The following is a 223,272-nucleotide window of genomic DNA, read 5'->3' as shown; positions in this document are numbered from 1 at the left end:
TACCAGGCAGAAGCATTAGCAGGTCATCTCTACCTATAGGAGTTGCCAAATGGTGTGCCATCCTTTTTTTTAATAAATTACTCTGGATTTAGAGAAATATGTTGAAAGTTTATTTTCCACTTGGTTAGAGTATAATAAATTTAGTTTAATCCTTTATCCAAGTGTTAGCAAACAAAGCTTGCGCCTGAAAATATCTTCAGGACTGGGGTAAGGTGGTACACTTGGATAAAGGATTAAACTAAATTTATTATACTCTAACCAAGTGGAAAATAAACTTTCAACATATTTCTCTAAATCCAGAGTAAAAGGATGGCACACCATTTGGCAACTCCTATAGGTAGAGATGACCTGCTAATGCTTCTGCCTGGTATCTCCACTTGGGCCTGGCTCCCACTGAAGAGACTTCAATAAAGGTCGAAACTAGTCTGGGTTGTGGCCCTTCCTTTAATGCATAACATTAGACATATCCGCAAGGAGATGTGTTTTGCATTATAGGAGATGCTGAGATAGGAGTGTTGGTAGCTTGCTCCACCTTCGCAAGGAGTGCCCTGGTGTTGTACCACCTTACCCCAGTCCTGAAGATAGTTTCAGGTGCAAACTTTGTTTGCTCACACTTGGATAAAGGATTAAACTAAATTTATCATACTGTATATTAGTTACTCATTGTAAAAATTCTATAATCATCATCATCATCATCATCATCATCATCATTATTATTATTATTATTACAGGCAGCTCCAAGGAGTCCTTAGACTCATCGAGGGAGGCCCAACATCATGTCAAGAACAACTATTCAACATTCACATAATATCCATCATACTTCACCTTGAACTCATTCACAGTCATGGCACCCACAACAGATTCTGTCAGCTTATTCCACTCATTTACCACTCTCCAAGTAAAAAACCTAGCTCTAACACCCCTGCTAACCACTCTCTTACCAAGCTTCCATGGATGGCCCCTAGTCCTCCCACTACCAGTCCTATTCTCAAAAATATCTCCTGAATTAATCTTATAGAAACCCTTCAGTAATTTGAATGTCTCAATCATATCACCCCTTTTCCGCCTCTCAACCAATTATTTCTGCAGCCCACAAATCTTCAACCTGTTCTCATAAGGTTCATTCCATAGTCCTGCTATTATCTTGGTCACTCATCTCTGGATCCTCTCCACCTCCTCCGCATCGAGAAGAACGCTGGTATCCATATCTGGGCACAGTAGTCTAGATGGGGTCTTATCAAGGCTCGATACAGAGGAACAATAACCTGTTTGTCTCTGCTTGTTAAAGTGTTTTTCAGCAACCAAGTGATTTAATGAGCTGATTTTGCCACTTTTGCGATGTGTCCCCTAAACTTCAACTCCCTATCCACCAACACTCCCAAATCCCAGGCTTCATCAATCTCCTGGAGTACAGCTCCACCAATGTGATATACTGCTACTAATCTTATCACCCCAAAATGCAAAACCTTACATTTTTCCAAATTAAATTGACATCCATTCTCCTTAGCCCAGTCCTCCAAACTATCCAAATCATCCTGCAAAATTTTGACATCCTGAGCATTCACTATTGCTCTACGTAACTTTGCATCATCCGCAAACAAGTGAACACTTCCTCTCAGATCCTTTCCTATATCGTTAGTGAACAAATTGAAAAGTGGTGGTCCAAGAACAGAACGCTGTGGCATACCGCTAGTCACAGGCCGTCTTTTGGACTCTACTCCTGAATAAACCACTCTCTGATATCTCTCCATCAACCACCCTCCTATCAATCTCATCAACCCTATATCCATTCTCATATGCTACAGTTTACTGATTAGAATTCCATGTGGTATCCTATCAAAGGCTTTAGCAAGGTCCAGTAGAATCACTGTAAACCCGTTACCCTTATCCAGTTCAGCCGTCAGTGTGTTATAGAACGTGGGCAAGTTACTGAGGCATGATCTACCCTTCACAAAACCATGCTGTCCCCCATAGAGTATCCCATTTTCATCTATCCAATCCTGTATTTTCCTCTTGACTATTTTCTCCAAGATCTTGACAACAATTCCTGATATGCTAATCGGCCGGTAATTTTCAACACCAGTCTTGGAACCTCCTTTATGCAGTGGAACTATTTTCCCTCTTTCCACCCTCCTTGGGACTAACCCAGACCCGATACTCAAATTAAACAAAATGGTCAAAGGCACTGACAAATCTTTAGCCGCTTCTCGTACGACACGGGCTGGTATACCATCCAATCCCGCAAATGAATTGACATTGAGGTTTAGTAATAGACTACTCACCTCCACTTCATTCACCACAATTCCCCTATAAGCTGTTGGTTCTTCCATTTTTGCAATGTCACCACCTGGATGATATACTCTTGCAACGTGCTCACTCAGTAATTCCACTATATCAACTGATTAGGTTACCTCCCTACCATCGGCATTCTTTAAAATCAATCTGCCGTATACATTTTTTCTTTTACTTGCAACATATCGAAAAAACTGTTCGGGATTCTCTTTAGCCTGTATGGCTAATGTTCTTTCATAATCCACTTTTGCTTTTCTTACCACACTTGTTACCCTTCTGGCCTGGGCTTTATACCGTTCATGTGCCTGCAGGTCACCTTTCTCTTCAAATTCTCTCCACAGTTGTTTCTTTTTTTTTCTTTTTTTTTTGCAGCTCAAGCTTAATGGTGTTATTCATCCATTTAATCCCTACTTGATTTATTATTCGAACTCTAGGTATACAGTCAGCCATTGCCTCCTGCAAAAACGTCTTAACCGCCTCCCATGCACTATCAACATCCAGCCTTTGCAGTTTTACATACCATGGCACTGAACCAATCAAACTCCTAAGCTTGTCATACTTACCAGCCCGATAATTCCACATGTATCCTGTCTTAATTGTAAATTCCACACCTTTAGCACCTCCCAAGTCAAGACCCTATGATCACTCTCACCAGTTGGTGGCAATGTGGTCATATTCGTTACAGTGTGGCCAAATCCCCTGATGCAGTTACTAGATCAAGCACTCTCTGACCCCTAGTATTTTCCATTACATGCTGTCTCAGATAGTTATCCCTTAATAACCGCATTAAACCCAATTCCTTCCTCCCATGTGTCCTCTCCTCCCTCCAATCAATGCTACCATAGTTGAAATCACCCACAATAATTACCCTCCTTCCACTCATTGCATCTATTTGCTTGTGCATACTGTCACCACCATCTTTTCCATCACCTGGTCTATAGCAGCACCCAACTGTATATTTTGTTCTGATAGCCTCAATCTCACACCAAATAGCCTCAAATGTGCTCTTTTCTCTATCCTGCAATTCAACTTCTATTCTCCTTGACTGCAGCTCATCAGCTATCATCAATAATACTCCTCTCCCCATTTTATTCTCTCTGTCATTCCTGAACACACTATACCCATCACATTCAATCCCACTAGCTATATCATCTTCAGTCAGCCATGTTTCACTAATGCCAATAACCTGTGGTCTGGAAGTGCCAACCAAGGCTAAAAATTCCTACTTCTTGTTCCTAATACTCCTAGCATTAGTATACGTGAATTGCAGACCCCCGTTAGCCCCATCCCTACCTTGATGCCTTATACTAACTGTCCCATTTTGATTTGTTGTCCTTATTCGCTCGGGCATATTATACTCGTCCACACACTCAACTGCCTCCCTAAGGTCTGCATATCTATGCTGTAAATACATAATGTATAAGATATCTAATCATGCCTCATTATTCCTAAGTTTCATTGTTCATATACTCAAGACTACAGCGTAGTAGATATACGCGTATCACTTATAGTTTATATTCTTATACGTGGCTATGTATATAATGTAAAAAGTATAAATAAAGTCTGAAAAAAAAATAATTATTGCATCGCCTACTCCCTATAGAGAAATAACAGGTGTTAGCAGATTCATTATTGTTATTATTAGATCCCCATTGATTCAAAAGAGTCATCGCCGCATTTCTTTCACATTTGACACATGTTCAACAGTCAAAATAAAATAAGAAAAAAAATCTATCACCGTAGTAATATATAAACTGCAAACATAAAAAAAATAAATAAAATAAAATAACATAGAAATAAAGTAAAATAAGGGTATTATTTTTTTTTTTTAGTGTGATAATTAATTTTTAAAGGATGATAGAGGAATGATAACGTGTTCCAGGTTCAGAGCACCCTTACTATCATTTTGTAGAGCAAATTGGAACTGTGAACAAAACATTATCTCTGTTAGAATGCATCTTGCCATTGCCTCTCTTGATGAGTCTTGACTCCAGGAGGTGTTTGTATAATAATAATAATAATAATAATAATAATAATAATAATAATAATAATACAATCCACCTTCCTGACGCATTCTGCACACAGTGGGAACAGATATCAATGTTGCTGTAGCCGATTCGAGTTCAGATTGTAGCTGATTCGGGATAATACTTCTGTTTCAGAGCAGATAAGTAGATATATCGGTCACCCACCTGCGGTTGTAGCCCGTGGTCTTCCTTCAACATATCTCCGGAATGAGGTTTGTGACTGTTGGAATTGGTTCCACAATCAGTGAACCACGGAACAACTCACATGCAACCATCTGGCTACCTCGGCCTGCTCCTAGTCTTACAATGTCTCGCCACCTGAATTCATCCGTTAAATGATGTCTTGCAGCTATACGCAAAAATTTTGCTATCACGAAAAGTCTTTTTCTCACACCATACACGAAATGGTCAAATACCGCTGACAGCGTACATATACAAATACTTATAGCTTGTGGACTTTACTTTTTTGCGTCATGTCCGTGACCGACACACATATATATATATATATATATATATATATTTTTTTTTAATTTTTCATCACAAGTTATTGCAATTTTCTCTTTGTTCCTTAATTTATGGAAACTAGAGATTCTCTCTTGTCGTCTGCAATTCGTTTTAAACTTCGTATGCTACAACATTGCTGCGCCACCTAATTTAAGAAACAATGTGTATTGCATATTCTTAAAATAGAAACTACTTAGTTTCCTCTATTAGTTGTGAAAGAAAATTAAAAATTATATTATACAGCTAACAAATTTTTTACACTACCTACGAGTGTGTATGAAGAAGCTAAGTTAAAAAAAAAATGTTAGGGAAGATATTAAAAATATAACTCAAAGTTGTCCCTTGCAGTTAGAGGGCGCGCTTGAAATGACTAATTAGAAGTGCTTATCAAACGAAGCATTGGAAGCGTAAATATTTAATAATCACTGTAATTTTGGTTATTAATATAAAAGAAATTCGTTTTCTCCTCAGTCTTACTGCATGTTTTTTTTAATTTTATATTTTTAATTTTTTAATTCACTTCATTAATTTATCTCTTGTGTAATATAGTAATTCATAAATCTTTTAATGGTTTACTTGTTTATCTTTAAAACGGTGATCGATTTTTTTTGTTTTTTAACAGCGACGCGATACGCCGTTATGAATATAACCTTGCTCTCAGAATCGTCTGCCCGTAGAAAGGTTAAAACATATTAACCCAGAGATAGCGCAGTATCCGCAATGATGCACAGATTCGTGTTTATAAATGATCCTGCAAAGAATGCTTTGATAAAACGTCACTGTACCGACCCAAAGAACAATCCAGGGAAACTGTCATAGGTCAAAGGTCGCCAGCAAGGAAAATTCAGGCAATTGCTTCAAGTGGATAAAAGTGATAGTTCCTCACACGCTGTCTAAGTTTGGTGCGTCACTCCAGCAGCTGTTGGGAAGGCGTTTTGATTGGACTATTTTACATAACCGGCTACACAGAGAAAGGTGCCCAGGATAGGGTAGAACACAAAAAACGGTAATCATTTGAAGTAAAATTTCTTAATAAATATAATCTCAAAATGGTATTTCATATAACTGTGCACTAAAAATAGAATAGCATAGAAATAGAATAGAAAGTAGAAATATTTTTATTTTTGTCTCCTCAGCTTAACAGTTGGTAGGATAGCGAACTTCACTAGGAATTAATTATAGCACAAGGTAGTTTGCCGTTGTCTTCTTTGTCCACTAAATATTTTATCTGTGTAGATATGTGTTTATAGGACTAGTTTACGGAATAAAATAAAATAAAATATATTTTATTTTATTTTAATAAAATAATAAAATAAAATATTTTTTATTTTATTTAAAATAAAATATATTTATAAAAAATAAATATATTTTATAATATAATTTATTTATTTATTTTAAAAAATAAAATAAAATAAAATAAATAAAATTTTATATTTGGAAATGCGCTAACAGAAATGATAATAGAAATAATATTAATTATTGGGGATCATTTTTATTTATAATACTGAAACAAAGTCATGGGCGAGATTACAGAGGGCATTTCTCAAAATATTCTCGGTATTTCGTCTGCTTTGCTTCTAAATAAAGGTATGTTAACGATTTTAAGAGATGGAATGGGATTTCCACAGTGAGTCCCTGGACTTCTTACAGGTACCCAACTAACAACAGCAACAACAACAACATAATAATAATAATAATAATAGTAATTTCGTAGTATCACTCCGGGAGATGAAAGAGCATAGTATGGTTACTCTATCTACAGGGCATATTAAAAACAGTCCTGAAATTGCAAAATTTTTTGATACCGTGTTATATAACACTAGGGAAGAAATAAATAAATATATATAATTAAAGAAACTTTGTGACTAGAAGCCAAAATATATTATTACTTAACACCTCCAGGGATCCATCGTGGGAGGGTCTCTGCTTCCCTCCGCTACACACTGTCTTCCGTACTACTTAATTCTCTCACTACGCCCAACTACAATCAACGCCATCTACCGCCCATCACCACTAACAACAGTATTTTTGTCTGTAATATTGCGCGTGTTCTGATGATCGATTTGTCTGTATGCGTGATGAAAAACCAGAGTTTCCGGGAGAAAAAACCCTGCAACCACCGTATGAGATTGGCTAACTCATCATCAACTGAAAAAGCCCATATAAGGATTCCCCTCGTCACGACGTGAATCTAACTTACGCCTTTTTCAATCGATGGGCACAATGTAGTACCGTCGTTTTATCAATTGTGCTACGGATTCAGTTACTGTATTTTTCAGTATACAGTTATATTAAATACCATTCTGAGATCATATTTACTAATAAATTTTACTTCAAATGACACGTTTTTTTTTTTTTTTTTTTTTTTTTAACCATCAACACAGCGGTAAATGGCGCTGTGTTGATGGTAAGTAGTGTCGTATAGTTGGAGGATTGACTAGGACAAGAACAGCGTCAGGGAATGGACATAAAGATTTCAGAGACTAACAGTGTTCTTGAATGAGAAAGAAAAGTCGATCATGCACAAACGATCCTCCGGGAACTCTGGATTTTCATCCCACAAAAACAGGCCAGAAGAACGTAAGTAATTTAAAAATATTAGCAATATAGCCTCGGTTGTTTCGGCCGTGAATTCAAAATAAACTAACAAGCAAACGCACAAAATGAAATGCAGTGTGTGAGGCCAATATTATGTTTGTTAACTGCGTGTATTCTTCTGGCCGGCTGCTTGTTTGCTGGATAAAAAAAACTTGAGTTTCTTGGAGGGACTACCTTGCCATTTCCGCATGAAGCTGACTATCGCACATTCCCACCTTGGGTGGACTGAGTTAGATAAATTCGGATACCCTAGATATCCGAAGCCATGCCAGGCCTCCAATAAGCATGACAGCTGTTTCACTTCTACCACCTAAACCTATGCACAAACGTCCACAGTGAGATTAAGACTCTGCTTATTGACTGGTTAGAAAGTGAGACATTCTCTACTAACCAAGCCAGCTGTTTACAGATTAATTGGTTTTATATACAGGGATTGTAAAATTTCTTTATTTGTTTTATGGTTCCACTTGGCATATCCAGCTATTTTTCAGTTTCATTTCTGCTGTTTGAATCCGTTTATCATATTTTACAAATATAAGGCAGATATTTGGGATGCATTCTCACCATATCTATCCATTGACATAAGTTACACATTTCTCCCAGTCCATAAGGTTTTTTTTCATTTTTTACTTTATTTTTTCAAAACATTACGAGTGTTCAAGAACTTGTTATTAAAATGTTGCTTGATTTGGATAGGCCTCTTTGGACTTTGTTAAGATGGTATGATGATGATGATGATGATGATAGAGATAAGCGCAATTATTATAATCATTTATAAGTTTACTTTAGTTCATTATATACGAGATATCTTTCGAAGTGGTGATTGTACTATACTGTATTCTGTTCTCAAAATTGAGACAGTGAATATAAACAAGAAGAATTACATGATTACAGTGGTTAAATTCTGAACGAATAAGCTCCGAGGCCCTTAGAGTAAGGATCATAATGAGGCTATTGCTAATTTGTCGCAACATTTTTTAAAATATTATTTATTCATTTTTTTCTGGTGGAGTTAAGGCCACCAGACCTTCTCTTCCACACCACAAGAAACATTAAATACAAATACAACGTATTGATATTATCGCATTGCAACTGATGGGAATCCTGTTTCTGTGGATTCGTTACACACTTTTTTCTCTTGAGAAACCACACGCAAACTATCATTATAAACTCGTTTTGTATTATCACTGTCATCTGAGCTATTTTTCCGTTTACAGAAGGCACCAATGTATTTATCCATAGTTGAAATAGTAGGCCTACATAAACACAAAAATATTACACGATTTTCGTTGTGCTTCTCACAATCACGAGCTCTGATAAACCACTGCTAATCGTTGTATTGTTCGTTACACATGATTGACCACTGGTATTCAGCAGAAAAACCAGGAGCTACCATCAACTCCAAGTTTAATCATTGTGTCACTACCATGATCGAGAGATCAATGCCTCAATGGGACAATAAATAATAATAATAATAAAAGTTGGTTGCTGACAGTGTTGCCAACCAGAAAAGACAAAATATAGCTACGAGTTTGTCAACATTCCGCTACACCACGCTCAATAATTTTTGCTTGCCAATCGTTGCAAGATAACGCATTACAGGAAGCTCCAAACGTCCCGTCCCTTTCATCACGCGTTCGTAAACAGGCAACTGATGATATTGACTTTATGACCGGTGAATTATGGCATTTGAATAGTTTGTCTTAATGAAATAACTTTTAATAATGTTAAAAAAATAACTTTTTTTCCTCCAGAACTTTTAATAATGTTTAACGGCTATAAATCTTCCTTCATTCGTTGTCGAAATCGAAACCAGCCACATTAGGTAACAACATTTACAGTGGAAATCAAAATTATTTATTTTATTATTAAGTTTAACTGATTTCAAACTCACTTTCTTAGCTATAGAAATGAGTCCGATTGAAAATAGAGATGATGACACAACGAACTATGCAAGAAGAGTTCACATCCCAACATAACAATGAGTAACTGTCCTACTATAATTATTGCCATTTAAATAAGAAACAAGGTCACGAAGAAAACCGGAAAGGTCCAGAGGGCGTGGGAGTCTTCTTAGGTGTAATTTCGAGAAACTCAACTTTACAAGACACTTCCAACCGGTTTATAAAGAAGGGTAGAAAATAAGGTTACGGATGCACTTCAAGATCGCTATGTCACACACACGAGTTTTACTTTATTTTATTCGTTTTATCAAATCAATGATAAAGCGAATACGAAAACAAAAAAATAAAATGAATTCTTAACCCTGTTGGTTCGTCAGAAAATTTCAGCCATGCCACGGTAACTGTTATTATCATTATTATTATTATATGATATTTTTATATGACATGATAAACAAATTACCTTTGAATACAGAAACCTTACAAAGTACAATCGCCTGAAAAGAGCTCTAAGGACATACTATGAACAAGAAACACGCACCCAAAATACCATACAAACTTAATGAAACACAATATGTTCGTTCAGGCTTCCAGTTCAGCGACGCATCAATACATTCCAAATTATTGTATGTATGTGTGTGTGCGCGCGCGCGCGCGCGCGGCGAATTTCTCAATCATAGATTTCGTAGCTTCCCAACACAGCAAAAAAAAACAATAAATAATAACCAACTGGTGTCATCTTCAGATAAGCTTACATAGCTTCGAGGATGAAAGCAGAGAAATTACTTCTCATCCATGATGTATCATATGTAACCAAATGCATGTAATGTACGTATCACATGAAAACCAATGTATGTAATGTATGTAAACAAATGTATGTAATGCAAGTATCATATGTAAACAAATGATGTAAGTAATGTATCATATTTAATCAAATGTGTGTAATAACTGTAATAAATGTATGCAATGTAATAAAAAAATAAATAAAAAAAATGTAAATCATGAGTTTACACTGTATATTTGTGAGAATTAGGAAATATAATATTTAGATCGCATATGTGTAAATATTGTTGTATAATCACACTTTTTAAAACTTGAAAAAAAATAGTAAACTACAACATGTAATATTATACAACTTATGTAACTCTGGACAATATACTTGTAAATTATTACTATGATTGTTATTAAAAAAAAAAAAAAACTGTTATCATCATTACTATTGAAATCTCATTATATGTAGCACAAAGTGCTGAACCTTGTAAAATTTTGTAATTGTAATTCTTGTGAAATGATCATTGTACATATGTAAATATTTGAAAGAACTATAAAAGAATATATTAATAATAATATCATAGCAGTCACTGTGATATGGCTTATTTCCTTGCATTGATAATAACAAATAGAATAGCTACAAGGACACATCAAAACAACAGAAACTCATATATTTCGTTGTTACATTCTTCTATTATTCATACCGAACGAACATGATACTGGAGGAAAGCCCGTAGAATAAACCTGTCTGGAGAAAGAATAATAATCACGTGACCACCACATAAAGGTCATTCAGTAAACGAACACCGCTAACATAAAAACATTTCTGTTTGTGTATTACAGACTGTCTTCAGCGTAGAACAGAACAGTGGGAAATTTAAATAGCAACAAATAAAAGTAGTTTTATAAAGCAGATAATTTTAATTTATTATTTGAATTTTCCATTGTTTTGTTCTACACTGGACATAGTTTGCGTTATACAAAACGAACACGGCCAACACATGCTGACGCCTACCGCCATCTCGTGGCACTAACTTGTTTTATTGCATTAAATTTTATAAACAATACAGCAATCCTTCGATTAGTGCGTCTAATGCGTTCTTTAAAACAGGCGCATTAATTGAAAACGCACTAATCGAATATAATAACCTACGGGAAAATGTATAATTCGTTCCTGAGATTTCTTTTTTGATCCTTAATTTTTTTTTTTTTTTTTTATAAAAGAATTAGGATATGTCTCAGGGCTTAGTTAAAGGAAAACCATTAGGCTGAAAGACAATAAAACATATTCAGAATATAAATTTTATTATTCTACTTCTTAACAAAGAATTGAGCTAACGTAGTTTGGCGGGCATTTTGTTTATTTTTTACTGCGTCTCTCTTCACCAGGGTCACTCTCTAAGCATTGCTGCTTAAAAACTTCGATTGTACGAAAAATATTTTCAAATTGCTTCAGTGAAATCTCTTCTGGCTGACTATCAGTGGTTAAATTTTCTTCATATTCTTCGGGATCTTCCCGCAGTGCATCTAAATTTAGCAGGTCGGAATCACTCAATTCTTCAGAATGAGATTTAATCAACTCTTGGACGTTATCATTGAAGGGGAGAAAGAAATGAAGGACGTACGAATTGGTCGCCAACACGCGAAATCACATGCTTTATAGATAAAATTTCCGAACTGTTATACAAGCAAAATAGTTACCACTTTAAAAATTACAACGACCATAAAAGAGAAGTTAAATTTCCGGCGTGTAATAATAAACAACTCATCCCACAAGACAGATTGATTATCCTATTATCGGAATGGATTCCCCTTTTTGTGACATGCGCAGAAGTGTCGAAGGGTCTCGAATCTGTGGGCGTACTATAGCAGACGACATAAATTTTGGTGGTAAAAATTTGGAACATAGTGTACATAGTGTAATGGAAGTAGTACAGTAGGCCATTAAAAATAACTATAAAATGTTTTAAATCAGTAACTAAATATTTTTTTCTGCTGAGTGATTTTTTAAAATTGTTAGCCATAAAAATGTATCGATAGAAAATTTTTAAAATCTGTAACATTTATTTTTGAGATGTATATAAGCACACTAATCGAATTTTAGAGGGGCACTAATCGAATTTGGGTATTGAAAAAATATGACGCACTAATCGAGGGATTACTGTATTTATTATGGTTACATTCCGTCCGGTTCCACGTTTAAATCCCACGTCTCAGGAAAACTGATCCCAGAATTTATACTGTTTCAGATAACAGTTAGAGTTTAATCATATAGTGCATAAATCAGCCCTCGGCTGCTTTCGTATAGAGAAATCAAGTGGATTCAATTCGATCATGGCGGCCATTTAGCTGGTTCACCTCTAATCTATCCAAAGGTGGACATGCATGCACGAATTATTCCCTAACAGTTCGAAGAAAATACACCGGTTTTCCGTCATGCACGAACTATATGTGTCAGTGAGTTGCAATGCACCCATTCTCCAACAACGCTGGTAGTTTGATTTCTTGCTGATTGATCCAAGTCTCGTGATGCATGTTGTGAACCTTCACTATGCCACCGCTAGTGAATTAAAATTCATCCCTAAAAGGCATACTGTGAAGAAAACCGAGTTCGGTACAGCCTTACGTTTTGCAGAGCTGCCTCAACGGGGGGGGGGGCATTTAGGTGAGAGCGCGTATAGCTGTTGCACGTGGTAAGATAAATTTGCTCCTGATGACAGAGATACGCCATACAACAATGGAATGTGATGCACACACACACACACACACACACACACACACACACACACACACACACACACACACACACACACACACACACACACACACATACACACTTTAAGTACAGTGTATACGTATTTGGATAAAATATCAAAATTATGGTAAAAATTTAAAAAAAAATTAAACATTAAAAAATATTGTTTATTTTTGATAAAATTATACAGTTTGGTATAATTCAAAATTACTTAAAAATACAATCCATTCCTTTAACAGTAATTAAAGGAATGGATTTACAATTTTTGGACATTACAATTAAATCCTTTAATTGTAATGTCCAAATATTTAAAGAGACGGAGTAAACACGATAAACACCACGAACACCCTACTATTGGCGCAAATTGTATATAAACAACATTGGAACTGCGCGACGGACAGTGCCGCATTACGCTAATAACTCGCATCTCACTATGACGTGCACATGCTTGCGCGCGTAGCAATATGACACTGTGGTAAACACAGTGCTGCTAGCGCCCTCCTAAGTGTTTCAAGATGGATTTTTATTATTTTTTATACAAAATAAGAGAATTGTATGGGATTGTTGATGATAAAATTAAATATTGCAAGCAATTATAAATAAATTAATAAATATATTTATATATCGAGAAAAATTGGGGGTGTTGCAGTTCCGCAGTGCCTATGCACACGAGTCGCCCCTGTTTGCGAACACAGGCTTTTCATCCCACTCGGCCCTATTGTCCTTTCTGTGAACAGTAAGCCAACCGATCTACATTTATTTCTTATAGAAATCAATTATAAATTTGATTTGTTTTCGTTATGGCAAGTACCTCATGAGGCTATAATATTACTATGTTTTATGACATTTATCAAATATTTTATTATTTAATTTATTTCCATTATTTAATAAAGACATTTGTTAACGAGAGAAGACCTTTGTTAACGAGAGTAAACTGTCGTGTTTCGTTTGGTTTGAGACGAAGTACCTTCTAATTGAAATGTTATTTATACGCACGATTTTTTTTTGCTAAATATTTAGCGACTTGTAAATTAATCATTTAGAGATTAAAAAAAGATTTTTTTTAAAAAAAAAGAAAAAGAAATGTACACGTTTCAACTCAACGAAGCGGAAATCAGTGAAAAAGCGCCTTCTGTCACAAAGTGCTGTTTAAAAAATATATACAAAATCCAGTAGCATCAGATGTTTTGTAGAATTATTAAATTTGAAGAAATAGATATAAAATTAAGGCTTACTACTTATTAGAGTACTGGTGTGTGTGTGTGTGTGTGTGTGTGTGATTTTTTTCTTGAAGAATAACATTGATATTGGTATACATAAAACAAAATTCATTTTCTCGCATTAAAAAAAAACTACCTAATTATGACTTTTAGTAGTTTCTAAGAAACAAAAAATAATGGGTTATTATTCAAATTAAGTGGATATTGAATCCAACATTATTTCAATATTTATTTTTTAATATTTAATATTAAATTTATTATTTAATTATTTCAATAATGGGTTATGTCATTGTGACCAGATGGAGCCACCTGTCGAAAAGGTTTCTGCTTACTGAAAATTTTGAATTTGCCTTATTCATTCAATCGAACATATTCTGCTGCATGCAGAAGAAATGTGAAGAATAGTTTATGTAACTAAGAAACAACAGAATGCACTGATATGTATTTATATAAATACGTTATTATTTTTTTTTTACAGAATACTAGGAGGAAAAAAAAATTAAATTAAAAAAAAAAAATGTTAAAGATCCAGTAGTCACTTCGTGCTAGTAGCATCTCGTGAACGCCACTACATGATTACAGCTGAATGACTATCTGGGAGGTTGTAGCTCAAGTTATTATTTACATGTTCAGGGTTGAGGATGATTTCCCTAGATTCTACGATTTTTCTCTCCAATTGATCATGGCAATGAAAGATGTTAGCAGATCTCTCCCAGCGGACTGTATGACTTGGGGTTCCATCATTAGGATCAGCCGAGAAAAGGATATGGCTTGATAATGCACTTGCTCTGTCTCGTGTAAGTAATGTCCCTCATGTGTTCTTCCATACGCATTTCGACAGATTTGTCTGTCTGCCCAAAATAAGGAATGTCACAATCGCACAATATTTTATATACACCAGGGTATTTAAGATGATGATGACAAGGTTTTGGGTGGCTTATTAAGAAACTGATCTTTGGAAGTGGAGTGAACGAGGTTCAATGTCGAATTGCGCATGGAAGAACACATGAGGGACATTACTTACACGAGACAGCGAGCGAGTGCATTATCAAGTCATATCCTTTTCTCGGCTAATCCTAATGATGAAAGCCAAAGCCACACAGTCTGCTGGGAAAAATCTACTAACATCCTCCGTTGCAATGATGAATGGAGAGAAAAATCGTGGAATCTAGGGAAATCATCTTCAGTCCTGTTCATCTAAATAATAACTTGAGCTACAAACTCCCAGATAGTCATTCAGCTGTAATCATGTACTGGCGTTCACGAGATGCAACTAGCACGCACTTTCCCAACAATACAACAAACGAAAGAACAGCTTTAAATACAACCACAAAGATTTAATGTCAATTATGTATAGAGACTCTCTATGTTGTTCATAGTTTTTTTAAGCTTCAGTGTTTTAGCGTTTTTTTCTTTCTTTTATAAGGTCACCTGATGAAGGCTGTTACAAGCCAAAACTAGTTGTGTTTTAATATTAAAACCTTTTTTACTTAAATCTCAGTTTTAGTCATTCAATTCTTTAAAAAAATAAAAATAAATAAATAAATATATATATATGTTAAAGATAACAAGCTATTTTAAATATAAACTTGGTTTTAATCCATTTCCCAAGTAAGCAAACATACAAGTCAGTCAAGTTTGCGCCTGCAAGTAGTGCAAGTCTGGGTGACCCGCACGTGGTGCAAGTGTTAGGCAACTCGTGGTAAAGGTGAAATAAGCTCTGCTCATTATTCTTAGTATTTTCCCTTAATGCAAAGCCCATCTCCGGAGAAGATGTATGATGCTATGCATTAAAGGCAATGGGCCACTACCCAGACCAGTTTCGACCTTTATTGAGGTCTCATCAGTGGGAGCCAGGCTTAAAAATACCAAGGTTTAAGTAATACAGAGCTTATAAATATTTTACCAACACAAGTTACCATAAGGTGCTTTGTTATTAAATAAAAATCTCAGGATGCGAGATAGATGTAGAAAGATTTTTACCTTGGGTATAATATACGTTAAAGATACCAAGCTAATAGTGATCAGAGATTATTCCACCTTTACCATGCGTTGCCAAGATTTGCACTACGTGCGGGTCACCCAGACTTGCACCACTTGCAGGCGCAAACTTGACTTACTTGGGAAATGGATTAAAACAAGGTTTAAAATAGCTTGGTATCTTTAACGTATATTATACCCAAGGTAAGAAACTTTGTACATCTATCTATCTATATATAAATTTTAAAATCATCATTGTTCGTGTGCTTATTGTTACAACGGTATGCCTTTGAGTACCGGGAAATTGTGATAGCTTGCGTTTCCCCTTATTCGCCCGAAGTAATGGCCAGTATAAACCACAGCATATCACCACCAGCCGCAGCCGGTCCACGCCCGAGCTGTGCAGGTATATTTTAGCCATATCTCATGGGCACAAACGGTACTGCAAAAAGGAGTCGATATTGGCGATTATCACTTCGAAGCAGCCCCAATAGCACTGGCCCCAACAAAAGTAACAGTATCAAATGTTCCCCCTGAAATTCCTCATCAACTCATCAGATCCATGTTATCAAGATACGGTTCGGTCACAGGAAAAATACGCACATTGTCAGCAGCCACGAGGAAGCCCGAATTTGCCCATGTCAAAAGCTTTCGAAGGCAGGCATTAATGCATTTTCCAAACAACGACGCACTGCACGACCTCCCAAAATTAATCAACACGGACATAAACGGAATAACCTATACTTTCTACTTATCTTCCTCATCACAGTGCTTCTTCTGTCATGAAGATGGTCACATTAGGAAACAATGCCCCTATATTACCAACAGTTCATCAACAAACATCCCAGCCCAGAATAGTAAACCAGTTGAACAGAATAACATCGCACATGAAGAAAATCAAAGCATAGGAAAAAGTAAACCAAAAATCCTCTCCTCATTACAAACTTCAGAGGAAAGAAAATCCCGAACTGAAAAAGACAACGCTCACGTCGCTCTTGAACGCCTGCCAAGTAATGAGATCCAAGGCTCAGAAAACGAAGTCTCACAACACGAAAACACGGATCCTCCCAACAGAGATGACAAGGACGAACTAATTAAAAGCAATCCCCAGACCCAGCAACCAGAATCACTAACTCAGCCTCCCACTAATTCAAAACCTCACCCTATAGAAGAAACTACTCAAAATGGCCTTTCTTCACCTGCAGCCAGCCAAGGAGAAACAGAGTTCCCAGACGATGAGGAAACTGTATTTCCACATGACGACCTAGAAGAAGAGGAAGCTGAGGGCGAACTTCCTCACACTGAGGGTACCCTAACCATGAAGCAGCTGTCATCCTTCATACAGAAAGTGCGAGGTTCTCCTCACAAACTAACTATAGCCCTTAAATACACCACAAGAATCCCAGAACTAATATCTCAACTTCAGGACCTACACTCGAAACTGAAATGTAAAAAGAGCAGAGCAGAGGTTAACAGGAGTAAGCGAATCTACTACCTAATTAATGGTCTACAAACACAGTACCAGGACCAATATTAGATTAAACTTACAATCAAACTTTCATAAATCATAATGTCTATAAGCCTTTTCTCTCTCAATGCAAGAGGATGTGCCTCTGCTCTACGCAACAGAATAGTCTTTGACCAGGTACAAAAATATCATATAGACCTAATACTAATGCAAGAAACAAACATCAACTCCTCATCCAATTTATCCAGAAGATGGGCAGAGTGGCCTTATGACTTACAGCACTCTGCAACCCAACAACATCATGGAGCAGGAGTTAGCTTAGGTGTACATCATAGATCTCCCTACAAACTAAAAGTGATTGCTGATATACCAGGATATGCCTTGTATGCTCACATAATAGCACCCAACCATAATACCCTGCATGTGTTCAACATCTACATACCACAGCAGGATGCTCTGGCATCACAAATCCTGGATTTCGTTCAAAACCATCTGTCTAGTATAGACCAAGAACATGTCATAATAGCGGGAGACTTTAATTGCACTCTTGACCAAGAAAAAGACAGACTTCAGTGTGCTGAACATCGTAGCCAATTAATAAACAAACTTCAAACATTGGTAAACGATAATGAACTCATCGACGTCTTCCGGCATCAACATCCTGATAAGAAATCCTACACATGGAGGTCAGCAATCACAGCGACAAATAGGCCACTCTACCAAGCACGACTGGACAGATACTACATTTCCAAACATACCTTGCCTCTAGTCAGAAACATCTCACACATCCCTTCCTACATTTCAGATCATTGTTTCGTCAAGCTGCAACTTTCATTATCCTTGGAAGCATCCAAATCAGGAAGTGCCTACTGGATCTTCAACAATACTCTCCTGAAAGATCCAGATTATATAATAAACACTCAGGCTTTAATAACCAACCTCACTCACTCGAAAGTGGATACAGAACCAATGAAAACATGGTGGCCCCACCTAAAATCACGAATAAAATCCTTTACGCAGATCTACAGTCACCAGAAAAATCAACAGAAGAACATTAGAATCAGACAACTTGAAGAACAGCTCAAGTATCTCCCAGAAGAAAGCCCTGAACATCATTCTGCCTTGCAAGCCATGCAAAGACAGGCAGAATTATCGGCAAAAGGTGCCCTACTTAGATCGCGGCATACACAAATAAATCTTTCAGACGCCCCCACAAAATATTTTTTCTCTTTGGAAAAAAAATGCCAGGCAGCAAACTCCATCTCTGCTATCAGACTTCAAGATGACAGCATCACAGAAGATCCAAGAAAAATCACCTCTGAAATCCTACAATACTACAAGAATGCATACAGCACTGCAGGAACATCCCATCATGCCATTCACGAAATACTGAAAGAAACAAAAAAAATCTCTGCAACAGATCGGAACCACTTAGAAAAGAAAATCACTCTACATGAACTGAAAACCGCATGCACATCCTTGCCAAAGAACAAATCTCCTGGCCTTGATGGTCTCACGTCAGAGTTTTTCCAAGCCTTCTGGAATCAACTCGGACCACTTCTCCTCGAAACACTGCAAGAAGCCTACATCAATGGCCTCCCACAATCCGTCACGACCTCAGTAGCACGATTGATACCAAAGAAGGGAGACCACACGGATATCCGAAACTGGCGTCCACTCTCCCTAATTAATACCGATTGCAAAATAATTTCCAAAGTTATAGCAAACCGAATAAAGCCAACACTGCCTGAAGTTATTGGCCAACATCAAACGTACTCTGTCCCAGGAAGATCAATACATGATAACCTCCATTTAATAAGAGACCTCATCCACATCGCAAATAGCCAACATGAAGACCTAGCACTCGTCAGCCTTGATCAGGAGAAGGCTTTTGACAGGGTAGAGCACGAATACCTTTATGAAGTTCTAAAGGCATTTGGCTATGGTCCTCTCATCATTGAAACAGTGCAATTGCTTTACAGAGATGCACACTTCTGTTTAAAAATCAACAACAGGCTCACTCGCAGTTTGTCATACTCTCGAGGGATCAAGCAAGGATGTCCCCTCTCTGGTCAATTATACACACTGGCCATAGAACCCTTCTTAAAAAGAATACACGACACCATCATCTGCAAACGAACCAGAATAATAGAACCACATCAAAAAATTACCTTATCAGCATATGCCGATGACGTCACTGTAATAGTACGAAATGAAGAAGAAATGACAGTAACCGAGGAAGCACACAGACTATATGCACAAGCCTCAGGGGCCAAATTAAATTCTGCCAAAACCACAGGCTTGTGGTCAGGCAGATGGAAGTCTAGAAATGATTCTCCGATCGAATGTACCTGGTCAAGCGAAGGACAAAGATACTTAGGTGTGCACCTTGGCAACACCAAAATATATAACACACTGAACTGGACGCAGCTGCACAATCGTTTTAAACAGGTGCTAGGTAAATGGAACAGCGTTCGTTCCATGTCTTCACTTAGAGGAAGAGTACTAATAGTTAACCAGATGGCTGCTAGTGTCTTATGGCATACCCTCAAAGTACTCACACCTCCTGAAGAATTTCTCCACCACATTCAAAAGGAAATCAAACGTTTCCTCTGGAACAAAACTAACTGGACAACACACCCTCAACTCTGCAAGCCACTCAGCAAGGGAGGTCAAGGCCTGATTTCCCTTGAAAACAAGATTCGATCCTTCAGGATAATCCTCCTCCTAAAGACACTTCAATGCAATCACACTTATGTAACCACCTTCGATTACATCACGAAAGCATCCACCAGAGGACTTACACTTTCCACAATCCTCCGAATGGCCAGTCCTGCACCATCTCCTCCTAAACTACCTACCTTTTACAAAGATGCTCTACAGCGATGGAAAAACACAGGACTCCATCACACACTCACAGGATCAACAGAGTCAGCTGTACTTACAGAACCACTATTTTCAAACAAAAACATCACAAGTCTCACAACTGGCCAGCCTTTTCTTTTCCCTACATGGAACTGGGCAGGAATAAGAGTCATAGGAGACCTCCTAACCCACACCCTAAAGTGGAAAGCATTCACAAGCCTACCAATGAATAACCCAAAAACTGAAAAACAATATCAACAGTTGCAAGCCTCCATTATAAAAGCCTATCCAGATATCGCTACACCTCAGGAAATCCGTATTCCTTCTAGAAACTGCTCGGGGCCAATATTTCATCTTGTACAATCTGAAGCCTCACTTCCAATTCATCCCTCCAACTACAAGAAAATATACCACTTCCTCATGTCAGTGTCCCCATCCTCACCATTCTTATATTCAGCCTTAACACTCTCATCTACAAGGCTGCATATACCACACAGTTTTCAGTGGGATCTGCCATATAAATCAAAATGTGCCAAACCAGATTCCGAAATACAGTGGAGATTATGGCATAACATCTTACCAACTCCTTCAAAGCTCTACAAATTTAAGCTAAGAGAAACGGATCTGTGTCCATTCTGTGACGTTTCAGGCACCCTGGAACACACATATCTGACCTGCCCTGCAAACAAAGTGATAATCACCTATGCCCTGAATACCGCCTCTAGCACCTGTAACTACACACACAGCCAAGAAGACTACTGGAATTTAGTCCACACAGAAGAAAACAGACACAGAACATGCAATTTCATCTTCATCTGCGCTAAGGCCGTCATCTACAGCTTTTACCTAAAACAGACAAGAAGTAACCAGCACCCATCGATCACTGAAGCTGCACAAACCCTCATGCACATCCTCCGTCGGAAACTAAAAAGCAGGCTTCTATTGGAACTTGAGCACTTCAAAGAAACAAGAACTGTCGCGAAATTCCTAGAGGAGTGGAATCCAACTGGTACCCTCTTCTGGATTGACGACGACAATGTGCTCCATCTGAATGATAACTCAGAATGAAACTGAACTGTTAATTTTGAATATTCATTTATATCTCTATTGTACACCCGAAAGGAAAATGTTTTTTTCTTTCTCTGTAAATATATACTTATAATATGTAAATAGTCATTGTTGCCTATCGTGTAATGTTTATTTTAACAAGTTAAATAAAAAAAAAAAAAAATATCTATCTATCTATCCTATGTCGCGACGCTGAAGTGTGCAGACGTGTCCAAAGTCGCTCTTGCCTAAAGTTGTATTTTGTGCGGTCGAATACGTCAATCAACTTCAAGATTTATACCTACATAATCGTAAGCACCTAATCTATCGCGTTAAAAAATTAGTTTTCTAAATTTGTGAAGCTAGGAAAAGTTATATTAAATTTTAAAATTTTAAAATCTTCTTTGTTCGTGTGCTTATTGTTACAACGGTATGCCTTCGAGTACCGGGAATTTGTGATAGCTTGCGTTTCCCCTTATTCGCCCGAAGCAATGGCCAGTATAAACCACAGCATATCACCACCAGCAGCAGCCGGTCCACGCCCGAGCTCAGCAGGAATCGGTCAAAGGTCGCAGAATTCCGATCAAGGAAAAGACGCCAGCCACATCGCTCCAGAGAAGGAAAAAGACATCAGTCTCAGCCCCCCGGACAACAACGGACAAAGGTCAGTACTCTCTGTCTCTTATGCCAACATTGTAGCTAATACCTCCGCGCGAATTAATACCACTGCCACAACGCGTACAAACGTTCACCCAGCCAACCGCTTTTCCCGAGATAACGGAATTGTAATTTTCGCAATCGAAAATACCCCACTGGAAAAGTATCTAGATGCAGTAGCTCAACATGTTCCCCCCAAAAATATAACTCACATTTCAAGAGTTGCCGGAACCGTACAAATGTACTTTAACAACGCATCTTGGTCTGAGACATTAATTGAAAAGGGAATAGACATCGGAGCATGCCACGTGAATATCTCACCAATCGCAATTGCTCCCACAAAAGTAACAGTGTCAAATGTTCCACCGGAAATAAGCCATCAAATGCTTCGCGGATTACTATCAAAATACGGCGCAGTGACAGGTAAAATCCGAACGCTACGCGCCTCTACAACTAGGCCTGAATTCGCTCACATCAAGAGCTTTAGAAGACAGGCTCTAATGCACTTTGGCGACAATACAATCGGCTCCATACCCAAAATAATCAACACAGAAATAGACGGAGTACCCTACACCTTTTATATTACTGTTGCTGCTCAGTGCTTTTACTGCCACGAAGAAGGCCATGTAAGGAAGTTATGCCCGTATATACCCAGAAATGAGAAACCGGTTAACAACACTACTAACCCTAGCGAATCAGAGAATCAGAAGCAGCAAGCAGCCAACCCCAAAAAACAGAGCATCCCTAACAAACAACAAAGATCTCAAGGAAACAGCTCTCAGCCCAGTACCGAGGAGACAAAATCAAGTGGTAGCACTAAAGAAACCCAACTTTCGAAAGAACCTCCACCAACATCGATTAAAAGCAATCCTAGAGAAAAGGAAACGGAACACAGACAACTAACTAACTCTGATAAAGATACAAATAACGAAGAGGAGCAAGAAACAAAAACGGAAAAAAAGCCAAAGACAAACCAGCGCAGCTGCAGCAGGGAACCTTTGCCTCCAAGCACTCTGGAACCCTCCCAGCAGCCTGTAGAGGGGGATGAAGAGATCGAGCTTCTTGAGTCCTCAGATGATGAAGAGGAAACTGGAAATGCAAGTCTTCCTCACACTGAAGGCCCACTCACAAGTGAGCAGCTTCAGAGCTTTCTTAAAAAAGTTCGAGGCTCTTCACAAAAACTGCTGACAGCCTATGACTACACCGCTGACATCAGTGGCCTTATCACCCAGCTGGAAGAGTTAAGAACTATTCTGGCAGGAAAAAGAGGGAGAAAAACCACCAATCTCAGGAAAAGGATATACTACCTGATAAACGGGCTTGAATCCCAGCGGCAGCGTAACTATCCATAAAGGAAGTGAGGATTACCGCACCAAATAAAACTAAACCATAAAAATAATGAGCACCTCAATAAACCTTCTCTCACTAAACGCTAGAGGATGTGCCACACCACTGCGAAACAGGCTGGTCCTGCAGCATATCCTTGCCCACCGGCCAGAAATAGTTATGCTGCAGGAAACAAACTTCCATTGCAATAGCAAAGCTTCATATCAACACTGGAAGAACTGGCCTTATACCATGCACCACTGTCCTGCCATACAACTTCATGGATCGGGAGTCAGCATTGGAATTCACCAAAACAGCGCTCTAAAAGTAGAAATAATCGATACCTTTCCTGGGTGTGCAATATATGCACTCATTACAACTCAGACAGGAAAGAAAATATATATCATTAACATATACATCCCACAAAATGACCAGCTTGCAGTGCAGGTACTGGAGTTTGTGCGAAACCACCTCAGCAAGGTCAATGACCACATCATACTGGCAGGGGATTTCAACTGCACTCTGGATCCTGCAATGGACAGACAGCAATGCCAAGAACATCGACACTCACTAGTTCAGCTTCTCCAGGATGTAATAAATGACTTCGAGCTGACTGACACCTTCAGACACTTGCACCCACATGAGAAAATGTTCTCCTGGAGAGCCAAAGGTGGTCCTACCAGTGTCTTATACCAGGCACGGCTCGACAGATACTACACATCGATGCACACAATACCCTACATCAGGAGAGTCACATACCATCCATCTCATGCATCAGACCATGATTCCATCCTTCTTAACATTTGCTTTCCTGGACACACCAGATACAAAGGAGGAGCATACTGGATATTTAACAACAGCCTACTAAAGGATACAGAATATCTCAGAACCTCTAAAATCTATATCGAAACTCTCATCAGAGATATACCTACTTCACAATCAATTTCCGAGTGGTGGTCACTTTTTAAATCCAAAGTTAAGGTATTCACCCAAAAATATAGTCACCGAAGAAATTTGAACAAGCATTCAGCCCTTAAAAATTTGCAACAACAACAGCAATTGCATCATCCAGAATCTGAGGAATACCAGTCCCTAGAAGCCACCATACGCTCACACCTAGAGCACTCTGCAAGAGGAGCACTAATAAGAGCACGACGCAAACATATTAACTTCGCAGATGCCCCTACAAAGTATTTCTTTTCACTAGAAAAACGCCAACAAGAGTGCACCACTATATCTGCTATTAAAACAGATAATGGAAACATCATAGAAAATCATGACGAAATCCTCTTATATACCTTGCAGTACTACAAAAATTTGTACCAAGCCAACCCAACATCTATGGAGGCCACGAATAAAATTCTCTCCGATGTGAAAAGACTCTCACCAACAACAAGGAGTAACACAGAACTCCCTATCACGTTACACGATCTGAAAACTGCCTGCACCTCCTTACCTAAAGATAAATCTCCTGGCATAGACGGGCTCACCACTGAATTTTATCAGTCCTTCTGGGAACAGCTTGGACCTATCCTCTACAGAGTATTTGTCGAAGCGAATACCAATGGCTTTCCACTCAATATGACAACATCAGTTATCAAACTCATTCCAAAGAAAGGAGACGCGACGAAACTAGGAAACTGGAGACCCATCTCTATCACAAACACCGACTGCAAAATTATATCCAAAGCCATTGCCAACAAACTTAAACCCGCTCTGAGCGAAATAATAAATAGGCATCAGAGCTATTCCATCCCTGGAAGATCTATCCACGAAAACTTACATCTCATAAGGGATCTCATAAGCATAGCGAACAACAACAGTGAAACAATGGGTCTTGTAACACTAGACCAAGAAAAAGCTTTCGACCGCGTTGAACACCTTTACCTCTTCAACTGCTTGAAAGCATTTGGCTTTGGCTCAGGCATCATTCACTCTATTAAAATGTTGTATGCCAAGGCACAGTTTTGCATGAAAATAAACAACAGGCTTACCATAACTGCACCATACAGCAGAGGTATTAAACAAGGCTGTCCACTCTCCGGTCCTCTTTACACAATTGCCATCGAACCCTTTCTGTGTAGACTCAGCATGCTGCTCAAAGCATGCCGCCCTAAACTTCCCTACCAAACCATAACCCTGACAGCATATGCTGATGATGTTACAATCATAGCCCGCAAAGAAGAGGACTTTCATAACATACAAATGGCATACCAACAATATCAGGCAGCCTCAGGAGCCAAACTAAACACACATAAAACCATAGGACTGTGGTGTGGCAAATGGAAAAACCGAACCGATTCCCCAATGTCTGGTACCTGGTCCACAGAGGGAAACAAATACCTGGGGATTTACCTAGGAAACACACCCTCTTATGTGGATAAGAACTGGGAAACACTAAACAAGCGTTTCAAGCAAGTTCTAGGAAAGTGGGCAGCAATACGAGCCTCTGCCTCCACAAGAGGGAGAACAATAATCGTTAACCAAATAGCCACCAGTGTCCTTTGGCATACACTAAAGATTCTTACGCCACCAGTGCAATTCATCAAACAAATAAAGTCAACCATATATCGATTCATATGGAATAAAACAAACTGGCTTTCCTACTCCCAGCTATGTACTTCTCTCAAAGATGGAGGACAAAAGTTGGTCTCCATTGACAACAGGATAACAACGTTCCGCGCTCGATTTCTCATAAATGCCCTACAACAGGAAATATCACACAAATGCACCACTGAGTATATTTTCACTTCTGCCACTAGAGGTCTCTCTCTCTCCACCACCTTAAGAATGACAACAGCTCAAGTGCCTGTAAATTTAACAAACTTCTACAAAGATGCCCTTCGACGATGGAAGAAGCTAAACCTCCAGCACACAGTGAAGACAGCATCCCTACCTGAAATCCTCATGGAACCCATCTTTCACAACACGATGGTAAGAAGCCCGATCACTCAGAAAGAATTTTTCTTTCCTCCATGGAGCTGGCGAAACGTGAGGATCTTGGGTGACATTCTTTCTCCAAGCCTCACCTGGCGCTTTCCAAATTCGCTCGAAAACCTGGAATATGGGAATGAGTCTGAGCAGATAGACACCGTAAAGGCCGCTTTTCAAGCCGCTATGCCTGATAGCATAACAGAAGTGGGGCTTAGCCCTCCAAACTCAGAAGTTTTGGCGCCTATCTTTCTGATAAAAACCAATAACTCATGGGAGAAACTTACACCCAGCAACACCAACAAGATCTACAGCACACTAACACAACAGTCGAACCAAAGCACTTTGATGGAAAATCCTGCATCATCTGATCAAACACTATTTCAATGGGATCTACCATATCGCACAAGAGCCATCAAACCTGACGCAGATATTCAGTGGAGAATGTGGCATAATATATTACCCACTCCTACTATATTACGAAAATTTAACTCAAACGTCTCAGATAACTGCCTCTTCTGCTACCAATTAGGAACGGTCCGGCATATCTACTTGGAATGCCCAGTCAACACTAAATTAATCAGTTTGACTCGGGAAACGGCAGCTCTTACCTGTGGTAATCTTCATACAGAAGAGGAATATTTCAATCTCGTCCATGTGGAGCCAAATAACCATTCATTCTGCAATTACCTTTTCATCACCGCAAAAGCGGTAATATACAACTTCTACCTCAGACATACAAGACCAGACAGCACAGCAACTTCACAGAGAGAGGCAACTGACCAACTCACTGCAGCCTTCCAACAAAAGGTGAGATGTCGGATCCTACACGAACATCACCACCATAGGCAAAACAACACCTTAGATCTTTTCCACCAAGAATGGAATCCACGGAATCAACTCCTGGCTGAGCAGGGCGACTGCATTATAATCCACTTTCCAGCATAGAAGTGACACCTTTACCCCCCCCCAAAAAAAAGAAAGGGGGAAGAAAGAAGGATTGTTGTGCTTAACAGTGCGAAAGTTAATCAGCTGGCACTCTCATGTTAATAGATAATATTGTGCAATAGTAACTTCTATGTTCTTCCACATTTATGTTCTTATGTTAAAACAAGATCTTATGTTATCATGTTAAAATAACTCTTAATGGCTTTAATTTATTTAAAAAAAAAAAAAATGTAATTAGCCTTATAAGTGACTTCGATGTAACATACCTCAACAAGAGTATGAGCATGTAACCTCTCTGTCTGACTGCAGAGAACCAAAAACCGGTTAATCCTGTATATAAGATTGTTATGTTTACAATAAAAAAAAAAAAAAAAAATCTATCTATCTATATATATATATATATATATACACACACACTAGGGGCTCCTCCCCCTGTCGCCTACGGCGCCCAACCCCCCATGTTCGGGACTGGTAGGCCAGTTCTCCTTGAATTCTGATGACTCGAATTTTGAAGATTCGACACTCAGGGTAGTCCGTGAGTTTCAAAACTTTTCAAATAACTTGACAAAAACGTTACATAAAAACGTTACAGCCTACATCCGTTTCAAGCCGACGTCACATCCGCGTCTAATTTCAGCTTATCATTTTATAGTATAGAGTAGATATATACTCTTCTTCAAAGCTTGATTTGCTTCCTCAGTCTTAAGAAAAGGCTGGTTATATTCCACTAGTTCGAGCCACTAATTCGTGGAAATACTTTCTGAAAACGAAAGCTGTGCCGAACAAAGCGGCTATTTGCAGCTGCCCAATTTTTAATCCATCTAACTCGAGTGCTTCTAGATGTTTTTTCAATGTTTTAGGGATGACGCCTAAAGCACCTATTATTATGGGAACAACTTTCGTTTTCTTTTGCCAGATTCGTTTAACTTCGATTTGCAAATCGCGATATTTTGTAATTTTTTCATTTTCTTTGTCGTCAATCCGACTATCTCCTGGTACTGATATTTCGATAAACTGAACACCCTTGTTTTCACTTTTTTCAACCACTGTAATATCGGGTGTATTGCATTCCAAGCTTTGTCAATCTGGATTTTGAAATCCCAGAGTATTTTAGCTTTTTCATTCTCAACCACTTTCTGGTGAACTTTATGCTTCCAGTAGTCTTTAGATACTTCAAACCCATACTTTTTACATAAATGCCAGTGGATTATCTTAGCTACGTTATCATGCCTTTTACGGTACTCAATTTGTGCGATTTTGCTGCGTCCACTTATAATGTGGTCTACCGTTTCTTCCTCTTCTTTGCACAATCTGCATTTACTGCCTTCTTGAAATTTTTGTATTTTTGCTTTCATAACGTTGGTTTTAATGGCCTGTTCTTGTTTTGCAAAAATTACCGATTCTGTTTCTTTCTTTAGTGCTCCATTTCTCAACCATTGCCAGGTCAAGTTGCTGTCAGCGCTGTCCTCTATGCTGTGAAGGTATTTTCCATGCAATGCCTTATTTTTCCATCTTTCGGTTCTCATTTTTACTTGGTTGGTTTTGTATTCCAATTTTGTCTCCATGGGTTTAAATAAACCCTCTTTCCTTACCTCAATTAGAAAAGTTTCCTTTGTTTGCTGCAGACAATCATTTAAATTTCGTTTTTCTTCTTCAATAACTTGCTTCACTTGTAATAATCATCTACCTCCTTTTTTGCGTGATAGATATAGCCTATCAATGTCACTGCGAGGATTGAGGGCATGGTTCATTGTCATTAATTTTCGAGTTTTTCGGTCTAAATCTTCCACCTCTAGCTGGGTCCATTCAATAATGCCTGCTGAATATCTCAGAACAGGTATGGCCCAGGTATTAATTGCTTTTATCAAATTTCTAGCATTAAGCATTGATTTAAGGAGTTTTCTTAATCGTCTTATGTATTCTGCTCTAGTTCTTTCTTTGATTTTATTGTGCAGAATTTGTGATGCTTCTAAAATTCCCAAATATTAGTAGCTCTCTTCGAATTTTGTTGCCTTGATTATTTCACCATTGAACAGCTCGATTTCGTTCAGAGCTTCAAACTTTCCTCTTGTTATTCCAGCAATTGCACATTTGTCTAAGCCAAAATCCATTGATATATCTTGACTGAATATGTGCACAGTGTTTAGCAACGAGTTCATTCTCTGATTTTGCATACAACTTCAGATCGTCCATGTATAAAAGGTGAGATATCTTTGCACTCTTTTGCGTAGTTTTATTTAAAATTCTAGTTAAGGGGATCAATGACAAGATAAACAATAGAGGAGATAATGATCTCCTTGAAAGATGCCCCTTTTTATGTTTACCTCTCCAATTTCTTCTCTATTCAGAACCAACATTGTTTTCCAGTTTTTCATGCTGGATTGCAAATATTTTTGCATGTTTTCGCTAATACCGGATAGTTCTGTGCATTTTACAATCAAACTATGAGACATCGAATCCAACGCTCTTTTCCAAGCCATATGAAGGTTGGTTTGCAATTTTTCAGAATCATTTTGTCAATCAGCAATTGGTCTTTTGTGCCTCTTGAATTTTTGCTGTTACCTTTTTGTTCAATTGGGAGAAGAGAATTTGCTTTAAGATAGCTGTATATTTTATCAGCTAGTATGCCTGTGAGTAGCTTAAAAGTTGTTGGCAGGAAGGTCATTGGTCGGAAGTTTTCTGGGTTTGGACGTTTTTCTTTATCCTTTATGATCAAAAACGTTTTCCCTGCTGTGAGCCACTCTTCTTCGCATTTTCCTTCTAAAGCTTCATCAAATTGGTTAGCAAGTCTTTCATGTAAGCCTGTTAGATATTTCAACCAGTAGCCATGTAATTCATCCTTCCCTGGTGTTGACCAATTTTTTATTTTTTTAGCTTGCTTTTGAACCATTTAATTATTATTTTCGGTTAGTCCATTTTTCGTTCTTGAGATTCGTTCGTAATTTGTTCAATCCACTTTGTCTTGTTAGTGTGCCTCTTAGGGTTGTCCCATAGGGTTTTCCAAAATATAAGTGTATTTTCTTTGTCTCTGGTATTTATAATTATATTTTCTTTAAGGTTATCATTCCTGCAGCAATCAATTTTCTTGTAAAATTGGTGTGCTGATTTGCGCGAAACATCGAATTTTGCTTGTACTGTTCAATGCGTGCACTGCATCTTCTTATTTTAGCTGCAACTGCAACCTTTTTTGTTTTAGTTCCTCTAATACTTCATAAATAGGTCTTGTTCCAGTATTATATCTCTTTATGGGGTTATTTTGGATTTTTGTGTTTTTCAGCTTCTTTTCCTTAAGGTTTTTCAAATTACTCACTTCTGCTCCGAGTTTAAGAATTTTGTTCTCCAGTCGATGCTTCCATTTTGGTTCCTGAGCCTTACTGCTTTTGGGTTCACTAATCTTATATCCTAATTCAGATGTTACGACGTAGGCTATTGAGTACATAAGTTGATTCGTTTGCCCAATAGTTCCAGTAGGAATAGCCCTTGCAGCATTATTGGCATCTTGGAGGAATTCCTTCAGTTTTTGTTTAGGTATTTGTCTCAATACTGGAAGCCTAACTCGTTCTTGGTTGCTGTTCATTTGCTCGATAATTTTTATTGCGAGTTCTTGTTCCTTATCTGATAACTTCCTTTCAACTATTTGTATATTTTCAAAATTTTCAGCATTCTGCACGTTGGAATCTGGTTCTGCTCCATTCATATTCTTGGTCACTTCAGGGTCAGTACGGTCTCATTTTACAGCTTGAGGTTTCAGTGCTTCCAGCTCAAGTTCACTAAATACCTTGCGTTTGATAATGAAGTTGCGTTGCTGCATCATCTCTCTCTCTCTCTCTCTCTCTGTATATATATATATATATATATATATATATATATACAAAGAGAGAGAGAGAGAGAGAGAGAGAGAGAGAGGATTTTACGTCTGAAGGAGATGGTTCATTTTTAGCTGTCTAGTGTGTGACATACAGGCAAATACATTGTTGGGTGCTGCTATAGACTAGAGGCTCCACAGGAGGATGTAGATGCCATGTATTGACAGATTGGAACAATGAATGTAGATTAACTATATTATTATTGGAGACTAACAATGGGGGCATCGATTAGAGAGAGGAAAGGGGCATGGCAAGATGGGAGTGGAATTTTACAGTTGCTTAGGGATAATTACATTAAACAACATGTTATGACAAGGGGGTTTGAGGGGGTTGGGTCTGATAATAACATTAAAAGATGTATCCATAACCAAGATTATGGATACATGACCTCCAATTGGAGAGAGTGACCATGCGGTCTTGTTCTGGGAAGTTGCCAAACATGTTGAGTTCTCTGTCAAGAAGGGATTTATGTTTAACTATAAGTAAGGCTGCTGATTATGAGAGACTCAGGAGTCATCTTGGAACAGTGCCATGGCTTAAGAAGCTACAAGAAAAAATGTCAGTAGTGAATAACAAGTGATCAGAGATTGCTTGAGAGTAGTAGTATCAGACAGCATACTCAAGGTCAGGAGGATAAACTGGAATTAAGTGGATGAGTAGGGATATAAAGCAGGAGCTGCAAAAAAAAAAAAGAAGAAAACATTGTGGAAGAAATATAAAGAAAAAAATGATCAACGTACTCATGAGCAGTACAAAGTGCAAACGAGAAGGGTGATTGTAATAATGAAGTGACAACAGAATTGGATAAAGGTCATGGCTACACTGTGATACTGCTCGACTTTGCCAAGGCATTTGACAGAATTTCACATCGAAAACTATTACAAAAACTGGAGGAAATGAGGCTAGCAGCATGGATAGATGGGTGGCTGAGAGACACCAGATATTAATATATGGGAGTGGAATCTAGGAGAATGAGGGTGACTACTGAAGTACCTCAGGGTTCAGTTACTAGGGCCACTATTTAATTTGTATATCAATGATTATAGGGAAATATTTAAGATAGGATACTAAGTTGTATGATGATGATGCAAAATGGTAACAGGTCTGTGGAATACTCCTGAGGATAGATTGAAGGTCTGTAGGTTACAAAGTTTAGTTGATAGGTGAAAAAGAGTGGATATGATAGAAACTTTTAAGATATTAAAGGGGTCATATAAAATTGATGTCCCCGTGTTGGAGTGGGGTTGGAATATCCCAACCGCACTCCTGTGTATCGAAAGAGGCGATACATGGAGACCCATGGGGGGTATATCTGGGTCCCCCTCCGGGGTTGGGAAAAAGGCTAATCCCCCCTCCCTGTATAGATTATCTGATTATGGAAACTGCAAATTTGGATGAACAAATTCTCCTGGCGACATGACTTGCAAGACCACAGAAGACGGTTATGGTCTGATGTGGATAACCTATATATGACACGCCAAGGGGAAAGCCATTTGGAACCTTTGTTGTTGAAAGGGTCATTTATGAAACCACAAAAAAATTTAAAGATTGGATCATGGAATGTCAGAACACTGCACCAGGTAGGAAAAACTAGGCAGGTAACAAATGAAATGGACAATTACAAGTTAGACATTTTAGGCATCAGTGAACTCGGACCTGGTTTTGGTAGATTTATGACTAAAGGTAACAAGACAATATTGTAATATTGTACTCCGTATCAGAAGAGAAGCATGAAAAAGGAGTTGCGCTAATATTGAACCCAAATGTAATCAAAAGCCAGATGGAATGGGAACCAGTAAACGAGAGAATTATAAAAGCCAGGTTTTATTCCAAATTTATCAAAGTTTCTGTTGTGCAGGTTTATATGCCTACTAATGATGCAGATGAAGAAATAAAAGAATATTTTTATGAGCAACTCCAAAAGGTAATAAATTCTATTCCAAAACACGACATGACAATACTCATTGGCGATCTTAATGCAAAAGGTGAGTAAAAGATCATGTACAGAAGAAAACTCCTTAGGTTTCGAGGCTTGTGGAGACCGAAATGAAAATGGCATGATGTTTGCATCCTTTTCGAAATGAACAACTTTGTTATTGCAGGAAGAAAATTCAAGCCCAAAGAAATACATAAATTGACTTGGATCGCGCTGGATAGCAGTACAAGAAACCAAGCGATCAGTAGTAAATTCGTAAGATCCATGCTTGATGTGAGAGTCAAATGTGGTGCTGATGTTGGTTCTGATCACTTCTTGTGGTCAGAACCAACATCAACTTTAATTTCAACTTCATCACAAGTTGAAATTAAAACTAAAAAGTGTATCAAAAAAGAAAATAAGTTCAAGAACTGCATTTGCTATTGAAAAATTAAAGAAACAAGAGTCAAGTTTGCTTTGGAAATGAACAGATTCAATAGAGGAAAATCAAGATGTGACAGTGGAAAACAAAGTTGAAGAATATTGGAAATATTTCAGGAATACTTACAATGAAGTTGCTGAAGATATAATTGGGAAACGATGAAAAAATAAAGAATGGTTAACTGCGGAAACTTGGAAGATCATTGAAGAGAGAAAAAAGATTAATTCAGAAAGACAAATTCAGAACGATCATATAAGGTACACAGCAATTACAATTCGTCCATGATCGTTTACTGTATTAATAGTTCGTTTTCTATGGAACTCTTTTAGAAAAGATAAAAAATGAATGCAAAGCAAATGTTTAATAAATGTTTGAACCAACATTAGTTACTGAGTCGTTTGAACAGTTTTGTTTTTTTCTTATCAGGGATGGTAGTCTAAACCTCGGCCAACAAGCATTCGAAGAATGTTTGTTTGCCGAGGTCTAGAGAGTCATTGCAGCTTAAGCTATTCTAAACTGCGAAATATTCCATCCAGTTCTTTGATTATTATCTCCTTTGGAACCTTATCTTCATATTCCATTTGTTCGTTGTCTTCATATGCGAGTTGTTCCTCAATGTCAAGAAGATCGTTGTCACTGAAATATTTTGAATTTGAATCCAATAATTCTTTAACATCTGCATCAACACCAAGGTCTTCTCCAATTGCAACGATTTCTTAAACCACGGTGTTCGGAGGATTTTGGAAACCACCTAAGTCATTAACACATTCTGCAAAAGGGTTTTTCAAACAGCTCTCATGCAGGTAGAAGACCCTTGCTCCGACGAGTCATGAATGTTTTCAATTGCGTGTTCAATGTTAAAATTTTTCTAAAATTCTTGGAGCGTAATCGCATTTTCTCCCGTTGTTGCTACTGCCTTTGAGAATGTCTTTTTAAGAAAATAGGCTTTGAAAGTTGCAATGACGCCAATTTCCATGGATTGTAGCGAGGATATCGTATTTGGCGGAATTTTGGTACATTTAAAGGCGTGTTAATTAAATCCTTCTACGAACACGCTCTTCGTAGAAAATAAAATTGAAATATTCCGTTCATGGAAAAGCCATTGGAACTCTTGCCAATCACAGGAAATCGTGGATAGTGGCGAGCTACGGAGGGTCGAGAACTATATAAATGTAGAGACCATTATGGCGAGATCAATGTATTATTATCAGGGAAGGTGGGGCTCGTGCATAGGCACTGCGGAACTGCAGTACCCCCAATTTTTCTCGATATATAAATATATTTATTAATTTATTTATATTTACTTGTAATGTTTAATTTTATCAACAATCCTATACAATTCTCTTATTTTGTATAAAAAAGAATAAAAATCCATCTTGTAGCACTTAGGAGGGCGCTAGCAGTGTCATATTGCTACGCACATATGCACGTCATAGTGAGATGCGAGCTATTAGCGTAATGCGGCACTGTCTGTCGCGCAGTTCCACTGTTGTTTATATGCAGTTTGCGCCTGTAGTGGAGTGTTCGTAGTGCTTATCATGATTACACCGTCTCTTTAAATATTTGGACATTACAATTAAAGGATTTAATTGTAATGTCCAAAAATTGTAAATCCATTCCTTTAATTACAATTAAAGGAATGGATTTTATTTTGAAGTAATTTTGAATTATACCAAACTGTATAATTTTAGCGATAATAAACAATATTTTTTCATGTTTAATTTTTTCTTTAAATTTTTACCATAATTTTCATATTTTATCCAAACACGTATACACTGTACTTACAGTGTGTACTTATATTTCGAAAGTTTCAGCACCCCAAGATTTCAACCACGAGCCGCCATTGCCAATTCATCAGCGGGTTCGATCACAAGTAGCTTCCCGCTTTGTATACACTTTCCAGTATTTCACACATACCTACTCTTACTTCCATGATGCAACTATCAGCTGTTGCACTGAAGATGATTCAACCCGAATTTATCCTAAAAATTGTATAAGGTACACATCAGAGCTCTCCTAGGACATCGATCTCTGAAACCTCACTGTCCAAGCCACTTTATAAGCAAGTTCGCTTTATGGATGGGTCTGATGTCATGTTGATACCAGCATGGCTGCCTCTCCATTGTACTATAACTTCGAAAGTGCACAAATATTCAGGTACCAAAATAGTCCTTTGAGGGCAATGACGTTGGTCTACGCTATAACAGTACAAGTGCATGCTAAGGAAAGTAACCCCGAATTCTGACAATCAGATCACTTGAATATATTATGATAAACAACGGAAGTCTTCCACCAATAAATAGTCATATCAGGGAACTGTTTAGTTTGATTCCTCGTCACTGATCGGCGATGAGAAGCAAATATGGTCGACATTCTGGTGGGACTTGTAGACAGAGACTCGACCACTGAATCGATAGAATAGTGCGTGTACTGAAGAGGAGAGAAGCAATGACCACCATGGTCACCAAATGAAGATCTTCCCACTTGGACTACCGACAGGCTATTATCACTCGTTGTTTGGAGATAATAAGTAAGCGAACTCCCACTCTATTCCAGCATGATGGGAAATCGGGAGCACACTGAATCAGTTACAGTTGACCTGCGAATGTTTATATCAATCTTTATTCGAAATCAATATTCGAATAGTAGCAAAATATTTGGTGATTTTGATGTAATAAATATATCAGGCAACGCCAAAGGAAAAATAAAGTGTGGGTCACGTGTCAGCGTCAAAAAATAATGAAACAAGCAACTAAAATAATGCATTCAATTAACTGAAAAATAATTCTGAAGGTTTTTATTTATCACTTACCATAAATTATTATATCAGGTTTGTGATTTTAACAATACACTGGATTATTACAGTATTTACATAAAATTTTTAACCATTAAACTGAACAGAGGTCGGGCATTTTTTGTTTCTTCTACATTACATCTCAAACGCGAGAGTTGGTATTATAACATCTAAGAGAAGAAAGTTTGTCTGCAGAAATTTCTGAGAAAAATGCAAAAATGGCTGCTGCGTAGCCAGCGATCAGTAACCACAGAGAACCTTCAATATCCCAGAGAGTGAGTGCTCTTGCCATTTGATCTTCACTAGATGGAGCCACGTGTCGATGTTTCAGGAAAATTTTGAACAAGGCATCCCGATCAAACTTCCCTGGAATACCAGTGGCCATGACTCTTCCTAATCTGTAAATGACAGAAGAAAGTACGTGCATGTGACTTAATTATTTAATAAAATGCACAAAGAAAAAATAAAAGAGAAAGATAATCTTAAAACGAATATAGGAATGTGTAGGAAAGAAGTGCCTATTAGCGCTATCTAGTGTAATTCATGGAAACTAAATTGATTCGCGAAAAGTTTGCACATGTTAAGATTCGTTTAAGATTGATTTTCTTCTTTTGATTCACTTCCACAGAACATCATAACAAAAAAATGTTATTGAAAAACAACTCACATCTTATCAAATGCTTCTTTCAACGGTGAACCCTTCTGGAAAGCAATTCCGATCATATCAGTGAAAAATTCGTCTTTCGACATCAGGAACTTGTAATGTTGGCCAGACACCGTCAGTAATCGCTGGCAGTACATATTGCTGCATATGAAGGCATAGTTTGTATTCAAGATGCGGTCCAGTATTTGCGTTTCAACATTGGGGACATTTTTTGGGTCTTTCAGCATCGATTGTCCTAACGTATGTAACAGACCGCTTTTCGCCTCCTAAAATACCAAAAATATTATTTCGTTTTCACTGGTTTTCAATCGGGTGTATTGAACATGAAGTACGTAAAAGGTAAACCAAACCTACCGAGAGTAGCGTGTACAGGTATCCTGCTTTCGCTGTTCCACATGCATACCGTTCCTCAGAAACTGCTTCGTAAAGTCTGAGAACTGAATCCACTGCAGGATCTCTTTCGGGAATGAGTATGTGGGACAAAATAGCTCCGCTGTAACTGAAGGTGAAAATGAGGGCGGAAATTCGCCAAGCAGCACACAGAATCTTCAGTGAACCAGAACTCCACAAAGATTCTCTTCCTCCTGAAAAATAATCAAATATGAATGGAGAGTTTGGATTTATCAGAATATTTATTTCATATATTGAGATGATTTTAATCCTTTCCACCCTTGTTACCTAAAACTCAGGTTTGGTTTAGAAGCGAGCAATTAGGTTACAAGTGATCTAATGAATTTATGTAAGCTGTGTTCGTTAATCTTTTTTTTTTATACTGGAATGTTTTTTAACTGAATATAATCAATTTCCCTCCTTAAGTGGCATCTGCAATTTTTCTTCTTCATCTACTCGAATACTTTTAGAAAATCAGCTAACCTCTATCTATCGAAGGTAAAAATCTATTGTTGGACTGAAAGAAAGATTCGAACTATTCGTAATTTTCAAGCACCTTTCCAAAAATAGGTGTATTTTTTGCATCGTCTGTATCTTTTCTCTAAGATGCACAAGAAATGTTCTTTAATATTGGACAGTATGAACATAAAGAGTAACCGTTTAAAATTTGCGATTGCCGAGGGAGTCACCACTTCTAGTTTCCCGGGATCGAAAATTAAAAATAGGACAAACGTAATTGAAAACCAAAAAAGAAATGTAAAAGAAATGGTAGTGCTGGCGGGTACTAATAGTTTAAGTGGTCTGTTGAAAGAAGCGAGAAAGAAATGTGAAAGAGTGAAAATTGTAGGATTACTACCTAGATATGATAGAACGAAGTTAAGGAGGGAGATGATAGCAAATGATTTCACGTGCAGGCTATGCAGAAGATGGATGTGAGATGTGTGTTTGATGGCAGAAAAGATTTGTATAAGAATGGTGGCCTACGCTTGAATTCATTTGGCATCAGGAGCCTGGAGAAATTGCTTCTTTATCAAGGGAGGAATGGGGGAAATGTGTCTGATATCTTTATCACGTATACAAACGTGATAAAGATATCAATGCCTTTGAACATGGTCATGTATGTGGCAAAGGAGTGGAAAAATATGCTTTGGGTTCGAACCTTTTAAGTGTCTGTGGAGGGAAAAGAGAAATTTCTAGAACGAGACCAAATAGATTACATATCTAATTATAAGAATAGGCTAGGTCGTAATTTATTATGTCTACACAAATGCCAGGAGCATTAGAAACCAAGGGGTTGAGTTTGTTGCTTTATTGAATACGATGTGGCCTAAGATTGTTGGCATTAGTGAAACCTGGCTATCAGAATCAGATATGGTAAGTGGGATCGAGTGTAACGGATATACTATTCTTAGGAATGACAGAAGAGATAGGAGAGGAGGAGTACTACTAATGATATCAGATGACTTAAGTCCAGTTAGGGTTGAAATACAAGAAAACAATGATGGTAACTATGTCCCATGTAGCGATGAGTTTGAGTCTATTTGGTGTGAAGTGGAGGTTGACAGAATGAAATATATGGTGGGGTGTTGCTACCGACCTGGAAGCACAGTTGTAGGGGGAAGAGGAATTGCATCGCCAATTTAGTATGGGTACCAAGCGAATGATCATTACGGGTGACTTTCATTTTCCAAACATTGATTGGGTAGAAGAAAAATCTCATGATCAGAAAGAACAGGAATTTTTTGAATTATTGTGAGATAACTTTCTCAAGCAGCATGTGAAAGGAACTCGAGGGCAAAGAGTCTTGGATTTTCTCATAGCGTCAGAAGGGATCTGTCAAGAATATAGTTATTTTACCACCAATTGGGGAAAGTGATCATGCTGTTCTTTCTTGGGAAGTATCTACTTGTATTGAAACTCCGATTAAATCAGGGGCTACATGCTGAATTGCAAAGCTGGAAATTATGACCAACTTAGAAGAATATTATCTTTGGTCCCATGGTATCAGTTACTGAATGGAAAAAAATGTCAGCAATGCTTTGGAATCTTTGAAAAAGTGCTTCAATGAGGCGGAATCTGAATGTATCCCTAGTGTACGAAGAGTAAATAGGTTGGGTGTGAAATGAATGTGCAGCCATATTAAGCTAGAAATCCACAAGAGGAAGATGATGTGGAAAGAGTATCGTGAGAATAAGAGTGAGAGGAGTTATGAAATATATAAAATTCAGGCCAGAAAAGTAACGAGTATTGTGAGAAAAGCTAAAACGGAGTATGAAAAGAAATTGGCCATGCAAGCTAATCCAAAAGAATTTTATCGTTATGCCGCAAGCAAAAGAAAGAATGAATGTGGAAGAATAACTTTATTGAATGCAGATGGTACACGAGTGTTGGAAGCTAAGGTGATTTTTCAGTTAATGAGTGCTCACTTTGCTAAGATATATTAACCAGGTGTATGGCGCACAATGCTACCGCTACGTTGGATGATGAAGAGTTAGAGGTTCATGAAAATGAGGTTGAAGAGCTTTTGCATAACCTGGATAAACATTTGTCAATAGGGACAGATGGAATATCTTCCCGTTTGTTAAAGGAATGTCCAGCTGGATTGGCTAGGCCTTTCACACATTTGTATAACTTGAGTCTCAGCTCAGGAATGATACCACAGGAATGGAAGGAATGTATGATAGTTCCATTGCACAAGGATGATGCAAAAACTGATGTGTCTAACTACCGACCTATTAGTATCTTTGGTGTAGTAGTGAAGATTTTAGAGAAGTTGGTAAGAACTCGCATAAGAACTCTAGAAATGGGTAGACAAGCATTCTATACTCTGCAGGGAACAGCATGGGTTTACGAAATGAAGGCCATGTTTTAGCAATTTCTCATATTTTATAACAATGTTACGGCCGAGTTGGATAAAGGGAATGGATACACTATGATAATATTGGATTTTTCTAAGGCATTTGATAAGATACCACACAATAGACTGTTGTGTAAATTGGAGAATATGGGATTGGAACATAATCTATTGACTTGGATATGGGAATGGTTGAGAGACAGATATGAAAAAGTGGTATACAGTGGGTGTGAATCTGGTAGATTTAAGGTAACCAGTGGTGTACCTCAGGGTTCAGTCCTTGGGCCATTATTGTTCAATCTATACATTAATGACATCAAGCAGGGTATATCATCAGATTTGCAATTGTTTACTGATGATGCGAAGATAGGCAGGGCAATCATGGATGCTACTGATATTCAGCAATTACAAAATGATTTGAATAGACTGGAAATCTGGGCAAACGAAAATGCTGTCAGTTTAATGTTAGTGATTGTAAAGTTTGCACTTTGGCGTGATTAGAGTTCCAGCGGCATATTATATTAGCGGGGTTATGCTACAAGAAACTGAAGAGGCAAGAGATCTTTGGTGTATTGGTGGATAAGAATTTAAAGTTCAAAGGTCATATAGCAAAAGTTGCACATACAACTCAGAGGATAATTTCTATGCTGAAGCGAACCTTGACATGTAAGGATAAAGAAGTAATTTTGCCTCTTTATAAGCTTTGATAAGACCACACTTGGATTACTGTGCGCAGATTTGGTCTCCAGGGTTTCAAGGGGATAAAGAAGCTGTGGAAAGGGTGCAAAGAAGAGTTACAAAGATTATATCGGGATTATGGGATTGAGATTATGAGGACAGATTGCGAGTATGTGGATTGCAGACTCTGGTTAACAGGAGAAAGAGGAGTGATATGATAGTCTAAAAACTTTTGAATGGGTGTTATAGCATTTCAACTGACGAAATTTTTCGTTATATGGAAGGCGGGGAGAAAAACACGGGGCATCCATGGAAGTTAAGGTTGTTCTCAGTAAGAAAGGGTTAAGAGCTAGGTTTTTCTCCCAGAGAGCAGTGAGTGAGTGGAATAATTTGCCCTTAAGGGTAGTGAGTGCATCGAGCGTGAAAGAATTTAAGGGAAGGTATGATAGCTGGGTTGGGTAACTTACAGCCTTCCTCGATGAGTCCTTGACTCCCTGGAGGTTTCAGATAATAATAATAATAATAATTTTTTTTATTTCATTTATAGATCTCTCAAATATTTGCATATATACAATTATCATCTTGAGTAACATTCAGTATATTATTTTACAAGGTCACATTCAGTACTAAGTGCTACATATAATGAGATTTCAATAATAATTATGATAACATAGTTTTTTTGCTATCTTTTAAAATAACAATCACAGTAATAATTTCCAATTATATAGTTCAGAGTTAAACAAGTTATATAATATTACATGCTGTAGTTTACTTTTTTTTCAAAGTTGGAGAAAGAGTGATTATACAACAGTATTTACACATATGCAACTAAAATATTATATTTCCTATTTCTCACAAACATACAGTGTAAACTCATGATTTACATATTTTCTAATAGTAAGAATAATTTAATACATTTTATTTCATTCATGTTACATAAGAGTATTATATTAATGATCTTATCATAATAATCAGTATCTTCAGTATCTTCTTTATTGTTATATACTTTACTGACTGTTTTGTTACATTTCTGCATTTGATTATAAGGATTACGTGTAGATGAGTGGCGTGTTAATTCCATCTACTTCGAAGCTTGGGTTAGCTTTTATGAAGAGAGTGGGATTTCGCCTTCACTATTTATGTTGCTGTTACTGTTTATGGATCGGATGTTGGCATTGGATGCTGGTGATTTGTGATGTGTATATTAGTGTTAATGGTATCTTGACTTTGTTAGTATATTTTCCAGAGTTCTTTTTTTAATACTCTGTAGTTATCAATGTGTTTTAAATTTCTTGGTAGGTTGTTGAGTTGCGTGGGTATCTGATGTGATCTCACAAAAGAACAGTGTGAACTGTTGAAGGGTGTAGGGATGTAGAGAGTTGTTTTGGGTCGTGTTATACGATATGTGTCTCTGTTGTTTCGATGATGTTGTTAATGCTCAGAATTCTGTGTATCGCCATGTGTTTGTCGGATATTGGTTGTTGTGTATAAGGTGTCCAAATCACTGTTGACACAATTTTCCTGTGTAGTGTTTCTAATTTTGTTAGGTGGCTGTTTGATGTGTTTGCATAGGCTATTATACCGTATCGGAGTAGGGATTCGCAGATACCGTGATATAGGAGTTTTTTTATGTTGGGTGGAATAATGTCTTTAACTTGGAAGGGTTTCGCTGCGTTGATGCAGAGTTTGGTGTGTAGGTATTTTGCGGAGTTTGGTATTTTATATGTTTTGTCCATTTGAGGTGGCAATCAATCTATGTAGAGACCAAGGTATTTTACGTGTGTCACAGATTTGATTTCTGGACATTGGCAGGTATTTTTGTTGTTAATGCAGCAGTATGTGTGACAGTGTATCGATAGTGGTGCGGGAATTATGATTCTTGGGGTTGTGTATTATCGACATCTGTGTTTTGGTGCCGTTGATTAGAATTGCGTTTTGGTGGAAGTACAGTATGTTGTGATTCCATTTAGGTCTTGTTGTGCTTTTGGAGAGAGTCGTGTTGATGTCTGTGTGGGTTGCTAGTAGTGCAGTGTCATCTGCGTACTGAAATATTTGAACTTCTTATGGCCAGGTTATGAACATCATTAATGTATATGTTGAATAGAGTGGGTGAAAATATGGCACCTTGAGGTACACCGTGTTTTATTTCTTTACCCCGGCTGTGACATGTATCTATTTTTGTTATCTATGTTCTGTTTGAGAGGTAGTTTGGTGAGTAGTATGTCATGTTCAAGTGTATCAAATGCTTTGGTTAAGTCAAGCAGTATAAGGATGTCGTACTTGTTTTTGTCGAGAGCTTTGTTTATTGCGTCAGCGATGTCTTCTAATAAAGTGATGGCGCTTTTTGTTTTCTGAAAGCCGTATTGGTTTCGTGAGATGATGTTGTACTCCTGTAGATAGTTCTGTAGTCTGGTGTGTGTTTTTTTTTCCTAGAATTTTTGAGATGACTGGTAGTGTAGCTATTGGTCTGTAGTTCCGAGTATCGTTTCTTTTCCGTATTTATATATTGGCGTAATTATTGCAGTTTTTATTCGTTGTTGTGAAATAATGTCTGTGTCGGATAAGTCTCAAAAGTATTGGATTTATTTGTTCAAAGTGTGTTTGTGAAGGCATGGTTGAATGAGTCTGCGAGTTCCTCTTGGTTTGTGTCCTGACCAAAACGTTTTGCAACAAAATCTTGTGCTGAAGTTTCTTTTTTCGGGGTACTAATTCGTTGAGTATAGCCCATGTTTGCTTAATGTTGTCGTTATATTCCATGAATTTTTGGAAGTAGTAGTGTCTTTTTGCTCTACGAATTTTTGTTATTAGTTGATTTCTTGTGTTTTTGTCTAAGGTTTGTAAATGTGTGTTACTGGGTGACTTTTTTAGTTCTTTCCATAGATTTTCTTTTCCAGTAATACTATTTAGTATGTCGTCATTTATCCATGGATTATTGTCTGTTTGTCGCCTCGTTTGTGTAGGCTTTGCTGCTTCTTTGTATATTTCTGTGAACTTTAGTTGGAAATTCTCGTATAATGTTACAGGATCGCTTATTTGTCGACTTTTGTGGTGGTGGTGGTGGGGGGGTAACGTAATAAAATGAAGTTGAGACAAAATAGTGATCGGCAATTTTGACATTAATTACTGGTGATGTATATGTATGGATGGGAGCCCAAATATTGATATGATCAATGCATGATTGTTAGTGAGGTATAATAATAATAATAATGATAATAATAGTAATAATAATTTTGGTGTAGCGATTCTCAATAGAATTTACAAATGACAGAATTCTTTCTGTCGGATCGCCTTAAAGAGCGCACTGAAACATTTCTGTATTAATCTCATTTCATCTTCCCGTTCCTGTTAGGTTCAATGGCCTGTCATGATCAAGCAACTTGTTTTTCTTGGGAACCACATACTCGTACTGCTTATGGTAGGGCGGTTAATCCTATCTGCATTGTCCATTATGACTGTTACCTGCGTGTGATCTACTAACGGTTTTCCAGAGGCTGTCTATATTATACACTGCTTAGAAAGAAGTTAACGGTCACCATAGTATGAGGAATAAACACTCATGGCACCCAACTTAATCTTACGGGGCATAAATTCCACAAGTATACGATAACAATCAATGGAAATTTTGCACCATTCCAGCTGTAGACATGTAATGAGATCCTGTACTGTTCTTGGGTGGACGTCCCTTGACTTGACCCAACGCCCCAGGCCACCCCACATATATTCAATAGGACTGGGATCAGGGCTCTGTGGAGGCCAGTCAGTTGTGGTGATGTTCATGCCCACAAACCAAGCAATTATAGCAGCAACCTTATGTCATGATGCACTGTCTTGCTGAAAGTGTCAGTTCCATAGCAATGCCACAAAGTAGGAAGCGTTGCATTGTCCAGAATGTTCAGGTACCTCTCGGAGTTCAATGTTCGTGGCATCACAAACAGATATCCGAGGCCAGACCAAGAGAAGCAGGAGCATACCATCACGCCATCAAGTCTGAATTTCATAGTTGCGGTTACTCACTCTGGTAAGAGGCTTTCACTGGATATCCGCGACGCCTGCACCCGTTTGTCTGAATGGTAGAGAGTGCAGCGTGATTGGTCGCTCCATAACAGAGCTTTTCAAGCTTCCATATCCTACTGTAGTTTTTTGCACCACTGAAGACAACGCTTCATGTTGGTTCGGATAATGTGGAGCTTCCATATTACGGAACCATGGGAACTCATCTTGTGAGCCTCGGTTCTGAATGTTATAAGTAGTTACGAAATAAATATAAGCAGATATATAGAAGTAAATACATAATATAAATATAAAGAAATATATAAGTAATTTTGTGATAATCACCTACCTTGGCCAACTAAACATCCAAACATATACCACGTGATTATGTTGACGGACATTACTTCGTATTTGAAGATACGATGGACTAAAGTACTAGCGACGTAAATTGTGATCACTCCAACTCCCATTGAAATGACAAGCGAAAACCACACCTGTCGAGGAGACATTGAGATTACCAACCAGTCGATTCATTGGAAATAATATTTTAAAGAAATACTTCTAAATCAATAGAAAAAATATATAAAAACATAACTATGGTTGAGTCAACAGCATTTTGGAATTAATAGATGGGAAAATTTTGAAAGTAAGAATAACATTAAGTTGCTATTTCCTTGACATAAATTTCTTTCATTTGTGAAGCATTCTTGTACATCGTTTAGCAACCACAGTCGAGAATAATTCAAGAACTGAAAAGTCCGATTTATCTTCTCATAATGTCATTGGAGAAACCGTATTGTAGTTTCTACTTTTACTACAAATGACACTCACTTCACACCCTCCTTCGTGTTATTCACAATGTTTTCAACTTGTTACTCCAGAAACACTTCAAGGAATATTCGTAACTGATCGTTCTTTAGCAGGAAAAAAATATGAAATGTTTAATTTGAAATGCAATAATTTGAGTAGTGTGTTAAATTTACGACAAACATTTCAAAATTGATATTACATTTTTCAATTTCGAATTTTAATCACGGTTAAGAAGTGAGTTTTTGAATTCTTTACATCTGGCAGGTTCAATGTTTGGTATATGAAAAAGAATAAATGTGACGTATTATGTTTCACCGCTGCAGAGTTTTGCAATGTACATGGATTAAAAGGTCACCTGATTTATGTGTTGTATGGCTCGAGACCAACTGATCTATCTATTGATGTGTATCTATGTATACTTTTAACGAATGTTTTAAAACTTTATTCTAAATTTTCAATGATTATTTTGAACACAATAAACGTAAGCAATTAAAACATAATTATTTCTTTAAAATTCAGTAAGATAAAATATATAATAATAATAATAATAAAGTAATCGTACGAATATTATGTGATACAATTAAAATATAAATAAAATGAAATAAATGATCGTTTCATTTAATCAATTTAAAATTGATTAAAATAAACAGGCTTCACTTCGGCGAAGTAAAATTATTCAAAATTAAGTGGATATTGAATCCCACATTATTTCTTAGCCGAATAAGAAACTCAAAGATAGGAAATGTAATCTAAGAGTTTCATGCCGAATATATAAAACTATACAAAGTTCGGCGAGTCCAAGCGTAAGTTAACACCTGGTAGTACAATGCTAGGGCAACTCGTAGTAAAGGTGAAGCAAGCAAGCACCGATCGCTGTCCTTAGTATTTTCACATAATCGACTTAATTTTGAATAATTTTATTTCGCTGAAGTGAAGCCTGTTAGCTCTTATTTCAGTAACTTAGTACAAATATTGTGAAGTAGATGGCGCTTTAAAACTAGAATTTAAAAAAAAATGCAAAACATATATAAAGAGATGAAAAAAAAGAGAGAATTTATCAGAGAGTATGGTTTAGAAGTAAAATTATCACAAATAATATTTTATGCGAATTTCACAGCTATTGCAACGTCATGATATTGAATATTATTTAGATAAACTGTAATTAAACGTAAAATGCATTGAAAATACATTTAGCTTACCATTTGTTCAAAAGGACGTAAATAGACGAATGTTTTAGCTTTCAGTCCTGGTTTACGAACCATAAAACTAACTGCATCAAATCTGTATGGATAAGAGAAGTCTACTGCCTCGTGTCTAGTTGCGGTAATTGTGACGAATTCAAAGATAAGATCTGCTTTCTGTGGATTCAAAAAATAGAAGGTTGGAAAAAGAATACATCTTTCCTTGGGAGAAAAGTAAACTTTTTTTAATCCTAAAAACTTATAATTGTTATTTTTGTTTATTTTTATTTTCATTACTTGACAGCTCCTACTAGTAAAAGGCCTCATCGCAGGAGGGCGTTCTACAATTAATTTTCGTAGTACACATAAATACTACCACCGCCATCTACTGGCCATCACCACAAACAACAGTATTGTTATGTTTGAAAGAAATTCAGTTATTTTAGGATAATTTGACAAAGTAATTAGTATGTAGAATTAAAATATCGTCAATGGATTAAAATGTGAAATGAAAAGGGAAATATCGACAGAAAATTTTAAAAGAAATCTGAATTATTGAAGTTCTTTTAAAAGTCTGTCATCGGAATATATTTGAACATTTTATTGAAGTGCTTATGTCAATGATTATAACCATACACAAGATTGATGCACCAGTGGCGGCCGGTGAAAATTTTAAGTGGGGTGCTGCATATACAAAATAAGAAAAATAATTCATTTTTTCCTAATCAGTAACAAATTTATTAAAAATTAAAGTTACATATTAAAAATTTACTTTATTAAAAATATTATTTTAAATAATCTTTTTAATATTATATGTTAAATTTAATATTAATAAAATGTTAATAATATTTTTGCGGTCGAGCATACAATTTATCTGTAGCAACACTGCTCAACGAGCAGTGTCCGATTCCCTTGTTACGTGCAGTGACTAGTGCAAACGAATATCTGAGAGTTTCGCCGGAACTGATCGAACGTGATAATTCCGACACTGCGTTAGATCGCAGTGCATTTGTTTCGTAATCTGAAGCGTTAATCGAACAATTCCAATTATTAACTATTCAATCAATGTCGAAACATAAGCTGCCACTTTTAACATGTTGTGTTGCATTTATATGATGTTGTAAGCATTGTTATTATTTATAAACACAAATAAGTTAATTTTTTCGTTTTTTCCTTGATGGTGCTGCAGTGCTTGTGTACAAGCCTCCACAAATTACTGCTTAAAAACAATGCAATAAAATCTCACTTAATTAACCTTAAGTGGAGAGTGAGTGAAGTTTAAATTTAAAATGAGCGATAGCCAAAATATAGTGACACGTTTAGTGCACTGAATTTTGACTATGATGACCTTAGTCCATTATTACACGAACGTGAATGCAGATTATGTCTCCCAAAGGTACTCCAATGTCTGTTTATAGCTGGTACATTTAACACGTCATTACATGCGTATACTCTTGGATAACTTGGAAATGAAGGCATTTCTAATAATTTTAATACCGAGTGTTTATTTTAAAATTCTAAAAGTTCTCTTCCTGATAATGCCGGAATTTTTTTCAGTAGAGCAACTAAAGTGTATCACACAACACAAGAATAAGTCATATATAAAGAATAAGCGTGCATACAAGAATTAATTATTAGAGATCATTACCTTTCGGACTAGCAACCCTATCAATCCAGACCATGAACCGTTTCTGTATGGCGAGCCCCACTGAATTTCCTTTGGCATCACGATGCTATACCTAGTAAAAAGATTTAGAGTTTAAGAAAACCCTTACGAAAATGCAACCAGTTCATAATCCACGAAGAGTGCAGATATAATGCAACGTTATTTTATTTCAAACTAAATGATCGGCATCCGACTTCACATTCTGTTGACAGAAAAGCAGATACGATATCCAATTTGCCCAAATGGAGTTGAAAACTAAGCTAAGCCTAAAGTATGATAGCACGTCTAATTCCAGATATTAGACGTGCAAAAAATTAAAAGAATTTAGAAAATTAAAATTAAAAGATATTAGACGTGCAAAATATTAAAAGAATGTTTAAAAGATAAGATTTATTACTGATAAATAAAGATTTAGGCTTTTGTTAACCAGTGAAAATATGTAGCCAACACTCACTTAAATTTCAGCCTTTCCGAAAATAGCCGAAAAAGATCGAACTCAAGTCCTCCAACAGGGATAAGTTTTCCATCTTCGCTGGTCACGACATGAAATACACCCGGCATCTGTTAAAAGAAATAACAGAGTAAAAAAAAAAAATATTTTATCGTATGTGATGAACACATGGATAGACTATTATTAGTCTATCCATGTGTAACGGATGAAAGTAATCTGAAAATCCAGCAAACGGCTGCAACCAATTTGTGTTCCTAAACACTAACTTGCATTATTTTATTAATACTCTGTGAATTCTAAGTCTGTTTGTCTGATTACGGAGTTAAAAAAAGATATTTTTTACCCCCGAAAGAGGAAATCTACTTACTTGCGCCAAAGACCAACACACTTAAAACCTACTTAGGAAAATTGAAGAAGTTCTCCAAGTCATTTATTAGAATCGAACTTATAATACTGTTTCTTCTGAGATCGGCACTGTCTAATCTGTACATAAACAATTTGACGAGAAATATTTGTTTGCTTATGATGCAAAATTATCGTAATAGCTGATGTCGAGAACTAGTAGGACGATTTAAATTGGATTATAGTATAGGCAAAAGATAATAGATGACAGTTTAAATGCAGAAAAGTGTCAACGTATTCATTTTGGAATGAAGGATCACATGCTGTATCACACATCGATGGAACTGAACTCTGCACTCCAAGAAACGGACGAAGCTAGGGATCTTGTGGGGTTGGTAGAGAGAGAGTTGAAATTAATATGCGGATTGGTTCGAGGAATTCTATCTATGAAAATGGATTCAGGATTTGTGGGTTACAAAAGTTAGTTGACAGATGGGATACCATGGAAACATTTAAGTTAAAGGATTTTGTAGGACTGATACTGAGAAAAGGTGCTTGAACACTTGCTCACATTAAGAAGAAGAAGAAGAAAAAGCAGTAATTCCTGGAAATTGAGTAAGAGGATGGGTCCCTATGAAGTGCCTACTGAGTTTTGGATTGAAGAATGGTGAATGAGTTAGGGTTAACAGATTCAGCTGTCAGAATCCAGCGTCTTGGACTTTACACGACTACACAGTTACCAACATTGCTAGTCGCCCTAATAATTTTCATTGATGATAACGTCCAGTTTTGTTTTGCTTTGCCTTTTAATCGATAGCGACGAAATATTTGACATCTAAGCTGCCTGCACTTGCATATGTGTGACACACAATGTTTGTTTGTAGTTGCTAAGCGCTTTTCATGTCTTATTTATTTCATCTGTGCCAGTAAAATGATCACATGGTCATCTTTGTATCGACCACTAAGTAAATATTCGAAAACACTTTGACGATTTTTTTTTATACTTATTATTTACGTGCTGATGTTCTGACGTAAGTTTTTTTCAATCTGAAATGGCGTCTTGTGCTTCGTATCGTTAACAGTAAATTGGTTATTACTGAAGAGTATTACTATTAATACTATAATCACATATTGAAATTTATCTTAAATTATTTATATATTACTAACTAATGAAAGGTAATGAAAAATCTTACAGCATTTTATGTCAATGAAAAAAGAAAATCTCTGCATAAGTCTTTAAACTTTAAGAAAATGATAAATGAAAAGGGAAACGCACAGAAATTGCAGCAACTTTTAAAGATTTCCCATTAAGACTAAGAATGTTGTCCGTTTTCGGAATGTGGAGTTCTTTATTTTCGAACTTCTTGAACTTCGAATGCCACTTATTCCGGTAGAGGGTTTTGTGCAATTTATTCTGAACCTGAAAAGAAAGTTTTGAGATTGTAAGAAATATCTGCTGTGGATTGGAAATTTTCGCAAATGATAAACAATGAATTAGTTATAATAAAAGGAAAGGAAACCCCATTTCATTATTTCAGTACACAATATAGATAATAAATACATATTAGAACTAACGACCACTAGATGGCGGCACTTGTCTGCCACAAACTCCCAGAAAGTCTTACTACATTAATATCCTCAAACTCAGCAGTCAGTGATGGGTGAACGTAGAGAGCGGCTGCAATCAATCAATCTTCAAACGTTACTCAACATGATTTAAAGGCGGTGCACATACTGCCTTTTTGAATAATATGCTTTTGAAGATCTTAATTTAATTGAACTAAATCCAGAAAGAAAAGTAATGATCTATTGTAAATTGCGGTCTTTTTGAGGTCTCCTGGAAGAATATAATTGCGTTGAAGTAAATAATAATTAATAAGCTAGGTTCAAAACTATATAAATACGCAAGAACAAGATTCAAAGAAAGAATCTTATTATTTTTAAATAAAATTTACTCAACTGGTATCCCCCCAATAGAATGGAAAAAAGCAATTGTGATTCGTATCTTTAAAAAAGGTAATAGAGATGACCCTAAAAACTATAGAGGTATCAGTATACTAAATTCCTGTTACAAAATATATAGCAGAATCTTAAATAGCAAACTAATGAAATATTCCGAAAACTTTATTTTAGAAATACAGAATGGATTTAGAAAAGGACGATCATGTTTAGATCCGGCCTTTTGCCTAAAATTAATAATAGAGAAAAGAAGAGAATACAATTTAGAAACACATTTCTTGACTTTGAAAAAGCATTTGACAAAGTTAAAAGAAAAATATTATTTAACATATTAAAAGAAAGACAAATACCAAATAATATCCTAAAAGCTATCACAAGTATATATGAAAATAATCAAATACAAATAAGATTAAACCACGAGCTATCATATACTAGAAAGATAAACCAAGGGGTTCGACAGGGATGTCCCTTCTCAGCAACTCTTTTGAATATCTACTTAAATGAAATAATAATAAAATGGAATAAAAAATTACATCAAGGAATTAAACTTTCACCTACAGTTAACTTAAACACTCTCCTCTTTGCCGACGACCAAATAATAATTACAAATTCTGAAGATAACTTACAGAAAGCTATTTCAGATCTAAATGGGATAGCCAAAGATTATGGTATGATAATATCAAGAGAAAAATCAAAAACTATGGCCTTTAAAGGACAAGATCCAGCAAGAACTAAAATAGTAATAGATAACAAGATCTTAGAACAGGTGAATTCATTTAACTACCTAGGATGTATGATCACTTATGAAAATGAAAAAGATATAAACATAAAAATAGCAAAATATTAAAAAATAACAGGAGTAATTAACTCTATATTTAAACCAAACCTAGTTCAAAAACAAACCAGGCTAAAAGTATACAATACATTAGCCCTACCGGTCTTAATGTATGGAAGCGAAATATGGACAATAAAACAAAAAGACAAACAAAGATTAACAACAGCAGAAATGAAGTTTATGAGAAAAACTGCAAAGTATACTCTATTTGATCACAAAAGAAACGAAGAAATTATGAAAGAATTAAACCAAGAACCAGTAATAGCAAAAATTAAAAAACATAAACATAAATGGATGGAACGCGTTCAAAGAATGAAAACAGAAAGATTACCAAAACAAGCCTTAAAGTACAAGCCATTAGGAAAAAGAAAACCAGGACCTCCTCTTAAACGATGACTTCTAAGGCCGGAACAGCCCATGCTAGGCGTAAATCCTTGATATTCATGATGATGATGATGATGATTAATAATAGAATAAGGAAGGTAAAAAGTTGACATGTCAACTTTTTACCATTACAAACACAACACCCTGAGAAGACACACAAGAACAGAAAATCAAACTTATAACAATCACTAAACGTGAAGTGACCTGCAGAGCAAGAAAGGGTAAGGGCCTAATGTGAATATGCTCACAGTTGTTTTATTTTAAACCAAAATCGTAACATTGTCTTCCAGCCAGCCCAGAAGCGTTAATTACAGAAAACATTACGAATCAAACAGTGACCAATGCAAATTCAGTGTTTGTTAAGTGCGTACCTTTAAAGTACCTAGATAATATTCTAGGTACTTAAAAGTACTTAGTAGAAAAATGGAACTATTTAGTTTAGTTATTCGATTATCGTTATAAATGATTTGAACCACTAGAGAAATTTGAAAATGAATATAAGGTTCTCGCAAGATGCCCCATATCAAAGGAAAATTGTCAGATTTCATCGAAAAAGTACATTAAAATAACCATATAAGGGATCGACTACGTTTGTTATTGTGGGAGTATTACAGAGACAAAATTTTATTCTAAGTATATAATTTTGTAGAAATTACAAATAACTGTATTTAAACGATTTAGAATCATTTTAAATATTGCACTAATTTTGATAATCAACTAAGGTAAAACGGAAATGGGTTTCCTTTTGGTAATATTACTGAATATTACTTAAAAATTGGTACTTATTGTTTAAACATGTTTGACGTAATAACATCATAACACAGAATCAAACATTCGATTGTAAAACGGCTTCAATCAATTGAACTCCCTACGTGTATTATGTTAAAAGTCCAAAATTAAAATATAATAACACACTACGATCATACTACCTGGAATATCTCGAAATCTACCAGTTTGTCTGCAGTGGTATTGGGACACACCACCGTGACGTCGTATACACAAAGGGACGAAAGGAGATGGGATGGCAACGCACTTGCGCAGGTGTTAACTGGAATAAACAGGAACCATCGAGTGGACTCTGGTGCGCATGCTCTAAACTGCAATGATAAACGTTAAAAGTGTAACTTAAACCATTTTGTCCATTCATTTATATAATTGTTGCCACAGAGTTAGAAGGAATTTTTGAAAGCTTCCCAAGGACTAAGAATTTATTTAAGTAGCCTAAAGTAAAGAAATCGAATTTAAATTATATTCCAGTCTATTAGTTATTTAAAATACCTAATCATTCAATGTGCTAAGAACCTTTTAACCACCTTCCACATAATGAACATTTTTATTAACTCTAATAGCGCCCTTTCAAACGTTATAGGCATCTATCATATCATCCCCTCATCCCTCCTCCTTCTGTCTACCAATGTCTGCAGTCCGCATACTCTCAATCCGCCCTCATAAACAAAATTTTATAATTCCCAAATCAAGTTTATTACTCTTCTTGAAAGCCTCTCCATAGTTCCTTTATCCCTCTGGAGCTCACCAGACCAAACGTGTGCTTAGTAGACCAGGTGCAGTATTTAGGCCTTTTAAAGATGTAAAAATGACTTCTAAATTTACATGTCAATGTGCGTTTCAACATCGCAGTTATAGTATGAGTTGTATTTTTATTGTTATTATTATTATTATTATTATTATTATTATTATTATTATTATTATTATTATTATTATTATTATTATTATTATTATTATTACGGTGTCTCCATGGAGTCAAAAGATTCATCGCGAGAGACCCTACATTCACACACTTACCTGCCATACCTCCCCTTAAATTGATTCACAGAACGAAGCATACACAACCACCTCTGGCAACGCATTCCACCCATTCACAACCCTCCAAGCAAAAAATATAATACTAACACCCTGGTTAACCACACTCTTTCACAATCTCCAGGGATGGCCCCTCGTTCTCTCCCTTCCTGCACTGGTCTTAAAAATGTCATCAGTGTCAATCCTGTGAAATCCCTTTAATAATTTATATGCCTCTATCACATCTCATCTCCTACGTCTATCAACTAGTTTTTGGAGCCCACAGATCTTCAGTATATCCTCGTAGGGAACATCCCACAGACCTGCAACAATCTTTGTAACTTACCCCTGAATCCTCTCCATCATTTCTTCATCACCAAGAAATCCAGCTGATGAGATCTGTGCGCAAGAGTCCAAACGAGGTCTTATTAATGTCTTATAAGGTGAACAATAATTTCCTTATCCCTGCTTGTTAGTGTGTTCTTCAACAACCATGTAATTCGATGTGATGTTTTGGCAACCTTTGCAGTATTCCATTTAAACTTAAGTTCTCTGTCCACGATAACTCCCAAGTCCCTTGCCTCGTCAAGTTCTTGCAGTTCAGATCCATTAATATTGTAAAAATCATGTGATCTCATCCTCCTGAAGTGCATCACCTTACACTTAGCCACGTTAAACTGACTGCCATTTACCTTAGCCCATACCGTCAGCCTATTTAAGTCATCCTGCAAGATATCCACATCATTTGAATTAACTATCGCTCTTCCTAATTTTGCATCATCAGCAAACAAGTGGATTCAAATTATTTCCAATCCCATCAATGTACAAATTAAACAATAGAGGACTAACCACTGAATCCTGAGGTACACCACTAGTCACCTGCCTTCTCCTGGACTCAGCTCCTCCATAAACCACTCTTTCATATCTATTCACGAGCCACCCTCTAATCCAGGGGTCGCCAAAGTCATTTGCCCGTCGACCCCTTCAAGAGTTTCTTGACTTTTTATCGACCCCCTATATTTTACTATTACATAATTATGACGGGACAAGCAAAAAAAGACGCTCATGTGAGTTTTTAGATTGTTTGTTTTATAGTTACAGTGTTTATTGTATGTATAATATAGTATATATTATTATATTACTATTACTGCTACTATTACTATTACTAGTAATATCACTGGTATTACTAGTGATATTAATAAACTACTGGTATTAATATCACTGGTATTACTACCAGCGCTGCTCAACTCTTCAACATGGAAGTTTAGTTCATGAATGAATAACGACTGAATTATAATATGTATGTTGATGAAGTTTAGAACATTAACGCTCATTTGTATGTCGATGCGCAAAAATGAGACTGGGATCGAATACTTGTAAGTATCAGTAAATAAGAACCACGCACATGTTGCAATCTCGCTCTCACTGCGCCGGCCGGTAGGAACCACCAACATCCGTGTATTGGTAAATACGTCATTTTGGCCTACTTGATTGGCCTCAGTAACTATTTTCATGGCCTTGCTCATCTTACAGATCCTGTTCATGGACTTGTAAGATGGAGGTACTGATCCCACGATTCACTCTTAATTGCGTTGTCATTACCTCCATGTCTTTTGTCATGGAGGTAATCCAAGTTAACCGAATTAAATATTACCCATACAATGATGTCTTATATTTTTCTGTCGACCCCCTAACAAAGTCATATCAACCCCTTTGGAGACCACTGCTCTAATCCAACTCACCAGCTTCGGATCCATACCCATTTTCTCTAATTTATACAACAGACTTGCCTTTGGAAAGTCAAGCAGTATCACTGAGTAAGGATTTCCTTTATCCAACTCTACTGTTACTTTATTATACAGAGTAAGCAAGTTACTGAGGCAAGACCTACCCTTCACAAAACCATGTTGCCCCTTATAAAGTATCATATTGCTGTCCACCCAGTCCTGAATTCTAATTTTTACCAATTTCTGCCAAACCTTAACCACCACTCCAGATATATTGATTGGTCTATAATTTGCAATCTCTGTCTTGGAGCCTCCCTTATGCAGTGGAATTATTTTATTTTCCTTCAACGCTATTGGAACTTTACCAGAACCGAGGCTTAAATTAAACAGCCTGGTTAGAGGAGTTGCTAATTCTCTTGCACATTCTCGTAACACATGGGCTGATATGTCATCTAACTCAATGGCAGTGCTAGCATTAAGGTTCTGTAATATACTAAGCACCTCAATTTCGTCTACCTGTCGTCTGCCGAATGACACACTCGGCACTGCATTATCACAAACAAGATGGTACACTTTTGCAAAATGATCACTATGCAAATCAACTATTTGATTCGCTTCTGTAATTTCCTTACCCTCAACATTTTTTAAAGTCATTTTTCCAAAATTATTCCTCCTTTTACTTTGCCACATAGCGAAAGAAATCCTTAGGATTTCTTTTGGACTCATCAGCTAACTTCCTCTGATAGTTAGCTTTGGCTTTCCTTACCATTCAGGTTACTCTCTTTGCCTGTACCTTGTACTGCTCATGAGAACACTCATCTCCATTTTCTTTCTATTTCCACCACAACCTTTTCTTTATCTGCAACTTCTGCTTAATGATATTATTCATCCATCTTACTCCTACATGAATTCTCCTCCTGACTCTGGAAATACAGACTGATCTCCCACACACCACCATCTCTCCCCTTCAAATTCTCATGCCCTGGCACTGCTGTAAGCAAACTTCTCAGTATCTCATAATTACCAGCCTTGTAATTCCACATATACCCCTTCTTAACAGAATATTCAGCACATCGTACAATCTCCGAAGTCAAGATCACATGATCGCTTTCCTCAAGTGGAGACAGATTGTAACTAAATTACTTATTGATATGTTCTCCGATGCTATGACCGGATCTAACACTCTCCAATCTCTTGTCCCTTCCAGTACATGCTGTCTAAGGTAATTATCTCTTAACAACTGTATAAACCCCATTTCCTTTGTTCCTTGAGACCATTCCTTCTCCCAATCTATGTCCCCAAAGTTAAAATCCCCCATAATAATTACTGAACCTTCACTCGTCATGCTAATCTGCCAATACATACTATCTACATTCTCCCTTATACCCCAGATTATAACAACACCCGATTACATATTTCGCACTGTTCATCTCTGCTCACACCAAACAGCCTCAAATGAGCTGCCCTCAACACACCTGTCAGCTTGAGGCGCTTCTACATTTTTTGGCTTTAACGCTTCGTCTATCATTAGTCGTCTATTATTGTTATGTGACCTTTCATCTTCAATTTTCTATCCACTATAACTCCAAGATTTCTAGCCTCATCAGTCGATCCCAAACATAATCCCACCAATAGAATATTCTGTTGGATATCGCATGACACTAAAGTGCATAACTTTACACTTACTACCATTGAATTGGTAGTCATTATTATCTATCCACACTTCCAGCCTATTCAAATCATCTAGTAAATGTTGTATATATCCGATTCCTCTACCTATTTTTGTGTCATCATCAAATAACTGAAGGTCTCCTATCTGCCCCTTTTCAGGACTGAACCCTGAGGTACATACCAATCACCTTAAATTAGTGACGATTCAACCCTCCCATATACGACTTTCAGATAACTGTCAGTTAACTATCCCCCTTATCCGTGCTAATTAACAATAAGGCGGTTGTTACAATCCCGTATTCTTTAGCTTATGAAACATCCTTTGTTTTGTTATCCTATCTTATACCTTGGCAAAATCCAACAGCTTCACTGTGCATCCATTCCCTTTATCCAAGTCGGCTGTTACATTATTATAAAATATGAGCAAATTTCTCAGACTTGACCTCCCTTTAGTCAATCCATGTGGTTCCTTGGACAATATATTTTGTTGTTCCACCCATTTCTGTATGCGAGTTCTTACCAACTTCTCTAAAATATTTAGAATACTTCAGAGATACTGAGATGTTGATAGTTATACACATCAGTCTTTGCATTACCATTTGTGCGATGGGATTATCTTACATCCCAAACAATATATCTCATAAATTTATTTATCGATTGTTTTTTTTTTTTGTGATGATACAGTAACCAATTTTAGACAAATGCGATGAGACCCATTCCTGAGAAAGATATTAAAGGTATAAAATCAGTATAAAATTATTCTAAAATTCAACCATGTCATATCGTTTCCTTAGGGAAAAAATTAAAATTATTTCAATGAGTTTGCAATTTCCAATAATAATAATAATAATAATAATAATAATAATAATAATAATAATAATAATAATAATAATAATAATAATAAACAAAAAGGATAATCACTGTAACTCCAGTACTAAATAATTCTGAAATTCAACTACAGTAATTATCGTATTACATCTACAAGGACAGCTTACCTCATTGAAAATATTTGCTTCTATCGAAAAATCATAAAAATAGAAAACGTAGATATATTTTGAAGTAAGGTGAGGACCTCTAGTGATCACTTCTGACAAGTTCATGTCAGACGATCCAGAAGTAACAAAAATAGTTTTAATGTACGCACTGTGAATCAATGACAGGATATTATGCTCGGAATCTGTAATAAATGAAAAATACTATAAAAATAAATTAGTTTGAATGACTATAATACAGAGAATAAAAAAAGAATAAAGTTTAATGCTGAGATACTACCAATTGCGTTGAAAAAATCAACTTCTTCAGGTATCAAAGACAAAGAATTATATAAAAAATAACAAACATAAAATTACATCAACAGATCTAATATAAAAGACAGTAGTACAATTTAAACAGGAATGCGTGCTGGAGTTCCAATTGAAGTTGACTACGTGCGTGAGTTAACAGGAGAACGCCAGTACTGGACAGTGGCAATGTGTGCTTCAGACAGATTGTAGCTAAGGCTGTTATTTATATGGGATGAATTAAGGGATATTTCTTTAGATTCGATTATCTTTCTTTCAAGCTCGTCATAAGACATATGTAAATTAGAAGTGTGCGGCCAGTCTACGAGGTGTTGGCGGCCTTCATCCGAGTTAATAGATAAGAGAACGTGGCTTGAGAGAGCGCTGCCTATGGTCCTATTGTAGGATATGTCTCTTCTGTGTTCCTCAATACGTAAAAGCACAGATTTAGCAGTCTGACCGTAGTATGGTTTGCCACATTTACATATGATCTAGTAGACTCCTGGATACTGAAGGAAGAGATGTTTTACTTTAGGTCTACTTAGAATGGAGCGAAGTTTTAGAATCGTAGCGAAGCAAGTTCTTATGTTGAATTTCTTAAGAATTTTTGCCAGTTTTGGGGGAGAGAGCTGATGTATGGCAACGATATAAATTCTCTTCGAGAAGACGAATCTTCAGTAGCAGTAGAGCGATGGAAAGAGAAAAATTTATCAATCTTTTTAAGAGAGAAATCATTATTGACAAAAGTCCTTTTAAGAAAATGCAGTTCATTTTCAATTTCTGTTTCATCTGTAATTAAAGATCTGACTCGATGTGCTAGGATTGAAATAATACCAAATTTTTGCGGAGGGTAGTGATGGGAAGAAGCATGAAGGTCTGTGTGAGTCGTTTTCTAAAAATTGAGATTTTGATATTTTCAGCGCATCTTGTGAGTTTTAAGTCCAAAAAGGAAAGACAGTTGTTGGATTCCACTTCGAAGGTAAAATTGATTTTCTCATGAAACTTGTTGAGATGGTCTAGAAAAACATTGAGGTTGTTTAAACCGTGTTCCAAAATGAGGAATGCATCATCTATATAACGGTACCAGATTTTGGGTTTCAACCTTTCTTTAAGGTCTCCTCAGTGAGAAGCTAGACCCTAAATACCAAGGTTTTACTAATACAGAGCTTTAGCTACTCACTGAGGAGACCTCAAAAAAGGTTGGAACCGGTCTGGGTAGTGACCCCACCCACATAACGTATTGCAGTATACATCTCTTAGTAAGATGTGCTTTACATTATGGAAAATACTAAGAATAGTGATCAGAGCTTTACCCACCTTTACAATGAGTTGCCCTGGTATTGCACCACCTTTAGACTTGAAGTACATTCAGGAGCAAACTTAAGTGCTTGCTTACTTGGGATTAGGAAAAAAATAACCAAGTTTATAAAATAACTTGGTAACCCTAATATAGATTATTCCCAAGGTAAAAAAAAAAAAAACTTATTTACATCTATAACTGCAAGGACTGGAAGAGATTCTATTCAAAATAAAAGCACCTTGTAGCAACTTGTATAGTTAAAGTTGATAAGGCTCCGTATTACTAAAACCTTGGTATTTAGGGTCTAGCTACTCACTGAGGAGACCTCAAAAAAGGTTGAAACCGGTCTGGGTAGTGACCCCACCCATAATGCATTGCAGTATACATCTCTTAGTAAGATGTGCTTTACATTATGGAAAATACTAAGAATAGTGATCAGAGCTTTATCCACCTTTACAACGAGTTGCCCTGGTGTTGCACTACCTTTAGACTTGAATTACGTTCAGGCGCAAACTTAACTGTTTACTTACTTGGGATTAAGAGGAAAATAACTAAGATTTGGTAACCCTAATATATATGTATATATATATCATCTCTTACCTGATGTGTTTAATCTACCATTTTCACAGCCACAGCCCATAGAAAATAACACGATATTAAACAGAATTTCCCTACAGGTGAAATTTGCTTAGGTGAGATCACCTTACTATATACTGGAGGCCTGAAGTGTTCCATGTCCACATTGGGAATGATTTCTAGACGATTCTCGAACTGTTTGTCTGGCCTCTATGCTTATATTAATGTCTTGCAAGTTTATAAACTTTCGTGGGTGGAATTCACATAAAAAAACCTGTTTCGCTGAAATGTTTGAAAACAGTATTTGTTGTTTTCGCATTAGCTCAAGGAAAATGTGAAATAAAAAACCAAAAGTATTTTCGATTTTATTCATTAGAATTAATTTTGACCAGCTATTAAAACAAATGACATTTATTCAACTATATAAAGTATCCTACGTACCAATTTCAGAATCCTTCACTACGATAAGGTCAGGTTGATGTAAAATATCTCGCACTAAACTCGAGAGAAAATAAACGAAGTTGGCTGTTCCCCAAACCTCCATAGGGAAGAAACACATCTGCCAGTTCACGAACAGTATCTAAGATAAATTAGCGTCCAGCAGTCGTGTGAAGATTGCACGATTTCCGATAGATGCATACAGTATCAACTGAATGGACCAATGGCGAAGGCCAGCAGCTACTCACAGAGCATAACAAAGTTAGTGTACGCGAATGGAAAGGGACCGCGTGTGATGGAGTCGCGCAACGAGTCTTTTAACGTCGTTGAAGATTAGTTGGGAGCCGTAGATCGTTAATCGAAACCGTACGCGAATATTAGAAAGGGTATTTAAGAGACGACGACTCGATTTTGTACCAGCAGGGTACATAAGCTTGCACGACACATAACGATGTATGCTTCTGGAAAGTTTTTCTTCAAATGAGGTTTGATTCGCATCCCTTAAGTAAATGCATGCGATGTACTTTATCTAATGGAAAATCCTTTGCAGCTCCTTCACCTGTATGTTGTTCTTACATCACCAACAGGTTCTGATCAATTTCTGATTCAAAAAATTGAGTGGTCATGTTTGCATCCCCAATCCATGGCAACCAGCAGCCAAATAGAATTACAACGAGATAAAGAGCTTTACGACACATGAAGGGACATTTACAAAATTAAGTTTTTTTTTTTTCTAAATTACGAGATAGGCAAAAAATCTCAGTTGTTTAATGAGATTTGCATCTTCGCTGCGTCTGTTATTAAATATTCGCTACATAAAATTTTATTTACTATTTTTACCTATTTATATAATAAATTTATTCTTAAAAAACCGAGTATTATGGTCTTCGTATCAAACGGAGTTATTTCCAGAATTGAAATCTAGAAACCTCATCACACAACGAAGTCAAAGTATCCACAACTATTTATCGTTTTAATTTGTCCTCCAAGAATGCACCCGTAAGCTAATTCCCTCTCCAAAGAAGGCCCAAAATACACAACGATTACAGAAAAGTACGAAATATTTGTCATCTCTTAATATTAGTTTACGGGAATAAAATCTTCAGCAGTTTAAGAAGAATATCAACAGGTCACTCTACTTCTAACCCTGTCCTCACAGGGCTTCCGTTGCTGTAGCCGCTTCTGCCGTTCATGTGGGAGGAAATAAATAAATAAAATATATAAAAATTGAAATTTTAATCTTTATGGGCAGTTTTGATGCTGAGTTTAGCTTCAATTTGATTTTATTTCTGAAAGTCCACAAAACTTAGCATATTTTGACGATGCTCTTTGCACGTTTGTGCATTGGAAATGAAAACAGGATGTTTGAAAATAAGAATAGCACAGATGTTAGCAGCGGTGCACAACACCAGTGAACGTGTTTTGCTGCAATGAAGAATCTCCTGTGTCCATGGAAACATAAAAGTACATCAGACATTGTCTTATTTGATAAGCGAACAAAGGCTATTATTAAGCCAGTCTGGTTGGCCGAGTGGTTAGCGTATCCGCTCTCCAGCCAAAAGGTTGCGGGTTGGAATCCCGCCGTAGGCATGGGCGCATGTGATATTCTGTGGAAATACTAGTGGTGACAGCGGTGGGCAGTAGGTGGCGTTGGTATAGACGATGGTAGTTGTAGTTTGCTATAGTTGATGGATTGAGCGGTGGAGATGGAGAATTGTAGAGTAAATGCCCTCCCTCAATGACCCTTTGGACTCCCTAGAGGTGTCACATAATAATAACAATAATGTAGACGCCCAGTTGCCAAAATATTAACAATCTGTAGATTGTAAAGCGAATTCACAGGAAACAAATGATAAACAAAGGAAGAGTGGCAAATTCTGACTATAAATTGCTGGATGTTTGCGAGCGAACTCCAAATGCGCCCTTCGGCGTGATATCGGACACATTTCATGAACTTAGTGATTAAACGTGGGGCTCATAAGTAGGAGACGCATAGGTAAGAGTATCCTGGAAATCATTCTACATAAAGCATCAACTAGACGTCAGTCATGTGGCCGGAAAAGCCAAAGGATATATAAGAAAAAGACGAGGACTGGATGGACTGCAACTGTGGCAGTCGATGATAATTTTAAGTGGGAGTGCTGCACACACACACACACACACACACACACACACACACACACACACACACACACACACACACACACACACACACACACACACACACACACACACACACACACACACAAATCCCCTAATCAGTAACGAATTTATTAATAAATAAATTTACATATTAAAAGTATTTCATCCTCACCACGAACAAACACCAATAATAAAAGTTTCGTATCAATAGCAATGGCAAGTGCAGACGAATATCGGCGTTAGATCGCGGTGCGTTTGTTTGTGTAACGATAATTGAAAAAATATAATTCTTTTCATATTTTCAACAGTGACATTCGTCATAATTCAGCCCTGTATCTGTAATAAATAAATATGTTATTTTAACAAAATAAAATAAGATTTACAAAAAATAGTTCACCACGAACACGCGCCAATAATAAACGTTTCATATATGCACACTCTCCCTCGATGAGTCTTTGGACTCCCTGGAGGTGTCAAAAATAATAATAATAATAATAATAATAATAATATCGCACAGAAATAACGCACGCAAGGGTACTAAAGATACATTGCCGTTTGGGCAGTGTTGAATGACGTAACGTGCAATGACAAGCGCAAACGAATATCGGCGTTAGATCGCAGTGTATTTGTTTCGCAATCTAAAGCGTTAATCGAACAATTCCAATTATTAACTATTCAATCAATGTCGAAACATAAGCTGTAACCTTTAACATGTTGCACTGCATTTATTTAATGTTGTAAGCATTGTTATGATTTATGAACACAAACAGACTTTCATTTTTTTCATTTTTTCCTTGGGGGTGCTGCAGTGTCGCAGCGCTTGTATACGGCCGCCACTGGATTGCAATGTAAAATTCGACAAGTATGCTATTATTGGCCCATTGACCAAGAAGCATTGCGAGGTAGTCCATTTGCATCCACCACTCGTCAGACGCATTCCCGGATTGGTTTGTTGGAAATCACGGAGTTCAAGTGAAGCTATGAAGTCAGCATATTATGCCTATATATTGCAAGTATTCTTCTTGCCGGTTTGTCTGATTTACGAGATAATAAGCTTTCTCATTGCAGTATGAGATTTGCTAACTAACTTTGAAATGGAAAAATCCTCATTACATTTTCCCATGTGCTGTTGAAGATGAGAAAAGACTCCATGCGTTTCAAGAAGAATAAGAAATGACATTGCTATTACTGTACACAAGAATTTTATTAATGAGATAACCATAGGAGGCTTAGTCAGCAACGAAGAAAAGAACCAGCTACAGAAGAAATTTCGGCAGTAGCCACCTGGAGAAAAGATGCACCTGTGATTAAATCACGAGGGACGTTATTTCGGGGTTGGCAGAAGCTGGTTATAAAGTAAGCACGATGTCTCTCTGATATTGCGCTTGATTAGAACAGTGCAAGGAAGAGGGAACGTTTGGTCTGAGGGGGTGTTTTTCTGTCACTGTTGTGCCACAAAAATTTGAAGTTTTCCTCCGCATATCGCCTGCATATTCCAGTGCTTGCTTTTCTGTTATCAAAGGGCATACGAATATCGTTATTCGTGATTCACCATGCAGAAATTCTTCAGTTTCATGTTGGGAAGAAAATCAGTGGAGGAAAAATTGAAATCATAATGTGTGGTTTACGAGTGTGTGTCACAAATTGTTTCTAAGTCTTTCTTCGAGGTAGGTGATCTCTGCAACTGGAAAGTAGGCTTCTTCTTCTTCTTCTTCTTCTTCTTTTTTATCCCGGAAACTCAGGGTTTCAATCCCGTAAACTCATTAATTTGGAAATAACTAACAGTATTTAAAACAGTAACATATTAGGAACCATGAGGTTTCGGCAATTGTCGGGCAAACTGTCTTCTCCGGATGCCCCTTAAAATCACTGATAATCACGTGAGCAGCTAAAGATGGAGATGATTGTCGAAGTTGGAAGACGATGCATGGAGTCGAGAGTTAAATCGCCAACTTCGTGATCGAGTCCGAGGTTGGAAGGGGAGCCAGGGAGTCGTGTGTTAAATCACCCACTTCGTGATCATCGTTTACTTTTTTTATATATATATACTCTCAATGTCAATATACCGGATGCTCTAATTAAATTTGTCAAATTTCAGAGGCTGATTCCCTGAGTGATTTTACGCAAACAGTTTATAGGATCATGGTTCTGAATTTTAACTACTTGGTTCACTTTAGCCAGTCTCATATTTAAGAACGGTGCCAGTGGTGCACCCAGAGGGGGGGGGTCAAGGGGCCCGGGCACCCCCAAAGAAAAGGAAAAAACACTAGAAAAATTTCCAAAAATCTTTTCCTAATTAAATTTCATTTTTTTTATTTATGTTGTGTGCTACTTATGAATTAGCGATCACTGCAGATGCTCAGTTATAGGTCGTATGCGATGTGTAGTGTGTATTCGCTAAACGTCTACTCAACTTCCCCCCCCCCCCCCCAAGGTTAAATCCTGAGTGCTCCACTGAACGGTGCCTGTTCATTTAATGAGAAATTTGTCGGAAAAAATGGTGGACCTCTGTCATGATTGTAATTCAGACGCCATCATATCAACAAAGGTACAAAACCCAACAAGACAAGGAAGACATTTGTTTAATGTGTCCCTGGTCTTATTGGGTTTGTACTTTAGTTTCTCCAATCAAGACGATCGTATGAAGAATGCATCATAGATTACCGCAAGCTGGAAGTTCGTTTCAAGCTGATGTATGATCATTTCACCAGACTATAAATGCGTTTTGTGAATAAGAATTTGCCACACACACACACACACAAAAAAAAAACCATTGCTCCTATGATCTGCATCAAGACTGATTTACTAATTGCAAATGGCGCTGATGTATGCTTTCTTAGTTAGCGCTTTGTAAACAGACGCTTTAGGAAAAAAATTATAAATCGCGCAAAATATTTTTCTGCATTATAAAGCCAGGATTTGATCTTGCTATTGATCAAATCCTTGCTTTTTAATATGAAAAAGAGCATGCTATTTTGAGCTCGGTACTAAGTAAACCCGTTTCACGCAAATATCACTTTACATTAGTAAAACCTTGTTCGTTAGGAACAATAGAAGATTTTTTTAAATCTTCAGGGGTATTCCTGAACAGAGTTCTTCTCGTGATGATTTTAATAATAATAAAAACAAAAATAAATGAAGTGGATATCAGCGCACTTTACATTTGATATACGAAGTACATACGTGCATGTCATCTACATATGACACTGGCTAACACACTTTTGATTTAGAAGCGTTTGTAAAGGTCCTTGGATGCTTCCTTGACGGAAAGGATGTTTTTTTTTTTTTTTCATAGCAGGTCTTAAAGTACAAGCCATTAGGAAAACGAAAACCAGGACGTCCTCTTAAATGATTCAACAATGAACACCAAGGCCGGAACAGGCCATGCTAGGCCTTAATTCCAAGTCATCTGCTTTCCAAGCCACATTACTCATTGCTGAAAGCCGACCTAGAATAACTAATTTTTTAGCCAATCAAGATCATTCATATGAATTAGCATTTTAGGGAGATTTGAAAATGAAATGGTACAGATGGGTGCGAATATGAAACGCGAGCAATTCTTGGATGCTTCCGCAGTTGATGACATTCGTGTTTGCGTGTGCAAGTTCATCCAATGGGAAAAATTATTGATTATAAAAAGCCTTTAATGAAAACACCGAAACCAATGGGTCGTAAGACTTTTTTTTTTTTTGTAAGTTTTCTTGCGTGCTTGTTACATCTACATAAATTAATATTAATAACTTGATTTCGATTATTTAGTTTGGAAACAATCCCTATCCATGGACACCTGTTGATAATATGATAGATCGATATTGTTCTTTGGAAGGGTCGTTAAGTTGTTTACTAAATTTGAACTCATCATAATGTATACGAAGGATAAATTATATATTCTTGCCGCCTACCAGCGACTTTCTACTAATCGATGTGAAACTTCATCTGCAATTCTTTTTGTAACCGTAGTGGTTTAATGTCATAGTTGATATTCTTGATACATTATCTTCTTCTTTTTCTGTGGTATTCGATGATAAAAATAGGCTAACATTCTGTTTTACTATCCAAATGAAGGACCTTACGTTTTCTGGTGATAAATCTTCAATATCATTTCTGATAAACAATACAATAAAAATGTATAATAGGTTTATTCGCAGACTTTTGTGTTCGCTGCAGATTTTGGCATTTTTAATTATTATTTTTAATTTATATTTAACATCTAATCCATAATTTACTGCATAATAGTCAAAAGGTTATCCCTAGATTCAAGAATGAACTAGTATCGTTGCGTAGGCTTCTGTGTAGAGAGGACATGTTTGCAATATCTTTGCAACTCTCACATGAAAAAAAAAAGATGAAAAAGAATATTTTATTGAGTTCTCTGCATTCGGCTTTTAAATAATGCTGGATTTAATATCCACTTGATTTATATAATTTTGCATCGCCGAAGTGAAACCTTTTTTCTCTTTATTTTAGTAAATAGCTTACACAAATATGCAACACGACATCAGCCTGATCACTAACTGGCTAACTTAAAACGGCATATACAGGGTGCTCGGGATAAATTTGACATATTTATAATTAATTATATTTTTCCGTAAGTTACATGTATTAACACACACTTCTCTTCATTTAAAAGTTTGGACCCTTCTTCATTCATATACAAGATGTCAGAAAGGATGGATAGCTGGAACCCACCTGAATCATGGAAGAGAATAACTTGTATCATGATGATTCGTGCCCGCCATCAAAATAAGGATATTACGACTGCTGCCCAATGCTCCCTGAATACAGTAAAAACAATCAGGCATGAACTAGAGACTTGCAATGGTGACTACGAGGATGTAGCAAGAAGAAAGATCCCTAGCAGACGATCTGATTGCGTTCGTACAGCAGAATTCCTCGCAAATCTGCAGGAACAGGTGTTGAAGAACCCTGGCATTGGAATTCGGGCTTTGTTCGTGGAGTTGCTAACTGTAGTCAAGCCCTGGATAACAAGGGTAGCCAATGGTAGGCCGTATGTATGGCAGCAGGATTCGGCCCCTTGCCACACCTCTGGGAAAAGTCAAAAATGGTTGTCTGAAAATTTCTACGACTTCACCAGTCCAAATGTTGGGCCTCCAAACTCCCCAGACCTTAACCCCATGGATTATTTTGTATGGGGCGCAGTTGAAAAAGACACCAATCGCACTTCCAGTAATATAAAAGCCCAGTTAATGGATAAAATTAAAACAGTTTTTGCGGCCCTTCCCAGGGAGACTGTAGCATCAGCTTGTTCGAGGTTCCGAAGCAGAATTGAAGCTGTGATCGATGCTAATGGTGGTTATTTTGAGTAAATCTTGTTGATAGTATTGTAATTAACTCTGCCTGTAATGTTTTTTTGTCAATTCATTAAATTTAATAGATACAAAGAAGATTTTCTTTTTCCTTACGAAACTGTCAAATTTATCCCGAACACCCTGTATATTAACCCCGAAAAAACAAAGCTAATGATATTCAAAAACCTCCAAATCTTTCCATAGAAACTAAATATCTCACTATCCGACATCCATCCTCCTATACACAAAGTGCTGATCCTTAAAACCACAACCGTCACACAGGTGAAAACAACACGCTATCTTGGACTTCACTTCGATGCTGATCAAAGTTGGAACAGCCATACAAACCACCTACACAACAAACTAGGATAATAGCAAGCAAACTATACCGATTAAAAGACATTGCTCCGACACACATAAAAATGCTAATCTACGAGTATATAAATATTATAGCGAAACTGAAAATTAGAGGGAAATTTCTCTCTCTCTCTCTCTCTCTCTCTCTCTCTCTCTCTCTCTCTCACACACACACACACACACACACACACACACACACACACACACACACACACACACACACACACACACACACACACACACACACACACACACACACACACACACACACACACACACACACACACACACACACACACACACAATCTTCATATATAAGTTTCCAAGCACATAAATAGTTAAATCAACACCTGGCTTGCAACAGGTATTAAAACAAAACCATCTCCATCTATATGCTTCCTCAGATCAGCTCTGCAGAAGCTTCGAGAAAGAAAGCAGATATACCACCCAAACAAACATTATTATTATTATTATTATTATTATTATGGATTCAAAAAAAAAATAAAAAATAGCAAGGTTAAAAAGTGAAACGAATTCATTCAGCATTCCCTACAAATAACAAAAAATAAACTGTAAATATAATTTGTGAATTAAAATTAACAGCAGATTGAAATATAAATGTAAATGACCAAAAGCAAAAGGAATTATGTATATATAAATAATTTTATATTTATATAAAATTATTCCAAGTCCAATATCGGTAATATGAAAAATATCTCTCGAAATTATTATTTATACATTTATACAAATTTAAATAAGAATTCACTTAACATTATCTAATGAATATTTATAATAAACAAAAATATAATTGTAATACTTCAATTGTACATTTGTAAATACTCTGTATATATGAAGGTGATAATGAACTTTGTCAAAAAATATAAAAAATAAAAAATAAAAAACAAAAAATATAAAAAATAAGCGCCTCCGTAGCGCAATTGGAAGAACGACGGTACATTGCGCCCTTCGATTGGAATAGGCCTAAGTTCGATTCTCGTCGCGACGGGAGGAATCTTTATCTGGTCGATTTCAATCGATGGTGAGTTAGCCGATCTCATACGGAGGTAGCAGGGTTTTTTCTCCCGGAAACTCGGGTTTTTCATCCCGCATACATACAAATCGGCCCTTCAGAACACACGCAATTTACAGACAAAAATTACTAGTTGTGGTGGTGTTGGAGGTGGGCGGTAGATGGCGTTGATTCGTAGTAGAGGTAAGGTGTAGAGACAGTTGAAAGATGTCCTCCCGCGATGAGTCTTCGGACTCCTTGGAGGTATCAGGAATAATAATAATAATATTCTTTTCATAGCTGTTGTTTCTGGAAAGATTTCCCTCTAAGTCAGTGGTTCTCAAAGTGTGCGCCGCGATTACAAAATTTTCATTTTTTTTTTTGCCATTTGCAATTCAAAGTGATAAGACGCGTCATCTAGCGGACCTGGTGCAAACCAGTAACTCACTTAGTAATAACTGTTTGCAGAAGCCTCTACCAATGGTTACTAGATGGCGCTCTACAATAATTAAGTTTGTCGATCGTTTTAGTAGTTTCTCGAATTTTCTCGGTACTTTGTGTTCGTATATAAATAGCTGTGGGTTTCGTGCGGTCTTAGTGCTGAATTAGTTTTCGGAGATTGTATCAACTGAATATTGTTGTGATTTAGTCAAGTGAAGTTTTTGAAGTATTTCTTCTCGTATTTCTTTTAAAAATGGATGGGTTTTTACTAAGCACTAATAAACATATGTGGGATTGAAAATAATGAGGGCACATCTCAAATAGTGACAAAAGTGTGAAGAAGCTTAAATATCGAAAATATGATGACAGTTATCTGGACTTTGGTTTTACGTCGACAGAAGTCAGAAAAGGACCTCAGAAAAAGATCAATTAATTGAAAAAATAAAAGGGAAGGAATTTGGGTTGCAGCTGGATGAGGCCACAGATAATAATAATGATGCTCACTTGATTAGCTATGTACGGTTTATAGATGGTAATAACATTGTAGAAGACCTTTTTTGTAAAAGTATCACTGCTGGTGCTAAGGCTCAAGACTTGTTTGAGATCCTTGACACTTTTATATCCCAAAATAATTTGAAGTGGACGAAGTGCGTTGGTGTTTGTACTGATGGTGCTCGTTCTATGTCCTGCTGTTATGGATGATTTCAGGCAATTATTCGAAGCAAAGTCCCTGATGCACTGTGGACCCATTGCGTCATTCACAGGGAAGCACTCGCGTCAAAATATCTGAGTCCTACTTTGAATTAAATCTTAGAATATCTAGTGAGTGTAGTAAACTTTATAAAAACTCGGCAGTTGAACGCAAGGTTTTTCAAAGAACTATGTGAGGATATGGGATCCGAGCACACGTATTTGTTGTACTATAGCACTTAGCGATGGCTCTTTCGTGGTAACGTTTGAACTGCGACAGGAAATTTATATTTTTCTTAAAGAGGAAGGCCACAAGTATACCGAAAATTTTGTAGTATAAAGAAAAATATCACATAAGTACGCTAAAACTAGCCTACTTATGTGATATTTTTGGGAATATGAATGCTCTGAATCTCTCCCTGCAGGGATGCAACAGGCACCTTTTAAAGTCGATTGAGAAAATTCAGGGTGTTATTAAAAAAAAAGTAAAACTATGGAAAAGAAAAATGAATGAAGATGGAGGAAGAATGTTTCCAATTGTTGCAACAGTTTTTTACCTCCAAAGGAGTTGATTTCTCTCGAGGTATGAAATCCATTTCTGAAGAACACTGATCACAGCTTATCACCTTGTTTGAGAAATATTTTCAAAATGATAATATCGATAAATTTGGGTGGATTCAAGATCCATTTAATTCCAATGCTCCATCTGGATTTACTGCTGCAGAAGAAGAGAATCTTATTGAGTTGTCTTGCGACAATACGTTGAAAACAAAATTTAGCAGCATGGAATTAACTGAGTTTTGGATATCAGTAAAAGATGAAAATCCCCTTCAGAGTGAAAAAGCTCAGAGAATTTTAATTTCATTTGCGACTTCTTATTTGTGCGAAGCTGGATTTTCGGCGGTCTCTGTGATAAAAACGAAGTATCGCGCGAAAATCAATGTGGAGAAGGAAATGAGGGTGGCTGTGTCCAGTTTGATTCCAAGATTTGAGAAAATGTGCGGTGATCCACAGGCTCATCCATCCCACCAGAGATAATTAATTGAATTTGTTCAATTACTTTTTTTGTGATCTTAAATACGGGTTTTATTTATTGTTACCTAACCCTTTAATTAAAAAAAAATATTTGCTATTTCGCAAAGTGTACTTCTTAGAATTTGACATAGGGCGTCTTGAGAAAACTTGGATTCAGCAAGGGCACCGAGAATCGAAATAGTTTGGGAACCACTGGTCTAAGTGAATATTATTTTTATGGTATTTAGCCTATTTTTGTTAAGAAGTGCCTCTTTTTATAATGTCGTTGGCTTTTTACTCAATTTTTAGGGCTGATGTTTCTAAGACAGATATATGAAGAATAAATAGGAATAATAATCTTGAACATACCTTTATGTTGCTGGTTGTCTGCTCATTCGCCGGCATCCGGCTTATGGCGATGTACATTTTTCTGCTGTTAAAGTATCACTGAGAGGAAGAGGGGAGGGGTTGGAAAAGTGGGGATAGAGAGATGTGGGAGAATTTTCGGTGAGGCAGGAGGTGTGTGAATTTTACACCCGGTTATTATTATTATTATTATCTTATATTATTATTTTCATCTTTTTTCTCGATTGGGGATTTGAATACAGATCGATAATACTCTGTAAGGAACCTTCTTTGTGTGTTCTCAATACTCTTATTTTTCTTTCTTTCGTACATTTCGTCTTCTTAGATTAATTCTGTTTGGATGTTTCTTCTTCTCAGACATGCTTTTAGAATCGGCAGTCGATATTGTCAACAGCATCTTGGGGCCTGTCAAAACACCTTTTCTGTTACCACGATTTCTTGTTCAGATTCTTGCCATGTTTGCCAAGCTAACAGTTTATAAAACCAAAAATAAATAAAACCCGACGTGTACTTCACGCTAATCTGTTTTGAGTTCGATTTCGTTGATCATCTTCCATTTGACTTTCTTACTCTCCTACCCATGTGAATTTTCCTGGTTCTGTTTCGTGTTGCCATTTATTCGTTCTTTGTATATTGTCCTCTCGCATATTATTCTACTATCTTTCCTTCCAACGTGTTGACTCTGTGTACAATTCTTTCCCAAGTGGTTCCATGTGGACGCAGAATGCATGTTTTTTAAGATACCAAACATCTACTAGAATACCTGAAGAAGTGAATTTCTTCCATTTAAGGTGTGGGGGGTGGGATTAATAATTTCGATATTATTCTTGTTGAATAACAGAAGGCATTCATAATGCTAATTCCTTTTTAAAAGGGTTCATCTGGAAGTGTGTGTGTGTGTGTGTGTGTGTGTGTGTGTGTGTGTGTGTGTGTGTGTGTGTGTGTGTGTGTGTGTGTGTGTGTGTGTGTGTGTGTGTGTGTGTGTGTGTGTGTGTGTGTAATTTTACAAAGCAGGGAAAACCGATGCATTGAATCACTTCAGATGAATTTCTCATGAAATTCGAAGCTTGTGTTCGTACTTGGGCACAAACTTATGGAAAAAGATAATGTTTTTAGACGAGTCAAAACACAGAGTGCATCTTCCTTTTGTGTTTGTGCGTCTGATAACGGGATCTGTCTTTTTGATCTCGACCTAAGAGGAGAAAACTATTCGCGATCCAACATTACGTGCATAAATTTATATGCAGAGAAGCAGCAAGAAATTTGAATCTTTGAGCGCGCACTTCCAATAGTCTAATACCCTTCGTGCAATGAATAATGCGGATATCTTTCATGCCTGTGGTGATGCTTTCATAGACTTGTAATGAGTTTTACTTGGCGTCAAGGTGTGTGCCTCAACAGCCTTCAAATTATCAAATAAAAATTAATGAGTAAGGAAAAACATACAGTGGAATGGGATGTGTCCAAGAAACGTAATTCAAATACGATCTATTCGTATTGCTAACCAATAGACACGATTGCTACTTCTGATCTAATATGGCGCTGTTACTATGGTAACTAGTTGTCATTTCATTGTTCACAAGCAAACTCTGTGATTCAACAAACACGCACATAAAATAAAATGTTTGTAAATGTTCTCAGCGTTCTTCATTGTTTGACGCCTCATTGTTGTCGCCTGAATAAAAGGGAGCGATCAGTGGCTACGAACTGGCCCAAGGAATAAAGATCCGTTTGAGTGTTTTGATTACGTCCATATAAAGTCAACATTTCAACTAATAGTTGATCACCGCTAAAGTAATAAGCACTTTAGATGATAAAAGCTGCTTAGCCATTTCAGGAGACCTTTACACCCACCATCAATCACGCGTTGGTGTTTATTTGAACGATTTCCCGTTGGATCACACCGGAGTCACACAGCTACTCTCCCATTACTGGCATACCCGGAAGCAGACCAAGGTTCGTATAATCTTTATTTTTATATTTAGCATTCTTCTTAATACAGTTATACCTCACCGTATCGTTTAACGCACTAGTTGGTCTAAATCCATTTACTATTCATGCATTGTATCCATTGTATCCACTATTAGGGACTGCGTTCGTTTCTCTTCCAACTCAACATATTAAGAGGGCATTTTTGCATCAAGTTTAAGAATGCTAGCTGAAGACAACATCTAATCAAACAATAATAACTTATGTTCCAAAACATTAAATGTATTTGTGTACCAATCACATATGATAGATTACTTACATTTGTTTACATGTGATATTTACATTACGTACATTGGTTTACATATAATACATACATTGGTTTTCTTGTGATACGTACATTACATGCATTTGGTTACATATGATACATCTTGGATGAGGACTAATTTTTTTTCCTTTCATCCTCGAAGCTTAAATGTAAGCTTATCTGAGGATGACACCAGTTGGTTATTATGTTTTTTTTTTTCTGCTGTGTTAGGATGTTACAGAATCTATAATTGAGAAATTCGCGCCCTCGCGCGCGCGCACACTCACGCACGCACGCACGCACGCACGCACGCACGCACGCACGCGCGCGCACACACACACACACACACACACACACACACACACACACACACACACACACACACACACACACACACACACACACACACACGCGCGCGCACACACACACACACACACACACACACACACACACACACACACACACACACACACACACACACACACACACACACACACACACACACACACACACACACACACACACACAATAAATTGAAATGTACTGAGCGTCGCTGAACTGGAAGCCTGAACGAATATATTGTGTTTCATTAAGTTTGTATGGTATTTTGGGTGCGTGTTTCTTGTTCGTAGTCCTTAGAGCTCTTTTCAGGCTATTGTAGTTTGTAAGGTTTCTGTATTCAAAAGGTAATTCGTTTATCATGTCTGGGATGTAGAAGTTTAGCGTGGCCTTTCCGTAGTGATTATTCATGTGGAGAAGGAAATCAATTATATGTGATATAATTAGTAGTCTGAGGTCTTGTTATACGGTAAGTATTTCTGACTGTCCTGTAGATGGCATCGAAATAATGTATTAGCAAAACTGCATAGTGGCATAAATGTTTTGCTGTCAGTATTTTGTGTTCTGACATTGCAATGTATATAAGGTCGTGATTTTCTCTTTGTTCCCAAAAGATCAGTTTTATCATTTTGTACTGTAGCGACATTAATCTATTTAATTTGTAGGGTGCACAGAAAGCATACGTTGTTATAGCGTATCTTAGTATATTTTGGCATAGTGCTTTGTGTATTAGTGTTTTTAGGCGTGCGGGAATCATGTCTTTTAACCTGTAGAGTTTTCCACTTATTGTTTGGAGTTTGTTGTGTAGATGGTTTATGTGGCTATTCCATTTCATATCTGCATCCAGGTAAATTCCAAGGTATCGTATTGTTTCAACCTGAGTGATTGTAGTGGTTTTGCTGTTCTGTGTGTTTTTTGTGTTAGAAAGTGGATGTTGGATGGTTATATATCTGTTATCAACCAGTCGAATGAGTGGATTTCTGAATATCATTAATTTTGTCTTTTCTGAGTTTAAGTGTATGGAGTTTTTCGTGAGACAGTCTATGATCAGATTTATGTCATGTTGCATATTTTTTTGGGCTATGCTTGCGTTATTATGGATGGATATTATTGCTGTATCGTCTGCGTACTGGATATCTTACCTTTGAGTGGTAACTGATTAATATCGTGCGTGTAAATGTTGAATAGAGTTGGGGAGAGTACAGCTCCCTGTGGTACTCCACAGGTTACTGGTAGCTCTCTGCTTCGGTTTGATCCGATACGTGTGATATGCTTTCTATTTTGGAGGTAGTTTGTAAACCACCTGTGAAGAGGCCCGTCTATTCCAACGTGCCTCAGCTTTTCTAACAAGGTTTGATGTGTAAGTGTATCGAATGCTTTGGTGGTATCTATAAAGACTACCGTGGCAATTTTTTTTTTGTCTAAGGCGGTATTAATTACGTCTGTAAAGTCTTCCAAGAGAGATGTTGTTCCCTTATTTTTCTGAAAACCATATTGTGTTTCGGGGATAATATGAAAGATCTCAGTGTATGCTGTGAATTTCTTCAGTATGATCCGCTCCACAATTTGATTGATAATTGGTAATGTTGCTATGGGTCTGTTATTGCTGATTAAATTTCTTTTTCCTTGTTTGTATATGCGTGTAATTATGGCAGTCTTTAGCATAATTGGTATCTGACCTGTTTTAAAAATTTTATTTATTACTTTTAGTAGGATAGGACTTAAACTAGTTGCATGTTGCTTTATATCTTTAGGTCTGATACCATCTCTACCTGAGCATTTGTTTGGTTTGATTTGATGTATTCCTGAGAGAAGTTCTGCTTCTTTTATGGTTGGGAACCATAATGTCTGTTTTGAACGCGGTCCAAGTGGAGGGTCTCGTTTTGTGATTGGCGGAATATTTCTGTGAAGTTCTTGGATGGAGTCTGCAAAGTATTGTTTAAAGTCATTTACTGGTTGTTGATAGGTTTTGCGTCTTTCATGAAGCTGTGTTTTATGGTTTCGGAGGCAGTGGTGTTGGGAACAGAATCAAGCATCTCATTAATCAGATGCCAGGTTTGTTTCATGTTGTTTTGTGCGGAGGTTAGTATGTCTCTGTAGTAGCTTCTTTTTGCATTTCTGATTTGTGTTGTTAAAAAAATATCTCCGCTTTAATTATCATCTATATCAACGCCATCTATTGCACACCATCACCACTATTTTCTGTATGTAAATTACATGCGTAATGAACGCCGATTTGACTGAGAGCAGGAGGAAAACACCCAAGTTTTCCAAAGAAAAAAAAATGCTACCTCCGTATGAGATCGGCTAACTCCCAATCAACTGAGAGACATTCGTGATCGAGTCCGAAGTTGGATGACGAACCGGGGAGTCGAGAGTTGAGGTGAGGAACTTCGTGATCGAGTCCGAAGTTGGATGACGAACCGGGGAGTCGAGAGTTGAGGTGAGGAACTTCGTGATCGAGTCCGAAGTTGGATGACGAACCGGGGAGTCGAGAGTTGAGGTGAGGAACTTCGTGATCGAGTCCGAAGTTGGATGACGAACCGGGGAGTCGAGAGTTGAGGTGAGGAACTTCGTGATCGAGTCCGAAGTTGGATGACGAACCGGGGAGTCGAGAGTTGAGGTGAGGAACTTCGTGATCGAGTCCGAAGTTGGATGACGAACCGGGGAGTCGAGAGTTGAGGTGAGGAACTTCGTGATCGAGTCCGAAGTTGGATGACGAACCGGGGAGTCGAGAGTTGAGGTGAGGAACTTCGTGATCGAGTCCGAAGTTGGATGACGAACCGGGGAGTCGAGAGTTGAGGTGAGGAACTTCGTGATCGAGTCCGAAGTTGGATGACGAACCGGGGAGTCGAGAGTTGAGGTGAGGAACTTCGTGATCGAGTCCGAAGTTGGATGACGAACCGGGGAGTCGAGAGTTGAGGTGAGGAACTTCGTGATCGAGTCCGAAGTTGGATGACGAACCGGGGAGTCGAGAGTTGAGGTGAGGAACTTCGTGATCGAGTCCGAAGTTGGATGACGAACCGGGGAGTCGAGAGTTGAGGTGAGGAACTTCGTGATCGAGTCCGAAGTTGGATGACGAACCGGGGAGTCGAGAGTTGAGGTGAGGAACTTCGTGATCGAGTCCGAAGTTGGATGACGAACCGGGGAGTCGAGAGTTGAGGTGAGGAACTTCGTGATCGAGTCCGAAGTTGGATGACGAACCGGGGAGTCGAGAGTTGAGGTGAGGAACTTCGTGATCGAGTCCGAAGTTGGATGACGAACCGGGGAGTCGAGAGTTGAGGTGAGGAACTTCGTGATCGAGTCCGAAGTTGGATGACGAACCGGGGAGTCGAGAGTTGAGGTGAGGAACTTCGTGATCGAGTCCGAAGTTGGTTGACGAGTTGGGGAGTCGAGAGATGAGGTGAGGCATTTCGTGATCGAGTCCGAAGTTTGATGACGAACCGGGGAGTCGAGAGTTGAGGTGAGGAACTTCGTGATCGAGTCCGAAGTTGGATGACGAACCGGGGAGTCGAGAGTTGAGGTGAGGAACTTCGTGATCGAGTCCGAAGTTGGATGACGAACCGGGGAGTCGAGAGTTGAGGTGAGGAACTTCGTGATCGAGTCCGAAGTTGGATGACGAACCGGGGAGTCGAGAGTTGAGGTGAGGAACTTCGTGATCGAGTCCGAAGTTGGATGACGAACCGGGGAGTCGAGAGTTGAGGTGAGGAACTTCGTGATCGAGTCCGAAGTTGGATGACGAACCGGGGAGTCGAGAGTTGAGGTGAGGAACTTCGTGATCGAGTCCGAAGTTGGATGACGAACCGGGGAGTCGAGAGTTGAGGTGAGGAACTTCGTGATCGAGTCCGAAGTTGGATGACGAACCGGGGAGTCGAGAGTTGAGGTGAGGAACTTCGTGATCGAGTCCGAAGTTGGTTGACGAGTTGGGGAGTCGAGAGATGAGGTGAGGCATTTCGTGATCGAGTCCGAAGTTTGATGACGAACCGGGGAGTCGAGAGTTGAGGTGAGGAACTTCGTGATCGAGTCCGAAGTTGGATGACGAACCGGGGAGTCGAGAGTTGAGGTGAGGAACTTCGTGATCGAGTCCGAAGTTGGATGACGAACCGGGGAGTCGAGAGTTGAGGTGAGGAACTTCGTGATCGAGTCCGAAGTTGGATGACGAACCGGGGAGTCGAGAGTTGAGGTGAGGAACTTCGTGATCGAGTCCGAAGTTGGATGACGAACCGGGGAGTCGAGAGTTGAGGTGAGGAACTTCGTGATCGAGTCCGAAGTTGGATGACGAACCGGGGAGTCGAGAGTTGAGGTGAGGAACTTCGTGATCGAGTCCGAAGTTGGATGACGAACCGGGGAGTCGAGAGTTGAGGTGAGGAACTTCGTGATCGAGTCCGAAGTTGGTTGACGAGTTGGGGAGTCGAGAGATGAGGTGAGGCATTTCGTGATCGAGTCCGAAGTTTGATGACGAACCGGGGAGTCGAGAGTTGAGGTGAGGAACTTCGTGATCGAGTCCGAAGTTGGATGACGAACCGGGGAGTCGAGAGTTGAGGTGAGGAACTTCGTGATCGAGTCCGAAGTTGGATGACGAACCGGGGAGTCGAGAGTTGAGGTGAGGAACTTCGTGATCGAGTCCGAAGTTGGATGACGAACCGGGGAGTCGAGAGTTGAGGTGAGGAACTTCGTGATCGAGTCCGAAGTTGGTTGACGAGTTGGGGAGTCGAGAGTTGAGGTGAGGAACTTCGTGATCGAGTCCGAAGTTGGATGACGAACCGGGGAGTCGAGAGTTGAGGTGAGGAACTTCGTGATCGAGTCCGAAGTTGGATGACGAACCGGGGAGTCGAGAGTTGAGGTGAGGAACTTCGTGATCGAGTCCGAAGTTGGATGACGAACCGGGGAGTCGAGAGTTGAGGTGAGGAACTTCGTGATCGAGTCCGAAGTTGGATGACGAACCGGGGAGTCGAGAGTTGAGGTGAGGAACTTCGTGATCGAGTCCGAAGTTGGATGACGAACCGGGGAGTCGAGAGTTGAGGTGAGGAACTTCGTGATCGAGTCCGAAGTTGGATGACGAACCGGGGAGTCGAGAGTTGAGGTGAGGAACTTCGTGATCGAGTCCGAAGTTGGATGACGAACCGGGGAGTCGAGAGTTGAGGTGAGGAACTTCGTGATCGAGTCCGAAGTTGGATGACGAACCGGGGAGTCGAGAGTTGAGGTGAGGAACTTCGTGATCGAGTCCGAAGTTGGTTGACGAGTTGGGGAGTCGAGAGTTGAGGTGAGGAACTTCGTGATCGAGTCCGAAGTTGGATGACGAACCGGGGAGTCGAGAGTTGAGGTGAGGAACTTCGTGATCGAGTCCGAAGTTGGATGACGAACCGGGGAGTCGAGAGTTGAGGTGAGGAACTTCGTGATCGAGTCCGAAGTTGGATGACGAACCGGGGAGTCGAGAGTTGAGGTGAGGAACTTCGTGATCGAGTCCGAAGTTGGTTGACGAACCGGAGAGTCGAGAGTTGAGGTGAGGAACTTCGTGATCGAGTCCGAAGTTGGATGACGAACCGGGGAGTCGAGAGTTGAGGTGAGGAACTTCGTGATCGAGTCCGAAGTTGGATGACGAACCGGGGAGTCGAGAGTTGAGGTGAGGAACTTCGTGATCGAGTCCGAAGTTGGATGACGAACCGGGGAGTCGAGAGTTGAGGTGAGGAACTTCGTGATCGAGTCCGAAGTTGGATGACGAACCGGGGAGTCGAGAGTTGAGGTGAGGAACTTCGTGATCGAGTCCGAAGTTGGTTGACGAGTTGGGGAGTCGAGAGATGAGGTGAGGCATTTCGTGATCGAGTCCGAAGTTTGATGACGAACCGGGGAGTCGAGAGTTGAGGTGAGGAACTTCGTGATCGAGTCCGAAGTTGGATGACGAACCGGGGAGTCGAGAGTTGAGGTGAGGAACTTCGTGATCGAGTCCGAAGTTGGATGACGAACCGGGGAGTCGAGAGTTGAGGTGAGGAACTTCGTGATCGAGTCCGAAGTTGGATGACGAACCGGGGAGTCGAGAGTTGAGGTGAGGAACTTCGTGATCGAGTCCGAAGTTGGATGACGAACCGGGGAGTCGAGAGTTGAGGTGAGGAACTTCGTGATCGAGTCCGAAGTTGGATGACGAACCGGGGAGTCGAGAGTTGAGGTGAGGAACTTCGTGATCGAGTCCGAAGTTGGATGACGAACCGGGGAGTCGAGAGTTGAGGTGAGGAACTTCGTGATCGAGTCCGAAGTTGGATGACGAACCGGGGAGTCGAGAGTTGAGGTGAGGAACTTCGTGATCGAGTCCGAAGTTGGATGACGAACCGGGGAGTCGAGAGTTGAGGTGAGGAACTTCGTGATCGAGTCCGAAGTTGGATGACGAACCGGGGAGTCGAGAGTTGAGGTGAGGAACTTCGTGATCGAGTCCGAAGTTGGATGACGAACCGGGGAGTCGAGAGTTGAGGTGAGGAACTTCGTGATCGAGTCCGAAGTTGGATGACGAACCGGGGAGTCGAGAGTTGAGGTGAGGAACTTCGTGATCGAGTCCGAAGTTGGATGACGAACCGGGGAGTCGAGAGTTGAGGTGAGGAACTTCGTGATCGAGTCCGAAGTTGGATGACGAACCGGGGAGTCGAGAGTTGAGGTGAGGAACTTCGTGATCGAGTCCGAAGTTGGTTGACGAGATGGAGAGCCGAGAGTTGAGGTGAGGAACTTCGTGTCCAATGCTGAAGTTGGATGACGAACCGTGGAATCGAGAGTTGAGGTCAGGAACTTCGTGATCGAGTCCGAAGTTGGATGACAAACCGGGGAGTAGAGAGTTGAGGTGAGGAACTTCGTGATCGAGTCCGAAATTGGTTGACGAGTCGGGGAGTCGAGAGTTGAGGTGAGGAGCTTCGTGATCGAGTCACGAAGCTCCTCATGTTATGATTGGTGAGTCTGCTGGGAAGCCGCTTTCAAAAGTGCCTTTGTCCAATAACACCATCAGTCGCAGAATACAGCGCATAGCGGAGGACCTATTGCATCAAATGGGTTGCAGCTGGATGAGGCCACAGATAATAATAATAATGATGCTCACTTGATTTGCTATGTACGGTTTATAGATGGTAATAACATTGTAGAAGACCTCTTTTGTAAAAGTATCACTGCTGGTGCTAAGGCTCGAGACTTGTTCGAGATCCTTGATTCTTTTATATCCGAAAATAATTTGAAGTGGACTAAGTGCGTTGGTGTCTGTACTGACGGTGCTCGTTCTATGTCCGGCTGTTATGGTGGATTGCAGGCACTTATTCGAAGCAACGGCCCTGTTGCACTGTAGACCCACTGCATTATTCACAGGGAAGCACTCGCGTCAAAATATCCGAGTCCTACATTGAATTAGGTCTTAGAATATATAGGAATGTAGTAAACTTTATAAAAAGTCGGCCGTTGAAGGCAAGGTTTTTCAAAAAACTATGTGAGGATATGGGATCCGAGCACACGTATTTGTTGTACTATAGCACTTAGCGATGGCTCTCTCGTGGTAACGTTTGAACTGCGACAGGAAATTTATATTTTTCTTAAAGAGGAAGGCCACAAGTATACCGAAAATTTTGTAGTATTAAGAAAAATATCACATAAGAATGCTAAAACTAGCATACTTATGTGGTATTTTTGAGAAGATGAATGCTCTGAATATCTCCCTGCAAGGATGCAACATGTGCATTTTAAAGTCGATTGAGAAAATTCAGGTTTTTATAAAAAAACTAAAACTATGGAAAACAAAAATGAATGAGGATGGAGGAAGAATGTTTCCAATTGTTGCAACAGTTTTTGACCTCCAGTGGAGTTGATTTCTCTCGAGGTATGAATCAAATTTTGAAGAACACTTATCACCTGGTTTGAGTCATATTTTCAAAATGATAATATTGATAAATGTGCATGGATTCAAGATCCATTTAATGCCAATGCTCCATCTGAATTTACTGCTACAGAAGAAGAGAATCTTATTGAGTTGTCTTGCGACAATACGTTGAAAACAAAATTTAGCAGCATGGAATTAACTGAATTCTGGATATCAGTAAAAGATGAAAATCCCCTTCTGAATGAAAAACCTTAAAAAATTTAATTCTATTTGCGACTTCTTTGTGCGAAGCTGGATTTTCGGCGGTCTCTGTGATAAAAACAAAGTATCGCGCAAAAATCAATGTGGAGAAGGAAATGAGGGTGGCTGTGTCCAGTTTGAATCCAAGATTTGAGAATATGTACGGTGAACAACAGACTCATCCATCGCATAGAGATAATTAGTTTAATTTGTTCAATTGCTTCGTTTTTGTGATCTTAAATACGTGTTTTATTTATTGTTACCTAACCCTTTAATTAAAAAAAAATTCGCTATTTCGCAAAGTGTACTTGTTAGAATTTGACATAGGGCGCCTTTGGAAAATCCGAATTCAGCAAGGGCACCGAGAATCGAAAACGTTTGAGAACCACTGTTTTAAGTGCTTATCTTCTCGGTTAAATTATTTGTCTCAAGGTCATAGAAATCTATTGTAAATTTTTTTAATCCATTACTCGCTTACTCAGTACTTGTTGAACACGAAACTAATGGTTTAACCCATTGGAGTCAACCCATTAAGCACCATTAAAGTGTATGCCAGTAGAATGATCATATGGAAGTATGGACCAAGTAAATAATTGATAACGTATTCCTGAAAGACTTTTGTGTGTCCGCTGTTTACGTGCTAGTCTTCTCGGCTAAATTATTTCAGTCACAAGGACATAGAAATCTATTGTAAATATTGTAATCGATTGCTCACTTACGCAATACTTGTTGAACACGAAACCAATGGTTTAACCAATTGGAATTAATCCATTGAGAGTTATGTTGAATTACTGATATACTATTTGAAAAGGGAAAATTGTCTTGTATGAATTTTATCTCAGTATTAAAAACTCCGTGAATAAGCCGCGGAAGATTAATCATGGTCCAAAAATGGAATAAAATTGAAAAGTCCAACTCACATTAACTGCGGCAACTTTTAGACATTTCCCTTTAAGACTAAGAATACTGCTATTTTTCGGAATATGGACGTCTTTATTTTCGAAATAGTTTACCTTCGAATACCACCTATTCAAATACTGCTTCGTATATTGTTCATTCGGGATCTGGAAACAGATAAAACATTTTGATATAGTAAAAAAATATCTGCTGTTTTGATGTCAGTATGTTGTGTACAATAACACCCTGATTCCCTTGCTCTAAGTCTAAATAAACAGAGTAAATAGCTCTAGTTGGATTCTGAATAGATTACAAATTGATTCCAATTGCAACTCACAATAAAAACTAATTCAATCAACAGACATTTGCAATTGCATTCTTACATAGCAAGATATTTCGTTACCATGGCAAGTGACTCGAGTTTATTTATTGTGATTGTTAGAATAATTTTGTATCGTTTCGAGTAGTTGTTCCAAATTTAGACGCATAAATTGATTCCTTACAAAAACAAAATTAAACACAAGAGAAAAAAATATTAGCAGAAATCCTAAATAAACATTTCATTAAGCATTTTCAAAGTTTCCATAATAAACTTCAATAAGATCAAAAACAGAATATTGTTTCTGTTTTTCAGCATTCAAATCACTGTTATCGAATTTTGCCTCTGAAGTGATTCAGCTCATTAGCAAAGTGGATCGTAGTTCATTCAGTGGCGACTATGTCGCCATTGACTGAACTACGATAAGTTGCCATGGTAACGAAATATCTTGCAATTGCAAATTCTGTCTGTTCGTTGAATTATTATTACTGTAAGTTGCAATTGGAATCCATTATAAAATTGGTTGGATTATAAAATACAACCAGTTGATTAAACTACTATACACTAAGTGGCTATTTTATTAGGAACAGCAATTAATAACTTGTGAGACTCCCTTTTGCCATAAGAACGGTTTATATGTTCATCTAAGTATCTAAAACGTTCCACTGGGATGTTTGTCTACTCTCTCACAAGAGCATCACCTAACTGTTGCAGATTGGACGATGGCATTCTGCTGCTGCTGCTGCTGCTGCTAGATGCACCTTTCACCTCATCCCAGAGATTCTCTATTGGATTGAAGTCTGGGGACTGAAATGGTCACCGAAGTAAAGGAAGCTCGCTGTCGTGTTCTTCGAACCACTTCTACACGCTACGCGCTTTGTGGTGTTGGTGCAGCGTCTTGCTGTACACACTTGCCACTGGATAAACTTCAGCCATGAATGAGAAACATGATCAACGACAATGATAAGGTTGGTTGTGGCATTCAAGAGATGTTCAACTAGTATCAGGGGACCTAACGTGAGCAAGGAAAACTTTCCCCCACACCATTACATCCTACGATCAACCTAAGCTGTTACACATTGATAGGAAGGGTCCATGACCTCATGTTGTTGTTGTCACCTTCTGGTTCTGCTATCAGTACAAACCGACACTTCTCGGACCAGTCGTCATCTGTTCATGGTGCTGATATCACGTGCCCACTGAAGCCGCATCTTCCCGTTCTTAGCTGATAGCATTGCGACTAGGCATGGTCGCCTGCTCCAATACCCCACTGTCACAGCATGCCCTCCGACACAATGTTCTTTACACTACTGCTGTACTCATTTGTGATCTGACTGGTTGGGGCCTTCCTGTCAGGTTTATGGGGTATCGACAATCATACCGCGCTCAAATTCACTTATATTCTAATGCATCAACACACGCGCGCGCGCGCGCGCACATACACACACACTCACACACACACACACACACACGCGTGTCTTATTTATTGAGAAAACTGCGGCGGCATGATTCAACATCTTCAGGAATGGTCTATTTTCTGAAATTGGAAAGATGTTCCTAATAAAGTGGCTACTCAGTGTAATATTATATTAATAATTCCAAAATTATAAATATATAACACATATTACGATTATACTACCTGAAATATTTCGAAATTTGGAAGTTCGACTCTAGCGGAACTGGGATGGACCACTGTGACGTCATAGAGACAACGAGAAGATGAAAAGAGATCTGAAGGCAAAATATTCGTGCGGCTCTTAAATGGAAGAAACAGAAGCCATCTGATGGACAGATGCAAGAATGCATCTGTCCATCAGATGCTTGATGGACATCTTTAGGGAATGCTTGCATTCCCTAAACTGTAATGATAAACATAAAAAAAAATCATGAACAGAATCCATTTTATTTCAACTACATAACTGCTAGCACAAATTTGGAAGGATTGATTTTTAATTGTCTTCAACTTAAAGACGATTAAAATTCTACCTTAAAGTTATTTCATTTTAAAAACTAAATGTTTTTAATAAAATTGCATTTAAAAAAAGTAAAAAATAATAAGTTTTCTAAAATAATACTAATTTTAGAAAAAATGTTTCTTATAAAACCATAAAAAATATATATATTAATTATTCGCAGCCCTACTAACGATTCGGTCATAAAAATCAGCTAACGCCTTTTTACTCCCATATAGGGAGTAGGCGAGGCCGTTTCAGCCCTATCTTACTTTTGGAGGCTGAGGGGGAAATTCAGTCTCCACTGGTGCCCAATCAGAGCTAGCTGGCCCAAGGCTATCACTAATTAAGTGGCAAGCAATGAAGGGCACAGATCAACACTTGTCGCCATCTCGTGGTCCCTGACCTACGTAAATAGTGTAGGTTCTACGGTCGATTTCTTGAGTTTACTGGATGAAAAACACGAGTTTCCGGCAGACAAAAGCCGCTTGCTTGTGTCAGAGATCGGCTAACTTGAGAACCGGTCGAAAAAAGCTTAGAAAAATTTCTTCTAGTCGCCGACTAGATTTGAAACCAAGTCTTCCTTCTTGAAGCCAAGGGGTGTAAACGCCACATCCACCGAGCTACACAGGCTGCAAACGACTTGGTCAACCAAACAAATCATAACCACGGAAATGTTAATACCAACCGAACCAGAACATTTCTGATTCAGAGGGAGAAGCTTACCGTGTTATACTCCCCACTGTCTAATATCTAAGAAACAGTGATGGGGAAAAAATTTATGAGGATTTAGCTCTCCCAGTGAGAGCAGGGGGGGGGGTTGCATAGCATCATTGGATATTAAAATGGCTTTAGGTCTTTTTCATTTAGTTCGCAGCTTCTTGTATCAGTTCTTTAGGGTGTGTGTAGTCGTTTTCAAGAAGAACTTTGCTGCTAGAGAGCGTAAGAATGACGAGTTGTATGGGATATTTGTGTCCCGATGAATCTGAACATTTCAGACGAACCATGGAGCATTTAGTATCATTCGTAAACATTTGTTTTGCACTCGTTGCAATTTAAGTATATTAACACCAGAGGTATGGCACCAAGCTGGAGAGGCATATGTAATTATAGGACGAATCATCATCTGGTATTAATCTAGTAGTATTCCACGACATTTGGCTTCTATTTGCCATGGACAGTTTGGTATTAAACAGAACGATGTCCCCTTTGGGATATGCTAATCTTCTACTGAAGAGTATAGCTGTACTTTTCTTAGAGTTAACTTGCAATCTCCAATCAGAGAACCGTTGTTCTAGTTTTAGAATGCTATCTGGAAGTTACAAGGTGTGGATGAAATGATCTGGCTAATGCTGCCATGTCATCTGCATAAAAGGCCATAATAGATGACATGGGGTTATGTGGAATATCTGTCATATAGATTGAAAATAGAATCGGAACACTAAGGATCCTTGCAGAACCGAAATGAAAATTCTATGTTGGATTGAAATAGTGTCATTTATTTTGACCTGCATCTTTCTGTTCATGAGATATGATTGGATTAATAGTATAATCTTCAATGGAATGTTACAAATAATTAGTTTATACAGCAGTCTATAGTGCCAAATGTTGTGAAAAGCTTTTGCAATAACTAGGAATACAGCACCGGTGTGTTGTCTCCAGTTGTACCCTTCGGTGATGTATTCGATTAGCCTGTGAATTTGTTGGCCTGTGCTATGATATCGACGAAATTCCAGATTCAACTATATCACAGGCATTTTGAAAATTTAGAAAGTGTCGAAATAAGATATCAATCTTATCAATAAGGATGCTTAGATCTTTTTCTAGGATCTAAGCATCCTGCTTACTTTAACTGGGGTCAGGCCCTGATTGACGAGGTCTGCAGTGATCTCATCTGTTGTGATGCCCTCAGCAACCCATCGGAGCATCACGGTGAGATTTCTTTCACTAGCTAGAGCGAAGCTGTGATAAGGCAACATAGAATTGTCCAGTCATCTTTCGGTAGTTGGTGGCAGTGTTAGGTTGGATTTTCGCCCCTTCCTCCGTGTTTTGGCCCAGGAGTAAGAGATGATTTGTTCCCTGAGGATCTGTGAGACTGAGGTCTCCACTTTTCCTTGTCTGGTAGAATAACTGGGAGGGGGACGCTTTCCTTGTTGCCTGGGACATTTTGTGTTGTCGAGTCCTCCTCCATATGATCATCTGCTATCGTCTTTCAGTTGCATGTTCCCCATGAGAATCAGTTTGACAGGGATTCTTAGGTAACGGGACAGTTGTGATTTCACCCTCTGTGTCCTCATAATCAATTTCGGAATCGTTGGTATGAGCATACACATTTAGAAAGTCAGGCCACTTGGATTCGAACTTCTTCAACAGCTTCTTAAACAGGTCAAGTGCTTGATCTCTGTTTAAGTTCTGAATAATATCATTTATGCTCTCCATACGTGAACGACCGATGCTGCCTGGTTAGAGATATTTCCAGTCTCTGGAGTATTAGTGAGCTGGTTTTCAAGTAATACTGTGGACTGGAAAGTCCATTAGCAAAATTCCATATATCTAAAAGCGCTTAGTGTTGGGAAAGAAATTCCTATCTCCTTATGAAATCTAGAATCCACCTCTGGTCTTCGCTGCGGGTGGGGCCTACACAGCCATTAGTCCTCATGCACATTTCGTGCAGAGGGAGAGAAAGTAAGTTTCGAGTTTGGGTAGGAGCCAGTGGAATGTGAGAATCACTAAACACTTCTGAAAATAAAAACAGTGCATGTCCGTCAACACTCTCTCATGAAATCCTAACCCTAATATTTTTTCACAATTTGACTAATTACAATTCTACAAAATAGCAACTCTCTGTCAGAAAGTTAAATTTATTATAAGTGAGCTATAAGTAGATGTTTAATCAAATAATAAATTATGGAAATTAAAACTTTTTATTTTGTTAATTTCGATATTTTTGCAGTATATCATGGATGCATCTAGATTTTTATTTATATATCTATAAATAGCAATTTAAATTTCGAAACCTGTTTAATTTTATTATATTTTGGCTATGAAATATGGGTGTATTTACTGTATAATACTATCCATTATATTACTGTATTTTCATTTCAAGAAATTTAAGCAGGGTGTGTCACAAAAAATGACATTTCCCGAAAAAATAATTTCGTTAAATTGCAATTATATAAAATAAAATTACTTTAAAACATTTTTGTTGTCATTAAAATAATTTGAAAAAATATTTCGAAGATATTATCATTATATAGGTGTTATATATATTAATAGTTTATACATGACTTCAATAGCAGCTTACGTCATTAAAAATATTTGCTTCTATCGAGCAGTCATCTGAAAATTAGAAGATGTGGACATATCTGGACCTATGCGGACCCCTAGTGGTCACTTCGGAAAGGAGTGTGTCAGACGTCCAAGAAGGGAGAAAAATAATCTTGATGTATGCATTGCGAAGCGAGGACAAAACGTTATGTTTGGATTCTGTTATAAATGAAAACATGCGAATTAGCGTTGAGAAAAACGAAAAAATATATGTAGAAGGATAACTATGAATTACAGCCCTTGCATAATCAAAGTAAACCTGCTATAATTATTTTCTAAAATATTTTATCGTACACTTAAGAACGAGTTAACAGCCATTTTCATAATTTCAAATACGAAAATAAACTTCACAAGCAGATAAAATCGTAAAACGTCGAAAATAACAAGTCATGCATAACTTAAAGTTATTTTATTTTAAAAAATAATGGCGTTTTAAAAAAATTACATTTTTTAAAAGAGGTAAAATCAAAAAGTATATAATAATAATTTTAGAAAAAAAAATTAAAAAACATTTTAGATAAATTTGAGATATAACAAATGAATAAGAGACAACTAGCTACGATTTCTATGAAATTCTCAATAGCGAGTGGTTATTTCATCCATATTGGCAGAGACAACATCTAAATCGTAGAGCATACCAGTTTATTCTGAGTTATTTTAAGTAATCCTTTGTTTAATTTTTGAGTTGTGGTCAGCCTAGTTGATCAGTTTACATTATTTCTTCCAATGAGCTCTCATTATTTATTCAAACACATGGGACATTCTAGAAATTCTCCGTATTTCCTTGTGCTACATCATTAATTATCTTATGAATTTCGATTTAGATTGGAAGAATTGAATCATTCATCATTCATTCATCTTCAAGGCCCGCCTTTCCTAATTGGGTTGTGGGGGCAGCAGCTGCAAGAGGAACTTCCAATGATGACGATCCTCCGCCACCTAGCTCGGGTTTTCTGGTGGGATTCCCAAACGTGTCTACCCAAGGATTTGGATATAATCTATTCAGCGAGTCCTTGGCCTTCTACGTGGCTTCTCATCCTCTGGCTTGGCAAAGAAAGCTTGCTGGGGGAGCCTCTCTTGTGGCATTCTGACTAGGTGTCAGTACCAACTTAACTGTGATCTCTCAACTTGGAGAAACAACGATTGAGTATTGAGGGTTTCCGAATTGCAGAGCTTCTGACTCTGTCGAGTCTTGTCAGTCCCGCAACCCCCCTCGAATGAACTCCATTTCAGCCGCTTGAATTCGTGTCCGCATTCTTTCAGTCATTACCATTACCCCATCCAAACGGCCAAGCTCCCGCAATATTGCGCTTGCTGAACCAATCCGAGTATCTAGCTCTATATCTCACTTTCCATCACTCGTGAATATGGACCCAAGGTATTTAAACTTCTCCGCCTGCCTCAGTGGGACTCCACTCACATGTAGAGTGCACTGGGATGGTTGTCTTGAGACCACAATTGTTTCCGTTTTGGCCACACTGATCTTCATTCCGGCTTCTGCACAAACAGCTACAAACCTATCCAGGGTCCACTGGAGGTCATCTGTGGAAGAGCTAAGCAGAACTAGATTATCTGCAAAAAGCAGGCATTCAATGCTACATCTTCGAATTCTGACATACTCACTGCCTCGGCTGTGCCTAACAATGAATTGAATGTAAAATGTATTTAGTGGGGACTTTATTTGGAGAAATGTGGTCTTTTTCCCACACCTATTTGCCCACATCTATTTCATTAGCAGCTCTAGAATGAAATAAATTTGCCTGCTTACAAATGAATTCATATTTTCTGGATCGTGTAGAGATCTGCCCTCCAAATATACTTCAATTCTTTCGTGTTGCAGATGGTGGTGCTTAAGGGGAAGATTGTAATTTGTTCATAGAACAACAAAGAAGTTGTTTCATGAACTCTTCATAGAAAATAACCGTTTATAAAACAAACTTCATTCTTCAATTACACTTGTAAGTTTATTAAGACATCCAGATTCCCTCGTTGGGATAGTTTTCAGTAACGATTGAAATGATTACTTAAAGGGTTAGTTCGCAAAACCATGTTTGCAAATGTTTTAAATGAGAGTCCACTGAACTACATATTGCAGGCCTGAAGTGGCTTGAATACTTTCCATATTTTATCTCCAGCACTTGAATTTCAGACGATGAATAGTTTATCTTGCTACTATGCTAATATTCAAGTATTACAGGTTTAAGTGGTTTCGTGGATTGAATTCACATAACAAGATTCGATTTCACTGCCATGTTTAAAAGCAATATTCTTACACTAGCCTAAGATCTTTTCCAGCTATTGAAAAATAAATTGAATCCATTAAAATATATAGGAATATACCACGTACCATTTCCAGACTGCATTACCACAATAGGATCAGGTTGTTGTAAAATATCTCGCACAAAGATAGAGAGAAAATAAACGCAGTTGGCTGTCCCCCAAAACTCCATAGGGAACAAGCACATCTGAAATTCACTAAAAATATATAAGATAAATTAGCGTACAGCAGTCCTGAGAGGATCAAACCGATTTCCGATAGATATATATTGTACAGTAGCCGCTAAATGGACCAATAGCTAAAAGCGCAACTCACAGCGCTTAACAATCGTAGTGTACATGAGTGGCAAAATCTTGTCCTTTATGTACATGCTGTCTTTTCATCACCATCAGGTTCTGTTCTAATATACGAGATCCATTTCTGCTTCAAAAAATTAAGTGGTCATGTTTGGCACCCCCAATCCATGGCAACCAGCAGCCAAATAGGTTTACAACCAGATGAAGGGCTTCCGTTCACGACACATGTCGATTAAGTCGATCAAAAACAAATGGAGCAATGGGATAGCTGTACGCGTTGCAAAACCATCTTAGCTGGCGAAGCACGAAATTTAAACTGCTCCCATACAAGGTGCTGATCAGAACAGTTCTAACGTATGGCTCACCCCGTGGAGTCACACAGCGAATTCAAACGTTAACAAACTGCACACAATCGAAACCAATGCTTTACGAATATCGTTGAACTCACCACGGTTCCTAAGAAACGCACAGCCTCACAAAGAAACCCACATCCCTGAGATCAAACTTTGCTACCCGAAAAGGCTACAAAATTCTTTGCAAATGTCGCTGTCCACCCGAACCCATTAATCCTAAAAGCGGCAGCCTATGGTGATCACGACCTTGGTCTGACAATGGACGAGCAACAATAATTTTCCTTGCTCCAGAAAATTCGTTGGAAATCCAGCAAAAGGATGAAGAACTGCAGGTCCAATTAATCCCTGTTAACAGAACAGTAGAGTCAAAAAATAAAAATCTATTAATGTTTATCATTATATCTAAATAGTGATTTTTTAACGGTGTTACCGGCACCACTTAACATACTGACCAAGTACATTTACAAATTCAAAATTATTATTATTTTTTTTTCTAAATTAGGACATAGACAAAAAATCTCAGTTATATAACGAGATTTGCATCTTCGCTGCGTCTGTTATTAAATATTCGCTACATAAAATTTTATTAAAAATTAGCGCATGCATTTTATTTACTATTTTCCTATTTATATAGTAAATTTATTCTTAATAAACCGAGCATTATGGTCTTTATTTGTCGTAACAAACTGAGTTATTTCCAGAAATAAAATCTAGAAACCTCATCACATAACGAAGTCAAAATATCAGCAACTATTTATTTATTGATTGATTTTATTTCTGAGAGTCCACAAAACTTAGCAGATTTTGATGACTCCTTTGCACGTTTGTGCATTGGAATTGCAAACAATAATAATAATTAAAGATGTTATCAGCCATGCACAACACCAGTGAACGTGTTTTACTGCAATGAAGAATCTCCTGTTTCCATGGAAATATTCTGTGGAAATACTAGTGGTGTGGCGATGGACAGTAGATGGCGTTGGTATAGATGATGGTAGTTGCTATAGTTGATAGATTGAGCGGTGGAGATATGAAGATTACACGGAGAGTTGTAGAGTAAGTGCCCTCCCTCCCTCAATGAGTCCTTTGGACTCCCTGGAGAGGTGACATAATAATATTTTTAACACTTTATTTTGTTTGAATACATATAATAATTACATTATAAAATTAGAGAAATTACAAAATTTAAAGATTTTAAAAATTTAATTGATTTCTGAAATATTTTTTACACAATTACAATAATCATCTTTAGTGACATTTCAACTTGTAATTTTTACAAAATTCAGCACTAAGCGCTGCATATGTGATTGTTTTTCTACATTGCATTTCAATTAAAATTTTGATAATAATACTTTTTTGCATCTCTATTTACAACACGTGTTCTTCTAATATTAACAATGAAGATTACACGGAATTTTTGAATAATGGATAATAATAATAATAATAATAATAATATGATAATGTCTCAGATAAATACATACATATGATTATTACACACATTTTTTAATGTTTACACATTATGTATAAAACAACAATTTTTCTATTTTCATCGTACAAAGTATTTACATATTTACAATTAATCAATATTACACTTGATGCTCTGTACATTATACTGTATGCAGTTTAAGGCACATTATTTCTTTTCAGTATTTTTTTCTTTGAATACAAATTCATATAATTTTTTTTTGTAAAAAAAAACTGTATCTTCATTATTATTAAACACCGTACTGACTGTTTTGTTACATAATTTGCAGTCTTTGATTATCAGGAGTACGTGTGGACGAGTGAGAGAGATTAATCCCACCTACTTCGAAGTTTGGGTTGGCTTTTATGAAGAGAATAGGATTTAGCCTTCACTATTTATATCGTTGTTACTGTTTATGGATGGGATGTAGGCATTGGATGTCGGTGGTTTGTGATGTGTATATTAGTGTTAATGGTATATTAACTTTGTTGGTATATTTTCCAGAGTTCGTGGTTTAATGTTCTGTAGTTGTCTATGTGTAAATTTCTTGGCAGGTTGTTGAGATGCGTGGGCATCTGATGTGATCTCACAAAAGAACCGTATGAGTTGTTGAAGGTTGTAGGGATGTAGAGAGTTGTTGTAGGTCGTGTTATGCGTTATGTGTCTCTGTTGTTTCGATAGGTGATGTTGAAGTAATTCCTTATTAATGTTATGTAGTGTTTCAGGTTTTTAATGCTCAGGTTTCTGTGTGTGTCGCAATGTGCTGGTCGGATATTGGTTGTTGCGTGTAAGGTGTCCAGATCACTGTTGACACGATTTTCCTGTGTAGCGTTTCTAATTTTGTTAGGTGGCTGTTTGATGTGTTTGCATAGACACACCAAACAGCCATCGTATTATATTGTATCTGAGTAGGGATTCGCAGATACCGTGATATAGGAGTTTTTTATGTTGGATGGAATAATGTCTTTTACTTGGAAGAGTTTTGTGTGATGATCCGGAGTTTGGTATGTAGGTATTCTATATGTTTTGTCCATTTAAGGTGGCAATCAATCTATGTAGAAACCAAAGTATTTTGCATGTGTCACAGGTTTGATTTCGGGACATTGGCAGGTATGTTTGTTGTTTAATGCAGCGGTATGTGTGACAGTGTATCGATAGTGGTGCGGGACGCATGATTCTTGGGGTTGTGTATTATCAACATCTGTGATTTGGTGCCGTTGATTAGAATTCCGTTTTGGTAGAAGTATGTTGTGATTTCATTTAGGTCTTGTTGTGCTTTGGAGAGAGCTGTGTTGATTTCTGTGTAGTAGTGCTGTGTCACCTGCGTACTGAAATATTTGACTTGTTATGGCCATGTTATGAACATCGTTAATGTATATGTTGAATAGGGTGGGTGATAATATGGCGCCTTTGTATACTCCAGCTGTGACATGTACCTATTTTTGTTACTTGTGTTCTGTTTGAGAGGTAGTTCTTGACCCATGTATGCAGTGTTCCTCTTATACCTATTGAGTATAGTTTGGTGAGTAGTATGTCATGTTCAAGTTTGGTTAAGTCAAGCAGTATAAGATGTCGTACTTGTTTTTGTCGAGAGCTTTGTTTATTGCGTCAGTGATGTCTTCTAATAAAGTGATGGTGCTTTTTGTTTTCTGAAAGCCGCATTGGTTTTTTGAGATGATGCTGTACTTCAGTAAATAGTTCTGTAGTCTGGCGTGTGTTATTTTTTCTAGAAATTTTTGAAATGACTGGTAGGGTAGCTATTGGTCTGTAGTTCTGAGTGTCGATTCTTTTACCATGTTTGTAAATTGGCGTAATTGTTGCAGTTTTTAGTTGTTGCGGAATAATGCCAATGTCGAATATTATGTTCACGAGTTTCAAAAGTATTGAATTTATTTGTTTAAAGTGTGTTATAAGGTCTGTGAGTCTTATTTTGTCTATTTCTGGAGTGGTCATTGGTTATAGTTGTAAGAGTGCTTCTTTCAGTTCCTGTTTTGTTACGGGTGGAAAATACATCGTTTGTTGTTGACTTTGTGTCGGTAGTTTTTTTATTGATCGTTGGTAGTGTGTCTTTTTTGAGTTGTGGTATCGTTTGTGAAGGCATGGTTGAATGAGTCTGCTAGTTCCTCTTGGTTTGTGTTCTGACCGAAGCTTTTTACAATAAAATCTTGTGCTGAAGTTTTCTTTTTTCGAGTTACTATTTCATTGAGTGTAGCCCATGTTTTCTTAATGTTGTCGTTATATTCCATGAATTTTTGGAAGTAGTAGTATCTTTTTGCCCTACGAATTTTTGTTGTTAGTTGATTTCTTGTGTTTTTGTATAAGGTTTGTAAATGTGTGTTACTGGGTGACTTTTTTAGTTTTTTCTATAGATTTTCTTTTACAGTAATACTGTTTAGTATGTCGTCATTTATCCATGGATTGTTGTCTGTTTTTCGCCTCGTTTGTGTAGGTTTTGTTGCTTTTTTGTATATGTCTGTGAACTTTAGTTAAGAAGTCTCGTATGATGTTACAGGATCATTTATTTTAAGTAGGGAATTCCAATCTGTATTTTTTACTTGGTTATCGACAATGCTCTTTAGTATGATCGAGTTTTGTCGACTTTTGTGGTGGTGGGAAGGGGGGTGGGAGGTAGCAAACGTAATAAAAACGAAGTTGAGACAAAGTAGCGATCGGTAATTTTTACGTTAATTACTGATGATGTATATGTATGGATGGGAGCCCGTATGTTGATATGATCAATGAATGATTGTGTTAGTGAGTTATTGAGTATTTCTTCTCTTTTTGGGGAGTTAATGGTAGGATTTATGTTGTACTGACTTAGTATATCTAGATATGTGTTAGTGGTTGAAGAAGCGTGGTCAAGCGTATTTATATTAATGTGTCCTATTAGGATGAGCCTATGTGTTGTACGGGGTTCGATGCCACTTAGTCATGCTTCTAACTCATGAAGAAAGCTGAGTGGATTATTATCTGGGGATCTGTATACTATGTTTATTGCGTATTTGATACTACGTTTGTTGCTATTTGCGATTTCCAAAATTAGTGTTCCCGCATGATCGAAATGAGTTTGTTTTTCAGTCAAATTGTATTTTTCTTTGATAAATGCCACCTCCTCTTTTGTTTGGTCTACATAAGTTGTATATTTGGTAATTATTAATGACAGTATTAGGGCATCTATGTTTGTCATGGTGTAGTTGAACAGTGTTATCAATGTAGCCAGTGTTTTTTTATACTTCGCCTGTGTAGCTCAGTACAAGTGGCGCTTAACCGCACGAAGAAAGGATTTGGTGGTTCAAATCTAGTAGCCGACTAGAGGAAATTTTTCTAAGCCTTTTTTCGACCGGTTCCCGAGTTAGTCGATCTCTGGCACGGGCTAGCGGGTTTTTTCTCCCGTAAACTCAAGAAAATCGACCGTCGAACCCACACTATTTTCAGAGATTAAAAAAAAAATTGTGTTAGGGTTAGTGATCACGAGATGGCGACACTAGCTTGCCGCCTTCTTCACTGCGTACTGATGAATCAATGATAGTCTTGGGCCAGCTATCTCTCTGATTGGCTACCTGTGGAGATTGAACTGCCCACTCAATCTCCAAAAGTTAGATAGGATAAACGTCCCCGCCTACTCCCTATATGGGAACAAATAGGCGTTAACTGATTTTTTTTTTTATGTTTGTGTGTACGATGGTGAAGTTAGTATTGGTGGAAATGCTGTCTGACCATTTCTTTAGAGAGTCATCAAAAACCTTGAAGTTTATATTGTTTGATTGGATATGTTCGCCTATGATTGTGATCTCCATTATATAGTTTTTAATTGATTTCTAATCTTGTTAGAAATGTGAAGTTAAATGTTAAATGTGAAGAGTTAGTGTTTTATATTGGTAGCTGTGTATGTCGGATTCTCTTGTAATTATATAAACTCGCGTGTTTTCACTCTTTCTCATAATATCTGTGAATCCTTAGTCCACAGGAACTTGTAGATTTTTTCTGTGTTTTTGTCTTCCTTGCTTGATATAAAAGATTTTTGAAGTGAAGTATGGAGTCCAGTTTTATTATATAGAGTGGTGTTGGGGGTTTCTTGTCAGTTAGGATCGTTGTTGTCGGCCTTGTTGTCTTGCTTGCTGCAAGAATGGAGTCTCTCAGGCTTCTGCTGATAAAACGAGCGATGATTGGTGGCGGTCTCTCTTTGTTTTTTTTTGTGGGCCTCTGTTAATAGAGGTGATATCTGTGGTTGCAATTTGAATTCCAATTTTGCTGCTGATCAGTTGCACTATGTTGCTTAAATCTTCTGTATTTTCTTTCGTTATTCCCTCAATTTGAAGTTCTTTTTATCTTTCTTTTTGTAGCATGTGCTCCATTTGACACTTGAGTGTGTTTGCTTCTTTCCGCAGTTCTTGATTTTCGCGTTGGAGTGTTTCTTTTGTTTCAATCGCCACCGTTAATTTTGTCTTTATCGCACGGTTCCTAACATTTCTTCAGAGGTCTCGTTATTGAACTGTATGTAACGTTCATAATCCTCAAATTTTTGCTGATTTGTTTCATGTGTATTTAGCAAATCTTTAACCATGAGTTTAAATGAGTCAAAGTTAACTGTAATTTTAGGATCAAGAAGCAGCTTACCTTGATGTGCGTCGTTGCTTTTCTTTGGTATCTGTTCTTCGTTTTCTCACGGCATTGTAGACATCCCCATTCGGTCCGTTTCGCGGCCCCTTTTGCTTTCATACGTGCTTTCTGAGATCCCTGAACATTGGAAGTGTTGTCTTTTGCCATATCCAGAACAATGCGGCCCGTCCCCTTCATCGCTTAATGGTTTAATGTCCTTGTTACAGCTCATTGTGCTTGACCTTTGCTGTCTCGGTGACTTTTAGACTTTCTTCCCGTTAGCGATGTCCATTGTTTGTTAGTTACAGCAGTTCACTCTATGACTTTCATAGAGTGAACTGAAAATTTGAATATTACTTGGCTGATTTTGGCGATTTAAACGTCCCTGTCTTCAGCGCGACTAGTAGAATTAAATAGCAGCACTTTCTTAATAAGCAATTTCCAGCAGATATTATCAGCCTATTTGATTTTGTCATTCACTCTGGCTACTTCACAAATCCAAAATAAAACTTTACCAACAAACTAAGGGATAGTCTTCTTCCATGAAATAGCAAACTATTTAATGGAACAATTCAAGCAACGGATACTGAATCGACGTCTTTCCCAAACCATCCTTATGATACAGATACGTACATGATATAATTCAGAGATATATCATGTACACATCTGACTCTGGCACTTTGAGCACACTTTCTATGCTCCACTGAAATGCTGCTGTTTGCAGAAATGAATCACAAGTAACCCTTCCTTGCTAATGGTTTTACCGAATTTTGTCAACAATATACTTGGTTTAATCCTTTATCCAAATGTAAGCAAACAAAGTTTGAGCCTGAAGTATTTTCAGGACTGAGGCAATTCGTGGTATGACTTCACATCACTTGCCTTAGTATCCCATAATGCAAAGCACATTTCCTTGTGGACATGTATAATGCTATGCATTATGGGAAGGGGTCACTACCAGACCAGTTTTGACCTTTATTGAGGTCTCTTCAGTGAGAGCCAGGCCCAGAGGTGATACCAATGTTGAAGTAATGCAGAAATCATATTTGATGTGAAGTCAATACCACCTTTACCACGAGTTGCCCCAGTCCTGAAAATACTTCAGGCACAAACTTTGCTTACACTTGGATAAAGGATTAAACCAAGTATATAAATTCTTGGAATCTTTGATTTATAGTATAACCAAGTGAAAAACCTTCCAACAATATGTACATTATACTTTCCTGGTTTGGCATGATTCATACAGATCTACAAGTTTTCCAATTAGATCAACATTTTCCACTATTGTATCTAGTTCACTATTGAGTTTGAAGAGAATAATCAGATTGATCACCTGTTACTTTTCCAACCAGATGATGGTATCCTTCATTTCTCAGCTTGTAGAAAGAAAACATACCAGAGTTTAGAATCATTCTCGTTCACAACATCATAATTGTCAAAAATCTGATATCATTAAGACTCTGGCACTTCGATTCGAGCACACTTTCTATGCTCCACTGAAATGCTGCTGTTTGAAGAAATTAATCACAAGTAACCCTTCTTTGCTAATGGCTTTACTGAATCTTATGTCAACAAGATAATCAATAATTATAGTTTCCTTGCCATCTGCCTCTCATTGTGATGGTGATATAAAGCTGGTCCATGGAAACATATTCATTGATATTCATCAAGTTTGTAAAAGTCACTGATTTTGAAATAACCAGAGCTTAATATATATATTTATTCTAAATTCATTTTCACTTACTGAGAAGGAGCCCTAATTACAATAAACGCTTATGAATTAGACATTCTTTGTAAGGTTACATAAAAGAGAGTGAGGGACCAGAGTCCAATTATAAAATATGTAAATATTTTATTACATATTTACTGTACAGCCAATATACAATCATTTAGATTTTTTTTTCAGCTTCATTTTTGTCTTTGACTTTTTGAAGTTCTGGCTTTTATTCATCTGTTTCTGATTTCTGAATCTTTTCTTTTTCCAGTTCTTGCCCCGTATCCAGCGATCTCTTTTGGCTTCCCAATTTAGTTGTTTCACATCTGCAGAAAGTATCATCAAATTTATTTTTAATTAAACAATCATGAAAAAGGAAACAACAAATGTTTAAATAACTGAAGCAAAATAATTGGTAAGAAAAAAAAATAGCATTAATCAAGAGATGAATTTCAGCACTTCATACAAAATAAATAAATAAAAACATCCCATTTATATTTCAAAAGAATATGCACTGCTTAATTGCAAGGGAGCAGCAACATAACTTTGCTATCCAAATTTTATAATATTTATAGATTTTTATGCTAATTATGAAATAACTTCTTTTTTTTTTACTAAGTGTTTATAAACATGGATGTCATAATTTAATCAATTATAAGGGATTACTGGGATTCACAGTTTACACTTTTACTTAAAACACACATGCGCACAAAGTTTTAGCTCTTAGAAGCATTATGCCATGACTCGTTACATGGCATAATACACCTTGCCCATGGAGGAGTCCACTGACTTCTTTCCAAAGAGTGTACTTTTCTAAGATCTGGTGAAGGAAAAGGTCAAAATGGGAATCCATGATTTGTAAGTTTGAGCCCTAACTTTTAAGAAACCTCTATTTAATTGTGAATAATATGAGTCTTCTCTCTTGCAAAAGAATTTTTCATTTTTACATCTCTTATTTGAGAACACTTTTGCTTCAATGACAGCAAACTATAACCATCACTCTTCATATATTTTACAGCTTCCCCTTTAATAACATCTCATCTCATTTTTCTTTCCCCTCCTTTTACCTTGTGGTGTCGAAGGTTTATTAATCATCAGACCTAAACCGTTCATACGATAAGGTGGTCAGCCCTATGCCTCGGTGTATCCTATGTCCTGTATTGTTGAGTTCTCAAGGCCGGTTTGCCTGTTTTGTGGGATGAAAAACTTCAGATAATCTGGGGAGAAAACCCTGCTGTCCACAACCAAGAATGGCTAACGTGGCTATGGCTGAAGAAGATCCTTTAGCTCCTCACGTCACTGATGAGAATTGAACCTAGGACAATCCTTCCATGTTTAATAACATGACTATATAAAATATAGACTAACAGATGTGTAATATGGGTATGATCAATATTCCTAAACTGTGCACACTGGTCAATAATTTTTGAATGTACTATAAAAACAAATTATGTGATAATCCATACTTGTCACTTACTTTATTTAGTAATTTCTCCACTTTAATATTACTGTAACCCATTGCAACTTAATACACTAATTAATTACTTTTAGCCTGCTCCATGGGCAAACTGACACCTGCAAGTTGCAGAGGCATATTTGTTTCAAGTATGTACTGTCTAGATAGTGCAATCACTTGAAGTTGCACAAATTAACTTAGTGCTTGCAATTTTACATGTTACAGATAGACAAAACAACAGCAACAGTAATATGAGAAATAATTACATTAGCAGTAATTTAACTCAAGCAGTGATTTCAAACTGTCACTGTTGAAATTAAAGTGGAAAATAATGTCAAATTTGCTTAAATTTGAGTGGGTCGACAAATGTGACATACTTTGTCACATATTTCACCACTCTTGGTGAAATATTTACATGCAACATACAATGCTTTTTAACAGAGATGTTGTCACCAATTTTAGGCATATCAAATTAAGAGTTTGTGGCTTGTGACTTTCGCTGTTGTGAGCATAGGCTACTGCAAACCCTTAGTTTAAGACATGCACCATTTCTGCTGTCTATACTAAGTTGTTCCTAACACATATTTCAAATTGAATATAGTAGAATAGTATACAGAGCAATACGTAGTTTATATTAAGTTGCAAGTCAGCAGTTAGAATTGAAGGAAACACAGGAAGATGGTCTGATGTAAAATCAGAGTGTCTTCCTTAACCTGGTGTTACAATCAGATATATTGTACTCCTAAACACATGCAGTGCAAGGATTCTCTAACTAAACTGAATAACATGTGTTATAAATTTGGCATAAAAATCTACAATAAAAAGACCCAAACTATGAAAATAGGCAGGAACATAGAAAACTTCGGTTTTTTTAATGGAAACCATAGAACAAGTAAAATATTTCAGCTATTTCCAAACTAAGTTTGGAAATAGGCAACAGAATAAGAAAAGCTAGTATGGTGGGGAGCCAAATCAATAAATTTATATGGAATAATAACACTAAACTAGCAGATACAAGAGAGTTCAAACCAAAAATGGTTAAACCAAAATTAAGTTCTGGATCGCAGAGTTGCATTAGAAACAAAGTACATAATCAAAGACTAGAGACCATGGATATGAGATTTCTGAGAAAATTTAGGAACCTGAATAGATGACATCAATGGCAGAATCATATTAAGAATCATAAATGTTAATGATACCAAGTTATTTTAAACATAAACCTGGTTTTTTTAATCTATTTCCCAAGTAAGCAAACAGACAAGTCAGTCAAGTTTGCGCCTGCAAGTGTTGCAAGTCTAGCTGACCCTGCACGTAGTGCAAGATCAAGGCAACTCATGGTAAAGGTAGAATAAGCTCTGATCACTATTCTTAATATTTACCCTTAATGCAAAGCTCATCTCCAGAGAAGATGTATGATGTTATGTTTTAAAGGCAAGAGGCCACTACCCAGACCGGTTTTCGACCTTTATTGAGGTCTTGTCAGTGGGAGCCAGGCTAAGAAATACTAAGTTTTATGTAATACAGAGCTTATAAATATTTTACCAACTTATTCTACCTTTACCATGAGTTGCCTTGATCTTGCACTACGTGCAGGGTCAGCTAGACTTGCAACACTTGCAGGCGCAAACTTGACTGACTTGTCTGTTTGCTTGGTCTTGCAAACTGTTTGCTTACTTGGGAAATGGGGTAAAAAACCAGGTTTATACTTGGTATAAACTTACTTGGTATCTTTAACATATATTATACCCAAGGTAAAAAACTTTCTAAGAATCGTAAAAATGAAGACACTGTTTGCATTCAAGAATGTGTAAACAAGGCTACTGAAGGTAGTATGGTCACTTAAATAGAATGGAAGAGGAAAGGTTAGCAAAACAAGTTTGGTGTCAAGATGGCAGGAAAAAGACCAAATCATCATTATCATCATCATCATCAAATTGCTGCAATTGTACCCTCAAGGGGTGTACAGGATATGACAGTACTACATGAAAAAAATTACATCATTGCTAACTTCCTATCTACAATTTTCCTCCAAATCAGTTTGTTACTTGTCAAGACTCCAACATTATCAGATCTTATATTTCTATTGTCTAAGGCACTTTGTACCATATCAATCCACCTATATCTTGGTCTTCCTCTGGGTCGTTTTGCTGCCAACCTGACAGAGAACACTTGTTTTGCTAATCTTTCATCGCCCATTCTGTTTAAGTGACCATACCACCTGAGATTAGCTCTGCTAACGCATTCCTGGATGCTGACAATGTCAAGTTCTTTCCTAATATCCTCGTTTTTAATATGATATTGCCATTGATGGCATCTGTTCACACCTATAATCTTTCTCAGGACTCTCATATCTGTGGTCTCTAGTCTTTGGTCAAGTGTTTTACTTCTGACCCAGCTCTCAGATCCATAAGTTAAAACTGGTTTGAACACTATCTTGTATACAGCTAATTTAGTGTTCTGACTAATTTCTTTCTTATTCCACATGAATTTATTCAATTGACTTCCCACCATACCAGCTTTGCTGATTCTGTTGTCTATTTCTATATTTAATTTACCATCTTCACTAAATATCGTGCCTAAGTAACTGAAATGTTTTACTTGTTCCACAGGTTCTCCATTCACAACACAGTTGACATTTTCAATGATTCTGCCTATTTTCATTGTCTTTGTCTTTTTATTGCTGACCTTCATACCATATCTATTACAACAGCTATTCAATTTAGTCAGAGAATCTTGCAGACTTGTAGCAGATTTATTTAGAAGTATAACATCATCTGCATAAAGCAAAGAGCTGACATTAACATCTCCAATTTTGATATCATGTTTAATACCACTTTCCTTCATAATGTGATCCATATAGATAATGAATAACAGAGGGGATAATGTACATCTTTGTCTCACACCAGATTTAACATTAAACCATCTTCCTGTACTTCCTTCAATTGTAACTGCTGACCTACAACTCAAATAAAGACTAAGTATTGCTTGATATAATGCCCCATTGACACCATATAACTGCAGCGTATTGAACAGCTTCTCTCTTGGCACCTTGTCATATGCCTTTTCCAAATCAACAAAACTTAAATACAGATCTTTGTTATATTCCCATGCTTTCTCAACTATTTGTCGTAAAGTGAAGATCTGATTTTGACAGCCTCTATTTGGCCTGAATCCAGCTTGTTCTTCACCAAGCTTTTCTTCCACAATTCTTCTCAACCGTTTCTCAAGTATACTTGCATAGATCTTGCCAGGAACACTCAGTAGGGAAATACCTTTGTAATTCTTACATTCAGTTTTATTTCCCTTTTTATATATGGGTACTATGAGAGCTCTACTCCAATCATCGGGAATTCGTCCCTCAGTCCAGGCTTTCTGAACTATGCAGTGCAGCCACTGTAAGACTTTTATACCACCATACTTCAGCATTTCTGGTAGAATATCATCTACTCCTGCTGCCTTTCCACATTTCAAGCCTTTGATGGCTTTTACTACTTCAAGTATGGATATGTATTCTTGACTGCATGCCTGGTCAGTGTTTTTTATCACTGTGCTGTCATCACTGCTTGTTTCATTTAGCAGTTTTTCAAAGTAATTACTCCATACTTCAAGGATATCTTTTTCTCCTGTTTTCATTTCACCTGTATCATCTCTAACTCCTTTTACAGCACTCTTTCCTCCATTCCTAAGCTTCTTCAACAACCTCCAGAATATTTTGCCTCCTCCTTGATATTTATTTTCTATATTCTTGCCAAAGTCCTCCCATGACTTTTGTTTAGCTAGTTTTACACACTGTTTAGCTTTTTTACATTTGTCTCTGTATTCTGTAAGAGTAAAAGCTGACTTATTTGCCAGGAATTTTTGATATGCTTTCTTCTTTTCCTTCACTGCCTCTTTAACTTCCTGTGTCCACCAGGGAGTTCTGATTTTTTTATCCTTGCAGACAACCTCACCACATGCCTCTCTGGCAGAATCAATCAATGTTTTCTTCAGTTTGCCACTGAATCTCCAAGGTTTGATTCTTGTTCTCAAACTCTTTCATTTTCTTTTCAATAATCTTTCTATATTTTAGTCTACAGTTCACATCTGAGAGCTGCTCAACTTTTATTCGCTTTAAAACTTTCTTACATGTTATTCTTTTCAATATGAAATTCAATTTTATCCTGCTCAAGACTAAATAGTGATCGCTTCCAATTTCAAATCCTCTGTACACTCTGGTGTCCTGCACCAGGTTGAAAATATCACTATCAACAATAACATAGTCAATGAGACTTTTCTTATTCCTAGCCTCTTCTCTCCATGTGAATTTGTGCACATTTTTATGTTGGAACATGGTGTTAGTAATAACCAGTCCATGTCCTGAGCAGAAATCCAACAGATATTTGCCATTATTATTAGCATTGCTCTTTTCTCCAAATTTTCCCAAAATATTTTTGTATCTCGCAATCATTTCCTACTCTGCTATTTAGATCCCCAACAAGGACCAACTTTTCCTTTTTCATTGTGTCAGTTGCTTTTTCTAAAGCGTCAAAAAATTCCTCCACTTCTTCCTTAGTAGAACCTTCTGTGGGACCATAGGCACAAATAAGTCTCATTGTCCAGTTCCTCATTCTCATATTTGCCCACATTACTCTACTTGAGACTGACTGCCATTCAAGAAGATTAGCCTCATATTTTGTGTTGAATACTATGGCTACTCCTTCTTTTCCTTGATTGTCATTGCCTGAATATAACATTTTGTATTTATTGCTCAGAAAAATCTCACCAGTTTTGGTCTTTTTTGTTTCAGTCACCCCTATTATGTCGATCTGGTACTTATCTAATTTCTCGGGTAACTCCATTTCTTTGCCATTCAGGCTTCTTACGTTGATAGTACCGATCTTTAACTCTGGTGATGTTGAGTTGGGGTTTGTTTTCAGATTTGTTCCAGTAGCTGACCAAAAAGACCAAAAGAAGACTAAAATGTTAGATATAACAATATTGGAGTGATGACAAGTAATAGATTAATTTGAAGGAAAACTGTTGATTGGAGATTAGTAGTAATGTAAACTTAATGCCATAGTACTCATTGTAGCCAGTGCACCTCATTAGGGTATATGTCGGGAAATTGATGATGATATGGTATACATACATGCATACAGTTTTTATTTATTTTTTTTTGGGGGGGGGGGGACATACATGGTATGGCATATCTGCTCCTTTATTAACAGTGATGTGTCACATAAGGATGCAGTAGATTTAGAAGTTTGTAATGTTCAGTAATTTTTTACATGTTTACCTAGTTTGCTAATAGGCTTAGTTATTTAATTACATTTACATTTTTCATTACTATGATTATTGTTAAGATATTTGCTATATAATTTTTTTAATATTTATCATGAATTTTTTTACTAAAAGTTATTGTATACACTTTACTTTTTTTTTATATACTTATGCAATAAATTTATTTTTTAAAACCATGTGCTATATACTTAATTTGGCGTTCTTATTTCAAAACACACTATGAAGTAAAAATATCAGTAAATAATTTTTAGTTTTCTTTTCATATCCTTTTGATTTTCAGTTTTTCCTACTAGCAAAGAATAGTACAGGCACCTACATTTTAGAAAAAAAAAAAAAAAAAAAAAAACGACTGCACACACAATTCTCTCTCTCTCTCTCTCTATTTTTTTAAACAGTGGAATATTTCTGATGCAATGAATTATAGACCAATCAATATCTCTGGTGTGTGTGTGTGTGTGTGGTCAACAAGATTTTGGAGAAGTTCCTTAAGAATTGCATCTAGAAATGGGTAGACAACAATGGGTTTCTCTGTGGTGGAGAGCACATATCTGTTAAAAGTAGGTTTCATATTAGCAATTTGTTCTTGTTCTACAATAATATGACAGCAAAGTTAAATAAAGGAAATGGATATGCCATGATATTTCTGGATTTTGTTGTTTGACAAGATTGCACATGCAAGCTTGTGATAAACTTGTCACATGGATTGTAGAGTAACTAACTAACAGGTAATAAAAATGATTACTTGAGGTGCTGAGTATAAGAGAATGAAGATGACCATGATCACAGGGATCTGTACTAGGACACTACTGCTATTTAACTTATATATTATTGATACTAAGGATGGCCAGAGGGGATAAAATTGTTTGGTGAGAATGCTAAGTTGGGGTGAGTGATAAGGGACATAACAGATACAGAACTGTTGAAGGCTGACTAATTCTACAGGGCAAGTGTTAATGCGTATCAGGTTAATGTTTCTAAATATAAGGTAATGCATTATGGTTAAAAGGCACAATGCAGAGCATCATATTAATCATTAATCCATTGCTAAGTTGGTTTAGTCATCACAGGCAGGCCAAGATGATAACTGACCTTTAGAATTGCACACGAGGGAAGTGAGGTATGTGTAGAAACTACTATTTCTAGATGTTATAAGTGCATCTCAGGCAAATGCATTAAAAAAAAAGGGATAATAGGTATTTAAGTATGAGTGACTAAGATGGCCCTCTCTAAATGGACTGTTGGACTCTCTGGAGAAGTATGCATAATAATAATAATAATTAATAAGTTATTATTACTATTATTATTATTTCATCTCGCACAGCATGGAGAGTGGAGTGAGATATGAAGTGGGGTCACACTTGAGCTCTGCACTCTGTGCAAAGCAGTATAAATTAGGACTCTTTTGAATATAGTGCTTTTTTTGTAGTTTGAGCAATTCAATCACATTACTTTTAATGATGGGTATCTGTTTCTTATGATTTCCCAATGAATCAAGATGGAAGTCTTGCTTCAGGTGATTTATAAGTTACAACTGCAAAACCTCATTTCTTGCAATATTTTCTTGGGTAAGTTTGAGTATGAGTTCAGTTACACAAAATTATAACAGGAATTCAGATTGAAAAAGTTTTCTTTGTCTGTGATATTCCATCTTCTTAACATTTTTTTATATACTTTCACAACCTTTGATAACTCAGTAATTTCAGTAGTTCTCTCCATGGCCCTCTTCTTAGAATATCAGTAATAAGATCTGTTTTGAAGACAGATGTATTGCATTCTTTGTTTATATCAAAGTATAGGTTTTTGCTTATGGCAGCTATATTTGAAATTTCAATTAATTGTGTAAATCAATTAATGTATAGTCCGCGCTATATTTGAAATTTCAATTAATTGTGTAAATCAATTAATGTATAGTCCGCGCGGTTAGCCTAGTGGCTTTGCGCTTCGCAACCATATGCCTGGGGAAGGAGTGTCCTAGGTTCGATTCCCGTCGGAGACGTGAGGCGCTGAAGGATCTTCCTCAGCCATAGCCAAGTTAGCCGGTCTTGGGTGCAGGCAGTAGGGTTTTTTCCGCCAGTTTATCTGGTGTTTTTCATCCCGCAAGCAGGCAAACCGGCCCTGTGAACACACAGGGATACAGCCAAGAATACCTTGAGGCATAGGAGTGACCATTCTATCCTCGTATTTCGGTTACGAAATCCAAGCATGCTTGGAAGGTTGCGGGCCTTAAAGGCCAGTTAAAGCCATGGGGATAGAATTAATGTATACAATCCTATTTTCTTTGCATCAAAATTTCAGCGCTTTTGCTGAAATTAAGATTAAAAAATTTCTATATTTGAGAACAAGAGTAAATATTTGTAATCCAATTTCTCATAGCTACATAACAAATCAAGGTTATTTTATTTTATTTTTTTTTGTAATGTAATAATATGCATATAAAGTATATTATGATGATATATAATTAACATTAGAATCATTCCAATTAAAAGGTGATGAATTAGTTTCAGGATTAATATTAATATTTTCAAGATAGTGTGAAATTTATTTATTTGTGGTTCAAAAGGAGACTTCTGATCCCAAAGAAAATGAAACATTTGATTCACTAATTCTTAACACTTAATCGCAGAAGTGGATTTTATCTATGTTATGAAAAAAAATCAAATAACACGATTTTTTTAAAAATTTTTTAGCACTTACCAGCATTATCTTTATTTGCCAAAGCCTCCGTACCAATAAAATTTGCATTGGAGTTGGTATTACTTTCCAATATGTTTGCAAACTACAAAGTGAAAAAAAAAAAAAATAATTATTAAGATTAATATATCAATATTCTTAATATTAATTAGCATTATGCAGTTTTTTTTTTTTTTTATATATACTGACCTCATACAAGAGAGGTCACAAAATCTATAACACAATAGTGGTGTGCATGTGTGTGGGGAAGAGACAAGCAGTTAAATAGAAGGAAGAATTTTACTAACAGTTCCTTGAAAAAGTGAGTGCTGTATTCAGATTCTCATAGAAAGGCTTAGACATTGGTTAAACATACTTATTAATTAATTTAAGGAATTTACAATGTACACAGATATAAATTAAATTAAACTTTAATCTATATTTCCAATATATCGGGAACGTCACATTTGCTATCATCACAGGAGTTTAAAATAAAGACACGTGCACGCAGGCACTACACACAGTAAATGAGGATGAAGCAGGAAGCTATTGTTTCTCCTTAAAGTCCTGATGGTGCCCCCTAGCATGCTATGTAGGTATTCTTGGCTGTTGGGCTGAAGGTCTTCTGATGTAAATTTGGGAGACTTACATCAGAAGACCTTTAGGCCAACAGCCAAGAATACCTACATAGTCCACTAGGGGGCACCATCAGGACTTTTAGGAGAAACAATAACTTTCTGCTTCATCCTCATTTACTGTGTGTAGTGCCTGCATGCACGTGTCTTTATTTTAAGTTCCTGTGAGGATAGCAATGTGACATTGCCAAAATATTGGAAATACAGATTAAAGTTTAATTTAATTTATATCCTGTGTACATTGTAAATTCCTTAAATTAATTAATAAGCATGTATTCAGATTCAGTGGTAAAAACAGTATGGGAGAGGCTGTTCCAAAAAATAGAAGTAGATGAAGATGAGAATTTGGTTTCATAAGTTTGGAGTTGATGCATGTGTGGATGATAACCAGCAGCTGTTTACATTCTTACATGATTGGATGAAATTGAAGGAATGAAACACACACACACACACACACACATGCAGACTCCTTCCAGTCACTTGCTCTTTCCTCTTTTCCTGGCACTCTTTTTAAATACTTTCATGAGCATGGCTGGTTCAGTGCAGCAATAGAAATGCTCATGAAAGTATTTAAAAAGAGTACCAGTGAGAAAGTGACTGGAGGGAGACTGTGTGTGTGCATGCATGTGTTTGACAGAGACAGAGGGAATCATCTATTCAGTGGATAGCCATCTTCTGCATATAATCAAGAATTTGAATACTACAAAGTTTCTCAAATAAAGAGGAATGAAGTACTATCATCAGCAAAACTATGGAAACCATTTAAGTTACAGACAGAGGATCACTAATGTATAGGAGGAAGAGTGTGGGCTAGAGTACAGAACACTGAGGTACCCCAGCACTGATAAGAAAAGAAAAAAAGAATATTCTTTTATCAATGCTAGGGTCCCTCAGTGTCTGATGACAGGAAGTCATCCACCAGAGAGACTGTAAAATGGTATCTTGGTAATGCCTTGATATCAAATATGATCAAATGTCTTGGAAATATCAACAGTGACCATGAGTATTTCTCCAAGTCTTTCCATGGCTTATGTCCAAAGGCGGAAATGTTAGTGAGGAGATCTGCTGTAGAATGATAATGACAGAATCTATATTGGATCACAAATTAACTGATAGGTTTCTGGATCGTGACAGTACATTTTTGCTTTGAGTTTACTTTAATTTTTTACTCCATAATTTTAAATCTCACACATGAAAGACACTCTACAAATGAATCTCAATTCCAAAGGTAACTTCTAAAAATTCTGCAGATCCAGAAGATTTAATACTCCATGGGTAGGCCAATGATATCATTATACCATTCTTTTCATTAATGCCTTCCTTCCATTAATTTGATTTAAAGCAATTGTAGCCAAAAAAACAGTTCATTATTTGTAGAGCTCCATATAGTATAAAAGCTTGCATCTCGTTGTATATTTCAGCCAAAGGAGCTACATAAAACACAGCTTCAGAATACCACTAAGGTCACAAGATTTATAAACAATGCTGTGTATGTAATTGAGAAAGACAGAATCTGTTGACCTCTTTGAACAGCTCAACATTGTAGTCTTTGGAGAAGACCAAGTGAGAAAGGCTGTTCCAAAGAACAGTTAGATGGAATGAAAGGGGAGGAAGAGAAGCCGGTTTTGTGAGTTTGGAGCTAGATGTCGACTAGTAGCTGCTAGGTTATTACAGTCTTGAAAGAAAGAGGAAGAATGATGACGGCCAGATCTGCAGAACTGTCCATGTCTCAGAAATGCCTCAGAGTGATTGATGAGAAGCTGTGAGAGAAACGTCACTGATTAATTGGCTCATCCACTTCAATACAGCACTGAAGAATTATAGAGAGGTTTTGGATGCACTACCCCACATGTGTGACTAGTATTCCATGGTTGGATAGATTAGGGATTTATACAGCATCAAAAGTTGTAGATGTGTGAAGTAGTGTCTTGAGTGGAAAAGTGCACTATGTTTCTTTGGAATGAAGAAGCTACAGCTGAGATGTATTTGTGCCAGGAAAGGTTGGAGATGTAAGTCAACCAACGAAGAAAAATCTGATCATGTTTGGAGAACTGAGGTATTATCAAAGTAAAGAGAAGTGATGCAAAATCTTTCTTGCAAGAAATTAGACAGGCTGTGTTTTAGTATTTTAGTAGCATTGGAGTTAACAAGGTTATCCTCATCTCAAGGAAGAAGAGAGATCAGTTTTGGACATTGGTGCCTACGAGGTATGAAATGAGAAAGAAAATGAATTGTACTGTCATCAGTGGTGAAAGAGTACAGAATCCTTGGGCACTGTTGCATTGATGGGGAAGGAAAGGAAACCATCCAGCTTGACATGTAGTGAGTGGCCTGATTTGGTTCTGGGTTTAATGGTGAAAGGACAGCTAAGTTCATCAGTGTCAAAACATATCTCAGCAGTACACAAGGTAATAACAATAGAAGAGCATAAACAGATATAAAAACCAGTGTCAACAAACAAATATTAATGCTCTATAAAAATTTAAAAATGGAAATAACACTTGATGAATCCAATAAAATCTGCCAGTGTATACAGCTCACTCAGATTATGAATATCACTAAAATGGTGACTGCTTGTTGACAAAACAAGGACAGTCGATTAAAATGTGAATGATGGTTAGTCTGATGTCATGCAACTTGCAGATAAGCATGTCATCATCTCTTAATAGGAAGAAGTATGTGTAAAATGACTATGAAAACACAAGGAAATAAGTGAATAATATTTATTTAAAAGCCAGATATTTCAAACAACGCAAAGGCATAAGTGAGGAAACATTGTATTGTCAGTTAATTAACTGTATTAAAAAAAAAAACAACTAATAATGTGATTAGAATAAGACTCTTCCATATCATAGATAGAAAGGCAGTTGTTCTGATTTAAGTTTGGATGGTGAGGTAAGGCTTCAGAGTTTTTTAAACAAATGTTCAAATTTATAGTGACAAAGATGAAGTGCATTTCAGACCATAGAATATTAATGGTCAGTATCTTTTCTGTGCTGTGCCAGACCTAATTTCTCAGATTTCCTGTTAATGATGAAAGATTGGTGTTCTGGTATTCTCTTTTCTGCTGAGCATCCAATTTGTCTGGAGTAAAAATGATGACAGTCACAAGGAACTTGGTAGCCATCATAATTTCCATCTTGAGAAGATGGAAGCTATGATGATAATCTGTTGACAGGAATAAATGTAGCCACTAAATTGTATTTCTTAAGATAGTGGCTCTAAGATACCAGAAATGTAAGGGATAGAGACTCGACATATTGTTTCCTTGTTATCTGAGCTAGGATTACAGAAATCAAAAAGACACTGTGTGGTCTTTCTGAGAAGCCATTGAGTTTCATATATCATTTGATGTTTAAGAGTTCTTGCTGTAATTGTTGAAGCATAGAACTTATAGTATGCTCTATACCTCGACATATATATTGCACTAACGTTTTGATAATTCCAGTCTTCTGTGAGGGATGGTGAGCAGATTGTTGTTGAATGTAACTTTCAGTAAAAGTAGGCTTTCAATAAATGGAAGCAATTAGTTCACTTGAAGAGCAGAGGAGTAGAATATCTAAGAAGGATAAACTGTTGTCTTTTGCTATTTCCATAGTAAATTTAATTCATGGATGTAGATTATTTATATTAGATAAGCAGTTTCTTAAAGTTGACCGTGATTCTTATTTTGACAAATAAAATATCTGGAGCGAATAATGACATTTAATAATTTCGCTATATCCTTGGAAAAGCTTGTGAAAGCAGATGTAGTGTATCTTCTAGAGGTACATAAATGAAGAGAGATTCTATATCAAAACTAACCATGAAATCAGTGGATTAGAGGAAAACATTTTTCACTTATCTAAAGTGAAAAATGTTCACTTTAGATAAGTGAAATTTTGATTAATATGTTTAAGTTTAAACATATTTAGTTTAAATATGTTTAAACTAAACATATTTGGTCGTTTATATAATTCAAATACAAACTTATTTATTAATTATTGACCATTTACGAAAAACAAAACTACATTAGAGCCTACCAGTTTCGCCAGCAAACTGTCTGGCGTTTGTAATATCTCTAATGTGTAACCTTAGCTACTGGTTGGTTTACAACGTTTTTTATGTTCCTTTCAATTTGCATTTACTAGTTTTTATGTCTCCGTAAACGCCTTGAAAAAGCCAGAAAGTTTGCTGAAACTGGTAGGCTCTAATGTAGTTTTGTTTTTCGTAAATGGTCAGTAATTAATAAATAAGTTTGTATTTTAACTCATAATATGTTTCCTCAAATATACCTTTGCATTGTTTTAAGTATAACATCATGTGGCTCTCTCTATCTCTCAAATCAATCCATTGTTCGTGTTCTACCTTGCAATTAACTAATATTGCCATTGATGATGGCCTATAATATTCAGGCTAAAATATCTGGCTTTTAAATAAATATTATTCACTTATTTCCTTGTGTTTTCATGTGAACTGAAGAAATCTTATAGCGAGTATCTCTCAAAGAACAAGATGACCATGACCTATGCAGAATCAAGTAAGAACAACTTTCTCTTTGTGGTCCCTATGTAGACTAGACATAGTTTAGTCTACATAAACCAGAGTTTGATTTTAGGGCTTGATTTGAGAGCTTATCACTGGTCTCTCAATTCCATGATAACTGCCACTGGGTTAAAAGTGTGTGTCTGATGATCTGCCAATAATCAGTGTATAGGAGAGCTTATCACTCTCTATTCCATGATAACTGCCACTGGGTTAAAAGTTTGTGCCTGATGATCTGCCAGTAATCAGTGTATAGGACAGGCACATGGTGGCAGCTTGAGTTTTCATGTGATAAAGAAATCTTATAGCAAGTATCTCTCAAAGAACAAGATGACCATGACCTATGCAGAACCAAGTAAGAACAACTTTCTCTTTGTGATCCCTGTGTAGACTAGACTGCCAGAGTTTGATTTGAGAGCTTATCACTGGTCTCTCTATTCCATGATAACTGCCACTGGGTTAAAAGTTTGTGTGTGATGATCTGCCAGTAATCAGTGTATAGGACAGGCACATGGTGGAAGCTTCAAAAATGAGCTGACCTAGCCATAGTATCTGCAGCCTTGTTTCCCCTAAAGCCAAAGGTGGCTCAAAATCCAATAGAAGTAGACATCCAAGTGTAGCTTCAGTAACTGAGAGAGGATGTGTTGGACTTGAGAAAACCCTGAATGTTTCTGCAGCTTTTCTTATTGCCTGTAGAAAACTTCATGAATTTGTATATACAATGAACCTTTGATAGTGTTGCAGTGTTACATTGTTTAAAGTAAGCTTCATCATATACAGCTCAGCATCGAAGTTATTACATTCCATTCAGATCTGAGCAGATATTATGCTGACTGGGAAGACAGCAGAAGAGTCCCACTAGATCTGATTTTGAACCACTGGTCTAGATAGACACAACAGTATTCCCTTCTATGCGCTTGAAAGAGCTGCTGGTAGATAGCAGGAAGGGGACAACGTCAGGATAGTTTGCAGAAAGGAAAGCTGCTTGGTGGTATGTACGAATGCCATGGCAATAATAGTGTGTTAAGTGGCGTCTGTGTGATATCGTCTACCCCAAAACTAGAACTTGTAAGAGAGCTTTTGTTTGCAAACTAATGAGTATTGTACAGATTCTCTTACCATTTACAAAATACAGTAGGCCACTTGGAATGATCTGGTAGGGATTTAAATTTCATAGCATACAACAGATGATGAAGTGATAAAGTTTTACCTTGGCATACAGACTAGGGATTGGTGAAATGCTACAGTTGCAATTCTGAATGGCTTGACAGTAAATCAGGTTCAGCCATTGTAGGGTACTCTCTCTCTCTCTCTCTGGAAGAAGCATAGACTTGGGATCCACAATCAAGTTTTGATTTAATTAGTGTCCTATGTAATCAAAATGAAGAAATCTGAAAATCTGAACTCATTTGCAAGTGTCCATCTTGAAAGATGTTTAATGGCTTGCTGCAGCTGTCTTTCTATGACCTTCATATTAGATGAGTGATAGAATCTGATAAAGTCATCCACAGAGGGCATTACAGTTGGAAGAAGTTGTTTGGTTATCAAGTTAACTCTGATTGCATGAAGCATGATGCTTATAACTGAACCTTGTGAGACTCCCCCTCTCTTGAGTATATGGTCAGAAGAAAGAGCAATTCCCATTCAAATGTGGAAGATTTGATTGGATAAAAAAGAAATTGATTCGCTCTGAATTCAAAATTGTGTAGATCTTTTAATATTCCAAAATCTCCAAGCAGTGAAATATGCTTTTACCCACATCAAAGAAAACCAATACCAAGTGTTTACATCTTAGGAAGGCATTTCTGATGGATGCTTCCAGCCAGACTAGATGTTCAGTTGTAGAATGATATTTATAAAAGCCAGTTGTGTTCTGAAAGAAAAAAAAAACAACTTTTTTTTTCCCAGAAACCATAAAAGATGAGTTATTTTTTCCAGAATCTTACATAAGCAGCTAGTTAAAGCAATTGGACGATTATTTTGAGGATTTTGGATTTTGTTGAGGACTTTATTGAGGATTTTGGATCCTTCCACAACTTATGAAATAAAATATTATCAAGGTATCTAGAAACCTGTTCTCACAGAAATTCTGTTGAAAAGGTGCAGCAGTTGATTCAATGCTGATGGTGACAGATGTTTGACCATCTCATAATTATTATTATTATTATTGTTATTGTTCCAGGGAAACTCCAAGGAGTCGACAGACTCATCGAGGGAAGCCCTAACATCATGTCAAGAACAACTATTCAACATTCACACAGAATCTATCATACCTAGCCTTGAACTCATTCACGGTCGTAGCACCCACAACAGACTCTGGAAGCTTATTCCACTCATTTACCACTCTCCAAGTAAAGAACCTAGCTCTAACACCCTTGTCCACCACGCTCTTGCCTAGCTTCCATGCATGGCCCCTAGTCCTCCCACCACCAGTCATATTTTCAAAAATATCTTCTGGATCAATCTTATAAAAACCCTTCAGTAATTTGAATGTCTCAATCATATCACCCCTCCTTCGCCTATCATCCAATTTCTGCAACCCATAAATCTTCAAATAGGCAGAATCATTGAAAATGTCAACTGTGTTGTGAATGGAGAACCTGTGGAACAAGTAAAACATTTCAGCTACTTAGGCACAATTTTTACTGAAGATGGTAAACTAAATATAGAAATAGACAACAGAATCAGCAAAGCTGGTATGGTGGGAAGTCAATTGAATAAATTCATATGGAATAAGAAAGAAATTAGTCAGAACACTAAATTAGCTGTATACAAGACTGTGTTCAAACCAATTTTAACTTATGGATCTGAGAGCTGGGTCAGAAGTAAAACACTTGACCAAAGACTAGAGACTGCAGATATGAGAGTCCTGAGAAAGATTAGAGGCGTGAACAGATGGCATCAATGGCAATATCATATTAAAAATGAGGATATTAGGAAAGAACTTGACATTGTCAGCATCCAGGAATGCATTAGCAGAGCTAATCTCAGATGGTATGGTCACTTAAATAGAATGGGAGAGGAAAGATTAGCAAAACAAGTGTTCTCTGCCAGGTTGGCAGGAAAACGACCCAGAGGAAAACCAAGATATAGGTGGATTGATATGGTACAAAGTGCCTTAGATGATAGAAATATAAGATCTGATAAGGTTGGAGTCTTGACAAGTAACAGACTGCTTTTGGAGGAAAATTGTAGATAGGAAGTTAGTAATGATGTAATTTTTTCATGTAGTACTGTCATATCCTGTACACCCCTTGAGGGTACATGGCAGGAATTTGATGATGATGATGATGATGATAAATCTTCAACCTATTCTCATAAGGTTCATTCCACAGACCTGCTATCATCTTGGTCACTCGTCTCTGGACCCTCTCCACTTCCTCCCCATCACGAAGAAACCCTGGTGCCCATAGCTGGGCACAGAAGTCCAGATGGGGTCTTATCAAGGCTCGATACAGAGGAACAACAACTTGTTCGTCTCTGCATGTTAAAGTATTTTTCAGAAGCCAAGTGATTTGGTGAGCTGTTTTAGTTACTTATGCAATGTGCCCCCTAAACTTCAACTCCCTATCCACCAACACTCCCAAATCCCTGGCCTCATCAATCTCCTGGAGTATGATTCCACCAATGCGATATACTGCTGCTATTCTTTTCATCCCAAAGTGCAGAACCTTACACCTTGCCACATTAAATTGACATCCATTTTTCCTAGCCCAGTCCTCCAAACTATCCAAATCATCCTGTAAAATTTTGACATCTTGTGCACTCACAATTGCTCTACCCAACTTTGCATCATCAGCAAACAAGTGAACACTTCCTCTCAGATCCTTTCCAATATCATTGATGAACAAATTGAAAAGCAGTGGTCCAAGAACAGAGCCCTGTGGCACTCCACTAGTCACAAGACGTCTTTTAGACTCCACTCCTGAATAAACCACTCTTTGATATCTCTCCTTCAACCACCCTCTTATCCATCTCACCAACCCTATATCTATACCCATCTGCTCCAGTTTACTGATTAGGGTTCCATGTGGTATCCTATCAAAGGCCTTGGCAAGGTCCAGTAGTATCACTGTAAACCCATTACCCCTATCCAGTTCAGCCGTCACTGTGTTATAAAACGTGAGCAAGTTACTGAGGCATGATCTACCCTTCACAAAACCATGTTGTCCCCCATACAATATCCCATTTTCATCTATCCAATCCTGTATTCTTTTCTTGACTAATTTCTCTAAGACCTTGACAATGATTCCTGATATGCTAATCGGTCGGTAATTTACAACAGCAGTCTTGGAACCACCTTTATGCAGTGGAACTATTTTCCCCTCTTTCCACCCGCTCGGGACTAACCCAGACCCGAGACTCAAATTAAACAAAATGGTCAAGGGTACTGACAATTCTTTAGCTGCTTCTCGTACAACACGAGCTGGTATACCATCCAATCCCACAGATGTATTGACATTGAGGTTATGCAATAGACTACTCACCTCCACTTCATTAACCACAATTCCTGTATAATCTACTGGTTTATTCGTTTCTGCAATGTCACCACCTGGATGATATACTTTTGCAAAGTGCTCACTCAGTAACGCAACTATCTCAACTGATTCAGTTACCTCCCTACCATCGGCATTCTTTAAAATCAATCTGCCATGTACATTTTTCCTTTTACTTGCTACATATCTAAAAAACTGTTTAGGATTCTCTTTAGCCTGCATGGCCAATGTTCTTTCGTAATCCTTTTTTTGCTTTTCTTACCACACTCGTCACTCTTCTGGCCTGTGCTTTATACCGTTCATGTGCCTGCCGGTCACCCTTCTCCTTAAATTCCCTCCATAGTTGTTTCTTTTTTTGCAACTCAAGCTTAATGGTGTTATTCATCCATTTAACCCCTACTTGATTTATTATTCGGACTCTAGGTATACAGTCAGCCATTGCTTCATGCAAGCACTTCTTAACTACCTCCCATGCACTATCAACTTCTAGTCCTTGCAGTTGTACATGCCATGGCACTGAACCAATCAAACTCCTAAGCTTGTCATACTTTCCAGCCCGATAATTCCACATGTACCCTGTCTTAATTGACAATTCTACACCTTTAGCCACCTCCCGAGTTAAGACCCTATGATCACTCTCACCGATTGGTGGCAATGTGGTCATATTTGTTACAGCCAAATCCTCAGATGTAATTACTAGGTCAAGCACTCTCTGACCCCTAGTATTTTTCATTACATGCTGTCGCAGATAGTTATCCCTTAATAACCGCATAAAATCCAGTTCCTTCCTCCCGTGTGTCCTCTCCTCACTCCAATCAATGCGACCATAGTTGAAATCTCCCATAATAATCACCCTCCTTCCACCCATTTCTTCTATTTGCTTGTGCATACTGTCACCACCATCTTTTCCATCACCTGGTCTATAGCAGCACCCAATTGTATATTTAGTTCTGCTAGCCACAATCTCACACCAAATGGCCTCAAATGTGCTCTTTTCTCTATCCTGCAATTCAACTTCTATTCTCCTTGGCTGCAGCTCATCAGCTATCATCAACAATACTCCCCCCCCCATTTTATTCTCTCTGTCATTCCTGAACATACTATACCCATCACATTCAATCCCACTAGTTATATCATCTACAGTCAGCCAAAATTTCTTCTTTTGTGAAAAAGACTTGGCTTGTATTTTGCAGTACTACTCGAAAGAAAACAGAATTTGTTGTTTTTCTGCATTCTTGGGAATGAAATTTGAGGGGGAGGGGGGTAAGAAGATACTGCTGGTGTGTTGGCAGCTGTGCATCCATCATGTTTAATGATGGAGAGCTGGTGGATGTGTATCTGCCTTTCATTGTCTTGATTTTATCTCATACTTCTTTGCTTTTGGTTACTCTTGTTACAGAGGATGTATATTGGACCCAGGATCCCTTCTGGCTCTGATAACAGAAGCGTTTTGCTTGGGCTTGAGCATTTTTGAAAGCAATGAGGTTTGTTGTTGTGTGGTATTTGTGGAAGATACTCTGCTTTTTTCTGAGCTTCCCTGGCTTTTATCCAATCATTATTCCATAGAAGATGAGCTGATTGTTGTGGAATCAAATTCTGTTCACCAGTCACAGCTTGCTCAATTTTCCATCATGATATTGTACATTCATCCATATAAGGTGGATATCATGGGCAAAATGGTCACTCCCATAAAAGCTGTATTCAATTTTCCACTTGAACAGTGAGAAGAGGGAGTGGGAGAGTAGACAGTTAAGTCAATGGAATATTCAATGCACATTTGGATAGGCATGTGGCAGAAGATGATGTTTCCTGTGCTCAAGAGGGAGAGGTTATAATTGTTGAGCATATGCTCAGCAACTCCTCCTCTGATATTAGTTTGGTCACTAGCCCACAGTGTTATGTCTGTTTAAATCCCTCATTAAAAGTAAAGGGGATGGTAACAGCAATATAATGCCATAAATGTCATTCCTGCGAGATATCTGTAACAAGAAGTAGATGCATGAGAGTTGAATGGCAACTGCCTCTACATTTGTATTAAGTGGAACTTGCTGGAAGGGAGGATGATGATTCTCCATGGGCAGGTCTGCTTCTCTGTCCTGTCCTTACAAATCATGACATTTTGTAATGCTGGACTGTCACTGGGGCATCAAACATGTTTCCTGCAAGCAAAAGAATGGTTTATACTTCTGCAAGATAGCCTTGATGTCATCAATGTTCTGACAGAATCCACAGCATTTCCATTGCAGAAATGTTTTTATTTCTTTTTGGTGGTATCATCCAGACTCCTGTCATTTCTTTACATTGCATAAAAAACATAACCTGGGTCTTGAAACAACAGAACACCAAAGTTTGTTTCACTCATCTAAACAGACTATTCACCATTCCATGACCACCAAAGCCACTTCATCCATTATTAAAAAAACAGAGTTAGAATTCTAAAGATATAGAATTTATTATGTGGACAAGACTATTCAGAAAAAATCTGAATGGGTAAGCAGTGTTATTGCATCTCACAATCATCTTTTGAAATCCATAAGTTCTCCATGTGTCAATGAGTTTACAGATGTGTAATCAACGCTGGCAAATATTTGTTTTCCTTGTACTGTAGTAGAGGCCATACAGAAATAGGAATACTTTATCACTATGTTTTATTCTTAAACAGGGGATGCTGTTACACATTTCAACACAGAGTATTTAGATATATTTATTATATATACTATGATTAAATGCACTGTAAAAAAAGTTGGGAAAGCTGCAGTGAATATCAACAGTCAGCATTACTTGATGGAAGATCATCATTATTATTTATTTATTTATTTTTTTAATTTTATGATTATGTACAAACTGTTAGCAAACTATAACTGCCAATAATCACCTAACAACTCATAGATCATCTTCACTTAATGAAAAATTAATTGGATATTTTCAAGCTAATTTTGCTGATAATGACACTTAGAAATAGTGCTGGGTGAGATAGGTTTGTTTAGGTTACTATGATCTGTGCAAGTCATGATATGTAGCTCAGTCAGTAAACACACACACACAGAGATTTACAGTCAAAAATTACATACTTAAAATCCCTCATTGGAGGGCTCAACCAGTATATACCTTGGGTAATCCCACACGACAACAACAACTGAGTTGACCTAAATTATATATAATATTCACTATTAAATAAAATTTCAAAAATTGCAACAGAGCTAAGTTAACACAGTAATTTTTTTAAATTCAAGTTTTTACATTAAATATGTTACCTGTTCTGCTGATGCAAACAATTCACCACTGTTCATACTGTAAGAGAAATGACAATTAAATAAGCTATGTCTAGCACTTTGTTTATTGAATTATATATAAAAAAATATGTACACTTCTTTAATCAACATAGGAAAATCAATTCTAATGAATTCATGCAATTTTATATATATATATATATATATATATAGGATTATGTAAAATTAACCTTCTTCTGAATTGCAAGAATGCTGCATGAATTTTCTAATAGTGACAACACTTATTTTGAATTAAAAAAAAAAAAAAAACAGAGGGTGGAGGATGAGAGCTCATCTACTAGCTAAATTTTAAGTAAAAATGTCATAAGCCACACGGATCCCACTGTAATATGGATGTTTGTGAAACTCTTCAGGTGGTAGATGATTTTCATCACTCAGTGTGAGACCAAGTATAAGGTTTACTTATTGGAGGCCTAAAATAACTTGAAAAGTATGTTTAATGTCTAGGCTATTAGGTTGTCCACTACAGGTAGAACTTACAGCTAGCTGACTTCCTGTGCTTCCATCTCGGTATGGTATCACTGATTGTTGACCTGGGATGTCCCAATTTGTCAACAATTTGCTGAACAGATGCCATGCAACATGGCATCCTATCACAACACCTCTTTCAAACTCTATCAGTTTCATTCCTGCAGCCATTTCACTCAAATCACAGTTGAATGACTTGGGAGCATCATATTCCTCTACTGGCTACACATGACAAGATGCACCTTACTGGGGGATGTTTGTTGATTTCTTTTCAAGCAGTGTGTGTGTGTGTGTGTGTGTGTGTGTGTGTGTGTGTGTGTATATACGAGGGCTGTTCAATAAGTAATAAGACTAATTTTACTGTCGCAAAACCACTCATCACAATATTAATTTCTGTGGAATAAAGAAATGTTGCTGTCTGTATTAACAAAAGAGGTTGATAGATGGCATATACGGGCTGATGTGCCAGAGTGGCACGTGACTAAACGCAAGCTTGTTTCGGCATGCCTATGACCACAACCAGTCATCGAAATGGAAGCGTCCTTGGAACAGCGTTATGCAATTAAATTTTGTGTGCATTTGCAAAAATCGGCATCGGACACTTTTAACATGATACGCGAAGCTTTCCACGATGAAGCAATGTCGAGGGCAAGTGTTTTTCAATGGCATAAAACTTTTAAGGAAGGAAGGCAAAATGTGGAAGATTTTGAACATGAGGGAAGACCTTCAATGTCCATCACAGAGACAATGATCAACACAGCAGCGATTATCATCAAGGAGGATCGCAGAATTACAGTATGCCAGCTGCATGTTGTCCTGAATATTTCTGTGGGAAGTATTCACTCAATCATGGCTGAAAATTTGGGACTGAAACGTGTTTGCGCCCGATGGATTCCCAAACTCTTGACACCGGAGCAAATGCAGCATCGAGTGGATGTGTGCACAGATTGGAAAGAAAAACTGGAACAAGAAGGCGACAACTTCTTAAAACGCATCATTACAGCAGATGAAGCTTGGTTGTATCACTATGACCCTACAATGAAACAACAAAGCAGTGAATGGAAGCATCCGTCTTCGCCTATCCCCAAGAAAGCAAAAACTGTAAAATTGGCTGGTAAAGTTATAACCATAATGTTTTTTGACTATGAAGGCATTGTTTACCAACATGCTGTAGAACCTGGCTCATACTATGCGGATGTTTTATGGACAATGGTACAGCATGTCAAAAGGAAGCATCCATTGCTGAAGAATGGCTTCTTATTGCACCATGATAATGCAAAGCCACATATTGCTAGTTGTGTAGTGGACGTTTTGCAGAAGAACAAGATAGATATCCTACCACACCCTCCATACAGTCCTGATCTCGCACCGTGTGATTTCTGGCTGTTTCCCAAGCTCAAGAAACCACTAAGAGGCCATTTCGAAAGCAACAAAGCATGTGTAAAAGCTGCGGAGGCGGTTTTGAAAGAACTCTTGAAAAATGGACTTTCACATGTGAAAGTCAAAAACTCAAAAGTAAAAGACAAAAACTGGTGAGATCTTTCTGAGCAATAAATACAAAATGTTATATTCAGGCAATGACAATCAAGGAAAAGAAGGAGTAGCCATAGTATTCAACACAAACCACGAGGCTAATTTTCTTGAATGGTAGGCAGTCTCAAGTAGAGTGATGTGGGCAAATATCAGAATGGAGAACTGGACAATGAGACTTATTTGTGCCTATGGTCCCATTGAAGGTTCTACTAAGGTAGAAATGGAGGAGTTTTTTGAGGCTTTAGACAAAGCAACTGACACAATGAAAAAGGAAAAGTTGGTCCTTGTTGGGGATCTAAATAGCAGAGTAGGAAATGAATGTGAGACATACAAAAATATTTTGGGAAAATTTGGAGAAAAGAGCAAAGCTAATAATAATGGCAAATATCTGTTGGATTTCTGCTCAAGACATGGACTGGTTATTACTAACACCATGTTCCAACATAAAAATGTGAACAAATTCACATGGAGAGAAGAGGCTAGGAATAAGAAAAGTCTCATTGACTATGTTATTGTTGATAATGATGTTTCCAAATTGGTGCAGGACACCAAAGTGTACAGAGGATTTGAAATTGAGGTGAAAACTATTTAGTCTTGAGCAGGATAAAATTGAATTTCATATTGAAAAGAATAACATGTAAGAAAGTTTTAAAGCGAATAAAAGTTGAGCAGCTCTCAGATGTGAACTGTAGACTAAAATACATAAAGATTATTGAAGAAAAAATGAAAGAGTTTGAGAACAGGAATCAAACCTTGGAGATTCAGATGCAAACTGAAGAAAACATTGATTGATTCTACCAGAGAGGCATGTGGTGAGGTTGTCTGCAAGGATAAAAAAATCAGAACTCCCTGGTGGACACAGGAAGTTAAAGAGGCAGTGAAGGAAAAGAAGAAAGCATATCAAAAGTTTCTGTCAAATAAATCAGCTTGTGCTCTTAGAAAATATAGAGACAAATGCAAGAATGCTAAACACTGTGTAAAACTAGCTAAACAAAAGTCATGGGAAGACTTTGGCAAGAATATAGAAAATAAATATCAAGAAGGTGGAAAAATATTAATGGAGGTTGTTGAAGCTTAGAAATGGAGGAAAGAGTACTGTAAAAGGAATTAGAGATGATAAAGGTGACATGAAAACAGGAGAAAACGATATCCTTGAGGTGTGGAGTAATTACTTTGAAAAACTGCTAAATGAAACAAGCAGTGATGACAGCACAGTGGTAAAAAACACTGACAAGGCATGCAGTCAGGAATATATATCCATACTTGAAGTAGAAAAAGCCATCAAAGGCTTGAAATGTGAAAAGGCAGCAGGAGTAGATGATATTCGAACAGAAATGCTGAAGTATGGTGGTATAAGAGTCTTACAGTGGCTGCACTGCATAGTTCAGAAAGCCTGGACAGAGGGACGAATTCCCGATGACTAGAGTAGAGCTCTCATTAGTACCCATATATAAAAAGGGAAATAAAACTGAATGAGAGAATTACAGAGGTATTTCCCTACTGAGTGTTCCTGGCAAGATCTATGCAAGTATGCTTGAGAAACGGTTGAGAAGAACTGTGGAAGAAAAGCTTGAAGAACAAGCTGGATTCAGGCCAAATAGAGGCTGTCAGGATCAGATCTTCACTTTACGACAAATAGTCGAGAAAGCATGGGAATATAACAAAGATCTGTATTTAAGTTTTGTCGATTTGGAAAAGGCATATGACAAGGTGCCAAGAGAGAAGCTATTCAATATGCTACAGTTATATGGTGTCAATGGGGCATTATACCAAGCAATACTTAGTCTTTATTTGAGTTGTAAGTCAGCAGTTAGAATTGAAGGAAGTACAGGAAGATGGTTTAATGTTAAATCTGGTGTGAGACAAGGATGTACATTATCCCCTATGTTATTCATTATCTATATGGATTACATTATGAAGGAAAGTGGTATTAAACATGATATCAAAATTGGAGATCTTAATGTCAGCGCTTTGCTTTATGCAGATGATGTTATACTTCTAAATAAATCCGCTACAAGTCTGCAAGATTCTCTGACTAAATTGAATAGCTGTTGTAATAGATATGGTATGAAGGTCAGCAATAAAAAGACAAAGACAATGAAAATAGGCAGAATCATTGAAAATGTCAACTGTGTTGTGAATGGAGAACCTGTGGAACAAATAAAACATTTCAGCTACTTAGGCACGATATTTAGTGAAGATGGTATATTAAATATTGAAATAGACAACAGAATCAGCAAAGCTGGTATGGTGGGAAGTCAATTGAATAAATTCATATGGAATAAGAGAGAAATTAGTCGGAATACTAAATTAGCTGTATACACGACAGTGTTCAAACCAGTTTTAACTTATGGATCTGAGAGCCGGGTCAGAAGTGAAACACTTGACCAAAGACTAGAGACCGCAGATATGAGAGTCCTGAGAAAGATTAGAGGCGTGAACAGATGGCATCAATGGCAATATCATATTAAAAACGAGGATATTAGGAAAGAACTTGACATTGTCAGCATCCAGGAATGCGTTAGCAGAACTAATCTCAGGTGGTATGGTCACTTAAACAGAATGGGCGAGGAAAGATTAGCAAAACAAGTGTTCTCTGTCAGGTTGGCAGCAAAACGACCCAGAGGAAGACCAAGATATAGGTGGATTGATATGGTACAAAGTGCCTTAGACAATAGAAATATAAGATCTGATAATGTTGGAGTCTTGACAAGTAACAGACTGATTTGGAGGAAAATTGTAGATATGAAGTTAGCAATGATGTATTTTTTTTCATGTAGTACTATCATATCCTGTACACCCCTTGAGGGTAAATGGCAGGAATTTGATGATGATGATGATGATATTATCTTTGATTTTTTAAATTCTACTGGTAACCTCTGTAGAATATTAGAAAAGAATTTTTGTAAGCTATTCCACTGTATTTGGTCTGTATTTAAAACTCAGGGTGAATATTTTCAAATCCAGATGCTTTACCAGTTTTCACTCTCTGGAGTGCAGCTAGAAGTTCTTCTTTGGTGAATGGATTCGATAGATTGGTTGCTTTAGAACGACCTTCTTTATGTCTGGTCAATTACTTCCTAATTATTTTAGTGTGGTTTTTTCTGATTTAACTCTGGGCAGATTCACTATCGGATTGGCAATACAGTTGGCACTAACAGCAGCTTTTGGATTGATCGATGGGAATTACCACCCAACTTTTTAAGTAGGCTCCATGCCTTCCTGCTTGAATGTTTAAAGTTCAGCCTTTCCATGGTTTCAATCCATCTAATGTACCATAGGTTGACCAATCGACCTCTCGTGTATGGGCTCAACATAAAAAAGTAATGACCACTTGAAATTTAAAATCCTGTGTACACTCTTGTTCCAAACCAGGATGAAGATATCGCTATCAGCCATGACATAGTCAATTAGACTTTTCTTATATCTTGGGTCTTCTTTCTATGTGAACTTGTGCACATCTTTATGTGCTCTCTGCCTGCTCTAATGAGTCAAAAAATCCCTCCACTTTTTCCTTAGAAGCACTTCCCAAGATATGCATTATTGAGAACTGGTTCTCAATGATGCCTATAATTTTTGGCTAATTTGATCTGACTAATGCCAAAAAACTCCTTTATTAATGATGCTTCTGGCATTCATGTATATTCATTTTAATATCCTCTTGGGCCACAGTTATCCTACAAAGTTTCAGATTTGAAACTTGTGAAACTGCATAACTGTTTCTGCAGATACGTTCATTTGTCTCTCAAGGGTGCCCCGCCCCCTCCTCTCAAAAGTTCCAAGTTCTCTGATTTTGCCCATCCAACTTCTCACTGAATAACTCTCCAAATATCTAATTCCAAAACAATTCAAATGCAGCCCATCGGGCATGTACAAATCCTTTCGTCCATCAAATTCACTCCATACATATATAAACTCCACACCATTCCTCCTGCATAATCTGCTCAATAACTCATTAGCAATCATAGCCCCTCTTCTCAATTCAGTCCTATCATATCAAGGCAGCAGACTTACAATCTTTACATTCTGATTTTCTTTTTTCTTCTATCAGAAACATTGTCATATTTTCTATCATTGCATATTTATCACTTTTCAATTTCATTCTCCTTCCTGCTATAATACACACAAATCATTTTTCTAGTCACCCTAGTTCATTTTTCACCTGGGAAGAACTCTGCATAAGCATGTTATTTCACTCCTTACTCTCAACCTCATCATCTATATTATCTTCAGCCACTTCTTTCATGCTCATTCATATTTCATCCACTATGAATCATTCCTTCTACACTATCTACAACACTTTCACTATCCTGCCTTACATTGTTAACATTGGTTGCTTCACTCCCATGCTTTCTATAAATAACCAAGCAATTTAAGAACTTACCTTTTCTTTGTACCAAACTTCTTCTTTGGAATGTTTTCTGATGTCCATTCTTCCAGATCATCTAAAGAAAAAGAATATTCATGTTTTATTTACAAAATTGATTCCTCTAGACCTTATCTAATTTTAGCGCAAGAGATTTCTTATTCAAATGTTTATTATCCATTTTTCATGATTGTTAAACTGACAAAGATATTAAAAGATAAACTCTATACAAGAAGTATAGCATATTAGTGCTGTATGTAGGCAAGAAGAAAGAAAGAATCTTAATGTTTTTTGAAGAAATAGAGGTTGCAGTACATAGCAAAAATTGTTCCAAAGCACCGAGGTGGATGGAATGAAAGAGGAGGATAAGAAATTTGTTTGATATGCATGGAGCTGGACAGCAAAATGTTAGTAGTTGTACAGGTAAGAAATGTCTTGAGCAAAAAAGGACATTAGTGTTTTCTGATAGCTATAGATGCGATATGCTTATGCCAGGAGAGGCTAGAGATGCACTCAAGAAAGACATCTGATCTAACAGAGATCTGAGTATTATCAAATGTGAGAAGCGCACAATCATTCTTGTGTGAGATAGTGGATCGAAGCTGACAAAGTTATGCTCTTCCCTTCCTCAACTGAAATATCGCAAGGGGAACAGCATTTATTAATGCTATTCCCCTTACTACAAGAGCACTGCAATGTTTAGCAAATGAAAAGATGAATGGCAAATACTGCACATTGGATATGAGGTTAGCAATAGAAAGTCATTCATAAATAGTAGAAAGTGCATAGGCAAAAGTAGAAGCCCTAGAGTACTCCAGCACTGATGGGAAAATCTAAAGAAATTAAGCCACCTCAAATGATATAGTGAATGACGAGAGGTATAAGAAAGATTTAATGAATACTCACAGCATGCACTTGAATTAAAATCAAATTAAGGGCTGTAAAAGTAAATACAATTAAATTAATTTATATTATAATCAAGTGAAAAAGCTTTCAAGATAAAATAAAAAATCTCCGAATTTATTTAATTGTGCTGAATGACAAAGCTGTATTCCATAGTTCTGATGCTTTGTATTAACATATTCATTGGAATCTAATTCTCTGCATGTAGATTCATAATAATAATAAAAATTTGGACGAACCAAATTATTATTACCTGAGACCTCCAGGGAGTCAAGGACTCATTGAGAGAGGCCATAGATCACGAACACGAGTAGTCACTTTCTCTTAAACTCATTCACACTCACCATCTCAAAAGGCAAACTGTTTCACTCACTGCTTTGTAAGAGCAAAATCTAACTCTTACCCCTTTCTTAACTGCACATAAACTTAACTTCTGTGGATGTCCCCCTTGTCCTCTCCGAACTTTCTATATAATGAAATCATCAGCTGGTAACCTATACAACATCCTTTCAGAAGTTTACTGGGCATATCACCTCTTTTTCTCCTGTTTCTCTTTCTGTGTGCACAGTAGTCCAGGCAAAACGACTTCCTTATCCTTACATATCAACGTTTCAACCCTGCAGTTATCCTCCGAGTTGTATTTGCAGTTTTTGTTGAGCGACCTTTGAACTTTTAATTCCTATCCACAATTAACTCCAAGATCTCTAACCTCATCAGTTTCTTGTTGCACAATCTAAAATCCAAAGTTTACCGTTACTGACAGTGATGGCACTTAGTGAGTTATTCAAATCATTTTATAAGTGCTGTATATCATTAGCAATGACTGCCCTACCTATCTCTGCATCATTGGCAAACAACTGACCATATGCTGTCAGGTCCTTCCCAATATCATTAATGTACAGATTGAACAATAATGGTCCAAAGACTGATCCTGACACCACTAGTCATCTTAAATCTGGCAGATTCCCCACTTTCTGATATGTGTCCATCAGGTACCCATTTATCCAAGTCAACAGTTTATATTTCAATACAATATTCTCCAGTTTATGCGACCTTTCCGGTGATATCCTACCAAATGCCTTAGCAAAGTTCAACAGTATCATAGCATACCTATTTCCTTTATCCACCTCAGCCATAATATTACAAAATATAAGCAAATTGGTAAATCACGATCTCCTTTTAGTAAACTCATGCTGTTCATTGCAAAGTATAGATTTTTTGCCAACCTACTTCTGTATTTGAGTTCTCTAATATCTTCACTAATACTCCAGAAATACTGATAGGTTGGTAGTTAGACATGTGGGTTTTTACTACCCTTGTACAACAGAACCATTACATATTCTTTCCACTCGTGGGAACTTTCCTAACCTGAGACCCAAGTTATACAAACATGTCAAGGAACAAGCCAATTCAGCTGAACATTCCTATAGCAAATATGCTAATATTCCATCTGTCCCCATTGTTGAATTCTTATCTAGGTTATGCAAAAGCTCTTGAACCTTGTTCTCATGCACCTATATCTCTTCATCGATTGTAGTGGTAGTACTATGCACCATATTGCATACACCTATTGAGATCATAGTAAAGTGAGCACTCATTATTTGAACAATCTTGTTCGCTTCTGAAACAAGAGTACCATCTGCATTTACTAAAATTATTCTTCAACATTCATTTTTTCTTTTACTTGCAGAATAACAATAAAATTCTTTTGGATTGCTTTTTTTTAAGTGCACAGCCAATTTTTTTTTATACACTTCAATTTAGCTTTCCACACACAACTCTTAACTTTTCTAACCTTCACTTTATATATTTCACAACTCCTATTACTCTTATTCTCATAATACTTTTTCTACATCATCTTCTTATGGATCTCTTGTTTGATGAGATTGCACATCCATTTCACTCCCACCTTTTTTTGTTCTTTGAACTCCATTTTTGAAGTACTATTAGACTAGATCAAAATTTCACATGTAATTTTAAATTTAGAATTTCTCCAAAAAATTCTAAAAAATTTCAAACTAAGTAGTGGTAATAAATATGACAAATTATTATTTATAACAATTCTGCAGCATTCAAAATCACTAATAATGATATGATGTGTAATCCAAAACACAGCCTGCGGTGCGATTTTGTGCAGCCCGCCTGTGGGTTTTGATTTTCACGAGTGAAAAAATAAAATAACAATTTGATTCGAATGATGCATATTGGATATTTTAATTCTATCACTAATTGATTATCTCGATGTTGATAATTTTATTTGGTGTTTTTATATCGCTATATACCTACGTGTTTTTCAAATATCAGATGTGCCAAAGAAGCATTCTTACACTGTTTTGTTTTAACGTGTATGCTCTGGGCACTCATGGGGAATGTGATCGCGCGATTAGTGTTGTTCGTTTGTTCAGCTATTGAGGTTGTGTCGCTGCTGCTCACCAAATTACTAGATATGCATTACGATTTATTTCCGTGTTATCTTTAGTAATCTACTTAAGAAATTTTATTACAACTTATCGTCAAACAACCAAAGATGTGCTCAATGCTTGGGAGCATACATCTTTGCGAAAGCACTTTTTCAACGATGAAATTTATTAAATCAAAGTACAGATGTTCATTGACAAATAATTCTCTTGCAAATTTACTGCGAGTGGCAACTACAAGCATCGAAATTGATATAGGTACTTTAGTAAATGAAGTCAAACTACCGCAGAGCTCTCGCTAAAATGAAATAAATAATTATTATTTCTTGTTTACTGTTTCAATAAAAACTTTTATAAGCACCATGACTTTTCTATTTTATGAAATTTTCGAAGTGCTTGCTAAACCTAACTAACGGTAGAACTCTCAAAGTAATTTAATATATGTACTGTATTTATTATTCTGGATGCGGCCCTCAGATTACCAAGGTTGGACCATCATTATTAGTAGTACTACTACTACTACTAAGAGAACACGACGTCCTGTAATAATCAAAGGCAGATCATTTAAAGTGTTATGGCATTCTGTTTTTTTTCTACAAGTAAAAAATAAAAAAAATAAAAAAAATTGATTCCTGCAAAATGACTATGCATTCATCTGCTTTTGCCATTTTCAGACACATTCTTTTCTTGCAAAATAAATCAGACTCAACTCCATACTCCTAGTCACTTGATCTAGAACTGTTGGATTTTTATATATTTTTTTGTCCCTGAAGAAAATCAAGTGGTTTAAAGAGTGTTGTTTGAACAATGAAGAATGGTCTCAAAACTATTTTCAAACATGGTAAAACTGATAGGTAAACCTCAACAGTGCAGGAGGTTACTCTGGAGGTGATCACATACAGTTCCTATTGTATGAGTAAGACCAATTATAAATATATTACCAAAATTTCTGGATTGCACCTAGTAATGCAATTTGAACATGAGATTGTAATAAATAGCAACAAATATACATTTCTGTTTAATATTAATATGTTGACTGAAATTTTTACTTACCATCCCCAGCAAATGATATCAACTCCTCATTAAAGGTAACAGACTGTGCATTTATATTTTGAAGATCTTCATCATACTCCTCAAATGCCTTGGCAAAATCTTCATCATTATCAAAATCAATTTCATCATCATCTTCCAAACTAAGCTCATCTTCCTTCTCATCTTCATCCTCACTTGCTGAATGTCTTCGTTTTTTCCTATTTTCATTTCTCATGGTTTTCTGCACTGAAACGTCAGCAGCAAAGTCGATTTTTCTATCTGTGCCAGGATCAAATTTATCAAGCAGCCTCTCAAAATCCTCACTTGCTATGCTTTCAACATCAGAATCATCATCCCTGCTTGTTTTTTGCATTCCTTTTTCAGCCTGCTGACGGAGAAAACAGAACAAGAATTTTTCATCAGCAGGAATTTTTGTTTCTTTTTGTTGCAAGTAAGCATCACTTGTGACACGTAGCTTGCGACATCCTTGTGGTCTATATAAATGTCTACGACCAAATACTTTCTGCTGCTCATCTTTGCTTACTCTTTCTGATATACTTTTAGGATTCCTATATACAAACCTATCAAGAAATCTTGAGAGAGTAAAGTCTTGGAGGGGATCACCATTATAATTAATTGGCATTTTCTTAAAAACTTGGGTGGCAAAGAGTGTTACAGAAGGATGGTAATGTCCCATAAGAGAGCATAATTCCCACAACTCACAAAATTCTGCTCCAGAATATAGCGGGTTGCGATTATGCGGATCATAAGATGATCGTGATTTACTTTTCAGATTTTCAGAGTGTAACCAAGATGATGGATGTTTGAAATTAACATCAGAGGGACAATCTTGCTTTTGCAGATTGGCTACTTTGATGTCTTGTTCAGCTGCATTGTCATCATCGCTCTGAAAGAAAATAAATAACAGTAATATAGTCTTATCACGACATAATTCTAAATTGGTTAGGTTTTAGTAAGTATTCAGTAGTAATAATAAAAAGTAAGTTTTTTTTTTTTTTGCTTACTTGCAGAATGATGCACATAATAAAGGTTTAAGCTTTTTTTTTTTTTTTTTTTTTTTTTTTGGTGCGGAGTCTATATCTCTCTCTCTCTGACTCAAGCATACAAAGCTAAAAATAATAATTTATTTAATAATTTTTTAACTGTCGAGAGTAACTCTGATATTTCCAATTTTTTAAACTAAAAAAAAAAAAACTACTTAGAATGAATACATGCTACTATACCCAACAAGAACAATGAGATTCTTTTTTGGATATTGAAAGTAAAGGCATAATACATAAAGTAAACTGACATTTTTTTTTTTTTAAATGACTGTATCTTATTTTTTTTATACTGGTTTCACATCATGCATTTTAACAACAGAAGTTTAGATTATGAAATACACTATAACTTACTTCACAAACATCTTCATAATGTTCTTCATCATCATCATCTAAATTCACCACTGGTAACACCACTGTGTGGAAGAGGTTTGGATTCTTTTTTATAAGCTCAGAAATCAGAAATAGGATACCACATATTAAAGATGGAGCTTGATACTGGCATACCTGTTAAACAATATGTAATAAAACACATGTAATATAAAAATAACTAACACTGGGGTTATAGGTCATAATAGTTATTTAAACCTACTAGTTTCATCACATATGCTAGTGGTTTTGTCTGGGTTAGGAAGAACAAATAAATATGAAATAACCGGTAAATATGAATCATTACATAACTAAAAATCATTTTTTTCTAATTTCAAAAAAAGCAGAAGAAGGCATCTCTCTTAACATATACCATAAGCCCACTTTCTCATACAGGTCATTATCTACATTTCTCTTCGTTGCACCATATATTGCAAAAATTAGGTATCGTACATACATACACTGAAAAGGAGAGCAATTGCATTCTCTTCTCCAACTATTAGTCAGCAATGGATATTCTAAAAAAATGGTACAAAGAATATTATTCTCTACTCCTCCAAAACAGACCAATGACATTTGCTACAGGACCTCAGTTTCCATCTCTTATATTGGCAAACTTTCTCTAAAAATTGCCAACATCCTGAACTCTCACGACATAAGAGTGGCCAGGTAAGTATCCTGACATTAACCTAATAGAAAATTTATGAGCCATAGTGAAAACGATACATGGAAAATTAAATTGTGATGTTACTCTGTTATGCTTGCCTAAGGACCACAACCCTTTCAACAAACATCTTAGAGTTTACAATATTCCATGTTCTTACTTACATAGGCCAAACATCTAGAAGTTTAGAAATAAGGCAAAAGGAGAATACTGGACACGTCAATAACAACAGAAAAGACAGCTCGGGCCTGGTATTGAATTTCTCCCACATTTACCATAATATTAAATGGGACAAGAGCTTCATGCCTTACATAGAACACGACTTCAGCACCAGCAACATCAAAGAGGCTATGATGGTGATCCACTCGCAAGGCACTCACAACAGAAATCAACAAATCATTTTATGTGGCATTTGTAAGTCATTTATTAGATCTTTCAACACATTAGACTAATTTTTCTGCAAACTATCGTGATCACCTGCTGAACAATGACTGACCCTTACCAGCTTCCGTGCTTGATGTTTCTGTTTTTACTTGTATTTTTGTGTAACGGTCCCCATACTTCGGTTTTTAGTTATGTAATGATTCATATTTATAGTACATTTGTTTGTTCTTCCTAACCCAGATGAAGCCACTAGCATATTTGGCAAAACTAGTAGGTTTAATTAAATAACTATTACAACCTATAAAACCAGTGTGTTATTTTCGTTACATTCGTTTTTGGTCAAAAAAAATCAACATACTCATTACATATGTAATATACAATTTTATAAACTGCTCTATGTGGTAACAATAGCACGTTATGGAAAACACTACATGCTATTGTTACTACATACAGTAGCGAACAAATTAATCTGAACACTTACATTTTAAAGAAAAATTTTAATTTCACAAGAAAATAATTACAAAAATTAAACTCCAACTTTACCTAATAATTTAAATGTATGCCTCTGTTCCTAACAAGTTCATTAATTTGCTTAGGCATGGATTCTACCAACGTAGACACATTTTCTTATTTCTGCATCTCAAAACCATACTTTTAATTTTCCAAGTATCTTTTTTAACTATGGCCCACAAATTTTCTATTGGGTTAATGTCAGGAGAGTTACCTGGCCAGTGAAGTAGTTGATTGTTGTGATTTCTGAGGAACTCTTTCACTTTTTTTGAAGTATGGGATAGAGCAAGATCTTGTTGGAAGATGAGTTCTTTGTCTTTCTGGATCTGTGGGACACTATTTTCTCCAATATTTTTATGTATTAGTCACTTTTCATCATACTGTCAATAGGTACAAGTAATCCTGGACCATCATGTGTAAAACAATCCAAGAACATCTTTTTTTAGCTGGGTAGGAGCTTGTTTTTTTTCTGCATAGCCTTCGTCAAGTTTCTTTTTTGGTCTGTGGGCAATCCTCTCTGCTTCCAACAATATTCAATGGACGGTCATTTCAGAAACATTAATCCCACTAGCTGCCAAGTATCTAAGTCTACAGCACAATCTTCGATTCATTTTGGTTTTCCTAACTAGTAAACAATGTTAAATAAGTGTAGTTTTTCTTTTTCACCAACATTTTCCTTTTCTGTCAGGAGAAAAGTACCTGTCTCCCTAAACTGCTTTAAAATTGTATTAGCAGTACCCAAACCACCACCACATGAATTGGCAATTTGTTTTTAAGTCATGGATTTCTTCCGATATTTTTGAATGCTGGAGATGTATCAATTTTATAGTATACAAAATTAATAAAACACCAAGAATGTTAACTTGTTTACACTATTAATAAATATTGCAGAGACAGCAAAAAAACATGCAGCATCCAATCAAAATAGTGAACTAAACCAAAACAGAAAATAGTAAACTAAAACCAAAAACTTGACAAAAATTTGGCTTGTTTGGATTAATTTGTTCACTACTGTAGATCATGTAGCACTTTAAGGGAAACGCTAACCAGAACATGCAACATATAGAATAAGGATAATTTTTCATAAGCTTTACATGATTCAAGTTATTTTATTGCATTAATAAAAATAAGTCCACCACAAAGGTTATCATTTAATCTCCTAATAACAATACTTTGTATGAACACACTGTGAATTTTTTTTTAAATTATCAATCATCATCATGTTCTAAATTATACTTTAAAAAGGGTAGAAAGGACAGATGGCCAATCCAGTCTACCTAAACTAGTTGTCTATCGGTAATTTTCTTCCAGATTTTCTAGTAAGTTTCGAATTTCTTCTGCTTTTAGTCCTATGTTTATCTTTATGATTTTAAAATATTTTGCTAAATGTTCATCACCAATTAAATAACAACATTATCTCAGACTGTTCTCAATTTACACATTCTTGAATAATAATTTACTGGCATTTTGATTAAGAGATATAGCTACTTGATATGTATCAAAGAGAAATGTTGGAACAAAAGTGAAGAGAATGAAAATGATAAGCGAGGTGTTACAAGATCTGGTAATAAGGCATGCCACTTATATTAGCACTGTGGATGTTTTGAAGAATGACAAACAGAAATGCAATGCCATGGGTATATCATGTTTATGCTTTTTCTTGTATAATAAGTATAATTTATATTCTAAAAAATATTATACCAGATAACGTCCTTATTACTTTTCCTAACTTTGAATGATCAACATCAGTGGTTGTTGATACTGCAAACTGAGAGCTCTTTGTATCTCTATAAGTCTAGCTCCCATGGAGTTACTTTTAATAAAAGTTGAAACCAGTCTGGGTTGCAATCTTTCCCATAATGCATGACATGCACATGTCTGAAAAGTGATGTGCTGTGCATTATGGGATAATGAGGCAAAATGGCATGAAATCAACAACCTCTATATACAAATAGCCTAGTCATGAAGATACTTCATGTGCAAACTTTTGTTGCTTGATTTGGTAAAGAGTAATAACAAGATTATAATAGAATAGCATACTTTAAGAGATCAAGAAAACTAAGGATTCCAGTGTGATGAAATGTGAAGTCCAAGGAACATGCCACAAAAGGTAGTCAAGATAATGCAAAGTATAAGTACACTGATAAGTAAGGATTTCTCAATAAAGCCTGATTTGGCCACATACAGTCAAATATATTCAGATATGCTCGCTTGGAAGAATTTGTCACCATCTTTATCATCAAATTCCTGCTAAGCACCATCAAAGGAGTGTATATGATTAAATTGACATTATTATTAGTTTCCTATCAAAGGTTTCCTCCAAATTATCTGGGTGGCTTATATCATCTAATTTTGAAATGGCTGAATTTAGTTTTTTTTTTGCATGCTGTACAGAAGATTCCACAAAAAAGTAGGAAACATTGAAATGACAATATAGGATACATCTGAATACTTTGTTGGTGTCTAAGCCATGCAGCAATTTTCTGATTTCTCTCTGATGAAAAGCTAAAAGATTCAGAAGTGAGAGACCCATGATAACCTATGCAAGTTGAAGGAGTAGATTGATGCCAAGAGATCTGCCTTGTCTTTGGGTACTAATGACGTGAGAGTATTCAAAAATAAAAGTTGCATGCCTGGTCTTAGAAAGAGATTAAAAGACTTGACTGTTATTTAAGCAGGAAACAAGTATTTTGCTTTTTTTTTTTTTTTTTTTTTTTTTTTGTAGGTGTTGCTTTTGCACAATTGAGTACTACAAAGCTGGAGTTTTAGTCCCAATCTACCTGTGATATACTGCATTTTTTCTTGATTTCTTTTGGCATACTTGTTGGGAAATTATGGCTTAGATAGTAGTTGATGATTTTCAGGTGGAAAGCCTTTGTTTTTCAGTTAGCATTATTTCTGTTATGTGGTCAAAGCAGGTATTAGAATCAGGAGAACAGAAACAGTAATAAGATCACGATAAGAAGATGAAGAAGAAATCATGCAAATCATCTCTTTGATATTACACTGGCCAATGCACACCCTAATCACATGCATCCGTAAGGAATCGATTCACCCATATGCTACCGTTGGTTTTTTGTCCATCAGCACCTTCATATCCATTTCACAAACTCAGTATCTATCTCCATTTGCTCCAGTATCATGTGTTATCATGATACTGGAGTATACCTTATTGCAGCAATATCACTGTGGTGCCAATTACTTTGTTCTATCCAATTCAGTTGACCTTTTTGTTTAAAAAAAAAAAAATGTGAGCACATTACTAAGTAAGAATTACCTTTTACAAATTCATGCTTTCCTGTATAGAGTATCATATTCCTGTTCACCCATTCCTGAATCCTGCCCTTTACCAACTTCTCCAATATCTTACATACCATGCCTGAAATATTGACTGGTCTTGTAAATTGCTACATCTTTCTACTCCCTTGACATCTTCCCAGAGTTGAGCTTTAAAATTAAATAGTTTGTCAGATGAGCAGCTGATTTCCTTGTATATTTTTAATACAAGGGCTGATATCCTAATATATCCAATTCATCTACTTTTATTCTCACATATCAGGAAGATATGTTTGATGTAAAATCAGGTGTAAGACAAGGGTAATACACACCACTGCCTCTGTTATTCATCATCTATATATTAATCATATTATGAATGAAAAGTGACACTGGACGTGATATCAGACGAGATATAATAGTAGTTCTTTATTTTATGCACATGATCTTTAAATAAATCCAATAAAAATCCTCAAGATTTCTTAACTAAATTGAGTAATTGCTATAACAAATTTGGGATGAAAATAAACAATAAAAAAATCATCAGTAAAATTCATATAAACTATGAATTTTCATAGTTTCAATGTTACTACCTATTTAGGCAGGAACTCAGGAAACATTAGCTACATCCTGAATGGAGAATCTATACAACAAGCAAAATATTTCAGCTATTTAGTGAATATTATTATCATAGCAACTTCCATGGAGCCAGCAGACTTATCGTGGGAGACCCGCTTAACTGGTAATTTAGCATATTGAAAATTGACCTCATTTTATGTTATGAGTTTGAGAATGCATTCCACTCATCCTACTCTCCATATAAAAATCACTACTCCTCACACCTTTACACAACTTTCAAGAGTTGCTTTTCCTCTCACTCAATACTTTTTTTTTATTTTTTATAATCCCCTTTGTATTAATATGATAAATTCCCCTCACTGCTTAAATTATTGCCTTTTTATTTCCTATTCACCAAATTCTGAATGTATGCTGCCTCAACTTTCTGCATAACCAACCAAAATTACAGCATCCTGATATTACTTTCACGATCCATCTTAGGATCACCTCACTAGTGTTTTCATGTCACAGTTGGCAAAATTTGAGCACAATAGTCAATGTGTGGTCAGATCGATGCGTTATACAGTGGCACCACATACTTATCATTACTTGTCAATGTACTCCTTATCATAGCAGAAATTTTAGTTCACTGTAAACCATTACCCCAGAAATCAAGGTGCTACGCTCTGAAGTGCAGATCATGCACAATCATCTCATAGTAGATGCCACTATGAACTACTACTGCAGTGCAATGATTGTATACAATATGCTGAACTATACATGATTTTGGAAGTCGATTCAAATTTTCCTGAAGGAAATAATATCAACAACACTCCTTATAATTCTCACCGTCATCAGCAAATAACTGATCCCTTGTCAATCCACATAAAATATCATTAACAAGTAAGTTAAATAGCAGGGGCCCAAAGGAACAGAAAGAACCCCAAGAAATGTTACTGGCCACCTTCCTTTTCTGACGCTGCTCATATGTAACTTGCTGATATCGTTCAGAGAGCCAATCTTAAAAGATGGCAAATTAAATATGGAAATAGAAACAGAATAAGCAAAGCTGGTATGGTGAATAAATTTATAATTTATATATAAGAGAGACATTTATCAAAACACTAGACTAACTGTATACAAGGCAGCACCCAAACAAATTGTGATTTATGGATCTGAGAATTTAGTTATAAATAAAACAGTGAGATGATTATACATGATATAATTAAAACATTTTAATTAAAAAAAAATAGTCTACCTGCAGAAGTCTTTTCACAAAAGCTTTTATCCTCTGTTGAGAAACATCTTTTTTCAAAGCTTTGTACACTAAATTGAGAAACATTGTTTGGCGGGAAGAACAACTTAAGTGAGGATCTAGAATTTTCTTGTAAAGCGTCATATAAAATCGGTCTGAAAGTGCATCTCTAGCATCCAATACCTAAGCACAAGAATATATATATGTAGAGAAATGCATTTTAAGTTTTATCTAAAGTTAAAATTACTTGCATGCATATATCTCACAAATAAGTTAAAAATAAAGTTCATTTAATTAGCATATGATACATAATCTGGTTCGTCAACAAAAAGTAGTAATGACAGAAATATTTCGATAAAAACAGGGTGACAACTATTGATTTAATAGTGTGCCAGATTTAGAGTATTCCTCAAAACTGCCAATTTTAGAAACGTATTTTTAACATTAGGCTATTCTATTTTATATCTTGGTAGAATAAAACAATAATATATCAGATAATCAAAACATTTACTGTAAAATTTATAACCTGACTGCAAAATACTCCTCCTCACTTCTCACTCTATATATAGAATTTCATCAATTTCAAATTAGCAGTACACTATTCTGAATTTGGTTAGTTCTCCTTCTCTCTTTCATTCCATTCCATCGATCACTAAAAATTTATTACAAGCACTTCTGATGCGAGATGAAGATTTGAAAACACAGCAACAAAAGAAAAAAATACAATGATAACCATGAAGTACAGACTGATTTTATGCAGTTAATTACTTAAGTGAATTAAAGATTTGCAAATTTCATGTCTGACAAACCACAGATAAGTTGCAAGAAATTTATAATTGTGTCACAAAATTATTTCACATCTCATTTCTAAATTTAGCTTTCTATGAATTTTTATATGGATGATGATGCAAGTGTAAAAACTTTGTCCAAGAATGCTATCAAGAATACTTATTAGTTTCTCAACTACAAAATTTTATAAGGCAGGTTTCTTTGGCTGGGACCTAAAAAACTTGACAAAAGAAACACTGCAATACACTGATTTACCCACTGGACATTAGTAAAACAAGAGATCTGCTTTTTCAAAATTAATAGTCCCTCGCATACTTTTATATTTAACTAAACATTAGTATATTTTTATTTTATTGATATCATTTATTAACTTGACCCTATGCGGTTAGCCTAGTGGCAGTGTGCTTTGCAACCGTATGACTGGGAAAGGAGTGTCCCAGGTTCAATTCCCGTCGAAGACGTGAGGAACTTGAGGATCTTCCTCAGCCATAGCCAAGTTAGCCAGTCTTGGGCACGGGCAGTAGGGTTTTTCCCACCAGTTTATCTGGCATTTTTCATCCCACAAGCAGGCAAACCGGCCCCATGAACACACACACGGATCTACAGCCATAAATACCTACCCCCCCATGAGGGGGATCAACTCGTCCCAATAGGTACAGGGGAGAAAAAGGGAGGAAACTCCATACGAATAAAAATAAATTGACTTGACCAAACATAAATCAGCATCACCATCATTTCGTGATTATGTGACCTCAACTGATACTATGACAGTACTACATAATTCCATTACCATTATTACTAGTTATTATCAACAATTTTTTTCCAATTTAATCCAATTTTTCTTAGCCTCTTCTCAAGTATGCTTGCATCAATCTTACTTGAAAGACTCAGTAGAGAAATTCCTCTATAAATTTCTTCAGTATTATTTCCCTTTTAAACGATGGATACTAAAAGAGCTGTAATCCAATTATCCAGAATCTGACCCGCAGATCATTAACATCACCAATTTCAAAATATACAAACCCTGAAGGTATGTACAGACTACAATAATAAAATCACATGATAAAGCACATTACCACTAATCTATCAAATTTTCCTCCAAACCAGTCCATTATTTGTAAGGAGACTCCAGTTTTGATGGATCTAACATTTTGGCTTTCTAAGGCATTTCTGATTAAAATCAAACAACAATGTCTTCACCCCCCACCCTAGCATTAAACACTTGTTTTGTTAACCTTTCCTCTCTCATTCTGTTTAAGTGATCACACCACCTCTAATTTGTGTTCACAAATTCTTGAATATTAGCAATGCCAAGTTCCACGTGGCTTCCCATGATGCCAGCTTTGCTTATTTCTGTTGTCTATTTCCATATTTAACTTGTTCTCCACTGAGAATGCACTTGAAGTACTCTATGTTCCTAGCTATTTTCATAATTTTGGTCCTTTTACTGCTACTTTCATGTTCAGTTTGTTACAGCAGTTATTCAAATCCAGAGCTAAGTTTGATCAAACTAATTCCGATATCAGGTTTAATTCCACTTTCTTTTATAATGCAATCCATATAAATCATGAATAAGAGTAGAGATAGTGTGCACCTTTGTCATACCTGATTTTATATTAAACTATCTTCTTGTATTCCCATCAAATCTAACCTGCTGATTTACAACTTAAATATAGACTACACATTGCTCTGTATAATGTTTAATTTACACACACAATTGTAATGTTTTGAAAAGCTTTTCTCTGGGCACCTTGCCATATGCCTTGTCCAGATCTACAACACTAAATAAAGATCCATGTTACATTTCAATGATTTCTCAACTGTTTGTCTTAAAAGTAAACATCTGATCTTGACAATCTCTATTTGGCCTGAATCCAGTTGGTTCTTCTTCCACAATTTTTCTTGATCCCTTTTCAGGTATCCCGACCTGATTTTACCTGAAATACTTAAGTGCAATTCTCATATTCAGCTTCATTTCATTTTTTACAGATCTTCTGAATCACGCAGTAAATACACTGAAAAACTTTTATACCTCCACATTAGAGCATTTTTGGTTGAATATTATCTATTGTAGCTGTCTTTTCACATTTCAGGCTTTTGATAGCTATTTCCACTTCAAGTATTGATACATACTCCTGTTCACATTCCTCTTGAATATTTTCTATTACTGTTGTGTCACTACTAATTTCATTCAACAGTCAAAGCAATTACTCTAACATCTAGAATATCCATATCTTCAGTTTTCATGTTACCTTTTCATCTTTGATTCCTTTTACAGTAGTCTTTTGTCAATTTCTTATTTGCTACGTACTTTCCGTATTCTTTCTTCTTTATCAGGACTACTTCTTTAACTTCTTGTGTCCATCATGGTCTTCTTATTTTTCTATCCTTGCATACAAATTCCCCACATGCATCCTTAGCTGAGTTTTTTTTTTTTTTTTTTTTTCAGAGTTTGCCACTGAGACTCCAAGGTTTGGCTCTTGTTTTTGAAATGTTTAATTTTTTCCTAAATAATATTTGTGTACAAGCATACCCCAACTTATTACACTTCAACTTAAAGTACTTTGCACTTATGAGCTTTTCATTTGCCACTATGCCCAAACTTGAGGTGCTTGTTTTGCAGTTACGACACCTTAGTGACATGACACTACCACTCACATCAACTTCCACCACTGTTTAGTTTACTTACAAACATTTCACTTTGCATCTGTGTGATGCACTATGTAATTAAGTGAATATTATTAAAACTGATTACATTATAATTTATTTTACCGTTTCTGTTATGATTAAAATTTAAAATAATATGATAATGGCAGATAAAAGTGGAAAGAAAAGTTGCAAGATTATTATTTTAAATACAAAGATCAAAATGATTAAACTTAGTGAAATAGGCTGTAGGCTAGGCTTAGCATGAACCACTGTCATTGCTGTGATTAAAAACAAAAATAAAATTCTGAAGGAAGTGTCCAAAATAAGGCCTACAGTTTATTTTAGTTACAAATGTGTTATTTATGATAGTTAGGTCTGTATATGGTGACTGCAGTGCTGTACATGCATCGATAAGTGAAAAAATGCATTGCTTCAAGTTGCGACAATTTTTGAGTTACAGTGGTCTGGAACCTAACTTATCATAAATGCAGGATATGCCTGTAGTTGAATTTACAGTTTACCTGTAAGAGCTGCTCAACTTTAATTCCTTTCAAAACTTTCTTACATACTGGTTTTTTTTTATATTCATTTTTATCATACTTTAAGTGATGTTCCCTTTCAATTTCTCTATATACTATTGTCCTCAAGCAGCATGAAAATATTGCTATCAACAATAATGTAATCAATGAGACTTTTATTTCTTGGGTCATTTCACTAGGTGAACTTGTGCACATCTTTATGTTGAAATATGGTGTTAACAATGATTAGTCCATATCCTAAGTAGAAATCCTGCAGGTACTTATTATTAGCCTTGCCAAAAAATTTTCCAAAATATTTCTATATGCTGGAGGGGTTCATTTCTTATTGAGCTGTTGCTGTTAAGATCTCCAACAATGACCACATTTTTCTACTTTCTTCAGCTGCCTACCTTATGGATGCAAAAAAAATCCCTCCACTTCTTTCTTAAGAGAATGTTTTGTGGTACTATAGGCACAAATAAGTTTCATTTTTAATTTCCCCATTTTGAAATTTCAAGTATACTTGAAACCTGCAGACCATGCCTTCTAAATTATTATAGTGCAGCCATTGTAACACTATATGCCTCTATAATTTGAGGATTTCTGAACAAATATTATCTACTCTCCAACTGCTTTCCACCTTTCAGATTTTTTATAGTGTTTTTCTACTTCAGGTATTAATTTGTAATTAACAATCTTTCAAAGAAATTATTCCAGACATCCAATATTTTTATCTTCAGTTTTTGTGGCATCTTTATTCCTCTTTCCTTTTCCAGTAATCCTCCCTACATTTGTAAGCTTTTTTTCAATAGTCTTCAATACATTTTGCCACCTTCCTAATATTTATCTTTCATATTCTTTCCAAAGCATGGAAAGAATGGAAAGTATGGAAGTATGGAAAAGTTTGGGCAGTGAGGGCGTGGATATGTTATGGGATCTGATGTGTAAAATAGCCCAACAGGAAAAGATACCAAAGGAATGGAGGAAAAGTATTCTCGTCCCAATCTACAAAGGAAGAGGAGATGTTCAAGACTGTGGCAACTATAGAGGAATCAAGCTAATGTCACACACATTAAAAATATGGGAAAGAGTAATTGAAGCAAGATTACGGCAGGAAATGAAAATTGGTGAGGAGCAGTTTGGATTTATGCCAGGAAGAGGGACAACGGATGCAATATTTGCGCTAAGGCGATTGATGGAGAAATATAGAGAGATGCAAGTGGATCTGCACATGGTGTTTATAGATCTGGAAAAGGCATACGACAGAGTGGCCAGGCAGGAGAAGTACGTGAGGTTGGTGAAGGAGATGTATGAGGGAACAGAAACTCAGGTCAGGTCTAGTGTCGGCATGACAGAAGGGTTCCCTATTGTCGTAGGGCTACACCAAGGGTCAGCTCTGAGCCCCTACCTCTTTGACCTGGTCATGGATGTACTAGTGGAGGATGTCAAGAAGGAGGCACCATGGAGCATGCTGTTTGCCAATGACATTGTTCTATGCGAATCATCCCGAGAGAAGCTTGAAAATACCCTGGATGGAAGAGTGGAGAAAGGCATTGGAGGAGAGCGGCATGAGAATTAACCAGGTGAAGACTGAATATATGTCAAAGGGGAGTGACGAGGATATCGTCATACGACTCCAGGGTGAAAGGCTAATTTCAGAGTGCACATTTCTCCTCTGTTATTCATAATCTATATGGATCACATCATGAAAAAAAGTGGTATTAAACCTTATATCAAAACTGGAGATGTTAATCTCAGCTCTTTACTTTATATAGACATTATACTTCTAAATAAATCCACAAGTCTGCAAGATTCTCTGATTAAACTGTTCTGATAAATTTGGCATGAAAATAAGTAACATAAAGACAATAAAGATAGGCAGAAACAGTGAAAATATCAACTGCATCCTGAATGGACAACCTATCAAACAAATAAGACATTTCAGCTGTTTAGGAAGAATTTTTAGTGAAAATAGCAAATTACATTTGGAAATAGACAGAATTAGCAAAGCTGGTATGGTAGGAAATGAACTGAATAAATTTCTATGGAATAAGAGAGAAATTAGTCAAAACACTAAATTAGCTATATACAAGACAGAATTCAAATCAATTTTACTTATTGATCTGAGAGTTGAGTTAGAAATAAAACTCTCGATGAAAGACTGGAGATCACAGATATGAGAGTCTTGAGAAAGATTAGCAGGAACTGAATAGATGGCACGAATGGCAGTATCGTGTATTAAAAATGAGGATATTTGGAAAGAACTTGACATTGTTAGCATTCAGGAATGTGTTAGCAGAGCTAATCTCAGGCAATGAAAATAACATGGTAATGGAGGTATGAAAAAACTATTTCATTTTAAAATATTTTTTATAATAAATCCAAATATTTTTATATAAATTCCACAACTAAAGGTTGTAAACCTATACCACATTTTTAGCACTGTAAATCTGATAACCAGGTAATCGAAGAATCCTACTCTACAAACCAAAATGTTTTTTAGCCATTCAGGCCTCCAAGCGGTAGAGAGATGGTCATGCACAGGATAATGAAAAACATGTACCACTGAAATTGAATCTATAGTCTGTATGTTGGAAAGTGTTACTGCTACTACTAAACAAATGTTTTGCGATTCAAATCATTTAAAACAAGGCTCCAATTTACTACACTAGAAGATTAAGAAACTTTTCATTGAAGCATTTAAAGCATCTCTCTCTCTCACATACATGCATGCATACACATTAGCGACAAAACAAAACTATTACCTGAAATATGAGCATCAAGGCTTGTACACTGGTGTTAAAGTTGACCATATGGACTACACGATATATAGTGTCTAACTGATCTGTAACAATCTCATTTTTAAATTTTGTATAAGGATATGCTCTGCTGACTCCTGTGAGAAGAGCAGTCATCATTTTTGTATCCACTTCACCTTTTTTTATGCAGGCTTTGAAAAAACTGAAGTATATTTTTATCAAGTGAGTTGCAAGTACAGCATTTTCATGATCCAGTATCAACTAAATAGAAGAAAAAAAACTTATGTTCAGGTAAATTAAAGCACAAGACTATGAAACTAGATATCTATTATAAATAACACAAATGCCACCCACTCTATTCAATAAACAGTTTTTAACCACTAACTTAACAATGAATGCATTTTTTTTGTAATATTTTGACATCAAAAATAATGAATAAAATGCACTTCCTTTGGATATTTGGATAAATAGAAACTAGATATCTATTTATAAATAACACAAATGCCACCCACTCTATTCAATAAACAGTTTTTAACCACTAACTTAACAATGAATGCATTTTTTTTGTAATATTTTGACATCAAAAATAGTGAATAAAATGCAGATATCTATTTCTGCATTGTTGCTAGAAATAACAAACATAAGTCCACGATATCAATCTAGAAAGTGTAAATTAACAGGGATGCAAAGTTTCTTCTATAATTGTGAAACAAGACAAATTTACGATAAACTTTTTCCTTGCCTTTTTTTTTTTAGAAAAATATAAACCTGGTATTCTAACTTTCTTCCTTCTTCTGTTAATGTAAAAATAAAAACTCACTATTGTTCATCAATTTACAGCTTTGAAATAAAAAAATAAACAATGCAGGGTAAGGTTGATAGATTCTATTACAATGATTAGATTAACTTCAACATGTTTCGCTGTCTAATATATGTTGAAGTTCATCTGATCTTTGTAATAAAATCATGAAGCCTTAGTTTGCATTATTTATTTTTGTGATTCTAGTCCTTGTATTTATAACATCAAGTTTTACAATCAGTTATTTTGAATTCCAATTAATTTTTAATAACTTCTGAAAAGAACTATTAATTTTTCGGTTACTTTATTTTTAATTTGTATTTCAGCATTTAACTTTACTGCTACTTTGCATGAAGCTTTTTTCACCTGGTTTTAAATTATATTATATTTGACAAGAAATTATATTCTTGTTTTAATCCTTACCGAAGTGTAAAGAAACCAAGTTTATGCGTGAAGATCTTTATGACTAGTCTACCTGTATATATATATAGAGGCTGTTGACTTCACATCAATTGCCTTAATATCCCATAATGCAAAACACACTTCCTTTGGATATGTATACTGCTATGCATTATGGGAAGGGTCACTACCCAAGACTGGGGAAGACACTAAGATTGAATCTAAGTAAGTCATATTTTCCATACACAAGTAGTAAAATGGTGTATCAGCATATTATTAAACATGCTCTGGATCAGAGAAAGATGTACGGAGTTTATAAAGCATATTACACATATTTAATATTATTATATATTTGACAAGAAACTGTATTCTTGTTTTAATCCTTATCAAATTGTAAGAAAACCTTTGCATAGAGAACTCGTATACAGAGGCTGATGACTTCATATTTTCAGGACTTTTTCACTTGCAGACAAACAATGATGGCAACACTGAGAACAAAACAAATCTCCCTCAACCACAACCAGTCCATCCAAACAAATTAAACTAAACACAATATTCCAAACTTATCACGAACCCTACAAAAAATTATTTCTATATCCACTTTACATACATCCATGGCATAAATTCCAATATAAATGATGTTCATCACCACTTATAGACATCCAAACTTTCTTGGATGTCTCTTAACAGAATCTCAAATTGCAGCTACATCAACCACCTTCAATGTCCAAATTACATTCTACATGATTCATTTTGCCACAAAGGTGGCGCATGTGACTTTGTATATCCTGACATTGCCTGCCAGAGAATGCTAAATTTAGAATCCCCTGCTTTTGACCTCTGGCTGAAGGTTTCTTGTCCCAATTAGTAACAATCATCTGCTGCATTTACCGGTCTCCAATCTCTGAAAACCAAAAAGGCCTCTTCACCTTCCTCTCCATGGAACTAAATATCATACATAAGCAATTCCATTTTATTTAATTGAATTGTTATGTACGATCTCTTGAACTATAATTTTGTTAAGAACTAGACGTTTTAAAGAAACACATATTTTATATGTGTATAATGGTTGAAGCATGTATAGAAAATTAGAACATAATAAATTTCAATATAGGGGTGCTCAAGAGTCAAAGCTGTATAGCTGAGAGGAGACCTCCACATAGCCTTTAAAGGAATGCAGAGAACCGACCAGGGCTTCTGACCTAATGTCCAATCCTCACCTTCTCGTGGTGCACCCTGTTGGGTATCTACTGTGATACTGAACGAAAGAGGATGGGCTGGCAATTTGGGATTTAGCCGACCAAATTGTATTCTTATTGGTTAAACCAAAATAAAAAATGATGGTACAACATGACAAAATTTCATGCCGGCTGGGGCGTCGCCCGGTTAAACAAGACCCCCATTGTTTTCGCCAGGGAACCAGGGCGAACAGCGAAAAGTCAGCTACAGGAACAAATCTGAAAACATCACTATCACCCAACTCAACATCACTAGAGTTAAAGATCAGTACTATCAACATAAGAAGCCTGAATGGCAAAGAAATGGAGCTAGCTGAGGAATTAGATAAGTACCAGATTGACATAATAGGGGTGACTGAAACAAAAAAGACCAAAACTGGTGAGATCTTTCTGAGCAATAAATACAAAATGTTATAGTCAGGCAATGACAATCAAGGAAAAGAAGGAGTAGCCATAGTATTCAACACAAAATATGAGGCTAATCTTCTTGAATGGCAGTCAGTCTCAAGTAGAGTAATGTGGGCAAATATGAGAATGGGGAACTGGACAATGAGACTTATTTGTGCCTATGGTCCCACAGAAGGTTCTACTAAGGTAGAAGTGGATGAATTTTTTGAGGCTTTAGAAAAAGCAACTGACACAATAAAAAAGGAAAAGTTGGTCCTTGTTGGGGATCTAAATAGCAGAGTAGGAAATGATTGTGAGACATACAAAAATATTTTGGCAAAATTTGGAGAAAAGAGCAAAGCTAATAATAATGACAAATATCTGTTGGATTTCTGCTCAGGACATGGACTGGTTATTACTAACACCATGTTCCAACATAAAAATGTGCACAAATTCACATGGAGAGAAGAGGCTAGGATTAAGAAAAGTCTCATTGACTATGTTATTGTTAATAGTGATGTTTTCTCCCTGGTGCAGGACACCAGAGTGTACAGAGGATTTGAAATTGGAAGTGATCACTATTTAGTCTTGAGCAGGATAAAATTGAATTTCATATTGAAAAGAATAAAATGTAAGAAAGTTTTAAAGCGAATAAAAGTTGAGCAGCTCTCAGATGTGAACTGTAGACTAAAATAGAGAAAGATTATTGAAAAGAAAATGAAAGAGTTTGAGAACAGGAATCAAACCTTGGAGATTCAGTGGCAAACTCTGAAGAAAACATTGATTGATTCTGCCAGACAGGCATATGGTGAGGTTCTGTGCAAGGATAAAAAAATCAGAACTCCCTGGTGGACACAGGAAGTTAAAGAGGCAGTGAAGGAAAAGAAGAAAGCATATCAAAAGTTCCTGGCAAATAAGTCAGCTTTTATTCTCACAGAATACAGAGACAAATGTAAGAAAGCTAAACAGTGTGTAAAACTAGCTAAACAAAAGTCATGGGAGGACTTTGACAAGAATATAGAAAATAAATATCAAGAAGGTGGCAAAATATTCTGGAAATTGTTGAAGAAGCTTAGGAATGGAGGAAAGAGTGCTGTAAAAGGAGTTAGAGATGATAAAGGTGACATGAAAACAGGAGAAAAAGATATCCTTGAAGTATGGAGTAATTACTTTGAAAAACTGCTAAATGAAACAAGCAGTGATGACAGCACAGTGATAAAAAAACACTGACCAGGCATGCAGTCAGGAATACATATCCATACTTGAAGTAGAAAAAGCCATCAAAGGCATGAAATGTGGAAAGGCAGCAGGAGTAGATGATATTCGACCAGAAATGCTGAAGTATGGTGGTATAAAAGTCTTACAGTGGCTGCACTGCATAGTTCAGAAAGCCTGGACAGAGGGACAAATTCCCGATGATTGGAGTAGAGCTCTCATAGTACCCATATATAAAAAAGGGAAAATAAAACTGCATGTGAGAATTACAGAGGTATTTCCCTACTGAGTGTTCCTGGCAAGATCTATGCAAGTATACTTGAGAAACAGTTGAGAAGAATTGTGGAAGAAAAGCTTGGTGAAGAACAAGCTGGATTCAGGCCAAATAGAGGCTGTCAGGATCAGATCTTCACTTTACGACAAATAGTCGAGAAAGCATGGGAATATAACAAAGATCTGTATTTAAGTTTTATCGATTTGGAAAAGGCATATGACAAGGTGCCAAGAGAGAAGCTATTCAATACGCTGCAGTTATATGGTGTCAATGGGGCATTATATCAAGCAATACTTAGTCTTTATTTGAATTGTAAGTCAGCAGTTGGAATTGAAGGAAGTACAGGAAGATGGTTTAATGTTAAATCTGGTGTGAGACAAGGATGTACATTATCCCCTATGTTATTCATTATCTATATGGATCACATTATGAAGGAATGTGGTATTAAAACTGATATCAAAATTGGAGATGTTAATGTCAGCTCTTTGCTTTATGCGGATGATGTTATACTTCTAAATAAATCTGCTACAAGTCTGCAAGATTCTCTGACTAAATTGAATAGCTGTTGTAACAGATATGGTATGAAGGTCAGCAATAAAAAGACAAAGACAATGAAAATAGGTAGAATCATTGAAAATGTCACCTGTGGAACAAGTAAAACATTTCAGCTACTTCGGCACGATTTTTACTGAAGATGGTTAATTAAATATAGAAATAGACAACAGAATCAGCAAAGCTGGTATGGTGGGAAGTCAATTGAATAAATTCATGTGGAATAAGAAAGAAATTAGTCGGAACACTAAATTAGCTGTATACAAGATAGTGTTCAAACCAGTTTTAACTTATGGATCTGAGAGCTGGGTCAGAAGTAAAACACTTGACCAAAGACTAGAGACCGCAGATATGAGAGTCCTCAGAAAGGTTAGAGGCATGAAGAGATGGCATCAATGGCAATATCATATTAAAAATGAGGATATTAGGAAAGAACTTGACATTGTCAGCATCCAGGAATGCGTTAGCAGAGCTAATCTAAGGTGGTATGGTCACTTAAATAGAATGGGAGAGGAAAGATTAGCAAAACAAGTGTTCTCTGCCAGGTTGGCAGCAAAACGACCCAGAGGAAGACCAAGATATAGGTGGATTGATACGGTACAAAGTGCCTTAGACGATAGAAATATAAGATCTGATAATGTTGGAGTCTTGATAAGTAACAGACTGATTTGGAGGAAAATTGTAGATAGGAAGTTAGTATTGATGTAATTTTTTCATGTAGTACTGTCATATCCTGTACACCCCTTGAGGGTACACGGCAGGAATTTGATGATGATGATGATAAATTTCAATATATTTCATCCTATGTTATCAATCAGAGAGAGAAGAGATCAGTTACCAACATTCAAAACATTAATCACAGGACAAGAGTCATGTAGTATGTGTTTATATGCACCTATGTTGGTTGCAGCTGAGTTAACAGTGGAATGTACTATTACAGTTCAAAGGGAAACAAAGGATAGCTTTCGTAACTCAAATAGAAGTTTACATAACTTATTCATTATTATCAGAAAATTAATATTTATTAACAATTAATAGTGACTTCCCAAAACTTGAAGACATTTGTAACACATGATAAAATATATTGGCATTTAATAAATTCTAATTTTCCATAGATGTGTCAGCCGTTATGAAAATAAGACTTTATTCTAATATTTCAATCATGTTGCATGCAACCATTATTGAGGCAAAACAAACAAGTACTTATAAGATTGGTTAATATAAATAATTGGATGAGAGTAGAGCACATGTAGCATTTAAGATGTTTCAGGTTCAGACGATATCATCAATATAATGACACAAAGTTCAATAAATAAATATTGAAGTCTGAAATGTAGAGAGAATCAGTATTATCTAAAAAAAAAAGTTGACACGAATGTGAAGAATTCAGACTTCAATATTTATTTATTTATTTATTTTTAATGACAACCTTTCATTAATGTTGCATATGCTCTGTTATGATCTAGTTAATTCAAACTAGATGTTTTTATAACTGTTTTTATGGATTAATAATGTTCACAAAACTGAAATACTGCAAGAATCAAGATTTTACATATGCAAGTAGTTTTATTTATTTATTAGTATTTCCACTACCTTCTTCTATTGACCTCTTCCTTATAGTTTCCACTAATTTTAAAGTGAAAATAAACACTCCCCATTCATAATCAAATTCTAGAAAAATTTCATCATAAAAATTAGAATAATAAAAAAATACTACCTGATTAAGGAAACATAAAGCATAATACTGAGCCCGTTCACCAATATTAGGTCTGAAGAGCAGTCGTTCTACTTCTTGCACCACAACACTTTTCATATTTGGATGTTTATCAACAAGTTGACCTAGTAAGTGGGCTGCTTGTGCAGCAACTTTTGGTAGAGGGTCACCAATTTTATTCACAATATGCACTAAAAGGAACTGTAGAAAAAATATTTACTTTAGTTTGAATTTTGACTTAAAATCAATCAAATATGTACAAAAATAAATAAAATATCAAAAGCAAAACTTTAATCTGTACAGTATATCTCATTTTCAAATCCATATACTTAAAATATTTCATCAAAGCATTTTTGTACCTTGCAGGTAATTAGAAAAATATTATATATTCATCATCATCAAATTTCTGATTTGTACGCTCAAGGGGTGTACAGGATATGATAGTACTACATGAAAAATTTACATCATTAATAACTTCCTATCTAATTCATGGTTACTTAAATTTCATAATTTTAGGTTCTGAGGTAATTCAGAGATAAAAATGCATTTCCTGTAATTTATTTTATCTTAGATGTGTTCTGCAGAGAAGCTTAATCTGCATTAAAAAATTAATAGAACTAAGTGCACTCATGGGAAAGCATTACAGTTACTGACACACACAACTGAGAATAAAACTTTCTAGCATGAATGAAAATACTATTTAAAACTTAGTTATCCAATAACTAAGTTCAACATCATAAACTATTGTATACGCATTTGTGTTTAAAAAAAAAAAACTGCCATGAGTCACGTGCTCATCTAAATTCGTTTAGAGTACAGTGAATATTTGTATCCTCATAAATGTCTAGAGAGAGGAAAGGTGAATTTGAAAATATAGAATTCACTATGAAGAACCTAATCCTACCAATAAATTTACATCACAAAAACTTAAAGGTGCTTGAAAAAAAATTGACCCATCAAGAAATTTTTGAAACTGATGACCCAAATTTTGAATGGAGTTCAAAGGATCAGCCAGTCAGGAATGCCCTACCATCTACAGAGAAATTTGTTGTGTTCAGAAGAAAATATATGCCTATTGTTTTCATTTTAAGCAGCTCTGAAACAGTAAATCCTGTAACATTGTTAAGATTTTTCACTTTTGCATTATTAAATAAACTGTTTATCATTTTGTTATATACAAAAGCCAGCCTGGTTGGCCAATGTTAGTGTACCCATTCTCCAATCAACAGGCCGCAGGTTCGAATTCTGCACGTGTGCAGGATTCAAAAAGTGGGCATGGATGTTTGTGATTGTCTTGAGGTTGGGAGAAGAATTTGATTGCATGGTGTGAAGCCACAGCCCTGCTTACTGGAGGTCTGAAATGGCTTGAAAAAATTCCATGTTTGGTCTTTAGAGCAGGGTTTGCAAGACTATGTAAAAAAATAGATTAAAATACAAAAATAAATAAATAAATATATATATAAAATTGACAAAAAAAAAAAAAAAACCCTTAGCCCACCCACAGCACCTAATGTACTACAGGTTTCAAAATAACATTTTTGGGTGGGAACAAAAAAAAAAAATATATATATAACTGCATTTTAGTCTTGTGACATTTTCAGTCTGGAATTTCATAGTTCAAACTATTTCTAGAAATGAAATCTGAATTTACAACATCAAACCTATTATTGTAAATTAGCTTTTTGGGAACCAATTGGGTTTTAAGAGCAGGCATGTGTGGGGGATATCTATTGCATATTTTTTGTTTTAAAAATTTGAATAGGTATAGACCATGCTAAAATTATAGAAAAATTCAATATCATTATTTCAATTACAATTTTAATTTAACATTATGTGATGCGAGACATCCATCATGCTTACTGAAGGCATGATAGAAAAAGCACCGTGTTTGGTCTCTAGAGCAGGATTTGCACACAACCATAATGCACAACAGATTTACAACCTTTCTTTTGTGGGTGGGACCAACATAAAAAAAAAAAATCAACTGATTTTCTTGTTTCTACTACTCAAACTATTCTTATAGAGAATTCAGGGTATTTAAAAAATATATCCATTTACATTTATTTTTTAGGCTCCAGTGCTACTTTCCTATAGGTATGGGCTTGTCATCCAAATGTATTTACAATACAAATGAAACAATTTATTTAAGACATTGCATTTATGCCTTTGCTTGCACAAAGGATGTTATGCTAACATAAAAAACACAGTTCACTCCCACTATTGTAAACTTGTAGGGATCACAAGAATAGTTTGGTATAGTGAATTTCTTTTAACCCAGCGTTAGTAAGGTGGGATGTCATAGACCCCAAAGATATAGAAAGAAATAACTGTGACACCCCACCTTGCTAACACTGGGTTAAAATAACATTTTGTTCATGGAGCTTTGGTTGGGACATCAGCAAATGAAGCTATTAAGAGGAAAAAAGATTTGTTTTAGGTTTTCAGGTTTCATATACAAAAACTTTCAGGCGGTCATTATGGTTCCATTAAGAATATTGATAAATTCAGTTAATATTCTTTTTAAATTTTTAAGTAGCCTATGAAACTTTATATGGGTTTATGAAAATGCTAATATGACAAATGCAATAAACTCTTCGTAGGTTAAATTATATAAAGAGCAGTGCTTATGCCATTACATATATTAAATAAAATAGCTGTTCAATGAACTTCAATTTGGTGTATAATTAGTGAGGAGAATAGTTGGTCAAGTGACAATAATGTTGAGCCATAATGATACTACAAGGTAAGGCAGTGCTGAGAATGATGATGATGATGATAAACTAGACCAATTTTCTGAATTTTATGGCAATTCAGATAGTTATTTTACATTAATAAGTGATTTAAATTATACATGGTAGATAATCATAAGAGAGCCACGACAGCTCAATCAGTTTTGATTATGCTCTTTGGTTGGAAAGCCCCCTGGTTTCAAATCTAGTCTAAGACAAAGAGCCTTATCAAGACTTTTCAAATGAAGCTAAATTAGCTAGCTTCATATGGAGATGACAGTAACTGACTGATAGTAGAAGACATCCACAGCAAGAGCTGATCAAATTAGAACATTAAATAAAAGAATAATATGGAAGAAAAACTATTAAACAGAATGATTTCTCAAATATTTGATCATGTTGGGATATCAATCTACGGATCAATTAACTGAGGGCAAAGTTAACCAAATTTTCAATATGTTAGCCTCTCACAGCATCTGTTCAGAGGAGGATGAAAAACTATTGTAAATGTTCAAAAGTCCAAATGTTCAATAGTGAAATAAAATTCAATTAGATGACAAATTTTAGTTATGAAGAAATTTTTTATCACAATTCATTCATCCATGTTGAATATATTTAAGTGTAATGTCCGGAAGAAAAGATTTAAAAAAGTTAATTTTAATTTCAATTACCTGCTCTTGTTCAGGATTATTAGCAAGTAAATCTGCCATGACATTGATTGTCTTCTGTTTCATCTTCTCTACTGTATCATGTGATACCTCCTCTACTGCCTTAACAAATCTACTGTAACTCTTTTTCAATTGGTCCTCAAAGTGCCACAGGACTAATCGTCTGTCTCTTGCTTCATGGTTACCACTAACAAGTGCTTCTAACTTGGATAAGGGATGCTGAAAAAAAAAAAAAAAAATTAATTTCTATGTATTTTATAATAGTATACAGAAGTTAATAAAATATGAACAGATTTTTTATATATATACATTATACACTATATGTATTAGATTGTTGTCATGCAATATGGGTAGCATGCATGACTGCTGACTGATGCAGCATTAACTTTTGATCAGCATCTGCTACAATCATGCGCCTGAAAAACATGACAAAAGACAGACTGCGTAACAGAATTCCCATCATAGGTGCATAAAGAGAAAGAGAGACAGTGTTTTCATACTGGACTTTTTTTCTTTATTTATTTCGTATGATGATTCAACGGCCGTGAGCCTCTTTTACTAGGAGGTACAGCACCATCTCGGTACCTACCCCTATTTTTATCCGGGCTTGGGACCGGCATAGCTGACAAATCAGATCTATGGCTGGAAGGTCTTAAGTATTCCTGACTGTAATCTGTGTGTGTTCATGGGACTGGTTTGCCTGTTCTGGGGGATGAAAAACCCCCTACCTCAGTATGGAACCAGCTAACTCACCTTTCATTGAAAGAGACCAGATAAAGGTTCCTCACATCACTGACGGGAATCGAATCCAGGTCTTTCTGACCTATACCAATTGAGCTACGTAGGCTGCCATACTGGACTTAGTTTTGATAAAGTAAGCCTAGATATTCATCAATAACAAAGCATTATTTACCTACGGGCAGTCATACTTAGTTTTATTTTGGCAGGTTGGAACAATTATTAGATTACCATTGTAGATGTAGCTATGGAAAATGATAAATCTGCAAAGAATAAAGAACTACAAATACTCCTTTAATTTCATATAAAATCAATCCAATTCTGGAAGTTTTGGCTGTTAGAGCAAGCAAACAAGGGATGCAAGTCCATCCCTTCCAGTTGCATAAAATATTAAACATCCAATTAAAAAATGATTTTACTTAAATGTTTGTAGATAACACAGTGAATAACACTGTTCTTGGAACAGAACAGTAATCCTAAATTCTTGTAGAAATTATAAATTATGTTAAGAATTTCTGTTCTGAAATGCTAAATAATCAACAGGATTCTCATTTCTTCTCAACCCTTTAATGGCCTTTATAGCTCAAACTAGAAATGAAGCAGTATTCATCCTCTTCATTCACCATTCTATTATTTTTCTTTGAAGCAAACTTCTGTTATTTTCCTATATACCACAGCTGTTTAAATCAAGTGGAAATAGGTTCAACAATAGATCCCAATAAGTCAACAGGAGTTCTATAAAGTGACTGGTGGTGCTGTATTGTTTAGAGAACATTTCCTATGTATAACCATTCTCAAAAGAAGTCAAAATAATAAAGAATAGGAACAACAGTAAAAACAACAACAACATTGTTTTTGGAAAATATATAATTTATTAATTTTTGTTACTAGAATGACCCTTTATATTAAGAATATTCCTCTGTTTTTTCTGAATGTTAAAATAAGATTTTGCTTAGAAATTAACAAACAAAAAGTCTATTCTGTCAAAATCTACTTGCTATGAGCAAGTATTTGTTGAGTCTCATGTATTTAGGGTAACACCAGCACTGTGTTACCCTAAGCACAGTGCTGGTGTACCATTCTAATGTTTATGAAAAGTTATGGCTGGCTTGTCAATAAATCACAAAAGCATCTATGATCTACATGTTAAGTCTTAACTTCACATTTCATGAACTTTATCATATAAAAACATCTTGAAATGATACTGCTGCTGTTGCATGAAAATAAATATTTGGACATAAGTTGCTGTAAGTCTAAACTTCATCTAACTACAACTATCTTTCACCATGAGTTCGAAAGATTCTACTGAAGAAGACCTCAAAGTCAGACAATTCATACTGAATAATGAAATAAGAAAAACATTAATTCAAGAATTAACCACTGGTTAGTGAACATATGGAAAAGGTACATAGAAATACTTTTAAATAATATGTATGCAAGATGATATTAAACAAAAACATTTTCCTTTGAATAATCCTAGCTACATACAATAGTTTGGTTTTGCAAAATTATTAAAAAATATCTGTTCTTACTTACCTCTTCAAAACATTTCAACTTCTTGTCTTCTATCAGCAAGTCATTTATAAATAAATCTTTAAGTGTAGCTATCAAGGAAGAAAAACATATTAGTTAGTCAAGACAGAAAAACTAATAAAACTTGTGCTTAAAGAAGCATTTTTTTCATTCTAGTGAAATGCAATTTGTAATTAACAATAACTAATTCGTGCAAATATTGCCAAGATCATATTTCAAAACACATTTAAAATCATATATCTGTATATATATAAATATGTATATCTGCAGATATATATATCATATATATTATTATTATTATTATTCCTGACACCTCCAAGGAGTCTGAAGACTCATCACGGGAGGATACCTACAACTGTCTCAACCACTACGCCGAACCTCTACTACGAATCAACACCATCTACCGCCCACCACCACCATAACTGGTATTCTATGTCTGTAAATTGCGTGTGTTCTGAAGGGCCGATTTGTCTGTATGCGAGACGAAAAACCAGAGTTTCCGGGAGAAAAAACCCTGCTACCTCTGTATGAGATCGGCTAACTCACCTTCGACTGAAATCGTCCAGATAAAGATTCCTCCCGTCGCGACGAGAATCGAACTTAGGCCTATTCCAATCGAAGGGCACAATGTACAGTTGTTCTTCCAATTGCACTATGGAGCACTTATTACTATATCTACATTATATCCTGAAGTTAAAGCAATCCCTAATCACAAGACTAGAGGAATACCAAAGGAAGAATGTGCACTAACCATCTGGAAAACTCAGGATAGGTAGACCATGCAGAATGAAGTTTCTCAATCAGTATCACTTCAACATTCCGGGAAAGATTAAAAAGAGATGCACTAACAGCCAACAACTTCTCAAGAAAATTCAGATTTCATCTTTGATGAAAGCGAGAATAACTCATCATCATCATCAAATTCCTGCCATGTACCCTCAAGGGGTGTACAGGATATGACAGTACTACATGAAAAAATTACATCATTACTAACTTCCTATCTACAATTTTCCTCCAAATCAGTCTGTTACTTGTCAAGACTCCAACATTATCAGATCTTATATTTCTATCGTCTAAGGCACTTTGTACCGTATCAATCCACCTATATCTTTGTCTTCCTCTGGGTCGTTTTCCTGCCAACCTGGCAGAGAAAGTGACCATACCATCTGAGATTAGCTCTGCTAACGCATTCCTGGATGCTGACAATGTCAAGTTCTTTCCTAATATCCTCATTTTTAATATGATATTGCCATTGATGCCATCTGTTCACGCCTCTAATCTTTCTCAGGACTCTCATATCTGCAGTCTCTAGTCTTTGGTCAAGTGTTTTACTTCTGACCCAGCTCTCAGATCCATAAGTTAAAATTGGTTTGAACACAGTCTTGTATACAGCTAATTTAGTGTTCTGACTAATTTCTTTCTTATTCCATATGAATTTATTCAATTGACTTCCCACGATACCAGCTTTGCTGATTCTGTTGTCTATTTCTATATTTAGTTTACCATCTTCGGTAAAAATTGTTCCTAAGTAGCTGAAATGTTTTACTTGTTCCACAGGTTCTCCATTCACAACACAGTTGACATTTTCAATGATTCTGCCTATTTTCATTGTCTTTGTCTTTTTATTGCTGACCTTCATACCATATCTATTACAACAACTATTCAATTTAGTCAGAGAATCTTGCAGACTTGTAGCTGATTTATTTAGAAGTATAACATCATCCGCATAAAGCAAAGAGCTGACATTAACATCTCCAACTTTGATATCAGGTTTAATACCACTTTCCTTCATAATGTGATCCATATAGATAATGAATAACAGAGGGAATAATGTACATCCTTGTCTCACACCAGATTTAACATTAAACCATCTTCCTGTACTTCCTTCAATTCTAACTGCTGACTCACAACTCAAATAAAGACTAAGTATTGCTTGATATAATGACCCATTGACACCATATAATTGCAGCGTATCGAATAGCTTCTCTCTTGGCACCTTGTCATATGCCTTTTCCAAATCGACAAAACTTAAATACAGATCTTTGTTATATTCCCATGCTATCTCGACTATTTGTCGTAAAGTGAAGATCTGATCCTGACAGCCTCTATTTGGCCTGAATCCAGCTTGTTCTTCACCAAGCTTTTCTTCCACAATTCTTCTCAACCGTTTCTCAAGCATACTTGCATAGATCTTGCCAGGAACACTAGGGAAATACCTCTGTAATTCTTACATTCAGTTTTATTTCCCTTTTTATATATGGGTACTATGAGAGCTCTACTCCAATCATCGGGAATTCGTCCCTCTGTCCAGGCTTTCTGAACTATGCAGTGCAGCCACTGTAAGACTCTTATACCACCATACTTCAGCATTTCTGGTCGAATATCATCTACTCCTGCTGTCTTTCCACATTTCAAGCCTTTGATGGCTTTTTCTACTTCAAGTATGGATATGTATTCCTGACTGCATGCCTGGTCAGTGTTTTTTATCACTGTGCTGTCATCACTGCTTGTTTCATTTAGCAGTTTTTCAAAGTAATTACTCCATACTTCAAGGATATCTTTTTCTCCTGTTTTCATTTCACCTTTATCATCTCTAATTCCTTTTACAGCACTCTTTCCTCCATTCCTAAGCTTCTTCAACAACCTGCAGAATATTTTGCCACCTTCTTGATATTTATTTTCTATATTCCTGCCAAAGTCCTCCCATGACTTTTGTTTAGCTAGTTTTACACACTGTTTAGATTTCTTACATTTGTCTCTGTATTCTGTAAGAGTAAAAGCTGACTTATTTGCCAGGAACTTTTGATATGCTTTCTTCTTTTCCTTGACTGCCTCTTTAACTTCCTGTGTCCACCTGGGAGTTCTGATTTTTTTATCCTTGCACAGAACCTCACCATATGCCTCTCTGGCAGAATCAATCAATGTTTTCTTCAGAGTTTGCCACTGAATCTCCAAGGTTTGATTCCTGTTCTCAAACTCTTTCATTTTCTTTTCAATAATATTTCTGTATTTTAGTCTACAGTTCACATCTGAGAGCTGCTCAACTTTTATTCGCTTTAAAACTTTCTTACATTTTATTCTTTTCAATATGAAATTCAATTTTATCCTGCTCAAGACTAAATAGTGATCACTTCCAATTTCAAATCCTCTGTACACTCTGGTGTCCTGCACCAGGGAGAAAACATCACTATCAACAATAACATAGTCAATGAGACTTTTCGGGGTGCTTAAGGGTCAAAGCTGTATAACTGAGAGGAGACCTCCACATAGCCTTTAAAGGAATGCAGAGAACCGACCAGGGCTTCTGACCTAATGTCCAATCCTCACCTTCTCGTGGTGCACCCTGTTGGGTATCTACTTTGATACTGAACGAACGAGGATGGGCTGGCAATTTGGGATTTAGCCGACCAAATTGTATTCTTATTGGTTAAACCGAAATAAAAAATGATGGTACAACATGACAATATTTCATGCCGGCTGGGGCGTCGCCCGGTTAAACAAGGCCCCCGTTGTTTTCGCCAGGGAACCAGGGCAAACAGCGAAAAGTCAGCTACTGGAACAAATCTGAAAACAAACCCCAACTCAACATCACCAGAGTTAAAGATCGGTACTATCAATGTAAGAAGCCTGAATGGCAAAGAAATGGAGCTAGCTGAGGAATTAGATAAGTACCAGATCGACATAATAGGGGTGACTGAAACAAAAAAGACCAAAACTGGTGAGATCTTTCTGAGCAATAAATACAAAATGTTATATTCAGGCAATGACAATCAAGGAAAAGAAGGAGTAGCCATAGTGTTCAACACAAAATACGAGGCTAATCTTCTTGAATGGCAGTCAGTCTCAAGTAGAGTAATGTGGGCAAATATGAGAATGGGGAACTGGACAATGAGACTTATTTGTGCCTATGGTCCCACAGAAGGTTCTACTAAGGTAGAAGTGGATGAATTTTTTGAGGCTTTAGAAAAAGCAACTGACACAATGAAAAAGGAAAAGTTGGTCCTTGTTGGGGATCTAAATAGTAGAGTAGGAAATGATTGTGAGACATACAAAAATATTTTGGGAAAATTTGGAGAAAAGAGCAAAGCTAATAATAATGGCAAATATCTGTTGGATTTCTGCTCAGGACATGGACTGGTTATTACTAACACCATGTTCCAACATAAAAATGTGCACAAATTCACATGGAGAGAAGAGGCTAGAAATAAGAAAAGTCTCATTGACTATGTTATTGTTGATAGTGATGTTTTCTCTCTGGTGCAGGACACCAGAGTGTACAGAGGATTTGAAATTGGAAGTGATCACTATTTAGTCTTGAGCAGGATAAAATTGAATTTCATATTGAAAAGAATAACATGTAAGAAAGTTTTAAAGCGAATAAAAGTTGAGCAGCTCTCAGATGTGAACTGTAGACTAAAATACAGAAATATTATTGAAAAGAAAATGAAAGAGTTTGAGAACAGGAATCAAACCTTGTCGATTCAGTGGCAAACTCTGAAGGAAACATTGATTGATTCTGCCAGAGAGGCATGTGGTGAGGTTGTGTGCAAGGATAAAAAAATCAGAACTCCCTGGTGGACACAGGAAGTTAAAGAGGCAGTGAAGGAAAAGAAGAAAGCATATCAAAAGTTCCTGGCAAATAAGTCAGTTTTTACTCTTACAGAATACAGAGACAAATGTAAGAAAGCTAAACAGTGTGTAAAACTAGCTAAACAAAAGTCATGGGAGGACTTTGGCAAGAATATAGAAAATAAATATCAAGAAGGTGGCAAAATATTCTGGAGGTTGTTGAAGAAGCTTAGGAATGGAGGAAAGAGTGCTGTAAAAGGAATTAGAGATGATAAAGGTGAAATGAAAACAGGAGAAAAAGATATCCTTGAAGTATGGAGTAATTACTTTGAAAAACTGCTAAATGAAACAAGCAGTGATGACAGCACAGTGATAAAAAACACTGACCAGGCATGCAGTCAGGAATACATATCCATACTTGAAGTAGAAAAAGCCATCAAAGGCTTGAAATGTGGAAAGGCAGCAGGAGTAGATGATATTCGACCAGAAATGCTGAAGTATGGTGGTATAAGAGTCTTGCAGTGGCTGCACTGCATAGTTCAGAAAGCCTGGACAGAGGGACGAATTCCCGATGATTGGAGTAGAGCTCTCATAGTACCCATATATAAAAAGGGAAATAAAACTGAATGTGAGAATTACAGAGGAATTTCCCTACTGAGTGTTCCTGGTAAGATATATGCAAGTATACTTGAGAAACGGTTGAGAAGAATTGTGGAAGAAAAGCTTGGTGAAGAACAAGCTGGATTCAGGCCAAATAGAGGCTGTCAGGATCAGATCTTCACTTTACGACAAATAGTCGAGAAAGCATGGGAATATAACAAAGATCTGTATTTAAGTTTTGTCGATTTGGAGAAGGCATATGACAAGGTGCCAAGAGAGAAGCTATTCGATACGCTGCAGTTATATGGTGTCAATGGGGCATTATATCAAGCAATACTTAGTCTTTATTTGAGTTGTGAGTCAGCAGTTAGAATTGAAGGAAGTACAGGAAGATGGTTTAATGTTAAATCTGGTGTGAGACAAGGATGTACATTATCCCCTCTGTTATTCATTATCTATATGGATCACATTATGAAGGAATGTGGTATTAAACCTGATATCAAAATTGGAGATGTTAATGTCAGCTCTTTGCTTTATGTGGATGATGTTATACTTCTAAATAAATCCGCTACAAGTCTGCAAGATTCTCTGACTAAATTGAATAGCTGTTGTAATAGATATGGTATGAAGGTCAGCAATAAAAAGACAAAGACAATGAAAATAGGCAGAATCATTGAAAATGTCAACTGTGTTGTGAATGGAGAACCTGTGGAACAAGTAAAACATTTCAGCTACTTAGGCACAATTTTTACTGAAGATGGTAAACTAAATATAGAAATAGACAACAGAATCAGCAAAGCTGGTATCGTGGGAAGTCAATTGAATAAATTCATATGGAATAAGAAAGAAATTAGTCAGAACACTAAATTAGCTGTATACAAGACTGTGTTCAAACCAATTTTAACTTATGGATCTGAGAGCTGGGTCAGAAGTAAAACACTTGACCAAAGACTAGAGACTGCAGATATGAGAGTCCTGAGAAAGATTAGAGGCGTGAACAGATGGCATCAATGGCAATATCATATTAAAAATGAGGATATTAGGAAAGAACTTGACATTGTCAGCATCCAGGAATGCGTTAGCAGAGCTAATCTCAGATGGTATGGTCACTTAAATAGAATGGGAGAGGAAAGATTAGCAAAACAAGTGTTCTCTGCCAGGTTGGCAGGAAAACGACCCAGAGGAAGACAAAGATATAGGTGGATTGATACGGTACAAAATGCCTTAAACGATAGAAATATAAGATCTGATAATGTTGGAGTCTTGACAAGTAACAGACTGATCTGGAGGAAAATTGTAGATAGGAAGTTAGTAATGATGTAATTTTTTCATGTAGTACTGTCATATCCTGTACACCCCTTGAGGGTACATGGCAGGAATTTGATGATGATGATGATGATGAGACTTTTCTTATTCCTAGCCTCTTCTCTCCATGTGAATTTGTGCACATTTTTATTTTGGAACATGGTGTTAATAATAACCAGTCCATGTCCTGAGCAGAAATCCAACAGATATTTGCCATTATTATTAGCTTTGCTCTTTTCTCCAAATTTTCCCAAAATATTTTTGTATGTCTCACAATCATTTCCTACTCTACTATTTAGATCCCCAACAAGGACCAACTTTTCCTTTTTCATTGTGTCAGTTGCTTTTTCTAAAGCCTCAAAAAATTCCTCCACTTCTACCTTAGTAGAACCTTCTTTGGGACCATAGGCACAAATAAGTCTCATTGTCCAGTTCCCCATTCTCATATTTGCCCAGATTACTCTACTTGAGACTGACTGCCATTCAAGAAGATTAGCCTCATATTTTGTGTTGAATACTATGGCTACTCCTTCTTTTCCTTGATTGTCATTGCCTGAATATAACATTTTGTATTTATTGCTCAGCAAGATCTCACCAGTTTTGGTCTTTTTTGTTTCAGTCACCCCTATTATGTCGATCTGGTATTTATCTAATTCCTCAGCTAGCTCCATATCTTTGCCATTCAGGCTTCTTACGTTGATAGTACCGATCTTTAACTCTGGTGATGTTGAGTTGGGGTTTGTTTTCAGATTTGTTCCAGTAGCTGACTTTTCGCTGTTCGCCCTGGTTCCCTGGCGAAAATGATGGGGGCCTTGTTTAACCGGGCGACGCCCCAGCCGGCATGAAATTTTGTCATGTTGTACCATCATTTTTTATTTTGGTTTAACCAATAAGAATACAATTTGGTCGGCTAAATCCCAAATTGCCAGCCCATCCTCGTTCGTTCAGTATCAAAGTAGATACCCAACAGGGTGCACCACGAGAAGGTGAGGATTGGACATTAGGTCAGAAGCCCTGGTCGGTTCTCTGCATTCCTTTAAAATCTATGTGGAGGTCTCCTCTCAGTTATACAGCTTTGACCCTTAAGCACCCCAGGGAGAATAACTTTATAGATTAATTAGATATAATGAATGTGTGTACTATAATTGATACAGAGCTATTTTATGTATTATTAGAACAAAGAATTTCATTATTACTGATAATGAATACTTGATCCATCAATTACAGAAATTATTAACCTTCCCCTTGCAAGATCATCCTATATTTCAAATGAAAAAAATTCCCTCTCTGTCTCTCTCTTTCTTTTTAATGGTAATCTGATCCACAAGTGGCTGTTCATATTATAAGTATATTTGTACCATGGGCAAATAAGTTGAGAAAAAAAACAGAAACCTGATGTTTGCTGTGTCTGCACGAGACAGTAGCAGCAGAAGAAGAAATAAATGAAGATGAGAAAAAATTTGTTCTGCAAATTCTGAAGATAAGCTATTAAAGGAATGATGCATATGTGCTGCAAAACTGATGCCAGTTCTAATGAAAAGTGACCACATATATGACCACATACTGCAATAAAATGAGAGACAGAGGTCATTAATTAATCTAAGTATTACCTTGCATACTATTTTTTTTGGGGGGGGGGGTCATCACAAATGTGAGAACAGTATTCAATGACTGAATGGATTTGTAAAGTGTTAAGAACTGTTCAGAGGTGAAATAATGCATTAATGTGTGAAATACAAAATAATGATATTTTTATGTCAAGAAAGATTGAGATCAGTTATCCAAATAAGCAAAATTTCATGTTGTCCAGAGTTTTATTAACACTGAAATAATATGGTTATTAATCACACTGAAGAATGGTTTGGAGATCAGAGTTTAAAGTCATAAAAGTTGATATTTTTAGAAGTTTTGTATAATTTATGTAGTGCAAGGACTGTCTTCTAAAAAAGATGAGTGCAGTTTACTGTCATCAGTAAAACTGTGGAAGGATGTTCAGATTGGAATTACTATATTTTGGTTTATAATATGAAATTTAAAATTTTTACAATTAATCTCACACCATGAAAGGTTGTCAAATCAATACATACTAGAGAAATATTACTTTTGTGAATAAAAAGTGGCTATGCTGATGAAAAAGGACAAGAATCAAGCTTGGCAGAATTGCAGCTGAACTCAATGAATCTCGAACAGCCAAGATCCACTGAGCCTATTATCATAGGCTCAGTGGAAAGTGGAGGAATGATGAATGCTACTTTAGTGGTCATGAAGGTAAGACATAAGATTGAACCACACCTTCCATGAAACATCAAGTATACACTTAGTTTGTGTGTGTGTGTTCGAATTATGAATTAATTTAATTCCTCTCTTAATTGACAGCATTAAGAATTTCGAGAGAGGTTCTGGTGTCAGTAATCCAAAACATGAGGACAGTATTCTAGGATAAGTGGGTTTGGAATTTGTACAGAGTTAGCAGGTGAGTAAGTGAAAAGTAATTCTTGAGTAGAAAAGTTTTCTTTTTTTTAATATATACACAGATGTGATACATTTATGCCATGAAAAACTAAACATCAGTCTAAGAATCCCCCCCCCTTCTTTTTTGTAGGAAGATGAGGTTGTTCTCATTCAAATGAAGAACTGTGCAAAGATTAGTGTTTAAGGCAATGATTGTAGACAATTATGAAGCTGGGATGTTCGTAAAAAACAGGAGGGATGTATTCTTGAGAGATACTTGTGACATTAAATTAAGAAATATAGACATGTTAGCACAAGAATATTTTAATATTTGAATTACAAATATTTCAGTCAGAAATTAACAGACTATCCTCAGTGGCTTGAGAGGAACAGTTTTTACAAAGTGAAATACAAACAAATGATCATTCAAAAGTAGAACGAGCTGCGTGATGTTACATTGCTAAGCACTAAAGAGAGGTAAAATTTCATCAGTGATGAATAAATTATAGGTATTAATTCATAATTTCATATAATAATCTTAATTTATAAATTCAATTAAAGATAACATTAGACTAATGTAGGAATTAGAAGATCTCAACTAAAAACCTAGTGTGTTATCCAGATTAAACTTTCCCATATTTTTGACAGGATAGGCAATCATTTCGATTCAAGTTAGGGCATTGAAGTAAGGCCTCAGCACTCTCTTTGAATAGGCATTTGAATTTATTGCAACATCTGTGTAGAAGGCGAGTCCTGAACCAAAGAATGTTGTGGCTTGTCTGTATCCCGTGCTATGTTCCAGACTTATCGGATTTGTTGTGAAACCGGGAGGGATGTAGTATGCTATTGTCCTTTGTTTGGTGTTCTAGGAAGAGAATGAAAGTATAGTACTTTAGATGCTGAAACTTTTAGCCTGTATCTATCTTGAAAGAACTTTTTCTAGTTTGAATTTTATACTGGGGGTATATGTTTAAACAGAATGATCACAGCTGAAATCAAATGATTTTGAGTGGTTTGTGCATGCTCCTAAGTGTCATATAATTAGGACATTATGAAATTATTGGGCTGTTGTTTTGTTGTTTGGGGTTACAGTCAAAGCAACCTAAGACTGAGACCAATGCAGCGTTTGTGTTAATTGCATATGTTCTTCAGCCTGTTTTATGAGATTAAAAGAAAAAAAAAAATTAAGTTTCTGGGAGGAAAATTCCTGCCAAATGGATATAAAAAACTATTGGGCAGTTAAATGGCAATATGCAAAATTGAATTGAGTATCATAAAGGAAATATAACCATCATTCCTAGTATTTGCATCACACAGTTGGAAGGATGATGTATGATGCATCCTTTGTTGGAAAAATACTTCAGTTTGACTCTCAATGTTGATGTGAAATACAAGGACTTTTTCAACTGAAGGTGAGTAGTGGGTCTCATATGAAGATACGAGGAACTAGTTTAATTAAGTACTCAGAAACCAGGAACCTGGTTATGGGGAGCAGAGACTGTCTAAGGTTGTATGGATTGGAAGGCTAAGTAAATAACAAGATGATCTAGAATAAAAAAAAAAAAAAACATGCCAGGAATCTGGATTTAGCAACTGTAAAATGAACTTGAAAATGGGTTCAGAAAAGGTTCTAGTTCCCCACTACAGATGGCAAATATGTATGGCTACCTTATAAGATAAAGTACCAGAAGTTAACAATGTTCTTATCCAATTGAAACCAGCCATTTTCCTTGCAACTGGACCCCCCCTTTTCATTAACAACTACTGAAACCGCCTATCATTTCCTAATAGAAATCACAAATTTGATCATTACATCAATGAATGTATCCTTAAATAATGCAAAAGACTATCATATGGGCCAGCTGGCAATCCAAGGCATAATTAAAATCAGCTATCTGCATCACTGTTATGGTCATACTGCAAAGTTATAATATCATGCAACTTTAAAATGGTTGTTTTTTAAAAAAGGGCTACATAACGAAGCAATGAGATCTTAAGCATTGAAAAATATTTCATTCTAAAGACAAAGTGAAATAACTTGTACATAATGTTCATTGTATATTTGCAAAATTTTCATCAATTGAAATAGTGAATTTAAGGATATCTTTCATCTGTGTAGTAATTATGTACATTTCCATCAATGATCTTATCAAATAAGTTTCCTTAATGATAATAAATTCCTAATATTACTAAACTTTTATGACAAGTATTTATATAAAAATGAAACAGCAAAATAATCCTGTCTGTTTAAATTCAATTAATATAATTAACTAGATCTTGTTGTTACCTAAGGCCATAAGACATTCCCGTTTGCCTTTTGTATTAACCATTCCAATTAGTGAGTCCAGACTATTCAGATTATGGACTGGTGAATCCTGAATCAGGCAAGTACGTGCAGCTACCTTGTCAGATAAAGTACCAGAAGTTAACACTGTTCTTATCCAATTGAAATCAGCCTTTTCCTTGCATGTTTGTTTAACTGTAAAATAGAGATAAGCAATACATCAAATAAGACATTCTGAGATAAATATACCAAAATAAAACAGAATATGTATAACACACACACACACACACACACGTGTGTGTACAGAAAGAGAGAGAGAGAGAGTATCAAAGGGAAGGTATACTACTGATTTTACAAAAGAGCTGGGAAAAGATGATGAATCAGTTAACATAATGTATGTGATTTTGAGTGTATATATATATATATATATATATAAGTATTAAAAAGCATTCTAGAGATGGCAAGCTGCCCCCAAACATTTCAAGTACTACACCTAGAACCAATAAACCTGGAATGTCATGTAGAAAAAGGTCAAGTACTGCCCTTTTTTCTACATGGCAATCCAACTATATTGGTATAATGTATGAATTATATAATGACCACACTGTCCACTGATTTTTGTTATTCAACATGAACAGCAAAAATTGAGTTGGCAATCTAGTTGTACATTAAATACACAGTTTTCTGATTAGAGCAATGTCATATTATACTGATTCACAAAAGATGCTACTGAAATGAAGGATATTTCTTGCAATACGATTTACATCCAGTATACATGTTACTAAAGCTGAACATGATGCAGTTCTTCCTCACTTTACACAATGAGATAACATAACAAAATTAAAAAAAAAAAAACACAATATTCATTGGGTGATTTTCAGGATATTTCGATTGTTACTGTAATATAAGTTTAACTAAATTAAACTTTCCAAGAAATTATATTCTTGCTCCAAGTATAAGCAAAACAAATGAATTCTTACATTGCTTATACTTTAGATAAAGGATTAAACAATAATTTCTTGGCAGGTTTAATTTAATTTATAGCCATTGTAAAAAAAAATTCTATAAGTTTAAATATAATTTAAACTTGTTTGTGAAATACACTCAAAGAAAAAATGTATTATTCTATTCCTTTTGTTAATTTATTATTCTATTTCAAACTATTGGAATTTAAAGCCATGAAACACACACACAAAACACTATTCCAAACAATGATTGAGGAAGTTCAAAACAGATTCCAAATGTTCCTTTGCCTGATGGGAAACATGCAAAATATGTTATAAAAAATAAATAAATAAAAAAGGCACCTCAAGTTCATCTAGGGGTAATATTGAACAGAGTTGAGTTCAGAGAACATATCACAAAAGTGGACAAAATAACTCAAAAGGTTTACAACCTTCTGTGAATTGAATTCATTGAAACATTCATGCCACAGTGAATATTTACTGTGGCATGAATGTTTATGCCATACAAACCCACAGCCTGTTGGCTGGAGAAGAGAGACCAATTTACCAGTTCTAGTTTTTACTTAGCAAACTAGGCTGGTAAATTGATTATAACAATTATAAAAATCAAGTGGATATTTCAATGTTTCAAGTTCCTTAGTGCTGAGAGTTTTTGCTTCCTTAAGGTTTCTGCCTAGTCTCTGACGAAAACCGAGTTTGAAACAGCTGTCAGGCCAGTGAAACCTTATCAAAATGGACCAATAGGAGGTGAATATATGGACGCTATCATAGCGGGCATGTCTCCTATAAGGTCTGACTAGGGCAACTCATATATACCGGTGAGTGTATTCCCATAAGCTCTCTGGTTAAATTTTCACACAAAACGTTTATAGTTTCTGTATTTGGCTTTGAAATAATGCTGAGTTTAATATCCACTTGATTTTTGTAATTTTTGCATTGCCAAAGTGTAGCCTTTTGGCTCTTTATTTTAGTAAATACTTTTACACACCGACCTAGAGTTCGCTTACGAAAAATGCACTTCTCTGATGTTTCAAGTTCCTTAGTACTGAGAGTTTTTGCTCTCTTAAGGTTTCTGCCTTAAGATAGGAGGCAAATATATGAATGCTATCATAGCAGATATGTCTCCTATAAGGTCTGACTAGGGCAACTCAAAAATACCGGCGAGTGTGTATTCCCGTAAGCTCTCTGGTCATATTTTCATACGAAACTTTTATAGTTTCTGTATTCGGCTTTGAAATAATGCTGGATTTAATATCCACTTGATTTTTATAATTTTTGCATTACCAAAGTGAAGCCTTTTTGGCTCTTTATTTTAGTAAACTGATTATAACAATATATAAAGGTTGATTAGATGGGATATAAAGCAAAGATATTTCCCTAATTGATATAGAAAATAACACAAATCCAAGTTAATCTTTCCATTCTTTTATATGTGATAATATATATGTTTAATTACAGTGTCACATCTATAGTATTATACAATGTTGCTGACCTTAATAGGCTACATGGTAGCATCCTCACTCAGCCAAACAAGTCTGTGGGTTTGAATCCCATTATGGCATGGATGCTTGTATTTTTTATGTTTGCTCTCTAGAAAAAGAGAACTGGTTTTAATCCAAAGCCAGTCCTAAATGTCATAGTACCATACTGGTGTATGGTTTTAATGTTTCCCTTTCACAAATGGGAAACATTAAAAAGTTATTCTATCAATCCACAATAACTGCTAACTTATTTTAAAATTGCCTAATTTATTGTTAATTTACAGTATAAACAAAAATGGCTAGAACATTTAAATTTAAATCGAATGGACAACAGCAGACTACCAAAAATATTATACAGATACAAAATAAGTGGAAAAAGAAGAATCGGAAGACCAAGAAAGAGATGGCAGGAAACCGGAACAGGCCACTTGGCTTAATTCCATGTTAGGAAGAAGAAGAGATTGTTAATTTACAATTTTGAACACATAACATTAATAATTTGAAAGAGGTAAAAATGGTACATACATTTTTTATATTGCCCTATTTCTTTTTCCATGAGTTTTTCAGCCAGCTGTTTCATTTGACTTACAATATTGTAACTTTGAGATTCGGTATCCTGTGCAGGTTCAGCCATCTGGAACAAGTCACACACGCATATATAAGAAAAAAGGTATATACAAATCAGACACATAAAGACAAAAATCATGCTACATGGTGCTGGTTCAAACATCCAATTAATTCAAGTAAGTGCTTGGAGTGTCAAGAGATGTTTTTTTTGGAAGGGGAAATTTTCAAAATTTAATTAACTTGTATAAAATAAATTTGCCACAGTATTGCAGCTTTTCTACATAATATGTTAACTTCCTAATTAACTGTAACTTCAAGGATAGAGGTTTCTTCAACTTTAAAGTTATTATATACAGGGTGTTTCAAAATGAAGTAAACGTCTTCATATACTTATTACTCAATATTTGGGTTTCTCAAACATGTAGCATACTGAGCATTTATAAGGTTATTATAGTAATTGGATAATACAAATTGGTTTGGATTATTTGTTCATGTAAAACCCAGTTACTGAGCAATAAATATCTGAAAGGGCTTAATTCATTTTGAAACAATCTGAATTATTTAAAATCAATGATACCTAAGACTATACGAATAAACATTGATAGTGACAGGGCATGATGCTTTTAATCATCAAAAATGTGAAAGTTTATTTACAGGGATAGTACAACTTTTTTTTTTTCTCGTTATCATTTGAGAAAGTATGGCAGCATAAAAATATATAATTTAATCATTTACTGATACTCATGTGAAACAGGGTAAACGATTAACAAAGCATTTACATTTACCTTACTTTTGAGTAGTGTCATGTAGCTTGTGTCCTATACATGTGTTTTCCTGATGATGACCTTGATATAGAGGTCAAAATGTCGAGTGTTAGACAAGTAATAGACTAATTTGGAGGAAAGTTACTGATAGGAGATTATTAATAATGTAAACTTATTCATGTAGTGCTACCATAGTAGTCTGAACACCCTTTGAATATATATCAGGAAACTGATGATTATAAAAATTCTTGACTCAACCTATTCTGTAAGCAATAAACAGCACAAGCAAAAAGAAAGTTATATTGCTTTTAGGCTGACAGAAGTAAAACCAAGAAGTTAACTCTTTTACTTTCAGATATGAAAAGGACACTGTTGGTACACAACAAACAGGAACTTTTTGTTACTGTTTATATGGTATCCATAACATGGATATGTAAGGATAACATACAGTATCTTTCGATATGGTATTATTATTATAAGAGACCACCAAGGAGTCAGGGACTCATCAAGAGTATCCATTTTAAAAATTATCTCAAAAGTATTACTGAGAGAGAGAGAGAGAGGAAGAAGATTATATTGCTGAAGAAAATGCTTTCCAATACGTAACTGCAGAAACAAATCTATTAACTTCCACAGGTACTTGGAGAAAAATATAGCCTGTTGATATGTTTCTTAATGAGTAGGAAAAACAGTATGGAGGAGATTTTTTCCAAAGAATAGTGGTGGACAGAATGAAGGAAACTGATGAGAAGTTAGTTCGGTGTGTTCGAAGCTGACAGTGTATGGATGTTGGCCAGTGGCTGTTCTGGTTCTTTTATGGTTAAAAGAAGGGTGGAAGAATGGTAGCAGCCAATTCAGAGGAGCAATGCTTATGAAAGTACCTATAAAAAAGACACAATGCTAAAAGAGAGCACCTATATAAAGTGATTGAAGGGAGTCTGTGAGAAGAAGGCAATCTATTAAACAGATTGCCTTCTTCTGAATATCAAGAATTCTTAGAGAAGTTTTGGGTACTCTACCCAAAATGTGGGAACAGTACTCCAAAGTTGGATGGATCTGCGACTTATAGAGTGTTAGTAATATTTAGGATGGAAAAGAACACCAAACTTTTTAGAGGCTAAGGAGGTATGTAAGTAATATGTGCCGGGATAAACTGGATATGACAGTCAATCCAAGAAGAGAGTTGATATGAAAGGAAACTGGAACATTATCAAAAATGAGAGGTAGGATTTTTCTTGCAGAAATAAGGCAGGCTTGATTTTGATTTTTTTCCATTGAAATTTACTAAGTTGTCTTCATCCCATTTCAGGATGTTGAGGAGGTCAGTGTTCAAACCACTGGGTTATGGAAGATCTTGAAGTATATGAAGAGTACTGGAGGTTTATTGGTGATCAAGAGGAATGAAGGGGTGAATAGGATTTGAAGTCAGAAAAAAGGAGGACATTGATGTAAAGGAGGAGTGTGGATAAGAGCACAGAACCCTCAGGCACTCTGGCATTGATGGAGAAATCTGTTGAGAGGAAGCTGGCAATCGAATCAGAGTGTTGAAGGGAAGCCATAAGATGTAGTTTCTTTAGGAAGCCTCGGTGACAGACACAAATGCCTTCAAAATATTGAATTATCTCATGTAAGTAATTGATGGCTCAACAATATAAAAGCTACACTGATTTAAACTACACAAAGGAAATAATATATGAAGAATTTGGCAGCATTTTTTTTAATACTCTCATTTTAGTATTCTAATTGCCAAGTTGGAATTCAGACTTCAATGGTTTTGTTACATCCTGAATGAAGAAATTTATTAAAGAAATAATTCATTCAGGATTTAACAAGTCAGAAAAATCAGCTGAGAGAAAAAACTTGTACTCAAGCAGAAGAATTAAAGTACTAACTGTAAATGGAAATAGAATTACTTTATTTTAGCAGAATTGTAAGACCATGTAAAGAACTGCGTGTATAAAGTAGTATTATATGAATGCATCATGTATACAATGAATGGGTAAATTAGATGTAAGCAATAGTCCAAAGGATGGGCCTGAGGCATTTTTAATCTTGGAAAGTGACACATTCGTTTCCCGGAAGACGCTGCAAGAAATCTCGCGATGTACCGAAATTCCCACGGAAATTTAGGAGGGCGCTATCACAGCTAGTAACGAGGGTGCTGAAAAGGGGGGGGGGGGGTAAAGGGAGAATAAAAAGGGTTTGCACCCCCTTCTCAAGGCTTTTTTCGCCTGTTTTCCTGGATGATGATTTGACTTCTCTCGTGGACTGGTGGTTCCTGATGGTGCTCCGTGGCGATAGGTCAATATTGGAGGGTGCGCCTTTCCCTTCGATGTCTGAATTTCTGCCGGTGCTAAAGCGTGAGATGTCGGCACACACTGCCTTCGCTGAGAGTACCAACGGAATACTATCGCATACGTACATTATTAACCGGCAGCTAGAATTGAGGATGGCCCGAAACAGATCGAGAATAGACGAGGGAAACTGATGGCCATAGTGACCCACCACGTGGACGCAGGCTTATGGAAGATTCGAAAGGTAATTCAAACAAAGAAGGGCAGATCAGACAGACCTGGAGACCCTACCCCAAGAAATGGTAATGTACAGATTTTGTTGTATAACTATCCAGTCGGTAAAAGGAAAAGATCATTGTAGTGTATTAAATGAGTATGGACAGTATTTAAGAACTTTAAGTGTTTAGCAGTGGCTAATGTTCATAAGACAAATTGCTAGGAATGATTATAGATGATTGTGTCTAGTTTAATATGCAAAACTAACACAGTACGTAGAATATTGATTAGAAGAGTATAATATGTATATTATGTGTGTTAAATCTCTAACTCAAGAGAAGGATTTATTGTTCATACATTAGAGTATTAATCAGTTTGATAAAGTTTGATTTAGCATGTCATTGAACTAATTGAAAGTGTATATTATGTCTTTAGATGCTGATAAATATGTTTTTTTTTTTCTTTTATACCCGAGTTTTGCCTGTGATATGAACCAAAACTACCACTCATTAATTTAAACCATAGCGCGGGGGAGGGGGGGGAATTGAAAGAAAGGTATAACATGTTGTTATAGAGATAGAGGTTACGACTGCAAACCTGAATTTACTTAGCCATAGTAGAGCATTTGATTTATGAGTATAAGTACTAAATTTATTCTCCTATGTGCACCAAAGGTCTGGAAAAGTCTCCCTGAATAAGAGTCCCCTCTATTCTAAGATATTGGCTGGTGCAGCATTAAAAAATAAATTTGTCAATATCTGAAGAGGAGACAGACCCAGACAGAAATTAGAGGATTCGTTTCTTATAGCCTTTAACAGTCAGGGTATGCACGTGAGTAAATTTAGGAATCGGCCAGAGATATAGAATTTGCTTTCCTTATAGAATGAAACATGTAAGAAGTGATACAGATATCATAGTCAGGGAAATCTTGTGATTATTGTAGAGATGGTATATTCATAAGGGAAGTAAAATATTATAGAAAGAGCAACAACATATTTAACAATGGTGCAAACAACAAAGATAAAAGATATAACAGTTTTGAGACTTGGAAGGGAGAAAAAAAGTCAAAATTATGGCCAGGTAAACAAACAATTTGCTTTCCTTATAGAATGAAACATGTAAGAAGTGATACAGATATCATAGTCAGGGAAATCTTGTGATTATTGTAGAGATGGTATATTCATAAGGGAAGTAAAATATTATAGAAAGAGCAACAACATATTTAACAATGGTGCAAACAACAAAGATAAAAGATATAACAGTTTTGAGACTTGGAAGGGAGAAAAAAAGTCAAAATTATGGCCAGGTAAACAAACAATTTGCTTTCCTTATAGAATGAAACACGTAAGAAGTGATACAGATATCATAGTCAGGGAAATCTTGTGATTATTGTAGAGATGGTATATTCATAAGGGAAGTAAAATATTATAGAAAGAGCAACAACATATTTAACAATGGTGCAAACAACAAAGATAAAAGATATAACAGTTTTGAGACTTGGAAGGGAGAAAAAAAGTCAAAATTATGGCCAGGTAAACAAACAATTTGCTTTCCTTATAGAATGAAACACGTAAGAAGTGATACAGATATCATAGTCAGGGAAATCTTGTGATTATTGTAGAGATGGTATATTCATAAGGGAAGTAAAATATTATAGAAAGAGCAACAACATATTTAACAATGGTGCAAACAACAAAGATAAAAGATATAACAGTTTTGAGACTTGGAAGGGAGAAAAAAAGTCAAAATTATGGCCAGGTAAACAAACAGAAGGAGCATGGTGTGGAAACAACACGAGGCAACAGATTATCTCCTCCTAATTTTTACAAACTTCAGGACATGAAATAATGGTATGGGGAACATTTACATGATTTACCCTATTTATATTTTTGAAGGAATGTTATATGGTTCAAACACTACATATTTAAATAACATTTCAGATCATGTACATACTGGAATTTTATTTTAAAACTAAGGTCATATCTGCTTATTAGTGGTTTGAAAAATATTACTGTATTTTACAAACCATTAATAAGCAGCCAATCTCATTGCTAAGGGAGCGGAAATGTTGCTATAAATGTGTTCTCAAATTACCAACCTCCATGTCAGATTAAGTTAACTGTCACTAAAACATGTAAATATTCTACATGAAGGTAGTGTTTCCAATTTTATGAAAAGGTAGTGTATGTATTTAACATAATATTAAATAGAATCAATACAAATCTAATCCTTCACAATAAGTGAAGTTTCAATATAATCTCTTTTGGTATCTTTCCAAGCAACATTTAATGTTAATGGTCAGTAAGCTTGACTTACTTCATGTTCATACCACTTTGTTCCGGGTTTCACTAAAAGGCCTGTCTTGGGATTGTGGCTTAGTTGCACATCAATAAGCATAATCTAAGGGAGCGGAAATGTTGCTATAAATGTGTTCTCAAATTACCAACCTCCATGTCAGATTAAGTTAACTGTCACTAAAACATGTAAATATTCTACATGAAGGTAGTGTTTCCAATTTTATGAAAAGGTAGTGTATGTATTTAACATAATATTAAATAGAATCAATACAAATCTAATCCTTCACAATAAGTGAAGTTTCAATATAATCTCTTTTGGTATCTTTCCAAGCAACATTTAATGTTAATGGTCAGTAAGCTTGACTTACTTCATGTTCATACCACTTTGTTCCGGGTTTCACTAAAAGGCCTGTCTTGGGATTGTGGCTTAGTTGCACATCACTGGTATGAATCTTATGAGTTTGAACAGACTCATCAACTGTGCTTGTAACTTCATCATACTGCAATTTGTACTTATTTTTCTTTTTCCTCTGTTTTCCTTCTTTGCTAGCAGAATCAGAAACTTTATTTTCAGAATCTCTCGGATTAGTTAAATGTGCCTTACTATTTTTAATATTTCTGAAGAAAAAATAAAATAAAATAAAATAAAATAATTATTATTAACTGATTTAAAAAATAATGTTACATATCCAAGATTAAAAATGGTGCAATGAATAATGATAACATTAACTGCTTTTCAACATGCCTATAAGTTTACAAGAATTCTATGTTAATATGGAATGCATGGTATTTCTAATTATAAAAATATTAAGTTGGGCCAGTCTAGTTGGCTGAGCAGTTAGTACATCTACTTTCCAACCAGTAGACTGTGGGTTTGAATCTCATCATAGGCACAGCTATGTGAATTTCTGCTAACTGGAGGCCTGAAATGGTTTGAAAAGTCCCATGTTTGATTCTAGAGAAGGGTTTGCCAAATTATCTAATACCTGCATCCCCCCCCCCCAGTACTAATGCAGTAGACTCACTATAACAAACTCATAGGGACCACCGTAATGTTATAGTGGACTTCTTCTAAGTGAAAAACCTTTTGCGGATGGGATTTAAAAAAATACTAGAGCAATAAGATTCTAAATTATCTGATCCTAGTTGGCTGAAAAGATAGCACACCTGCTTTCCAATCTACAGAATGATGGTTCAAATACAACATCAAAGTTTGTGGAAAGATTTCAAATGGGTGACTATTCTCTATTGGCAAATATTACACAATGCAATATTGTATTGACTGTAAGCAAATAATGTTAAGTAATATTGAAATGTAAAAACTAAATGACGAAACACCCTTCTGCTCATAACTTCATGTAACATAACGACATAACTCCAACTTACAAATGTGAAATAGCATGTTTAAGTCTGCTCCAAATTAAAAACAAGCACAGAAATAGTTGAATGTGGAAGAGAATCTTCGATATGCACTTCCTCAACAGTTCCAGGATCAAGCAGCTAGCCACAGAAAAAAAGCTTACCCCCAATTCCACTAGGTAAGTGGTAAGCAATAATTTTATTTTGCATAAAAACAGAAATAAATTCTGAGTTCACTTTATATTATTAAACTTTTCATTCTCTGATATCTCAGTAATTTAGTGAACATCAAGAGCTACAGTAGAAGACGAAATTTGAATTTGGAAGATGATTAAAAACTTCTGTTTGGATCACATCAAGCAACATATCTAAATTCTTCATTTTGTGTTCATTACATAAAAATATTTGCAATTTGTGTAAAATTTAATTTAATATAAACTATGTTTCAGTTACATTATATTTAAACAGATTTTTTGTTTTCAGCATGATTATGCTGGGTCACGAGGTATACTAAACAGTGAAAAGTGGGCCATAACAGTAAGAAAGTTGAAAACCACTGAGGTAGATAATTTATAATAGAAATGTAGCACATTATACTGCTTTTCTCTTGATGTCTTGTCATATGTCTATTCCATATCTACAAAACTTAAAAAGAGATCCTTGTTATATTCCAATGATTTTCGAATGGATTATCTTAAAGGGAAAATCTAATTTTGACAACTGCTATTCAATCCAATTCGTTCTTCTCAAAGTTTTTCTTCCACACTCTTTTTAAGCCTCTTCCCTAGCATGCTTACATAAATCTTACTTGGAACACTAAAACACAAAGTAGGGAAATTTATTTGTAATTCTCACATTCAGTTTTATTCCCCTTTTGTAGCCAGGTATTATGACAGCTCTACTCCAATCCTCTGGAATTCAATCTTATGAATTAGGCAGCCATGTAAACCTTTTATACAGTCATATTTTAGCATTTCTCATCAAATAACATCTATTCCAGCTGTCTTTTCACTGTACAGGTTTCTGATAGTTTTTTAATACTACAAGTATTGATGGAACCTCTGTAGCTGTCATTATACACGAAGCCCTTTGGTCGGAAAGACCTGGGTTCGATTCCTGTCCATGATGTGTGGAACCTTTACTGGTCTCTTTCAACTAAAGGTGAGGTGGAGGGTTTTTCTCCTGGAAACTTGGGTTTTTCATCCCTCAAAACAGGCAAACCAGTGCCACGAACACACACACACACACACACACACACACACACACACACACACACACACACACACACACACACGTGCGCGCGCGTCTACAGTCATAAATACTTACTGCAGGGCAAGGAAGGCAACATGGACCCCACCTTGATTCCATAATCATTCCCTAGTAAAGGCAGCATATTGCTATCCTACCAAACAACCATATGGTTGAGGAAATAAACAACATGTACTGATATGCATTCTGATTGCATTCCTCTTGAATATTTTTTTTACCACTGTTCTGTTGCTGTTTGTTTCTAATGGAGAAAACGCAAACCTCAAAAAACTTTTAAGATTTACTTCACAAATATTTCTGTCTTAAGTTAGAGTCAATGATGTTCATCCTATATGTTCACTTGAGTATACAAAACCAAATCTGAAATTTCCACCGTTTTGTGCTTTATTAATCTGAAATTTCTTGATTACACACTATGACCCTTTTTTTGCTTCAAAGATGGCGTCTGTGTCTTTTCATTGTGATACATGATGGCAGAGAATTTCCGACTTAAGCTTCTTTTGACCATTGTTAGTTAAATCTCTCTCTCTCTCTCTCTCTCTCTCGCTGTCTACTCTGTTCCATCAAATTCATTTGTAGTCTTCATCGTTCTCCTAATGTCATCAACAATTCTAAAGTTTTTTTGATCTTTTTCTCTTTTTTATATAGAGTAAAACCTCGTTTTTACGTTCCCCGTATGTTTTCCTGCCATTTACGTCATTTTCTGTTGTCCTGTCTTAAGGCATATTCTCACAATGTACTGTTTTCCCACCATTAACAACTTGACGTGGACGTTATTTCCCGTGATTTGCGTTTTTTTCCTCGGTGGCAATACCGATTTTTGAATCGATTTCAGCAGAAATCTGCACATTTCTGTTCTCAGGTGGCGTTGCTTTCAGCTGTAGTTTCGTTTCTGCCATCACGATGACTTGCGCGCATGCAGCAGTACTGTAGTGATGAGCGATACTGTGATTTTTCAATCACAGTACGAATTGATATTGCAGAATTTCTGCAACGTAATTTAACGTGTGAAAGTTGCTTTCAAGTTGCGGTGGTGGATTATCCATGTTAGTAACATGGAGAAAAAAGACAGAAAATGTATTTCGGTAGAAGAAAAGATGGCAATTCTGCGACATGTAAATTGGCATGCCAGAACACGTGTGCATTTAGCATAAGATCTTGGACTCTCCGTGTCCACTTTGAACACGATAGTAAAAAAAAACAGGTCAAGCATTGAACTCAATGCAAAGCAATCTGGCACTAAGTCAAAAAAAAAAATAAAAAAACGAAAAGCATAAACAATCAACAATTAAAGATTTTTTTTAAATAGATAAATGTAAGTACATTGTAAATTCATTCATTTTCAGTTATTAAATTTTGTAATCTAGTATTTGTAATCACATACTAGCAGTAAGTCATCTTTTAGCCTTTTTTACTGCTTTTTTACATTTCCTGCTATTTGCGTTTTTTTTCCACCAGTCCCCTGAAAAGTGTAAAAAAGGGGTTTTACTGTATATATCAATCTTTTTGCAGTGTAAATGTCTCAATAGTGAAGTCCTCTTCCTTGGAGATTTTAATCTTCAAAATTTCCTTTTGAAGATTAAAGATGAAAATTGAGGGATTTACTATCAGTGAATTTATCACATACCTACCAGAATAGTAGATAAACCCAGCCACTCGACCCTCTTGATCTCTTCCTCACTAATGACTATATAAGTATGCTGTGGATGTTGTTTCACCTCACATTAAGCAACACTCACACAGAAACTCTGCATATTACAGGAATGTTAGGTGGAATGATCTTCCTGACTTTTATGTCTTGTTTCCTTGACTGGATTACTGTTTTCAGTAGTCGTCTTATCCAAATATTTGTCCTGAACACATCACAGAAACAATTCTTATCTGCATGGAAACATTCATTCCTAATTTCAGTTTAAATTCATATATTTTATCTAAACCTGGGTTCTCCAAGAAGTGAAAAATCAAGGATATTGCAATTGGCCTTCAGTGCAATCTTAATCTTCCTTATCTCTATACCAACGCCTGAAACATCTACATAAACTATTAAACCATCCAAAACTAATTTTGGATGGTTTAACTGGAAGGCTATAGATCTTCATATCCAGTTATAGCAGGGTCCTTCTTTGATCTGCAGTGCAAATGCTATGGGATGAACAATCTAAAACAAAGGCAGTTCTGGATGATCAGATTTCAATCTCTAGTATGTTCTGGATTCTACCACTTTTAATGCATTGGAAATATTCTAAGTTCATTCATTCACATGGTATGGAAAAGCTTTATTTACTTATTATTGTTTTTTTTTGTTTTTATATCCATCCTACCCACTAAAGATTGGAAAATTACAGCATATTTATTATTCTGGGTAGATTAGGTGTTGCAAAACCCTGGAAACTGCTCTGGAGATCAAATGTGGCACTTTTTCAACTCACCTTAGACAACCAATAAGCAGCGAAGGTCTCATATATTAGGTGATGATTGTGTGCCTAAAGACATTCACAAACATCTGTGCATCACAACAAAATTTTAACTCAGAGTGTATGGTATGATGTCATCCATTTTGTCAAAAAGGCTGATCAAAGGAAACATTGTTGGCTTGTTGTAAGAACCAGTGATTTATGACATGTCTTTGAAAAGAATTATAGTATACTCTGTTAAGAAAAAAAAAATAAAAAATTAAATTCTTCAAGTTGACTCAAATATCAATTAAAAACCACAAAATAAATTTTAATGAAATAAATTATTAGCTATTACAATACAACACACTGATAATACTAAATTTTCTTTTTAGTTCATAATTATTCCTAGAGAAAGTGTGACCTGAAACACCATGAAAATTATGCTTTTAACTAATACTTTAACAATTTCTTCACGGGGTTGCATACTTTTAAAACTGAGGTGAGTAGTAGCACATCTTCAAATTCCGTGCGTGTCAAAACTAAAGGCAATTATTATTCTGAAAAATTTTCTTCCGAGGGTGAAAAAGCGAACAAATGACCTATTCTTCACGGATTCACTCTATGCTCTATCACGATCAGCTTTTGCGGTTGCTACTGCACTTTCAAACTTCTTCTTCTCCTTTTTTCCCCTCTTTTACCTTGCGATGCTGAGGGTTTTCTATTCATTTAACTGCAACTATACACAAGGATAAGATGGTCAGCCCCAGTGTATCCTAATTCTGTAGATCTCAAGACTGGTTTGCCTGTTTGCGGGATGAAAAACCCTACAGTCCACGCCCAAGACCGGTTAACTTGGCTATGTCTGAGAAAGATCCTAAGCTCCTCACATCTTTAACTTTCATTATAGTGCCTTTGTCTTTTGAATCCCATTGAACCATCTGTAGCAATCAACTACCACTCATTAAGAGCCCAACTTACAAAGTTTTTATCCAAGTAAAACAGGTGCAACCCACCTCTGACCAAATTCTATTTAATTCAAATGAATCACATAACTGAAAGATAATTCATCTCCTCTCTACTTCTAATCTTTGAATTAATCTTCTATACGTTTTTTTTTTCAAAGCACTTTCAATGATGGTGGTGTATTATGAAATACCTATATATTTTTTTTATAAAACAACTGAAAATAAAAATTCATAAAATGATTTTTATAACCAGAAATAAATTTTACTAAAACTGCTTCATACTAACTTGAATTTTTTGGAAGAAGGCAGAATCATCTTGTTAAGTCCAATATCTTTCATGAAACTTTTAACCTAATTTTCAAAAATAAATAATACAAAAATTAAAACTTTTTGAATAATACATGAAAGTCAATTAATTACAAAGCAGCCAAAACTAGCTAATATTATAAACATGTTTTTGTTCCCTTCATTCAAACAGAGAAATTAGGACTATAGAGATTACTTTAGCTGAAGTAACTAGAACAGGATTACATATGGGTGAGTCTTTGGTGAATGATTCAGTAATAAATAGTATGGGAGTGATTGGGAGTCAACATAATAAAACCACAAGTGGCCTAGAAGAAATGAGATGTAGTGAGAGTGGGGGGGGGGGGGTAAGTAATAGAGAGTTGAGTAATGAAGCTGGGAGAGTCATGCTGAATAGTGTAGAGAATGAGTCCATGAGTGTGGACTTGAATGAAGTTAAGAGTGGTAAAATATATGGTGATTCTATGATTAAGGGTATGGAGAGTGGTATGCATGAGGAGTGCTTGGCTGATGGGACAATAGAAAGAGTGGCTTTAGCAATAAAGAGAGGGCATGAAATACACAAGATGATAGTTATGGTGGGTACGAATGACCTGAGAGGTAGTATAAATTGGGTAGGAAAAGATTTAAGAACATTATTAGATATTGTGAAGAGGAAAAGTGTCAATGGGAGAATAGTGTGTGTGCTGCCTCGTTTTGACAATTACGAGTTAAGTAGACGAGCAATAATAATGAATGATATGATTGCAAGAATGTGCAGAAAAAGAGGTCTGGAGTTTGTTGATGTTTGGAGTGTGTTTGAAGGAAAAAGGCAGTTGTATGCTAGAGATGGACTGCATCTTAACATGGAAGGACATAAGCGATTGAAGAAGTTATTGTTTTCTGAACAGGTTGAAGTTATTGGGCAGGGAAACTAATATTGAAAAGGTTGAGTGTAAGAGAGAGAAACTTTAGCACTGATTGTGTATTTATTGATCCTTATAGGCAGAATAAATTGCAGAAGAGAGGGGATAAAAATCGGCATAGGACTACGGTAGTTAGTGACTTATATATCAGTTCTAAAGCCGGTACAAGATCTAGAGGGAATCTGCAATTTTTGTATACCAATGCTAGAAGCATTCGAAATAAGAGAGAAGAATTTGTGGCATTAGTCAGTGAAATCTCACCAAAAGTTGTAGGCATTAGTGAAACTTGGCTGTCAGCAGAAGATGTGGTCACTGGAATTGAGTGTGATGGGTACAGTATTTTCAGGGAGGATAGAGAAGATAGAACAGGAGGAGGAGTACTGTTGATGATAGCTGATGTGTTGCAGCCAAAGAAAGTAGTATATCATGATGATAGACATGTGAATGAGCGTTCACTTGAGGCAGTCTGGTGCGAAATAGTGACCAACGCAACCAAATATACAGTTGGATGCTGCTATAGGCCAGGGAGTACGGGGGGGGGGGAGATATCGAATTCATGCATCAGCAACTTAGTGCAATGAGTGAAGGCTTGGTGATTATTATGGGGGATTTTAATTATGGTGATATCAATTGGAAGGAGGAAATATCACGTAGCAAAAAGGAAATGGAGTTCATACATCTTCTACGAGATAATTACTTGAAACAGCACGTAACTGAAGGGACACGTGGTGTGAGAGTGTTGGACCTGGTTATTGGTTCAGAGGTTATATGCATAAGTAAGGTGTCCTCGTTACCTCCAATTGGTGAAAGTGATCATGTGGTATTGACTGGAGGTTGCAAAATCTGTGGATTTTTCTATTAAGAAGGGGTATGTACGGAACTACAGGTTAGGCAATTATAACAAGCTTCGGAGTGAGCTTGCAGCCATCCCATGGCAGAACATATTGCAGGGGAAAGAAGTTAGCAGTGCTTGGGATACAATCAGCGGGTATCTGAGGAAAGCAATATCAGATTGTGTCCCCATGGTCAGGAGGTCAAACAAGGCAGGCATTAGATGGATGAGCAGTAGTATCAAGCTTGAACTGCAAAAAAAGAAAATGTTATGGAGAATTTACAAGGAGAAGGGCGATCAGGACACCCATGAGCAGTACAAGGCTCAAGCTAGGAAGGTTACCAGCATAGTAAGAAAAGCTAAATCAGACTATGAGAAGACCTTAGCCAAAGAGATCAAGGGTAATCCCAAAGAGTTCTTCCGCTATGTGGCAAGTAAGAGGAAGAATGACTTCGGAAGGATAACCTTAGTGGGTGTTGATGGTGTTGAGGTGACAAAATCAGATGTAATAGTCGAGTTACTGAGTGATCACTTCTCAAAAGTCTATCACCCAAGTGAGGATATCTCTATACCTATAGCAATACCTAATGTGAGAATTGAAGCTAAAGAATCAGAGGTATTAAATATATTGCAAAACTTAAATGCAAACACTGCAGTAGGCTTAGATGGAATATCAGCTCGGGTGTTGCGTGAATGTGCAAATGAATTGTCAATTGTCAATGAATTTAAGTTTGAACTCTGGTATGGTCCCTAAGGAGTGGAAGTTAGGCAAAGTGGTTCCTTTGCATAAGGGTGGCTCTAAAACTGCGGTATTGAATTACAGACCAATCACCATCTCAGGAGTAGTGGTAAAAGTATTGGAAAAGTTGGTTAAAGACAAAATTCAAGAATGGGTGGATCAGGATATGATACTCTATAGAGGCCAACATGGTTTTGTTAAAGGTAGATCCTGCCTTAGCAATCTATTAACTATTCATAATAGAATAACATCAGAGTTGGACAAAGGAACTGGCTACACAGTGGTACTTCTGGATTTTGCTAAGGCTTTTGACAGGATACCCCATAGAACACTGTTACGCAAATTGGAGCAGATGGGAATGGATATTAAATTGGTGATATGGATAGGAGAATGGCTCAGGGAGAGATACCATAAGGTGGTGTATGGAAGAGCCGAGTCCAGAATGAGGCAGGTGACCAGTGGTGTGCCTCAGGGCTCTGTGCTTGGGTCAATGTTGTTTAATTTGTATATAAATGATATAGGAAACAGCTTAAAGGGAGATATTCAGTTGTTTGCTGATGATGCAAAGTTGTGTAGTGCAATAAAAAATCAAGCTGATGTTGAAAGTTTGCAGGAGGATTTAAATAAGCTGGTAAAATGGGCAAAAGAAAATGGATGTCAGTTCAATGTGGAAAAGAGTAAAGTCATGCATTTTGGGATTAAAAGATTACCAGCTGTGTACTTCATTGATGGAAAGGTACTCCAAGAGATTGATGAGGCTAGGGACTTAGGGGTGTTGGTAGATAGGGAGATAAAGTTCAGAGGACACATTGCTAAGGTGTCCAAGATTGCACATAGGATTACTTGGTTGTTGAGGAATACACTGACATCCAGAGATAAAGAGGTTGTTATTCCCCTTTATAAAGCATTGATACTCCCGCATTTGAATTACTGTGCTCAGGTCTGGTCACCTGGATTCCTTGGGGATGAGGAGGCTGTGGAGAGGGTTCAGAGAAGAGTGACCAAGTTGGTGAGTGATATAAAAAATGCTCCCTACATTGATAGATTGAGAGCTTGCGGATTGCAGAGATTGGTTGATAGGCGAAGAAGAGGGGATATGATAGAAACATTCAAATTACTAAAAGGTTTTTATAGGATTGATGCAGGGGAAATGTTTCAGCTGTGTGATAGTGATGGAAGAACAAGAGGTCATCTCTGGAAATTAAAGAAGAGTGTGGTTAACAAAGGTGTCAGAACAAGGTTTTTTGCCTGGAGGGTGGTGAATGAGTGGAATTCATTGCCTGACTTAGTTGTGAGCTCTTCGTCTGTAAATGAATTCAAGAAGAGATATGACAGATATTGTTTTGCTAGTTTGGATCTCCCGCAATGAGTCTACTGACTCAATGGAGATACCCGTAATAATAATAATAATAATAATAATTCCACTAGCAGGTGCATAAAAAAATGTAGCACATTTCAAGATGTGCTGGAGTTCGTCATGATTTAAAGTTTCGGAAAACATGCCATTAGTCATATTATAAACATATTTTTCTTTCTTCATTCCACTAACAGGTGTATTATAAATGTAGCATGTTTCAAGATGTGCCAGAGTTATCATAATTCAAAGTTTTGGAAAAAATGCAACAAATCACAAGAATGATTTGTCATCCTTGCAAAATGCACATTTAAAGGAGAATGTATACAGGATTATAATACTACCATCAGAGACTTCCAGGGGTCAAGAACTCATTGAGAAAGCCACACATCACCCACACCTGCTAACATACCTTCTCTTAAACTCACTCATATTAGATGCACTCACCATTCCAATAAACAAGCTGTTCTGCTCACTCATTACTCTGTGAGAGAAAAATCTAGCTCTCACTTCCTACTTAACAATACACGAACCCAACTTCCACAGATGTCCCACTGTCCTCTTCCCATTTTCTATATAACGAAAAGTTTCATCAACTAGTATCCCACAACACCCTTTCAGAGAGGTAGCTATCCCATCATCTCCTCCTATGAAGGGTGTACAGGAAATTAGATAGCTAACATAATCTAGACTTCACTACTAGTTTTCTATCAATAGTAGCTAAAAACATTTAGAAGATGATTTCTAGCAATGTTTATAGGCAGTAATGAAACAATGGGTTTCGCATGTACAAAGTTAATCCATGTACTTTGACAAAATAAATATTCGTATACTGAGCCAATTTGAAGAATTCACATTACGCTCAATATATTCTCAAAGACAACTCCAGTAGAGAGCAGGCAGGATTCAGAAAAGGCTTCTACACAATAGATCATATCCAGGTCATTTTACAATTAACAGAAAAATGCAGAGAATACCAAATCCCCTCTGTTTCTTCTTTATTGATTAAAAAAAAACAAACATTTGATACCATAGAATAATGCAGTCATCACATAGAACACAATGCAGTACCTTACTGGAAATAAATGTGGATCCTATTTACATCCACATGATAAAAGAAATTCACAAAAATCAGACCACACAAATAACTGTATTCGATGTGATCTCCCCAAATCTATTTACCAGCACTTCAGAATATGTTCTGAAAAAAATAGACCTAAAGAAGAATAAGCATAGATGGTGAAAAACTACAAATCCTTATGTTTACCAATGATCTAGTACTGATATCTCAAAACCCAAAAGATATAGAAGAAATGGGTGAAAAAATAAACAAACAGCAGTGAGATAGGCTTAGCAATGAATCCAGAAAAAATAAAATGGATTAAAAACATCTATACAAGTGACAGTCATGTATGTATTAATAAAATGCTTATAAAACACGTTGGCTCTTACAATTACTTAGGACAAACAATAAAAATCACTAAAAAACACATGTACTAACCACATTGATAAGTTTTAATACGTAAATATTTCATCCCAAGTATCTTGGGACATCCTCAGTACAGTAATTCACACAATACTAGGAATAACATATAGTTAAGGCACATGATTACAATAGAATCTGTGCGTGCAGTAACGTGTTATAGAAGTAAATTAAAATATAACTGAAAAAAAAAATAAAATAAAATAAATAAATAACATATATAAAGAGATTATTTTACACAATTTTGTATGAAAATTTCCCATACTTTAGGAATAGTAAGAACTTTGTTTAAATTTGGTCTGTGTAGTAGGGCTTCAGCACTTTCTTTATATAAACATTCATGTTTATATAAAGAAATCTGAAAATATACCCCAACTCAACATCACCAGAGTTAAAGTTTGGTACTATCAACATAAGAAGCCTGAATGGCAAAGAAATGGAGCTAGCTGAGGAATTAGATAAGTACCAGATCGACATAATAGGGGTGACTGAAAAAAAAAAGACAAAAACTGGTGAGATCTTTCTGAGCAATAAATATAAAATGTTATATTCAGGCAATGACAATCAAGGAAAAGGAGTCACCATAGTATTCAACACAAAATATGAGGCTAAACTTCTTGAATGGCAGTCAGTCTCAAGTAGAGTAATGTGAGAAAATATGAGAATGGGGAACTGGACAATGAGACTTATTTGTGCCTATGGTCCCACAGAAGGTTCTAATAAGGTAGAAGTGGAGGAATGTTTTGAGGCTTTACAAAAAGCAACTGACACAATGAAAAGGGAAAAGTGGGTCTCGTTGGGGATCTAAAAAGCAGAGTGGAAAATGATTGTGAGACATACAAAATATTTTGGGAAAATTTGGAGAAAAGAGCAATGCTAATAATAATGGCAAATATCTGTTGGATTTCTGCTCAGGACATGGACTGGTTATTACTAACACCATGTTTCAATATAAAAATGTGCACAAATTCACATGGAGAGAAGAGGCAAGGAATAAGAAAAGTCTCATTGACTATGTTATTGTTGATAGTGATGTTTTCTCCCTGGTGCAGGACACCAGAGTGTATAGAGGATTTGAAATTGGAAGTGATCACTATTTAGTCTTGAGCAGGATGAAATTGAATTTCATATTGAAAAGAATAACATTTAAGAAAGTTTTAAAGCGAATAAAAGTTGAGCAGTTCTCAGATGTGAACTGTAGAATAAAATACACAAAGATTATTGAATTAAAAATGAAAGAGTTTGAGAACAGGAATCAAACCTTGGAGATTCAGTGGCAAGCCTTGAAGAAAACCCTGATTGATTCAGCTAGAGGGACATGTGGTGAAGTTGTCTGCAAGAATAGAAAAATCAGAACTCCATGGTGGACATAGGAAGTTAAAGAGGCAGTGAAGGAAAAGAAGAAAGCATATCAAACGTTCCTGGCAAATAAGTCAGCTTGTGCTCTTAGAGAATACAGAGACAAATGCAAGAATGCTAAGCAGTGTGTAAAACTAGCTAAACAAAAGTCATGGTAGGACTTTGGCAAGAATATAGAAAATAAATATCAAGAAGGTGGCAAAATATTCTAGAGGTTGGTGAAGAAGCTTAGGAATGGAGGAAAGCGTGCTGTAAAAGGAGTTAGAGATGATAAAGGTGACATGAAAATGGGAGAAAAGGATATCCTTGAAGTATGGAGTAATTATTTTGAAAAACTGCTAAATGAAACAAGCAGTGATGACAGCACAGTGGTAAAAAACACTGACCAGGCATGCAGTCAGGAATACATATCCATACTTGAAGTAGAAAAAGCCATCAAAGGCTTGAAATGTGGAAAGGCAGCAGGAGTAGATGATATTCGACCAGAAATGCTGAAGTATGGTGGTATAAAAGTCTTACTGTGGCTGCACTGCATAGTTCAGAAAGCATGGACAGAGGGACGAATTCCCAATGATTGGAGTAGAGCTCTCATAGTACCCATATATAAAAAGGGAAATAAAACTGAATGTGAGAATTACAGAGGTATTTCCTACTGAGTGTTCCTGGCAAGATCTATGCAAGTATACTTGAGAAACGGTTGAGAAGAATTGTGGAAGAAAAGCTTGGTGAAGAACAAGCTGGATTCAGGCCAAATAGAGGCTGTCAGGATCAGATCTTCACTTTACAACAAATAGTAGAGAAAGCATGGGAATATAACAAAGATCTGTATTTAAGTTTTGTCGATTTGGTAAAGGCATTTGACAAGGTACCAAGAGAGAAGCTATTCAATACGCTACAGTTATATGGTGTCAATGGGGCATTATATCAAGCAATACTTAGTCTGTATTTGAGTTGTAAGTCAGAAGTTAGAATTAAAGGAAGTACAAGAAGATGGTTTAATGTTAAATCTGGTGTGAGACAAGGATGTACATTATCCCCTCTGTTATTCATTATCTATATGGATCACATTATGAAGGAAAGTGGTATTAAACATGATATCAAAATTGGAGATGTTAATGTCAGCTCTTTGCTTTATGCGGATGATGTTATACTTCTAAATAAATCTGCTACAAGTCTGCAAGATTCTCTGACTAAATTGAATAGCTGTTGTAACAGATATGGTATGAAGGTTAGCAATAAAAAGACAAAGACAATGAAAATAGGTAGAATCATTGAAAATGTCAACTGTATTGTGAATGGAGAACCTGTGGAACAAGTAAAACATTTCAGCTACTTAGGCACGATTTTTACTGAAGATGGTAAATTAAATATAGAAATAGACAACAGAATCAGCAAAGCTGGTATGGTGGGAAGTCAATTGAATAAATTCATGTGGAATAAGAAAGAAATTAGTCGGAACACTAAATTAGCTGTATACAAGATAGTGTTCAAACCAGTTTTAACTTATGGATCTGAGAGCTGGGTCAGAAGTAAAACACTTGACCAAAGACTAGAGACTGCAGATATGAGAGTCCTGAGAAAGATTAGAGGCATGAACAGATGGCATCAATGACAATATCATATTAAAAATGAGGATATTAGGAAAGAACTTGACATTGTCAGCATCCAGGAATGCGTTAGCAGAGCTAATCTAAGGTGGTATGGGTACTTAAATAGAATGGGAGAGGAAAGATTAGCAAAACAAGTGTTCTCTGTTTGGTAGCAAAACGACCCAGAGGAAGACCAAGATATAGGTGGATTGATACGGCACAAAGTGCCTGAGACGATAGAAATATAAGATCTGATAATGTTGGAGTCTTGACAAGTAACAGACTGATTTGGAGGAAAATTGTAGATAGGAAGTTAGTAAGGATGTAATTTTTTCATGTAGTGCTATCATATCCTATATACCCCTTGAGGGTTCATGGCTGGAATTTGATGATGATGATGATGTTTATATAAAGATCTATGTAAAAGTTTCGACTTTTCGCAATGGATCCTATGGTTTGGGTTTTCAACTCCGTGTTGAAAGAGAGACCAGATTTCTGCGGTTTGAAAAGACGAATGTGGTCTTGATGTTCTGAGATGCGTTTTTGAACAGATCTACCTGTCTGTCCAAAGTAAGACAAATTGTAGGAGCATGGGATCTCATAAATGCCAGGTAACATCAGAGGTGAGAGTTTATCCTTAGGAGAAGGTAGCAAGTTATAGATCTGGTTGATGGGTTTGTAAGTAGTGGCAAAATTGTATTTCTTCCTAATTTTTGAAAGACATTTGGAGATGCCTCTGACATAAGGTATGGGAGGGCTTCTTCTTGTCTAGGCTGATGTGTGGGGAAGTGAGTGATGATTTTTTGAGTGTGTTAAGATTATATCCATTTAGTATGGCTGTATTTTTGATTCTTTCTAGTTCTTGGTTTAGAGATTCTTCAGAGGAGCATTCTGAGGATGATCCAAGATACTTGGGATGAAATATTTACGTATTAAAACTTTCACCACAAGTTTCATTGTATAAAAACAATAAAAATGAATAATGATTTATTTGACGAACTAGTAAAAAGAAAGAAAGCTAAATGGCTATCATTCAACAGACACACTTACTGATCCTAATGTTGACACTTCTATGAAGGCAAAACTATTTAATAGTGACATTCTTCCATTACTCACATAAGGATCAAAAACTTGGAATACAACAAGAAAAGAAGAAGAGACTCTCAGGATAACTCAGTATGCAACATGACGTAGGATTTGTAACATCAGCAAAATGGAACATGTTAGAAATATGGAACTAAGAGAGAGAGAGAGAGAGATCAGGCGTAAAAGATGTGGTAACTGCAGTATATGAAAGCAAGATGAGATGGGCAGGCTACATAGCCAGACTCAGAGATAACAGATGGACATATAGAATACTGAATTGGTAACCAATAACATCCAGGAAGACCACCTACAAGAAGGGAAGCCCCTAGTGAAATCTATGGGTATTACATGGAAGAGAGAGGGTCAAGATTGGGATTGTTGAAGGCATCTTTGTGACCTGCACTCATGGAGAAATCCTGAATGAAACAGAGGTCAAGGTAATGTGAATGGAAATTCATATAATAGGTTCAATATGATAAAGTAAAACCACCCTTTTATAAATTAGTTAATCCTATCAGCACAGTATTTATTTCTTTATTTTTTAAAGAGGAAAAGAAAATACTAGTATCTCCATTTATTACCAGTTACTTAGCCTGAAAAATGCATAATAAAATTCTTCTCAACCAATAGGTTTTGAACTCAAGTCTCTTTTCCAGGCACATGTGTGATAAAACTATTTAGCTTAGCTACTTGATTATTGACACATGCACATTGTCAATAAGTTTCTTGCCTGTAGAAAGTTTTTTTCAGTTAGTACAAAGCAAATTAAAGTTGACAAGAAATTATATGAATAGAAACCCCTCAACACTGCAAGGTAAAAGAGGGGAAAAAAAGGAAAGGAAGAAATTATATGATGGTTTAATCCTTTACTCAAGTGCAAGCAAACAAAGTTTGTGCGTGAAGTATCTTCACAAACTATACTTTTATACAGAAGCTATTTACATTGCATCAATTGCCTCATTATCTTTCATAATGCAAAGTCATTTTCTTTCGGAAGCATATATTGCTATACATTATGGGAAACGTGCCACTACCCAGGCTGGTTTCGACCTTTGTTGAGGTCTCATCAGTGGTCTGGCTCAGTTGTGAAAGTACTTCATGTGCAGACCATGTTTGCTTACACTTAGGTAAAGGATTAAACAATAATATAATTTATTTTTCTTTTTAAAATATAAGCAAGAAAATTAAAGTTTAATTTAATTTTCTTGCTTATATTGAATTTATGTACAAAAGTTTTAGCAGTGCATATAAAGCTGAAAATATTCATTAGAGAGCACTGTCTTAGTTTTTCATTCCTTAGAAAATCTAAAATGAATAAGAAAATGAATAAATTATTAACTATTATAGTCTTCTATTTTTCCAGGAAGTAGTGAAATAAACAATGAGAATGTGTGTGTGTATGTGTGTGTGTGTGTGTGTGTGTGTGTGTGTGTGTGTGTTTAAAATTATATACAAGGAAAAGGATTTAAAGTGTTTGAGAGGTCTGGAGGATATATGCTTTGAAAAACTACTGCTTTATAATGGCCTTTAAACAGCATGCTATAAGATATACCACACAATTTTAATTTATCAAGAGCCAGCTTACAATATTTTACACATCTTACCTCATCTGTAGCTAGCTCTCCATTATCATCCTTGTCAATTAATTCCAACTCCTCTTTTTCATCAGATATATTCTTTATTAAATCCAGATCTTGCTAAAACAATAAATAAAGTTCTGATAAAGAAAGTATATTCAAAATGTGTCATGTTAAAAACTGACTCGTCTGAATATTCAATTTTGTTAAGAAATAATTTAAAATTTTTTCTATAAAATTTTTCTATTTCTCATAATAATCTACATAAAGTATAATAAATGCAACTACTTCTTGGGTAAGATGAAGTGGTTCCACCATGAAATATTAGTAAATGAGCTAAAGATAAGGGAAGAGAGGTGAGAAGAGAAATGTGTTCCCATTAGACTTAAAATAACTGCAGTTATAATTTCTAAGAGATACAGAAAGAAAAATTCTTCATAGAAGAGATGGCAAGGATGAATAAAGAGAGAGCAGTTAGCATAAGTTTAAAGTCACACTGGAAATGGACAGAGACATGTCTTGAGGAGAGTGACAGAATTATAGATACCAGATCAGATGAATAATGTCCAAAAGTATCTAGAGAAGCCATGCAGGTCAGAAACTGAACATTTATAAGACAGGATGTGGAATGGAGCATTCCAATTCTCCTTTGTTAAAAGAAATCAAGAATTTCAAAGTTTTTTTTTTAATAGAGTGGGAGAGTGTAGTATATCTCTCAAAGATGGGAACAGTATTCCATTGCAAGGTGAATTTTGAATTTGCAGAGTAAGTGTTTAAATAATCTGCCAGAGTCTGGTAGGTGCTATGACTGTGAATGAGTTCAAGGCAAGGTATGATAGATACTGTGCGAATGTCGAGTTGTTCTTGACATGATGTTAGGGCCTCCCTCGATGAGTCTGTCGACTCCTTGGAGTTGCCCGGAATAATAATAATAATAACAAATAGTGCCTAGAGTGGAAGAAAGCCTATTTTTAGACAATATATTTATGCCAAGAAAAAGATCAAGTTTGTTACCATAGAGAAAGAGTCACAGATAGAATTATTTAGAATTAATACCAAGGCTTAAGGCAAATGTTGTTGTTGTCTTGTCCTTTGAAGAGTCTTAGACGTTTCCGTGTGCTCCTTGTACTGCTTTGGCTATGTCTGTGATTTTGTTTGTATAGAGCTGTTGTTCAGGATTAGGATCTATTTCTTGCAAGGCTGCTGTAATTGCTGGACAGGTAAAGATGTGAGTGGGTGTCAGTTCAGTATTGGGGCAGTTGTTGCAGTTTCTATATGTTCTTGTATCATCTGTATTGATCTTCATTCCTCTATAATGTCCTGTTCGTAGTCTTGCTGTCGTGGTGGAGGTCCTTCTGTCAGCATTGATCTCGGGAATTTGATGTTGTATCACTGATTTCAATGGAATTAGTTTAGCTTTTGCTAGTGCATTGGCATCAGCAAGAGTTATCATATGAGTTTCTTGGTTGAGTTCTCTGGCCTCTTTTGCTAATTTATCAGCTGCTTCATTGTGATCAATGCCTACATGAGCAGGAATCCATTGTAAAATGCAACTTTTACCTAAACACTTTAGTTGATTTAAGAGTTTATGGATGTCTTGTGTGAGCTTGGTATTGCCATTTTTGATTGCCTCCATAGCTGAGCTTGAGTCACTGTAAATTATAATTCCTTCAGATTGTTGAGATGATGATGGATTTAAGTAGGCTTCTAGTGCTTTATTTATTGCGTAGAGTTCGCTGGTAAAATTGGAAGCGATTCTCCCAGATCCAACTTTTATTGAAAGTTTTTCACCTTTCGGGAGTAGAAGGAGAACACCAACGCCTCCATTAATCATATTGGTGTCTGAATGATCCATCGGTATAACAAATAACCTGTTTGGAGGATGAAAGAAGGTTGATGGTATTTAGGCCTTTTTCTTTAAGCATTTCTTTTGGTTCTTTTTTTGTACAGAGGTTGGTAAGGATTAGATTTATGGAGGTATTTGAAGGTAAAGGACTGGAAAATAGAGGTTCTTTGTTTATGTGAACATTTAGCTGATCAAGACCTATTTCTTTCCTGATAGTGTCATCATATTGTAAAGTTGATGATCTGTGAAGTCTGCAATTTTGGTTCCAATGTTCATAAGTTTTTAGGGAGATATGATCACTTTGGTAGCTTCTGATATTATTTATGAATTTTATGGTGGCAAATTTTCGTCTGTCCTCCAGCAGGTCAAGCCCACATTCCTGTTGGGCTCTGATGTTGTTAGTGGATGAGACTGCACCAATGATAATCTTGGATGCTTTTGCTTGTATTTTGTCTAGTTTTTTCTTTACCGATGAGGCCGAAGGTGACCAGATAGGTGCTGCATATTCCATTATTGGCCTTATTAGTGTAGTGTAAGCAGTTTTGAGGATTTTTGGCTTTGTGCCCCAATTTGCTCCACAAAGCCTTTTCAGTATATTTAATTTTTTTAGAGCTCTGTTGGAAGTGTTAGAGATGTGTTGTGCAAAACGTAATTCCTGATCAAGCGTAATACCAAGGTATTTTGGATTTGTGACTTTTTCAATTAGCTTGTTATTGATCATGACTTTGGGATTGTAGGAATGTCTGTTTTTCCTGTCTGTACTAAATGTACTTAGTTTTGTTTTGTCTGGGTTGATTTTGAGTTTAAGTTCGTCTGACCATTTTTCTAATCCTCTCATGGATTTGTTTAGAATTTCCTCTGATTCTGCGATTTTAGCACTAGTGTGCCAGATGGCTATATCACCTGCATAGCAAGTTACTTTTGTGTCTTCTGTAAGATAGGGATGAATATTATTGACATATAGAAGGAATAGCAAGGGACTGAGTACTGAGCCCTGGGGAACACCAGCCCAGGTTCTCCGCTCTTTTGATATTGCTGCATTGATTCTGACTTTGATCTTTCTTCCTCTGATGAAATCAGCAATCCAGATTAAAATGTTTCCTCTAATTCCAATATCATGTATTGTTTGTATTAATTTTTTGATCCAAACATGATCGAAAGTGGCAGTTGTCTTTTTTTGTTGGTTTTTCCTGAAATGAGTCTATTATTGTTTGGCAGAAATGGAATAATTGATCTGTTGTCGAATGACAAGTTCTATAGGCAGTTTGGTAGTAGTCGTATTATTAATAGATAATACAAATGTATTATCTATTAACTATCAGTTGTGCCAAGCGAATGTTTGATGCTTTGTGAGATGGAAAACCAAGTTTCCAGATGCAAGAAAAGAAATATCTATTTTTGTTTGAAGATACTATGGATTCACAGTGAAAGCTAAGAGAAAAATAGTAAACAAAAGGGGGAGAAAATGACAAAAATGAGAAAAAAAAATTTTTTTTCTCATCAGGTAAAAAAACCTGAGGAGAAACAGGGAGACCAGCATTAAGAGAATTGGAAATGAAAGAATCAGAGGTGTGTCAGGTGTCGATTGGGTTAGATGTCAATAAGGCTCTGGGAATGGATAACATATCACCACATATTTTTAAGGAATGTGCACCACAGATGGATATGCCCTTGACCTGGTTATTTAATGAAAGTCTTGCAGTGGGTAAGGTTCTTAAGGAATGGATAGAAGGCAAAATAGTATTACTCCACAAGCATGGTTCTAGGACAGAATTTTTGAATTATAGACCAGTTTGTATAACTGCAGTTGTAGTCAAAGTATTGGAGAGATCAGTTAAGAATAGATTACAAGACTGGGTTGGTGGACATTGTATTCTTTATGAGGGTCTGCATGGATTTGCAAAGAGTAGGTCTTGTTTTAGTAATTTACTTGCATTTTAAAATAAGGCAACGAGTGTGTTAGATAAGGGAGAATCATATATAGTGATATTCTTGGACTTTGCAAAAGCATTAGATAGATTATCACACAATAAGTTGGTGTACAAGCTGCAGAGGATTGGAATATATAGTATAATGGTGAGATGGATTGGTGATTGGCTTTTTGAATGATACAGCAAGTTGCGTATGATGGAGCAGTGTCTCAAAAGACAGAAAACTAGTGGCATGCCCCAGGGTTCTGTTCTTATGCCCTGTCATTTAACTTGTTTGTTAGTGATATTTCATGTGGACTGACTTGGGATCTTCAGTTGTTTGTTGATGAGACAAAGTTGAGGAGAATTATAAGTAACATTGCTGATGTTTATTCCCTTCAGGAAGATTTGAATAGACTTTTGACTTGGACAAAGGGGTGGGGTTGTAGTTTTAATATTAATAAGTGCAAGGTGTTGCATTTTGGAGTGCAGAAATATAAAGCCATGTACTATACTTTATTATTTACTCATATGGCATAAATAACAAAACATGCAGTACAATACACTGTCATTTTAAAAGCAAATAGAATTAAGAGTCATTTTAACAACTAATAAAATTAAAAGGTTATATCCATATTAGTCAAATAGTTCATAGCTTCGGGAGTAGCACTTAGAAAGTTCAATTTGTCTCGTGAACATGCTCTAAGATAATACTGGGTCCCAATATGGTCCATGGTTTGCCTTAGAGCTCCACAGTCACAATGTGGGGATGATCGTTTACCCCATTTAAAAAACATGTCAGCACACATACCATGACCACTTCGTATTCTATTAAGCTGAATCCAGGATTTTCGTGGAAGGTTTGAGCAAGAATCAAAACTTTCTTGTAATTTGTTGAGAAAAAATTTTGTAATATCATCTGTCTGGTTCTCCCACTGTTCTTGCCACTTTTGCTTCAGGTCGAAGTTACATTGTAATAGTTTGCTGGGCTAATTGTAATGGTGGATGTCTCGGTCGTTATATACTCAAGTCTGGGAGATCTGTGTATTGGTAGAGGTGTGTTCTCCAGGATTTTCTTATACTCCTGTAAGAGAGCTTTAGTCCTGTGCCGACTTGGTGGAACAATGTTGCTAAGAACCGGGAGCCAGTGTTGATTTAATTTGTGCCCAGAAATCAGTCTCACTGTATTATTTAGTTGGCTATCAACAGGTTTAACCACGCTACTGGCCAAGATGTCTAGGTTATCATGGATGTAAAGTGCATATTAAAATTGTAATACCATTGATATTACATTGAAATATATGATGGATACAAAGCATATGAGAATGCGTATTTGATCCATAATGGCCGGTAAGGTGATTAACATGCATGCTATTTAGCCACACTAGTGAGTAATATTCAGCAACAGAGAAAACTAGTCCGAGAGCTGTAATCCATAGATTATCAGCTGTTGCTCCCTAAGTCATGCCTATTAGTTAAAAAATGTACTATACCGATAGCACTGTACTATAGGAAGTGGATGAGATTTGAGATTTTGGAGTGACGATTGACAATAGACTGAAATTTAGATGACATATTGCAAGTGTTGCAAAGCTGCACATCATAGTGCTGCTATGATAAGTATAGTAACATATAGAAATAAGGAGGTGGTTGTACAAGCCATGTCTGGTCAGACCATGCTTGGACTACTAGGCTCAGATTTGTTCACTTGGTTTTCATTGTGATGTGGAAACATTAGAGAAGTTCCAGAGAAGAGTGACTAAGACAATATCAGAAACCTGGAATGCTGGCTATGGAGAGATTGGAGAAATGCAGATCGCAGAGTTTGGTGGATAGGAAGAAAACAGGTGATACGATAGAGACATTTAAGTTGGTGAGGGGATTTTATCAGATTAATTCAGAGCACAAGGGTGACAGGGGAAGAACCACAAGCCATCCCTGGAAGTTATGTAAGAGTGTGGTAAAGAGGAGTGCGAGGAGTAGAGTTTTTACAGGAGAACTGTGAGTAAATGGAATGCATTACCAGAACATTGTTGATGCAAGGGGTGTTTAGGATAAGATTCAATATGATAAATATGTTGGCAATTGAATGTACTTCCAATGATGAGTCTGCTGACTCCATGGAGGATGTAATAATAAGGATATTACATTATTATATCATTATCATATTACATTATTATTAAGGATCCAGTAATAAAGTAATCAAATTTGATTGCTAATGTTTCTCCCTTGCTTTAGACAGGACTGAAGTGAGGACAATTGAGGTAATAATTCAATGGATCACATTTGTTTGTTTTCTGGAAAATATGATATAGTAATACTAAAAATGACAGTGGAACAGAATGTAAAATTACACAACAGGAGAGATGCTCAAGAATGCAAGTTTCTAGAATAAATGAAGAGACAGTGGAATGAGTCTGCACTCTCATATATGAAGAATATATATGAGGAATGTAAATTGAAAGAACATGATGCTTCCAGACACAGGTGTAAGTATTGTGTTCAGGTGAAATGGCTGCAAGAAAAGAACCGACAGTTTGAAAGAGGCATTGTGATAGGATGCCATGTTGTAGGCTTAACCATTTGGCAAATTGTTGACAAATTGGGCTACCTGAGGTCAATAATCAGAGCTACCATAATGAGATGGAAGTGTAGGGAGTCAACTGCAAGTGCTATCTGCAGTGGATGACTCACCAAACATGACTGTACAGTGCTATGAAGGATAATACATAAAAACTGCCATTCGTCAACCAACATGTTAAATGCAGAGTTCAAGGCACTGACTGGAACATGAATCCGAACAAAAACATTCAGAACCAAGGCTCACAACATGAGATTTCCATGGGAAGACCACAATATGGAAGCCCCACATTACCCAAACCAAAATGCAACATCGTCTTCAGTGGTGCAAAGAGTATGTACAGTGAGACATGGAAGCTTTTCAGGCTTCCACATCCCATGTGGGTTGAACTGGAGCATAAAGTGAGGTCAAGGGATGTCTGCCCACAGCAGTCCAGGATCTCATTACATGCCTCACAAGAAGAATTGTCCAAAATTCCCGTTAATTGCTATCATATGCTTGTGGAAAGTATGCATTATAAGATTGCTGCAGTCATCATAGTGAAAGAAGGTCCTACATCTTATTAAGGTGGGCCCCATGGCTTGTTGTTACTCACTATAACATCCATTGACTTCTTTCCAAGCAGTGTGTATGTATAAAAAAAAAACCTTACCATCCAACTTCTAAATATGACTTCCCTACAAGAAAAACAGCACCAGATACAAAAGCTATGGTAGAGCATCTTGCCTACCATCTACTAAGCTTTGCAAATTTTGATTGTGAGAATATCACTTATGCACTCTTCTTAAAAATTTAAAACCCACATCTGATCAATTCTTAGATTATGATAGACAGTATCTAGGGTGAATGTGATAATCACCTGCAACAATACACATAGCCAAGAATGTTAAAGGATCCCACACATAGACTCCACCAAATATGTGGTCACCTCTTCAGTTCTGCTAAGCCTGCACATGTCGATTTTTCCAAAATGCCAAAGACCAATATATCCTCTCCTTCCACCCACTTTATGGTTAATGTTTAATAACTTTTCTCTAAGTTTCACTGAGATTTTTAAAGCATAACTTTTTTTGTTGCATTTATTCAAATGTATATTTTATCAAATCCTATGTCCATGCAGTTAGCCTAGTGGCTGTGCGCTTCACAACCATATGCCTAGGGAAGGAGTGTCCTAGGTTCAATTCCCATCAGTGATGTGAGGAGCTGAAGGATCTTTCTCAGCCATAGCCAAGTTAGCCGGTCTTGGGCATGGACAGCAGGGTTTTTTCCCCAGTTTATCCTGGGGTTTTTCATCCTGCAAGGCAGGCAAACCGGTCTTAAGAACTCAACGCTACGGAACTTAAGAACTTAAGAGATGGTAGAGAAGATTGAAAGATGAGTGACAGGTATGTGGAATTCTCCCTATGAGGATAGGTTGAAGGTTTGTGGATAGGCAGAAAAGAGAGGACATGACAGAAACTTTTAAGATATTATAGGAGATTTATAAAATTGATGCAAAGGAAATTCTTTAATATATGAGTTAGTCAGAGAACTAGGGGAAATCGGTGGAAGCTGTGTTAAATGAATGGTTAGTAGGGGTCTGCAGATCAGATCTTTTACTTGAAGAGTGGTGAATGAGCAGAATGTTTTACCAGAATTGGCTGTGAGTTTCCTGACAGTGAATGAGTATAAGGAGAGGTATGAGTTTTGCATATATAATAGTTTGGGTCTCCCATGATGGGTTTCCAAACTCTATGGAGACTCTGTATAATAATAATATTAATAGTAATATTATTTACAGAGATATCATAAATAATAATATTATATAATACAATAAAAATTTCAGTTATTTGTGTAAAAGTGAAGTAAATTATATTAATAATACAACTTCTTAAGCCAAAAAAAAAAAAAAAATCCCCTCTCAACAACCACCATATTATATGTTTAGATACTCTTCTATGAATCATATAATTATACTCGGTGTTCGCATAATTCTGAGCAAAAATTTTCAGTAATATGGTATATGTAGAACTGGGGAAAAAATTCTTATTTGATCAGGGGTGAATTCTCTATGCTTGCTGTGCAAGCTTGAGATTACTTGAGAAAGAAGTAACATTTATTTGTTAATAAATATAAAGACATCTTAAGCTTGTGCAACAATAATTGGGCTTTATGTTGTGTATCGAAGGCTGATACTTGCTCGTCTAGTCAAAGTTACCTTGGCTTGCTCAGTTGTCGGAGCTTCCAGGTCCTCGCTACAGCACAGTGATTTCATGTGCACTGATAGCCATTCCCGCTCCCTTCACGTTGTCTTAAACGCGGGCCATACAGTCAAAGTAGCTCTAGCCAGTGAGCTTCAGCCAGTCTTTACAAGTGTGCATTTTGCTCCGGAAAATTAAATTACAAACAACTTTTTATGACGATGTTATTGACCAGTTCGTAAAGAAGAACCGTAGGGTAGAATTTGTATTCAATTAGCTAAATTGAAAAACATTGAATATCATTTGTAAAATAAATGTTGTATTTGTATGATTAAATGTACATAAATTTCTAAATATATCGTTTTAAATGGAGTAATTCATTATTCCGCTAATCAGACTTCAATTACCTCTCACTCCCTAAATGATAAGAGGAGCAAGCGTGAATTTCAAGACCAGCAATCTCCCGTGCACTTGATAATTAATTGTTTACCAAACTAACTGCTATCAAAATTAGCCATTAAAGAAAAATCACCTTTTCTCCACCAAGATAGAGAATATCTTTTAGCTCTAGATTACTCTTTTCCCTCTTCTTCTTCAGCTTCGTCTTCATTTTTGTATTAAAGAATAGTTATTTCACAAAATAAATATATAATTTTTCATCAACGTTCATTTTTTCAAAAAAAAAAATCACCAAAAATAGTAATAATTTCACATATATATAAAGTTAACTATATATTTACAAATCCATACAACGTGCAGTCAGCTGTAAAACAGCGCCACCACATACATAACATGAAACGACGAAATAAACTATGATACTTGAATGTATAACAGCGCCACCATAAACATAATATTAAACGATAATAAAACATCATTGTTGATACGAACTTATTTTCTTTTATTTTATAATGCTTTATATAACCTTGTATGACCCTTACATAATACTTTGTATAATGTAAAATTATTTTTGTATAGTTTGAACATTCATACGTGTTCAACATTAAAAAATAATATTTATTTTATACTTCGTTTTAAGTATCATAAGACATCAGCGAGATCGAAGAACAATTATTACGATACATTCTAACACAACTCATCATCATCATCATCATACCTATCAAGGATATAGGCCTAGCATGGTCTGTTCCGGCCTTAGAAGTCATTGTTTGAATCGTTTAAAAGGACGTCCTGGTTTTCTTTTTCCTAATGGCTTGTACTTTAAAGCTTGTTTTGGTAATCTTTCTGTTTTCATTTTTTGAACGTGTTCCACCCATTTATGTTTATATTTTTTAATTTTTTCTATTACTGGTTCTTGGTTTAATTCTTTCATAATTTCTTGGTTTCTTTTGTGATCAAATAGGGTATACTTTGCAGTTTTTCTCATAAACTTCATTTCTGTTGTTGTTAATCTTTGTTTGTCTTTTTGTTTTATTGTCCAGATTTCGCTTCCATACATTAAGACGTAAGGCTAATGTATTGTATACTTTTAGCCTAGTTTGTTTTTGAACTAGGTTTAGTTTAAATATAGAGTTCATTACACCTGTTATTTTTAAATATTTTGCAATTTTTACGTTTATATCTTTTTCTTTTTCATATGTGATCATACATCCTAGGTAGTTAAATGAATTCACCTGTTCTAAGATCTTGTTATCTATTACTATTTTAGTTCTTGCTGGATCTTGTCCTTTAAAGGCCATAGTTTTTGATTTTTCCGTTGATATTATCATACCATAATCTTTGGATATCTCATTTAGATTTAAAATAGCTTTCTGTAAGTTATCTTCAGAATTTGTAATTATTATTTGGTCGTCTGCAAAGAGGAGAGTGTTTAAGTTAACTGTAGGTGAAAGTTTAATTCCTTGATGTAAATTTTTACTCCATTTTATTATTATTTCATTTAAGTAGATATTAAAAAGAGTTGCTGGGAGGGGACATCCATGTCGGACCCCTTGGTTTATCTCTCTTGTATATGATAGCTCGTGATTTAATCTTATTTGTATTGGATTATTTTCATATATACCTGTGATAGCTTTTAGGATATTATTTGGTATTTGTCTTTCTTTTAATATGTTAAATAATATGTTTCATCTAACTTTGGGGTCAAGAGTATAGTTTCTAACTTTCAGATGTTCCAGATAAATATTTGCTACATTAGGTAATAGTGATGAACCCATAGCAGTTTTTTCATCTTGTTGGTATAGTACAGTTGTTCTTTTCATGTAAAGTATCTTGATGGGATTGTGAATCCTATAGATCTACTATGCGTTCTGGAAATTCTTGGGATGGAAGGTGTAATGTTTCGTTATGTGAAATATTCCTGAGGAGGAGACATGATGCCAAAACTAACTATCATGTATGAAGATGTTAGTTTAATGTCCTGTGTTGCTCAGTGGAGATGGCATGTGCCTTCCACGGTGCTAAATCGCCCGAAGAAAGAGCGTCCTAAGTTAAATTCTAGACACCGACTACAGGAACGTTTACTACAAGCAGTTGCCCACTTATGCCTATTGTTGATTCCATAGGTAGTCTACAGTACAAGGTCTCAAAGTTCCTGTCAAACTTTCTCTGTCCTATCATTGGCCGCTCATCTTCTGCAATAAAGATTCCAAAGAATTTTCCTCAAGAATAAAAGATATTAAACTGATATTTCAGATATGATGGTTATTTTCACATCGCGTCCCTCTTGACGAATACTTCATATAATGAAACAATAGACCTTCTAGCCCAGGAATTTCCAAAAGACGTATTAGCCCTATTTAAGTTCAGAATCGTCTCAGTATACTTTACATGGAAAAGACTATACAACATGAGTATAAGAGAGGGCATAACATCTGGCATGAGTGATGTATATAAATAATGAATTGTTAAGAACAATTCATTATTTATCATCATCAGCTAACTCCTATTTATTCCCGTATATTGGGAACAGGCGAGGCCGTTTAGCCCTATCTAACTTTCGGAGACTGAGTGGGCAGTTCAATCTCCACTGGCAGCCAATCAGAAATAGCTGGACCAAGGCCATCACTAATTAAGCGGCACGCAGTGAAGAGAGACGACGTAACACGCGCCGCCATCTCGTGGTCCCTAACCCTAACACAACATATGTAATGTCTGAAATTATGTGAGTTCTACGGTCGATTTTCTTGAGTTTACGGGACGAAAAACCCAATTTTCCGGGAGAAAAAAACCCGCTGGCTCGTGCCAGAGATCGACTAGCTAGGGAACCAGTCGAAAAAAGGCTTAGAAAAATTTACCCTAGTTTGACGACTAGATTCGAAACAAAGTCTCCCTTCGTGCTATCAAGCGCCATGGTGTGCAAATGTCACATCCACTGAGCTACACAGGCTCATTCATTATTTATTATATATATAATAAATATGTAATAATTAATTATTTATTTCTTTATTTTAGTTTAATTTTTCATTCAACAGTGTAGTGTAATAGAAGTGGCGTGTGCCTTCCACGGATCTAAATAGATGAAGGGGAAAGCGTTAAGTTCAAGTCTACTCTCAGAGTAGAGGAACTTTTACTAAGCCTTTTTTTCGACAGGTTTCCGAGTTAGTCGATCTCTGGCACCGGAAAGCGAGTATTCTGCTCCCAGAAACTTAGGTTTTTCATCTGGCACTCAAGAAAATCGACTGTAGAACCCATCCTATTTTCAGAGAGTAAATATAGTGTTTGGATTAGGGACCACAAGATGGTGAAACTTGTCAGGTGCCTCTCTTCACAAGAGGCCATGTATAATATCTGACTGGCTACCAGAGGAGATGAACTGCTCCTGAGTCTTCAAAACTCAGATAGGCCTAAACGGCCTCGCCTATTCCATAAATGGGAATAAAACCCGTTAGTTGATTTTTTTTTCCTTCTTTACAAACCTGCTACATATAGAGAAAAAATACATATCATTCCTAAAACACAGTGCTGTTTCCAGAAAAGAAAATAGTCATCTTTATTGACTTGTCATTTGATATTAAAACATGAAATGCTACTCGAAAAGCTAAGGATATTGGAATAGATAGGCCTCTGCACATATGGTTTGAAAATTAGCCAAAAAACAGGAAACTGATCTGTCTATCCAAGCGCAGAAATATTTTCTCTGCTTCGATCTTATGAAACCCTTTTATGACTTAAATATTTCTATTATAACCCAACTTTTCTACCTGTCATCCAAATTTTTCAACCAACAAATACTTTATCTCTTGTGCTAGAGAGTGTTTCAGCGCATTCATCATCATGGCCAGTTGCTTCTCCATCTTCGCCACCAACTCGTCATTCCCAAGGATACAGACCTCAGGACATTAATCCAGATGTGGCTGTATAATGGCATTATTAAGGGAAATGAATTCATTATTATTATTATTATTATTATTATTATTATTATTATTATTATTATTATTATTATTATTATTATTATTATTATTATTATTATTATTATTATTATTAATTTATGTCACTTAACATTTATGTCACTATGCAGCTTTGCTAAAACATTATTTCGATGCCAACTACAGGACAGTTAGAAATACACACCGTATAACAAGACCTCAGACTACTAATTATATCACATATAAATACAATAATCACTACGGAAAGGCCACGAGAAACTTCTACATCCCAGACATGATGAACAAATTACCTTTTGAATACAGAAACCTTACAAACTACAATAGCCTGAAAAGAGCTCTAAGGACATACTACGAACAAGAAACACGCACCCAAAATACCATATTAACTTAATGAAACACAATATATTCGTTCAGGCTTCCAGTTCAGCGACGCATCAATACATTCCAAGTTACTGTGTGTGTGTGTGTGTGTGTGTGTGTGTGTGTGTGTGTGTGTGTGTGTGTGTGTGTGTGTGTGTGTGTGTGTGTGTGTGTGTGTGTGTGTGTGTGTGTGTGTGTGTGTGTGTGTGTGTGTGTGTGTGTGTGTGTGTGTGTGTGTGTGTGTGTGTGTGTGTGTGTGTGTGTGTGTGTGTGTGTGTGTGTGTGTGTGTGTGTGTGTGTGTGTGTGTGTGTGTGCGTGCGTGCGTGCGTGCGTGCGTGCGCGCGAATTTCTCAATCACAGATTTCGTAGCTTCTCAACACAGCAAAAAAAAATACATAATATCCAACTGGTGTCATCCTCAGATAAGCTTACATATAAGCTTCGAGGATGAAAGCAAAAAATTAGTTCTCATCCGAGATGTATCATATGTAACCAAATGCATGTAATGTACGTATCACATGAAAACCAATGTATATAATATATATATTATATGTAAACAAATGTACGTAATTTAAAAATCGCATGTAAACAAATGAATGTAATGTATGTAATAACTGTAACAAATGTATGCAATGTAATAAAAAATAATATTTCAAATGTAAATCATGAGTTTACACTGTATGTTTGTGAGAATTAGGAAATATAATATTTTGATTGCATATGTGTAAATACTGTTGTATAATCACACCTTTTCAAACTTGGAAAGAAAAAAAAATAGTAAACTACATGTAATATTGTACAACTTATACAACTCTGAACAATATAATTGTAAATTATTATTATGATTGTTACTTAAAAAAAAAAAAACTTTTATAAGCATTACAATTTAAATCTCATTATATGTAGCACAAAGTGCTGAACCTTGTAAAATAATATACTGAATAGATGTTCATTCAATAAAAAAAATAATAATAATACGCAGTACGCAGACGACACGGCCATAGTATCCATTCACAACAACGCAAATATGGCTTACACAAATATGCAACACGACATCAATCAAATCACTAACTGGTTAACCGAAAATGGCATATATATAAACCCAGAAAAAACAAAGCTAATGATATTCAAAAACCCCCAAACCCTGCCCATAGAAACTAAATATCTCACTATCCAACATTCATCCTCCTATACACAAAGTGCAGAACCGAAAATCACAACCATCACACAGGTGAAAACAACACGCTATCTTGGACTTCACTTCGATGCTGATCAAAGTTGGAATAGCCATACAAACTACCTACATACCAAGCTTAGGATAATAGCAAGCAAACTATACAGATTAAAGGACATTGGCCCAACCCACATAAAAATACTAATCTATAAAGCATTATGTGAAAACATTTTAAGATATGCAATCACATCATACGCATTCTGCGCAGATTACAGACCAGGCTACAATGGTTGCAAGATAAAATGGTAAAACTGATATTCTTGGAACAACCCACTCTTATGCAGGAAGCACGGACAAAACACAAAATATTTAAGGTGAAACACTTATGCCACTAAAGCCCAACCTATAGAGTAACCAGAACAACATATCAAATAACAAGACCACACTCAACAAACTACATAACATATAAGTACAACAATCAACATGGCAAAGCTACCCGAAACTTTTACGTACCTGACATCATAAACAAACTGCCGTTCAACAACAGAAACCTAGGAACATACAGAGAGCTGAAACAGGCGCTGTATAAATATTATAGCGAGAATGAAAATTAGAGCAATTCCTGTTTCTCTCCCCCCACACATACAAACCTATGACAAAGCCCCTCTCAAAAACTATCACTACAAGAACACAAAGAAACAAACACACCATGTCTAAATCCAACCCTATTTGCACGAAAAAAAAAAGTTAAACTGTAATAGCAGTCGAAGTCTTTCAAGCACGTACCAACAAACAGTAAAATCAACACCTGGCTTGTGACCAGTATAGGAACATAACCATGAAACCACCACCCTCTGTCATCTATTATCTTCCTCAGATAAGCTCTGCTAAGCTTCGAGGAAGAAAATTATTAACTTGCAAGTATAATGTGTTATAAATATTATATATATTATAAATATTATATATATATATATATATATATATATATATATATATATATATATATAAAATTATTACAGCATCTATGTATGCAATTTATCTGAGACATAAAAAAATAAAAATAAATAAATAAATAAAATAAATAAATAAATTATTATTATTATGTATATTCATAATTCAAAAATTCTGTATAATCTTTATTGTAAATATTAAAAGAACATATGTTGTACATACATAATACAGAGGAAAAAAGTATTTTTAAAAATTTTAATTGAAATCCAATGTAGAAAATGTAGCACTTTGTGCTGAATTCTGTAAAACTATAAATTGCAATGTCTCTCAACATGTTTATTGTATGTGTAAATATTTTAGCAGATCAATAAAAATATTATCATATATAAAAAAAAATATATATATATATATATATATATATATATATAATTCAGGCAAAAGACTCATCGTGGGAGGTCCTTCGTAAGAACATAAAGTCTGTCGAGACTCATCTAGGGGAGGTCCCCCCCCCCTAAGAAACACAAAGTCTATCATACCACTCTTTAAACTCACTGTCTCGCTCCCACCACTCCATCAGGCAATGCATTCCACGGTTCAACCAACCTCCATGCAAAGAAACCACTCCTCACCCTCTTGCTCACAGTTTCCTTTCATAACTTTCAGGGATGGCCTGTTGTCATCACTCCTTCCCGCTGTTCAACCAAGTGGAAGAACTCTCCAGTGTCAACCCTGCAACCACCTCTCAACAGTTTAAAAGTCTCAATCATATCACCTCTCCTTCTATCCACCAAACTCTGCAGTCCACATTCCCCCAGCTGATCCTCATAAGTAACATTGTACAGTCCTGAAACCATCTTGGTTATCTGCCTTTGTACCCTTTCCACAATTAATTAATCCTCTTCAAATCCTGGGGACCAAATCTGAGAACAATAGTCTAAGTGTGGTCTGATCAGAGACTTATACAACGGAATGATAACCGTTTTATCTCTGCAGGTCAGAGTCCTTCTCAATTGCAGCAATCCTCTGTGTTACCTTCACCACCTTTGCAATATGTCCCCTAAATTTCAGGTTTCTATCAATCATCAACCCCAGATCTCTTGTCTCCCCTACTTCCTCCAGTATAACTCCTCCCATAGAGTATGCAGCATCCCATCGATGTTTTCCTCAAGACCTTACATTTTGCTGCATTAAACTGATACCCCCTTTAATTTGCCCATCTCTCTAGCTTATTGAAATCCTCTTGCAGGGCTACCATCTGCACTATTACTAACAATACTTCCCAGCTTCTCATCATCCACAAACAACTGAATATACCCTTGCAATCCACTGGCAATGTCACTGATATAAAGTTTAATCAATACAGGTCCCCGCACTGAGCCCTATGGGACCCCACTTGTAACCCTCTACCTCCCGGAAACTGCTCCACCATACACAATTCTCTGATACCTATCAGACAGCCAATCCTAAATCCAGTTGACCAATCTGACATCCAGACCCATCTGCTGCAACTTAAGTATCAGCTTATCATGTGGCACCCTGTCAAATGCCTTTGCTAAGTCTAAGAAAATTGCAGTATATGCCTTTCCCTCATCTAATGTTCTTGTAACTTTATTATAAAAGGCTAGCATATTGCTAAAACAAGAGCGCCCTTTCACAAATCCATGTTGACTCTCACAGATAACATTACCCTCATCTGCCTAATGCTGTATACGGTCCCTCAGTACTTTCTCCAAGATCTTAACAACTACTGATGACACAGAAACTTCCCAATTATTAGACACTTCCAGTCTGTTACCACCCTTAAGCAATAGCACTATCTTACCTTCCTTCCATTCCCTGGGTATCTTTCCCGCAGCCAGACTTTCATTGAAAAGCCAGGTTAAAGGCACAGTCTCTCAAAACTCGTGGTGAAATACCATCCAGTCCCAAAGCTTTACTGACATCCTGAGTACTCAGTATCTGAAACACACTCTCCTCCTGCACCTCTAAATCTCGAACCTGTCCTGTCCCTCTAGCATTAAAACTGACTCCTCCTGGATGAAATACTCCAATAAAAATGTTCATTGAATAATTCCACTATGTCCTCTGCATCAGTCACTCTATTCCTATTTTTATCCCACAATGTCATTCTTCCACAGTCATTTCTCCTCCTACTGGCCACATAGCTAAAAAACTCCCTAGGATTTTCTTTGGATCTTAGGACCAATCTCCTCTCATATTCCAGTTTCGCCTTCGTTACCACACTAATCACTCTTCTGGCCTGTGTCTTATATTCTTCATGCATCTTCTCTTCACCTGTCTCCTTATATCTCTTCCACAGCTTCTTTTTCGGATGTAGCTCCTGTTTAATATTGTTTGTCATCCACTTTACTCCAAATTGTGTCCTCTTCTTCACTCGTAGTATACAGCTTACCATTGCCGCTAACAAATGTTCTTTCACAATTTCCCACGCACTAATGATATCCTGGCCTTCCAATTCCTCCCTCCGTGAAACTTCCCGAAGTTGACGTCTAAGACTATTATAATCACCTGTTTATAATTCCACATACGTTCTAGTCTCTTTGATACTCCTGCATGTCTATTCATTTTCCAAGTCTAAACCATATGGTCACTCTCTCCAACTGGTGGGAGAAATGTCATCTCAGTTATTATCAACTCTTCTGATGCTCTAACTAAATCCAAAACTCTTGAACTTGTTGTTCCCTCTGTTACATGTTGCCTAAGACATTTGTCCCTCAAGAATCCTAGAAATTCCATTCTTCTATTGCTACATGCATCTTCCTCTCCCCAGTTTATACTACTGTAGTTAAAATCTCCCATAACAATCGTTCTTCTGGCACTTGCCAAGCATAACTGTCTAAACATCTCCTGGTCCCCACCCTCTGTGCTCCTGGGTCTGTAGCAACACCCCACTAAATATCCCACTAAATAGCCTACTTCTACCTCACACCATATGCTCTCAAAATCATTAGTGTCACTGCCTTCCAAAGCCTCCACTGTTAGAGGACATAAGTCGTCACTTATTATAAGCAGTACTCCATCACCACGTTTTCCTTTCCTGTCCTGACGAAAAATGCTGTACCCAGCGACTTCTATTCCTGTTATTATATCCTCTTCTGTCAACCACGTCTCGGTGATCCCAATAATTTTTGACCAGGCTGATGCTATCTGCGCCACCAATTCCTCTCCCTTATTCCGGATGCCCCTGGCATTAGTATAAAGCATATAAATGCCATTGTTTCTATATGTGTTTTTTCATTAACCAGTAATCCTATGAAGTATCCTGATCACTTTAGCGGTAGAGTGATCAGGATACTTCATACTCTCTGAACTTCAAGTTTCTATCTACCAATACCCCAAACCTTTAGCTTTATCAATTTTCTGGAGTGCCACTCTAACAATCTGGTACACAGATGGTAATTTTTTTTTATCTTTGGCACCATTATTTTTTACCCATACTTTTAGCCTATTTGAATCACCTCATCCCAAAAGCTCTGCACATCGCCCTGATGTACAAAAGTTTCGGGATAATTATTTTGCTGTTTTAGGATGATTATTTTGCATAATCATCAAAATTTTCGCTTTATCATCTATGTTTATGTATAAATTAAACAGTAATGATTTAAGCACCGAGCTTGACATACTGTTAATCACCTCTTTCTAAAGAATCTGATAAACCCTGTACCATTCATTGTTATCTGTCCATCAGCCAACATCATATATCTCCAGCTTCATATCCATTTGTTGTAACTTGCATAACAGAGCTCAGTGGGGAATCCTGTCTAACACCTTTTACAAATCTAGCAGTATCATCGTATAGCCATTCCCTTTATCCAACTCTACCCACGCCAGATTATAAAAGTTGGTAAAATACTAAGATTGATTGATGCCGTTCCAAATAGAGTTTTTTCATATTCTAACTCACAAATTTCTGATTTCTATCAATGACCAACTTTCCCAGGAGCACTACTAAGATGTGGATTGGTTAGTGTTTTTATTATTATTATTATTATTATTATTATTATTATTATTATTATTATTATTTATATGGGCACTCCATGCAGTCAAAAAGATTCATCGCGGGTGACCAGCTCTATCCATTAACACAATACCTATCATACATCTCCTTACATCTATTCATTGGGGCGCTCTCAACCATTTCTGGCAATCCATTCCACTCATTCACCACTATTGAAGAACCTAGTCTGCACACCCTTACTGACTTACTCTAAGAGAGCTTCCGAGTTTGACCGCTTGTTTTCCTTGTACTCTCCATGTATTGAAAAATTCTTGTGTCAATCTTTTCTTCGACCGGTTCCCGAGTTAGTCGATCTCTAGCATGGGAAAGCGGGTTTTTCCTCCCGGAAACTCGGATTTTTCTTCCGTAAACTCAAGAAAATCGACCGGAGTACCCACATTATTTCAGCCAGTGACATATCTTGTTAGGGTTACGTACCAAGAGATGGCAGCACTTGTTTGCCAGCCTCTTCATCGGTGGCTACAATAATTAGTGATAAACATGGGCCAACTATTTCTGATTGGCTACCGGTGGAGATTAAATGCCCACTCAGTCTCCAAAAGCGAGATAGGGTATAAAGGCCTCGCCTACTCCCTATTTGCGAATAAAAGGCGTTAGCTGATTTATTTCTTTATTTATCTTACAGTACCTCTTCAGTGACTTTTAAGTTTCTATCATTTCCCTCCACCTGTCAGTTAAAATCTTACAGTAATCTTCCAGTAACTTAGTCTTCATCATGTTGTCCCCTTTTTTCAGCCTATTAACAAAATTCTACAACCGATACATCTTCAACCTATCCTTATAGAGAGCATTCTACAGACCTGTCACTAACTTGGCCACTCATCCTTCTATCGTCATCGCAATATCGTGATCTCCAAGAAACTCACGTAATTCTGTGTACAGTAGTCAAGATGTGACCGAATAATAGTTTTGTAAAGAGAAATCATAACATCCCTTTCTTGACTTGTTAGCGTATTTTTCAACATCAAAGTAATCCTTTGACTTATTTGCCAAAATAAGCAATACGTCTTCTGAACTTCAAATCACTATCCACCATTATCCCCAAATCCCTTGCCTCATCGGAAATTGACGCTGCCACAATCGAGTACCATAAATATGATACAACGTATCATATTTATGGTACGTTGTATCATATCCGCTTTTCATTCCAAAGTGCATTATCTTACATTTTGCAACATCGAGAACCATTGTCCTTTGCCAACACTGCCAATTAATTTTACTCATTTTGTAAGACATGCTCATCATCTCTATCAACTATAGCCAAACTTTTTCAATACTTTATCCACCACTTGAGAGATACTAATTGGTCTGTAATTTGCTACTTCTTTCTTGAAGCCACCTTTATGCCATGGAATTATGCTATCTTCTTTCCACTCCCTTGGAACGTTGGCAAAGCTGAGACAGATTTAACAACTTCGTTCGTCAGAGGCACTGCCAATTCATTTTCACTTTCTCATGTGACACGAGCAGACATACCGACTATTTAAGCAGTGAACTATTTTGCTCTACTTCCACTCCTTTTGGACAATCTTATGAAAGTCAAAGCTAATTCCTTTGCATATTCTAGTGATAGTTGATGTCTCATCATCCCATGTCGTTACTTACATTGGAATTCTCTGGTATCATAAGTACTTCCAATTCATCGAACTCTATTCACATATTCCTGTCATTTCTCTCACTGAAAATAGTATACACAGAATACACACAATTTATTGAAATTAAATACTGCTGTTAATGGTGATGGGCAGTAGATGGCGTTTATGCAATTTTGAGTAGTGGGAGAATTAAGTAGTAGGGGCAGACAGTGAGATGTGCAACAGAGTGGAGTACAGATTCCTCCCGCGATGAGTCCTTGGACTCCTTAGACTTGTCGCTAAAAAAATAATAATATCCCTTACATTCTATCATCCTTATAACTACCTCATCTGCCGTCAGCGAAATCTCACTAATGTCTTTTGATCTCACTAAACCTTTTGATGAGATTTCCTACATCAAGAATGCCCCCACTCCTTTCTCTAACTTTTAGCATTGGTATACATAAGCTATAGAATCTTATTTTATCCCCAATCACCTTTGTCCCTTTATATTAACTACCCGATTCCACTTTGTCGTCTGAGTGACTGATTCTCCGTTTTTGGGGCTTTCTCACATTCACTCGCTTCATGGATGCCTGCCCGACGGCGCACGCTCGCACACAATAAACTGCTTACTATGCCTTTTGCAGAGTCTACACGCACTGATTCATTTGAGACCACTGTGTCCTGTTCAACTGACCTCTGTGAGTTTGGTAGCAGACTTACAATCTTTACTCTTTCGCGTTTTCTTCTTCGTTTCTTTTAATAATTCAATAGTATCTTCTTTCAGAGAATATTTTTCATCGTCCATGTCATTAGTACCAACGAAAACGATCAGTTTACATTTTTCACCTTTTTGCATCCTAGAAGCTTAATTAATTTTATTAAGTTTCGAACCAGGGAAACAAGATTTAATCATTCCTTAATTATATTCTTATTATATCATATAATTACCAAAATTGGTTTCTTCTTGCTCGTCTCAAGTCTCTTTAAGATTTAATGGAATAAATAGAGCAGATATAAATAATTAAGAAACACGTTTAACTAATCCTGTATATTTCTCAGTCACTGAGACATCGTCAGCCAAACAATATTAAAATGCAAACACACACATCATTGCACAAAAACAATAAGTTAAAAGATTAGACAAAAAACATAAAATCCTATGAGGGGGAATCCTCTATGGGTGTTGTCTGCCAGCTTCAGCTGAGCTGGGCAGGAAGCCTAAGAATTAAAGCTTCCCAAATCTTGGAAAGTGTAAGACATCCACATTTATTAAGATTAGGTTGTTTTTTTAAAATCTGCTGCTGATCCTAAAAAAAAGTCTTTCAAATTTATATTTGTTGTGGTGAAGCATAGTATTACATTCCATCGGATTAGGTGCAAAGGTATCCAAGCAGTGGTAAGCTTGTTTATGTTCTTCTAGACGGATGTTAGCAGATCTCGTAGTTTGACTATAATATGATAAGTTGAAGGAATAAGGAACTTTGTAAACACCCGGAACAGAGAGAGGAGTTAGAGGAAGAGTGGATGATGGTAGCCAGCTTCAGATAAAGTTTGAATGAAGTGAAGTGCTTGTACTGCATGCTGACTATAGTCGGCATGTTAAGAGGGATGTGAGTCGATGGAAGGAACAATGAATTTGTTGATCTTTTTGGCATAGTAACCATTGCACAAGAAAAGTCTGGCGAATAAAGGAAAGTCCAGCAGTATGTTCAGCCTGGGTAGAGCAGAGAATAGAGATGCTGTTAGGAAAGGTTTTGATAACACCATATTGTTGAAAGAAGAAGGGATGATGGAAAAGTTTGTGTATGTATCTAAATGTGTCGATGGGTTTTCTGTAAACTGAGAAATAAAGGGTGCCATTGGAAAGATGTGTGATTAGAGTATCTAGAAAAGGAAGGCTATTATTCTTTAGTTTTTTCTATAGCGAACTGGATTCTTGGATGCTGGCTGTTGAAATGGAGGAGGGAGGAGTATAATATGTCTCAGTCATGTGACCAAATAGAGAAATATCATCAATGTGTCTTAGCCAGATAGAGGGTTTGAGAATAGTAATATCAAACTGTTCCATTCTTTTAACTGCTCCATATAATAATTAACTTTAATTAATTATTAATTTAATTAATTGCTAAAATAATAAGCCCAATTTTCAGGAACAAAAAAATCTGTGTTCAATGTCTATCTGAGATCAGATAACTCACTTTAGGTGAAAACATCTATATACATGTCTAATATCTTTGAGGAAACTTGAATGTAGATTTTGTTTTACTAATTTGCATTTGTCATTCTTCTTAGTTCTTATTGTACTATTCGTATTGCACTCTGTCTTAATTATAATTGCAGAGAAATTCGTAAAATTAAAGATAGACTTGGATGCTGGATGTTACACAGCATATCACATGACCTTCTACGAGACTTCCCATCGATGCTTTTATTGGAGTAGAATGAGAATTCAGTGTCTTAAAATATTTTCTGTGTAAGCATTCTTTTCTTGAAAAATTAGTAACTGAAGTCCCTTGATGAGTCTGTCGACTCCATGGAGTTGCCCGAAATAATAATAATAAAGTCAGATCAGATATTGAGTTCTAGGAAATCCTTAGTTCTAGGAAAATTTGCCGTAAATATTTTCGCAGTAGGAAAATTCGCCGTAAGATATTTTGCATTACTTTTTGTAAATAATCAATGGATGATAAAGGGTAAAATAAAATCATTGAAAAGGGAAATCTTTATTAAGGTGAACGTCAGTGATACACAACATAATGAAATCATTTAAAAATTATGCAAATTAAAAGAGATGCGTAAATAATTAACTTTTGCTGTGGATCGTCAATTCAACAAATCTACCAGTAACATCGCTCACTGGAAAAAATTCTAATGTTGTGAAGCATTTAATTTTGTGTTGAATTCAGCATCTGTTTGAAAGCGAAACTTCAAACCAATGGCAACAAGTTTACGATATATATTTTGAGCCATGTGAAATAATCAATCTGTTATAGTTATTGATGTAAATATGTTAGAAAAAGCGTTGATAGTTGCTTTCTCGAAGTCAACCATGAATGTTTCGGGATCTAATGATGAACGTAAGCCCTTTAAAGCACTGAACAATCTGCTATAAGTTAATTCTGATTTGCCAGGAAGCAAAGCAAAAACCTGCCATAAAATCCTTAAGGGTCTCATGCCACTCCCAAGCCTGGATAAAGGAGGAGGGTCGGTCAGATGAGTCGATGCTCTGACCATAAAGAAAAACACGATTGTTATCTGATGCCTATATGATCAACAGCTACAAATTCTGGCTCGGACGTCGCCCGGATCAACAAGGTCTGCGATACCAATCGAGCGATCGGGATTGGATCGAAAAGTGGGATACCGAAAGGAAACAGAAACTAATACAACTGTTATGAGTGGAATGTACGGACACTTTGGATGTCAGGAAAACTAGAATTACTTCGCGAGGAAATGAAGAGATATCGGTGAAGTATACTAGGATGGGTGGAGATGCGATGGACATCAGGAGAGATAAATGGATGTGAAGTCATATGGTCAGGGCATGACACCAAGCACGAAGGAGTTGGCTTCCTTCTTAACGAAAGAGCTAGAGAGGCACTATTAGGCTACAAACTAGTCAATGAACTAATCATAGCAGCAAGATTTCAAGCAAAACCATTAATATATCAATAGTCCAGATATATGCACGCACATCTGATAGCATAGATGAGGATATTCACTTATTTTACAAAGATCTGACAGAGACAACAAAACAATACCAAAGCAAGATGTATTAATTATTGAAGGAGATTGGAATGCCAAATTCAGAATATATAATGATAGTTGAGAAAGAGTCATGGGAAAATATGGTTTCGGAGAAAGAAATGAACGAGGAGAAAAAATATTAGAATTTGTTGTGGACCACGAGATGATGATCTGTAACACAGGATTCCAGCAAAAGGAGTGTAGAAAATGGACGTGGTGATCAAATGATGGGAAAACCCAAAACATGATTGATATGACAAATTAAAAGAAGATGGATAACATCAGTACAGCAGTGTCGAACTTTTCAAGGAGAGGATATAGACTCGGACTATAGTTTAGTGACTGCAAACATCAAGTTGAAATTAAAAAGAAAAAAAAAAGATGAAGAGATGCAGTAAGAATAAGTGAAGCAGAAATAGGAAGAAGGTACAGAACGGTACTAGAAGAGAAACTTAAAAGTGTTGACAAAGAAAAAAAATTCGAATCTAAGAGTGAAATGAGTAATGAAGGCAATAGAAATGGATTAAAAGAAGAGAAGACCAAGAAGAAATGGATTAGACTAAAGTTAGTACAGGAGAAAACATTGACGTTAGTATAGGAGAAAAGAATGTTAAAGATAAGAAGGGATACATCAGAACGAATAGAGGAGCAATATAGAAGAAAGTGTAATGAGGTAAAAAAAACAGTCATAATGGATAAGATGAAATGGTTAGTAGCCCAATGCAACAATATAGAAGAGCACTATGGAGAGCATAAAACAAGGGACGTGTACAAAATGATTAGAACCATTAATAGAAGGTGCAACCAAAACAGACCACAATTAAAGATAAAAAAGGCAAAGTATTGGTGAATAACAAAAAAATTGTACAGCGGTGGACAAGATACTGTAGTGAGTTATATGAAGAAAAACTAGATTCAGATAGCGTTGGGAAACTTACTGAAGAATTGAAGCAGATA

The 223,272-nt window shown here is 36.3% G+C and overlaps 1 protein-coding gene across 3 annotated transcripts; it reads right to left on the bottom strand.

Annotated features, from left to right (window-relative positions):
- Positions 1-100,601: 100,601 nt before the first annotated feature.
- On the bottom strand, positions 100,602-206,856 carry Noc1 (Nucleolar complex protein 1). Of its 3 annotated transcripts, none has more exons than XM_090399033.1 (17): positions 206,650-206,856; positions 197,628-197,720; positions 186,657-186,721; positions 180,750-180,999; positions 174,769-174,877; positions 171,801-171,992; positions 160,592-160,659; positions 158,321-158,536; positions 154,924-155,121; positions 148,349-148,603; positions 141,631-141,810; positions 134,969-135,121; positions 133,575-134,460; positions 129,220-129,280; positions 122,799-122,835; positions 109,914-109,995; positions 100,602-100,809 (listed from the first exon to the last, which is right to left on the bottom strand). In XM_090399033.1, exons 1-17 carry the CDS (start codon positions 206,725-206,727, stop codon positions 100,655-100,657), a joined length of 3,078 nt encoding a protein of 1,025 aa, XP_090255159.1. In that variant the 5' UTR covers positions 206,728-206,856; the 3' UTR covers positions 100,602-100,654. The 3 variants fall into 3 exon arrangements, with proteins under 3 accessions (XP_090255159.1, XP_090255160.1, XP_090255161.1); XM_090399034.1 differs by having other exon boundaries at positions 180,750-180,927; XM_090399035.1 differs by having other exon boundaries at positions 197,628-197,716; positions 206,650-206,691.
- Positions 206,857-223,272: the final 16,416 nt, after the last annotated feature.

This window comes from Typopeltis vanoorti, chromosome 10 (assembly GCF_054136105.1).
Source record: "Typopeltis vanoorti isolate ZY-2024b chromosome 10, IOZ_Tvanoo_1.0, whole genome shotgun sequence".
Lineage (NCBI taxonomy): Eukaryota > Metazoa > Arthropoda > Arachnida > Uropygi > Thelyphonidae > Typopeltis > Typopeltis vanoorti.
The sequence above is the reverse complement of the archived record's forward strand: the minus strand, read 5'-3'. Positions and strand labels throughout refer to the sequence as shown.

Coding starts and splice junctions, on each gene's coding strand:
- Noc1 (XM_090399033.1), bottom strand. CDS start 206,727: ATGAAGACGAAGCTGAAGAAGAAGAGGGAAAAGAGTAATCTAGAGCTA. Junction 181,000..186,656: donor CCTTCTTCCAAAAAATTCAA/GTTAGTATGAAG, acceptor TTTTTTCTTCAG/AAATATTAAAAATAGTAAGG. Junction 134,461..134,968: donor ATTATGAAGATGTTTGTGAA/GTAAGTTATAGT, acceptor ATTTTCTTTCAG/AGCGATGATGACAATGCAGC.